This window comes from Anas acuta, chromosome 2 (genome assembly GCF_963932015.1).
Source record: "Anas acuta chromosome 2, bAnaAcu1.1, whole genome shotgun sequence".
NCBI classification, from domain to species: Eukaryota; Metazoa; Chordata; class Aves; order Anseriformes; family Anatidae; genus Anas; species Anas acuta.
In genome coordinates, this window is record NC_088980.1 from 45427747 (window position 1) to 45671539 (window position 243793).

General features: G+C 42.4%; 3 protein-coding genes and 1 long non-coding RNA gene across 14 annotated transcripts; 3 read left to right on the top strand and 1 right to left on the bottom strand.

Moving 5' to 3' along the window:
* Positions 1 to 60160: 60160 nt before the first annotated feature.
* On the top strand, positions 60161 to 206000 carry TMEM108 (transmembrane protein 108). 5 transcript variants are annotated; one of them, XM_068674560.1, is made up of 6 exons: positions 60161 to 60425; positions 65913 to 66042; positions 132692 to 132773; positions 196620 to 197726; positions 204256 to 204410; positions 205644 to 206000. In XM_068674560.1, the coding sequence occupies exons 3-6, from the start codon at positions 132734 to 132736 to the stop codon at positions 205764 to 205766; spliced, it is 1425 nt and encodes a 474-aa protein (XP_068530661.1). In that variant the 5' UTR covers positions 60161 to 60425; positions 65913 to 66042; positions 132692 to 132733; the 3' UTR covers positions 205767 to 206000. The 5 variants fall into 5 exon arrangements, with proteins under 5 accessions (XP_068530661.1, XP_068530663.1, XP_068530662.1 ...); XM_068674562.1 differs by lacking the exon at positions 60161 to 60425 and adding an exon at positions 60636 to 61035; XM_068674561.1 differs by lacking the exon at positions 60161 to 60425 and adding an exon at positions 61957 to 62273.
* Positions 206001 to 206116: 116 nt separating this feature from the next.
* Positions 206117 to 223281, top strand: BFSP2 (beaded filament structural protein 2). 2 transcript variants are annotated; one of them, XM_068674566.1, is made up of 7 exons: positions 206117 to 208446; positions 214377 to 214459; positions 216060 to 216216; positions 217609 to 217770; positions 221266 to 221397; positions 222005 to 222225; positions 223019 to 223281. In XM_068674566.1, exons 1-7 carry the CDS (start codon positions 208000 to 208002, stop codon positions 223020 to 223022), a joined length of 1206 nt encoding a protein of 401 aa, XP_068530667.1. In that variant the 5' UTR covers positions 206117 to 207999; the 3' UTR covers positions 223023 to 223281. The 2 variants fall into 2 exon arrangements, with proteins under 2 accessions (XP_068530667.1, XP_068530666.1); XM_068674565.1 differs by lacking the exon at positions 223019 to 223281 and having other exon boundaries at positions 222005 to 222304.
* LOC137852640 (uncharacterized) lies at positions 218549 to 227419 on the bottom strand. The gene is made up of 3 exons (XR_011093964.1): positions 226832 to 227419; positions 225175 to 225313; positions 218549 to 223054 (listed from the first exon to the last, which is right to left on the bottom strand). It is a non-coding gene; the product is annotated as an uncharacterized lncRNA (long non-coding RNA).
* A 187-nt stretch (positions 227420 to 227606) lies between these two features.
* On the top strand, positions 227607 to 243156 carry CDV3 (CDV3 homolog). Of its 6 annotated transcripts, none has more exons than XM_068674570.1 (6): positions 227607 to 228021; positions 229376 to 229455; positions 231559 to 231695; positions 232691 to 232853; positions 233919 to 233968; positions 234100 to 236210. In XM_068674570.1, exons 1-6 carry the CDS (start codon positions 227785 to 227787, stop codon positions 234105 to 234107), a joined length of 675 nt encoding a protein of 224 aa, XP_068530671.1. In that variant the 5' UTR covers positions 227607 to 227784; the 3' UTR covers positions 234108 to 236210. The 6 variants fall into 6 exon arrangements, with proteins under 6 accessions (XP_068530671.1, XP_068530670.1, XP_068530672.1 ...); XM_068674569.1 differs by having other exon boundaries at positions 234348 to 236210; XM_068674571.1 differs by lacking the exons at positions 233919 to 233968; positions 234100 to 236210 and adding an exon at positions 240397 to 243156.
* Positions 243157 to 243793: the final 637 nt, after the last annotated feature.

Consider the following 243793-nt stretch of genomic DNA (forward strand, 5'->3'; position numbering starts at 1 on the left):
AGTCTTCAGTATAATCTCAATTGTAATGTAATCTGGATTACAATTTTTAGTAATCCAGAAAAATTTATTCTCTTAGGACAGCTCATTCAGTTGGCAACAGAGAAATGGTAGGTCTCTCATGAACGGGTGTCTCTTTCCTAATTCACTTGTAATTATTATTGGAAGAATTCTCTATTTTAAGCTTTCTTTTACTGAGATGCTGAATTTCTAGAGCATAAAATGACAATCTAGGCACACAATATATATGTTTTTTCCTCTTACAACTATACATTGGTTATTTCAGTTATAATAACAGCCAACCTTATGGTATAAAATGGTACAAAACAATTGTAGTCCATTCATCAGTATTACTGGTTTGATTTTGATCATTCAAACATACTCTTGAAAAGAAAGGACAAAAAGCAAAATTTATTTATTTATTTATTTATTTATTCAATTATAATTTTGGGAGGAGGATGTTTGTATCTGTTAGGAACAAAGACAAAGAAAGGAGGATTGGCTATTGCTTTCAGCCTTTGCAGCAGGTTCAAGCTGAAGTGGCAGGAGGGCACACAGAGTAATGACGGTGATGTGAGGTTTGGTGCATTTTTGGATTGCTGTTTCAGTGGGGATGCACAGTCAGCCCACACTGAGTTGGCATGTGCTAGACGTGCTCATGAACATCATAAATAAAATGCAGAGCTATGTGAGACCCTCTTGAGACTACAATGCCATATATTCAGCCAGCACAGCACATTAATTTAATTTATAAAATTGGAGCAGATGTGTACTACATATGAAGATGGTTTGTTTCAAAGTGATAAAAGTTCTGCCTATATTGATATTGCCCTTATGTATGTTGCCACTACTTAGCTCCTTATCTTTCATTTCCCTTTAGTTCAGAATTAAACTATAAAATGACAGCTTCAGAAAAAGAATATGTTCTAAACATGGTTATAACAGGGCAAGCCTGGTGTGTAAACTCCCCTGCATTAACTAACTGAAAATAAATAGTGAATGCCTTAGGCAAAGAAACATCTTGAAATCCTTCTGGAAAAGAAAGAAATGATGTTATCTTGTCATATTTCACTCTTCTGAGACCTACCTAGAACTTGAGGCATCTCCTGAATTTAAAATATATCTGTCAGAATCCAAATGCTTCAGTACTGAACATGAGAGCCACGAGCTGACGTGGTGCTCAGTGAATACCACTAGGTACAGATGCAATTAGAGGACTACGCATCCAAAGTGTATAAAAGGCATCTGATTGATCTAGTATATATAGCTCAGTAACCTTAGGGTAAATCGTTACAAGGATTTAGCACAGCATAGTTGTATGATTTTACCTCTTAGCTGCATTCATTTTGTCTCCTATTCTGCCTAATAATAATAATAATAATAATAATAATAATAATAACAATAATAATAATAATAATAATAATAATATGGCAGGCTGGGGAAGAAGGTGAGATACATCTCTTCCCATGTGAAAGAGTGGTGCCACAGTCAATATCTCAGAGATATCAGTTATGGTTGTTCCCAACATGCTCTTCAAAACATGCTCTGGTATGAAGCTAGAAGGAATGATTTAGACATGCTCTGGGGCAAATCTGTTTGTGTATTAAAAAATGGAAGGCAGAGATGACACTATGAATCAGAAACCGGTCAGAATTCCTATAATATGTACAAATATATAAAAGGGATGGGTAGTTTTATATGAAGAATTTAAACAAAAAGCCAAGCAAAACCCCCACAAAATTGCTTTGTGGTTGGAGAATAAATCATATTGGCACATAGGAATTGTTACCCTTGAAGAGCTGCTATTCGATGTCCTATCACTTCAAATAAATGAATCCTTTGTTCTTCATCTCCTTCAGTTCTGAAGTTTTAGTACCCAGAAAAGGTCTGTGTAGCACTTTTGAAAGTGACAGTGTTTCAGACTAGAAGTCTTCTGCTGTGGCCCTCTGCTCCTTCTGGGGAATACTACATTGAAAAGATGAGGAGAAAATTGAGCTGAGAAAAATCTAGTCCTGCTGATGGGACATAGGTAGAGGGAGAATATTTTTCAGATTTCTTCCTTGTCTGGAGTGACGAGGAGCTGGTAAACACAGCATCGACCAGAGAATGAGAGAAGGAAGTGCCAAAGGTTATAATACAAGAGCCCTGGGTGGAAAAACAAGACGTGGGAGTGAGAAGAGACATTGTGGGAGATGTTTTGTTTGTTTTTGAAAGAAAGAGGCTAAGAAGGATAGCAGGGGAGTAGGGAGATGATTGTGTGTGGTCCAAGCATCCAGAACTCTTGTGAAAATTTAATTAAATGAAGCAATTAAAAAATCTTATCTAACAAAAAAGTAATCTACATGTGGCTATCATCTGTTTGGTGGGGTATGAATCCAGGGCCTTCAGGGAATATCATAAATCCGGATGATGTCCATGAAGCCTGATGTTGCATTTGGATCTCAGTCTAGCTGACAGATATGTAAAATCTCAGGGAGACAGACAGCTCCCCACTGTCTGCATCTGAGGAAGGTTCCTGTGCAATGTTTTAATTAAGGTTATTTATTTCTTTATTATGATGATTGCGTTTTAATTGCTTATGAAGCACCCCAGGGGTGGAGGTGTAGGTACCTTATTAATTTCTTATGACAGCAAGGAAAGGGAAAATGTTGCAGTTTCAGAAAATAAAACAGTAGTTAGACTTTGATGCAATTTAAGAATAAAAGGAATATGTTTCTTTAAACTCTCACAGATTTACAATTAAAAAAAAACATTATCTTATTAGTCCTCTCCACTTAACAGAGGTGACTGGCAGTGTAACTCAGAGTTAGGTCCACATCTTCACTGGACTGGTACACTAGCTAGACACACAAAAGCTTTCTGATGTGCATCTGCACTTGCAGGATTTAGTGGGACCTTTTGTGTAGGGTCAAAGCAGACATTAATTCTTCCATTCAAAGCACTGCCTGAATAAATCTTTACTGGGGGAGTATGATGGCAAAAAGAGAGAAAAAAAATAAAGAAATGCTGCCTCATGATGACAAGGCACCCAGCTGCTGCTTTTCCAGCTGTTCCTAGAGTCTGTGTTTGGTAAGTGGACAAGGACAAGGTATAGATAGATATCTGGAGTGAAATCCATGTTGTACAAAGATAAGCACTGCAGGGCTTTATATAAGCTCTAGGCTTTATCAGTCTCATCCAAGCAATGCTTTTGCTGCCAGGAATGCACATTCACAATTTATATTTCTATATACCTCTGTTTGCGTGTGTAGATCCTTAGACGTATAAATTCATCCTTGTGGCACAAACTTGTTTGATGCATAGCACAATATTTGAGTCCAGCTGAAGTGGTGCTCTGGCAGTTGTGGGGGAATGGTTTCTGTTTGTTTCATTTCCTCCAATGAGCTATTTTTGCTATTTAATTCTTCATGCATAAAATATTATTGCACACAAAGATTTTTCTTCCTTCCTCATCTTCATTTTCATCGCTTAATTCACAAATGTAGAAAGTGATATTTTCAAGATGCCTTTTATCTGACCAAAGTGGCCTTTTAGGTTAAATCCAACATTGAAAATTATTCCCTGCAGAAAAAATAAAATAAAATAAAATTGAAAAATTTCAACAGCTATTTGACATTGTACAGTAATTTGAAATTTATTGGAGCTTTTCAGGTTTTAATATGCACTTTAATTAGGAAAAGGTTTAGCATTTTTTCCAAACAAAGACTTAAAGGGATACCTCGCTGGGATTATAAACAAGAAGACTAGTACCAATTACCAGGGGATATTTTTACTCAGTAGTCAACATAAGGTCTTATTGCTGATTTTCTCCTTTTTTCTTACATTCTGGATGGAAAATCTAGAGCTCTAAAGACGCTGCTCAGCATTCCCCTCATTTAACTGCTTCCCACTTTATTTCCTTCTTGCTTTTCTAATGTTGCATTGCACGGTAATGATTTTCTTTCCTTTTAAGCAGGGAACACCAAGTTACAGAACGGAGACACTTGGAAACAGGGCCCTCTTTTTGTTCTGCAGCTACTGGTAACCTTCAGCAGATGATACACATTTCTTTCCCACCACTTACCTATTTGTAACAATATAATAAGATATTTTAATTCCTAGAAGACGTAGTTGATACATACTTGCTAGAAGCAAGAGTTTATTGTTGACTGGGGAGTTGTGCAATGAACGCTGGCTATTTTTGCAAAGTTTTGCAGAACTTTGCAATCATTTCATTTGTCTTATTCAGCCTGAGACTTTAGGATGAGCTGTTTTCAAAAGACAATCAATGTGAAATGAGCAGTGAGACAGAGTTCTGTATGTTTGCACATTTTTTGGCTGCATCAGACTGATATATAACCTGCAAAACATCTGTATGCTGATTTTCATTAAGATATTTGATATATCCATCTTAAAAATTACAGGGAAAAAAGGTATCTTAGGGATTGCCACTTACAGTAGCAGACTGGAGCATAGCTTACTCTTCTGAATTGCAGTTAGTGATGTGTCAGTACAGCCTTGAGTGCAGCTCTTTGTTAGGTCTGTTCTACCACCTCGAAAGCTCTTTTTAATGGGGTTGTGGACAGGAATTAGGTATTTCTACATCATCATGTGGCAGGATAGTTTTGTGTACATTCCTAATGTATTAATAATACTGTGGGTTGATGTTAATCTCCTCAGAAACCAGCTCCCTTATAGCTATGACTTTCTCAGAGCTAATTCCCTTATCTCAAATCATAGAGGATTCTGTGAGAACGTCCAGCTTGATCCTTGCCGCTATGAATTGTCCCACTTTTCATATGGCCACAGTTTGCTCTACATATGCAGACAGTTATGTGCAGAAAATAAAACTACAGCTTCTGAAACATTCTTTTTATCCAATCCCTCTGTACTTTATCTGCCTCCACTTTATTTTTCAGGCAGTGCATCAGAAAGAGTGTTCTACCGCCTGAATCTTCTTGGCCTCTGAAGAGAAAAAAATATATATATTGGGGGAAGACGGGGCATTTATTGGTTGCACCTGGATGCCTGCCATCCATGGCAATGATTTAGTTGCCAGAAGCACACATTGATGTCTCATCCTTGGCCACTCACTGTTACATGGAGCTGGTGTAGAGCCAGTTCTTCCCCTCTGGGAATTCCCTTCCCTCTAGCTTTTGTACTCTGAGGGCTAGAGGTGCAGAGCAGCAGAGACCACAGAAATGATTTTTACTTCCCACTGTGCTTTTCCAGTCATTGCTCTTAAATAAATTGCACATGAAACCTGACTAAAATTCTTCAGTCGTTTCACCTCTTTTTTCCTTTGTTTTTTCTTCTACCTGCTTCCCTTTTTCTCTTTAATCCCCTTAGTTTCTTTCTGCCCTTTTCCCCTGGTCTCTCTTCATCTTCCATGTCCTCCTGCCTGTTCTGTTTCCGTCCCAGGCCAACACCATCTGAGGCAATGCCTGCAGCACAAGGACACATTATGAGCTAGCTTTAGACTAGCTAATTTTGGTACTGGCAGCACAGTTCCTATTTTTGTCTAAAAGCCCAAATACGTACCCAGCTCCTCACCAAATACTGCACACGCAGTCACTTTGTGCTGCTGTCGGTGTCTGAGCTAGTTCCCATATGTGCAGGCACACTGACTGCGTTTTAGATGTGCCCTGAGTGTGATGAAGAAAGGTTCAATGTGTTCACTGCCTCCCGTTTTCAGCTGCTTAGTTCTTGCTTACAGTAAAAAAGGCACCTCACTTATTAAGGAGCTAGTGTCTGCCGTCAGTCACTTACACGCCAGGCCTCTTTACTCTGCAGGAGGCACAGCATCCACAAGGCCCTGACTAGGCCCTTCTAGGTTGTCTGAGTTCTTTTAAAGTGTATTTAAAAACCCAAAAGGATACAGCCAATGATTAATTTTTTATTTTTATTTTAGGGATTTGATTTTTTTTTTTATTGCTTGGTAATTCATGGAAGTGGCTTTTGAGCTTAATTTTTTAATTATTCACTAATTATTTTATCTTTATCATAGCTTTTTTTTTTTTTTTACTTCATGAACTCCCTTCCTTTTCCACTGGAGCTTGATATTAAAGCAGCTTTATTTGATCTAGTTGTTTGTGCACCTGCATCATCAAAACTTCTACACAGCTTTGAGAAGAGTGTTTGCTGCCATCCAGTCTCTGCTACAATTAAAATACCCATGGAGAAGACTTCATGCTTAGCTATGAACTGCATTAGCTTTGTGGTAGTGGATCAGAGCAGTGGCCAGACAACTCCTTTCCTAATCTGCAGTAAACTGGCTCAAAGCAGTCAAGGAGAGAGGTGATGTCTAAGGGAACTTAAGCAGCAGCTTTAAGTAGTTTGGGCTTGAGTGGTGGCACAATATCCAGAGCAGTGGCTTTCTCATGGCTGAGAACTGTGCAGACCTCTGGACGAAGAGTGGAAGATGCTCAAACAAAAGCCCGAGTGCTTTGGGAAGTCAGGATGATTCCCTGTAATCATGTCTATCCCTTTGCAGCAGCACATTGCATATGCAGCAATGTGCCGTTCCCTTGCTTATTAGCAAATCTGCACCCAATGGTTGCTTGGTTATGTCAACAAGCACATGTTTTTTCTCTTCCTGCTCTTGCTGTTTTTACAAGGTTGGAATAGTTTCGGAATTTGGAGCAGGCAGAGGTTAGGGCAGCATATCAAATATATAATTACCGACTGCCTGAATGTTTTTTTTTTTTTTTTTTTTTTTTTTTTTTTTTTTTTCCTGAGAAGACCATTTTAAAAGAGTTTGTGGAAGACTAGGCGTGTGTGAGCTCAAGCTCTGTAGCAGTCTTGGATGGTGCCAATCCCCTTACCCTGCTACCATTTGTTTGTTATCAGTTGTGCCTTTCTCTCCTTTGAATGGAAGGGGTCTCTCTATTTTGTTATCAGCTCTCCCATTCTGTTTTGTTCCACTGCAGGGGCAGGATTTTGTACAAATACGTTTTTGCTAATTGTTGTAATGATTTCGTTATGTTGGTGCTACTTCTATTTCATACTGGAATCCAAATAAAATGCCATGTAATGTATTAGAAATGCTACGCTAAATTACATTCACTCCAAATACATTTAGCAAATGGTGATATAGCCTGTCTTTAATTAGAAAGACCTTGAAGGGTCAGATGCATGGCATATATGCTCAAGGTGGAAATTCTTTTAAAAAGGCATGTTTAACCCAGCTTAACAGCAGGTCAACTCAATAAGAAAAGAAAAGGAGTACTCTGTATGTAGAATGAATGCAGGATATGTCTGATTCTTTGTTACACTTATAGTGTTGTTGGTTTTTTTATTATTTTTAAATCCATCTGCAGCCATCCATTGGGTGCTCTGGGTTCACTCTACAATGGATTAAGAATTACAGGCTAAGCTTTGACAAAACACTGCTTGTAAGTGTATCTCCATTTTCCCACAACTCCTTCAAAAGCTATAGAACAGAAGGAGAACAATATGGGCTGGGAGAAAACTAGACCATTTGGTGTCTAGGAAGTAACTAACTAATTATATTTATCATGATCCTGTTGAAATAGCACCATTGCAATTGACATATTCAAGAAATACTCATGTGAGTAAGGTCAGGGCCTGTATGTGAGTTGTTCAGTCTGTCTTACAGACCTGGATGTCTTTTGAAAGGTCTTCTGAGCTGTAAAAGATTTAAGCTTTTTCCATAGGTTATTCCAAATTACCTACCCTGTAGTGAATCTGATTGCCCTTTCTTCTGCAGAGATACATGTAGCTGGAAACCTCTGTTTAAAATGTAGCTGTAAGCAGAGAACTCTTAGGTATTAATCCTAATACCTAAAGTATTAAAAAATATTGTAAACTTTTAAATATACAAATACTTGTTAATACAGGCATACAAATAATTGTTAATGGAATCTAAATTTTGTAAGTACGCAAAAGTTTGCAGACTTCAGCCACCAGAGCTTTATGTCTTGGGCACACATTTAATTTCCTTATTAAAAGTACTGTGTTTAAATCTTCTTTCACCCCTTTTCATAGCACATGCACATGACTCTCTGTGATTGTTTAAAAAATAGAAAATCTATTTCAGTTCAAGGCCTCAAGATCTTTTTTGAGCTAGCCTTCCTCTGGCCTGTTTTTCCTTTGTGTGCGTACGTGTGCCATTGTCTTGGTTTAGTTATGTCCCTACAAAAGCCTGCTATTCTGTTTATACAGCCTTTCAAGTCTCTGCTCTGATAAAACTCTCTGTGTTAAGTGTCAGGTAACAGGAAAACCTGCTCTTACTCTTGCTATTGTCACGTGCTATGTTTCAGCTCCCAGAACAGGTTTTACCTTCTCTTATGAGCTGAAAATATGGCATGAATACCAAAAAGAGATTGGGTGCAAGAAAGTTTCTCCTTGGAAGTTTTTATTTCTGGGTGCCTAAGGATCTAGTTTCTAATAAGGGCTCATTTGTGATAGGCACAAAACACAACACACAAAATATAAAAGTCTTGCAGGGTCCATAGAGATTCCTTTCTAAACGTTTGGTAAGTAAGTATAACACATGCACAGATAATTATAAATAAATCCAATTGGTAATTGGGAATGGGAACCATCAAATGCTAGCTGCTCATTAACTCTCAAGCATTCTGTAGGAAAGCAGACATGAATATGTTCCTATTATGGTGTTCATTTCTCTTCACATTTTGATATTATGCTTTGCCAAGTAATTCCTTGGCTGGAAAACCCTGATAATTTTGAGTTTCTTCACTGTTCACTCCAAAAAGTCAGACACTTGAAATATATTATGCATCATCTTGTCCTCTGTATTTTCATAAACTTGAAAGTGTCATTTTATTTCCAAGTCAATTAGTCTGTAATTGTTTTTCAGCTGTTCACAAGCCTTTTATTCAGAGAACTTTACTGAAGAACACTCTCAGTGAAACAATTCTTGTGCCTTTTTATTTAGCCCTTATTTAGGTAAGGTCACCTTTGACTTTTTGGAGTAAAGACTGCCAGGTTAAGATGTAGCTGAGATTTCTTGTAAGATGTGACTCTTCAGCTTGCTTGAGCTCTTGACTTTTCCAGCACTCCTTACTGTAATGTCCCCTGGGGAAACCTTTTTTCTTTGAGACTGGCTTTTTTTCCTTCTTGTGCAACTGGCAGTTAGCTGCTGTCTGCAAACCTAGATGTGTGAGACTGTCATTTTTCATTTTCTGATGCTGGGCTGATCTGAAGGTGTTTTGCTTAATGTGGTTTTTGTTGTTTCCTCCCAGTTTGTGTTTTCCAAAAGTGGAATTTCAAAAAATAAGTTAATGATTGCTGTATGCTGAGAATTGCTGTAGCAGACTGCTGACATTTGTTACTTAGTTTTTACTGTTCCCTCTTTCCTTAAAATACACAGATTTCTGCTCAAACACTGAAAAGCAGAGTAACTGTTGTAGCTGAGGTGTATTGTCATTATGAGGCATGATCAAGTGAAGTGGCAGAAATACACTTGAAGCTATTGATTTATATTAACCATCACAGAATTGATACTCAGTAATAAAACTATCTACTTGAATGCTGAAAGCATTAGTCCTACTTTTAATTGTGAATCAATAGTTTACTATTTTTGTGCTTTTCAATACAAGAATATAACAAGAGCAACTGTTTTGGTCCGATTTAAAATTTTCAGAAAACGTAGATGTAGATAAAATACGTCTTCAAGAAAGTTTAGAAATTTAGCTGTATATACAGCACACTAAACGTTTTCAGATTCTTGAAATTTCTGTATGTGGTGCAGAAGATTTAGGTAGGCCTGTATTTTTTTATAATTTTTATTAGCATCACTATTCTAAAAATAATAAATACTTGGCTATATTCAGAACACAGGCTTGTCTTTTTGTGTGAGTATTTTTGGAATGAGAAGAGTACAATCTCTATATCCAAAATAACAGCAGCTTTGCCTCATGTACTATTGAGTAAGAAGAAGACACTTTGAAGATTGTGATAATTTTGGCAAAAGCTATTCAGCTGAGCAACATCAGAGTGTATGGAAAAGCAACATGCTGTTATGTGGGGTTGTTAATTGGCATACAACAATGGATGCATTATAAATATCTTACATTCTTTCTTAGTAGATGTATTTAGGTGATTAAATAGTCAAGCTTTGAAGAAGTTCAAAGTCGTTTTGGTTTGCACCACATCTAACAAGGACATGGACCTTACCTGAATTGAATCAACAGCCAACAAAACAGGGTTTCATCTTGTCTTCATTGAAAAGTCCTATCAGGATTATTTTTGCAGCAGCATTTGCACAGGCTTGTTTTGGGAGAAAGGGGGAAACACGACCGACCCAAACTATCTAGTAAAGATGATTGTTTTCTCATTCAGCTCTATAAATCACTTTTAGTCATGTTGGTGTTCATCCTTTCCACTCCTCATGGCTCTTCTGCCATATGGGCTGGTCTTCAGTGCAATCCATGCTGTGCAGAATGGCTCACATGGTGTGACTTCATTCCTCTGTGCCTTGCCTTCTCCTAGCTCTGCTTCTTGTTATATAGTAGAAGCCACATAGAGTGTTCTTTAGAGCTTTACTTTGTTGTTCTGCAGCGTGTTAATGCTAGAAGCAAGGCCCTCATACAACTATCATAAATAAGACCATATGCTTGTGCAAGCACTTCTTAAATTCTGACATGGAGTCTGACAATGGGGTTTGCTTACTTCCATCAGTCACCAATCTGTTTCTAAACCTCATATGTGCAAAATATGTGTAACAGATGTTTTGAAAAACTTAACAAAATTCACGTGTGTACAAAGAAATTATTTTTGTTAGAGTCTGAGTAGAAGCTGTTGTATCAAGCTGTTGCCCTTTCACAGAGGCTAAATGAGGGAGCAGTTAATTCTCCTTCGTTCGGCCATAGCAAAAATAGTAAAAGCTGCTGGTCAGAACAGGGGCATTGGTAGGACTAAGCAGAAACCATTTAGACTAAAGCCTTTTCTTGGGAAATGACAAAGCAAATGTGGGAACAAGGCCTAATGGGAGAAAGGGAAGAAGCAAAAGGAAATGCAGCAGAATGAAAAACAAAGAAGCTAAAGTCACATTGGTCTTTGAGAAATGAAGGGAGAGGCAGTCTTGAGATGAGTGCTGGCTGCAGTAAGGCATGGAATTCCTTACAGGATTCAGGGAAATTGGAGTTCATTCTCTTGTTGTATGCAAATGGAGTTACATTAAAAACATTTGTGCTTCTATCAGTTTTTCCTCTCCAAGGGACTAATCCGAAATCTGCCAAATGTGACTAACTTTCATCCAAGAAGTGGGCAACGTTAACCTGAGACGGACCCTGAGCAGCTGGTGACCAGGTATTCCAAGACAGCCTTCTACTAGTAGCTCAGCTGATCTGGTCATCCAGAATAGCAAGCTGTAAGAAAACATACAAAAAGGACTTTTAGGGGTGTGTTGGAAATGCGTGCATTTGTTGGCTTGCTTCCAGGTTTAGCTGCTTAGACTGTGGAGTCAAAATGAGCATTTGGATGAGCTAACAATTCCCACTGCAGGGTACAGATAATAAATCCGCAATTAGTAACTCATGCATTAGGTCCATTTAGGAGGCCAGCTCTTTTGTATCTAAAAGTTGTAATGGCAGGGAACTTCCCACACTCTCCAGGCTGCTCTGCACCTAATCAGCTCTGCACCTAATCAGTGAGAGATGGGGAAAGCAACCCAGTCTCAATTTTCTAGGCTCATTTTTCAGCTGTCAGAACTAGTTATAGCTTTCCCTTCTAGACTGAAGAATGCTGACAGTATAAATGGACGGATCAGGTTTGCTGTTCTTGTAAATGGGTACAATTCCACTGAAATTAATACAATGCCATTGAAATTGCCTGTAAATACTGGTACACTGCTAAGGTTTTGAAACACTGTTTGGAAGTATGACCTTACCTCTGGGTTCATGTAAATGATCGATTTTATTACATTTATTCCATCTCTCGCTCCCCCCATTACTGTAATTTCAGTCAAATGTCTATAAAAATACTTGGATGGCTGAGGTGATAAGTTGTTATCTTGAGGAAAACTTTCTATTTCAGTAAAATGAGTTAAAGTTAAGTGATGTCTTCTTTAATTGTAGTCCTCTGCTACTCAGCCTTAAAATAAAACTGCCTAGAAGAAGAATGAGAGAATCTATGATTTACAGTAGAAACATGGTTGCATACTATCAATTTCCTACAGAAACAAAGGGAGAGAATTTTTGCAAATATATTCCAGGTTAACCTTTCAAGTCATCTTTCCTGTCACCAACACAGATAACCTGTCTTCTTTCTGAGCTAATCCTGACATTTTTTTTCTGTGGTCAACCAAGTAACATAGCTACAGAAAGCTGTATGTTTGACCTCACTCTGATCAAGTTTAAATCTGTAAGTGTCAACATATTAAAAACTGAGGATTACTTTATCTTCTGGCATTATACTAGGCTAGAGGAAAGCACGCTTTTGCTAGCCAGGTTGCCAGCAAAGGAAATAGGAGGTAACTTGTCTTTTTGGAAATCAAGAAAGTTTTTATATTGAAGACCAAGAGGCTGATTTGTCAAAATAAATGGGACAGGGAAGTGGTGGCATCACCTTCCCGGGGGTGTTTAAGGAAAGGTTGGACCTGGTGTTTAAGGCCATGGTTTAGTGGGTGATAGTGGTAGCAGAGTGATGGTTGAGCCAGATGAACTTGAAGGTCTTTTCCAAACTTAATGATTCTGTGATTCTATAGCAATCAGATAATACAGAAAGCAAAATTTACTTAGATGAAGAAATACTGGATATGAAATGACTCAGGAACTTGTATTAGATATTTGTAAAGCTTTGGCTTCCATTTACCTAACTCAACACTTCAATATTTGACTTCTTTCATAAAGACTTTCTTAGGATCTGCAGCTTTGTTACAGTGGCAACCTTTTTCATTGGAAAACTTCGAACTGTACTTCAGCAATGTGGTATTTTCAATTCTTCTCAAACTATTTCTTTACTTTTTTCCCCTCTCCACGTTATCAGTTCAGAAATATTTGAGACAAAAGAGCTTAACAAACAAACAAACACATAAATAAATAAAAGCCTAGATACAAGTTGCCTTGTAAAGGAGTAATAAATCAAAGAGTATTACCTCTGTGGCATCTAGTTCTTCTAGAGGCAGCTTCCCATAGTTGCTGTTTCTGCCCTAATGATAATGTAAGAATAGTTTAAGTGTTCCATCACATTTAGTATGTTCTTTGTTGACCTACTATTTTGTTCATATCAGATGGTGGAGTAAATTCCTTTGTGAGCCTGAAACATGCAAACAAAGGAAATGGGAGAACTGAGAATCCTGGAAAAAGAAGAGTTATGAAGATGTACAAATATAGTATAGAAGTGACCAGAACCCCATGCTGTAAATTTTCAAAAATCCACTGATATAAAAGCATAGTTGCAACAGATAAGAGTCTGGACATAAATTTTCTAGCAAAGTTTTCTTATCATAGTTTTTTTTTTTTTTTAATCTAATATTGATAAAATTGGCATGAGTCTGACATTTGCTGCTTACTCTTCCTTATAAAGCAGATCAACTACCCATATGTCCACATAAGAAACAAATATTGCACAAACTGAGAGCTTGTATCCAGACAGGAAAATGAGCATGTCTGTTCATCTTCACTGTATGCAGAGATGTCTGAAATTGAAACAGACACAGGAGAAAAGAGACAGTGACTAAGTAGTTCCCGTCTTTCTGTTGTTAAGATTCAGACAGTTTGGTCTGCAGTCACCACAAATAAATTCCAGAAGGGAATTGCAATCAAGGCACTCATGCAGCCCAAAACATCACGGAACTGTTACTTCCAACATGAATCTCCAGAAATCATCAGTAAAAGGAAACCAGAACCCTAGTGGGGATGCTAAGATGCCATGTCATCTTTTCTGTTTAAATATTAACTTTATTTAAAGGCTGTACTGTTTGTGATCTGTTATAATTCAGTAGTTTTCTATAAAATGGAAGTACACAGATTTTTTTTCATGGCCCTCTTTAGGCAATTATGCAAATATTTCTTGATAGGAAATGACCTAATTTTGGTTAACTTAACTGAGGCTTTTATTGTGCACCTAGATATTGTGTATTTCAGACTACTTCAAGAAAAACTAAGGAAGTTCCACACCTGGGTAGACGTATCTTCCTGACTCAGAAGCATGCTATCTGCTGCAGCACATACTGAAATAAGGCATGTTTTGCTCCCTATAATGTGTTGTCTTGCCTGGGAAAAATATGGCAGGTGGCTTGTGGGACAGGAGGTGCTGACCCAAGAGAGTATCGAAGGTGCAGCTGCTGATTACTTATTACAGCATGATTCACTATGGTTAATTTTTAAAGTTTTACCAAACTCTTTGTTTCAATAGTATCTTGTAGCAGGAGTTTATATGGTGTATATAAAACTAAAGTATTTTATATATTGGTAAGTACATACTGGTTTTCACATTGCAGGGCCTAAATGAGCCTTTTTTTTTAACATTGATAATGTAATATATTGCTTTTGATCAACTTGTATCTGAATGGTCAAACAACTGCCTTGCTCAAGGATCCCAAGCTGGTAGATTATGCAGAAGTAGGAGCAATGAAATCCTCTCTCCATGCAGGCTTTGCTGGGGGATTGCACATCTCTGAGCTGAAACATCATTACCATCATGTTAACAGTCCTGGAACTGCTTGCTGTAAAGTTCAAGATACGAGCAAGTCTGAACTACAGACCTTCATTTTTAGGGCTAAGTAATGGACTCAGTATTTTATGATGTCTAGGGCCTGAGGGATGGATTTAAAGATCTCCTAATGATTCTACTTCTCTTATTTTCTACTTTTCTGTGCACAGTCTCTTTGTATTATTTTTACCCTCCCACAGTCTCTTTTCGAACAACGAATCTGACTTTGCCTTTATCTTTTGATTATTCATATACAGGCTGGAAATCATTTTATTTTTCTCTACCCCCGACTTTGTGGTTTTGTTTTGTTTTGTTTTTTCTTTGAGATTCTAAAGGTCCTGTGACAATCTCCATGTGTCTTGGAGGCATAGTCATTATTTTTTCCTTATTCTGTTCCTGCTATGTCATTATTATTATTTTTTTTAAATGAGAACACAAACCTGCATGAGCCATTTAAAATGAGGATGCAGCAGTGATTTAGGTATTAACATTATAACTTCAATAGCTATATTGATAAAACTTCCTTAATACAACCTAATGTCTAATCATGTTTTTTAGGTACCAGCTGCACATTGACCAAATATCTTTATGTCTTTATTCAGTTCTCCTTGATGACTCCTCCTTTTCTTTTTCTTTTTTTTTTCTTTTTTTTTTTTTTTCCCCAGGATCTTATAACTAATTTAGAAGTTATCAGTGCATACGAGTAGTTTAAATTGTTCTTTCCAATGTGCACTACCTTGCAATTTTCTACATTCAATTTAATCTGGTCATCATATCATCCAATTGCTTTGTTATAATAGGTCCTTGTGGAGCTCTTCAGAGATGTTAGCTGAAAGCTTCCTGAGCATTTTATCCTGCTGCCTTTTCTGTCAATATATTAACAGGGAACGCTGTAACAGGAGTTAAGAGATCAATATGCTACCGTAATGGCAAAGTCTTATGCAAGCTAATAGAAATAAAAACAGTAGGCCTCCACATATGTTATTATTAAAACCACATTTCTCTTACTAAAATATTATTTTTTCCCATGGGGTTGTAAATTATGTCTAACATAACCATTTATTTTTGTATGAACTTCATCTGGTAATTCAAAAGGATAAGACACTATGGAAAACTTACATTTTTCTAAATGGTACCGCATAAACCCCTTCCATAAGCTTACTGACAAAATTAACATCAAAAAAATAATGAGTTTTAATAACAAAGTGTAACATCATTGAGAAAATCAACAAGAAAACATTCATAAATATTAGAAAGGCCCTATTAATAGAGACAAATAGATGCAAAATAGTCCTACAAGATGGCAGTATTCAATGATTCCTGGCTTTGTAGATGCTGTTCTCATTAATTTCCAGTATATGTGTACTCTACCCTTATATTTGAAGTATCTCCAGTGCTATATGAAATCCCTTATTGTTCTTGGGTTTGGTGATTCACTAGCTTTCGTTAGAAAAAATCTTTTTTTTTTCTTTTTTCTTTTTTCTCCTTTATTTTTACTTGCATGTGTTTATTTGGCAATGGTTTTGCTCTCACTAAGCTTTTAATCAACTATGAGAAAAGTTCTATTTTGAACCTCTGAATATAACTTTTTTTCAAGGTCTTTTCTTTTTTTCTTTTCTTTTTTCCAGACAAAAAGAAAAGGTTTCCATTATAAGTCAAATAAGTTCTTCTTGTTGTTGCTTGCCCTGTGTTCCAATCTTTTTGCCAACTCATTCAAGAGCATCTGGAAAACATTTTTAACAATTCCTTGAAATATAATTGTTTTCCTATATTGGGGCAAATTATTATAACATGAAAAATAAAATTCACCCAAACTCAAGGCTTTATTGAATTCTGGTTTTAAGTAAAGATTCTTGTCAATTTACTTCTTCCCAGGCAAGCCTATCTATAATTTAATAAGTTATCATCCCTTGAACCACTCAGAATTAACTTACTCTTCTGGGTATTTGCAGTCACTGGGAGCTACATGTGTGAGTAAGGCTATTGTCAGTCTTTCCCTACTTATGCATCCAATATGAGATTAGTAGCAAAATGATATAATAGATTTTATTAATATTTTCTTTATTTAGTTATACATAAATTCAAATCCCAAGGTGTCTTTTTTTCTTCTTCTACCTTTTTTTTTTTTTTTTTTTTTTTCCTGTGGAGTCATGAACGTCCCATCACATCCATATTTATCAGTCACACTAGAAGATTAAACTGAAATGCTTGTGTGGAACATGCTGCTTATGTAAAAAGGAATAGAAGCAGCTCGAAATTAAATCAAAATGGTGTTAATTGCTAATAAATGCAGGATGTGCAGCTGGGGTGAAACGTCGTTGTTGCAGTCCTGTTTGTAGGTAGAGCCGAGGTTCGTGTTATTTAGATGTTAAACAGTACCTGCAGACTTAGTTGCCTTTACGCATTCCTTCCATTTTCAGTACTTCAAAATGGGGAGGTAGAAAATGAGAAATGCAGACTGATGCCCTATCCTCTCTGTCATCATTCTAGAGACAGCAATAGCATGAAGCTGTAGGAGAATACTGCATTTGACAAAAACTCACTCTTCATTTAAGCTATTCATTTGCAAAAGCACTTCCTTAACCCAAAGGCTGCATGGGTGTCCTCCTACAAATAGTATCAAGCTGTAGACAGAGCGATATCATTTTTCAGACTGTCAGAAACCTAAGGATTTCATGGAGCACAAATGCACTCCATCACGAAAATCCATGCAAGATGCCAGTCATTTCTTGCAATAAAATAACTGTCTGCTTGCCTATTGTAAACAAAGCACCAAGCCATAGTTCACAATTGCATTGTAGATGCGAATATTTTTCTGTACTGCTTTAAATAACAGCCCCATGAGAGCTCCATTCCGTCTTTCATGATTAAAACATTTCTACAGAGGGAGTTAGAGATTGAAATCTATTCATTATGGAAAGTATTTTCATGTTGTCGGAGCTTTTATGAAAGATTCCAAGTTTCCACACCATTTATTAGGCAATAACATTACAAGAGAGAAACCCCAGGAATGTTTTAGATTAGAAGAAATCTAATAAGGACCCTCCGAATTGGGGTGAACATGTTGTGCAGAAGATTTGAAAATATTTCAAAGAAATGTTACCAGGACTTTAGAAAAAGGGAATAATCCTCCTGCCCCTCCCTCCCATGTTATCCACTTGGACCAAAGTCGTATCTTCGCAATTAAATCCAAATTATTATGAGTCATATGGTGACTTTCCGTTCAGTAATGGGAAACAACAAGGATGTTGGAGCAATAGTCAGTGAAAGGATTCACTGAACTGGAAAATGCAGTTTTGACTGTGAACTCCAAATCATTTAAAACCTACGGAGATGTGATGATGGGCTTTGCTGACATTTTATGGAGAGGAATTGAAAACTGTCATCTGGTTAGCAGTAATTTTGCTGGAAGATACAACACTGAACAATGTAAAAAATCCAAGGGGGGAAGCAGATAAAAGTGTGGTTTAATTTGAATTTGACCACCCTATAAAAAGGTTAATTGTAGACCTACGACCCACTGGGCAGGAAGCCCACTTTTGCCAGGGGAAAGTGGTGAATTTTGCTTTCTGTGACTAACACACCAAAGTCCAGGAAGAGAACTGCATTTCTTGTTCATTTTCTCAGGAGAAAGTACTGGATACTTTCCCCCACGGTTCTTTGTGTTACTTTAGGGCTTGGAGAAGAAAACCCTTTGTGCCCAGAACCAACACAGAGTAGGACCGATTACTGTTTGCCCATTGCAATGTACTTTAATTCAAGTCCCAATGTGCTTATGAAACCTGTCAAATACAATAAATGATCTTCCAGTGGTGGACAGTAGTCTGTGTGGAGCTAGTGGAAACCTAGTAGTTCCCTGAAATTGCTTAAGGTGCTGAAGAGGATGATAGCCTTAACGTATGGTTTACATCTTCCTTAGCTGTGTTAGTGTAGCTTGCTTGTCCAAGCACATGCCATGTTTCTTTCTAAATTTTATGTGTTCAATTTTAGGCTATTTCGCTGAGATCTCCCAATTTCCTTTAGTTCAGCGTTCATTTTCTGGGAGATCCACCACCGATAATTCTTAAAGGGAAGGTGAATCATGCCTATGGTAGGAAGAAATTGGGTTGGGTCTGTGTTCCACACAGATTATTTTATTTTATGTTATTTTAATGTTACTAACAAATGGTTAACAGACACTTTATTAAGGCTTAGGGTTGTCAAGGCTTCAAAAAGAGAGATCAAGCACTTTTTTTAATCTATGGCCTTTGGCGTTAGCTCTTGGAGTTGCTAATCTATATTTAATCGTTTGCTTCATACGTGGTCAGAAAAATCTCTGCAAAAATCCTTTCAAAAAGGTTAATTTGTGTGTGTGTGTGTTTGTAGGGGAGTAGTATGTGTGTAAGGGAGTAGATGATGGACCATTATTAAGCCATACATTACAATTTCATTTCTTTTCCTTAATATTGTTCAGAGCCTCTACAGGCAGGGGCTTCTTTTCTGTTAGTACCCACCTGCTCTGGATGCTTTTATCTTTATTAAAGTCTTCCATAAGCAGTAAATTTCAGAGACGTGAAAAATGCAGAGTTTGGTTAAAGGATTCAGCGCTTGTTCAGGGTTAGCTCAGAGGCCAGAAGGCTGCTTCCTCCCAACACAATGCAGTGCTCCATGGGGACATCTGCATTAGGTCAAATATTAGAAATTGTGTTAATTACCATTGCCGAGACCACTAAAACATATCTATAGCATGAGACCAATAAAAATATCCATAAGGACTCCTGCAAAATTAATCCAGTCAGGAACATGCCATTAGCAATTAGAGGCCCCCTTCAACTGTAACCTGTAAATTCCTGGAACTGATCAGTAATTAGCCAAATTGGCAATCTGTTTCTTTGCAGGACATAGCAGTGCAAGGCAGACTGACAGATTATCAAGAGATCTTTTCTTTTACCAAGCACCAACGCTTGCCATTCAAATCAGACTTTTCACGTCAATAATTCCTAGCACTATATTTGACAGCAATTTTTATTTGCCTTCTACCATATTTCTTTATTGTTTCCATTAGCAAAAGCCCCAGAATAATTGTGGAATGGCTTAGATTTTGGTTTGAAAAATAGTATAAATCAGACTTCAGAAAAGGAGAATAATTGACATGGGGGAAAAAAAAAAGCTGATATAAATCATGAGTGGAAATACCTTATTAGATCAGTTAGTTGACCCCTTTCCAGATGCAGTGTTTCCCTAACATAGAAATGTCCATGTTGCAGCCATTTGAATTATAAAGTGCTTTTATCATTTCTCTAGAGCCGTTCCACTCTCTAGGAGAGCACAGGACTGAGGGTCCTGCCTGCTGCAAGGGGCAGACAAACCTCTACTCCAGGACACAAAGTTGTGGAAACCAAATGTCTGCCTTGTGTTCAAACACAGAGGCTTTAGGTCAGCCTACACTCACTGACATATGTGGATTAATATTCAGTCAAAATGCTTATTTTCTTAGTCTAGTATCTGTTCTCATAGCATTTGGTACCCAAGGTGCCACTACCATGTAAAAGTACCATTTACTTTTCACAGTTGTGGCCTGTCACCATATCTCCTTCATTTTCTCTCAACCAAATTGGTGATTTTTTTTTCTGTCTGTCTGTGGGCTGTTCACACCAGGATAGTCATTTATTTTAAGTTGTGCTTGTTAACACTAGCATTTGTAAAAGTGTGATTTAGACCTGAATCTAGACCAATTTAAGTTCACTGAATTTAAAGGAGTTACTTACTCACAACAGTGAAAAAAAGAAAAGGCAAGAAAAGAAGGGGGAGGAGGTGATGGAGAGGTAACAAACAACAAAAAGAGAAAGAGTAAGGTAGGACATTTAACTAGAAGCACTTTAAATAAGATATTGAAATGGTTAATGTCTGGACCTAAGTGCAGATCATACACAGAGAAATTAGAAAAAGGAAGTCATTAAACACAGGAAACTTCAAGGACTTTGTAAATGCAAAATTAAAAATCAAGCTGAATTGTAAAATGTATAACAAGTTTCATGGTGCTTTTTACTATCATGTCCTTTGAGCTTAGGAGAGAACCCTGCTGCTCGGTGCTCAAGAGATCAGAATATTCCTCAGCAGTTGGTAGAAGATTGCAGACAACATGGTCACAAATAAAGGGCAATAAAAACCAAAGCTTAAAAGGAAGCTTTCTGTTACAAAAAGCTTTCATTCTGGAAGTGGTCAGAGACTGAGATGAGCTGCAGAGATGACAGAAAGCTCCAAACAATATAAATGATGCTGTTCATAATTAAGAATTAAAACTGTGCAGCTCCTTCAAGGCAGATGTAGAATGGTTATAAATAGGTCATTTTCATTCCACATAAAGTCAGCAAGCATCCTTCTGACTAGAGTTATCCCATTGGCACAGCAGTCCAGTGCTTGAGAGGATGGAATATTTAATTCTTAAAATAGTGTGTTGTTACACAATTACATTAATTGGCAACATCCAAATTACTCTTATAAATTCTCTGGTTTCCTAAATCCTTCTGAAATGGGAACACTACTTAGAAAATGCAGGCTTCATTAAGAGAAATGACTCTTTGTAAAGATGTTTCCCAGACATCAGCATCTTCTCTGTGGCAGCTTAATTACAGAACAGTATACTTAGTTGTAACTAATTTCTTATTTAAGAATGAAGACACAAAATTGAACTTACACCAAACTAAAGACAACCTGCAGCTGGCTCATTTTGTTCTCAAGGGATAAAAATTCATGCACTAACTAATAAACTTTATTAGAAATTCCCATTCTGCTGCTAGAAAGAAGTGCTGCGAATAACTAATTGGAAAGTGTTGTGTGTGCTGGTGAGTTACCTGTCTCTGTCGTATGTATCACATTTAAATGTATGGTCTTTTAATGAACACATGATCCTACAATGAGATACCTCAAAGCAGGTGAAAATTGTCATGTATTCCTGGAGATCTGCCGTGCAACCTGTCCTATGATTCAGTTCCAGTTAGCAGACTCATAGAGACTTTCCCAAAATGTTGGTGTGCCCCACCGGGAGAGGCCAGGATGGAATTAGGGATCCCAGTTGGGAGAAGTCTTTGACCTAAAACAGGCTGGGGAAGTTACCCTGGAAGCAACTGAAGACCTGGAGCGCAGGTCAGGGCTCCTCACTTTTACACTATGCCCATCTCATGATCAGATACTGTTCTGTGGTGTTATCCAAGAGGCAGATACAATTTCCCACTGACATCTCTGAGTCTTCTAAGGCACTTCAATTAATAGGCTTTGTCCTATTGATTGTAATAGGCTTAAAGCCAGGCCCTTTGTTTTTCTAAATTTATATTTTCAAGCAGCAGCCAGAGGCAGATCTGTCGTCAGCAATCTGCAGAATGCAAGAGTCTGGGGAGAACTTTTTGCTTATCCTTTGGGTGTCTCGTAATCACCAGCAATGCAGAACGCTATGATACAATAATTCATGCTTTGCGTCTCAGTTGCACAGTAAATGCCAAAAAGGAAGGACAAATGAGTGAAATTGGGCTTGAAATCCCAATAGCAAATAAATGCAGACCAAAGATTTTAGATAGATTAGTTGGGATTTCACTTTTTTTTTTTTTTTTTTTTTTTTTTTTTTTTTTCCATGTAATTGTTTAATTCTGAAATCTAAGTGTGTCCAAATGAGCCCCAAACACAGGCATTTTCAGTTGCCAAGACTTTGTAATTCTGTATCTCCAGCAGAGGCCATTTCTAGAGCTGAGCCTCATCACCAGTCAGTTGCCATTCTGAGACAGAAACATACTGTCAAACACACAAACCCTTAGAGCTCAGAAACACACACTCCAAGCATTAATTGTTGGTAGTGTGTGTTTGTTTGTTTGTTTTTGGTATGCCACTGTGTCGAGTGTTTCCAATGAGAACTCAGCTGACCTTAAAATAATAGATTGCTGGAATATTTTAGGTTACAAGGACACTGCCTGTTGGACACCAACACTTCCCATGACAACAGCTTCCTTAAAGCAGGGGTAACTTCCTAGCAGTAATGGTCTTGTGCAAAGCACTTTATACACTCATTCCAGGGAAAAGCATTTTGGGTACAGCCCTCAAGAAAGGAAAGTGCTCAGCAACTTACAGCATTAGATCAAGAACTGGAAAAAAAAAATTATTTCAACTGAATATGTTCACAGTATCCCAAGAAAGTGACTTTACTCGCATTCAGAATTTCATTATTTTCCAACTATAGATGATGCTGGATTTCAAGTAAGTGTTATAAAAAATAAACTAGTAAGTCTGGCAGACAGATCTGTCTCAAGAGCATGCATGAAAGAGTTTCCTAATACTTTAGTCATGTGGTATACTCATAAAAATGGGGTATCTTCAAGTTTCTGAACTACAACGTGAAATAAAATACAAAGGTGAACAAGAACTATTATCCAGCATCAAAAATATTGGCTACTTTGTTTTCTTCTTTTGATGTGCTCACTAAAATGATCCTGGATGAAGAAACCATTGTTGTGTAGCACAAATTCTCAACAAGAAATCCGTATTTTGTTATTAGTTCAATAAATCTTTATGCTGTTCATTTTTTAAAATGTTTATCTCATAGAATTCAAAACATGATCTCCTGTTTCCATTCGTAGACATTAAGAAATCTCAATAATGGTCCAAAAGATGAAGTTTTTAACAATTGAATATAAAGATTATTCACAGCATTATCAGTGGCGTGAGCAGAATGGGCAATCATAATCTCTGCATTTTCAGTAGGACTGGAAGAGAATGAGGTGATTTAAAACCATAAACCTGTTTATATGAAAAACCTGTACAAGCCTTTTTTTCCCTCCTCACGTTTTGTCTTAAATTAGGCAGCTAAATACAAAGCTGCATTTTTTTCCCTTAACGTAAATCCTGGGATAGCTTAAATACATATGATGGTGTTTGGGTCTTGGCTGTAGGACTGTTTTGTCCTCCTGGCCTCATGGATGCTCAGAGAAGGTGCTCAGGCACGAGGGGTTGTAACTGGTGTCCCTTGCACATGAATTGTTCTGTTTGCCTCGACCTTCTCGGTTTCTGAGTGAACATTTCTTGTACAGCAGTTGTGGCTGTACTGCAGCAGTGCCGGTCTTGTGAGCACAATGAAATGAGTTATACACTAGCTAGTTTGGCTATTGCCGCCAGGATCTGCACAGAATAACAGTTAATGCACTGATTTTATTTCATGAGTGCTTTTTGTGGCACAAACAGAGCTCCATGTTACCACAGCTACACGTTTAGCAATTTCTTACCTAGCTTAAAATTAGTTAGCTAACAGGTTAAAGTACTGCTGAGATATCTACCTAAGGTGTCATTGCCACCATCACAGTACAGGGTTATCCTGCTTTGCACCAAGACTCTTTCTCTAGGTCCATCTGATGGTGCAGAGACCTTGCCACAACCTGGGGTCGTGTCCTAGGGTCCCGTGTGGGTTCTCTACCAGACCCCTCGAGTGCTGCAGCTGTGTCACAGAGGTAAGTGCCTTCAGAAGGGGCTGCTCCTGCAGAGCCGAGTATGTGCCTCCGATTTCAAGAGTACTTGGGTCTTTTCATAAGTGATGCGGTGGATCTATAACCCTTTCTTGGACTTGTATCGGGGAATATCTTCTTATCTGAATAGATCTTATCCAGCAGAGTGCAACTGTGACAATAAATCTTCTGTAAATAGACAGAAATCTCACCTTTGAGTGTGGTTTGCAAATCTGAGGATTACCAGGGGATCTTGCATACTACTACATATCTTAGGAGCTTTTCAATATTGTATGTGATCCTTCCCATTTGAATAACATAGTCAAGAAAGAAATAATGCCTTCCTTTTCTTCTCAGCAAAAGCTGTTGTAAACTCTGTTTTGGATGTATGAAATGTGTTCTAACATGAATATTTTAAACCACAGAATATAGCTGCAAAACAGTGGTTAAGCGACAGCGATCCGAAATGTGTTTGACTGTAGTTTGTTATGATTCATTCCCAGGAAATAAAAATAAACATTGGGAAATTCCAAGCTTGTCCTTACCTTAATAATTTTGCTGTTTGATTTTGAAAAATATAATTTCTTTTTAAATCTTGATATGAAGTGGGAAATGTATGAGTCATTAGTAGGGGATATCAGAAAGCTTTTTGAACCAATAGCTTTTTGGAACTACCGTTCAGGCTATAGCTCTATATACATCTAAAAATATAATATGGTCTTAGTTGAGGTTTTTATTTTGGAATGTACTTTCTTTCTTTTTGCAAATTAGTCATTAGTGAATCATTCAGTATACGGTATGCATTATAAAGCCTGATTTTCAAGAACAGGTCATTTTGACTTTCTGGCTGCAAGCTTTTCACCTTCCACCTTATTTACTTATTCCTGCGGGATGCTGAGAACCCTCAGCTCCCCCCGTCCTTCACACAATCAAGCTCTGAGCTCACTTAGGTTCTTTGATTAAAAGTTTGTTCCCTCATTTGCTTTGTGTTCCCAAAGGCTTTGCTTCTAGGCAGCTCACATTCATTAAAGACTCAGTGGAAAACACAAGGGACAAACTTAATTCAGTAGTGCCAGTCCAGAATAGCAACGCACGTTCAGTGAGAACAAGGTGCAAGACAGTTGGCTTCCTGGGAATTGTGAGCCGGCACCACAGCCTTCAGAGGCAGGCATGTTTGCTGGAGAAACCACTGCATGTCATGGGATATTGGAGCTCTCTTCTGTAAAAACAACGATTTTAAAGGTTACTCTATAAAGCAAAGTAACATTTTTTTCTTTACCCATCACAAATGATCATCCTTGTCTTGAATTACATGATGTATACAGCGTAATCTTTCCGTGCTTTATTTCACATAGTTTGGTGCTTTCCTAGTGCATGTAACAGGAACAGCTTTTGGTCCTCTTTCTGCATTTACTGAAGAGTGTGAACATTTGCCATCCACTGAAGTAAAGAGCAAATTGGGTTCCAAAAAATCATCTGTGTTATTTGATAGTAGTGTATATACTATTCATTGTAATAAACACCTCATTAATAGCTAGGAGGTACTTTTACATGTAAATTAGGCATGAAGTATAATGCAATTATTCATCTCTGATCTAAAATATTTACATTTCTTAATTGAGATACAAGTACAAGTGTTATTTGCAGAAAGTTATGGTAAATGGTGCCTAATTTTTAAAAATAAATAAATACCAAGTAGACAGGAAAAATGTTTGATCTTAGTGAATCAAATTTTACATATATTTCCCAAGTGATTTTAAGGAAGTACAGAATTAGGATATTTCATTTCAAATGTGAATTTTATTACAGATCTGTGTTTTCCACTAAGGGCTGAAATTTCTTCTGTGTAGCAAGAAGTCGTAGAGTAAGACACATACTAGAAAAGTATTTCTTCTAATTAGGTAGGGTAGAAAGCGCAAAGCTATTTTAATATATATGCAGATACCTAAAAAATATACATAGTATACATTTTAAATGAAATCAGGCACTCATATGTATTGTAGAAGCTTTTGAAACATTTATCCTGTGTTCACAGAGAAAGAGAGATTCTGCAGTTCATGACAGGACCTCTTGTTTTATAATCCAGGCTTTCTTTCTGAGTCTCAATCCTGGGCAGCATATGATATGATTCAAAATGAAAGCTGTAGGAGTCCAGGCTCATGAGGCAATGATCAGTGACAAGAACACAAAAGCTTGAAGCATCCTAAATGAATAATAATAATAATAATAATAATAATAATAATTAATAATAATGGGAAGGAAGACAGCTACTAGGGCTGACAACCACTGGGGCTGCTGGGGCTGATTTGCTGGTCACCTCATTGCAGAGACCTCTAGTGAAGGTTTTTGAAAGCTTTATTTTGCTTCATAGGTATTTTTTGGCCTGTTTTCTGGAGAAAGTTGGATTTAAAGACTGCCTTTCCGTCTTCCCACAGAAAGATGATGGAAAAGGATGTTTCTAGCAATTTTTGAAAGAAAATAAATTGAAGTTTGATGTGCGTGGGTTTAGGACCAGAAGGGATGAAGCACAAAGCTGAGACCTGTCTGAAGTCAGAAAGATCTTGTTTAATTTTTCAAGTTATGATGTTTTGTTTGTTCTTTTCTAACAGAAAAGGTTATTCATTAAATAGCACTGCCCCAAATAGGTAAGCTGATCTCTGGAATTTCCAGCAGCTACAGTAGAAACAAAACTTGGGATTTTTGTTTATTACATGTTTATTACATTGCACTTCAGAAAGTTTTTCAAGAAATCATTTTTCCTCCAGATATTATTGAAGCCAGCCACTAATTGATGAGCTAAGCATATGCTGGTGCTTTTGTCCTGCTTCTCTACTTGTAAAACTAGGAGTTGTTTGGAAGGTGAGAGACACCGAAAATGATTTTTTAAGTCATAAATTGTATCACCACAATGATGAGTTTAAGAACAGAGTAGCTTGGTTGGATGGCCATGCTTTAGAAGGATCCGAAAAGAAGTCTGATGTGTGGGTGGTGCTGGGTGCTGGGTGCTGGGAATTCTCACTCTTCATTCTACTCTCATGAGTCAAAACCTCAGGAATAGGTCACAGAAACTTTTTATATGTTGTCAGCTAAACTGAGCCCAGTACTTCCCTTAAATTGCAGAGATGATTGATATAGCCAGTTAAATCATAGCATGCTGTATGCAGCTGACAGGTTTGAAATATTTTTCTGCAGTCCCACATTTGTCCTGTTCTCAAGAACAAGTTTATAACTCCCGTGCTATTGGGCATGGTATAAATAAAAGGAGAGCTTGTAGGGAGAACTGAAAATAATATAAATGTGTTTGCAAAAAAATCCTGCATGGTAAAATCATACAGAATTTAAGACTTTTGAGACAATTATATTCTTAGAATCTAACTACGTTTCATTTCTGAGAGGTGAATTCCTTTGAATAAATGACCAGTGAACTTTTTTCTCATATGCCAAGCCAAGATTGCGGTTTTCCATGAGTGAAACCCCAGAACTTTCAGACTTTCAAGTTTCTTCTCTCAACATATGTACAATTTACGAATAGATTTTCATCCAAAGTACCCTAAGTGGCAATAAAGGCAGCATAAGAGTTATATGCCACGGAGCTCAAACATTTAATTGCTTTCTCAGAGCTATTATTTAAAATTGAAGAAAGCATGTAAGGAGTCCTGAGAGCCCTTTTTAGCGATTCAATGGTTTCTACAGTTTGTTTCATTCCTTTTCAGAAATTGCACACGGTTTTGCCATTCAGTTGTATTTGCTGATGAGAATTTACTGTGCTGTTAGAGTATAACTTTCCGAAGTTTCTTATCTGCCAGAAAAGCATGTTGTTGGAAACTTCAATGCCTGTGACAAAGACTCACCCTGCTTAAAGTTTCAAAGTGCAGCCGGGCTGTAGTCATCATCTGCATTCATTATTTTCTTTATTTCCAACATCTTCTATGGATAGACGAACATTGTCTTTCTCTGAAAGCGTGGCCTTCAGTCTCTCATGGCTGGCCATTTGATGGAACTGGTCTATCATGTAGGCTTCTGAGAGAGAAAACAAAAACAGCAATAAAAACCGAGCAGATTGGCAGTTGCTATGGCAATTCCATCCTTTGTTAGGGTTCGATGTAAGTCTTAGAAGCTACAGGGAAATTGTAAGAAATAATAATTAGTTTTTCCAAGGGAATGTAATTTTCCATTGTGAACAGAGATTACAAAGGCAACAATTTAACTGATACAACTGGATTAGGGAATCTAAATCTTATATTATCTATTTTTTATGGAACTGACACATTTTCTGTGAAATAATTGTATTGCCATCTGCAATACCAATTATATACTGTCAAATTTTATTTCAGATTATTGACTTTTTAAAGTGCCTGTTGGTGGCAATTGTAAATAATACTATCTGGGCAAAAACAGACCCAACAAAGTGTGTTATATGTTGCAAGGGGTCCATTCATTTCAATATAAAACACAAAGCTAAAACAATGTAGATTTCCCCAGAACCTGAGAGGAAATCATCGTGCGAGTTGTTGGGGCACAGCTTTAAGGATGATCTCTGGGGAAATTCCTGAAAAAAAGAGATAAAGCTGCAACTGTGTGGTAGTTATGCATAGTGTACGTTTTTTAGTACACGGCAAAGGTCTTTCAGATTACAAATTTGATGCCAATCCATTTTTCCTGGAGAAATGATTTCTGGTGACACATACACAGTACGGCTGCTAAGCTTATGGAACACCTCTGGGTTTTAGGTAGGCTAATGGAGAATGCAAGAATACTCTTCCCCATTTATTACTCCAATTACATTGATTATACCACAGACATTTAAAGGCTCAGCTTTATATATTGCTTTCTAACTCTGAGACTCCCTTTATATTAGGCCTTTTTAAGCATTTCCTGGTGGTGGAATTTTTACATTTCTAAGGATATTGAATAGGGTATTCAAGGTGTTCAATTCTAAGGGTATTGAATAGATTTGGTGGTTATTTTAGTAGTGTAATACACAAAATTCTCTGCAGAAACTACAGCACAGCCACAGCACACTTACTGTATTATCACTTGACATTTGTTTCAACTAGAGTTGAATTTGTAGGAAAGGGGCTGATTTTTTTTCTGAGAATTCTTTGCTCCCTTGACAAACACCAAATTCCTATCCTCTCTCATAAAACCAGCCCATTTATAAAAAACTTATTTTTTCTTTACCATTTGTGAATTGTATATTACAGTACCCTGTATCATAAAACAGATGTAACATTGAGAAACATATCCCTGCAATGAAATTGTCTCTCTGCAATGGCTGTAAAGACAGAGGAGACATTCTGGGAAAATATTCTAAGAGAAGAATGGAGAAGACAGACTCTTAAAAATACCCATGCTGAATGGAGGTTGGACCTCACACCACAGAGGAAAGCAGGGAGTCTAGAGAACAGCCAAGCCACGGACTGGGCTGAAATGAACCTGCATGTGCTGCCAAAAAATCACCTGGCTTTATTTTTTCTTCAAGTTCTCTGCAGATAGATTTTACATGAAAATATATTAAAGAGGCAAGTTAATACTAATTTTTAGAACCCCATTTTAAATAAACAGTCATTGCACAGTCACAGGTATTTCTTTAAAATGTATGACACCAAAACCCACTTCCATTTTGAGTTATGCTTTAGTTTCATGCCTTAGTATGTGTTGTCAAAAGAACTTCAAAGAAGAGAGATGCTGTAAGTAAGTCAGTATCCTCCAGTTTTGATCCAAGAGATTGTGATTTAAATAAATAAACAAACAAATAAATAAACAAAACAGCAGCAGCTAACAAAAGGGAAGAAATTACTGAATTGCTAGGAAGACATTTCAAAGACTAAACATAACTTCTTTCTCTCTTGTTAATACAACTGATTCACACGAATGAGAAAAACAAGAATATTCTCATGTCCTTCAGTGAAGAGGTACATAGAAAATATGGAGAGCACAGGGAAGAGAAAGTGGTTCTTCATGCAAGTGGATGCATCCTCTCTCCAAAGTCTGCCTCCTTGCCACCAAATACGTGAGGGACCTCAGCGTTTAGCTAAATGGTTTAAAAAGACAGTGCAAATAACCTCCAAAGAGCTACCTTAATTTGGACAGAATGCAAGATACGCAGTGTCAGAATGGCTGATAGCACTATTTCCAAGGTAACTGCATCCTCTTCAAAACGCTACAACAGAAATATGTTATAATTTTACATTGCCATTGTTATTACGTTACATTATTATTATATTAATATCATTTCCCATCTCAGATGCACATTTTAAACATATTCCTGTCTCTGTAATTATAAATACTATATCATATTTTCTATATCCTCTATGCATTCATACATAGTGTTGTGGAATTATGACACACAATGCAAAATGAAACTGATACATACAAGGACATAAAATATGCTACTCTGTGTAGAAGTTTTCAACAAGATTTATTTTTAGAGAAGGTGAAATATGCATGAGTTTTATTAGAACACTAAATATATACTACCTAACTTCGATGTTCTTTTACAACATTTCAAAATATTTTGCGCAGGGTAATTGGTACCATTCTACAGAAAGCTGGAGAACATGAGTTGTAGACAAGGGAATTATCTTGCACCAAGTAATGCCATCGGCCTGCCACTGAGCTGGAAGTAGAAGAACTGGATCCTGGGTCCCAATTCAATATTCTGTCCCACTATTGTAGCAAACCGTCAGATGCATAGTTTCTTTCTTCCATCTCTCTATTTTTATTTATTATTTGCTTTTTCTTAGACCATTGTAGAGAAAAATATTATGTGCTAAAATACATTGCTGCCTCAGACAAGTATTCCTGTTGCAAACATTTTGTCAGCACTCTTGCACAGCAAGTTACTGTCTTTCCTGTCCTTTGGCTCTAAAAAAATCCAGTTGAAAATCTGGGCTGAGCTATTAGTCTGTGGCTATGGGGATACCTATGTAAGACTCGTTAGATATGACTTTTGAAACAAGCTAATGATTTACCTTCCACACAGGTCTTATCCGAGTGATCACACAAGTAGAAAACCATGCAGTCTTTTGGATACAAAGAAAGGAGAGCCTCATAAATATTATATAAGTATATAATAAGTACATAACATAGTACATAAGTTATTTTAGAATAAAAAGTAAGTTATTTTAGAATAACAGACTTGTTATTCTAAAATAATAATAGACTTGCAGCACACCTGGAGGTTTTCAGTGAGAACTATAGAGCATCCTTGGAGCAGCTAATCCTCATTCTTTATGTTTTATGGGGTAACAGCTTCAGAGATGACCTAGAGACAAGCATAACCTGCTTACATAAGTTTTCATACCCTGCTCTGCTCTGTGGGGAGTGCCCAAGAATCACTGAGGGCTGCACTTCCCTAATAAGTGACTCCCCCAAAATAAGCTGATGTGGTCCCTCCTGGGGACTGTAGGCTGGCAGCAATGGAGGTGTTATACAGCACTTAGCAGCTCTGGGAATCCATTAGGAGACCTCACAAAGAATACTTCTCTAAGAGATATCATCTGGCCAGAAGCCTGCAGCAGAACACTAAGAGCTCCTAGGAAATTACTTTTACGTGTTTATGTGTCTAGACTTTGTGAGTAATCTGTGCTGTAGAATGACGCCTCCGAAGTGAGAGGAGGAGAAGTATTTTCTCAACAGTCTGAGGAGTAAAGCATCCACGCAATTGTGCAGATGAGCATTTTTTTCTTATTTTACTAACTTTTTCTTGCATTAGCAGCCAGACATCGGTATTTAAATTTATTATGTACATTTATATCGGTTATATGCCATGCTCCATTGAAACATTTCAGTACAGTGAAGCACACAAAAGCCAGTATCAGGGACAACACTTTACCCTCTGTCTTGTCTGCATTCCAGGTTCCCCCCCCCACCTGGAACATATGTACAGGAATGCCAATGTTCTTTCTCTGTCATGGTCTCATTCAGACTTGAATGTGCTGAACAGACAGGTTTGAAAGCATCTGCAACATTCATGCTGGCCATAATGGGGCATCGTTAAGCTTCTCCACATGTACAGGTATTTGCCATCTCTCTCCTGAAGGCTCAGAGGTAAAAGAGGCCAGTGATAAGACAGGACTGATCTATCAAGGAAAGCAGACAAGTGACTGCGATGCTGGGGAGTGAGTTTGTCTCTGCAGTCTCTAGCTCTACATGGAGATAAACCTCAGCAGTGAACCAGACTGGGTCCTGATTTTCAACTATCCAAAACCTAGTGCCCTGCAGAGGTACTCAAGGGAAGATTTTAAGATGAATGGTGTTGTCTTAGACCAATGTAACCAACTGCAAATCTGTGTAAATTATTCCTCTCAGAGACATGACGCACACATTGTCATCTTTCTTAGTGTCTTAAAAACTGGCAGAGCAATGCTCCCATTCATTGAGCTTGACCCTGTGCAACATGGCAAGGGACAAAAGTGTTCAGAGCCATAGATTGCACAAGCAAATAAGCTCAAATCCTTCTAGCTACTTCTGTCATGAAAAAAGAGCTACCAGAAGTAACAGTGGGTGAAGTGAAAGAGCCAATGGGTGGAAGAAAACTGAGCAGTGGGAGGTGTTCTGGAGCACCTAAATGTCTCGATGCGAGAGCACTAGCTCTATGACGTTGTCTTTCCTTCCTCGCATAGTGAAGGTTGCCAAAATGACACATGGATGTTAGCAACATTGGGTGAAACAAAGCAGGAGTAGGCAGCATTTACACTCAGGCACACGCATACTGAGTGATTAACCCCTTTTAATTCCACGAGTTTTCTCTGTGATAATGAGTTGCTGATACAGTTTGTCATATCTCTGCGGTGTGATAAGCTCGGAGATAGCAGTGATTTCACACTAAATGTAGGTACAATGAAAGTGTCTTGTAAGGTTCACACCCCATATAACAGTGTGTTTGAAAACCCAAATCATTTTGGATGACATCTTACATTTTAATGTATTAGTTAAAATATGGCTCACGTTCTAAAATTAAACAGCCTAGGGTTATCATATGGTAGAGGATAAAATATTCATCTCATAATTACAGTACTTATATAGAAAAGATTGAAACCTAGTGATGCTGGATTTGGGGAAAAAAAGGAATTGTAAAGCAGGAGAAGCCATATAAGAAACATGCAGCCTTGGATTTTTAAATATCATTTTTGTCCTGAGTAAATAAATATATTTTGTGCTGGATTGAACTTTTTCCTCACCAAAACAAGCAAAGAGTGTTCTTTCAGTGAGTGGAGTACAGAGGATTTTCATATTAAAATGTACATTGCAATTGATATATTTTTATGTCATCTATGCAAATCTAAATGTGGTGAATTTGCAATCCTGCTACATGAGTAATGGAAGGAAAAGCACATTCTGGGTCCATCCACTCTGTTATTCTAAATGTAGTGCTCTCAGAGGACATTAAAAAGCCTGTAAGTTGTAGCAAGTAACAGCAATTCACCATCATTATGTACTCCCTCACCTGTTTGGTGGACGTCTTAGGTACAACAGTTGTAAATTAAGGGACGACTATGTGGCTGGGAGCTGTAATAGGAAAAAATGTTATTATGAGAGAACTACAGAAGCCGCTCACCCTTAAATGAGGACAGCTCCCTTTCTACCTGTGATTTACTACCTGCTGCAATGACATCAAGGTTTTCTAACTCAACAGCCTCTCAAACATAGATTTCTGGCCTCTCTGTGGCCATAACAAGCCATGGCAACATTAGAATAGGGTTTTAATTGAAAATAAGAATAGAAGAAGCCAGTTCCAATACTGCTGGGCAGGTTAATCTGAACAGAACATATGGCTATAGGCAGAAAGTCAACAAATCAAAATATATGTTAAGGTAAACTTAGTTCTGACTTCCAACGTGCTTGTAAAGGAAGCTATATGGTGAGATAAGTATAAGAAAACCTAAACACAGCTATTTCCAAACACCTCAGCCTCTTGCAGCCTCTTTTCGAAGTCCTTAAAGGGTGGTGTAGCCATCAGCTCTGGCAGACAAATGAAAATGGTAATGTTTTGTTAGGCTTACATCCCTCTCTTGATGTAGACCCTTCCCTCATGAGAAGACCCACCTCCATTTTATCCTTCCATAATTGCAGACATGAGCTTACCTAACTTTGGTGCATTTGTGATGCTTCCTTTGAATATTTTTTGTCATGTAAGCAACTCCCTCGGCAATTGTGTGAGCTTGAGGGCCTGTTTTGTATTCTGAATCTCATTAGACAGGTGGCACATACCTGGCAGTGAGGTCCAGAGCAGTGCCCGCTTAATAATGTGTTAACATTTTGATGATCTTTTTTCGCTTTGCATTATTGCTATTTCATGATTATAGCACCCAGCATTAGTAAAGAGCAGCCAGACACAAGGGCCCTGTCATAAAGAAGTCTATTTTTAAAGCATTTTGATTACAGTATGGACCAAAGACTTCCATGAGGTCCAGGGCCATGCCTAAATTTAGACATAATGAAATCTGTATGCGTGGAAGGAGAATAGATAGAGAAATTGATGAACTCTTGAGATAATCAGTTTATTGAGCTAATGCATGTGACAATGCATTAGCATTTGGTTATTTTGTATGTGCAATTCTTGTAAACTTCAGAGAGGTTCTTATATGCAAAGTTTGGATGACTGAAGCTCTAGTTATGTATTCTTCCTTGCTACGTTATTTAATTTGTTACCACTTAAAATTAAATAGGAATATTAGAGCTACTGAACGCTGAACCAATTTCAACTCTTCAGAGAGTTATGAGTTCATTTAATCTTTGTAATGATGAAGGAAAACCTCTCCAGCAAACTAAAAAATAAACTAATTTTAGTGAAAAACAAAACAAAACAAAACACAGTTGTTCTCTTCTGAAGTTGGAGAATAAACACAATTACTTAGAAATATCTGCAGTGTATGAAGTAGTGATCTGTGCTGTCCTCTAAAACTAGTAATGTAAGTGGTGCAGTAATTTTGGAAAATCAAGTCTGCAGAAACTTGTGGTGGTGATATTCCAGATATTCCACCTGCCTTTTTTTTTTTTTTTGGATTTTTTTTTTTTTTTTCCTGCATTGCTCTTTTGTTAGAACAGATTTAGGTTATTCCTACTTCTAAAGTCACATTTGGGACATTTCAAGCTCCACTCAGCCCCGGCTCAAGACATTTCTATTCTTCTGATGAGATATCTTGGAAATACCTTTTCTGGCCTTGGGAAGGAAATGATCCATAAAAATGTATGTAAGAACATACACACATATATCCAGATTTAATCTTTTATAATAGCAAAAATAAATTGGTTTCAATTGGACTGGGTATTATGTTCTGGTTCTGCAAATCAGTAATGTTATATTGTACATACATTTAAATAAGTCTGTACAAAGTACTAGCTTTTTGTAAAAGTAACAGGAATCAGGGTTCTGACTTGTTAACTGATTGGGGGAAAAGAAAGATTTTTTTTGTTTTCTTTAGTATTTGATATTAGTATTTGATATTGGAAGTGCTGTCAGTTAGGTTGTCATCAAATACAGTAGTCAAATCATATGATCTTCCAATCAGTCTTATGAATAAAGCAGGTAGCATCCTACTCTCCATTCTTGCTCTAGGTTTCTGTTCAAAATGCTGTAAAACATACAAAATGGAACATGTTCCTTGTGTTGAGACTGATTGTTTTTGTTAATTACGTATTTGAAAATCTAACTTTGACTCCAGTCTCCTCTTCCTCATTGTATAACTCAGACCAAATCAAATGGAAACCTGCCAGTCACGGACTGGTGCTGAATATCCTAAGCTGTGCTTTTCTGGTGTCATGAAAAGCAGGAGAGTTTAAGGAACACTCTCTCTCCTGCAGGAAATGAGAAGTCGGACATTTTTTTTGCCTCTGGCAATGGATTACTTGCTAGGTGAGGACAAGTGAAAGAGCTCTGCCCTGATTGTCAGTTCATTTCAGGCAATCCATTTGAACCACTTGTGTTTTTTCGAGTCAGGAATAAGGATTAGTCATGCACACCCCAGGTGACAAAACCACTGTGCACAATGGGTTTCTGTAGCAGATGCACACATACCAGCACTCCTCCTCCCCTGCTTTCTCCATAACAGTTCAGGCTCAATTGGATCTCATGTCCATTTATACAGGTGCAGCTATTAAATAACGACAAAATGGCAATTGTCAGGGCTGCATCCAAGGCTATGGTTTCAGCTACAACAGCAAGAGTGAAAAGATTGCACAATCTCTGTTTATGAAGACAGTCCTTTGGCTTTTCCCGATCCACACACCAAAGCAAGTAAACTGCTGTCAATCTTAACATCAACTATCTGAACAGGAAATTAGACCTTGTCCATTATTTATGAGGGTGGGTGGAAAGTAAATAATCTTTTTAGCATTCAATTGCAAATTCAGAGAAAGAGTTTCTGGGTTAGGATGATAGGACAGAGAAATGACTTACTGCTCTCCCAATTGAACGCATCAGATTCAGATTCCAAAAGCCTAAAAGTGGTTTTATTTCCTGCATCCCTGTTGATTACCTCCCTCCTTGGTCTTACATGTTAATGTATTTATTCTTGGTCATTTTGTGAAAGACCTAAGTAAAACTTGGGTGTACTGTCAAGATGGAGGAAGGAAACTATAAGCTGTAAGCCTCCTTTTGATTACACCAATGTAAAGGAATAATTTAATTGAAATCAATGACATTTTCCTTGTGGAAGACATGCTGAGAGCTCTAAGCCCTCTGCTAGGAACCTAGTAAAGTGAAAGATAGTTGATGGATTTATTGCTTGCTGTGTGCAGTGACGGCACCTGATTTTCCATTGCCAGCATCTAAATATTAGATCATAATAAAATCTGCTGCTTGTGTGGCTGCCATTGCAAATCTGGTGCTTTGATATAAAGGAGAAAATAAAATGTGGCAATGAAGTGCTTGTCTGCTTTGGCAAATGTTAAGGCGTCCTTGTTTAACAAGAAGAGACATTATTTCCCCACTCCTTCATGTTGTTTTTGGTTGTTTTGTTTGCCCCCTTCCTCCTAGTGTCACTCTGAAAGCCTTATTTCTTGAGTGATAGCAGGAAGATTAATCCTTTTGCAAAGAAAGAAGGACAGCTTCCCTTAATTCCGCTCCTGGCTTCTTTCCTTGTTGCCAACATTCTGCCATCCTGTACGAAATGGTCCATAGTTAACAATTCAAAAAGACTTATTGAATATGTTGGAGGGTATTATCCCTCAAAAAATAACCTAACATTTCCATTTCACTACTACCCTTCAGTCTTCTCTCTTATGTCTTAGAGATCATTGCCTGAACAGAAAAGCAAGCTTAAAAAACATGCAAAAGGGCTGGAGACGTTACACATAGAGAAAAAGTGCTTCTTGCCTACCTCAAAGTGCTTTCTAGGGATGCTGATGTAAAATTCAAACAGAAAGCCCATTTTTCTAAAGGTCAATGATGTAGCACACTCCCAACTATGTCTCCATTTTTAATTTTCTTTCTCAAGTTTAGTTTTGATCCTGTATCTCTCTAATTCAATGTTTTCCCTTTCTGCTTTTCCTCAGGGAAGCTACACTCAGGAGTGTAGCCTGGAGCCATTATGTTATTATCAGGAAGATGTTTTTCTACTCCATCGCATACTTTCCCCTATACACTACTCCATTATGGAAGTTTTCACTAGCTGATCGACTCTGAGCTCCTTCCTCATGGAGGCTGGTAATGTCGTCAGCTATCTGCCTACATCGCAGCCCAGCTCAATGTCGTATGGCCACGAGGGAGCAGGTTGAGGCTGGATCTGTACTGAGGGATAGCTGGTAAATGTAATGTAAATGGACATTGATCCACTGACTTCACTGGAGCTACATGGATCAAAAGCAGTGAGGGATCTGGCTCCGTAACCCTACTTTTGCATGTTTTTTCTCAAAAAAACCCTTCTAGTCAGATCCCACTGGCAGCAAAGATGTCTTTTCATCACTGTTCGAAATGGAGGCACCTTTCCGGGAAGCACTAACAAGAGCTGGGCATCCTGTGCTGCAGAGACCATCGGTACAGCCTTCAACAGCCTGGCTCTGGAAGCTGGAGTGATGTGGACCTCCATCAGCTCAAACACAGCCCCAGGTTTGCTGCTGTCTCGCTTTCTGGAATTAATTGCTCTCTCTGCCAGGCACCAGAGCATGTGGAGCTACCAGCTCAGTTACTGCTGTCGTGAGGAGTGGTGAAAGTAAAGGTTACGTGGCTGTGATCTATTATGCTTGTACATAGCATTTAATGGTGATGGGAGATTATGTATCAATAAGGGAGTTATTTTTTTGTGCTGCTGTCCTATTGCTGCTGTGAAGTAGCAATGAAAAGTAATGGCTAAGAGGTTTGGTTAGGCAAACTGCATATAAAATTCCCCTAAAATATTTAGTTCTTCTAACAGCCAGGAGCCTGAGGACAGGTTAAAAAATAAATAATAGAAAAAAAACTCATGCAGATTGCTTTTTTTTTTTTTTTTTCCCATCCTTTGTAGGCTTCTGATCTCTACAGAGGACTAGGGTTGTTGTGCAGAAGAGATGTGGTTCAGTCACTCTCCCATCAGAAACATATGCTGGATTCTGTTCTGGTGGCTTTTTGCCCCATGGCTTGTCTGTTTACCAGCAAAATCTGTAAAGTTTCAGGAACGTAATCACCAAATTCATCTTTTACCCAGTCTCTCAGGATCAAAACAACATTTGAAATGTCAGTAAATTCTTAATCCATCTGCATAATTTCAGAGTGGCTACGTGGTTACCAGCAGCAACCTTTGATGTGCCCTTTGACTTCAAGGCTGTGCTGTCAGTGCCATTCCTTCTCTAGGTGTGTGCAGGTTCCTTAACTAGTTCAATCAGTTTAATAACAGAAAACAGGGGATGTGTGACTATCACAGATCTGCAGATGATGATGCACAGGATATTAGCAGAATACATTTGCTTATTTGCTTTGCTTATATTTACTGCTCCACTTTCATGGATTGGAAATGTCCCTCTCCTTTTAAGTATCTTCTATTGGAGCCAGAGCTGATGTAGGCTGATTAACATAAAAGGCAGAATGCAGGATGTTAAAAGGTCTCAAAATAATATTTAGGGCCTATTAAAAATATATATATATATGATGTCATAACAGTCACATGCATATGTTGCCACGTATCCATTTTTACACAAGTAGTTTATGTTTCATACTTAAAATGTCCTTTAGCTAAAAGTTTTGGAAGTGCCTGCCTATAATCTATCATTTATACCTCTATTCAGACACGTAAATAAAAATACATGACTACACATAAATAAAGGCTCAGCCTTTAGGCTCAGAGCTTCCGTGATGCCTGGTCATTCTGTAAATAACATTTCTTACTTAGAACACCTATAGTGGGTCAGTCAAGAAGATGATCATCCTCGGTGTCTTTGGCAGTGTCCGATAGCGGCTACTTTAGAGAGAATATTAAAAAATGACAGGCATATAGTAACATTCATATCAGTACATCCTCCCAATCTCTGTCAGTTTAACACATGGGGTACACCTCTTGGGTCAGAGTTTGCATCAGCAATATCATCCGGTAGCCAGTTAAGGATTTTTCTTGCATAACTTTATCTAATCATTTTCTGAATCTCTCCACAAATTCTTCTCTGGTGGCCATGAGTTCCGCTGCTGAATTATTGATTGTGTTAAATTGTTCTTCTCTTTTGTTTCTCATTTAAGTCCCTGGATTTAAAAATAGTAGTGTGGCAAGGTGGATCCCTCCTGGTCTTTAATTATTGCTTCAATATTTTAAGAATTATTTGAGTGTAATTTCAGCTTGGAAAAAATATGGTTCTTCTCTTTCTAATAGTTCTTTAGTGCTAACTAGGCCAAACTTTCCTCTCATGTAGATATGCTAGCTGCCAGGAGGCAGACAATGACAGCACCATATGTCAGTTTGTAATGTTCCCAGGTGGTAGGTAAATGATTTCCAAATACAGGAACAGATTGGTGAGGTTTTAGACTCCTTGCTCTCTGAGGAAAAATACTTTCTATGTAGCTCACCATTGCAAAAGCAAGACAATTTCTTAAATAATCTTAATTATTTTTTTTCTTAAAATGGTAAAATTAGAACACATCTGAACATAACAGATAAATTAGCATAAATAAATGAATCCTCGATAGGAGAATGTATTGCAGGAGCTCATAAATCTCTTCACTATCTATCTACTGTGATACCATCATGCATGGTTTTTAGAATTTATGCTTCTGATAAACAGGAATCCTCTGATTCCTTCTAGAGATATGTAAGCAGACTCATAAAGTGAAGGTGGTGTTTTTTAATTGTACACCAATACTTTTTAAAGTTAGGAAGGATTACCTGTCTGATCTACATAGCACATTTTAGCACTAGGTGAGTAATACATTTGCTGCTGGCCTCACGGTGCCAAACCTACTATCCTTCCTTAATGCATCTCCTTCACATTTGAGGTACTACATGTATTTCAAACTATTATGAAAAAGGATCATTATGGCACAAGTACGTCTCCAAATTTTAAACTATGTGTTCTTCCTGCTAGCACGAACACACATATTTGGGTAAAGCTGAAGATAAACAGGTTTCTAAAGTTCCTCTTCAGATCAAGAAAAGCAGGACAGCAGAACTGTATCTCTCATGTGTAAGGTGTTCAACTTGACCTAAATAAATTACATCCTGCATGTCTCTCATGTTTTTCTCTTTATAATGAGAGAAACCAAACACTGCAATCTCAGAATTTTTCAAGCATTCTTGTTTTCTGACCATTCATTAAAGGCCCTTTCTTGATAGAGGCAACAAGTTTTAATTATATAGTGCTTTTAAGAATGCAAAAAATACTGCAGTTTATTGAAGAACAAGGTCTGAGCCCTGTATCATTGTCCTTATAATTAGTGCTGCAGCTAGATAGAAAAGCTTTGTTCCCCAACAAGATTTCTAAACAATGTGACATGTATGTAAAAGTATTGTCTGCAATATATGTCGCATATGCAGTATACAGAATGGCATCTATGTCCAAGTGTTTCAATACGGGATGGTACTTGTGACTTCAGCACTTCAGGGTAACTAATCCTTCCCCTACTCCCCCCTACTCCTATTGCTTCCTATTGTCTATCATATGTTCTTTCTTCTCTGTGCACAGCATGCTAAGATTTTTTTTTTTTTCTGCTTCTTTACCAATTTCCTTTAATCAAAATATGAAACTGATATGGTTAGAGTCACATTTCCAATGCATTGTATTAATGGGTTCCAATTGTTTGGAACAGATTCTGCTGCTTCCTCCATAACTGCAAGTAATCCTGAGGAGAAATCTAGAACAGACCCATATTTTCAGCAAAATGCCAGTGATGTTTGTGTGATGATACAGAGAATGAGAAAAGACTCATACATAATCACCTTCTGAAAACAGCCCTTGGTGTTGCTCGGAATTAACTGCTGACTGTTCAGATCTTGTGTTTAGCCTGGGTACAGTAGTAGAGGTCATTGCATTTTTTATGAGTATCTGCATGACTATGAGATGAAGAATGGGTAATTTGGCATCACTTTATCAGAAGGACGTCTGTCCTGTTTTATAGCTATTATTTCTGTCATGTGACACATTTTTGAGCTTTAAGGTGATCAGACAGTACATAGACTAAGGGAAAGCTGGCAGCTTATAAGCAGTATATTACACATTTGACATCTACTTTTTTCAGTAAAAATCAATTCATTTTTTCTCTGCTAGTTTGCAGATGGAAAATTAAATTTTCAAAGTATTTCTAGATATGTGCAAAATTTCAAGATTTTATTTAATTGTTTATCTTTCTTATTTTACTTTTAATGTATGTGGGACTTAGTCTGTTCAGATCTTTATAATAGAGAGGTAAATTAAATCAAATTTTGTACCAGCCATGCACCGTGACTCGTGCTGAATTGAGAAACTTGAATTTGGTTTCATGTCCAACTCTTTGTAGTCAAAAAAAATGTATTGACATTGAAATCATGGATTCTGGGTCAGCATACTCCATGAATATAAGGAAAACGTGGATTTGGAGGAAAAAGAAATTTCGATTTAGAGTTTGGACCTGATATTTTGGATCAGGTCAAACTTCCTCTCAACTTTTAATTCAAAAATGTTGATATGGGGTAGCCTATGGTTAGGTCCCCAGCAATGAAGCATTTTTTGCTAGGCACTTTCCAGTTTTTCATGCTTTGCTTCCCATCATGCTTTCACTAAATCTGCAATGCAAACTAAGACTTGATATTTAATATAGGGATAAACTTGTCTATTGCTACTGAGATATTGAATTTAAAGCATTAGAAATTGTGTAGTCTCACTTCAGTGCATTTTGCTGTTGATAGCATCTTTCTGTTTACTCTTTATATATTGGTAGTTGCTGAAAGCTGGATCAGAACTTGATGTCAGATCTCATTTCTCGTCCTTACTTAGGCAACCTTCTAGTGAAATCAATGTGAAATAAATAGGTAAGAATTTAAGCAATACTTCATAAATGGGTCTGCTGGAAAAAGGAACAGTGTGTGGTATCAACAGGCACTGCTGCTCTGTGCTCTCTCGTAGCTGTCCCTGGTAGAACTACTCCAAGGGAGGACACATCTCTGTTAGTCTAATTCTCATTCACAGCCAGTGGAAATGCTGCACGTTGGATGTGGCAATGAAGATAAAGATTTCAATAGAACAATGAAATAAAACAGCAGGCTTGGTGCTGGAAAAAAACAGTCTGGTTTTACTCCATTTGTAGATAAAGCTGTGACTGACTTTAATCATTTCACTTGCACTAGGAATTAATTAGGACCTTGAGGTTTGACCAATACTGAATAATCACTCTAATAATCTACAACATGCAAGCTAGTTATATCATGGAAAGGGCAGTAATAATTGCAGGTAATAAATAACTTGGTAGACAAAACAGGAAGACAGAGACCTCTCATTGTGTTTTTATATGAAGCCACTACCTTTTGATCTTTTTCCCTTTGATTTCTTATTGAAGAAAAGATAGTAATCGCACATTAATATACTGCCTTTCACCTCAAAGCACATCAAAAAGGTATACACACGTAGTAGCATGTACATATAATGTGAGTGTGTGTCTTACATAAATGTGGGACCTTTTATTTAATAGAAAGTAGCAAGGAGACAGAGGCTTAGAGGATGAAGTGAAAAAAAAAAAAAAAAAGTGCCATTTTAGATTTTTTGGGCGTTTAAGTGTCTAGAATATCATTGCCCAGGTTGGTCTGGTTCTGAGAAAGGGATTCCTGAACTTTGTAGGCTATGTAGCACCACTGCCCCGTGGCATTTCTTGTTTATCGATGCAAAGTGATCATCTACATAGCAATATGGCTGCACAGAATGGGTGCAGGTCACTTACTGTGGCCCAAATGATGCTGAAATTAATCTCATCAAAACCATTGGTTTTCAGTGATCTGCAAGGAGGAGTTTTGTTTCGTGACAGTCACTCCCATCACCATTGTGGTGAAGGACTGCTTAGGTGCTGATTTGCCATGGTAGCCCTTGCAGGTCCTGTGGCTTTGGAGTGGAGCTTCCACCATCAAGTACAGGACTGGTGTGGTCCTACCAAGCTCATGGCCTCAGCTCTGTCGCAGGAGAGAGAGGAAGAGCATGAAGAAGCAGATGGGGCAGTGGTCCTTTCGTAGAACTGACTGCTGTGAAGCAGTAGACGTAGCGTTTAGGAATAATTTTGTCATTCTTTACCTGCAATAAGCATTATAGAATGTAACCAACGTAGGGGAGAATTGGGTAAATCAGGATAAATAGCCTGAAAGGCACATGTAATGATGATAATGGACAGTACGATCAGCTGTTGTGTTCCTTTGGGTCAGAACAGAAGCAACAATATGTGGCCTCTCTAATAAACACAGCAAGAATATTGAAACTTTATGTTACAGATATTATGTATTTCTTTCTTATCCTTCTTTGCAAGTAAACAGAAAGGAGGAATTTGCTTAGAAATAATAAGTGGAGAACTTCGCAAAGGTTGCCAGTGCATGGAGGTAACAGAAAAACTTAGTAATGGAGAATGATGTTGGTAGAGTCTGAGGTGAATGGAGAAAGGCAGAGTTTGAGTATGGCAGGGGGAGGAGGGAAGGGGCACTTTTCAGTGTGCTCAGAGCCCTGCAGAAGTGGTCGGAAAGCAACACCAATGTGAGTGGAACACAGCCAGAGAGTTCACAATTGGATGACATCTGTGCAAGCCTCTCTTCCTTCTCTAGACTTCAAAGAAAACATCATGTGACATTGTTACTCCAATGAATAATGGGGCTAGAAAGGTGATTAGTAAATAACATTTGCTACTGTCCTATCACATAGATAATCATTTACAAATTCATTTAATCTTGGCTATGTCCACTGCATTATTGTGGGATGGTATAAACCCTGCCAATGTCAACTTTGGTTACTGAAAAGCAATCATTTTCGTAGATGAGCCATTTCCTTTTGGCACTTGCAGCACTTAAGCCGACTGGCTTCCCTGTCAGAGTTACTGATAGAGTTAATTTTTCACTTGATAATCTGTCTTAATTCTGTGATTTTACTAGATTAGTATTTTTTTTTTCATTAGCATCACGAGTTGCCTCCCTTTGTCCTATTATGCCATCAACCTGGGATCTACTTTGGAACCATCTATTCAGTGGTCCAGTAACTCACCAGTGTTTTACATACTAAGTATCTTTTTCCTTTGAAAAGACCTCTGTTTTAATCCCTGTGGTAAACAAATTATTGAGATAAGGCACCGTATCTGACTTACAAAATTTTCACAGGCTTGGTATCTACATGGGTAAGAATTTCTTGTTACTGTGAGGGTGAGAACACCTCAGCCAAATGCCTCAAAATTCAAGTAGGCAGACTCAGAAACCGGGTGTATTTTTACTTAAGAGTTAGAACACAAATGTTTTAAATGGTCTTCACTGCTTGATGATACAGTATGACATCCAGTGGTTCCTCCAGGCTAGAAGGGTTTTGAAACAAATCATCAAGCCAAATTTGTAATAAGGAAGCAATAATAACTAAAGGAGGATGAATAGGGGTGAAGAGACTTTGCTATCCATGGGGACCAGATCCTAGTCAGGGGCACAGAATGTGGGAAAATGTCTGCAGAGGGTTTTGGTAGCACTTATTTTCATGATGTGTTCCCAAATAGTTTAGCTGTGTGAATTCTTTCAGATACCATAAACCACAATTAATTTTGCCTTTGCAGAGTTATGTGCCTCTCTTGTTTTGCTTTGTTTTAACATTTTAACGTTTGGTGGTGGTGGTGTTTTGGTTTAGTGTTTTGTTTTGTTTTGCATTATTTGCTCTAAGGTTGGCCTTGTCACTTGTCTCCAGAAGGAAGTTCAGATACCTCTGGATCTTCTCTTCAAAACTGTGAAAACAGTTCTAAGTGCGGTAACCAAATAGCCTCCCTACCATACTGTTCGCACTGTCATTTTCTAGCTTGTTTCTTGGCTTGGTTTCTCCAATCTATCACTCCTTTTCTTCAGAAAGAACCTTTTAGCAATTGTTCTATTTCTCAATTTTGCCCTTTTTTTCACGGCTCTTTTCTTTTCCCAGACTAGTTTCTTAGCAGTTCCAACACTTCCCATTTATTTTTCTTCAGCTGTTATGCCATGCCAATAGATGCATGCAGTAAACATCTTAACGCCACCCTAACCTGAGAGAATGTAAATCAGCACAGAGCCACTCAAAATCTGTCATGATCCCAATTTATGAAGCCCAGAGGTCTATGGATTTGGACCTCGATCACAGTCCTTTCACTAAGAAATTGGCAGCCAGCTGTGTGCATTGACACTTCCTTCATAACCATCTCAGTAATTGTTTGGTTTCAGGGAAATGCAGTGTTACCTCTTGATCATTTTTCTTACCTATTTTTTCTCCCTCTTCTACTTTATAAATAAAAAACTGGAAATATCATGCCAATAAATACTCATTTGAGCAGAATGTGCAAGGCACAAAGAGATGCACTGTGTGTGTGTGTAAATGCACTGTGTGTAAAGGGAGACAGACAAGGCTTTTAGATAAAGGTGCTAAACCAGCTAAATACAGCTGAGGCAAACAATTAGGCTTCAGGTCCTAATGAAGGCCTTTTGTGGCTGTAAACTTGTCCATTTCTTCACTTCAACAGTTCTAAAATGTGTTTCATTGCACATAGTAAAGGGACATACCTCTCCTACAGACCTTGCTTTAGCAGAACTGTAACTATACTCTTCAACGCTTCATAGTTTCCTCAACTCATGACTTGCTAGCAAAGTAAATTCCTGTCCAGTAATGAATCGGGTACTGTAATCCTGCCAACACAGGGAAATCAGAATGACGTGAAGGAGTGGATATGAGAAACTGGACTCAGAAGCATGCAGATGGTTCACTGAAAACCGTGTGAAGATTTAAGAATATACCTGTTCATCACCCCTGAGACAGCAGTGAATAAATGTGTTTCACCAGCAATCCAAAGAAACAACAAAACCCAACCCTCTGTTATTAGGACTGACAGGAGTAAGGGTATGAGAAAAAATGCAATGAATTGCTTGCTGACTGTATTGGATTAACAACAAGTGGGTCATCTGAACAAAGGCGGAGAACATAAAATGAAGCCATACTTCTTTTTATGCCTGATAGGGTAAAAACTACTTCCTTGAATCATGCTGAACAGTATCTATTTATAACCATAATGCAAACTTAATGGGAAGTCTCCTGTAATGAGATGTGCCTTGCAGAATCTGACCTTCGCTCAGGACCACGTCTTTCTATTCTAGCTTGTAGACTAACTCGTGCAGTAAGGTTCTTGCAACATGGATAAATGTGTCAGAACTGAGACCTTTATTTTTAGCAAAGCGTGCAAAAATCAGAGGTTTGAACTATAGCAGCCTCTTTTTGTCTGAAATGTTTTGTGCAGTTGGAGGTTGTTGTAGTTCCACTCTGATGTGATAAAGCTTTTTGAAAATTCAAAGTAGGATTATATAGTCCTATGTGTCGAAATCCACAAGTACTGCTTCCATGCCGGATAGCCAGCAAACTGATAATAGCACTGCACGTGAGGTAAATAATTCCAAATTATTAACTCAAACAATGACTCTATAACTAGCTTATTTTTCGAATACAAAAGTCTTTGGAAAGATTCCATTCATCTTGTGAGATTACTCATTCCCGTTGCTCTTTAATATCACTAATATTTTGCCCGGAATCTTTCAAAGATAAAACAAATAGTGTTCTCAGAAGCATGTGAGTAATGGAAACATTGAAATCCTGGCAGATATTTTCTGAGGAACAGTTTTTAAAGCACCATAAACAAGGCAGAATGCGGTGGCAGAACTGTGTTCTTACAACTAGGATATAAAGGTTGAGAGTGTTAAAATGAGAGAGATGGAGTTGAACTGCTTCTGGCTAGTAAAGCAAATGGTAATTCACCTTTATTTTTCTGATAAAGAAATGCATAGAGACTGCATCGCTTTATCAGTATGTTGCAGTTGCTTCCAGTGACACATTTGGTGCTTTCAATTCATCAGAATCTCACACACACAAGTTCTGAGCTTCTAGATTATCCCATGTCCTCCTACTGTGCTACAACCTTTAAAATAAACCCTCATTCATAGCAAGGTTTGTAAATCTGGGCAAGTGTAAGTCTGAACAAACCTAGGTTTGTTTTTCAATTGTGCCTTCCATCGCATTATCCATTCAAAAGAGTAATAAGCGGAAAAAATACAAGTGTACTCATTTGTATTTTAATGATCTTGGCCAGGTTTTTAAGTTGGAAGAAGCAGAATCTGTCTAGTAGAAACTTTACCTTGTTGAAAAGGAAATCCCTCCAGGATGATTCCTGTGAATCATCCCAGCTGTTCAAAAGAGAGGTGGTAAGACCAGGAAACCCGGTATGATCTGTGTCTTCCCTATTTACTTTTGTCATTGAGGTATCTGAAGAAAATGGCTAAGTACTGATTGCTAGAGCATTCTTTCTCTTAAGTAGCTTCTTTTCTCATGTTTATTGCCCATACCCAAAGATTCACGTCTTTAATATTTCACAAGCATTTGCTGATTTGCAAAACGGTCATGTAAATGAAATTTGATTTTGCCCAAAATGCAAGGAAATCTAATTCTGCAAGAGGATGCTGTCTGTGTCAGAGCCACTACCAAACACATTTTTCGCAAGGGCATAACGTCCTTCCAGGTGAAGAAGTCTGATACAAAACTTCAGGGAATTTGCATCTTCTGAAGGATTTCTTACTCTTTCTGTACAACACTTAGCACTGTTGTTGGTCCTGTGACTAGGTGGAGCATTTCCATGCTATTTTTTGTATTTCCTTAAAACATTGCAAGCTTCTCTGTCTTATTTTCGCAAAACTATTCATATATCTGCTATGAAGTTATCTACCAAGATTGCATTTTCATTCCATATTTCCTAATCCAGCTCAATTTATATGGGAAACACCCAGCTGGGACAGTCTGTTTGTATCATGCAAAACAGACAGAACTTCAAAACGAGATGCAAACTTCAAAGTGAGCTGTTTCCCTCCCTGATTGATTTTTGTTTTATTTCTTAAATCTTCTCTGCCCTAAGTCAATAAATTGGCCAATTACAATTACACCCCAAGGGAAACTGTGCCTAATGTGCCTTGATCTAATGCAAAAGATCTCTCAGTTTTCATTTCATTTCCCCTTGTATCAGGGGCATTAGTTATTTATAACCAGGTAAAGATTTTTAGTCAATCTTTCTATTGAACGAGATAGGAAGGAAGCAACAGGTAAAGAGAAGGAAAAAAAAAAAAAACACTTTGGGAGCTATCAGCAAACACTTTTCACAAAACAAAATTCTGATCTGTGTCTGTAATAAAGTTCCTGATCTTGGGAGTGAGCAGCAGGGCTTACGTTAATGGCAGCTGGATGGTACCAGTGCAGAATGTCTTGCGATGCCAACACAGATGCTGAGCACATTGCTCAACAGGTCAGGGTGGGATACCCTTGAGATACCCTTGATATTAACAGCAACGTCTTCTTTCTAGCCTGTGCTGCGTAACACAGTTAACCACAGTGACTACTGAGACTTCTTAGGGCAGCAGCAAACCCTGAGCAGGAGCACAGTTGCCCACAACACAGCAAGAAGCTATGCGTGCAGAAGAAATCTTTCTCCTTGTTCTATTCCCCTTCTTCAGTGATGGATCCAAACAGAAGAAGGAAAGATTTTGAATTTTTTAACCAAAATGAAATCAAGCCTCAAAGATCAAATCTGGTTTTGAACTATCCCAACTATAGAGCTGACAGAATTTGTCCTCCAAGCCTTTTTTATAGTGACCTGAGCTTAGGCAGAAATTTTAGTGGCAGATCTGGTGGGATTGATCTGGAATTTACCTTGGGTAACAGAACACAGTGCTTGTCAGGACCTAGAAAAATACATTTCTGTAAGTATGCATTCTACATGAACATCTAGCACATTTTATAAAGGATGCAATGGAAATAGAAAAATACTGGTAGATCAGCATTATATAAAGCATTACTGCATATTTATTTGTTTGTTTGTTTATTTATTTATTTATTTTTTCATTTCTGGTGGCGTTCAGAAATAATTTGGACCAAGCTTGTCTCTTTAGACTAAGTCTTATTTATGTATTCTGATCCCCATATGCTCTCTCTTGCCTTGGCTGGGGAAAAAGGAAATAAAACCCAGGAGAAAACAGGAGAATCAGTTCTAGTTTGTGTTAGTAGGGATGGAGTCAGAGCTGCCTTTAATGTGGGTAATGTGAGAACACGGATTTTTCCTGACAGCCCGACAGAGAAGCTTTTGTGATTGGAAAAGCTTGTAGCGAGTAATGAAAATATATGTATGTGTATATGAGCGGGTATGCAGCTGACAAAGAAAAATGGGTTCCTTCGCTCCTTGCTTTAAGAAATGGGGAATTGCAGCTCTGCATTAGGTAAAGCATTTCGTGGAGGAGATGAATAAACAAGTGCCTAACGAGCCCCCGGTGGATGTCGAATGGGGCTGACGGGAGGCAGGTGCCACGCTGAATGGCATTATAAATCAAAAGGCACCAAGCAAATAAAAGCACTGGTTGGAAGGAGTTGATTATGGGTTGGCTACAGGTTGAATTTTGTCTGTGATGAGGCTGAGGAGACCCACTGGAGGGTGGAAGGGTAGAGGGAGAAAGAGTTTAGGGATGTCTTAGTGAAGAAATAATAGAGGATGAACTCCAAAGTTTCAGCTCTCTGACATGGTGGTACTAAGTAGTTACAGCTGGCAGCTGTCTAGGTGGAAAACTGTAACGTCAAAGCTGAAATGTGGCCAGTATCTCCTAAAATAAATTGAGAAAGAGAAGTTCAAACTTTTGAATACAAACATGTGCTGCATGAGTGCTAAAATTCCACGGACAAATTATATTAGTCGGTCTTTTATAAACATCCTTTGTTTTCTGCTCGTTTGTTCACTCTTTCCTTCCATCCTTCCAGCACTAACTGTAGTGGGAAAATCTACTGGTGGTCCTCTTTTAAAAGGAGACAAATTAAAAAAGAACAACACTGAAACATGCACATTCTTTTCCAGTAAACACAGCTCTGCATCACATTTCCTTCATTGATTTCATTTCTGAATGGCAGCTTATGAAAAATAAAAGGTCTGCTGACTTATTACTCACTGAAGGAAACTGTTAACTTGGGAATCTGTCAGTTTTACCTGCTCCATTCCATGCAGGAGGTGTAAGCTGAAGCCCAGGATCTTTGAAAACCTGGACGTATTTGTGCAGTCCTATGGGAGTGAGGCTTTGTAAGTACCCATCCCTCTTCCCACTGTGTTATGACGAAATTATCTCTCTCTTATTCTGCTATCTTAACTTGTATGACTTGACTGTACAAACAGAAGCTTGTTGACTGGAAAAGGAGCAGCATTGAGTTGGCTCTACAACTTTTGCCTCAGAGGATAATTTTTAATAAAGTAAACCTCATGGAACTGGATACATTTGCATAGGAAGAGAAAAGAATGAGGCAAATATTTCTGCTTTGTCTTGAAGAGAACAAGGGGTAAGTGGGGACATTGAATTTTTTTGTTCGTTTGTTTCTGTGTCTGTAGTTCTTAACCAAATGCTTTAGCATTTCTGAAGTCATTATTCAAGCAAAATTATTAACTTCAAAGTCTCAGAACATGGCCGTGGGCCTGAAAAATCATTAGGATCATCTTGGTAGATATGTCACAGCACCGTCAATTGCTGGAGGGTGGCAATAATAACAAGGTTGAATTTAGCATTCTAAACAGAACCAGACAAATGGGTTGGAAATGTGCATTTTCCATGGGCAGAGTGGTCAAAGAAAAAATCCTTGCTTTTGATCTGAGAAGATGGCTTCTCATCTTGAAAAAATAGTTGACACACACTGATGAAAGAGGACGCAGACACTGTGTTGGAACTGAGCTGCACGTCCCAACATTTATTTAATGCTACACTGGGACATCGTTTGCTGTGTGCTAGACCAATTCAAGGCATCGCTATTCATCCCGCTTCCAAAGACCTGTTTGGGGTTGTTCGTTTTAAGAGAAGGGATAAATCCTGTCAATCCAGGCACAGTGTCTGCCAGCCTGCCTCCTCGCTCTCCCGCCACAAGGCTGGGTGAATCATTGCTCCAGGTTTCACAGCCGCAATTTGTCAATTTTCTTTCCAAGGATGGGCCTGCTTGCCATCCCAGCGTGATGGGTCCTGCTTGTTTCAGGGGGTGACCAATGCTCAGCCAAGCACCTTAAAGCACGGTGTGTTATGAACAAAATCACCATGATTTAGGACCTGCCTTCTTCCCGGCTGTGAATACGAAGCCGAAAGATTTGCTGACCCAGCCTTTCCAGGCAAATTCCTACACGAGGGTATCAGCAATTGTACAGGATGCGCTGCGTGTCTTGTAACTGCCGTAAAACCGAGACAAGCTGGGTGGTACATTGGATGTTCAGAGCTCACCCAGCGTGTTGGCAAACCCAGGCAGAGCTGAGCTGAGCCTGTGGGATGCATGAAGCTGTCCCCCTGTGCCGGCACCTGGCTGATGGGAGCTGCCTGGGGCTGCCTGGCCAAGCGCATCGCCTGAGCCCAGCCTCATCCCAGCAGGAAGCCCGGGAACGGCACGCTTTCAGACTGGTTTCTGTGATCACAGTGCTGTGTCTGGCAATTAATGTCAGAGTTAATTAATACAGCTAATTCATACCCATTAGGAGATAGATAAATATCCACTAGAAATGCAGCTGTTTTCACCGTCCTCTTTCATTGATGTTACCATGGGTCAGCTGACGTTGTCTTACAGTCGTTACTGAGCTGGGATGATCTATAAAACGTAATCTGGAGTTTAAAACTTCTATTATTTCTCCTTTACCAGCCCTTTCTCCTTGCCAGTCAATCCGTCTTTACTTTGACAAATGCTCTCCCCGAATGCCAGCACGACCTGCCATTAACAACTCCTGCCTTCTGTAATATTAACAGTCTCAGACAGCGTAATTTGCACGGTGCTTAAGAGGGTTTTGTTTGTTTGTTTTATTGACATCTAATAGAAATAGATGAATAAAATCTGGCGTTGACTGATCAGAAGCTTCTTGCGCAAAACACAGCACAAAATACAGCGCAGCCTGGATTGCCTCCAAATTGAATTACTGTGGATCAGGACTGATGAGACAAATCTGGGATTTGATGGTGATTTGTGTTGCAGGGCTACGGGCTGGTCTTTCCAGAAATTTGGAAGAATCGAATGAGAAAGTCAAACACCTGCACCTATTGGAAATGGATGGGCAGAGGTTGTTGAAGAGGTTGGCCCTGTAAAAATAGCTAAGAAACTTTTGCAAGCAGAGATGAAAGCAGCAAAGGGTAAATGATAGCAAGTGGATGGAAAAGATATAGACATCCTTCCTTGTCCCGAATACATTAAAAGAAAAGAAAAGCTCTTTTGTTACTGAAAATGATCTCTCCCCCCTATCTGCTAGCAAACAAAAATCTAACACTTATCTGTGGACAAAAATAATCAAAGGAAGCCAATATACTTATAACAGAAATCATATGTCAGGTTTTGGCACAAAACATACTTACACTTCTTTTTTTCTAAAGAAAATAGTGATATCCTACTTGTTCAACAACACCCCACATTCATATTTGATAACAAATAATAGGCTGTTATGTCAGCCGTGTCTTTTATTTGGGATTCCTGGCTGAAACACTTCCACACTTCTACTGCAAGTTAGAATTAGAAAAAGACCTTCTTTTTCTTTTCCTTGCCGAAGCGAGGAAAAATTACTATTGTCAGGACATCAACGCTGCTGTGGAACACTTCTGGAAAGCTGCTGTGATTGGGGGACTTCCAGTGGAGTCACAAGGGCAAAAAAGTAATGTGTGAGTGAACCAGAATCCTAAAGTATGCTTTGTGACCAAACGCACTTACAAATCTCTAGAAAATGCTGAGCTACAGAGAAGAGATCCAGCAGTCTCTAATTGGTTGTATTTTCATAAAACCAGAAATATAGTGCTACAATGTCAAGAAGATAATTTTCTAACGGGATCAGAGATGGTGCAAGCAATCTTTATCAGACAACAGTTTTTAAAATCTCACTTTCTGGAGTTGTAAGCTATAAGGTAATTAATTTTCATTAAAAAGCAGTCCCAACCTTTGAGATTGTAAAAACATGGGTTTTCTTTTCCTTCACTCCCTGAAATGCAGAAATCAGAGATAGCAAATAGCATAGCTTATTTTCTTTTTCTGTAATTGAAGAAATAGTATAATGAGTTAATCCCGTTGCTTGCTAGTTTTGAACCTGATCGTAATTTTATGGATCTTTGCATTAGGAATAAGAACAGCACAATCTTTGCAGGGGAACTTTGAACTTAATATAACACTCTGCAACTTGCTGCATGTCTCTGATGTTCACTGTGTGCTTCATTTCTGCTTCTGAAAAAATCCATGACAAATAAAGGCATCCAATCAAAGGCTCTGCATGCTCATCTGAATCCGGACAGAACAACTCCACAGGAAAAGAGGGGTAATTTAGAAGGAAAAAGCAAACAATTTTTTTCTTTGCCGGTGTTTATATGACAGATGGTGAGCAGAATCCTGGGTAATCTGTTAGTCCTTGTGAGTGAAATCAATTAAGTTTAGAAAAGCTATTTATTGCCAGGGAGATTAAAAAGTAATTAGCAATTATAAAGAAATCTGTAAGGGTACTAATTATAACGAAGCAGTGAGTTTAGTTCCTGGACAGGAGGGAGGGTCTAAATACAGGGGAAGCTTGTATCTTATCTGTTGTTTATTAAGGAAATAGCAGGCACTATCTTTTTGCTGTCATGGTGATGATCTCTGGAAAAGCTTCCTGGATTTTTATCGTGATGCTGACACAATAACAACAGCCCTAATACCAGTTTATTAAAACCCCAATACAGGATTAAGTGCTTAGCTAAAAACATTTAGCAAGAGATCGGAAAAGAATTGAAAATCTTGCTACTTTTGTAATCAAAACTTTCCCTGCAATTCCTTTTATTACTTTTAGCCACCTACTTGTACCATTGTAGTCATTCTCCCTCCTGATTTCAAGATCTGGCCATAAGGTATTTCTGAGAATAATTTTATCTGATGCCACTAAGTTTCTACAAGGGGTACATCTGACTCCCAGACAATAATCCAAAACCGTATTTCATTTGTTCAGCCACATACTATCCTGAGAAGTTCTTGCAGGAAGCAAATCTTTTTCTCGTTTAAGAAGTCCATTGTTTTTAGGTCTGCAAATTCTGTTAATGAAAGCACTCCTTCAAACGTACCCGAAGGAAATTTATTTGTGGAGAGCTTGTTATGGAGGGAGGCTGGATGGTAAAGGAGCAGCTGTGTCGCCACGCATGGTGAAATGGAAGCTCTGCAAGCAGCCCAAAGCGGTTCCCAGTGCAAAGCAATTCACCAGGTGACCACTGGTGAAGTTTGACTGCTGGAAAGTACGCATGAAACCTCAGTGTAAAGGTGGTCGTGGAATATTTTTATCATTAATATGGGCATAAACAAGGGAAGCACCTAAGGTAAAGAAAAAGGCAGCAGCAACAAAATGCTGGAGGTTGTGGAAGATGCTAGTTTGTTGAAAAGGCTTATCATGCCATGAGGGGAGGTCTTCTCAGGCACCTGCTGTCCAGGGTGCCCGAGTTTCTTCCCTGCTGTGCTACTGCTGTTATTCCTGACTTTGATAGACACAGTAAAACAAAAACTGAATCCCCCACTGTTTTGGTGTGATGTGGTGGTGCCCTTCAGGAAGATAGCTACTGCCAGTAGCGAGTGCCTCAAACAGCAGGAGGAGTTCCTTACGGCTGAGGGCTTCTTTAATCTAGGTTTCTTTGTTGGCCTGTTGTAAGAAATGCTTTTCTCCATGTAAACTTCTCTCAGATGGCTGTGCTGAACAAATATACCTTATTTTTACTCTCAGTCACCAGTGAACATTCTCAGAAATGTGTTTCATTAAGATATGGGTGAGGTACATATATCCTCGGCACCTCTGGTTTTGAATAATCTCTTCAGTGCCTTTGTAAAAACAGAAGAAAAAAAAAAAAGAGCAACACATAAATATTCTGAAGCCTGATAAGTAATATTTATAGGACTGAACTGAAATAATTGCGACAAGCATTCAAGCATTGAAAATTTTATATTCTAGTGTATACTTTTCAGTGGTATATTACGTGTTCTTCAGCAGAATACCTAAGAAGCTGCAGTCTTACTCAAAGTATAGCATTCTAAAAATGTTTTTGTTTTTTTTTTTTTTAATTATTATTTTTATTTTTTATGGCTTAAGGTTTTTTCTTCTCTCTCTGAAATCTTTTAAAGCTTTGATAATTTTTTGTTTTAAGATTTTGCATTTTTAGTCGTAGAATCATTAAGGTTGGAAAAGACCTTCATGATCATCTGGTCCAACCATCACCCTACTACCAATATATTGCTGCTTTTCCATCTTTATGACAGTAGTTGCTAATAAAATGTTTAGAAAGCTGGTATTTTTCTGAAACTTCTGATATGCTCATGAAACTGACACAAGAACATTTCTCCCCTATTGACAGCAAACTTTCTTGATTAATGGGCATTGTAACCAAATTTGTGAGCACTTTCCTCAGGCCATTCAACATGTAAGCATGTCCTCTGTGTGAATGAATTTCTGATGATCTTTGGATTCTTCTTCCCTTCCCTTTTCTTTACAAATTCTGGGGTGATATAGGGTGATTGTGAGAGACAGGAAGAGATAGAAGAACTCCAGCTATGAGGTGTAAGGTTTTTGAAGTTTGCAAATTTAATGCTAGACTTCCAGGACCATGTACAGGGATTTAAATAAGAATTGCTCAGTCTGAAAGCTGCTCAGTATTTATAGATTCTGTGTTTGTCAGTGAAGTAGGTGAATGTTCAATATGCCTGAAAACCAGCATACTTCAAGGAAATACTATAAGCATTGATTTGGGGACCCACTGCTAAGCATAAGCTTAAATACAAAGGGTGGTAGTAACAGAAGACTCCATTGCCTGCTGTTATCATAGCACGCCTGAACTCCCCATCAAAATGAGCCCTGTGAACATAAAATGGGAAGCAATATTTTTCAAACTTTTTAAATGGATTAGGCCAATACTGTAATCCCGAAAGACTGAAGGTCTAATATTTTCCTTTTTCTTCCCAGTGTTTTATTGTTACTTTTATCCTATCTTTGTGAGGTCTTTCATTCCCTCATACTACCTGCGCTTCTTAGAACATGAATAATTTCATGACTTTGTAAAGACCTAGAGATGAATTAAATTTGAGATGAAAGGAAAAGAGATTAATAGTGAACGGGAAAAAGCTTTCTGCTTTAAAAAAAGTGACTCTAATACTACGCACTCACTGCCAGTGCTTTTTTGAGAAGTATTTATGATCACAGATGTTTATAAGCCAAGACATTTCTGTTAAAAAATTGTGTGTTTAAGGGGTAGTTCTATTTATGCAGGGAACATATCCATTACAACTCATCTCCAGGTTTTACTTTTAGAACACTGCCACAATATTTTAGTATAATTTATTAAAAACTTAATAGGCTGTTAGCTCTCAAGTTGTAAATGAAGCATGTAGGAGGAAAGGAATTACTACTGTACAGCTCCTGCAACAGGGAATAATTACAGTCCTTCTAGGATAAGAAGGGGGTGGAAAAATACTGTGTAGTAAGTTCTGTATACTTTTTCCTCCCAGTGACATACTGATTCAGCTTTAAAAATTGCATATTTATAAGCTCCTGGTGAACATTTGATTCCTACCATGAGACTGATCTGCAGAGAGAGTGAATGGTTATGGTTGTGTAGGGCCATCCAGACCCCTCCAGCTCATCTGGGACACTTCATGGTTGTAGCTCTGACAGCTGGCAATTGCAGCTCTTGTGAATTGACCAAGAGAGCAGATCTTAGGGGCTTGTTTTCAAAAGAACTCTGAAAATTTTGGTATTAATTTAGTTTGCTGGCTCAGGTTCTGTAAATGTTGTTTCTATTGCACCTACTATTCCTAGCTGAAAATGGGAATGTTTTTGTCCATGAGCTATATTTATAGGTTGTGTCTGTCCCAAGGAGCTTGAAGTCAAGTTGGCCAATGATAGGAGAGAGAGAGAAGAGCTGGAGAAGTGACCTGGCTTGTCAGAAAAATGTGCTAGCTTGGTGGCAGGCTTGGGAAGAGAAACCAGACTTCCTCTGGCTCCTCCATAAGTGTTTTATTCACACTGGATCAGTATTGCTTGTATACTTCATCCAGACCCCTTCAGGCTGATGGAGATCTATCAGGCTTCAGTTCTCAGGGTGCTGAGTACTTCATGGATTAAGATGTTTTTCTCTAGAATTCATGTACACAGCCTCGTTCATCCTACCTTACACCCTACATCCATTTCATAAAGACAAATTTTACTTTGTATATAAAATAGTTCAATTTGGATTCTGTATGCATTGAAAATTGCCATTTATTTTGGTTCAGAACTCCCTTTTTTATTTTTCGTTACTTACAAGAATTAATAATGTCTTGCGCTTTTATAAATCCCATGATGATTTTGAAAATCTCTTATAACTATAGTTATAACATCAAAATGAATTTTGTTCCAGTGAGGAAGAAAATCCAATTCTTTTCATTTGTTCTGTATAATTACTTATGAATTATAGTGCCTCAAAGGAGTGACACTTTCTGGCTTTTCTACCAGAGACAAGCCATAACCTGTCTTTAAATTACAGATCTCTGAGGAGGCTGAACCTTCATCTTCTTCAGAAAACATCTTTTAACCTGTGAATAACTAATGCTGGCTGGTTAAAAATAAACTACTAAATTGTCTTAAAATGGTTAACCCCAGGTATGTAAAACACAGACAGACGAGTGATTTCTCTGAAATATGGCTTTCATATCTGGTCTACATGAATCCGAGGGTAATGTTTTCTCAGCAGTTGATATTTCCTACTGAATTGCACTAAGCAACTATAGAAGAAAAAGCTTTTACAGAACAAAATTATTTTGAAAGTTACTGGAGTTGATGGACGTTCTGCCAAACAAATCCCCTCTGTGTGGAGCATAGGGCTGCTTTTTAACTTTGGACTAATACCTTATTCTGTACAGCCCAGCTGGAAGACCAAACTGGTGCTCCTTTTCTCTTTGAATCTGGACCAGGGCTTCATTTCTGTCAAAAGAAACCTGTGCTTCTTAAGCAGCTACTCCATTTCCAACATGGACTCTGCATCAAGTCTACTCTATTGGAAAAGGATAGAAAGCTGTTATCCACCTCCAGTAATATTCCTCCTACTACCAACTACAGTGCTAGTAAAGGTACAGTAGCTGCATAAAACCTGGAAAAAGAGCATTTTTGAAGGGCTAGCAGCAAGCAACACTTGCTCAAGGAGGATATGCTTCATCCCACTGATTGCTAGAAAGCATTGCAAAACTGTTGCAAAACTGAACTGCGCATTTACAGCTGGGATTTTCACATTCATTGTGAGCTGGGCACTTAGTGTAGATGAAACATTTATTTTACAGATGCAAGACCTTCGTTGCCAAATATTGGGGCATTGATGCTCTCTGGTCCTCTGTAACTCTAAAAGCTGTTGACTACGTTATGGAGTCTATAAACTGGTGATTGGTTTACTTAGTGTGAGTGCTATAAACTGAGTATCCACCAGCTGGCAGACAGAACAGGGGAGGCTGATCTGAGAAATTGTCCTTACATTTGCTCATCCTACAGGAGGCCAGGAATCTTACACTTCCTAGCCAGTAGTGAGTTACTCCATTATTACAGCTCAGTTAGCGCTTTGGGCCCAATTATTTCATATGTGTACCGTGATTCAAAAACTTAACCAACTTCAGATGTTGGCGGTTGCTGGCGTGCGACATGGACTCAGCCAGTCATTCTGCTGTCAAGCATGAAGCAACTGGAAAGAAATAGTGGGCAAAAGAAGAAAGGAGAATAGAAAGCCACAAAGACAGTGCAGCAATTGGTGCTCTTCCACTGGCAAAGCAAAGTCTCGGTGACTATCCCTCAGTCTCGATGTTGGTAGTATTTTACCAGCAGCCACTCTTTCTTGGATTGGAAGGAAGAGTGTGAAGTTTGGGAAGGCTTTGGGGTGAGCTGTGGAGTGACCAGGCTGCCGAGGTGACCTTCCAGGTGTCCACTGCTAGGGCACACCCGGAATTTCCACCAAAGCACCAGAGGATGTGAAAAGTAAGACGGACTACACTGGAAGAAGACATCTGCAGCAGGTTAGCGTTTGCTGCTGATGACCATACAGCAACTGAAGACCCAGGGCAGGAAGGTGCTGCAGAAAGGCAGCGTGTCCCCACTACAACACTACAGGACCCCACAAACCAGCTGTGGCCATGGGTGCTGAGGCAAGGGGAGCGATGGCTTGGGGCTCCATGCCAACACCCTGGGCGACTCCTCACCGCCGAGATGCGCCCACCCCAAGACCCACCGGCCCCCCTCCGCCCCCCAACGCTGCCATGAGGGCACAACAGCCGATTTTAACCCCCCCGCTGCCCCGCTGGCGGCTGCCGCGGCCTCCTGTGGGCGCCTGGCAGCCCTGCGGCCATCGCCCCCCTCACGGCCGCGGCCCCCTCCCGCCATGCCCGGGAGCCCCGCCTAAGGCGGCGGGGCCGGGGGGGGCCGTGCCGGTGCCCGGGCCAGGCGAAGGAGGGGAAGGGGCTGGGGCTGTGCTCCCCCCCACTCTTATTTTTCCTCTCATTTTTTATTTTTTTTTTTCCCCTTTCCCTCCCTTTCCGCGTGAATACGCGGTTGGGGAGGCAGGCGAGCAGCACTCGCTCCGCCTGGGCGGGGAAGCCGCTCGGAGGAGGAGGAGGAGGAGGAGGTGGTGGTGTGGGGGGGGGGACATGAATATCTGCCGCTGCCTGCGACGCCTCGCAGCCTTTACAGGAGGCAGGACCCTGTGAAGCAGCAGCTACCCGGTGAGTACATGGCTGCTGAGGCACCCACCGGCTGCTCCTTGTCGCGGGCAGCCGTGGGGCTGGGGCTGGCAGCCCGCTCCTCACGGAGCCTCAGCCCTGCAGGGAAGACGGCGGCCCTTTTTTTTTTTTTTTTTTTTTTAGCAGCTCTGGGAGCATAGCCCTGAAGAAAGCCTGTTTGTAGCTCTGAAATAGGCAGGAGCTTTTATCTGGGCGGTTGGCAAGAGAGAGGCTTCGTGTGTTTCTTTTAAATTGTAGGAGGGGCTGTTTCAGGAAAATGTTTTAAGGCTTACGGTGAATAAAGGGGCGATAGGAGAAGTGAGGCAGCCCTGGGTTAAGCATCAAGGAGCGAGCTGACTTCTGCAGGAAGAAACGGGAAGGGAATTGGACTGTGCTGTGAATAAATGGCCGTGCTTTTTGCGGCAGAGCTCCGAGATGTTTGATCTGGCAGAGAAAAGCCACCGCTGCTAACTACACACAGCGCCCGGCGCTGCGGAGGGAGTGCGCCCTGTGGGGAAGGACACCGATCCCGGCAAATAGGACCGATATAGGACGATCCCTCCTTCTCCTATCGATAATTTCATGTCTAAAAACGACCTTTTCACTGCCTCAGGTGCTAAAGCAGCGGGGGGAACGCGCTTCTGATGAGCGGTTCGGTCATTTTACGGATGCTTGTTCTCGGGGTGGGCACGGGAGAAGAGTGGCTTTAAGGAAGGCAATTCAGAAAACACATCTTAAAAAGATGTAATTTCTCCTGGTGATCTGCAGCAGTACTTCTGGAAAGCAGGTGCAACTGTTCAAATCCGTATGAAGTTCCCACTCCTGCATATGCAGTGTGATTTCACCAGATCAAGCAGGAGCAGCTATCAGGGTGGTAACAGCAGTGCTACCTGTATCTGAAAGCAAGCCAGCAACTTTACTTAAATACTATATGAAGCAGAACCGAATCTGGGCATGCAAGCCTTTAGGTGTTGCTTACTTTACTGTTGTCCCAGTGTGACCTATTCTGATCTGCTTTCTGTAGCTGACTTAGCGTAGGTCCTAACCATAAGGTAACCTGTGCAGATGCAATGAAATAATTATGGTAAAACTTAATAGCAGCTGTTCTGATTGTGATGAATCATGCTAATCAGCTGTGTGAACAGCAGCTATTCCTTTCTGTGATTCTGTGATATATTTGTCATTTCTAAGGATCTGAAAACAGCAAAACAGCAGAAATACCTATAATCCTATTAAGAGTGATGGAATTTACTCGACCCTTTAAACTGATGTTTGCTAAATTAATGCCAGATATAGAATAGATTGAACTTTAGTCTTTCCACTGGAGAGATTAAAAAAAAGGAAGGCAATTACAAGTGTTACAATGGGAGAAAGGCAATCATGCAATTGTATATGAGATCTGCAGTTAGAATAGCATAATGCAGAATAAAATAAAACTCAAGCTTATTATTGAAAAAGGCCTTTTATTTCTGCTAATAAAACTGAGATGCCAATATTACGCTAAAACAGCTGCAATAATGTGCATACATTAAAGATGTTTTATGTATTGACACAGCCTGCCTTGAAAAGTTTGAAAACACTGGGCAATCTTTCCTCTCCTGGCAACAGGAGGCAATATTGCTAAGTGCCTGTGCTGTAGCGTCTGCTCTGGTGCTGCCTTCCCTTGGAGGTTTTGCCAGGGCTGAATTTTGCCGTAACAGATAAGCTGAATCAGCAGGCATCATGTTCTTCACAGGCTGCAGCTGCCCATGGCAAGAGTTCAGCTAAGCCAAATCCCTTGGTGGCATGCAACAGACCTTAGTTCCATCAACAAAACCCAACAAACTCATTTTCCAAGGTAGCTCACTGCAGGTAAACAGAGTCTTCTGTGAGGATAAACCTAGAACAGAATTTCTGACTGTGCTATAAATGGATTAATCAGTTACCAGGTAAATAGAGGCAATTAATGTATACATAAATTCTAGTGTAGATACTTGCAACTGATTTATTCTGGTCAGAATTTATGGATGTTTAAGAATTCTTTCACTTAATTGTTTCATGACATCCTTGTTTGTGGAATATATGTGCTACTATGTCTGGCCACACTAAATAATTAAATGAATTAATAAACAAGAATTTTATGAATAGTGTAGTGTTTGCCTTCAAAGCTCATCCTGTGATGGAGCACAATTCAAGACAATATGGTGCCTTTAACAGATCTCCGTTGAGTGATAAGGTGGGAATTTGACTGTAAAACAGAAGTTAGTGTGATTGGCACGAATTAAAGTGAACTGAAACCTATTTATTCATTCCCTGAATTATTTCATAGGAAATCATGAGACAACACAGTTAGTGTGGGCTGGCAATATATAATTCAGCTGGTGGCATATGCTTGCCACACTAAATATACAAAATAAATAAATAACTAAACCAGTTACGTTTTTTACTTAAAATTCACAAAAAGAAAGGTTCACGGCTGTGTCTCCTGACTGAAAACTAAGGTGTTCCTCACGCTTAATAGGTTAGGGGTGAGACCAGACTGTAATTTTGGACCCTGTTGTAAATGAAGCTCTTACAGTTGGAGTTTATGAAGTACTAGAATTTGGGATGTTGAGGTTAGAGGTGTTACCTATAGGTAATTGGTGACATAGCATTAGGGATATGATACTCCTCAATGGTGATGGGAAGCTGTGATTCACCACTTGCTTCTGGCTGACGGAGGAACTGGACTGTGCCATGCACTTAGCCACCTTTTTGGTATGATGTGATGCATCTCTGCCTGCTGGGTGTTCCTTGCTACTGGCAGGCTGTTTGTGTAATCCACAGTGGAAGCACTCGTGGCCTTTGGTTTGCTGATGGCATTGATGGAAAGAAGTGTTTGAGCTGGCACACTTACAGTTTTCCTCTGCAGAGCTCTCTTTAGCACTGAGTAAGGATCCAGTTTGTCTTTTATCGTGGGGGATGAGATTCTCCATGCTCTCATGACATCAGCATCAGAAGGCAGGTTTTGTCCAGTGTGCTGCGAAAGAGGAAAAGATTTGCTCAAATTGCTTTGGCAGTCTTTGGGAGCATGATATAAAGGAAGAGCCATAACATAATGTCACAAGTGGGCAATGTATTGAATGCTGCGTGCAGAAATACTGGGTCTGCTATGAGCAGCAGTGACCGCCAGAGCCTTTTCTCACAAGAGAAGCACAAGAGGAGTTGTGTCATCGTTAGAGTAAGGAACATCTCCAACATCCAGTTTGATTTTCACATTCCTTGTTTCACCAATCCAAAGTGACATTGATTTCAATCAGAAAGAATGCGTGAGTTTTATTCTGAGGTGGGTACACATACTTTTAGGGCACTCAAAATGCTTTCGTTTTCAACAGTGTTTGCATCAGCATAATTATTGCAGTTTTGGTATGACTTTAATTAAGGAGTTTGGCTGAGCAGCTCGTGTTGCAGCATTAAGCTCTGTCTACTAAGGGAGGCTTTACCAGGAGTGGCCTGCAAGTGAAGCATCACAGTGCTTCAGAGGAGCAGGTGGAGTCTTAGGACTAGTGAAATATATTAGTAGTGGAAGACATGGGAGAATTGGTGGTGAAAGAAGCCTTAAAGGATCACTGGCATTCAGATTGTAATCCAGAGATAGTCCTCTAAACAGGACTACGTTTAGGTGTCCTGTATGATGGTTCTGAAATGGAAGTTATGTGGTAAGATTGATTGTGGGATTTAATAATACATGCACACATTTGCATTTTTGCATATAATTCTTTCAAAACTGGAAATTCATAGCTATATTTGGAGTTCTGCTTATCTGAGAAATACTTGCAGCTTTGTCCCTGTTACCACTGGTCCAGATCAACATCCAGTGTAAACAGGTTAATCAAAATCAGTGGAGTGGTACCAGTGTGGCCTTCATGCACCTTGCCTGTTGACTTTCTACTTTCTGGAAGAAAAAACACGCTCGAGACACATAAAAAAGAGGGATTTTGCTTGATCAGTGGTGTTCCTACTCAGAGACTTTGGAAGGGTGATACATACTATCTATGTCAAGCTGCTAAAGCAATGTTTTTTAGCATGTTCTACAATAACCTCAGATTAGAGAGGTGCAGGTAGAATACTTGTGTACACAAAGCACACGGAAAAATGGAGATGTGCTTTTCCCATGGTAAGATTTTGAGGGGTAGATCTAACATCTGCAAGTAGAGCCAAGAGCAAGAGCACTTTTACGTATTGCTCATACTCCTCTGCTCAGTGATTTCTTTGTTGTTGTTTTTGTTGTTGTTGTACCTATGTAGATGAACAGTGTAACTGAAATCAGGACAGAAGCTAATCAAGATGCATGTTTCCTCTAACAGTTCCCTTCGCTTTGGTTTCTGAGTAAATAGCTTAAGGCACATCATGTAACAAGACACTTGAAGACACTCCAGGCATTTTGTTAGTTAACCTGGACATTACTTTGTGTAATGCCTATCATTATGTGGGACAAACACTGTAAAATAATAACATGGTATTATGTACAGAGGACTGAAAATAAAATAGATCCAAGGTTTGAATACAGATAATATTCTAGCATTCTGTATGTAATGGTAGACTAAGGAGATCTCCTATTAATTTCTCTGTTTTCATCAGTGCTTCAGCAGAGCCTGTGCATTATGAGGATAATTAATCTTACTGAGCAACCAAGAAAAAAAAATCTAGATGTCTTTTCACAAACTCTTTATCATGCCTGCTGCTGTTGGCTCATTCTTCTTTGTTCTCCAAATCTGTTCCTGCAGTCACATAATTGATATGTTTGCATACACTGAGTCGTTGTCCTATAGGAATTTGGCACATGACAACCAATTTATTTAAAAAAAAAAATTAATCAGTTATTTTAGTACTGTTGTGGCAGTGGCATGCCTTTAGAGTTCTATTTACCTGCATACAGGTAAAATTTATGTCCCTTTTCTTATTCTATTGTCTCCTCCTGGGAAGCCAAACTTGTCCACGGTTCCAGCACATGTGACTCCCTCATAGGTCCTGCCAGTGCCTAGGCAGAGAACCTGTTGCTTGGTTTTCAGAGCTCCTTTTGGCTTGGATGCCCAAATTTAAATACAAGCAGTGCAGCTTGAACGTGCGTTCAGGAAATCTCACTGAGTAGTTCTACCAAAAAAAAAAAAAAATCCCTCTGCTGCTGAAAAAATTTGAGCAGTGTTCAAAATCAATGTTTTGAAGGAGTTTTTTTCTTTTCTGTTATCTTAATATGGAAAATGTCACATATGGAAAATGAAAAATATCACATATGGAAAATGACTTTCTGAAGAGTCAGCAAAGGAATCCTACAGAATAATCTATTTCTTTATCCACCAAAAACAATCAGTGACATACTGAAACACTGTGGTCTGTAAGTCATTGCACTGAAAGCTCTAGAGAGCAATAAGAGCCACATGGCACAGTGCCATACGTATTAAAATTGAGTGCCTTGTAGAATGAAATGGATAAACATCTTGGAATAACATACCCGCTTTTGTAAATTTACAGGTTGCACCAGTTGGCAAATTAAAAATCAGAAAACAAGAAGCTCAAAGAGTCGCTGTTACCAGAAAGGTCAGAATCAATGGACTTTGTGGATATAGATATGTTTGAAGACATCAGCACTTCCCATTACAAGGTAAAGCACAAAAGTGTTTTTTTCTGCCAGCTTGTTTCTCTTCAGGTAACTCTTTTGTGGCATTGCACGAGGTGCCAACTGAGGTGGTCTCTGAAGCTTGTTCTGTCTAGAGGCTCACTGCTGATAACTGTGGTCTACAAGAAATGTATAACCGGACAATATTCAGACCAGAAAAGGCCTAGATTTTCAAAGTTAGTGACAAATGGGGTTTCTCAGAGCCTGTAAGATAACATATAAAGTATCTGCTCCGGTAGATCTACAGGTTGTATTTTTAGGATGTATCAATAGGAGCCCTTCCCTCGTTTCACCTTTTTTACATGTGGTATATCATCGGCTTCTGTGCTTGTTAATTGCCCGGTGATGTAGATTGAAGTATACTTGAAACCTGTGCTTCTTAGTGCTGCATCTTAATCGGGAGAAAATGTGTCTAAACTAAATGTTGTTAGAGACGCAAATTATGCCATTTTCTTTGTACAGTCTTCGTATTCTTTCACTTCTAGGATTGCTGTGTGATTTGTTTACAAGAACTGGTACATTTCTTCTATATATTCCAATAAAAATGTTAATGATGCATTGTTTTAAGCTGGTAGTAGTGGAGAACTTCATACATTTTCTTGTTATTTTTTGCCTGATGCCTGAAAATACTGCCACTTATTCTGACTGCTTCCTTTACTGAGTTACTTTCAGCAAATATGCATGCAAAACAGATTTTATAAAAAAAAATGAACTTGTAGAAAGATGTGAAACAAGCTAATATTTTAAAATAAAATTTCTCCTCATTTTGAAGTAGGTGTGGTTCTGCATGGCTGGGGGATGGTTGATTTGAGACTTCAGATTCCAACAATTCTGATCAATGCAGGATTGCTACAGAGCGAATACAAAACTGCAACACCAGCTCTGTGTTACTTAACAACTCAAATTAGGCAGCTGTGCGGTTGCAAAAACGGGGACAGTTACAACTGGTCTTAGCTGATGCCTGCTGTAATCCAGGGAGGACTTTCAGCAGAAGTCTGTGTGATACTCCATGCTCACCTGCTTGTGGTAGATAATGAAGGAACAATCTCTGCAGGGGATGCATTGCTGTTGCTTCTGCTTTGTACAGAAATACTGATCAGTGTTGTCTGTGTTTTTCACAAGCATGACATACAGTCTTCTCTTTGTTCTTTTGTGGAAGACCTAAGTTTTAAAGAGTTCCTCTTAAGATGGAGAAGGAAACAAGTTATGGCATGCCATCCTATGAAGTAGGAAATGCTCCCTTGTACACTGAAAGAACAGGAATGGAATGTGTGAAATATTTAGAAAATGCACAGATAAGCATCAGCAAATAAAACGTACAAGGAAAAAACACATTGAAACTCTTGAGTGCTTGGGACATTCCAGTAACTTTCCACAATTGTTGCTATGGAATGTACGTAGAAAGACCATAAAAATCGTCAAGAGCTGCTCTAGATGACAGACACTTCCCAGACACTTCTCTGAAGTTTCATTTCCCCTCCCATACGCTCAAGTGATGCCTGGTGTCCACGCATGGGTGCTCTGATGCAATCTGTATCACTACGTACCTACTATTGTTTGGTTCAACAGGTACAAATACTGCTCTGACCTGTACTTTCTCATTCTGTACACCTCTACACTTGCATTTAGTGAAATCCCCAGCTCTAGTGCCAATCCCTAATATAATGGGGGCTGAGAGGTTAGAGCAAAAGCTTTGATTCTGCATATGAAAAACGAGGATACCATTTTGTGTTCTCACCTTGCCTACTTTAATTTTGTGCCCTTCTGAATAGGAACTTCCAAGTCTGTGCTCTCTGGCACAGGAAGGAGCCCAGTGTTGGATAGGGTCTTTGGCTGTTGTGTGACAAGTAATCCTTCCAAATAGGATTTGCATTCCTGCAGCAGCCATTCTGGGAATGGAGAATGAATACATAGAGAGAAATTCAGCTTACACAGACATAGCTCAGGTTCAGTCATTCAGAACACAAGTCAATCACAGACGGAGTTGCACATGAATTGACTCCTTTCTGAGAAGATCTGGTACTAGGGGCTAAGAAAAATGTACAGGGTCAAAATGCCTGCACTGTCTTACTTAACTGGATTTATTGGCACATTTATTATGCACAGCAAAAATATTGTTACAGCCCCAGAGTTGCTTTGTTAGTTTTCGTTTCCAAAGGATGTCATCCCTGCAGTAGTTGTGGTGTGGAAAGTGAGCCAGAAACCCAGCTACTTCTGTGTACTGTCTGTGTCTTCAATTAAAACTTCATTGCTCTTCAGTGCTGTTTACTGTCTGCTTTAAAACAGCAGAGATAGCAGAGTTACCATAGTAAACTGTTTGGATCGTAGGCTGTGGGACAGAATAGATAGCTGGAGGTAATAATGTCATAAATGTAAGCTAGACCTTGAATTGCCAACCTTTCATATTGCCATTTATTTGTGGGCATTACTCTTTGTAGCCCTTTAGGTGTTTTTATCCTTTTTTTAATAAGAAATGTCTGAACCATAAAATAAAGCTGAGGAAGTAAAGGAATAGACTTCCTTCTAGTTTAGACTCAGCACAGGTATATCCATAATAGCAGAAGTTATGCACGTTTCAGTTAATTTGTTTCAGCAATCTAGGTTTTAAATGAAAGCCTTTCTGGAAAAGCACCTAAAAACTAATGGGAAATAGTATTAGAAGAGTTCAAAACTGAATAAAAATTTCCTTCAACTCATCAAAATGTTTTGTAGCTCTTGTTTTTCCTTCAGAACAGAAGGATGTTTGCTCTTCGTATTGAAGCTCTCTCATACCGACTTGAAACGTTTATTTTTGAATGTTGGGAGAGCTGAAACCAAACCAGGTTATTTAGCTAGGAGTTCACAGCTTAGTGAACTATTTCCTTATCGTTCAATAAATTGATGTTATTTATGACTTGGCCACATCTTTTTCCTTTCTGATGCACTGAATTTCATGTTCCTATTTTTCTTTTTTACCAGTAGTGCTGAGGAACCCCAGGCATTGTCGAGACATCAATAATACCAGGTCCCATGCCAGGCCTAGCATAAATGCAAATGCTCCTTTCTGCAAAGAGCATCCATCTAAGAGGCAGGAAAGATGGACCCTGGAGTATGAGACAGACTTTTTTCATTAGCACAGTAAGCAATGGCTTCAAGTACTTTGAGGCAGCCAATTCAGACTTGAAAAAACTTGAAGTGATTGTATTTTAAGGTGGTGGAGAATCAAAGTATTTCATCCCTCCAGCTAGAGAGGGATCCTGAAGTTGCCAGCAATGTTGCTGTCATACTCCCTGAGCAGTGTTTTGATTTGCGTAAGAGCAGTTTGATATAAATCGACTTGGAAATGGAAGCAGCTTCTTGTCAGGGGGGTGGAAGCTTTGCCTTTTGGAAGCGAGGGTGACACAGAGCTTGCTTGTCCTGCAGTATAATTTGTCCTGACATTTGCTGGCACAGTAAGTTCTTACTAACTGCAGTGACACTTGCCCTGCGTGACATAATTCAAAACACTTTTTAATAATATTTCTGCTTGAATTGAAAACAGCCAAACTGTCTTGTCTAATTTCAACCTGTTTGATCCCTCATCTCCAGTGGTAAATTCTGCTTTGCAGGGTTTCCTTGTGCTGCCTGAAGGAAAAAGATGAGATAGTGACTTGTAATCCAGGTGCTCTTTGCCATTGACGTAACACCATCATAAGATCAGGCTAGAAGTCATTGATCCTTCATCAACTAAATCCTGAAGGAGTTCACTTCAGGAGGTAACCCTCCCAAAGCAGAAGTGTTGATGTAGAAGTAACAATAAGGTGGTTTTGTACATGCCACCATTTATTGCTACTGACATTGGACACCAGTCACAAAACCTAGTATTTAAAAACCCATCAAAAGGAAAATGGCTTGGAGTGAGACCAGAGCCTTCACAATCAAAAAGACTGCTGTTTTCTTGTTTTGATGTTGGTCACTGAGAGGGGATTTTTAGAACTGTGTTTTTAATTTGTTTCTCCAAGGAGAGCCTGGTTTCTTCAGCAAAGAAGAATGCTTAAACACTTGTTGCCACTTAGGCATCTACTTAAGTAGTACATGATATGCTGCAGTTATTTTCCATCTAGTCTTCTGGAACTATAGCTGCTTTTGATAATGTTTTGTTCCTGCTGGTGCCACCAAATATGCAGAATTCACTCCACTTGGTGATTTGCCCTTCTTTGTTACTATTCCTAATAGTAAGCACTGATGCTTCTGTCAGGATGGGAGCACGCTGGTGTGTGTGATGGGGGTGAAAGTCTTATGGGTGCAGTTGAACACATTCAGTAAAGTGTGGTGAGGAATTCACCAGGACGCAGACGTAGCTTGAGAGTATGACCTCTTGTTTGATAGTTGGTATAAAAGTAAACTGGTATAGTCAGTAAAATCAGAATGGGAAATGCAGTATAAAGGTAGACGTGATATAATATTAGTCTAAGAGCGTCTGTAAGTACTAGCAAAAAGAAGGAAGCAGATACTTGAGTATACAGGATGCATAGCACTACCTCTTTTCTTGCCACGCACAGAAACAAAAGCTGGGGATGTCGGCTACTTTTAGCTATCCATTTATTTCTTCTCAAGCTCCTCACAACCCATAATGAGTCATGGGTTTGAGGACAACCTCATATCAACTGCGTGTGGTAGGGAAATACCCTTACCCCATTCCCCCATACAGGTGGTCACTGAGCTTAGCCCAGGACTGTGCAAAGCAGAGAAGGAAATTCTTCTTCTAAAACCCAGCACCAGGCTCGGCTGGTCGCTCAGGGTTCTTCTACCGCAGGGTTGGTTTTTCTGCACAGTGAATAGCCCATACCACCTCTATCCTCAGTTAGCTGAAGGATCAGTCCACTGAATTTTAACTGCCTTTCTAGGTCAGACTTAAAGTGTGAGAAGGTCACACTCTGCTTCAACTATTTGCTGTTCAGGAAGAGAACTGAAAATAGTAAATGGAGTACAGACAACTATAGAAATTCAGGAGACACTCAGTTTCTTACAAGAAATAGGCCAAAGTGAACTTTTAAACTCTGGTAGCCTGTAAAGGTGAGGTTGCAGCAGAGACAGCATCACTTCGTTGTTCTAGAGAGGTAAACAAAGATCCTCTTACTGCTGTGAAGTCAATATAGAAAATGTTACAGATATATAGCACATGGCTTGTGTATTTATTTCCGTATTTGTGCTGTTAGATTACTAAAAGTGGATTTTAAAAGTTCTACTTGCGATGTAACCTTTTCTCTGTTGCTGGTGTTTTCATACTTTTATTAATCCTTACGCATATGGGCTAATTGCTTAGATTGTTATATATATCATTTGTTTTTAGACAGTTTACATATTTTTTTAAACAAGTGTCTTCCTCCAGCATTTAGAATGGAAGCAGCAATGCTGAGAAGTTAAATAAATGCACTTGCCTAGGATGGCAGAGGCACATCATGCGAATTTTCACAAGTGAATCCTCTTTTGCACTTACTTTGGAGCTGCGTATAGCTGCAAAGAGGTAGCAGAGTGCTGCATCAAAGTGTTTAAAAAGTGGGGAAAGATTTTGACTTCTTAATGTTCTGTAAAAGCTTGTGTTTACGCATTTCAGTCTGGGATCTGAGTTGAAATTGTTGGCATCTTTCTAAACGTGTATTAAAAGACATGGGAAAATGGCATGCATGGTAAACTATATCAGAAGAAGGAATTTGGTTTCTTTTTACTTTGCTAGAATGTGAAGCAAAGATGGTGTGTGTATGGCCTTACCCACTAGATCCGATTTTTTAAAATTATTTTTATTTTTCATTATTTTTCTGTGAATTTAGCTAAATCACCCAACTTATCAATCTTATTTATCTTCTGTTAAATGGAGTAATAGCACTAGCTTTTTTTCATTTAGGGAAAGGAATAAGGAGAAAATGTGTGTACAGTTGTTGAAGATCCAGGTTGTTAAAATGCAAACTATTGTTCTTGTAAGGCTTTGGTCTAGTATGAACAATATAATCAGCTGAAAACTTTGTCTGGGTATCCTGGTGAACTACCAAACAAGTATTTAATGCGCTACGTCTTATACTGAGGTTGTCTTTTCATTACATCATTGTCTTAATTCTTGCTTTCTTTGATAACTATTCAAGCACAAGGTATAACAAGGTTATCTGGTGCTTTTCTGAAAGTTATAGGCTTATTTAACCCAGAGCTTTTCTGAATGTTCTGAAGAGTTGCACTGCTTCATTTAGCAGCATCCAGTGCTGGCTTTCCCTGCTAAGCTTAGTCAAATTTTGTACGTAGAATATATTGTCTATAAACTTCAGATGGTTCAGCTACTGTCTTTTATGCTGCATGTTGATGTTTTGTTGTTGTCTTTTGGTTTTGTTTGTTTGTTTTTACTCTTTCAACCCATTTTCCAGAAGAGATTTTCATTGGTGCATGTAAAAGCTTATTTTCAGAGCTTTTATCTGAACTTAAGGATATTTTATGCATGGCATCAAGCTTTATTAATTTGCAAGTGCTGCTTCCTCATTTTGGATGCGATCTTCATCTCCTGGAGTAGAATCTCTCTTAAGGTGCTCTTAGGTACTGCAATTCTCCCCCACTGTCTGCTTCATTTCCTGAGGCTGCCACACAACCTAAGAGCTTTCAGAATGGAGGCTGTCAGGTACCAATTAGCTGGAGCCACCACACTGCTCTCATTTTGGTCTATCATAGGTGGTCTGTTACTGTATTCTTCAGCTTCCAGTTTCTCAGCAGGTAACTTGCCTTTTCCTTCATCTTTCAAAATCCATATGTTTGTCTTGCCTTGATTTTCCCCTTTTTGGGAATTTGATGTCTTTCCTCCTCCCCTCAGGCTGTTGAAATTCTTCCTTCATCTTATTGCACCTTTCCAGGTTAATTTTAGCTGCCTGCTTACCGGCGATCAATCTGCTTTTATCCAGCTTTACACTAAGTGGGATCTTCTGTGTGCTTCTCTCTCCTGGGACCTTGTCATCCCTTGAACTTTTGCTCTGTAGAGAAGTGGAACTATTCTGCTTCTCGGTAACAGACACAAAAATCAAACTTGTTTTCATGTTGGCAATTAGTATTTTGCTTTATCTAATTTCAGATCAAATAGATTCACAAGGATTCTCTTAACCTGTAAGGAAATTATGCACGCGTTCCTGTTCTCTTGTCCTGACTCATTAGACAAGCATGTGCAGCTTCACTTCTGTGTGGATATCTGAAAATGCTGCTCTGTGCTCTACACACACACAAGCTTGCAGTGGCTTTCTCCTGGATATCCCTTAAGAGTGTCTAGCCTGTTGCATGCAGCCTCCTTCCTAATTTAACATTATTTCACTCATGATCAAGTTGCAGGCCACCTGACTTCCAGGCCTGAAGGAGTGAAGGGAATTTGGAGCTCGTTAAAGAAATTTTGGCAAGAAGTGGAGGTTACCAGCAGGCCTCCTTAGAATTAGGTTTTGATAGGTCTGCTGGTGGTGACTTTTATTTTATTTTTCTCAAAAGAAAAGGCAATTTTGTAGAAATCAGCAACTCATTATAGTGCAAAACCACTGCAGGGCTACGTCTGGTAGCACAGCCCATGCGGTTTGGGTCTGAGGCAGGAGCTTGTGAGAGAGAGAGATGGGAGAAGGGGAAGATAATTTTCAGTTTCTGCACAAGTAGCATAAGCTCTTTGTTTAATATCTTGAAATCTGACACGGATGACTATCCATTGGGGATATTCAAAGACTGTAATTAAAAAGTTTTTTATGTAAGGAGAGGGTAAGCCATTGAAGCATTGCAGGAAGAGTAGCGATGGAACACTTTCACTGGTATTTTTCAGTGCTTTTATCTCCGGTTTAACCTCCAATCCTACTCAATCACCTTCATTTTCCCCTTCTCATATAAAATGTTTCAGTGCGTTCTGACAAATACTCAAATCCATTGCAAAGAGAGGATCATTTGCTATTTTTCCCTCAAACTACCAGTAACGGTTAGCACTCTGCAGCTGCAACACACTACCTTGCAGTGATGCAGCAAACGAGCCTGAGGCACTCCAGGTACTTTGTGCTAATGAAACTTCATCACACCCATCCGAGGCAGCGTCTTATGTGTGGTAGGTAGTGCTCTGTGAAGAGCTGTACTGTAATTAGTGCAGCTACTTATGATTGGAAGTACGATGTGGGTAATATATTGGAAGCTAGCCCTATCACATATCCTACTCCCAAGGTCTTAACACTGTGACAACAGGAGTGCCAGAAATAGAAATCAGGATTCTCGGCTCCAGGGAGAGTGTGATTTCATCGCTGGGCAGTGTTTCCTCTCTGAGGAGCTTTTGCCTGTCTACCTTAACCCACCTTTTCACCTTTTTTTTTTTTTTCTCTTCCCCTTACCTTTGTTGCAGAGAAGCAGTCTCTCACTAAATTAGTTATTAAACAAAAGGTAATTGCAATCAAATCTCTTCAGCGAGGGCTTGGTGTTGGTGATCATGATTTTTGTTTGTTTGTTTGTTTAAATTAGGTATCCTAGGAATGATACTGAACTGTTTCTTGCCATGGAGCCAGTAGTGAATAAAAAATGACAGTATTTAGGCACCTTTTTTAACAGAATGCCATCACCGTGGTGCAAGGCAAGTTGTTATTTGGCTGGAAATTTTCAACAAAAACACAGACACCGTTTTTTCTCTCTCCTATCCCTCTTTTATGACCCCCCCCTAAATGCATAGATATTAAAAGCTAAGATTCTTATTCTTCAGAAATAACGCACAACTCCAGTCTAATATTTGTGGGACCATCATGTTAGGTCTCATGCAGGCTCTTTGTTGTTGTTGTTTTGCTACGGCGTTATAAATTCAGCAAAGTTCATGAAATGCGATCACCAGAGGACAGCTCAAGCTGATCTGTTATCACTAGAGCTTACTGTCCGTGGCTGACAGCTGAGCAATCATGTAAATAGGTAAAGGTCAGGATTAATCCACCCCTTCACATTCTGACACTGCAGACCCTTTCCAAGTACAGTAATGAGCTGTGTTATAATGAGAAAAGTAGCTAATGAAAGCTTAGTTTAATGTGGCTGTGATGCCTTTCATACCTCAAAAGGTGTTGCCCAATTTCTGTTATCAAATAGCTTGATACTCACTGCTTTGTTGCAACCCTTACATCTCTTTGCACAGATCTCCACTTGTTTCTGGGACAAGTCCTTTGGCTGAATTTATTTCCACTGTTTGCTTCTGCATTTTGAACTTGAATCTTTTTTTCAGTCACTTCAGGGGAATTTCTAGAGGCACCTTCTCTCATTTATTCGTCTTTTTCTGCAGGGCAAGTAAACCAGTCCTTACTTAGTACAAGGCCATCTTGAGTAATTTATGCCTATATCTTGATGGCAGAAAAGAGACTACATCACAAACATTTTTGCAAAGCATGCAGGGCCACTCCATGAAATTCACAATCATCTTTTCATTGACTTAATGGTGGAAACTGTGTTTGGTGTTCTTATGCAGTTATTTTCAATTATTTGGACGGGGCTGATCACATCAGCGGGACAAAGATCTGATAGCAAGAAAGAACAGTTAATTAGAAACCTCGTGGTCCTGCAGTGACCCTAGAGACCACCTAGGTAAGCAGGACTTTTGTTAGAAATAATGTCAGTTCTCAGCTTCAAAACAGTGATACCTGAAAGTACGAATAAAATTGTTAAAAAATGGGATCTGCCCCAGGTGTTGTTCATTGAGGTAAAGCAGTTTTCTTGTTTCTCTTCTGGTTCTATTTGAATACATGTGGTTCAGATTCTCTCTCCTTATTTACTCATGACCTGATGTGAGAGGTTTGGGCCTTGTGCTATTAGTGATCGTAGTTTTAATTACAATTTTTGGTGCAGCTTTCCTAGTTGTAATTCTTCGCTGAGGGATTATGGTATTCGTCTGTTAGTTTCTGTACTACATGTTGTTCAGCACGTTTGAAAATTGTATTTTGCCCAAACGTGGACATTCTACTGTCCTTTTGCAGTACAAGAATGGGTTTGTGTTACCATACTTCTATGTTCTTCTGAAGAATACCAGCCCTTGATTCCCATGTCACTTCATTCATGTAAAAGGCTGGTATATTATGATCTACTTCAGTTATAGATCAGAAAAAAAAAAAAAAAAAGAGCACTCTAGGACCTTTAGGGATAAATAGTGAGTGTTAGTTACTCCTCTCCACAGCTTTTTTCTCTACTTTGTCTTCATAGGGAGGAAGAATTCAACTATTAATATTTTTATTCTCTTTCATTCAGTGAAAAATATCATTCATATGTAATAGCTATCTGCAGAGCTTCTGAAAAGTCTAGTAAGAAAACAAATTACCTTAAAACTTGTAGGCAACTTTCTGATATTCTTGTTTCAGGACCGTGTTATTTCACAGCTATATACTAAAGCCTGTGTCCTCTCAGATATTCTTCCACAGTTATTACGTTAGGTGAGTTTGGGCCAACTTACTATCTGGTGTGAACAGCAGTATCAGAACCTGGTCTTAAGTCAGTTTATCTGTTCTGATCTATTAAATGAAATACCAGTCGTTTCAGGTCTTCTCTTTTTAATTAATAATTACGATGTATTCATACTGTCTTTCAGTTCACATAATTCAACAGCAGATGATGAAAAAGATCATAGATAACTTGATTTATTGCAGTACTGAAGCAGGATTGTTCCTGGTGTCATACTTTCCATTGCTTTGCCCAGTAGACTTCTAGGTGACTCAAAAGACAGATTGCCCATAATTGCCTCCTCCTCTCCAGGTATGGCTCAGATCCTTAGATGAGTTTCAATAAGAGGCTTGTCCTTTGTTTCAGTAAGCAGTTCATCAATGTAGGATGACTTGCTGGGTAGAGTGAGATGAATCTATGTATTGCAATAAAGGAGCAGTTCATAAACCTTTATGGCTGGATGGTGCAACTGGGAGAGAAGACGTGACCCCTTGACTTAAAAGGGTCAGAAAAGGCAGAGCTGTTTCTCCTTGAGCAGCAGCCATGTGACAACGCAACCTGTGTCTTCCTGCAGGAGAGCAAAACCAGCTGAGGGTAAGTGAATGCTGTGGGTTGTTTAAAAACTAGCAGAGCTTTACTTATGAGAGGAAAGGTACACTGAAGGCTGGAGGACTTCTGCCTGAAGTCACCAAGACCTTACTCAAACTCTCATTGCTTATCCCCTTTATAGCTATATACAGTCTTTTTAGGTGGTTTATTTAAGTGATTGTTTTTAGGGCATGGCAGTAAATTCCAACCTCCAGTGATAAATTTGGTGGTGAGTAGATTGTCTGGCAGAAGCTGTGGCTTCAGGCCCTTGTTAGGGAAGTGGCAGTGCTCCAAAACCACAATTACCAAATTCCATGTATTGTAGAGAGGCAGGTTAACTAAGAGATAATCTCTAGTATGAGTCCTTCCCTTTTTTAATAACTCATAATGATATGGACAAATTGCCAGTCCAGCCTTGTCATGTAAAGACTTCTTAATCCAGGTAAAACCTCTCCTCTCTTCGTTCCTGCAGTCCACCAAACTTCATTTTTTAACTGACCTTTAATTGTGTAGGATTTATCCAGCTTATTTTTATTGTTTACTTTATTTTTCCCCAGATTATTCTCATAATCTCTTCCAAGCATAATTGCCAGTGTAAAAGGGCTTCAAATGAGCTACTTCCAAGCAGAAAGTCTTTCCACTCTCTTACTTAACAGAGCAAAACATATGAAAGAATTGTAGAATTTGAGCTACTGTAAGCCACTGTCGCTTATATGAGCTAGCACAAGTGATTGCTGAAGTATGTTAAATCCAGGGTTTACCCCCATTTGATTAGTAGATCCACCCACTGAGCTTTATTCTTCCTGTCCCTGTGGAAATTAGGTTTCCTTCTCAATTTTGATCAGGTAATTATATCTGTAGGATTTAAAAAAAAAAAAAAAGTGTGTGGGGGAGAAGGATAGGAGGAGATGGTCTGTGCTTTATTTTGAAAAGAGATGCTAAGTACTCAATTCTATTTCAGAGAATCACAGAATGGTTTGGGTTGGAAGGGACCCAAACCATTCTTTATGAAGTCTTTATGAAGGTTATGTGTGCTACCTAATTTAAAAGGGGTCCTGGTGTTTGTAAAATGCTTTGACAATGTTGAATGAAAAGGGTTGTATGTAGATGGAAACACAGATATGCAGAAATACAGATGTGCACCTCAGCCCAGTGCAGTTCTGGAGCTCAGAACTGTTTCCAGCATAGAAGGACCAAAAGAAACGTCCTGGGAGCTGCTAAGTAATTCCACAAGGATTTTTGGACACTTACTACAAGTTGCTTTGGCTTTGCAGTAAGTATAGGGTGATACTCAGCTTAATGCATAAAAGGTCTGGAGGGGAGAGGGAGAAGTGTGGGGAGGAAGGGTCTTTTGTTTATTATTACTATTTTTTAATTCCTTCTGTGCTTCTTCCCCTGTCATTAGAGCTGAAATTCATTCTTTCCCTCTTCTAGAGCCCCAGCTGTTTACTCTGTGTTAAGTAACTGACATTTTAATATGAAAGATATACAATAGCCAAGGATTATGTTATGAAGGGAAAATAAAAAGCTTCTTCATCCATGCTCTTCCTTGAAGACAGGATGCTGGTAGATGGATGGCTTCAGGATGGCACATTTTAGATTATTACAGTAGCTCTTCTCTGACCACTCACTTCTCCTACTGCTCATCAATTCCATTTGCAATAAACCATTTAATGACTGTCCTGAAAACAATTCAGGTTATAGTGGTTTTCCAAAGCTAACACTAACCTGTTCTTCCACAGCATCATAGTGTACTTTCCCCTTGCTTTGTACCTGCTGTGTATTTTTTTTATTTCTTTAATTTTTCCTCCCTTTATTCCTTAATTTCACCTGTCCTCCTAACAGTAGTGCTCAGATGGAGTAGAAAGCATGTGGAGAAATAGCTCCCGTAATACATGGCCAGAGTCATCGTGGGCTCTGAGGCCAGCAGGCTGTGTGCAGCCCATCCCTGCTCAGTTAAAATTTGTCAGCTTCCAGAATAAGACAGCTCCACACAAACTCCTTACCGGGGGTGGGCTCTGCTTATTGCTGACTCCTGAGCTGTGCCTGAGAATGGTCGAAACCAGGCCAGTGGCCATTTGAATAATTCAACAGAGCTTGATTGATTTCCAGCACCCATGTAAAGGTGTTCCTTTACAACGGGTACCTTACAGACGTGACCCTGGGCGCAACCAGTTGGCCTCTTCTGCCAAGTATGGAAAGGGAAAGGGTTGGGAAGCTGCTTTTACAACAATAACAGCAGGTCAGGCATGGGCAGTGAGGATGCATGAGACCCAGTGATCCTGGCAGTGCCCCTACGGGGTTTTGGGGTGGCTTTATTTAATTACCCCATTACCAGGAACGGAAAGAATGATTTGAATGAGTTTTGCTTTTGAATTTCCGCAGTTTATTTGAGCCTGAGGAATGTAGCTGGCAAAGCGAGCAGGGGCAGATTGCTGCCTACAATTTTTCAGACCTCTCTGTGAAAGGATAACAAGATATTTGGGATTTTATTCCATGAGGACCAGTCATAAAACAATGCGTAATGGAGGCACTTTCTGATGACTGCACGAGGAGTTGCACTTGGCAACGCCGTGATATGAATGCGATCCTAATTCCTGTTTGCACGAGTGCTGTAAGCAAACTCAGACCGTGGTTTGTTTCTAACTAATTAAAGTGTTATTTAGGAATATAAGTAATCTGTACAGCAGAATGGTTATTTATTTATTTTAAATCACAGAGAAAGGCGTTTTATACTAAGTTCTGCTGCCTCTGTAGTGCAATTTGTTACTCAAAAACTGATCTGGGGTTGCTCCTCTCCGAATCCAAGCATCTGTGACGTTAATGTTACTGCGTTTTATAATTGGTACTTGATAGTTTAAGTGGATAATCAGCTAAGACATAAATGCAGCTTACCAGGAAACAATTGAGAATTTAGGATAATAAGGCTGATTAGACGCCGTTACGCCAGTCTCATGCTAAGATAATTCTGCCGAGCTGAAGTAGAACAAATAACACTGGGAGATACGCAGTGGTCAGGCCAACCCCCTTTGCCTGTGCTTCTTTGCTCTACCTTTTGAGTAGACGTGGCTCCAATGATAAGCTGCTGGTAGTAAGACAGACGAAGTGATCCCCAAGTCTGCGATTTGAGGCGTTCCTTCCTTGCGATCCTTCATAAAGAAGTCTGAAAACAAGCTCAAAACACCCTGTGGCACTCATTTAAATATTTCCCTGCTGTTATCTAGCCTTAATACTTTAAATTAAAACACAAAAGGAGAGTCATGTCCAGCCTTACACAAACTTAGGAGCTTTTAGCATCCACTGGGGACACTTGTTTGCTGCTAAGGCAGGTGTTAATGTGTGGCAGAGGGAATTTTGTGCATCCTTCTAGCAGCCAGGCACAAGAGTGCCCGCGCACAGCTTGTTCGGGCTCTTAATTCATGGCCCAAGCGGTAGAACCACGTGCTCTGTACCAGAGCTGTTTGGGGAGAAGGTGAACAAACACAGCTTTAAATTACCTTCATGACTCCCAGGCACAGGGCTTTGTGAGGACCAATTTAGTCCATGGCACGGAATATCGCAGCCTTATTGCCAGGGTATTGAGGAGGGGTGACAGAGCCTGCTGTGTCAGATGTTGCTGGATATAGTTTCTCACAGTGTTATTTGTAGCACGGGAAGGAAACCACTCGTTCCCATGTCCCTCGTTCTGGCCCTATTTCTCATCTACAGTGCTCTGGAGGTGCAAAGCAAGTGGAGAGAGTCCACTGATGAAAATATTCCTCTTTTTTTTTTTCTTTTTATTCCCTCTCTTTCTGGTGTGTGCAATGCTTCCTGCTACTGGGAAGTACTTTTACTAAGCAGATTGACCCGACAGCATCTTGTGTTGTTTCGGGATTCATGTAACTGAACCCTTTGGATCCCTTTATCAGATTCCTCCCTGCTTGTGAGGCTCAGGAAGCCCACAGAGCAGTAAATCCTCTCTCCAAAAGCACGGGCTAATCCCTGCAGTGCCCGTCTCTTTTTGGTGTGCCCCAGTGTCGTTGTTTGACATGCCCTGGACAACTTCAATGTCACGGGGGCAGCAGCTGGAGCTGTATGTTCGGTGGCCACGTGGTGGCTGGGTAAGGTACGGTAGACATATGCTGTGCATTTCGGGGCTGTTTAAAGGATTAATTTGCATGGGCCGTGCAGCTGAAGCACTGCTAAAGCACAACAAGCTGTTCATTTTATTTTTCCTCCCAAAAAAGTCACTGGACGTGAAAGAATATCATAAAGCAGCCTCCATGCCTGGATAGAAGGGAAAGAGTGAATTTGTTTCTCCGTGGAGGAATGCAGGCAGAACTCGGCTGCTCTACACCCCGCTTGGCAGAAGCCAGCTGGCTGGGCTGTCGGGTTTGTAGCTCTGGATTAGCCACAGCACGGGTTTCTCTTAGCCAGCAAAGACATCAGAGGGGACTGGGAAGGCAGGAGGCTTTCCAGGGCTTATTGAAGTAAGGAGGTGAAACGTTACAGTTTAGGGAGCAGGCTACCAGTGGAGTGAATGCTTTCTAAAGTAACGTTGCCAAATTTCTGCTTTATCTGCTATTTATATATATTGAGCTATTCTTACGTAAATTTGAGACTTTCTTTTCCATGATGGCCCTTTTTTCCCCCTGTGTATTATGAAGGTCATTTCTCCATGTATCCTCTTTTGTCCAAGGATAGGATGCTTCACCTTTTCCTTTCTGTGAACTCAATAGGTGCAGTTTGTGACTTAAGATTTTGTTGTTGTTTCATCTGCAGAAGTATGGCAAAGGTTCTGAAAACCAAATGTTCAAGAGGAACTGGCTCCCATTTCAGTTTTTGCTTTGATGCCAAAGTAATTTCTGTGAAGGGCTAGCTCTGGGCTATTTTTAGAATTTTGTCGCTGAGAAAATGGTCGAACTGATTTCATCAGCGCCTGGTAAAACGGGTATCTTCCTTGACCCATGGAAAAAGAGACTTCACATCCGTCGCCTGCTTCCTAATAACACAAGACCATATCCATCAAGGTTAGGAGATTCTCAGAAATTTCCTGGTAAATGCCATCTCGGCTGGTCCCTGCACTGCAGCTGTGGCTGTGGGTCTGCGTGGCTCTGAGTCAGAAAGGCTGAGATATTGATTTCTGCCCATTTTTCTTGGATACCACTTAGATATCTACCTAACCTCCTATAACGCTGCCATTGCCTCTTGGACTGTACACTGAATTTCTAATAGACGAGTTTTTCTTTTTTCCCTGAATCTCTATGTAATATTTATTTTATTTGTTTATGCATTTATGCGTTCATTTATCACGCATCCAGCAAGATCAATCTGTCTGAAGAGCAGCTGAAAGCAGAGTGTAATCCAGCAATGTCCTCACACAGCGTTTTCCAAGGGGAAATGGAAAATCCCACTATGACAGTCGTAGCCCAGCTGCACAATTTAAACCCTACTGCGGCTCTGAATGACTCCATTGTAAAATTTAAATAATGAAGTAGAGCTAAAATGTTTTTATTGCAACCGAACAAATAGGCACACATTGAACATGGCCCTGCCACCATTAAGTGACATAAAACACTGGGAAATGTCATATTTCACGGTGCAGTTAAAAACCCACCAGCCCTATCTCAGCATGACTGTCACTTTTATATTGTTACAGTGTTTTATATGGCTATGGTTTTTATTGATGACCCTTACTACTCATGTGAAATGTGTTTTCTTCCAGCAACTGTATTACTGAGCTGACATCACCCCCCTTTCCCACCCTTTTCCTTCTCCACATCCAAAGCAACTTTTCAGAGTAAATCAATGTAGGCATTAATACTTCAGATATTAATATTAAAAAATCACTAGTAGGTTAAAATTAAGAGATGAAATTATAACATTTCCTGTAGCTCCCCTCGGACAAGAGTGCCTGACACGGAACATTATGGGAAGGAAATGAGGAATCCCAATGCTTTACGTAGCAAGAAAAATGTGTTTCTAGGCAAATTGAATGTGATGAATTTTGGTAAGTTTGCTTCATGGAGAAGGTCTTGTGCAGTTGGTCTGGGCACCTACAGTTGTCATTTGCATTTCAGGTATCAGCTGCTGCTTTTTGACCTGGTCTGTTCAAACATAAGTGAGTTTCTATTTTTTTTCTTTTTTTTTTTTTTTCTTTTCTCATGTTCACACAACTTTTCAAGTAGTAAAAAGAAGATAGAAGAGGAAAACTTGGACATAGTGTTGCCCTAATGGGGTTGTCTGTTGTGATAGGCTTTGGCTTTCAAAGCAGTGCTGGTGATCGGCAGTTCATAAATGCAACATATTCTCCCTTGCTGACTTCTGTGCAAGTTGGGGGGGGCTCGCTTGGAAAGCCGATGATAAGCAGGTGGAAAGTAGAACTGCAGAGGGTCTCACCTGTTCTGCCTGAGGAAAAACAAGTTGCTTACTGACCTCCTCTTGCTTTAATGATCTCTCTGTTCCTCCTCTTATTCCAGGAAGCTCTGCTTGCTCACTGGTGAGCATGATCCTGCACACTCGGATGGTAAAGCCCTGTTTATTTACCACCTCAGCAGCTGCAGTGTTGGAGCGCAGCCTCTGAGGATGAGAAGAGCGCATGATGGACACTAATTGGAAGGTTTAGACAACTGAGCAATACCTGCCTTGAATTATAACCTTGTGCTGTGCTCTGCACAAGATTTGTAAGATCAAGGCAGAGAACCTCGCTGAGAGCTAGGAGAGAGTTGCAGAGACTGCAAACCTTCTTTTGGCAGGCGTTGCAATGCCTCATTGCCTGCCAGGGCTGAGTGGTAGAAGCGCCTCTCAACTGCAGCTACCTGATGAGGAGGAAAAGGTTTTGACATGCTGCTGGGGAATTCTTAGCTGTAGGGTGTTAGTATTGCATGTCCTGCAAATCCTCGTGGATGTAAGAAAGAGCTAAGCCTAAAGGCCTGAACAAGCTGATTTTTCATGCATGGAGTTGTGCAGAGACTGCTCTATGGAGAGAAATTTTTAGGTAGGTGTGAAGTTTGCAAGCTGCATTATGTAGATTGATGGGCAACGTGAAAACACCAAATACCAGAAGTGCAAAGATCTTGGTCACTTTTGGTTGTTTCTTCGGTAGACACTGGTTTGGAGACGAGATCCTGTGTTTCCTGTGTCTGCTTGAAAGGAGCCGTTGGCCCTGCCCTCCTTTTTCTTTGTGGGCATACAGCAGGCAGTGGCAAAACAAATTTGTACTGTTATCCTGTGCCAAAAATCTGTTCAATGTTTTCCTAATGCAGCGAGAGTGATTCTAGGCATGTGTTTCTTCTCTCTAGCCTTCTTGCAAGTCATCTTCAGGCCTTAAAGAGAACGCTGTTCAGGGTCCTGCTTGGCCATCTCTGTGATACTGCTGCCTTCGAAATGTGTTGCTTTCTGTGTCTAAAAACAGTGAAGATCCTAGTCTTGGCCATTCATAAAGGTCTATTCAGTCCAGATATACACTCCGTAGGTAAAGCACCAAGGGTAGAAGGAAGAAAAGATTCCTTGGCTTCTTGCTCCTTGGGCACACGAGCCCAAAGCAACCAGCTCCCAAGAGAGGGCAATGGCTGTGGGGCCCTCTGGATGTGGAGTGCCTTGCAGATAGATCTTCAAAGGCAAAGTACAAAGCACATACATGCAAACCAGGCATTTTGTGATATACCTGATATACTTCTACACTCAGTTTTGATGGGAGAGATGTTCAAGATGCCTGGAGAACAGGGCTGATGTTACTTGCATGCCGTGCTTTTTGCATCGGCACAGCCAGTGTCGGTTGCCTCTATAGACAGAATTTTAGCATGGGGTAGATGTTCCCTAACAACACGATTTTGGGAATATACATGCTCATCTCATAGCCTATAGGTAAATTTGTGTGGTTATTATTTATAATAATATACACATTACAGGTTTTCTAGTCCAGGTATCTGAAATGTAGGTATCATTTTTGCGGAAGCGCCAGGGTTAGAGGCTAGCCTGTACAACAAACAGCCCTTCCTTGCTACGTGTGTCTCATCTCGGTATGAAGTGTTGACCTAAAGCCTTGCTCATGTCTCTCCTCGTATACCCTGGCAGTAGAGTAGCTGTTGCTGCTGCTGCGTGAGTAACAACGGCATCCCATTACCATCTGTCATGTCATACTTATAATTTTCCAGATCCAGCCATGGCCCTCCTGGTGCGACTGCCTTAGAAGCATGATTGACATGAATAGCTATTCTTAAAAGTCAAAAACCGGCCTTTATTTCTGACAGGGGGGGCACGTTTGATTGATAGTGAACTCATTACAATCATTTACTAGAGGCCGGCAGTCCTGATGCCGGGATGTTTATGACAGCTGCGTTGCAGCACGCGCGCTTACAGCCACGCTCGGGCTGCTCCAAAGCTTAAAACTTAACACTGTGGCTTGGGGGGCAGAGAGGGGAAAGAGAAGGGAAGAAGCACCTGTAGAAAGTAACCACACTTTCTGGACATCACTTTTTACAGAGTGGAGGAACATAAATGTAAATCTTGTGCGCTGACTTTAGCCGTTTGTTTTGTTCCCATTGCTGCAAACTTTCTTTTTTAAGCTGCAGCACGCTGGCGGTGAAATACTCGAGGAGCTGAGACTTTCTGCCTGTTAAAAAAAATCCCAAAACCATTGCTCTGCAATGGTATTAAATCCTTAGCCTGTGCAAAAGGTTCATTACATGCTTGAGAAAAGCAGACTTTTCAATTAGCCTTACTTTTGTCATTCATGCTTGGTTACTTTTTGCTTAATGTACAGTAAATAGTCGGGAGAGATACAGCCAAATAGTTTCAATTCAACTTTGTAACCAAGCTAGAAATAAAATGCTGTTGGGGGAAAAAAATGGCAAATACAGACTTGTATGAACTAACTTGGCAAGAGTAAATATTCCACTAGCTGGAGTTGCATTGATTACAGGAAAAAGAAGGGACGGCTGTGAATGAAGTCCAAAGGACAACAGCTGTGGCCTGAAAAATCAATATATTAGAATAAATTGTGTAAAATGCCAGCTGAAGTTGAAAAGCATGTTCTGTTGAGAAAAGCAGTAAAAGTAGGTATTGGACTGCAGAGCCTTTTTCCTCAGGAGCTTTTCTCTTTCAGTAAATTTGTAATGAATTGTGAAAAATACTCCGAAATCTAAAGGAAATTTTTAAGATTTTTTTTTTCAGGCAAAAAAAGACTTTTCAGTACTCAAGATGCAGGGCAACTTTGAGTTTAAATGATGACACAATAACATCCAAGCCTGCCACTAGAAGTTTTTCTGTGCAACATTAAGGAGGTTTTTTAATGGCCATGAGTCTGTTCCTGATCCTTATAACAAGTTTTTAAAGCATCCCTACCCAGCATGCTGCCTCATTTATATAGGATTATAAGTTTGCAGGGCTGGACTGACAGCAAAGTAAACCAGAGCTCTAATCTCCACCGCGAGAGCTGTGAAATAAATAATAAACAGGAAAGACCAGAGCTCAGAAATTCTGCATAAGTCAATAGTGGGATAAAAATTAACTTTGTCCAGTGTCAGAGGCAATTTTGACTTTACACCAACTGTCGTATCTTTTAATGAAACACCTTACAAAGATGCAAGTTCATTGCATAGTTTGTGAAAACGGCAAGCTGTGAGTGGTGTAAGTACTTGTAAGACTATAGGAACGTGATACGTGAGTAGCAATGACTAATCTGCTTATAGCCAGTGCCACTTGTCCTATAAATCAAGGCTTTAAATGAGGCATTTGTCATTACAGCCCTCTGTCAAAAGATGAGACAGGATGTGTTGGTCCTGCAGTCTCTGGGAGCACAAGTATCAGCTGACCAACATGTGAGGTTTATTGGCAAAAATGCACTCGTACCTGTGGGAAAACAAAAACTTACCTTCCTTTGTTGAGCTGATTTAACAAAGTGCCCCAACAGCTCTGTGGCATTTATGGTCTGAATGCAAGGTTGAAATGCAAAGTATGTGTCTGCTTTAATACTACTAGTATTCCAAGCTCTTGGGAATAGAGTGTTTTTGAAAAAAGAGTCCTCAATTTGGAAATGATTTATAATCTGTCTTTGACTAGTTTTTATTTTAGACCCATGACCAGATAAGATGTCCAACCAGGATGTAAAGATGATCATGTTTTGGAGAAATAAATAAGTGGAAATAGCTGGGGCAAAAACTTTTAAGGAGTTCTGTACACAGTGCAGATTTTTTAAGCACGTGACAGTGCTTTCTGTAAAATATGTAGTGAAAGTCTCATCTTTTTTATGTTCATATATATTAAAAACTTGAAAGGCAAGATACAGGGAGGCAAATAGTTTTGATCAATGTTGTTCTTTTTATTTATTTATTTAAAAAACCCTAAGATATTTGAGTGTTAGTTATGCTTTGCATTATTCTCTATAGCTATGGGTCATGTTGGACAAGGCTTCTGTAATTATAACTAAAAGTAAACCAGAGTCGAGTTGCTGGCTGAAGGTTTCCCACTCAACAACGTGTCCATGCCAACATGAGTAGACCTCTGGTGCCAGCGCTGGGCTCGTGGAGCTGATGGTTTGCAGATCCATGGGGCTTTGTGAGTTGCTTCTATGTGGTTCTACAGTAGAGATCACAGCCAAGTAAGTTTACTGTCAGGAGGCTTAAATTTGCATTAGAGATAGTCTTGCCTCCATCAGAAAATACCATGGGGGAGGCCTGCAAATGGAGAAAGAATGAAAATCTCTGGACTGCGCTATTATGTATGTGTGTTTACTAAAGAGGAGCTAATCTAAACCTAGCTATAAGCTTCCAAGGTGGGTTGTTTTAACAATCAGCTTCCAGTATATTCTGAAAAACAAAATGCTTAACTTTTGACTTCTTCAGATGAAGAGCATTTAGGCATCAGATTTTGACTTGCAGGGCAAAAACCAGATCACTCAGGAGAGCTTTCCTCCATGTCTGCTCTGGTTGGTACTGCTCTAGCAGACAGAAGGCTTTTATGGTCAGTCATCAATTAACAAGACTTTTAAATCAATTATTTAGATATCAAACAATACTTGGCACAACTGTTATCTTCTAGCGATGACTTTCTAAGTAGATTGTACTCCAGAGACAGATCAAAGTCTGCTGTTAGCATGATTTATGCTTTGTGTTGTACGTATCTTCAACAGTGCTATTTGTGTACTCAATTACAACCATTTACAAGGGGAGCTTTACAGTCAGCTTTAGTTACTTTTGCTCACATGGCATATGATATGATTAACAACAAAAAATAGGTTTCAAGGGATGGGCTACTTGATACAAAGCTGATGTTTTCTCAAGCTATCTGTAATTGAGGCAAATTTCATGCATAAATTGATATTTAGATTCTAAATGCATGTTTTTGTCTAGAGATTGAAGTGATCACGTGTGTAAATATTTGTGGACTGCTTCCTGCCTGAATGTCTGCTTCTAAAATATTAGGCTGGACTAATATTAACAGGCTAGATCTTTCAGGATATATCAGTATGCTGAATAATCTGTTGTTTTACTTTTGTTTCAATACATTTGAGATGCTCATTATTTTTTAGCACATGCACACTAGTATTATGTGGCTTTTTATGGGCTTATTTTCTGTTCTTATTTGATTCTGATATTGAACGAAGGGGGATAGTTGTGAGCCCAGTAACCAGAGAGGTTACTGGGCTCACAATAATGCTCAGGGAGTCTAGTCTTATAGACTCCATACCTTGCATACGTGAACTAAGAGAGTCAGAAGGATTTTGGCAAGTTATCCTGTCTTCATTCAGCTGCCTTTGGTTAGAGAAGGAGCTTGTGATGAGAGAGGGAACTTAACAGAGAACTCTGTAGTGATTGCACACCTCCATGTGATCGTGTCTTTTGCTCACTGAAGATCTTGGCCCTGAGCAGCATGGGGAAAGACGTCTGGAGGTCCTCTCATCCAGCCTCAAGGTCAGTGTGGCGTACTGCCAGCAGTAGTTGAAGTTAATGGCAGCTTTGCCTTGCTGAGTCTCGCAGACCTCTGAAGATGGAGGTTCTGCAGCCTCCCTGAGCGGAGCAGCTCTCCAGCGTGGTCATTTGGCTGTTGGGCTGGAGCTTCAGCTGGTAACCAGCAAGGGTTTCATGAGCACCCACGTCTAGGCAGAAGGGTAACTTAACCTCTTAAATTATGAGACCTGCCGAGCCCAGTCAAAACACTTTCCATGTGCAGGTGTGCTGAAGGAAATGTAAAGAGGAACTTCCACACCGATTTCCTTTAATCACTTTGAAAATCAACAGAGGAATTTGAAAATCAATTACGCAGATTTGACTGCAAGCCAGCACAGCTCTTCTGAAAACAGCCCAATTTCTGCTCCTTGTTTTGCTGATGGTGTCGTGAGGAATCTGAAAGCAGCAATCTGAACAAACTGGAGCTTAGGCAATGTTTTATCAGCAAAACAGTTATGGATTTGTGCTTAACAGCGTATCGACCACGTATTTTAGTGCGGTTGGCAGTTTTATCCTTTAATCTGCTTGGAAGCCCTTTTCACTGGCTTGTAAGATAGGCTTTCTCCAAATATGCAAACTGCAGAAGGGATTGGGAGTTGTGTAATGCTACACTGAGGTGAGCATCTCTTGTAGTTAATACGGAGCCATTTCTTAATATCAGGGCTATGGAAGCAGTTTGCTAAATATAATGGAGTTATTGGTTTAAATAAAAAGGAAAGGCAAGAACAGAGCCAAACCTGACTGAGCTAGGTACCACAGTAGTTCATTTGAATATATATTAAAAACTTGGGGTGAACTCAATAAAAATCTGTATGGGGGCAAGAAAACGTACTCAGGGGTATTCCTCTCAGAAATAATTCCTGATTTCTGCTAGAAATATGACTGCACAGAAATAACAGCAATAGAGATCCTTCAAGATATACTTCTGTTGTTGTGCAAAGAGACCCAACAAGATTCCTTCAAATTAATGTCTTCTGGAAATATGAGTGCCATTCCCCGATAAATTTGCTGATGCCTTTCAATTTCAAGAAAGGACGATTGTTTTGAGTTGCAACTCGTGATTAAGGAATATGTCTGCAATTTTTACAGTATTTATTACAGGACAGCAAGATTCTTGTATTCACTTGCCAGGAGTGAGGGATACTTGCCTGTGAGGGATACAAGTGTGAGGGCAGGCCTCAGTCGGCGCACCATTTCTACGTGAGCCCTGCAGTGCAGGTCTGTATAGCCAAAGGCTGACTGCTCATTCCACCACTTGAGTTTGCAGGCTGCCGTGAGCATCAAGCAACTCAATGTGTGTTTTCCCGTCTTAGCAGCAGTAAGTTCCTGCCTTTCCAGGGCTGGCTGGTGGTGGAGTTAGTGGGTAGAAATGGGTAGAGGACAAGTGAAGTGCTGCTGAAAAGTTACATTGTGACAGGCAATATGGAGGAACAAAACATTTCCAGGGCTTTCGTTCGGGCTGTATTATGTGAAATGGATGAGAAACAGCTTCTTTGTGCTGTCAAGTTTCTTGTTAGAAGAAGCTAGGTCACCAAGGTTGGTTTCAAGTGAAAACAGGAGAGGAGTCTCACGGAATCCTTATTGCTAGCCCAAAGCAGGAGTAACAGGAGTTCATTCACAACTGAGAAACTTGAACTGGCACAGGACAGAAGATTTTCTGTGGTGCGAGATAAACTAGGTAGAGAACTTCTTGTTCATGTTAAGAATAGGAATCATACTTGATTGAATGTGCAATCATAGATATTTCAGGTCTCGGAGCTGTATTGGTCTCATTAGCAGTGGCCCTCCCATGCAATCCGCAGTGGTTCTGTAGTAGTTGCCATCAGTAGGTTACATTGAAAAGGAATGATTGAGAAGTCTGTTGCTTTCTGTCTCTTTTCTCCCTCTAATGGTTAAACATTTTCTGTCTTTGTAAGAAATGAATCAATACAAATGGCTGAAACTTCTTGAAATGTACATCATGTGTGTTTTTTTTCAGTTAGAGGGTTTTTGATGGCAACACTTAAGGTCTATTATGTAGTTAGGAATCTTGAACTTCCCCTAAGGTAGGTAAGTAATATTGTCTCCATTTACAGCCAGTTAAACTCCAGCAAAGATATAAAGTGACTTGTCAGAAGCAACACAGAATCACTGCCAGAGACAAGGCTGGAACTCACAAGTTCCTAATGCCCACTGGAGCATATTTTAAATGTCTGTGCTGCTGTGTACTTACCCAGTAATACGCACGTGATTAGCATGTAGCTGCACAAGTGAACAAGAAGGTAGTTTTATGTGTTTCTTGACTGTTTCCTCATGCCAGTCATATGCTGTTTATTTAACAGCACCATTTGCTTTATTATTATTATTTTGTTAGTTTTTTGCGTTTTTTCAGGTTTTCTGAATTCTGTGCTGCTGATGTACTGAGACTAACCAAAGGGCAAGAGTCAGCTTTAATAAAAGCCTTCTTGAGGCCTTTTCTCCATTGTATCCAGATCTTTCTTCCCAGGTATCCGAGAGGAGTTGATTGCTTTGTACAGTAAATCAAGCCTGTGATGGAATGGGTAACGAAATTCTTCGAGGGCTTGAAACAGTAATTTGCTTTTCTTGCTAGGGCTGTTCTTAAATATGTTTGTTTACCCCTTTTCAGATTGTCTTCATTGATCATTGTTCATTGTTGGGTTTCCTTTTCTGTTTTACTATTTAAAAGTCACTTTGTTTCTTGCAAACAAGGCAAAATGATCCATGCATAAAGAACAGTGTGGAGCATTACCTTTCTGTGTCCAGAAAAACATGGAAACAAATCGAAGCAATTAAGCATAGAAAATTAAAAAAGTAAAATGCTGTGCATATATATAAGCATGTAAATACATGTGCAGAATAAGTAAATGTCACCTACCCATACGCACTTTTCCTCAGTCACCCCAAACTCTCTAGATGTGCTTTACATGTTCACAAACACATTCATGAACGTGTCGACTCACATACATCAACACCTAATTTCTTCTTGTATGAGAGGGGAAAAGAAGTGGTGTGAGATGAGGTTGACATTGTGTGAAAAATCCGGAAAGAAAGGGGTATTTATTCTTTGTTGAATACTGGCAGTGCAAAAGGTCATCTGAGCTTGTAGTTTTTCCTAACTCTCAGCTGGAGCTGCAGGGATTATGTCCCTTCAGCTCACTGACAAGAAAAGGGAGGAGACAGATATCCCAGGTGGTGTCAAATCCATCATAAGACCTTGATCCAGAACTATTGAAATTGCTTGGGGTTTGTGGGGAAAGCATCAAGCCACTTGTGCCTTGTGTAAGGAGGGTAGCTTTTGGTCCTGCGTTGGCTCATTGATACCACTGGCAGCCAGCTATGCCCCTGGATGCCGTGTGTGCATGTGACAATGCTAAGGCAAGAGTGCTTTTGTCCACATTCCTCTATTGACCTTGCAGATACCCGTGGCCAATATTGCCAAATCACCGCAGAAACATTGCTGAGCACAGCGCTGTTGCAGCTCTGGGGTGACACGAGCACACTGGAGCTCTCAGCACAGGAAGATGTCCCGCTGGACTGCAGGGCAGATAATTACCTGCAAAGTGTGCTCTGCTGCTGCCAGAGCTGCTTGGAGGGAGGTAGTAGCAGTTGGGATAAACGAGAGGCCCAAAGAATGAAGGAAGAACACTGTACCCAAGCACTCAAAGAGAAGATTCATTTACTAGCAGCAGAGGATCTGGGAGTGAAAGCTAAGCATCAAATTGCGTTTGTCCTCCTGCTTCTTTCTTCACTCAGTTGAATCTGTGACTAGTACACAACCAGTGGTATGAGCTCTGTGCAATTTGGTTTCTGTTTCATTCATGAGCACACCAGGCTGGTGCTGGGGCATACCACGCAGGTCCTCCACACATCTCTGGGTTCATCCCTGCCTGGTGAGAGCAATCCTAGCAGACTCACAAACAAGTATGATGTAGAGCAGTTTGTATGCTGCTCTAAAATCATGCCACTGTATTTCTACTAATTTTAAAGGAATAGACAGGCCATTTAGGTATGTTTATCAGCGTGAAATCCTTGTCATCTTCTCTTGCTTCAGGGAAGGAGAGTGTAAGCGTGAATCCAGATGCCCCATGTTTTCATACCCAAGTGAAAAGGGAAAAAGTCTCTAACCTTTCACTGTAGATTATTTCTAAGTATGGCAAATCCTACTTCAAAACAGCTAGACTTTCATAACAGATTGTCTGCATTAATGAATAATGTTTTATTGTCATGAAACAGAAGTCATATGGCCAATGAAGTGGGCCTGCCTTCCCAAGCCAGCCTTCCTCCTAGGGACGAGAATGACCTTACTGCCCATCATAGACCTGTGTGCTTCAGGCTGGAAAGGACACGTTCTTTGGATTTTTGTTGCCCATGGGGTGCTCAGCATTGCATTCTTCTCATTTGGCTTGATGACAGCTTCATTTAGGGAGCTCACTCTTAAAAAGCTAAAGCTGCTGCTGTTCCTTTTTTTTTTTTTTTTTTTTTTCTTGCATAGAATCTTTTAAAGACCAAAAGCCCAATCTCCAAAATTTTAGTGGGTTCAGAGGAACAGCAGCCCAAAGTCAGCTCACATTCAAGACAAGATGACTGGAAATGGTGTATTGCCCACAGGGACAGTTCCCTTGAACCCTTGTTTTAATACACTGTGTTTGGCTAGTGAAGATATGACAACTGGAGAGGCATGATCCTTGACGTAACTTTGCTTCTTGCATTAAAGGTCTGACATGGAGTATTGCTGTTGTGCCAGACAGCTCATGGCTAACAATGATTCAGCTCTGCTAGCTAGCCAAACTGTGCATGAGCAGCAGAAGACAAAGTTTTTTATCTCCTACCTGTTCAGGAGCACACACTTCTTCACAACTCCAAACACAGGATAATCTTACAAAGATGTAAATGGCATTCATCTACCTCTCCCCCCTCTGATTATATGGTCAATGTCACAGTTTAACCACCTCTTAGCTGTGTCATGTGTGAACTATTCAAAACTAGAAGTTAAATCCACACCACCGTGTTGCTCTTGTGATATCCGCCCATCTGACATTGTATGAAGTGCCCTGTACAGTGGCACGTGCAGTGAGATTCTGTCTCATACACAGGTATTAAATCACTTTTAACTAACCTGAACAGTCTGTGGAGTGGGAGATAAAGGATTTTAAAGAGCCTGTCATGGTTTCATAAGAGGATGTCTTTGAAAGTGTACGAGGAAGTCTACAGGCTGGCAGAATGTCATTTCTCAGTGCAAAATTAACAGTTGCTCCTGATCTTCCGAACAGTACCTTAGGGCTTTTTCATCCTTGTGCTGTACTTTTGCACCTCCTCTAGAACATGGCACTTCCAGCAGCAAACTCAAACCTCAATATCACGCTGGTTTGTCAGCAACGTCCTGACTCTGAGGTAAGACTGCCATCTATTGAATTCCCTACATCATCTCCTGCAAAATGTAGTTTTCCATCCAAATACTGACCAATTCCAGTCCTGCTTTGCTTATGAGACCTGACAAGATTGGAGACCTCTCTGGCATGCCTACAGGCTAAGTCACATAGCAAGCAGCCATTGAAGTGTCAGAAAGCAGCAGCTGAGCAAGAGCTCATACCTTGCCGCATCGATTCCTTTTACACTGAAAGAAGCCATTACAGATGCATCTTTCTAGGGTTTGGTTGTCAGATGCATTTTTCCAGGGCTTGTCAACTTGAGTAGGATGCAGCTGTCTTCCATCAAAGAGCATTTCAGGCACTTGAGGATAATAGAGAGAAAGAAAGGCAAGAATAACTTTCAGAAAACACCCAATTGGACCATGATTAAGAAGGAAAAAAAACCCTTCCATTCAGCTTATTGATTCCTCTCAATGGTTTCTTCCTACTTTCATTTATATGCAGAAATACTGTCTAGTGTAATAGGATTCAGACCCTGCACAGTAGCAGCACAAATTTTTAAAAGCACTAGCAGTATGCAATTTTCCAATGCCACTTCCCTAGGCACCACTCCACCTTAATAGTTTGATAACGTGGAGATCCCGTAAGCGCAACACTTGGCGTTTGTTCTTGTGCATCTCAAGATGCATTTGGTGATTAAGAGCCTGCTCCAAGGCCTATTGAGCTCTTCTGTTCAGTGCAGTGGACTTTAAATCAGGCTCTGTTTTGTTCAAAGGAGAAACCCAGCCACAGCCATTTCATCTGAACCTGTGCAGCTCAGTGCTCTTTCCTGGATGCCAGCGCAGAGTGATTTACCTAAGCGAAGATGAGGAGCCTCGAACTCCGTTGCAGAAGCATTCTTTGTGAGTCTCGGGGGACTTGCCTTATGTAATCAATAATAACGTGTGCTGGCAGCTGGCAGGGCAGCTGGCCAGCTGTGTTACTAGCATAGTGTGCCTGAAGTTTTCAGGCATTCTCTCTCTGTGCACTGAGCAAGCCAAAGGTGCCTGGTTAAAGGCCTCATTTCGCTTTGCAGATCTGTCTGAAAGGCCTGATGTCCCTCTCGGGCCCCTCCAACTGGAAGTCTTCCCTCTTTTATCTGTTTTCATTGGAATACCTCTTGATCCTTAATAATTTTCAACAATACCACCTCTTCCATCCAAGATCCTAAATATCAATCATGCTCTGCAGGATGAAGCTAAGCAGTGATACCATCTAAGTTTCAGCTGTGGATCCCCCATATATTAAGGACTCTCATTTTATTTTGTTTTTAATGAAGATGCATGCAACTATGCCACCTAAGAAATAAGGGAAATTGCAGCTTGTTCTCACTCTTTGCTTTCTCAGGAACTGAAATTACTGTGGGCACTCAGCCCCAAAGTATGGGGACCCTTTGTCCCTTGAGTGATAAAGCACCAAAGCCGCTTGTCCTTGCATATCTTTCCCTTTGGATTAGAAAGGATAATGCTGCCGCATTCAGGTACCATAAATGAGATAAGCCATTACTGTCAGAAGGCAATGGAAAAAGAAAAGAACAAAAGATGATGCAAATCTTATGCAGTGCAGTGGGGATGCCACTGTCCCCTGCTCGCTTTCTACAGCACGAAAAGCAGAGGTTCCTGTCTGGTTCTGCACGTGGTAGTCCCTTGTGTCATTTACCCTGAAGCTGTGTGAGCAATGAACTCCTAATGGAGCCTGAAATGCTCAGCCAGTGTAATGTACAATATAAAAGATGGAAATGCCCTCATCCCTGGTAAGGAGATGAATCGAAGGGGCACAGAAATGGGTTTTGGAGTGGATGGAGCAAAAGATGCATTTCACCACAAAGAATATCAATGCAGTCAGTGAATACATTGCTCAAAAGAGTATGATGAAGCATGCGACTGCCCATGCACGGACACACATGCTCCTGTGTTCTTTCTGTTCTCGTGGTGTAGGACTGAGTGAAATAAAAATGCATTAAAACTGAAACGTCCTGTCCATCCTTGCAAAATCTCAGTTTTCTGTGTTTACCATGCAGACTTGGGGCTTTTTATTCAGCCATCAATGAACTCATTCCCAAGTATTAGGCACCCAGAGGACATTCATGGACAAGGGCTCATTGCGTGCACTGGTGGCAGACTCCTTACTCTGGCTTGACTTTTGAAGTTAAGGGGGATCTGATTTCTCTGGCAATATTGGGGAAAAAACTGAGAAGTGTGGTTGGATATTTGCAAAAGAAAAATTTCCTCACGGTGTGAAATGTGAACTAAGAAAAACAGATAACTGGTTAATATATGTGTGTTATTCTTCCTAGAGAAAGTATGAATATGGACCATCGTTTGTTTATTCTGGACAAAGACTTGCATGAGTTTAATAGGGCTTTGTATTAGCTTATGACAAATAATGAAACGCCAATACATTCACCATTCTGCTGAATCCTGATATCCTAATAGCAGGAAGAGTTCTGCCAGTACGAGGGCTGCAGGACTTGAATTTGGACCTTTTGCAGATTACCTTCCCCTAGTAATTTAGACTTCTTGGTGGTAATTGTTGAACTAATATTACTATTCAAGCAGCATCTAGAGGTTCTGAGATACCGCACGGCCCCATTGTACCACGAACACTGCATAAACCCAGAGAGGGGAAAAGTCCCAGTCCTGCCAAGACTGTGGTGTAAACAGGCAAGACAATGCGTAGCAGAAAGGAAATGCTATCTCTCCTTTTCAGATGGGGTATCACTATTCACGTGGGATAACAGAACAGAAACGCTGTTGTCAGAAATGTGGGAAATAAAACCTTTTGCCAAATGTCACAAACAAAATCGCCGTCAGAGTTGGGAGCAAGCCTGGATTTGTTGAGTCCCAATACGCTGCTCTGATCAAAAGACAACCAACCCTTCTTTGTGATTTCTATGGAAAGCTTAAGCATACCTCTGGTAGGGTAGGAACAAAGTAGCATTTCTCTGGTAGCTGAGAAACAGCAGCGCTGGGTAGGTAACCTGAAAAAAGTAAACAAAGACCATAAAAATGAATTAGTTTTTCTTTTCACCCTCTTAATAATTTACAGATGTCCTAGCAACACAACTGCAAACAAGAGTTGTTTCTGTTTTGACACAGCGCACCTCCTCATACTTGGAATATCTTTGTAGCACTTCAGTTTAGCTGTTAGAAGTTCTCAGGTATTTTAGGACAGCTTTTTACCTGTTACCTGGATGCAAACCCAAAGTGAATGTCAGCAGCCATGCAGAAACCCTCTATCCGTGCTTGGATAAGTAGGAACAAATGTGGTCAAGTGTTTGAGTGCCTGGTGATGGAAGTTTTGTATGTGACACAGGTTCTGTGCTTACACTCTCAGATCACTTCTCTGCGTTCCTGTGCTGGCAGTTGCTATTCCCAAGTTCAGAACTGAATGTTTTCAGGAAAGTCCCTGAGATAGGCAAGAAGCCCAAATGCTGATTTTTAAATTAAGCCCAGGTCCAGGTGTTTCTTTGCACAGAAATGGGGACTCCAGCAGGAGTGTTACAAAAGCACAGTCAAACACATAGTCCATTGTCTGCTTAAGTAAAATCTCTTTGTGTTTCCAAAGAAACATTTTTTCTGATAAGATATGGCTTACCCGTTCCTGACTTGTACCATCCTTTAGGTACAGGTCAGAAAGCACATTTGCAGAAGCAGTGGCAGGACTGTGAAAAGCCCGACCTTGTTTTGCATTTTCCACTGAATCTGTTCACAGCAGTGAAGAATTTGGTCTGATGTCTTTTGGCAACCATAGGGGACAGATGAAGATGACAGTAATGCTGCTTCTGTTGCAACAGAAAGGTTTCTTTTGCCTGACAACTGAAGCAAAATGCCAGCCTTGCTTGTGGCACGGCTTTTCCCAGCCCACATGACAGACTTATTTGCTGAGCAACTCTTTTTGGCACTTTGTGAAACTTCGTAGGTGGATTGTGTGCCCGTACATGAAGAAGGAGCAGAGTTGGCCTTTCACACTGCATCAGAAGAGGCTCATTGCCTTTTGGAGGGAATGTGCCCAGACACCATCAGGAAGATAAGTGGTAACCAGCTGGTGAGAGGTATTTAGAACAGAGACACATTTGGACATTAAGTTTTGACTGTCGTGCTGATGGCCTTCAGCCTCGTCGTGGTAATGGGGCAGAGTTGGCAGCACGAAGGAGAAGGAACACCTGTCTGTTGGCTTCCCCGGCTCTGGCTTGAGCTCCACATCATCCGAGATGCTGGACATCTGCTGCTAGACATTGCTCTTGTAGGAGCATTGGTGAGCACTTGCATGCATTTTCAAATAGTTGCTCCTGAGATAAATGCATAATTCAGCAATTCAGCTGGGGTAGCATGCCAGGAAGCAAATACTGAAGGTGAACACCTTTGCTTCTGGAGTGATCAGTGAGCTAATTTAGAAAGAGCCTGAGCTGCAAAGCAGTTGTGAAATGGGTCTCAGCTGTGCTGCACACCAGGTTTGTGCAGAATCTGAAAACAAGATGCAAAAAGCACCTGCATTTAATCAGTCTGGGGAGAGTTGACTCTGAGCTGTATCAGTACTTCTGATCAACTGCTGGTGCCTAACAGCACCTGGGGAGGCACTGGGAGTTGTTGTGTCACCGGCAAGACATAGCAGTGTTATTAATGTAATGTTCTTTATATTGTTTAATTTGGAAATTCAGATTTAATCAAATGTCAAACACGCTGTCCAAATTCTTAAATTAAACATGAATTGCTTGGGAGATTTTCCAGAACTGCTGTTTGTTGCATCAACCCCACTGTCACTTTTATTGCTTGTAGAAGCAACCATTTTGCAACAAGCTAATTTGGTCTTGGCTACCGGAGCCAGAATAGCTGCCTTGAGACATTTCCTGTAAGAACCTGTGATTTTTAATAACATCATAAAAATCGTTTTGTTGGAGGCTGAGCAGAAGTGGAATAAAAAACAACAAAAGAAAGGGCAATTCCCGTTCTTATTATGTCATTCATTTGGGCTCTGTATCTTGCAAGTTGTCTGCTTATTGACTGTTGTCTCCTTAGTGCTCCCATGAGTATTGACGTTTTTGTGCTCCTGTAAGAAATGAGTCATCTACACCGGGCACCCTCGTTGCATAAAAGCATCTACAAATATGTAAATGGAAGCATGAGATTTGTGCTTTGCTGGGTAAAATCACGCTCCGGGATTCAACTCTGCAAGTGCTGTGCTACCTAAAGTTGCCTTGGAAAAGCTCTGTGGAAACTGAAAAAAGATTTAGAATGTAAATCGGAGTGGTTATTTGTTAGCAGATTGTTAGCAGGCTTTTACCTGACCCATACTGAAGTTCTTGGTGTACGTGGATGAAGGCTGCATCGCTGGATCTTTGCTAGTAACAGTGAGATGTGCCCTGCTAAAAGCTGTCCCCCTTTTGTGTGTGAGCAGTTCTTTGCTTAAATACAAACACCTCCGTTTCTTATTCTCTTCACCTTGTAGTGACATCGAGGATGGGCTGTGACCTCCTCGATGGCCGTTCTGGAGCAGAGTACAAATGCCACGCATCCGCCCCCAGCCCCTGAAGGACTTGGAGCAAGGGCTTCGCATGAGCCCGTTTTCATTGCGTGTGCTATCACCACGGTTTTCTGGATGAGTGTGGTTTCTGAAGTTTTATAAATCCAAAACTGCAACAGATTTTTTTTTCTTTCTTTTGTCAAGCTAATTGAGAATATAATTTAGTCCTCAATGAAGAATGTAAGAATGAAGTGGTCATTGAGTTCATTACGTGCCCCATAAACAGATTTAAGCAATACCACTAGTACTTAGCTTTTTACTGTAGTTATGTCTAGCCATTCCACTTTATTGCAGTTCCTTTATTAGATGGTATTCAACTGATTGTCTTTCAGCTTTTCTTAAAAACAGCCAGGGTATAGTTCACTCTTTCTGTTGCTGGAGTCCTTGTAGGAAAGAAACTTACAATTAGGTTGCATTTGTGTAGGATGGGCTCTTCTCGAATTTTGGCCTGATCCCTGTGCTCTACACGGAGAACACCAAGATTTTCTTCTCCCACTTCTGTTCAGAGATCTTCAGTGCTACCAAAGCACGTGTGTTCTGGTACGTGTAAAAATCCTGAAGCATTCTTGGGATGCTTCATTTCAGCAGTCCTCACATTCAGGTATTAAACATGACTTCAGAGACTCTTGGCCTTGTGCTGACACATGAAGTGCAGAAGAAAGGCTTGTCAGGAGCTCTAGGACAGTGCCGATGTACAGAGGCATAACTTTGGGTAATTTTTAAATGACCAAATTTGCAGGATTGTTGTTTTGTTTCTGTATGCAGTTAGAGCTATCTCAGCAGGATGTGACTGAAAATTTTTCAGTCTAGACCAGTAGAAGCGTGTGTGTTTGTGTGTAAGATGTGAATCCTCTGAGTTCAGCTGAGCTGTTGAGCAGTTTTCAGAAGCCAGCAGACAGCTGCTGTTTACTTTCTGCTCACTCACTTGTCAGTTTTGACCTGTTTCATTTATTTTGCTTCAGCATTGTTTCCACCCAAATGTGACTCAGACTTTTCACTGACACCTGCAGTATGCTGAGCTGGAAGGAAGTGAGAAAGGGAGAGGAGAAGAAACTGGCAGTGGAATCGCAATTAGATGGCATAGGAGCAAGACTTTTTTCCTGAAGGGTAGTGAAACCTTGGCACTCATTGAAAAATACACAAAGCTTTTTTTTGTTTTAATATCCCTTGCTTTAAGGCGAGTCTGGTAAAGGGCAGTATGACTATGCTGTGAAGTGGACGTACCGAATGGATAATTTAATTTTGTTGCCGTTGTAATCTGCTGGGCATTCTTCCAAAACAAGAGTAGGGAGTAACTGGCATATTTCATTACAACTGCCCAGATGACTAGGAGGAGATTAAGCCTTTAATTACAAGATGGAGCATCCTGAGCTCTTGTTACAGCTTGTGGCTGAAGCCACAGCCAATCTAAGAGTAACCTAGAGGATGTCAGGTAGGTCACCTGCTACACATACCTGTATGTATACTAAAGACTTTACTTTACTATACATTAGTATGTATACTAAAGACTTTGTCTTGGCTACTTACATATTCATTTTATTGAAATTATATCTATATGTGTGCTTTTAGAAGATGAATATTTTCCATGAGCTGGAATAATTCCTGTGAGTCTGGTCTCTTAACCGCGTGGCATTGAAACAAACTGACAGCCAGTTCTTTTCTTCTGTGTTTGTGCGTCAGCAAGATAATTTGAATAGGTCTTACCCTGTCTGGGTAAGACCTTTAAACAACGTAGTTGAATCTCGTCTCATTTTTGACTTTTCCCTTCAGATTTGCGAGGCTGGTTGCCATCAGCAGTTGAGAATGATTAACATTCTTGCTGATTTTGCTTGCCATCGGACTGTCAAGCTTGGAGATGATATGCAGTGCTCATGTAAAAGTGACAGAGAATAGATTTTTTTTTCCTTTTTTTTTTTTTCCTTGTTGTAAAATGGGTAAAAAGCTGAATGGAGTGAGCTTCTCCAGAGTACCAGGAAAAGTTGTAATTTGAGAGTATTTCATTAAATCAGCCTCTGTGAATGAATAGATTTCTGTTTTACTCCGAACATTTGGAATAATGATCTTTCCCTTGAATGTTTTGTTTTTTTGGGAGCTCCTTCAACTCTACTCGGCTCTAGTGGGAGTTGAGTGGGCTCAGCTTAATACAGGAAGAGAGCCCTAAAATTACTCTTTGTGAATAAGGCTTACTCTATTAAATTTGGGATCTGTCTGTAGATGGTGTTGTATTCAGTAAAATATGCTGGAACAGTAGCCAGAGTGTTCCCTTTCAGCTCCATGAAGTTGTAAGATGTGGGCACTTCGGTTACTCAGCTGCCTTAAGAGTTGGGTTGCCAGTAGTGATCCCATTCAATTAGTTTGTATCATTCCTCTTAATGCAGCAGTGCCCAGAAGTCCCAAACAACATTGCCACCCTGGTAGAGCAGCGTTACTGGGCTGACTGGGGTCAGAAGTTAGCGGGGCCTCACGCTCTGGGTTTCAGCCACCACTTGGCTCCAGCAAACCCTCCTAGTAGTGAGATGTTGCTGGGAAATATTCTGAGTTCCTAGAGGACAGATGGCGAAGCAGAGGGCATGAAAATTGGTTGTAAACGTACTTAAAGCCACCAGAGCAATGTGGATGGCTTTATTGGCTCTGAAATCCTCACCTTGCCTCCCCACGTGAGGGCTTGGGCTTGTGCATCTGAAAAGAGGGGAGCTAATTGCAGCTTAATCAGAGAGTCATTTTTCACATAACAAGACTGTCCCATTTCCAAATTACTGTGTTTTTTTGAGGAAAAAAAGAATGTATAAAATAAAAAAAAAAACACTTCTCAGTACTCAGAATGGCCAAGTTGCAGGGGAGGTGTCCCTAAAGAGCTCGTGTTATATACTGTAATCAGCTGCAGTGGTATTAAAATGTTCTCTCTTTTTTTTTTTTTCCTTCTTCATATTCTTCTAATCAATGCTGAAAGATTAAAAACCTCACAGTTTCAGGTGCTTTTTTGTGCGCTGTACTTAATTTGTGGCGCAGATCAGTGCAACTCAGGAAGAAGGGCACAGAAGTGTTGCTTTGCCAAGGCTCTGTTCAGTGGCATGGTGGTGGTTTTCTTCATCCTTGCTATACATGAAGGCATCACTGTGGTGTGTGTGAGTATGAAGGGCTTCATTTTTGTGCAGGGTATGGACCACTACATGCCAAAACTGTGGATCTTGGGGTGTGAGGGTCAATGCTTTAAACCTGCCAGCGTGAGTACAGCTGAACGTGTTCCCTGGGGGTTTCAACAGAGCAGGGGCACCCACTGTGGGATTCCAGTGGGATTCCTTGTCTAAAGCATCAAAATGAGTCATGTCTGAAGTACGTGGTAAACCACATACGAAAAATTCAGTTCATTCTCATCCTTTGGTTGACATGATGTACCTGTCCCTGAGAGAGGTCTCCAAAAAAGGGACAAAAAAAAGTTTTTTTTTTTTAGATGTTGCAGCGTGTTTGGGAGAACACGAACTAAGTGGTGGCAGAGATCTCCATTGTAGCTGAACAACTGAAACACTGGTGGCCATCAGGAAAAGCCACAAGTGCAAATTTTTTTGCAGCACACCACGAGCAAGCAATGACCTCGTTAGGTGATCCTCTGCAGCACCTGCGCTCAGGATATGCTGGTGTTAGGTCAGCCTGGTATTTCTGCAGCCGACTTGCCACTTAATGAGAAGAGTATTTTCAAAAGTGAAAATATCCCCACTAGCTTCTTCACCAAGGAGTTTTCTCTCAAGAAGAGCTTTGAAGTTGACATTTGGGAAGCCAGAATAAAGCAGCCAGCGTTTCAGCATGTAGAGGTCAAAGCGAACCATTACCCAGAGCGGCTGCAGAGGCAACGTGGGCCTTTTAGCAGCAGATCCATGCCACAGCGAGTTATAATCAGGCAGTTAAATAGCTGCATTATTTGCATCATCTGCCTGGCTCTGCCGTGCTATTAACTGCTCCTCCTAGCTTCCTCTCCAAAAATGGGTTTGAGAGTTTATATTTAATTGCACATCTATCCTGAGGCCCATCGCCTTGTCCTTGTGTTAGCGGATTAGCAAGGGTACCAGGAGCTGCAGGCTAGGGCACGTTGCTTTAGCATAAGAAATCCAAAGACTCTGCTAAAGTAGCTCTTTTAGTTATTTGTTCTCTGTTCTGCTCTGCATCCTTGGAGCGTGACGGGAAATTTTTTGAGTGGTGCTGCCCATTGTGAGCACTGTGTATGTCCCTTGGCCATCACTGACAAATAAAGGGGAGAACACTTGTGGCTGTGCCCCAGCCCGTGGCACAACGTCCCGTGTCTGCTGCTCCCCGTGCTCCACAGCTCCCTGCTCCATAGCTAGCACAACCACCTTCGTTCATTTATACCTATGAGGTTACAAAAGGAGCGAATTTGGGGCAAATTTCCATTTTTCTGGGAGCTTCAGCTCTTGCCCAGACTCCGAGTCACCTTACCTCTGTTGGCGCAGAGGCTGAAACACTGCCTGTCCCAGACCCGCTATAAGTCCCTTTCTTGGCCATGCTTCTGCCATCTCCTCGCATCTGGGTGTTGGTGTTCAGCCCCACTGAGGAATTAAACCAGCCAGCAGCGGGTAGGTCTGCATTTGAGTTTGGTTTAGAAACGTGCTTTTGAAGTGGACCCTTCCCTTTGCCCACACTTTTTGTGCTTCACAGCAGTCCCGCTGCTCATCAGCGGGATTCCTCTTGGATGAAATTTAACCGGAGGATGCACCTAACATAGCCAGCTGCTAATTCTTCTTCAGTCCATGCGAGACTACAGTAAACACACAACACAACCACGTTTGTGGTGCTTAAGGACATGGTTTAATGGGTGATATTGGCCATAGGGGGACGGTTGGACCAGATGATCTTGGAGGTCTTCTCCAACCTTTATGATTCTGCAATTCAGTGATAGTGAAGTGTGGTTGCTGAGCCCATAGCACCTATGTTTGTCCTAGAAAACATACTCTTACCGGGCCACCCTACTTGCTGAATGTACTTAGCCCGTTACTACCAGGCTGGGTAGAGCAGCTTACTCTAGAGTTCAACTCAAGCCTCTGCATATCTCCACTCCTTTGCAGAGTGCTCCTTGTTCAATACCCAACATGACGGAGATGTTGGCAGTTGTTTCAGCAGCCTCTATGTACATGCACCCATGGAGGGTGAGATCACGTCCCCAGACACGAGCAGATGGGCAGCTGTTGGCCAGGAAGGAGCCGGACCTTTGTGGTACAGTAGCTGTGGTCCCTTGGAGATGTCATCCGTCTGCAATTCATTTTCCTTCCTGGCTGCTGTGGAAAAGTGCCACCACCAAGATGTCCCCCAGCAATTGGAAGGGCTGCTTTTCTTTCATGCTGCACCAGAAAACGGTCTCTGTGATAACTGCATAATATCAACGTTTTCAGTAGTTTATTACCATAACTGAAAATACCACTGAATTGCTAGAAAACTGCCAAATTAAATGTTCCAAATAACCCTGGTGCCATTTGTCAGACAGATAATGGTTGGTTTTCTGAAGAACCACGCCGCATGCGGAATTAGGCAAGAGGAAATACACTGCATAGCTATTATTTCTCTAATACTTGGAGCTACTTAGCAATGAACATGTACATCAAAGCTTCGCGTGAGAAGATTGAGCTTTTGGAACAGAAGATAGCGGGAGCAGTCTGGAGCAGTGTGACAGAATCCTATAGGAGGAAAAAAAAAACACTGATTACATTTCCATTATTCTTAAAATCTCCTTTGCGTTCGGTTCAGACATCTTCATGGCTGTTGTATTGCAGGTTAAATGCAACCAGTGAAGCACTCAATCTGTTTTCTCAAGTTACCAGGCTCTACCTTTCCATTTTTAAGAAATATATTTGCCATTTTGGTAGCCATCATTTAAGCAGAAAGGAAATGTATTAGTTGATTTCCTATTATTAACTCAGGGAATGAAAGGAGGTTGCAATAATCCTTTTTTCATTGGAACCACATCCAAATGAGGTATTTCAGATGGGTCAGGTTTTCATGACCTCAATCGCTGTAACTCATGACATGGAAAAAGGAGGCACAATCTTGTATTCCTTGTTGTGATGTGCATTTAATAGTCTGGTTCATATTTGCAGCCCAAGCCTACCATAAATAGATTTGCTATTGATTTCAGTGGAAACAGGAATGGTATTTTATACTCCAAAATTATGTAAAGCAAAAATCTGACCCTCCTGAAATCAATAATAATTACACCGGAGACTTAGAAAGGGGTGAAATTTGGCCTCAGGCTCCTCTGAATATACATGTAAGCCTTGGAAAATGAATTGGAGCAGTACTGCAGCTCAATGACATGAAAAAGAAAATAAAGCATTAAGGGTCATTTTCCTCTCTCAATGGCTTTTTAGCGTTTAATGTACTCACCAGCTTGATAGTGTCAAATCTTCTGAGATCATATGCTAGTGGATATTACAGCCTGGTGTTATTAAAAAAGATCAATTTTTTTTTTTTTTTAAAGCAAAATACTGATTCTTTCATTGCAAATATGCCATATTGCAGTAAAGTTAATGTTCTTTGCAGTGTAACTTTTAGTTATTGAAGAGTCTGATGTTTGGCTCATGAAACAGGAATTCAGTCTAATAAATTAAAATCCCTATAAATTCTGTGTTAGCAAGAACAGAAACTGATCCAATGCCATTCTTTATATTTCCTTGATGTATAATGTGTGTTTATTTCTATAATTAGCACAAGTATAAAACATAGCTCAGATTAAGACAGTAAACAGCCTTGTTTACTGAGCTTTGACTTTGACTTACAGGGAGGGGAATTCTGAGCACCAGCTTAGCTAAATACACAAGACGAGGAATAAACCATCAGAACAGAAAAGTAGGTTTTAGGAGACATTGATGCTACTTATGTTAATAACACTCCATGTGATACAATAATGAAATGGCTCTTTTACCAAGGAAAAGGTCACCAAAAGGTTATATTTCTTTTCTTTTTTTTTTAAAAAAAAAGTTTCCTTCTCTTTTCCCCCTTATTTTTATCTCCTTCCATCATTAAGAGTATCTCTTATAAACACTTCTGGGGCTGCTTGCTTTGTCCATATAACATACAAGCAACATTGGGGCAGATTTCTAGCATCTATAAAAATCAATGTGGCTCCTTTGACTTCGATAGATATACATTGATTTCCACCAAAGGCCTGCCATTTTATTTTTGCAGTGCCTTTTTTTTGCAAAAGAGATGCCTGGACCTTCATGTGTTGTTGTTCTTATTGTTTTGTGGTTGTTTTTTTTTTTAAATCTTATAGAAATGGATTACCATTGGTATCAAATTATAGTTTCAAAACAGTGGGGGTAAATAACAATTACCAGAAAGTATAATATGCCATAACAGAAATGTAACTATATCCTCCACGGCTAATTAGCAGTTGAAAGTCAGATTTCTACATTTAATTTGGGTGTGAATAAAGTCTTTGTAATTGAAGGTTGTCAGGCGAAGAGATTTTAACAGCTAGCTTTTAATTTGCAAGGTGATTCACTTTTCAGCTGATTCATGGCTGCCACACTTCGTGGTACACCCAAGACCCGGTGCACCCCATACACCCCGGTGTTTTAGCCACGTGCCTCTTCCTAAAAGCACCGTCATGCTGGATAGGGTCGGCGTTTGGACAAATCCTGTGACAGAAGCACTGTGAGGTATGGTGGATGTATGGCAGTGCAGATCGATTTGGACCCTCGGTGTCCATGGCAGCTCATTGAACACGCCTGAGGCACGTTGTGAAGCACGTCAGGGAGTGATGAACGTGCACCGGTGGTGCCTTAATCCATGCCCTGCATTACTTCTTCAGTACTGAAGTACAGAGCTCTTTTATGAAGAGAAAAACATGTAAAATTACAAATGGTTTTTATACGTGGTTGGCTAGACTGCACCTCCAGGCACAGCGTGTGTTACGGCAGAAAGGCAGTGTGCGTGTTGAGCTCTTCCCAGGTGATTTATGCTTCTCTTTGCTTTCCACTCCCTTCTGTTGGGATAAAGTTGTACTCTTAGCATAGAGTAGAAAAGAGTTCTAAATCTGCTAGTTTTTCAGCCAAACTCTGTCCAGTTTTGACCTTGAATGTACTGTGACACCGTTCTGTGTAACGTAATAGCTCATTATCGGCAGCACAAATCTGAAAAATGGAGGGAAAAGCCTTCAGATGGTGTGATATTGGCTGGAACTGATTAAATGCTGCTCATCAGTGTCATGGCTCTGTTCTCTTCAATTTTGGACACTTGGTTCTTGTCTGCACTTTATTAGAGACTTATAGTTTCATCTGTTTAGTTGGATGGGATGGTTGTGGCCAACAATGTAGTTTTGCCTCTGCATGTGAAGTTTGCATGAAGTTTTGCATAATTCTGTTAGCACAAAGCTTTGGGATTTGACCTCTAAATTACACCAAGTCTGGACATTTAGGCATGCAGCAAGCTTTGTCAGAAAATACTGTTGCATTGAGAGGTAACATTGATTTTCTAAAACGTAGCCATTTGGTCTAACCTCTTTCTTGAGTACAAGGTAAGAGTTTCTGGTCACTGAGGATGACTGTCCATCTCCAGAACAGGCAGTGATGATTTAGACACATAAAAAATTGGAGATACAGACTCAACTCCCTGGGCCAACAGCGTATTTGAGCCATTTGTTTTTTTCTAGGTGTGAGTTTTTGAGTATGGTTTTTGCTTCATGGAAACAATAAACGTAAATTCCTTATCCCGGCGTGGAACAGAAATGAAGAAAGATATTTGAAATGCTGGCAATTTGCTTAACATTTAAGAAATCAGAATTGATACTACATTGCGAGGAGCTCTTTTTTTAACTGATGTTTCTTGCAGAAAGAAAGTGTGATGGAGTAGCTCAAACCTGTAGGACATGGTCCACTGTGTCTTACGGACCCCTGTCTCTCTTGCACATTTTGGAAAGTGAGAAGGAAAGTCTCCCTGCTGTGACAAGGGAGTTTCTGCATTAGCGTACCAATTTTTGGGGCTGTTACTTCCATGCTGTTGTAAAGATGAAGAAAGGTGGGATCGTGATTTAAGCTCCTCTCTGCAATGTCTCCGCTCCAGGGGAGTGGAGTTTGCGTTTTGGGAGAGGGGGTGGTTCTCGTGCTGCCCGGAGGCTGTGGGCATCAGCTCTTGCTGGCCATGGTGTAGCACTCGGGTGGGACTTCAGTAGGACTCATTATCTTCTGACAGAGACAGAACAAAGCCTTTATTTTCTCCTCCTCCAGCTTTCTCTCCATCCCCCACAAAAGAGTTATAAAAAATCTTCCCTCTTAAGTACTCTCTAAATATACATCTGTGTGCTTCTGTACACACACAGATGTGTGAGCGTATGTGGGTATTTCTCGGATTCCCTGGGACGTGCAGGTGGTCAGCAGGTGGAGAGCACTACCACATAACAAATGACCTGATTAGTTTTCCCCTGTTAGTCCAAACAATGCCAGCCCTGCTAGTTATTTCGGGAATGTGTTACAGCAGAGCCCTGCTCAGACTGGCTTTGTTGCTAAGGAATAGCAGCAACCACACACACAAAAAAAAAGCAGATTCCTAAGCTTTTCAAAAACAATGTCTGGAGGGATTTCCCTCTGGACTTAGAGTACATTAATCTTTCCATCTCTTATCACAATTGCAGCGTGTTCGTGTTCAGGTATCACAGCTTGGCTGAGGGAACATTTGTAAACACAGCCGAATGTGTCTTCTCGGAGCGTGAGGGGTCTTTTCATTACAGGAAAGCAATTTGGCCACTTGAAATAATTCTTTACGTCTTGTGAGTTTACTTCTCAGGAACGGCTCTGATTTGGCAACCCCAGGTACGTGGAGCTTCTGTTTTACTAAATGGCACTGAATTTGAAAAGGGAGAGAGGTGTTATCATCTCTGTTGTCCAGTGGTCAGCACCTGGCAAACAACAAAGGAGAAAAACAAAGTGATACAGCAGCAGGGCAGAGCTCTTCCCATCTGCCTCCATCCATACGAGCAGAGAGGCTGTGCAGCATCCCTTAAAACTTGGCGGTTAAATCCAGTGGTGGTTGTGCAGGGAGGATGGGAATTTGCTGCTGCTGCTGGTGGCTTGCAATATCCCTCTTGCTGTACCTGCTGTCAGTGCCCTGTGATGGCAATCCTACTTGTGAGGAGTTTCTAATGAATCTGCTAAATGTAGTTCTCTTGGCTGCTGGACAGTGTGAGTTGGAGCTTGCAGCTGCTTTCTGGATATAACAAGAAGTAAGGAGACGTACAACTAGAGAAGAAAACGGTGAGGAAGGAAAAGAAATGTGTGTGTATCCAGACAGTTGCGAACACATCAGCACTAAGCTGTTAACTGGCTAAAAGCACCCCCAAGAGCCAGGTGCAACTTACACTCATGGCAAAAGGGTGACAGGTGCTGGGAACTGCAGTAATCAATGGCCTTTTCTCTGTGTGCTCATGTGAGTGGTCAGAAAGCTGACTAACTGCGATATTAATACCTAGGGACATTAATACGAATTATTGCTCAACATGAGCTCTCCCTTTTTTGCCTTCAGAGATGTTCTGCAAAATTAATCTCTTTTCAAAGTATGGAAACACAGAAACTTTGGTCAAGAAGCTGTTTTGTACTTTGAGAGAATTTCCCTTTAGCTAAACCAACATTTTTTGTACAATCGAAATTATGAAATACACCAGAATATAGATTTTTATTTTTCCCGAGTACTACTGTCAGTGAATCCGTAGAGATGATTAAAGACCGGCTTCTTCTCTCGCCCTTTCATTTGTAAGGAAAAAAATGTGCCAGTCTCAGCAAGCAGATGTCCACATGATAGCAGTCATCATCATACTTGGCTTCAAATTGTCTGTCTCCCAGATGCGGCTATGAATTGAAGAGATGGGAGGTTCTACATCTCGTGGTCTCTGTAGATCCCCAAGAGAATAGCAAAGGAGAGAAAAGAAACCTGTGTTGTTACTGGCGGTTTCTATTAGAAGGGTTTTGAAATCCCATGCTTTCTGCGCAAGCCCTTTAGGAATATCAAGTTATTAAAAGAGACGTAGCCCAAAGGGCTTGGGCAGTGTTGCTGTGATGCTTTGCTCACTTCGTGCTCAGCCTGGGATGGGATGCATGAAGGGTTTATTGCAAAGCTAGTGGGAAAAGGAATTCAGTTTTACCCCCAGCTCCCCCAGAGCATGGGATCACTCCAAAGGAGCGATTTTATCAGAACAGGGGCTTGATCTGAGTGCTTTTGGGGTGTACGTTTGAATTTTTGGGATGCTTTGTGTGAACTCTTCCACTGACTCCGCTTAGCACTTAAGTCCTACTCATTGGATATGCCTGGGATCTTGTTGTATATTTTAAGATTTGATGAAAATGAGATTTTCTGAAGCCCTCTCTCCATCCTTTCTCTGAATAGCAACAATCATTCCAAGAGTAAAATTGTGGAGAAAATAAGGCATTTAGACCAACACTTTATTGAGGCACAACTTAAAACTCGCAGGCAACGTAACTTATCAGCCACCAGCATGAGCAGGATGTACAAGCAAGATGCTTTGGGGCTGGCTTTGTTCCTGGGTGGGTTGTAGATTTACTGAACAGAGAGACAATGGGTGGTCACCGTTATTAAGCAATATATCACCATCATATCACCGTATATCATCATCATATCACCATATATCACCATGTATCACCATCAGCATTGCAGCCATGGGTTGTGGTGTACATGGCACACATGTTGTGGTTCTTGTGCTGTGATCTGCCACCTCTGTAGGAAGGGGAGTTAGGCAGAGGTGTCAGGAAAACGTTTGTCTTTAAAGAAGACTGCGTCTTTGCCTACTTAAACAAAAATTATAATGCTGCATTTTTGACATCGTTAATTTCCATGGCAACAAAAATAATCTCATAAATATGGGATTATTGCTTCAGGATCAAAGAGGGGGGAGAACCCAGGCTGTGAAGGAGAAAGTTCTTTATTTAAATATCCTAGCAGCAAAAGGAGCAACAAAATGACTCTTGAGATCTGAGCATGTTTCCTTTTTATTTCTTGTTCACTCACAACCCCCTGCAAAACACAACTTTAAATATTGAGCAAATAAAAGCAAAAACGTGCTGCTCAGCCTTACTGTATTAGTTTGTCAGCATTGCTCAGTACTTCCAAGTGCCCAGCAGATGATGAAATATTGCAGTTGGGGCAGTCAAGTGTATTTTTAATAACACCCTCTCCCTCCTAGCGGTGTCCTGGCAGGAATTGGCTGGAGGGTCTGAGCCCAAAAGAGAAAGTGATGCTGCCCACATCGTGAGCCAGGGTCACTCATCTCCCACTGCTCTTAATGGGGATTCCAGCAGAGATACCTCGTCTCAGCAGACTGGTTTTGGACTACAGCAAAAAATACCGTGGCTTGTTGAAGAATCTCGATGGAGCCCACCGCAATTTTCCCTACGAGAAGATTGCTTCAAGCATCTCTGCGTCCTCCGCTCCTTTTCATCCCATGTCATTTTGAAGCTACTTGTCTCCTGCATACCTATTTACATATCATAAAGTTATGGAGGAAACGGAGGTTTACAGAAGGCACTTGCCAGCTGCCTTTTTTCCTAAAAGAAAAGCTGCAATTTAACATTAACCTAGCAATTAAGCCAAAATTTACACTAACGTGCTGCTTTCTTGCATAAAAATCCCTCTGAACAACTCTGAAAATTCTCTGTGAGAAAGGTAATAGAATAATTCCTGGCATCCTTGATTTGGAAAAGCCATTTTCTGGCATGATTGATATTTCCTTTGTGTTAGCATGGGAGGCCATAGAAAGAGGAGTAATCTCTCTAATGGGTGTACTCCACACTGGTGCCTGGGGTCCATGATACATTTGTCAGGCTTTAATTAAAGTGCTGGAGTTGAATTTCCACAGTAATTAACTTTTATTTGCAGTTATACCATGTCTCTCATTTTTGACACTGACACTTCCCTGTTAGAGATAGGAGCAGCAATTGGCACCAAAAATAAAGAACGTAGAAACGAGGAACAATTTAAGAAACAGCGTTGAATTTTCTATGGATTCTGAAAGGAGGCAAAAACACATTTTCTGCCAAAGTGGTTTTGTTGGTAGCTACCTAACATGTTTTCTCTCGTGCATAAACAGACGTCCCATTACCTTGGCTACCGTTCCTTATCTGATGTCCAGTGGTAAACAAGCAACTTTTGTTCAGCTGTCAGCACGTGCCCAGGATCCAAGTTACACCAGGTCTTTCTCATCATCTTGTAGAAATGTTGGTTGTTTTTTGGCAAATGCTGACTTATACGCGTGAACAATACACTTGCTGGGGAGGCTATTCAGATATTATCCCTTGACTGAGACATCTGCTTCAGTTATGCGTAGGATAGTTGAGAGTAAACATCACAGGGGGCTACATCTTATTGTCAGCAGTGGTTTTGGATTGCAAGAATCTCAGCCTTGTTGAACGTACAAATTGCTTTTATTAATAGGAGTTAGTTACTTAAATCTACTCTTTAGATACAGCTCTTACAAGTATTTTTTCAATCCACTTTTAATTCATGTAGTTTTCTACTTGGATTTCACTCATACTCTGAAGCACTCTTATGTAAGAACACAAATAACAAGACCACAGATCACTGTTACTCTTTTTATTTGCATTGGACTTAACTTCCCATGGCCACATGGCCCATCTTTCCCATGGCCACTGGAACACAGACCTGGAATCCAGTCCCTTTCCGTCTCAGCTGCTGCTCGCTGACCCTTTCATAGACCCATTGAGCTCCATTTTAAGAATTATTATTATTTTTTATTATTATTCTACTTCTGCAGGCTGAAATCTCTGCTGATTAGTGACTGCCCTCTGATTTCCACAATGAACATGTTCACAACCAGTTCTCACCATGCCCTCACCTGTGCCAGCAAACATAGCCCTGTGCTCCCAGGTGAGATAGGTGAGAGCATCCTTGCACTCTGTTATAGCTGTGTTAAAGACTGAGCAAAAATTAATTTCCTAGGCATCTGAACATTGTCTTGTCTCACTCTCATGATAATTTGGTGCCTTTCAAAGAGGAGCAGACTGCTTGCTAGCTTTTTTTTCCCTCAGACCTGTTGGTGTAGTCCAATCTTAGGGTTTGCTTTCTATAACTCACAGCTGCATCTTGTTCCTCAAATACTCAAAGCTTATTCTCTGTTTCTAAACTACAGATGTGGACTTGCTGATATAGCTTTGAAACAGGCAATAGGATGATGCTACCAATAAAGATACAGCTAAGAATAGCACCACGTCTGAAATAAAGCACTGGAGATAATTAAGTAGAACAGTGTAGTAAATCAGCGTGGCACTAAAGGGCACGACAAAGACCATGAAAAAGAAAGGTAATAAATTGCACGGTGAGAAATGCTAATTGATCATTGTTTGCAATTTCGAGCAGTGTCTCCAGATTTCATTTTAATATTTCTTGTGGACTGAAAAGCAAGTGCAGTGCTGAACTGCCTATGATAAAATAGGAGCGTGGGCGCTAGGGAGAGACGTGGTCTATTCAAGCACAAAATCCCTGTTAAAATATTCACTCTGGGAATATATTTCCATATCTTTTACCTATCTAATTTATAAAGCACCATGGTTTGCTTTCTCTGGTTCTCTTGGAAGACTGTTCCATAACAGAATGTGTCTGGGTACCATGAAATCTTTGTGATACTCTCCCTGTATTTTTATCTTTCTGTATTTGTCTTGTTTATCCTACTTCTGCTATCTCTATACTTCATATGCTTATACAGTATTTATCCACTGTCTACTAAAATTGTTCCTTGTTGGTAATCCTACCACCTGCTTCATCACATTTAGTTTTGAACTTACTGCAGAACCAGAGCTCTTGGGTAATACTGGGTCATAGCCTGAGTAGCATGTTTTATGTACAGGCGCTCTAGACAGACCATAGGGAGGAATCTCATCTGTCTGTTCCACTCTAACACCTTGTTGAAAGGAAAGTCAGAGACTCCAGAAGCCGTGGTTTGAATTCTGACCCTAATTAAATCCCCAAATCTGATTGGGCGTTGACCAGTTGGGCTGAAATCTATTTCACGAGGTCCTTATATAAAAAAGGCCCATTCATTTAGGGCAAGGCACCTAGACCTCCATTTAATGGTCGTGCTGGGATGGGCACCTGCAGATAGCGAGCCAGCCTATTTTAAGACAGGGCTTCATCCCAACTGTGTTAAGACAGGATCAGTTCTCACCCAGGATGCCCCATCTTTTTGCATTGATTAAAAAAGAGCTTATGCAACAAGCTCAAATGAGATTCCAAATTTTTATGTAGCTAAACTAAGGGGAGATAAGCCTTGCCTCATCTGCACTGCTAAGCTGGATAATAATTCCTCCAGACACCCCGGTGTTCTGTGAAACAAGAATTAGTGCACTTGGTTCCTGCATTAACAGAGAGGAAATCCATTGTTGAAGTAAAAAATATTTGCAGCTTTGCTTAAAAACTTTTGTGTGATGTGCTGTATTGCATGCTGTTCTTGTTGATCTTTTATGTTATTATTTCATTTCCAGTATTTCCTTCTTCATCTGTGGAGCATTTAGTGACATAAATGCACAACGCTTTTCTCCCAGGATCTTTTTCTACACAGATCTGTTACTTCATATTTTACAGAGATATCTCCTTTACCTGGAGTAGGAACTCCTACCTATTGATTGTCCCTTGATGGCCTTTTGCAGACCCATTGGAGTCCACTTTGCTTCTGACTGCCTCAAAACCACAACTTTGAACGGGAAACCATGTAGTGGTCTTAGCTATGCTTGATCCAATAAGCTCTGATGAAAAAAAAAAGGATTTATTCCCTGGAGCATGGCATCACACTGTGTGGCTTTTGCCTTCTTTTGCCTTCAGCTGACTCTCATCTTTGTCAGAACATTCGCCCTTATCTGCAAAAGACCGTGTAGATGTAACACAGATGTTTCGAGTGTGTCTGTCATGCCTGGAATCGCAAGCTCTTGGCTCCTTGCAGAGATGCTTCTTTATTTGTAGATGCTATCTAGGTTTATTTGTAGACGCTATCCAGTTTTTGCGGTTCCCAAACCTTTAAGCTGTTTGAAACCCTGCCATGCACGGGGTGAAACTGGGACTCCACATCCATTTGGGAGGCTCTTATGCTGCAAGTGCAAGGTCAGAGCGTGCCGTGGTGCTGACTGGAATCATCTCACCAAACACACAGGCCTTGGAGGCACCTGCCTGTCATCTCCAGCAGCTGTCTCTCCTCGCTCTTTCTGTAGACCAGCAATTGTCCTTGCAAAAAAACCTTCAATTAGCTCAACTACTGTGCATCTAGTGCCTGTGCTTAATGTCCCTGACAAAATGTGCAGGATTTTTGAACAGATCATCTCAGTTTAATGTTGTCCAGAGGTCTCAGAACATTAATGGTTGTGGGTATTTCACCGAGTCAAGGCACAGAGGGAGGAAATAACTACCTGAGCTTTAAAGCTGTGTGGGGGTTTATTCTTTTCACCCAAATTATAGGCTAGAGTCAGTCTGTTTCTCTCTGTTGCTTCTGCTAGAACTGTTCTGCCTCAAATGAATAATTCAGGGGTCATTAGGCAGAGAGTGTCAGAGAAATTGGCACTGTCGCCTACTGGACTGGGCACTCACGTTACATGCAGGGGACTTGGGCTCAAGCCCTTGCTGTTTTGACGTGTTAATTATTTATACAAAATGGAATAGCTCTAGCAGGGCACTGAAGGAATCCATATGTTAGAGCGCTCAGCAGAGTGATGGGTAGAGAATTCAGCTAGCTTGTGGATAACTAGCTATCCCAGGTGTATAACTGAACCACCAAACCGCAGGGTGCATCCTTATTTCTCTGAGAAAAGAGTTGAAAGCCTGTTTTCTCATCCAAGAAGGGAGAGGAAATATCTGAGACCTCAAAAAAATGGGATAGGAAGCATATCTAACTGATGAAGCTGAACCACTCTCAGTCATATGCACCAGCAGAAAGTGTCAGCATCGCACATCACGCTTCCAGTTTGCATCTCTGCAAATGAGTCACCAACGAATGTGGCAACACTGCATCAGCTCTGCTGTCTCTGCAGTACTCTAGGCCTGTGAGCTGAGGCAGTGAAAACCAAGCCAAAAAAAATTTAACTCCTGTTTAGGTAATTCTTCAGAATACATAAGTAGTTGAAGCTGGAATAAGAAATCAACTAACTCCTTAAATTTGCAGTTTGTGGCTAATGCCATTCCAAATTCTCTATACAAAGAACCTATATATAGTCTAAGTACACAAATACACATCGTCCTTCTACTGGCATGTTAATCCTATTTACATGGTCAGCTTTCTTTAGAAGTAAGGTGTCAGAAAAATCTTGCAAACCCTAGGTAAGATAAATCTGAAAATGTGGGTCTCGTTTGCAGCACGATAGGACAGACTGACAGAGTGATGGAGATGTAAGGAATGGGGGCTTGCAGAACGTGGCTCCTGTGTGCTGGGTTACTTGGGCAGTCTGAAGATAAAGATACGGCCTGTTTTTTCCCAAATTCATTATGAGAAGGATTATTCAGGGTTGTGATTGAGTCACGGATAATGCAGAGGTACTATATTTTCAGTGGAACGTGTAGAGAACTGAGCTGTATGGATAAGTTAGGGAGCTGCAGCACGAGATTTTCTTTCTAAGTGAATTATAAAGCATTTGCAGTGTCCCCAGAATGCCTACCGTTAACTTTTACCAACAGCAGAACACCAGATTCAGTGGGCTGCTGCTTTTTGTGACCGTGCCTGCCTGATAGACCCAGTTGGTTGTGACCATTGAGACAAATCCCCCTGTTCTTTGGTGCAAGATGTTCTGTTTTCTTATGAAAACTTAGATAATTTATAGAAAGTCACCTTCTCTCCCAGCCCAAACAAGCTATCCTGGAATTGCTCTTTATTTGTATCACTGCCTGTTCACTTCAGCGTTTTGGTGAAAAGCAAGGGAAAGACTTTTGTTGTGCTGTGTCACAGCACGGTCGGTTGTAGTCCTACCTGGTGGGAGCAGATGCATCTACTTCTCCTTCTTCAGAAATGCCTTGCAGGGCTTTGAGCCTTGCAATGGCCTATTATCTATCAAATAACAGATGTCTTCACAGATTAGCCTCTCTGAGTAAAAACACAATCACACCAAACAAAAGCTGATGATTAGCTAGTTGAATAACAATAGGCGAACTCCAATGCAGATGTACAGGAAACAAGGAAAGGATCAGAAGCTTATATTTCTATTTTTCTGAGTTCATTACATACATTCATTTTTACAATAAAGTCTTAATGTTAAAGTTGCAATTATGCAGCTTTCTGTTTTTGAGCTTCTAACTTGTGATTTTTTCAAATTAAAATAATGTATTAATATTTCCTCCAATTACATGCTAATAAAAGACTTAATTCAGTTTGCATACAATTAATGCATTTGTTGCAAAAGTATTCTGTAAGTTATTGAGTTTATTTCACTTAATTCCTTTAAATATTTTTTCAGCTAAAGGTTTGCATTCACATCTTTCAATATAAATGAAATTAAAGAAGTTTGCAATGATACCTTCTGTAAATCATAATACACCTCTGCATGTTTGGTACAGCCAAAGCAGAAGTTTCTCTTGCATGATTTGGAGGGAATTATGTGAGGAATCAGACTCTACAGGACTTCCCCTGTTTGATGGTTTGTTTGCTTCTGTGAAAAGATTCAAATTCCTGATGCGATTTGGTGGGTTAGAGTCTTCCTGAATGCAGAACAGCACAGAGAAGTACTGTGTTGACCTTCAGTCTGGTAAAGGCTGCCAGATGCTTCTCTCAGTAAAGCCTTTTTGGTACCATTCAAAGTGAAATTTTCCAATCCAGAAAATCTCTGTTGCACTTTCTGTATTTTATTTTTAATTTCAGTAAAAGTAGTTTCTAAAAGAATAAAGATCCAGAGAAAAAAAAACATATTTCATGAAGTTACAGTATCTTCCAATATTTTGTGGGCCTTCCTCATCGCAGATCAGGAAGTTCGTCAGGAAGAGAGATGGATGCAGGACAAAGCCTAGAGGGACTTACTGAGGGCACTCAAGGTTAAAGGTTTTTGCATTTCAGTGGAATTTTCCCAGATCAGTCTGCATTCTGGTCCAAGAAGCCCTTGTTCACATGCAATGTATTTATTTATTTTATAAGTTTTGCAGCTCAGCTCTCCTAGGATTTTGTCAGCAGAGCAGGGATGCGAAGGTTGTGCCCAGGATCCAGGTGGCTGACTCAGGAAGAGAAATGAGAGAAGGGGCAGGGCTGGGATCCGGTTCATGTGTAGGAGGAACTGGCAGTGGGGCAGAGAGATTAATATGTGGAAATAAAACAGCAAGACAGAGGCACTGAGGAGGATTGAGTGGGAGTGGGAAGAAAGGATGGTGACACTATGCAGGAGAAAGGGAGGATGGCAGGGCTTGGGCAGAAGAGATCAGGTAAGGCAAGGTCAGGTGAGAGCCTGTCATCATTAGACTTAATCCCCCCTAGCACTTGAAATAGAAAACAGGATTTCCACAGCTGAGTGTTCCTCCCTCCCCTCCCTCTCCCTTGTGCCTGTCCCGCATAAAGGATAGCACCCGAAAAGGCCAAGGAGCTGAAGACCCCAGTTCTCCAGAGGATTGTGTGGCTGTCCATGCAGTTGTGTGATACTGTTCCTGAGCTGGAGTCTTTTTTTCCCTCATTTTCCTTTTCTAAAACTGTGAAAGTTACACTGAGAAGCCCCTTAAGGGTGCAAAGCAAAACTGTCTTAAATGAGGGAAGATTTCAGTCAACACTGCTCAGATGAATCAATATTTTATTTTATCTTAGTAGTTCATTATGCCACCCCTTCCTCCCATAACTGTACATCATTCACATCCAGGTTTGAAGCCAGAGTTATTAATTTCCTGGGGAGCACTTCTGCGGCTCTCATTATTGCGGCATCTGAGTACTTTGCAAACATTAATGAATTTATCTTCACAAGGTACCGAGGAGGTGAAATGGCGCTCTGCACCAGGGAAAAATGAGGCACAGAAACACAATGTTAAGAAGGGATGTTTCATTTAGATGCCCAACTTGAGATGTTTGTGCCCCAGTTTCACAGAAACAGTGTTTGATTGCACTTCCTTTGTTCTGGAGTGGGCTTTCGCGGACTCCATCGCAGCAGGAATTGCTCCACGCTCGCATGGATGAGAGTGCAGGTGTTTTGTGCTCTGCTCTTAGCAAACAAGGAGGATGCAATTAATGACCACCAGCACGGAGTTTGGTGTTTGTGTCTTTTTGGCACTGCACGCTGAGGTAGGGAATGCAGTTCCCCAGGGCAGCTTTTAGCAGCCTGAAGAATGGCTCTCCAAGCCATTACCTCCCTCTCTTTGGGCTGTCGACCGCCACTAATGGCGAGGCAGAGATGCAGCAAACAGCAGGTTCCTTCTTGGCGTGACCTTGACTCATTGAACGCGTGTTCTTACACTTAATGAGGCCGGATTACTGTGGACAAATAAAAAAACGAGTGTGCAAGTTTATTATTTAGACTGTCACTGTGTGTACAGGCCAGAGCCAGTGCCAACTTGTGCTCTGCAGGGATGGCTGTACCAAAAGGGCTCTCACTGCTTCTTATTGATTCCTGTCTTCTCTAGCTGCCATGGTAATGGTAACGCTGGTGCTGGGGCTTCTGAAGCAAGAGAAGCCGCAGTTTTGTTTGAAAAGGATTCTTCATTGCATCCCTGGGCTCAGTTGTAGGAGCTGCTATGGGGTGCGGGTGGATCCGTGCTGTACAACAGACTCATAGCTGGACACCTCCCGGCTTCCATTCCTGCAGGGATGAACTCGCAGCTCAGAATTTAATTGCACCCAGAAGAGGCAACACATTTCCCCCAGCCTTTTTACAGTCTATGGAAACAAAGCAAAGGTGAAGTCAGGTATGGCGTGGAAAAGGCAGTCTGTTTCCCTGGAAGAATTTTCTTTAGTAGGAAAACAGAGGGGAAGGAAGATAAAGACCATTCTCCCCCTTTCTCCTTGATCATTCCATTTTCACATTCAAAGTCCAGTTTAATTACATCATATTATGACAAAGTAAGTCACTGGAATTACTCTGGGTTGACCTTTGGCAGCTGAGAACATGGCTTAGCCCATCGTAGTTATGATGTAGGAAAAGAATATCTTACACACCTGAAACTGTCCTCATTACATTCTAGCTGAGGTGAATCATTCAGCCAGATGTTTATTTATTAAATCTGTCTATCAAATGTGCAGTCACTGGGATTCTTATTCTTTTCCTGCCCGTGCTGTTTCTTACCTCTATAAGAAAAACAAACCAAACCAAAACATCCTTCTTCAAACAGTGGTTTTCAGCTGCACTGCTTTACAGATCCTGGGCCAGGTGCTGGGCTCTGTATTGAAGCAAAGCTCCCCTTGGGGTCAGTGGATTTTGCCTGAGGGAGAACATCACATTTCTGGACAGTAAATGAGAGTTTTCACTAGGCTATTAAAATAAATTGTGCATCTGAACGTAATCTTACTTGACAGCATGACATGGTTTCAGATGCTGCCGGTTGAGATTTCCCATATTCTTTTCTATTTCCTTCTGGCTTACCTGCACGGCCGTCTGTGCCAGTGTTCAGCCTAGTGAAGGAGGGAAAATGAGCTGTTCAGCCAGTAGCAGTCTTGCTAGCCGCGTAAAGCAATGGGGAAGAAAATAAGCCACAGTCATCAGCGTGCTAAATCCTCTTTAAAGCTCCAGACCTGTCATGTAGAGCTAAATCTCAGACAGTGCCATTATCGGTGCCAGGTTAGCACTGGAAGCTCCCCTATCTCTCCTTCTCTTTCCTTCACTCCCCCCGCCTCCAAAGCCACGGAAGTTAATTCATCATGTTGACACAGAGCAGGGCATTATTATTCAGAGTTGCATAAAAAGTGAATTTACATTGAGCAAAACCAATAAGCCGCGCCGCTCTGACATTTAGTTTTCTTGGAAACCGTTCCTATTGAACCAGGCAGGACTACAGCCATTCTCAAATGAAATGCACCACAATAACCTTGCGTAGACAAGAACGAATAACTTGGAAATTACCAAGAGCCTATTTCCTGCCGCCTCCCTCCAAACCTAAATTTTTATGGGGCTGTATTTCTGTTTGCTGCCCTGTCGAATTTTCATTTTATTCTGTGTCAAAATGGTGTGCAAAATATTCTTATATAAAAGGGGTTGCTGTTTATGTCTGGGTCACTGAGTGGTAGTCCCCTATTCTTTCTGAGGCCACTTCTTCTTTGACATCAAACCCCGGGGCTGAAAGTTGAGGATAAATAAATGGTGTCCCTTGAACTAGACACAGTCATAATAAACTCTGAGATGAAATGTCAAGTCTAAGCTAGTGTACTCTTCCACTTTCTGGTGTATGCTGATCAGCCCTCCAAAGCAGAGCAGTCATATTTCAGAGCTCACTTTATCTCCCTTCTCTTCTTACCATATTGAATGTCTGATTATAGGAGAGGTAGTAAATAGCTCTCTTAAAAGGAGGTTTAACCAGGCAGACGTAGGTCAAGACATCATCTGACTTTCCATGGCGTATGACTGTGTACCTGCATTTATGCATCCATCCATCCCAATCTGCCAAGGGTATCTCTGTTCTTAGAGCATGAGTTATTATAATTTCATACAAGAAGCTACTTCAGGCAGATTTGAAGTGATGGACATTATTCCAAGATTAATGTGTGGTCTAAAATAGCTGCTCATAGGAAACTAGCAAACATTGCAGTTGGAATTGCCCCAGAACTGACACTACATCATGGGGGCAAAAGGATCCGTCAAAACACACACAGGGATCTTCAAAAATGCACCTTTCATCTTTGTTTATGTACTGATATTTTTAGTAAAGTATCATTACAGACTGTGTTGTTTTTGTTAGGAATTTATGCCCCATGTTATTTAACCAACAGTGCATATTACTATTAAATATAGTATTGCACTTTTGAGAATGGATTGTTAAGAATTCAAAAGGCAGTTATGCTTTCCTACCATTTTTTTCCCAAATGTAATAAAATGTTTCTTTCAATCTTAGGTACTTGTATATGTCTATTATAGCTTGTCGGTGTGAAATTAGATCCTTATGCCATACTTACACCTTGTGATTAGAACTGGTTCAAAACATTCCATCCAAAACCGAGATGGAAATATTATTATTTTTAAACACGTATTTTGATTTGAAATTCATTATAATTTTCTTTTCACTGAAAAAAAAGACAAAATGCCATGTATGCGTTTATTCATTTCTTCCTTTCCTTTTTTGTTTTCCCTTGTCACTGGAGAGGCATGCGAGTATAAATAAGGGAATAAGGAAAGAAGCAGAAAACAGTCATCATCTGCCATCTACATACAAACCCAAACATAAACGTACAATTCAAAATTACAATTGCAATAATGAATGTGTTACTTTTTACTTAAACTTTTGGCAGCTGAGGTGTTTATATTCTCCTTAACTGTGTGATCGTGTTTGTTACGATAGAATGGGCCACATCTAGCATCTGCTGGTGGGACTCTCGGACCTGAGTCAAAGCTCTTGTCCCTTACCCAACTTCAGTTTGCCAAAAGATGTTTGTTTTTTTTTTTTTTGTGGACTGGATTCAGCAGCTGATGGAGTCAGAAAGAGGATTGCATTGGTATTCCTCACTGGTGATTATTGCCTCTGTGCTTTGTAGATGTAGACCAGCTGGGAATTTTGGAGACAAAGCAGAATGAATGGGTTTGGGGCCAGCCTCATCTATGCTTACCCTACACTGGGTCAGTAGAGATGGGCCAAAACTTAATTAGCCTATCTTGACCTCTTTCCTCTTCTCTATCCCACCCTCTCAATCTTTACAGTGTATTGGTGAATGCTGGTAAAAGGAACCCTGTTTAAAATTGAAGTTTTCAAAGCCAAAGCCCAGTTTATGAGATTTTTGTACAAACAATTACAGGCTCTTCCCTGCTTTAGCTTGCATCTTCAGTTCACTTAAATCAGGTAACGGTGATGCAGAATATTGAGCCTCCTTTGTGGTGATTTGTTAAGGGTTATTTGTTTAGCTGGATAATTGTGTTGCTTGCTAGAGGGAAGGTTGATCATGCAGTTAAAATGTTAGATTGAGCTGTTTCCATCTATACTGCAGGTTTTCTTGAAAGTCATCTAGGGCCAGTGTAAAACCAGTGTTTGCAGTGCTACAACAGAGGTGGTTTTGATAGCAAGGCACCTGCTTACGTCGTTAAATGCTGAAGCATCTTTCTGAAACTGGTATTTTAGCCTAGATTTCCGACATGCAGAGCATGCATACTTCTCTTTGTTTACACTTGATGATTTCCATTCCTGAACATTTAAGCCAGTCAACCACTCTCTGGAATACAGTGCTACATTATGAAAGATAGAAAGGACCTTCTCTTTTGCACTTTTTCCTTTCTCTGCTTGAAATATTTGTGTTCAATCAAGCAGAATAACGTGAAAAGCCTGATTTCAGCTGCTTCACAAAGGTACACCTTTCTCCTACTCTCCAGTGTAGAGAGCTGTTGGCTTGCTTGTTCCTTACACTGTCTTTTTCATTGTGTATCCTACACCATAGGAACAAGGGACCAGTGTAACACAGCTGCAGAGGAGTTAACCCCATAAACCTGCAGCTGGAGAGAGCACTTGGTGGGACCCCTTTGTGCAGCTGTTGGCATCCTCATTTTCAGTGTCATCAGCTGAAATTAAAGGTGGGTCTTCAGCCTTCACATGAGAGAAACAGCCCTGTTATAAGGGATGGGTCTCCTCATTCCTACACAGGCATTTAAAACAGTTCACGGGAGCCAGGCTTTTGAGGAGCCTGCTACCTACAGAGAGAGTTCAGATGAGTAAATCAGATGTTGACATCCACATTGTGGGCACCCTGAGGCAGGTGAGATGTTGTGGAAGATCCTCCTGGGAAAGCACACTGTCACAAGAGCCATGTGGAAATGGAGCTGGTTTCTGTGTTCGTTACCTGCTGTGATTGACAAAGAAAATTCAGCTTCTTTCCTTCCTTATTTTCCTAGAAGTCACAGAGGTATCTAAAACAGTTGCAGGGGGCATCTTAGGAGATGCTAGGCTGGGTGTAGCCATTTGTGCCAAGAAAGTCTTCCAGCAGGAGAGCTTGCAGTGATTATAAAGTTTTCATGTCAAAGAGCAGACAGTTTACACTGCTGGGTGCTTCCTAGGCACAGTACCGCAAAGTGAAATTTTTGTCATGAACTTGAAATTATATTAAAGTATGTATTGTTTTGGGTCCCAAAAGATCCATACAGAAAAAAAAAGAAAACTTACACTGCTTAGACTTAAATCTATCGTATTTCATTAGGGGGGAAAAAAGTCTTTCCAAGTGGACAGTGAGACGGTGAAAGGTTCTTTTCACTAAGGACTATTTTGGTCCAACTTTCTTGACCCAGTTGTTTCACTTTTTTTTTTTTTAAGTCGCAACATGAAAGATGCTCCTTCCCCAAACTCAGAGTAGTTGGACTTTTTTCCTTCAAACAGTTAGCAAAAATAGCCTGTTTCAAGCTGTGCCATAAAATTTCAGCATCAAAGTTCCAGATGGCCATTGGTAACTGCAAAGAAAGAGCTATAAGGGAAATATTTATGTAGCTAGACCTTGACATATCATTATTAGTTTTCCAGTGGAAGTAAATTCACAAAGCCTATCCTTGCATGTGTGTTCTTTCTTGAAAAAGGCTTATATGGTTCACTTACATGTTCTGTGCCTTGTATTACTGTCAGATAACAGAGATTTTCATGTAATTGAAGTGGCAGAAGTCACTTCCTCCACCTGGAAAATACAACTGTGGCACTATGACCGGAAAAAAATTGCCTTCGCAAGCAACAGAAGACAAATGGGCACCCAGAAAGCCTTCTGTAGTAAGACATTTGTTGTAAAATTAGGGTATCTAATGGCATTCTGTAGCTCCTTAAAATGACTGCAGTGTCGCAATCTAGTGTTAGGCTGTTGCAGAAAATTGACTGTGCCCTGTGGGACTGTGTCTTTCAACCTTGATGCATAACTTGGTAACAGTAAACAGATGGTTAATTCATTTGGAACTAATTGACAATAGTGGAAAAGTAGGTTTCTGTATGGAATAACTGTAGCAAAATGATATCTAGCTTATAAGCAGTGTAGCTTAAGTAATGGTGTAGGAGAAAACAGAACAAAGGAACTTCTACTTTATAAATGCTACTGGATCCACATTCTACCATAGGAAAGTTATAAAATTCATACATTGGCTCCTAATGTGTATTAATGACCAAATTCCAGTGATCCTTATAGCCGCTAAGTCAACTTGATCCTTATAAATATGTTAGCTTCTTCTCAGAGCTCCACAGAGATGAGAGATGGAAAGGAGAGGCTTACTCTTAGCTCCTCGTTCTCCAAGTGGACGGACAGACACACAGCATCGTGTCTGAGCACCCATGGGAGCAGGAAGCAACCAGAAGAACTGGAGGTCAGACTTCTCTCATGCTGGAGTTGCTTTCAGAACTGTTTGCTAACAGCGGATAATTAAGAGCAGACTAAGAACTAAAGTCTTTGCACACCTGACAGAGGGTAAAGGACATTCAGTAGCTAATGTTTTGTAGTTCTTCTGATCACCTTCTCTGGGCCTTCCCGGTTATAATCAGCCCAGAGAGTAACCCTGTCTGTCACAACTTTTTCAAAAAGGTCACGGGGTTCAAGTTTGCTGGAGGGCAAGCACACATCAAAGCCAGGAAATCTCACATTAAATGACCTTTCATTTACACTCTGGTATTTTTCCTCTCAGTTTTTCCTACCCTTTCAACGCTTGCCCTTGGCTGTTCCAGTGATCATTCATAATGTTACCACAGATGCCAAGGCATTAGGCAGCCCAAGGCAACAGCAGGGCTACCTGGCCTTTCCAGACTAACTTCTTCCCCTAGCCATGGTCACCAGGACATGAGGTCCTTCAATGCCTGTCCATTTTTGTGGCATTGCACACAAAGAGCATAAGCCTTTTCTCCCTCTCCCTCTCATTGACATGCCCCAGGTTCAACATGGCTAAAGGGTTCAAACACCAATACCAGAATATCCACAAGGCACATGCACAGGGGGAATCATAGATGCCCTGCAAAGCAAAAGAGGTTTTGGTGTTGTTTGTTGTTTGTTTGTTTGTTTGTTTGTTTGAGACCTTAAGAAAGCAAAAGGTGTGCACTTCGGAGGATAATTGTGAAAGTAGATGCGAATTGCTCTTTCTTGGCTCTGCAAAGAAGAATCCATTCCAAAGGGTGCTTAAAGATCTAAGTATAAAGGGGACATAAATATCAAAGTTGCTGCACTCAGGATGTTATGAAGAAAGATGGTAACTGTGGTTTGCCCGTTCCAAGCAGCGGGAAATAAATCACAGCGGAAAATGTGGCACATGCTGAACAAGAACACAGAATTCTTGCTTCAAGGAATCTTAGTGCAGCAAGTTAATCATCTTTTTATTAGCATGCCCCGAAGGTTTCAGGGACATAAATTTTGCAAAATAACAGCTGGATTGTGGAAGTAGGCCATTGAATTAAGAAACAAATCACACAAACATGAAAACACAAAGCTACATTTGAGCCTTGTGTAGTCAAGAAAAGTACACCTGCTTCCTGTTATGGGACATGCTTGAATACTCTCAGAGTGGCTAACCTGTGGGAAACGGGGTGAAAACCTTGATGGTGGAATTAAAGCTGTGTGAATCTGGCCCTGAGCCAGTATTGAGTGAGAACCTGTGCCTTTTCCCATTGGCCATGAAAGCCCACCTCATGGGCAGGACCACGGGCTTTGATAAGCAATTCTGAATTCAGCGTGTGATGCAACAAGAGCACTTCAATCAGGAAGAGAGGTGGAAAAATAGAGGGTCTGGCCTTATTGCTGGGAGACGTCTGGTTGCTGTTGGAAGTACCCTTTGCAAGAGGCATTTCACTCACAGGGAAATCACACCTCCATGAGTTTTAAGTTAGGAGCCTCTGCTGTTGCCTTCTTGTAAGGATTTGTGGAGCCCTCAAGAACAGGACGGTATTAAAAGGGTCAAGGTTGACTTTCCTTGGGGATTCACCAATTGAAGATGGAGGTAACTCTGGATCTGTCTTGTTTTCCTCTTTCATGTTCTGCAAAACCAGGATTAGTATAGCTGAGAAGACAGACAGAAATAAAATAATAAAGTTTTTGTGCCTCATGGGTTACAACTGATATGTCTTTTACCTATCTCCTCTTTCCATCACCTGTTTTTCATCTTCTATGTTTCAGTCTATTGGTTTCTGTGTGACAGACTCAAAAGGCAAAAAAGGTTGTCCATTGACTGCTAGGTTTCTCTCAACACTCGTCTTCTGTTCTCCTCCATTTCTTCTTTAATTTAAGGCACCACTGGTATTTTTTTTTCTCATCAGACATAATGAATGGCTGGGAGCTGTCAGCTCTTTTGGACTCTTTTGTCTTCTATTCATCATTATGTCTTCATTGTCCTCTTTAATTTATCTGAGACGTTGAAGGGATCACTTACTGTGAAAGACAATATTGCTAGCTGTCCGTAGGGGTTTCACATATCTATTCATCATCATGCCTAAGATAAACTATATGTGAAACACTGTGCACTAAAAAGGGCAAAATACGTAAGCTCTATTCAAACACCACATTAGCTGGTATTTTCAAACACAGGTATCTAAGACTAGGCATGTAACACCCTTTGTGGTTACAAATTTCCACCAATTTTGCTATTGAAGATGGGTCTTTATAACTTAAAATGAATTTGAGTGTACAAACTTGCACTAGATTTATTACTTCTAAATATACCAACATGAATTACAGTCTACAAGGAAAGGAAAGGAAAGGAAAGGAAAGGAAAGGAAAGGAAAGGAAAGGAAAGGAAAGGAAAGGAAAGGGAAAGGAAAGGAAAGGAAAGGAAAGGAAAGGAAAGGAAAGGAAAGGAAAGGAAAGGAAAGGAAAGGAAAGGAAAGGAAAGGAAAGGAAAGGAAAGGAAAGGAAAGGAAAGGAAAGGAAAGGAAAAGCTTTAATTAGACTATTATTTTCTAGTCTTTAGAGGAGAGTGAGTGGGTCTTCAGAGTGATTGGGAATATAACCAAGTAGTTAGAAACATAACTATGAATCTAGGAAATGAAGTTTAAGAATCTTTATTTTTTTTTGATCCTAATCAAAGATCCAACATATTTGTAATGCATAATTCCCTCAAATAGTCAGAATGGCTCATAAAATATTGAAGCAAAATATGTTTCAAAATGAATATTTTGGCAAAGTGTACTCCTGTGAAAACTTGGGGAAGTGTTAAAAGAATAGAGTGAAGCTAGAATGAGCAGAAAACTCATCTACTCAGAATAGCTCTTAGATTTTTAAAGCTTAACACATACTTTTCAAATGCATTTTTTTCCTGTACTATTTTTTGTTCCTGCTCACTCTTTATATTTTTTTTTTCTTGTTAATTACAGTTGATTTAAAACAGGTGGCAATACTCTGGTTTTATATTAATCTGTGCAAGGTCAGGAGCTGGCTGTGTGACTGCATTTGCCATCTGCGTGTGCATAGCTCTGCTAATCTGTTAGTGCCTAAAATTGCTCCCTTAGTTACTTCAGAAACCATGGGTTGGTGAACCGGAGCCCCCCCAGATAGCACTCAGTTTGTAACCTCTCTTGTTCATGACAGATCACAGAATCACAGAATGCTTTGCGTTGGAAGGGACCTTAAAGATCACCTTGTTCCAGTGCCCCCGCCATGGGCAGGGACACCTCCCACCAGACCAGGCTGCCCAAAGCCCCATCCAGCCTGGCCTTGAACACCTCCAGGGATGGGGCATCGACAGCTTCTCTGGGCAGCCTGTTCTGGTGCCCCACCATCCTCTGAGTAAAGAAATTTCTTCCTAATATCTAAATTTAATCTCCCCTCTTTTAGTTTAAAAACCATTTCCTATCATTACACTCCCTGATAACGAGGCCCCCTCCAGCTTTCCTGTAGCCTCCTTTAGGCACTGGAAGGCCGCTACAAGGTCTCCACAGAGCCTTCTCTTCTCCAGGCTGAACAACCCCAACTCCCTCAGCCTGTCTTCATAGGAGAGGTGCTCCAGCCCTCTGAGCATCCTCATGGCCCTCCTCTGGACTCACTCCAACAGCTCCAAGTCCTTCTTGTGCTGGAGGCCCCAGAGCTGAATGCAGTGCTTCGGGTGGGGGCTCACAAGGGCAGAGCAGAAGGGGACAATCACCTCCCTCAACTTGCTGGCCACGCTGCTTTTGATACAGCCCAGGACATGGTTGGCTTTCTGGGCTGCAAGCTCACATTGCTGCCTCATGTTGAGCTTCTCGTCAACCAGCACCCCCAGGCCCTTCCCCTCAGGGCTGCTCTCAATCCATTCTCTGCCCAGCCTCTACGTGTATGACAAGGAAGAGATGAGTAAGGAATAATTAGTTATAAGACATGGCAGTTAGATCCCATGTTCAGCCCAGGATTGCTAAAAATTGAGTCAGATACGGTAGGATGCAAGGATTTCTTTATATTCAGGTTGATTCACATGTTATTTTCCTCTGGTTTTGCTGGTAGATAAAATTAAACACAAGGCGGTGGACTCAGACTCACTGGAGTTTTCACCTTGGTAGATACCACCATGGTTCTTCTGGTCAAACATCAAGCCATGATTCAGGCTTGTAACGCGATGGTTCATCTGCCTGAACTCTGTGCAGTGTTGATAGTGGTTGCAAGCAGACCCTGTCTTTGGAAAATCATTGCTGGTGCGATTTGGCTTCCCAACATACAAGTAAATCTCATTAAATCTATCTTATCTTACAGTACCTGTCAGATAAATCCTTGCTTTGCATGCATTTCTTTTACACAAAAAATTCGATATTCAAAAATATGGATTTACTTGCACTGTTTTCCACGCTTTTATGTTTAACCTTAAGTCATGCCAAGAACTTTGAAGAAATTTTAGAGGTTGCAAACTCAAGGCAATTTTGGTTTACGCAGTTTTAGTGAGTTCTCAAAGTAGATTTTTGTGGCCGTATAATCAAGAAGATAAATTTTCTAACTGAAGACAACAGAAAAACATCATGAAAGTTTTCAAGTGCTGATTTTTGTTTCTTTCCCCATATACACACTTATTCCTACATCTTAGCACAGGGTAAATTACGCTAGGAGTACCATCTAAATAAATAAATATTCAACAGCATCCCATTTATTTTAACCACGAGACCAGAATTTATAAGTAAAATGCTTTTATACACTACGGGTAGCATTAACATGGAGATGGAAGGGAAATATGAATCAGTTGTGGTTCACAGCCCAAAACAGTGGATCACATCACAGTTGCCAAGCACAGTGTGAACTATACAAAAAGCCTGTGTTGACCATGCTTTCACCATTAAGGTATTAATAAAAATATATGCAGAAAAGAGTAAGAACCAGATAAACCACTGACAATATAGGTTCCATATCCCCAAGGGCTCCAGCTTTAAGTGTATGTCAGACCAGAATTTACAAGCACTGAACAATCTGGAGTCAAGTAAATACAATAAAAAATGGAGAATTTGAAATTGCAACCCTAAATGCACAGGCTTTTTCTATGTGTCTTTGAAAAGTGCTGTAATGGACCATATGAAATGCGTATGATTATGCATAAAGACTTTTTTTTTTTTTTAAACTGTGTTTGCCTTGTTGTTTGATAAACCTCAAGGAGAAAGGGAAGACAAGGGGTCCTTCAGGAAGTCTTCATGATCCAGCATCATTATGAGCCTAATTCTGATTAAAAAATAATAAATTCATTCACAGATGATTGCTTTCAGTTAGAAGAAAACAACTTACAAATACGGAAATTTCTGCGAGTTCCTCCAATGTTTTGAGGTCCCTTTTTAAATGGGAAAGAAAGCATGAGAGAAGCCAAATTTATGTACACAAATTGCTGTATCCAGTAACTTAACAAAACCCAAGCATCTTTTGTTACGGAGCACAGGAAAGAAAAGTTTTAATCCTTAAAGGCCTTCTGCATAAAATATATTTAAATACAGTTCTGTTTTCACAAACTGGTCGGCATTTATTCAGTTCCAAAGTGTTACTCATTGGTTTGGATTCTTTATCTTATATATTCAGGACTGCATTTTAAGTAAGTTCTGAAAGATTTTTATGAGGGCATGTAAAAGTGACTCAGGAACATCCCAAGCAGTTTGGAAGAAGAAATTGTTGAACTGAAACTGAGAAGATAGAACACACTGTTTAATATTCACAAGAGGAATCTCAGTGTCCTATCTTTCAAAGTTGGTTATGAATCTCCAACAAATCTTTTTTATGGAATGAAAAGCATAAATGCTGTCCTGTCTTTGGGTCCTCAGTGAGACATTACTCACAGTAGTGTTTGGGGACTGTGTGTGCTTCTCACTTCTGATTTATGCATTTATTTTCCTCAAAATGTGAATAATTAACATCAGTGTGACTGGGGTTGATGTTTAAAACTGAGGTGAAAAACACCTGTGATGAGTATTTGAAAATACTTTCTGAGGACTTCTGGAGTGATGCAAGAAGGGGAGACTCCAGGAGGCGGCTCCAGCTCTGTGAGCCCTGCACAGCTGCCTGGCAGTGTCAGCATCTCATGTTTGCTCTTCAGTGAGAAAGTTGTACCCTTTGTAGGGGATAGCTTTGTTTTTAGCTATGCCCTTCACTGACAAGCTGTTGGAAAGCATGGCTAAAAAGGCTAAAGCACAGTTAGGCATTTTCCTTTTGCTAATCAATACAATTTTCCTGTGAAGCTCCATCTTACTTTGTAATCAATGGATGCAAAAATAAAGCATGAATTTTGTAGTAAATTACAAATCATTTTCTTCTCTTGATTTCCTTGACAGAATCATGAATAAACTGGCAGACCAGCAGGATCACATGATACCATGAAGAGAAGCTTACAGGTCCTCTATTGCCAACTGTTTAGTAAGTAAATATATATATTTTTTCCCTGTAAGAATTAAATCATTCAAATTCATAAATAAGGTAGTATTATTTATGCCAGCCACAACTGAGAAAGGCACATAACCATGTGTCTTGTGTCATCTACCTGGAGGAACCATGAAGAAGTTAAATTCTCTTGTTCATTGAGATGTTTGGAGATGTAATAAAAAAAAAAAAAAGAAATTAAGGTATCAGGTGATTCCACAGAGTCTTGTACAAGGGTGAATGCGATCTGCTGTGCCTTGAAACTAAACACCTTCAGGAGAATGAGAAGTAGAAGCAGAGGATGATGGTTGGAAGGAATAATGCATCAACTTTTTTGTAATGATCGTTTTTGTCTATTTTGCTGTGGACAAATGGGATCCATCTAATGTCTGGTGTGTTCTTTCAAAAAGGTCTGAGAGTGATGGGAAGGGAGCCCCAGACTCACACAGACTAAATTCTGTGTCACTTCTGGAGATTACTGGATTATTTTTTCTGAGTTTTTGCTTTCAGAAGAGTTTATGCAATATGGAAGTCCAGCAAAAAGACTCCCAAGAAGGTGAATTTAGGTTGTGCAGATAAGGGCTCTTTGCCCTATCCACAGGCATAAAGCAAGATTTTAGGTGTTAGATAGTATTTACATTTCTGTAGACTGATATTTTTAGTGCAAACATCATAATTTGTAACTTTTTCTTCAAAATTTTGGAGGGTAAGCAAAATGAGAAAAGACAAAATATAACTGTACTATCTTCATTGTATGTTTTGCAAAGGAAATTGCCAGTTTACAGTAAGAATCTTTCTTTAAAAGTTTATGTTGCCTCTTCAGCAGAACTTCTCACTTCAATGTGCATATTATATTACGCAGTTATTTATAGATTTCTCTTTTTCTGTTCCAAGCTAGACAGAAACCACAAAAACATGCTTAATATTCACAGGATGAACAATGCAAGGAATATTGTGTTTTTGGGGTGTGTATGTGAAAATTAATCTAACAAGTATTTACAAAAATACTTACAAAAATCTATTTAATAACTTTGTTTTACTCGTTGCCATCAGGGTATAAAGCATGAGATTTTTTTGTTTTGCTAGACTGGTTGTTTTTGCTATTCTAATTTACCAAAAAAAAAATATCAAGAAAAGCGTCAAAGGAATATGTTTTATTTTGGCCTGATTCACTGATGTCCTACACCTTCCTTACCTGCAACTGCAGCAGTTGGGTCTGTGGTGCTGCCTCTCTGATGTAGCAGGATTTTCATCTTGTCTGGTATGTTATGAGTGGTTAACTGAGGCTTAGGTTTACAGAGAGAGGTGCCCTGTGTATGTACTCTTATGAGTCAAAAACTGGGATGTCTTGAATAAAGTGTTGGTGGATTTTGTACAACTGGTGATCAGCTGGAGAGGCAAGACAGGTAAGAAGTAGTTTCATCCCAAACCTGGTGCACTGCTATGATACTTGTCATGCCTTTGTTGAGTCCCAGCTGTGCCACTGGGCCAGTAGTGGCTACACCCTTCTGTGCATTCATTTTCACCTCTGTTCATTTGCACTGTGTTCAGCTGTGTGTCTGTACAGAGTCTGAGACAGTGGGACCCTCATTCTTGTGAGGACTGCTTGGTTTGGGGGTTAGAAGAAAAAGCTTACTCTTCTGTTTTATACACCGGTAGGAAATGTGAGCTGTATTTTTTAAGGAATCAGGCCCATCTCTAAATAAGAATTTGAGAGACTAAATGTAGCATCTGTCTGTTTGGTGAATTTCAGATGAGTTATGTAATCAGTCTATTGCCATCCATATTCCTCTGCTGTGCTTTCCAAAAAGAGCATATTCCATCCATTTATGCTTATCAAGAATAGTATGTGAAAATGGCACTAGCAGCAGCTGCTCTTTTGAATATGGTTGTAGCTGGCTTGACTCTGATCCCAGTTGTCAAGAGATAGACTTTGTAAAAATTGCAATACCACATTTGGCCCAGGACAGGGGCTCTGGGCAACGCTGCTTTACCTCTAGCCATTCATAATTTATGAATAAGTAATTAAACATGTGATAGAACTGTAAAGAAGCGCTGCTTTCAAACTGTATCTTCAAAGATTCTATTTAATCTGAAATCTCCGAGACGTTTAAAAAAGAACATAAAAAGATTAAACCAAAAATTTTGGAAGGGGTTTCTTAGTGAGAGCTCTTTGAAGTCACTAGCTAGATGGAGTTGATGAGGACCAATTAAAGCAAAACATGTGTCCACAATTTGCTGCCATTTGTTCTAGGCACATCTTTATGGATGAAGTTTGTTGCCTCTGTAATGATGAAGATGCAAATGCCTTTCCCATGAGGCTGAGCGATCTCCATTTTTTATAAAGACCTAATGTGATGATTTAAGCCCTACAGCATGAGCCACAATATGTCTGCATTTTCTGTAATAAAACATGCACATTATAATTTACCATGCATGCACTGCTCACGGAGAGGATCCAAGTTGCATATAAACTAGGGAAAATGTGGCGAAAGGTAACTGGTAGAGCCCTTGGCACGCGAGCTGTGTATGAGACTTTCTTCTTCAGACATTTATTTTCCTGAAAAATGGAGCGACTTTTATTTTCTGTTTACTTACAGCACCGGCGTCTGTATGAGGACCTGTCACCATAGCATCTGGAAATGAATGCCAGTCTGAGTGTTTCTTCATGCCATTATCACTTAGTGCGTTCCCCAGCATCACTCTTTCATCATTGAGGCCTGGCACGATGCCCGGTAATATCAGCAGAAAGCGCCTCCCATGTGCAGACGCACAGCTCTCAGTAGCAAACCGAGCAAAAATGGCAGAGAGTGGCTGTGCCTTACGCCACACGCTGTCACAAATCTTGTGTCCTCTTGCTGTGGATGCAGCTCGCCTTCCTCCTGGCAGCCTGAGCGTGTTTTGTTAAGTCTCTTGCAGTGAAGTTCACGCTGTAAAAAGGGTAAGCACGAGCTGGTGCTCCATGCACGTCTGACACTATTCCAGGGGTATATCCCCCTTTCCATAAATATTTGAGAAGCTACATGAGTTTGTTAAATTCCTGTTTAAGAGAACACCCAGTTCTCAGTGGCTTCTGCGAGGTGCTGAGCACCATTGTCCCTAATGGCTACTGCCTCTGATAGGACCCAGCACCCACCAGCTCCTGTTTCTATTGCCGAGCAGTGGCTGTGAACAATTACGTAGCTTCACTAAGATGGTATGCACCGGTGCTCGTGAGCAAGCAGGGAGGCATGGCAACAGTACAAAAAAGACGATAGCCAGAAGCAGGGGAATAGCCTGTTCTGTGCCCATAGTAGATAAGGCATGAAGAAATGGATTTATAAAGCAGCAGGGAACTTGTCATTAGACATCAGGCCGAAATGCTGTCTCAGGTTAGGGCCCTGAAATGCTAGAACAGGATGGTCAGGAGGATTGGAGACACTCTGCCACTGAAGCACCTAATGGAAAAAAAAAAAAAACATCTCTCAGGGGAGACGGGGGTCATCTAGATGATTTCAAAAGCTCCCATCAAACCGTAGGTATTCTGGGTACTGTGTCCTCAGCGTAAATGAGCCTGCCTGCTTTGACATAGCTCTCTCAGTTTGCACGAGCCATGTATAATTAATCCATGTGATAGGAACATACGGCTGACGTATGCTTTAAGGTAGCGGGATCGCTTGATGCACGTTGGGAGAGAGTCTCTTTCGATCATTCTTGGAACTTGCAGAAAGGAAAGAAACTGCCATTTTCGGTGTGCTCTGTTAGACTGGTAGGTGATAGCTTCAGCAAAGAGAACAGCGGGGGAGTGGTTATCTAGCAAAGAGTCCATCTGTTTTGCTTAAAAATTAGAAAGGTAAACAGCCTCTGGGTATGCAGTGTTTCATGTACAAAGCTTTTTGGGATACTCGCTGGGTTGCAGCATTTGTATTTGTGAGTCACGTGGCTTGGTAACAGGCTGCCCACCAGGCAGCACACAGCAAGCAGGAAATCTACGCCTGCTTTTCCCACAGTTCAGTCCCAGATTGTTGCTTCAGTTTCTTAACAGAAACTTTGCCTTCTTGAAAGAAGCTGCTGCTTTCCATTTCCCTTCTGTGATCCTTTCCTGGAAAAGCAGAGCTCTCTGTTAAAGAGGGCTTTAAAAGCAAACTGGCATAGCTTATAAAGAAGTTTAATTGAATATACATTTTCTTATCAGATACAGGCTCCAGCGTCCTTGATGTGCCCTCTGGTGAGATTTCTGCTGCACACGCACAAGAGAACATGTCCCTGCTCACTGGCTGGATAAGCACAGCTCTTTGAATCCTATGGCTCTTGTTATTCTAAACCTGAGATTGTTCCCAAGAGCAGTCTGCAATATTTATTTTAAATTTGCTGGTTCCATCAACAGTCGTGTCCTTAAATACATAACGTTTGGGTAGCATTTCACAGAGTGCACAAGCTCAATAAAGAGTTTGACAGGGTGGGGGGCATGTTCTGCATTGTTCTGCTAAGAGCAGAGACAAATTTAGGGCACAGGGACCCTCCTGAGCAACTAACATATTGTGAGAGCTCCTTCACTGCTCTTGCAGGTTTGGCGAAACAGAGAAAAATATGGAGCAGGCCTGGGGCTATAGAATTTCAGGTCATGGCTTAAGTCCTTGACACTGAATTTGGAATAAAAAGCCAGCAGACAGCGAGGTTGTTATGTTTGCTCATTCTATTGGCAGACAAGCAATTCATGCTTTCGCACATACCATTTGATAGTCTGATTATGTTCTTGGCATTAAGTACCTTCATTTATATGCTTATACTGGCACTGTTTGTGTTAGAACCCTGTAGATTTTTGAAAATTAATGAGAACACGCATAACTTCCCAGTGTTTGTATGCGTCAAGCATTCAGGCTGGTAGTGGGACATCCTAGTAACAACATCTATGACCATTATGCTAGAAAACCGAGATATTAAATACATTTGCATAAATGTGGTTGTTTACCCAAACTGGAAAACGCTGCAAGGGTTTGGTTTTAAAATTCCTTTCACTCTTGGTAAAGAGATTATCTGATAGATCAAAAATTAATCCATAATATTCTCTCCATCCTGTGTTGTGAATTATTTGTGTTTTGGACCTGGAGCAATCCCCATTATAACACAATGTGCCTGTCTAATCTTTTATTTTAGATCCAATATTGTTTGCCTCTAGCCTTCAGAGAGATTTTAGAGGAAAAGTGAATAGACGGGAGTAAAAATTTGACTTTTCCCTATTTTCCTTTTCAAAAGTCTATTCATCCATCTCTAACAGAAATGAAACTTTAGGAACAAAGACTCAGCAGCTTGTGTAATATAACATGTGTGTCTCTGAGACTCAGCATCAAGTCAGGTGGAGGAGGAATTGTTACTGATACACTGACAGGAGCCTAGTGACCATGAAATAGCGGTCCTGTTGAGTTCAGTGGCAAAACTCCCGTTGACTTTAGCAGGATTGCGATTTTCTTCCTGGCTTCCATGTCTCCAGCTTTGCTTTATGTTGCGTTATAAACCAAAAACATCCTGTCAAACACTTTGTTCCTTCACCAAAGCCTTCTTTCCTTGCTCTGTGTGCCTAGGAGACATCGGTATGTTTCTGACAATGTAATCAAGCCCTAACCCAGCAAATGCAGTTAAATATGGAAATTGAGCTCTTAGCAAGCTCTGCTCCTATGGCAGCACTAGCCATACGCTTGAATCTCTGTTGGACTGCGTTCCAATAATTTGACATACAGCGATTTTTATGGCAGCACACACACTGCTGTCTAGTGTCCATGAATAATCCAGTGCCTGTGACAGCGTTCCTGCAAGGACAGAAAAATGACTAACTGTTAGATACTTAATAAACATTGCTATCTGATATTCCCTTATGTGTGAACTGCCAGGCACATGGACACGTTGTACTGCTATCAGTAATACAGGGAGATTTATACTGCTGACTTTAGGGTCTGCAAGTCTTATAGGTTAGAAATGTCTTCAACTTTTTGCAAAGCCTTTGAACGCTTCCCCCTACACCCACCCCTAGGCACTTTTTGACAAAGAAGTTCTAACTGCAGAGGTTTTGCTAGCATTGATCACCTGTGTATGTCCATTATAGACGGTGTAAATAATTCAGAAGAAGCATAAGAAGCATATATAAAACCAAGTGTCATCCAAAGAGTATCGCCTCATGTGACGGGTATTATCCCAGTCACATCTCTAAACAGTAAATATACAAATGTCCTATCCAATTCCACAGTAGCTCGACAAAGAGCTTGAGTTCATGTCAAAATTTAAGCCCATTCAACTCAATGAAAGACTTCAAAACTCCACCTGCAACAAACACTTGCGGAAAGAGCACTGCTGTGTAGCTGTACCAGCTTTCCCATCACTGAGCTTTTCTTTTGTACAGGGATGATTATGTGGTTCTCCAAGCTACTCTTCTCACTTGAAACCTGGCTCCTGTCATATTCAGGGAAAAAGGCAAGATTTTGGGGCTGGGTTTTCCAAATCAGCAAATGCTTAATAACTCAGTTGAGAAATCAACGAGTTTCCCTAAGTACCTAAGCAGACTAACCAGACGTTAATCTGCTTTTTATTTTAATGGCAGTTAAGTGTGAAACTCTTGCAGGTGCCTTTAAGAACTGCAGTAGGCATGTGGCTTTGACATGGAGTGCCAAGACGCTTTGGAAAATCTGATCCCCTTTCTTCTAATGTAAGGGAGCAGACTTTGTTTCAAAACTGTGTAATACTGTGCAAAGCCTGACACGTCTTCTGCCTCAGAGCTGATGAATAATAATCAGTGCTTTGCAAGACCAAGAATTACAAAGGAAAATTAAAACAGGGACACTGAATCAAGTGCACATTTATAGTGGTAGCAAATTACTGGCAGTGCTTTTGTGTAAACTGCATGGAAAACAGCACAATTTCTGACCAGCTTGGAAGCCCTTTTTGTAGGTCCCAGGACTCTGCTGCTGCAGGAATTCCCTTGCAGCCAGCCCACAAGAATCTCTCAGTTCTTTAGCATGAAGTTTCTAATTCTTTATGATTTGAAAAAGGCACTGCTTCTTGAAGGTAGCATCCCATGAGGATAACGATGGTTTTGCAGTATGTTCTAAAGCATTAGATAGCACTCTCTCCTGTAGAGGCTGCGAATTCATTGTAATATCACAGCTTCTCATTGCTGAGGGCATTAACAATTAACATGCAGACACTACAATTAAGATGTCAGGGAGAAGAGAAAGTGAAGACAGCAAACAATGCAAGTACCTGATAAATGGACAATGGTAAGTATATGCTTGCAAGGCAAACCACTCGTGTTTGTATTGAGAGAGTTAATTCAGAGCCTTAAAGCGCAGCACACCGAGAGAAAGAAATGGTTGCAAACCCTGTGATCTTTTGGCCTTGTCTTGGAGGTAGAATGGAGCAATTATCTCCTGTTTCATGTCTTTCCCTTCAGTAGTGCTCAGGTTTGGCAGCGTTGTTTCCTTCGAGCAATTGGCCATTTCGTGTAGTTCAGAGCCGTATTATTCTGCCATTTCAGGAAGGAAGAGCTGTTTTTCTGACCGAGGCCCTGTACGTGCCTGAGAGCTTCATGTCAAATCCCTACCCCGGGACCTACTTCTTACACTGAGGTTGTGAAGCATAAAGTTAATCACATTACAGCCTGCTCTGCACAGAAGTGCACTGACGGTTATTGAGGATGAAGCCTGCACTGGAGAGAGACGGGGGCAGCTCTGCCAGACAGGGGGAAAGAAGACTTGGTGCTTAGGGATGGAGAAAGTGCCGAGTGATTCCCAGGAGTGGACAAGGAGGATGCACAGAAATGGAGTAGTTGCAGTGGCTTAATAGGAGTGGACACTGGCAGCTTTTTTTCAAGCAGAGTAGTCTCTTAGGGAGTGAGATCATTTGCAAGAAAGGATAACATCTAAAAGAGAGGGAAACAGGTCCCTGGGCCTTGGCTGAGTGTATTTGTAGTGCATCTTTCCTGACCCTTGGGACATTTATGACTGGGACTATTACTGGCAGAGTAGCCACAAAGCGTAGATGTTGCTGATAGGGAATCAGATAGAAATCTGAGGTAGAGACTGCTGGACAGGAGGCATCACAAGGCAGAGAGTGCTTGGTGTACATCTTCCAAGGAAGGGCTACAGCAGGAAAAAGGAAGGTCCTCTCTCCTTGTAGTTTACAGAGCCAGAAAAAAAACAGAGTGAGAGGTATGCAGTGCACATAGACTTGACTCACTCTTTTTTCAGGAATGTTTCAGAAATCAAAGGTTTTTCTGAGGCACTCGTCTTGGTCTGTATCATTACTGGGACCATCTCTTAACCGTCCAGGCCACTGAGCTTCTCCTCTGGATTACAAGGCACCTGTCTTCATCGGTGTTTTCCAGGCTAGAAAATATCCTTCTGTCTTGCAGAAGATAATGATGCCATTTTGTGACTTCATGTGGTTCTTCACAGCCCTGAGAAGGTCACCGTTTCCTGCATGTGGCCTCATATAAAATAGGCAGCAGGGAGAGCTGCGGGGATGCTGTAGCACCAAGCTCAAACCAGAACATCCAGCTGCCTGTGCTTCACTGCTACCAGAGCAACGTGTCTTTCCTACAGTGCTTTTCACTGCTATATCAAATTTTTTAGCATTGTTCCACAGGCTGTGCTGTGACCTAGAGCTGCATGGCACAGTTCAGCGTGGGAGTTTATGCAGCTCTGGACTCCGGGCTGGCTGTGCTCCAGAGCAGCCTCATCACACAAAGAAGAACAGCTTGAGGGTTACTTTCAATTATCATAAATCGCTAAAGGCCCAAAATATGTTGTAGAGCTGGTGTGTGTTGTTAAGCCCCTAAATATGCTCCCTTTTTCTTCCTTCTTTCCTTTTGCTGACTGTGGGGGAGAAAGAGTCCATTTTGTAATTCCCCGATGAGAGATGATCCAGATGCAGCTGCAAGGAGCAGGGACTAATTCACCATCTAATACTGAGGAGCACCTGGGCTGTTGTTTTTGTCACTACATTTCTCAGTATCCCTTGTTCCTACATGTCTTAATCTTTTGAACTGCAAGCATTTTGGGTTAAGATTTGACAGGATGTGGAGGTGTTGTACAGTGCTGAGCATATAGTTGGCTCTTAGTATTTATAACAATTAATAAGAAATACCATATGGCTAAAAATACCGTAACTCCCCAAAGAATTGTTGGGCCATTTATTTTGTGCTTTTGAGCATGTGCCTCATTTAAGCCAATTATTTTTCTATTAACAGGCACTGGATATGCGATCCTTCTGGTTTTATTTTTAGAAGTATTTGGATTATTACAGGAAGTGTGAAAAATGAATGAAAAAAAGAAATCTGCCTCCTAGTATTTATCTTTTAAAATTAAATTTTCTGGTTGAATAATCCTGTGTTTAGTCCTCAAAGGGTTGTCCCCTACAGGGAACATTCTCTGCACCCTCAGGTGTCTCCTGTCAAAATGTCAGTGGATGAGACGTGAATCCAAATGAATTAATGAATCCAAATGCTCATCTGGAAATCAGGTGGTGTTTGATTATGATGTTACCAACACCTATCCTAACACATGTAATCATAAACGTGAGATTTATGGAGCAGAGACATGTTACTCTCAAATTAATTCGCAAGTTGCACTTGTTTTTCAGACAATGCAGTGAAGCTAGGACAGAGTCCCTCTTGCACTCGCCATCTCTTGACTTAGGGGAGACCGGGAAATCTCAGTCCTCAGCACTTCACAGTCCAGCAGAGGTGATGTTTTTCACCGTGGCATGGACAAGTGAAAAACCTGTTTTGTCCTGTGGATTGAGAGGATTCAAGCTTTGTATCCATGGGGGAAAGGAGATCACACATGGTCCTGATGCATCTCCAAACTGCTTATCGTATGTCCTGCATTTTGGACTGGAGGCATATTGTCACTGGCTGTGACAAGAGCTTCTGTTCCTGTTCAGTGACTATGTGGATAGGAGTGCTATGTTACCTAGCCCATGGTCTAGCAGAAAGGATGTGCTTCTGCGTGTTTGCTCTGGGAAGCATTATTCACAAAGGAATGAAACTTTACCCAAGCATCGGGCTTGCCTAGGTACTAAAATCTTCAAAGTGGTATTTACAGTTGATTTTTAAAGCAATGCATGAGCTTATAGAGGTATATTCCTCCGAAGGTTAGTTGTGAGTAGAATATGATGCTTATCACCATTAAGAAAGGACTGGTGTGCAGTATGGCCATTTCACATATGATTTTGGAAGAACTAAGTCGGAGGTGTTAACAACTATTTTACTGTGATTGCACGTTTACAGTTGCTTCTGGGAAAGCATGGAGGTGAATATTGCGACAAGTGGAAATACACATCTGCCTTTTATGCCAGATACTTTTATAACTAAGGAGACCAAGCAGAAAATACTGAAAAGCTTTGACTTACTATGCCCTATCATGAGAAGCAAAGCACAAACAAGTACATTTTCAAGAGTGATCTGATATGCACAGGGGGAGGGGAGGGTTAAGAGAGGTATGCAGGTTTGTGTTAGTGTTTTTAAAAAAGAATTAAGACTTTGCTGAAGTAAAGTTGTGTAGTGCCAGATGTGTAAAGACATTGTCTGTTTTGACCTCAGGTGTCACTGTGTGTTGGGTTTACGTGGCAAGGGCTTGGTAGCAGGGGGCTGCAGGGTGGCAAGCCCAGCATCTGCCCCATGTCAGATCAGAGCAGGCTGTCCCTCTGCAGCCCATGGGTCCCACATGGAGCAGATCTCCACGCTGGGTGGAGGAGCCCCCGATGGAGCAGGTGGATGTGGCCTGGAGGAGGCTGCGGCCCATGGAGAGCCCCCGCAGGAGCAGGCCCCGGGCTGGAGCTGCAGCCCGTGGAGAGGAGCCCACGCAGGAGCAGAGGTCTGGGGGGAGCTGCTGCCAATGGGGGGCCCGTGCTGGAGCAGTTTGCTCCTGGGGGATGGACCCCGTGGGACGGAGCCGTGTGGGAGCAGTGCTTGGAGAGCTGCTGCCTGTGGGCAGCCCCTGCAGGCTCAGTTTCGGGAAGGACGGCATCCCGTGGGAGGGACCCCATGGGGAGCAGGGACAGAGTGACCATGAGGGAAGATGAAGCATTAGGGACTGACCACAGCCCCATTTCCCATTTCCCTGCACAGCTTGGGGTGAGGAGGTAGGAGATGGTGGATGAGGGGAAGGTGGTTTTAATTTGGTTTTAGTTTCTGTGTTCTAGTCTGTTAGTAATGGGCAATAAATGGTTTACCCATGACAGTAATTGGTGAGCGATCTCCCCGTCCTTATCTCAACCCCTGAGCCCCTTCCATCATGTTTTCTCCCCCTCTTCCTTTGAGGAGGGGGAGTGAGAGAGCAGTTGTAATGGAGCTCAGCTGCCCAGCAGGGTAAAACCACCGCACACTGGCAGATGAATAATAAGATAGTGAGAAGAATCCCAGACTGCTCAGCCAGGCTGATTTTTACTAGTCAGAGAGCTTTTGGAGATTACAGCATAGCATGAAGAATTTATAGAGGTGATTTATCCACAGTGCTTGGGAATACATTACACCCATACTCTATCTCAACTAGTATAGAGCGGGTCTCAATATCTGCAAATGTATTATTAATGTTACTTTGGGAAGGAATACATTTTTGCATAGTTTCAACATCCTTCACGTTCGTGGATTATGAACACTCCAAACATAACTCTAGAACTTGCAGTAAATCTTTTGCTGCTGTAACAAATAAATCTGGGAAAAATATTAATAAAAAGACTTTTAAGAATGACATTTTGTAACAAAACTCAGTCAGCCTTTCTGCTGCCAAGAGCCCCTGGCAGCCAGCAAGGGAATCCTCTATAGAAGAGACTTCTGAAAAACAAAAGGGGGAAAATCACCTATTTTGATTTTGCCTGTGGCACTATCTTCTCGTTTTGGAAGCTTCCATCATAGGTGTACTTTGTAGAAAAAACAGATGGAGAAAAGCAAGCGAAAAAAGATTGTTTCATGTTCAGTACCCTGCTTTTCACCTGGATCCACCAGTTCTTGTGCAAAGAGGGAAGCAAAAAAATAATGTAAAAATAATGTATTTGGTAGAGGAGGGAATCAAGGACTTTTTTTATTATTATTTTTTACAGTCAGAGATAACAAGAGAACCATGCTAGGAGAGGCTCCTCAGCTTCTGTAGTTTTCTCAGTCATGGGACCAGTGAGGATTAGTTCTCCTCTCTGCTTCATGATGCCAGGCAGCTCTTCACACCAGCCGCTAGATGACCACGCTGGTGTTTGACTCCTATGCAGTATGCAGGTCTGTTTTTTTTTGTTTGTTTGTTTCTTAGGAACTACAGCCACAGATGAGCTATTAACAGAAGTAACTTCTTTACAGCCACCAAGGAGGACCCACATGTAGAATTTCTTAGAGCAGCATTTTTGGGTGCCCTTTCCAAAACGCAGCTGGAAAGCCCATCCAAAACTCTACCACTGAAGGAGGAGAAGAGAGGAGCAGGCATGGGTAACACAGCCAGCAAGGGTCAAGAAGATTGTCTCAAATCAGTGTTGTTCCCTGCACGTCCAATCTGTAGTAAGAAAGAAGATGAAGTCGTTCTGTGAGACTTGTCGTCTGTGGCTGCTTTTTCATTCACGACAAAGCAAAACGCATTTTGTACAATGCATCTGTGCAAGAGTAGGAAACAGTCATGAATTTGGCAGTGAGAAGGTTTTCCCTTTATAAAGTTATTAGCTGCAGTGGTTTCAGTCTGACAGCCCTGAAATGCACTAGACACTGAACTGAGAGCTTCTCAGGTTTGGAAAATGTAGAACTGTGGCAGTTCTGGATTGAGTTACGGCAGGATATTGTGAGAGCCTCTGGTAAATGGGCTTTAGAGATTTACATTCTTAGCTTTGCTTTTCTAAGTAAGCCAATATGTATTAGTGCAGCATGCAGTATTTTTCGCACAGGAAAGGTAGGATGCCAATAACATTGTGCTTGACATTATATAAGCTCAAAAAGGCATTAATTTACAATGCATATTCCAATTTTAAGACCCTGTTAATTTCAGTGAATTACAGGGTTTCGTTTGAAGGACAAGTGTTTTAACGAAGAAATAAATCACCAGTCATAAGCACTTCTTTTACAGTTTTTATATATAAAATCATCATCTGCGTTAGATGATATCACTGATACCATTCATATTGTTTCTTATCACTTATCAATGATGTATTTTCATGACAGATCTGAGGCTTTTTTGTTTCTATTAAACTGTAAGAGTTAAAGATTGGGAACTGTATTTATCTAGAGGGAAACAGCTACCTCATAGTTTACTGAATTTGCCACACATTCCAGCATTTTAAAATATTAATTTATTTTTATTTAGTACTTTAACCATTTGTCCATTGTTTGGCATAAGAGAATTCCAGCCTGTCTGCCACACGTGCATTAAGCATATTTACTACCCTATGGTGCATTCATCAGGCATCGTAGATTTTTAAGATATTGCCTCCAAGGCAAGTTTGCATATGAACTGCATCAATCTTGTGCCTTGTTCCCCATCTTCATCCCCATTTTCATTCGTAGAGGACCTTGACACTGCTGATTGACACGGGAACGTGGTAGGATTGTTCAACTGGAAAAAAGAAGATGTGTAGCTTTGCTCATAACTCATTCAGATGTCCATGAGCAGCAGCAAGGAGCACAACGTGGAAAGAGTCATCAGCGAATTTGCAGTTTGGTCTGCCTGCTTGTTAGGGCCGTGTTATTTCAGTGTTACTGGTTCCAGCCCAGGAGCCTCTACCTGTGTTGCGTCTTCACCCCCAGAGAGTGCTCCATGGCACACTTTGGAGATGATGTAAAGAAAGAGACCTTGGAAATCTATGTCTGACTGCTGTGCTTCTACAATATTCCCATCAGCAGCCTTCTGGCTATTTATTCAGCTTTGAACTGAATTGTATTTGTGATGGCTCCTCTCTATAGCCAGTTCTTGTGATGGAGGGGATTAATGGCTCTCTTTTTTAAAGGAGCTTTGCTAAGTTCTAAGCGACTATGCTAAAAGCACCCTTAGGCTGTTTTTAATGTATATTCAGATTGCAATACTCTAAAACACTGCTGGCAATGACAGAGCACCTGCAGTTTTCATTCCTTTAATTTTATTTAATAGCATTTGAACAAGAATTAATCAGACTGTGAGGAGAATGCTGCAAAGTTTCGGTAGGCAACCCAGGCTGCTCCCCCTCAAAAAGCGATCTGTCCCTTCCACTGTGCTGTGCTTGCAGTCACCAAATTCAGTGCTTAGCCTGAAAGAGTGAATGAAAGCTACATCTCAAAAAAACAAATCCAGAATATTCGAGGAAGGAAAAAAAAATGTTTCTGAACTTCTCTTCTCTGAAAATTATCATTAGAACAGACGTAGAATTCGTTAGCATGCTTTGGTAAAGAGGAAGCTCGGTATTTACAGGTCAGTCAACAAACTAAAAGTATATTTAATGGGAACGTGAAAGCATTGGAAATGGTCAACTTTTAGTGTTGTTTAGGAAATATGTCACACAACTGAACAGAGGATGCAAGAACATGAATCATGGTGAATTTAGTCTGTAACAAGAAGAAAGTTCTCACCAAAGGGAAACCTTGGGATCTCTGGTGCTCTGCATAACAACTGCAGGTTTCTTTCTGAACTTTTATCTTCCAGTCTGTGAGCTGCTGGATGCCAAAGTGTTTCACTGCTGTAAGCAACAAATGAAAGTAGTTTTTTATTAATGTTTTTATGGGGTCTAAAGATTAAATACTACCTATGCTTCTAAAAGAGGAAGTCCAGAGTTGCTCCACTGATGCTGTTTTAATTCACTGAATTGGATTCACAGAAATATATAAGTGCATGATTAGCTTTAAGTCATTAAAGCTCCATTGAAATAAATTACAGTATTTTACTTTATGTATTTACCTCACATATTATATTAGTAAAATACAGAAATGGTACAGACAAGTATGATAGATACAGACCAATTAGTTACATGAGCTGTGACTGGCTTTCTTGTGCCCTTCTGTTGAGCTTCATGTTGCTAAAAACTGTGTTCAAGCTTCAATCCCTACTTTTTCCATTAGCTTCAATGCATACTGTGTATATTCAGCAAGCCCCAGTGTCCAGGTACTCATTGCTTTGTCCTTCTGACATACATAATTATAAACTTGGGCCACGCCTGCAGTGCAGAAAAACTCTGGATTTGTTGCTTCGATTCAGACAACAGTGAAGACAAAGCAGGTTTGAATTCAAGTTAGGGCTTGCTCAGATCATACAATCAGATCATACAGAGGGGTTTGAGTTGGAAGGGACCTTAAAGATCCCCTGGTTCCAACCCCCAGCCATGGGCATGGACACCTCCCACTGAAACTCATCTTTTTGGCACAGCTTTACTGCAGCTAATGTAACACTCATACTATATTGCAAATGCATAGATTTTGCAGAACATTTATTTGGAAAACTTAAAGTTAGTAGGTATCCATTAAAACGTCATCTTAAGGGCGTTCCTTCTGTTTTCCACATCAGTGTATGGAAAGTCTGTTCAAGTTCTTTTCACATGCAGCTACTCGCATGAATACTCATCTGAGATCGCTCAAGTAGCTCTTAATTTATTGTCATTTTATTATTATTTTATTATTATTTTATTATTATTTTATTATTATTTTATTTTCTTGACAACTGCTTGGTTTTGCTATTACAGTAATTTAGTCATTGTCAGCCCACAGCTGGTGTGATCAGCTCCAGGTTCTGGTCTTGGTGGCTCTGACAGTTTAATTTTCAGGGGGAAAATTTCTATTCAGTAGATCACATTTAGATTTATACTGATGTTAAATATGACCTGGTTCCCTCCACCCCCCATTCCAAAGAGACAACTGATCCACCAAATCATTTTAATGTTTTCATCCCTTCTTTTTTTTCATTTTCTTTATTTTTTTTTCCCATTTACAATAATGTTAGATACCAAACAGCTATCTAAGCTGGTTGATTATCACATGAGGCAGAGGGACCAATAGCGGACACTTGGCAGGAGCGGGATGCTTTGTAGGAAGATGATCCCCTAAAGAACACCAATTTTGCAGCCAAAGCATGATGCCTGACCCAAGGAGGAAACTCGAGTGGAGTGACAGATGGATGCCTCTGGTTCACTTCCCTGTAGGTGCAGGAGGAGCAGATGGCAGGCATGGTAATGTCCAGCCATGTGATTATATGCACCTTTGCCCCCTCAGCATGGCTGTGAATAGTAGTAATGTTGGGGTCTTGCGAGTTACCCTGGCACAGTTACACTGTGCTTCTCTCACCAAAGCAACAAGAAAAAAAATCATAACCTCGCTACTTCGTGCTGCATCGAAGACAAAAATATCTGTGGTAATTCAGACACAGATGCAGCTACAAAAAAAAATTACAAAATAATGGTGTTGTGCATTATTTCTTCTTCTGAGGCTCTCAGTGTTTTGTGCAGATAAATCGAACAACTCGTACCTCGTTAGTGAGACCAGAAATGAATCACCCTTAACTGCTTCTGCACTCAGTGTACTCTAAATGTTTGTCATTAGTAGCAATGAGCACCGTAACAAGGTGCACGATTAGTTTCTCTACCTGTTTTGCAGGTGGGAAGCCAAATTATGCAGGGAAGAGGCCCAAGGCTTACTTGAAGACCCTCAGCAAGTCAGTGGCAGAGCAAAATTGGGGTGCCAGCTCCTGTCGTCCTGCTAGCCACCAGAGGGCAATCCGGCTGCAGCATCTCAGCATCACCATGCCTTGACGTAGGGTGTAGGTAGCCCTGACCTGGGGCTGCTCAGGGCACCTTCAAGCATCAATTTCTAGGCGGGAGGTTTTTTCGCTCATGGGCCTCAATCCCAAGCACAGAAATTTTGTCAGAGTGAGGTTTCACAACTGGACAGTAGGAATCCTGTTGTAGAAATATCTGAAGAGCTGTCTTTCCTGTGTAATTACTGTTTATTGTATGATTTTGGTGAACAGGGACACAAGTTTTGAGGTTTTGCCTCAAAACACATTGCTTTGGTTGTTGTTGTTTTCCCTTGATTGGACTTAGTTCAGATGATGACTTGATCAAAGCAGGAGTGATGATTTGATCTCAGGTTGCTTTCATCTCTCAGAGTGATGACCGGGTAGTTCTCCTTCTTGGATGAAGTAATGCCTGACCGTGAACAGACATTAATCTCTACTGAGAACATTTAGTGTAATGAAAAATGGAAAGGGAATGAATTCAGGCTTTTTTTTTTCCCTTCTCCAGCTCTTCACTCTGTTCTTCCACGGCAGGAAGAACTGAGTGTTTTATAGGAAAGGTACCAATCCTCCCTTTTTTGGCCCCAGAGTTTGTTTCTCTTTGTTTCCTCTTGGTTCCTCACATTTGCTCAGTTTGTTGACTGTGCCTGGTGGCGTTATCATGCTGGGGGAGAGGGATGTCTTGGCTTAAGCATAGCAGAGTAGGGCTGAAAGGTTCTGAATAAAGGGCTCCACTGCCCACGTCCCATTCAGTCTTGAGAGATCAGCTTCATGTATGAAGTTTGCCTTGTTTCCCCATCCCTGCACCCCATCTTGCCCATGTTCTGCGCAAAGATTGGGGCCTGCAAACATGGCAGAGCTGGTGGCCAAAAGTAGTGCGATGGCTTAATGTCTTCTTGTGGGTTTTCTTTTTAAACTGAAGCCAATTCCCCTTCAAAAGTGTTCTCAGATGGAAAAAGCTTCAAGAGTTGGTGAGCTTTCGCAGGGAAGGAGCCATTTATTCAGCATGAACCCAAATATGCCCTGGAGGCTCCTCAGAACGAGCACACTTGAAGAAAACAGCAGTTGACTTTTCCAAGAAAGTAAAGATTTCAAGTCTGATCCGAGCATCGCCTGTTAAATAAACTCAGACCCGCGCTATTCCTCTGGTTCACATTGCTTTGTGAAGAGCAGTTAAACACACTTTCTTGCTGACCCTTTGCGATCACCCTTATAAACCAAACCTGAAACTTGTTTTTCCAAGTGCCGTTTGTGCAGAGAGTTAATGCCATGACCGAGACCTTTCACGTATCCAGAGAGACAGAGGGAGATGGGGTTGTTTATCGGCTCGGTGTCAGTGTTCAGGCTGGGGACATGCTCAGCATACTGGCAGTGTGTGAGTAGAAGAGGTTTGGCTATGCCAGGGGTGAGCACGTGCTCTAATTTTGAGACAAGGGATACTTCTTCCAGTCTCATCCTTACAAAGTGTTAGGTGCCACGTGATTAAGTACAGTCATACTCATTGTTTTGATAGTCTGCTGTTAAAAGTTTATAAAACTGCTTGATAGAATAGATTCACAGACATTGGAAACAGAAAAAAAATGTATATATTAGGACATGCAATCTATTTTTACACTCTGCCAATTGTCTCCAGATGTTCCCACATCACATTTTCCAGCCCTAATACACTCCTCTCTTTAATCACACCTCTGAGTTTCAGAGTTACTAAGGAATAAGAATGTAAGGTCTATTATTATCTTTCCCTGTACCTCATGACTACGCAGTGCATAAAACCTAAGTATTATGCAGCAGAGTTAGAACTAAGTGAAAAAAAAACACAAACTTTTTCCCTGCCTCCAATTTCTTCTTATCTGTATGCCTTTGTTTTTGTTATTAAGCTCCATTTATTTCGTATTCACCCCAATGGTTCCACTCCTTATGTGTTTGTTGGCCGTGTGCTCATGTGAAATGCAACGTGCACATGCCCCAGTGCATTACAGAAGTCATCCAGTTCGAGGTTTTGGTAACGAGACTACATCTTTCAGGACTTTCCTAACTTCAGAAAGTTTTAAATGATATTCATTAAAAACCTGATTTGGAGTGAGCCTTCCCTTTCAATCCGTCTTTGCACAAAGTTGGAGATAACTTAAAGTGAGTGCTGGAGGAGCATTTCCTAATAACAGATTAATATATTGCTTTACATAATGATAATCTCACTGTCTACCACCAGTGGGAAAGTACTTCTTTCTGCTGATCAGATGACGAACATCTTAGAATGATGATACTCGGTTTGCCAGCATTAGTATATTCAGAGTGAACACTTCGTAATGAGTCAGAGAGAAAATTTCGCTTCCACAGCTGGGGCTGCTGCTTATGCATTGTGCTGGTCCAATATAGAAGGTTTTGTTGGTTGGTTGGGTTGGTTGGTTGGGGATTTTTTTTGTGTTTTTTTTTGATGTTTTTCTGTGCTACAAGTACTAACAACTTTAAATCAAGCCTCAGACTGGCACGAAGCTAAGTTGTACCTTATAAAAATGAGGTATTCCTATGGCTCTTTCCATCCTCTCACAGTCTGCTCAGTTGATTCTTTTATTTCCTTGCACTCTGAATTCTCAGACTGCAGCCTCCCGCTAACTGGTGCCCTGCTGCCTAATGTGCCGTGCGTGTCTGCCAGCGTTATTATGGTGTCCTTACAGGCCAGCGAAGAGCAGGGTCCCTGGCACCAGGTGCTGGCTCTGCAGAGAGAAATAGAGACCGTCCATGCAGCTTCCCCTCCTGTCTTAGCCGGTGCTTCAAGAAATTCATTTTGGAATTTGGCAAGGCCACGGGAGAGCATAAATGGACAGATTCCTCTGCACAGATAGCAAAGCAATTAGTTCCAATTTAAGACGACAGTCATCCAAGCTGCTCAGTACGGAGCCAAATTGAAAAGCACCCAACGCAGATTGCAGGATGTGAGCCTAGATTTGAAACTCCAATATCCTCAGAACTTTTCTTTATAATTTAATTATTATTTACTGTTTGTTTACTTTGTACCAGTCCTTCATCAAACAGAGAATTTCCATTAATGTCAGCCAGTCAACTTCTGTAAACGTGGCAGCATCAAGCTTTTGATATTAGTAATAAAGAATACATTTATGGGACATTTTTTCCAGAATGTAATGCCAGCTCTTTCCACCAAGACAGACCGGCTGTTCCATGACAACTGGAATAGAAATATGATTTTTCAGTTGAAAAACCCTAAACAGACTCCTAACAATGAGGCCCACTCAAGACTGATGGGAGGGAATCAGTGGTTTTGAATAAAGTGCTCCAACAGTTTTAGACAGGGCTATTTTCTGAAACCAGTAGGGCAGCAACTCTCTGAAAACCCAAATACAGTCAGGCAAAGAATTAACTTCTGCTTTATAGCTGCTAAATTGAATTATCACTAGAGGGAAAAGAAAAAAAAAAAAAGAAAAAGAAGAAAAAAACAAACAGGTTTACCCAGACATTGATTCTCTGTTGTTGTCAAACTCCAGCTGTTCTGTGAGCAGGAGTAGTGGGGTCATCACATCGCTCCCGTTCCACACAACGGAGGATCAAGGATCAATACCTGCAGTATAATTCAGGTGCTTGTAATTACAAGGTCCTGGCACTTTTGCCTGCAGGTTAAATGACAGTCAGTGCCGAGTTAGTAGGTTTCTTTTTTTTTCTGAAAGCCCCCAAATGCATGGTTTTTACTTCTTTTCTAACAAGAAGGGATCTTTGATTCCTGACATTTTTAAATTGTGTGCTCTGCGTACTGGGGGTCTGCCCAGGGTGTGTGTGCGGGGTTACCTTTGGCACCATTTCTACCCAAAAAATGCATTTATTTGCTTCTCAGCTTCCCCATGATTACTCCTATTTTACAGTGTTAAGAGAAACAGAACCCGTGGATCACGACAGGAATGGGGAAACGCCTTTCCAGAGACAGGGACTGAGTTCCCCTTCACAAGAAGGTTCAGGAGGAGCTTTCCAAAGCCACAGCGTGTGCTGGTGGGGGGCTTGCAAATATAGATTAAAACAGCAGAGCCCCAGCAGATGCACTGGAGAGCTTTCTGATAGGCTGCCGCTGCTTGTGGACTTGAAGTGCTAACTTGAAATTCTGACCTTCACCAGCTGTCACTCTGGATTAAATTATAGCCTGGCCATACAACAGGACAAACCGTAAGGCTCCTTCTGCACCCACTATGCACATGCAGCCGTACGTGCCTACCAAATGCTCCTGCCAGGCTGCAGTATCTGTAGACCCACTTCTCAACCCACTTTCTGGGAGCATGTTAGGCTACCTAGAACCTCACAAAAACCTGATATCTGCCTCATTTAATGCACACTTCCACCAAGGGATTTCCCTATCTTGGAACAATGCAGTGGCTCCAAATATTTAGTTACCTGTCATTCCTGTATCTTCATCTGGAGGAAACAGTAAATATGGCAAGAAAAAGATATATTGTTAATTATTACCAGTGATGGAAACTCAATGAAAATCCCTGGCCCACCCTTGCAAATAATACTTATGCTCCTGTCTTCTATTTCGTAAGAAAAAATAGCATCACTAGCAGCATCTAAAACCACTGACAGAGATGGAGGTGTGCCACCCAACAAATAACAAATGCCACTGTCAGCAGTACCCGAAACCTACAATTTTTAAGAGGTCTGTCATCTTAGCATTCGCTACTGCAAACCATACTTAGCTGGGGAGAGCAGATGAGATAACAGACAAGCTACAGACTGTCCCTGCTGTGGACACCTGGTAAAGTCATTTAATTTTTTGCTGGAGATTAATCTGTAGACTTTCACTTAAATATCCCTGAATCCAGAAGCAGAGAAAAGGATTATATCTAGCTAAACATCTCTATGTAATTCCTACATATTTTAAAGAACGAGAACCGACTTCTGAGTCAGGGAATTTTCAAGCTTGCTTTGTTCTCATAAAATATAAATTGCTCAATATATCAAGTTTGCAAAAGCAATGAAGGACAGTGGGGCATGTAGGCTCAGAACCTCCATGCAGATTAGGAAAGGAGCTGCTAAAAAATGGAGGAATCTTGCAGGAGAAGTATTTCTTGAAAAAGTTGGGGATTCCTATAGCTAGCTATGATTATGTGATAGACAACTAATTGATTTGAATTCAGAATATTTACTTACGCAGAAAATCCACCCTGATCCTTGTATTCATCGCAGCATCTGGTGTTGGAATTATTTTGGATCCCCTTTAGCTGGGAATGCCTAGGACTGGATTTTCAACGAAGTGTATGCAACACAGTGAGGAAACAGCAGTTACACGAGTCCCTTGAGTCCAAGTCAAGATATTAGCAACTGCTGTAATAACAAAGAAAGGTGCATCCCCTCCAGGCAATTTCCTGCTGTTTGTTTATCTCATGTGTGTCTCTCTCTGGTGTTTGATTTGAAGAACATTTATTGATTGTCCCTCATTAACAACTGAATGAAATGAGTCAAGCCATCTTTGATATACTGCCCTCAAACCCTTACGCTTAGTGCATCCATCCTGGTGGCATTTTTTTTTCCCATTGCTCTTATTCATTACTTTTAATGACACTTTGAAAACTGCGTGATTAGAAGCTGGTTGTTCTTAGTTTTTGTTGTTGTTTGCTTTTGTTTTTTTAATGAGGAAAGAATTCCTATACTGTAGGAGCATGCTAACTCATCCAATTTGGCACATCTAATATCTAAAGCTGAGTAAATCTAATCTGATACTAGATACTACCTTCCTGATAATGCCCAATATACCAGACGCTGCAGAAGAGAGCGTAGGAAATTCCCTAGGGAACAACTGTTAGGTTAACTTTGCTTAATGACCGACTTTTGTCCTGAAATAAAAGAGTTTATTGTTCAATTTAACTATTTAGATTAGCAGTGTGGTTTTTGTTTTTGTTTTTCATGCTGAGACATTTAGGTCTTGCTTGAGCCTTATTAAATTCCTCTTCTACAAGAATAGCACAGGCTAATTGTCATCACCACCCTGTGCCTCTCCTGTTCTGTTCTGGACCTTATGCCAACTTCGTTTCATTTCTACAGCCTCTCAGTTTTCACACACCTTGCTGTTCTAGAGGCCTAGATGCTCTTGGATTCCCAGTCAGAATAAATAGGAATGTCAGTTTTACCTTTTATCTTCTCTAAACAAAAAGTCTCCATCTCGTCAATTTATCCTTGGAAAAACCTGAGCAGCTTTAATTATTTTTGACATCATTCGCATAATTCCTCCTGCCTGAAAACACAAAGTATTGATAATTTTGGGGCTCAGCACAATACTCTTTATCTGATCGTGCCTATTCCTGATTCATATGTCTATACTTCAGCTTCAGCATATCTAGCAGAATATTGGCTGCGTAATTAAAAAGAACAGGACAGGCTTGATAATTGTATAAACGGATCATAAGAAGTGACATTTTAACAATCAGGTAATTGAACGGAAACTTGTAAATAATTGGGGAGATACGACCTCTGCTTGAGAAACGTAGTCCTGCTCCTTCAGCATAACCATCATTCTGCTGCCTGAGTCATCAATTCCCGTGCTGTCTGCTGTTCTCTAATGCTGTACACATGTATCAAGCTGCACTGACACAGGCACAGTTTATTAAGCCACTCTCATCTCTGGTGAAAGTAAATGCTACTGCTGATGCCTGCTGCAAAAGTCATCTATATCAGCTGCAAAAGTTCTGCTATTGTCAGATGACATGCCATAATCCTTTAGTGCCCTGGAAAGAGAAGGAGGTGCTAGCTACTGCTTGGATTGAGAATTGGGTTGTTTGGGGGTTGTTCAGTGTGTATTTGGGGATATATAGATAAATATATTTAAGTTTGGTCCTCAGCAATAATTTTTAAATATAGAACTCCACCTCCTTGGCACCAGTGGTACTAAATCATGAATTCGTATGAAAGCACTGCCTGGTGTGGGCAGATACCTCCATCCTGTGCCATGCCAGCTCTCCATTCCTGATACAAGAAGCAGATGCACCTTGTGGAATGATCGTTCTCTCTAAGTCAGCTGCAAACTAATAGCGTTTTGCTCTCTCCACCATCAGGTCATTTCTTTCTTATTTTATTTTTAGTGGGAAGTGTGAAAGGCCCAGGTGGTGCCTGACAAAGGACAGGGTTGTGAGATTTTGTCCAACTAATATCCCGGAACATACATGTCTGAGCAGGCAATTTCTTATATATGACTTTATCATGCATTTCAGTGAGCAAATTCAACACCTGCTGCATTTATGCTTAGCTCCAAAAATTGTCCTTCAGGGGCTCAGCTTAAGTTTCCAAAACACTTCCTAGCCTTAAAAATTGTGGGAAAAGCTCAAGAATGTGACCTGAGTGTAACAGGATGCCCCACTGGTGGGGTGGATGAGCCTTTTAGGTGCTTGGTCTCCTGCTGTGGTTTGGGATGGCTTGAAGCACCCCTCATCTGCAGGCTGATCATCATCAGCCCATGCAGATGGCGGGTGATTTCCAACACAGATGCATATGTGTGTGGATTTTGCTAGCTGGATTTTACAGGAAGGTTTCCTGGTGCACCGTTCTCACCAAAAAGGCTCTCTCATCTTAACAAGATCTCACCTCTGGGAGATGCAGCTATTTCCAGCTTCCATCACTCGTTGAATTCCCAAGTCAACACAGGCAGTGAGACAGCTCATTTCACAAAAGCAAGTTCAGCTCGGGAGCACTGTCTTGCACCAGGGGCTGACTGTGGCTCGGTGCTCTTGGCTTATGCTGGTTTGGAGCTGGATGCCTCCAGCAGCCACCGAGGTGGCTAAAATACTGGCTTTGAGCAAATATGAATTAGCCCACTCATCTTACTGGGGTGTTTAGTAACAAAAAGCATGAAGTGAAACACTGAACAGAATGGAGTACGACGTAAATAAAAGGAAACTCTCTCTCAAAGTAAGCAATGTCAACAACAGTGCCCAAATTGTATGAATCATTTTCCTATTTAGTCCAAAAGTCATATATTTTAAAATATGAACATCGGCCTCTGCTTCACCAGTTGTTAACAGCTGCGGCACGTTGACCAGATCCTGGTCAAGCCCACATCAAAATATTCTGAAGTATATTGACGCATCATAGTCTTTTGAAATTGGTGAAGGCAGATCTGTAGAACTCGGGATTAGTCTCAGAGCATCAGAGCAAGCTTTGAAGCTTTTGTCCTTGAGTATTTCCTCCTCTGACCAAGAAACTTTTTCCTATGAACATGTACAAACAAGTAGCACGCTGATGGATAAACAGTGTTCCCACTGTGTCCTGTTTGGGAGCTGTAATTATTACTCAACAAATTACTGCATACCCTGCTGGGACGGTATTTAATGTTACCTCAGGTGCAGAGGAACTGATTAACTCTGTAAGCAGGCACTGCATTTATTGTCATCTCACCTCTGTTGGTACTTGGGGGGCTTTCTTGTTCCACTACCCTGTGTCATGATCATTTGTGTCTAAGGCAGAGGGAGGAAATGGAGCCCTTCAAAGTCTGTCTGAGACTGTGCCTTGGCTTCAGTGGGAGTGTGCACCACCTCAATTAATGTGTAGTGTGGTGGCTGGTTCTTAAGCCGATGTGACTGAAGATTTTCCTCCCCATCTAACCCATCCGTCAGATTAGTGAAGCCATTTAAAACGACCCTCTGTCACAAAGGAGAACAGTAATCAGGGCACTTTAGCCTCGAAATCCAAATGAGGAGGTCTGAGATGGAGCTCCCTCCTCGTATGGCAGCTGGGATCTTGCTAATCAAGATGGGTTAATGGAAAGCTGAGTTTGGACTGCTTGTGACTTAATCCACAGCAAAAATCTAAATTAGCTGTCTGGGTTCTGAAAGCATTAGGGTATTTTATAAACCTTTAAACTGCTCATGCACTTCATGTATTATCCTGCATTTTAAATCAGTCTCATGCAAATCAGCCCCATGGGAGGAAAAAAGGTTGGTTGGATCCTGATTTCTAACCTACAGATTTGCTTAAATTGTGTTTTTCCAGGGCTGATTTACCGTCCTGGAGTACAATTCCATAAGCAGAACCTCAGCTGGACTAACCCAGCATGATCGTTACAGCTGGTGGAGTACAGAAATCCAGATCTGTCTCCGTTTATACTGCACCAAAGGAGGAACTACCTTTGTTCTTTTATTATTTTTTTCCAGTGGGCTTCATCCTGCAGAGGAATTAGATCTACAGGTAACGAGAGGTAGTTTGGAGCTCCCGCAATATATTTCTGTTACAGCAGAAGCATGTTCATACTTCCACAGAGTCTGCTAGCATCTGGCTGCCTAAAATTGGTTTCTAGTGGTGTTCGCGTGGGTGGATCTGTCCCTCGTTATGAATGTCTGCATGGTTTCTCAACTCTGATTTCTCTGTCAGCGAACTGGCATCGTTACCCAGACTGATTACCTTGAGGTTCATGACTAGATCTGTGTCTGCACATTGCCTGCTGACTTCTCTTTTCACTGCACCTCATCCACAGCTGAATATTAGCCACACGCACATGGAAGAATTCATGGGATGAGCGAGTCCTCTTTCTTCTTCTCCCTTGTGCTCCTTAAAGACCTTAATTAGTCTTGGTGGAGAAAAAATAATAATCAACACTTAAACAATGAGTTTTTGCTTAAGACCCAGGGGGGATATTTTTTCAGCAGCTCATCGTGGCTCAGTCATGTGAAACTCATTTGAACTCAGTGAGAGCTGCATGCCTAAAACTATGCAAAACAGTTTGAAGTTTGTACATAAAGCAATGCGTAAACACCGCGTATGAAAGCTGTCTGCTTTCAGGTTGGTTTTCATCCGACGTCTAGTACATGAAGAGGCACCGATTCTGCTGCGATGTTTGGATGGGAAGATGTCAGAAATTACAGTGTTTTACTGCTGGAACCTTTCCAAACAGAGCACAAAGCTAACAGCTTCTGTGGAAATTTCGTGTTTGACTCACTGTCTTTTCTTCTGTCTATTAACTTATCTTTAAAGTCTCCTAACTGTAAACAGGTAGAATCATCAGTCTCTTGATTTCTTGAGTGCCTGAAGTGTAAGGGGCTGCCCTTAACGTGGTTCAGAGTACCTGCTACTGTAGGAATTACTACAGATTTACACAAGGCAAAATGAACATCGGAACTTTCCTTTGGGAATTGGGCGGGCAAGTGTCTTAATGAATCCAGCTCTTACTGGATACGTAGTTCAAAAGTCATCCTGCCCGTGTTAACATCATAATTACCAGCAAGTGAGAAAAACTTATCCATTTAACTCAAGATAAAGTCAAGTTTGTCTTAATTTGCTTATTTCTCAGTTTTCATGCACTATCAGATTTCAAGTTCCCTGTTGTGAGGTGTAATTACTTCAGAAGACTTGGTCAGAAGAAGAAAATTGTGACATTTTCAAAATCCCTCTTGACACAGTTCTTCAACCCCTTTCTGCCTGTGATAGGAAATGCAGTTAAGCTAACTTGGTAAATGCTTAAAATAATTGAATAAAATCCTACTACATTCTACCTCGAGTGTAGAATACAGAGGTTCAAAGCAAATGGTTTCAAATTGGGAGATTAAAAGAGAAATGCTACATAATGGGTCTTGAAGGAGCAGGAAAAAAATTCCCTTTCATTGTGGTGAAATGCTTAGTTCTTTCATCCTCCCTTACAGTGATTCGGAAAGTTTTCATCTTTCTGTGTTTTAAACCACAATGCGGAGTTAATACAATGCCAAAAGAGATAATTTATCTTCGTCTGATGGCATATTTCTACTTAATCTAATTAACACATTTCTTCTAGCTCTGTCAACCATAAACACAACTCTACCCTTAGACGGATTTGTTTCAGTGCTTGTGGCTGCGTGATTACCTCTCTCATCTTTGCTTCGTAAGCTTTCTTTCATAAATAATGGCTTGCAGCTCAGTCATGGCTTCTCCAAAAAAAAATATTTTTTATACACTTGATAACATTGTTGGGGATACAGCATCAGTTTTTAATCAAGAAATGTAAATCGGGTATACAGCAAAGCTGCTGCCTGAAAAAAATACTTCTGCTGAAGTATTAAGTAGCTTACAACAAAGAGTGTCCATTTTGCAATAATTTTTTTTTTTTTTTTGGTGATACAAATAGACAAAATTACTGTTTTGCCTGTTCTCAAGTTGTGTAAATACATGTGAAATCAACCGTACAGGCAGGTCCTGTTTTTCCCAGCCCTGTTCCCACTCAGCATGTGCTTCACATTGCACCTCTGGAAGTGGGTCCATCTGGTCTCAATCTTATTCCACGTCTCTCATGAGCACTTCAAGCTATTTGTGCTGGTATCTGTGCTAGCAAATTAAGTGTGCCTGAGAGCAATCCTGAGTACTGACGCCAACTGGCGTGAAGCAGTGGGCTCCTGAGGCTTGCTGACACCTCTAGGGTAGGAACTCCCCCAGCCTCCAGGGCAGGGGGCTGCATGCAAGCTGCACCAGTGCTGGGTCCCCACCACACCCAGTGTGGTAGCCCCAGTGGAGAAGCATCAGCCCTAAGCCTGGGAACCCTTCAACTTGTAGAAAACAAGAACTGCAACCCATGGCCCAGGGTTTTCCTAAGTACTGCTTCACTGACTGGGATAGACGTAGCTTTATTCAATGTCTGTCCTATATTTTCCAAGGAACGTAATAACTACAAGTCTCTAAGTCAGATTCACAACGCAAGTTTTACGTTTCTCAGAGATGGTAAGATTTCACAGCATTTCCAAAAGAAACATTGAAAATTTTTCATGCTGCTTAGTTGTCGTTCAAGAGTGGTAGCGGAGCAGAGGGGATGGAAGTAAGATGAGATTTCTGCATGGTTGTTCTGCAGAGCACTATCACTGAGCAAAGCCAGATAATTTAGACACGCAGATCAGCACTGGTGCTGATGTGATACAGAACAGTTACGGAATTACTTTTTTCTTGAGCTAAATCACATTGCCAAATTTCTGTAGAAATGCACCGTATTAGTACCTATGGTGAAAAATGGAGAAAATTTTCTGGCTTTATGCCAATCTCAAGGGAGAAACAAAACGGCCACATAGCAAACCTCACCGATTCCTGTTACAAAGTTTTGTTTACTGCAGTTTATCTACTATGGTGTTATGATTTACTTTGATATTAAACTATGAGTGTGTATTGAGAGAGCTCGGTGCAGTATTTTTTTTTTTTTCTCTTGAATGGGGAGTTTGCACTGAGATAACCAGGAGAGTGTAAGTGTTTCTTCTCAGCCTGCTTGAGGAACGTTTTTAGTTGCCAAATCATTCTTAATTTCTGTAGGGAAAGAAAAGAAGTCTTTAAATATAAATCAGAATATATAGCAAATACTTCCCCCTTCCAAACCAATTACTTTAACACAGTGCATTTTTAGGAACACTTTCCATTGATTAAACAGTATGTAGCGAGCCAGAAAGTTCTGACTCAATTTTTTCCAATGATGTATTGTAATAAGGCTTGTTCCTGTCTGAAGTTAATATGCATCAACCGAGTTTATTTAATTTTAGCACAAGAATTGCAACAGCAGCAATAGATCATATTCTGTTGTGTCGCGTTTTTGTTCCACTGAAAAAGATGGTAATAGTAGCTGGTGGTGTTTTTTGCCGAATAAAGAGAAAAAAATGCCGATCAGTTACTGGCTCATCTCTTCTGGATCCTATCACCTGTGTTCATCATCTTTCTATAATGAACACGATCAGATGAGAAAGATAGAGAATTTGGCTGCAATGAAATAAAAGTGAGATCACTTAATGTTCTGCTGTTAAACATCCTCACGATAGGGAGCCTCTGTCTCCATTCAAGATAATAGACAATGAAGCTCTAAGACAGGAGCAATTTAAATTACATTTTAATCAACTCTCAGGAGGGAAGGCAGCATTATGTGAAACCATTAATAGAAAACCAGCAATGTTTCTTACTCGGGCTATCATTTGTGAGCATTATGCCTGAACAATCTGATGAGTTAACAGATTATCTTCTAATACATTCAAACAGTCTTCTGTGATGCTTTGAAAAAAAAATCCCATCTTTCCTTCATGATGCCTTTTCAGAGCGATAGGATCAGATAACCTGAGTCTCTGATCAGGTTTCATTTAAAATCCGGTAGAGGGGTGGGGGATGAAGGCAGTGAATGGAGGAGACGGGGTTGCTCTAACCACTGCACTGTGAATTTGAACAGAGATGTTTTGGCTTCCGTGGATTTTTACGCACCCTGTCAGCGCTGCTGGAAAGACCCTATAATCTGTGCCTACGCTAGAGACTTGGCCCCGAGCCCAATGAGTAGGCTGTGCATTCATACAGCTTGTTCTTCTTCCAGTAGGAAAACTCAATCAGCAAAACATGCTGAACGTAAAAAATTATTTAGTGTGAGGTATCACTGACAGAGACAAAGCGGCAAGTAGGCTGCGTTAATCCCACTTCTCAGGTTGTAAATGGAAACTGCTGATTAAGAGCAGCAAATCAATTTGCTAACTGCGACTCTAAAAATAAGGTGTGCTGCAAATAGAAAATTAATGGAAAATGGATAATGTTGTATGGATTGATCAATGGAAACGTAAGAGAAGATGAATGATGTGTAACTTTACTTTTCCCTTGGCTAATCAACTTCACGCCCACATGTAACCAATAAACGGAGAGGGGGAGATCGCATTAATAAAAATTAACCAAGCACGCTGAGCGCCGCGCCTCCACAGCCCTGAGGAATTAGTACAGGAAGGAGAAAAGATGTTTTACATGAAAACACTTGTATTGCGGAGACTCTTGGTTAAGCTGCAATAGCAGCGTGCTTTACGTGATCCCCAGAGCCATCGGTCTGTAGCGAGGAGGTACAGGGAAAAGGGCAAAAACGTAAGCAGGGGCACTTCTTCTGGGAGAAGGGGTGATGTCTAAGGAGCTTTCATTGAGCTAGAGAAAATACTAAAGGGTGACCTACTTAGTGCTCGTTGCCACTACTGGCTTTAGTTGTGGTAGTGACCAGGTTCTGTGTGTCATGGCTTAACCTCAAGTGCTACCCCAGTGAATGATTTGGGATTACAAAGGGTGAAAGAGAGGGAAGAACTTTGCCTCTTAAGGCTGAGCAACACTAGTGAATTTTGGAGGAGACAAAACAAAAGTCTCCTCAGCTCAGAGATGTGATTACGCTCCCAGGTGAAGCTCTGAACAAGATTAGTCAGAATATCTGCTGTTGTGCCATCTTGTTGCGAGTTCCCTGGTCCTCCTTGTAGAGGAGAAACAGCAGGATGACTCAAGGCTTCTTCTGGGAGTCGAGCAAATCTGTCTGCATGGGGCTCTGATGCTAATATAAGTGCTTTTGGAGAGCTAGTGTCTCTAAGTGGCACTGAGTCATATCTTGGTACCTAATCCAAAAACTGTAGGAGTATTTCATGTTCTCCCCAAGCATCAGATGGTGGAGAGTCCAGGCAGATTCCATTCTTTTTGGAGCACAGGTCTATTTTTCAGATACTTTTTTTTTTATAACAATGGGGATTCTGAAGACATTTTTCAATGAAAATGTTGATTTAGTCAGTAATACTTCATACTAGCTTGTATAAAACTGAAAACACTGAAAGTGTTCCGGTTTTGGAAAAAAGGGGGAAGCCTGGGGGACATTTGTCTTCAGAAAAGACAAAAGTAAATTACATCATCAGTGGTCATGGGAGTCTGCTGGGTTACCTGGGGAATAGAGGGGGAGCTGGGGAGGGAAAGGTCTGAGGTGGAGATTCAGTTGCATGTGTGAGATGAATGAGGAACCTTACAGATGGTATATCTAGTTGAACAAACCAGACAGCACGTAATCAAAAATCTGAATGGTTTTGGAAGCTCTCCCTAGGAATGATGTTTAGAGAGGGTGTATAAATCAAATGATTCTGACTGTGCTGTTCATCTGGATCTAAAAGCTAAGCTACCTTGAGTTTCCTGCATCATGAGGTGACCATACTAATCTTGTATGTGCGATGTGTGAAGTGTCCATGTCTGGATATGCAGAGAGCTTTGAATCTGACATGGCACATCACCCCAAGGAGAACGCTGCGCCTGAATCTTCAAAGATGCTCTCGTCTCATCGGCTTCCAGTTGGGTTTATTGGCAACCTGCAGCGTGTTGCCACGCAGCTGGTACGCGAGCTGAGGAGAACGTAAACAGCACAGTTGGGAGATGACACACACACAGCTCCCAGAAAGGAGGAAAAGTCAGAAATACAGCAGCAGCAGCAGCAAAGCACGCGTTATGATGGAAATTTCATATGTAAACAAAGCACAACACAACACTCATCTCCCAGATGATGATCTTTGCAGCAAGCCTTCCCTCTTCCCTGATGCTTCCTCTTCAGCAAACTTCACCTCTCCTTTTTCACCATTAGTTAAGGTGTGTGGCAAGATGCAGGCATGGGTCTAACCTGCAGTGAGCCTTTTTGGATGCAATCATTTTGGCAGATAACAGCTTAACCTTCTGCTCAGCTTTCTTTCCCAGATCTCCCACTCTTCCAGCCAGCACTGGATTTTTGTGCAACATCCAGCTCTTAAGGTGCATGTTTTCTTTTCTGGGATGTCATGACAGTAGTTCCTGAGAGCCAAGTGTTGCTCCAGCAGATACAACCTGCTGACACTTAAAGCACTACCTGTTTCTTTACACTAATTGCATGCAAACTACTCCATCTGCCTTACTCTGTTACTTCCCTCTGTCTGATAAGGACTGCAAATCAGGTGCATGGCAGGAAAATAGACAGAGTTCATATTTGAATTTCATCTATCCAAAGAGATTGGCACATCAAAAAAGAACAGAAGGTCAAAGGCAACCTTTGTGCCCTTCAGTGTACTTTTACCTCCTTGACTTCAGTGAGGATTTTTCTTGTCACTTCTTGGCCTTTCCTTTGCTATGCTGGCATCTTTTACGTCCCCAGGCCAAATGTGTCTTGCAGTCATCTTTAGCTCTGCTTTGTGAAGGTGAATATTCTCCAGTGAATGTGTATCCAGAGTGAAAAAACAGTGAGTAAGGGTCTGCCTAAAGCGAGTGACAGCCTACCGGCTGAAACGGGCTTGGGCTCAGCTTTTATACAAGTGGATGTCAAGAATCGGACACCTGAAGAGAAAAGCAGTTGTTAAAAACTAATTTATTAAATAAAGTAAGAGGATATCAGATCCCTGCTGGAGTTGTCAGAGTCCTGAGTGTTTGAAAATCATTAGTCAGGCTCTGAGAATTCACGAGATTGGCTTAAATAATATGAGATTAGAAAACGTGGTTGGGGTTAATTTAGTTGCCTTTCGATATTGAAGCATTAAAGACTCACACGTATATTGGTTAGAAACATATTTTATTAAGAAGTGAAGCAGAGCTTTTCAGCAGGTCTGCTTCCATGTTTGAAGAAAGCCACAGGAGATGTCAGAAATCACTGAAAAACTGAGGAGAGTTTTCGATCTCAGAAGGAGAACACTGTCAGCTTTCACTGGACATGGATTTGGCTCTCCTTGCTCCACAGGCACCAAGGCAGCTGCTCCAGGTTTACACCTGAGTGAGTGAGACCAGACTCAGAGTGGAATTATGCCGACAAAAACTACCACAATCAATTTAAAATTAATCTTTTCTTTGTTTACCTTGTAATTCCTTCACATTTCTTTTATTTTGTTTTCAACTTCAGCCAGCAATGTACTGGGCAAAACATGTAGAGTATGATATAATGAACATGATGCTTATACACTCAGGGTCACGTTTTTGTGGTCAGGGTGATTACTCATAGTCATTTCCATTTATATGCTGGCATGAAGATCCTGCATGAAGATAAGGATTTTACTTTGAGGTATTCATGCATCTTCAAGACTGATAAAATCTGTTAACCAGTGCAGTCCCTAGTCCCTGCTAAAGTACATTATGAGAATTTCAAAAAATATCTGTCTTCTGTATTGATAGGAACTAATTATAACTAAATGCACCACAGCAGTCTTAATTAAATTGTCAGGATAGTGACAGTGACGTTGAAAAGGTGGTTGCACAGTCATTCCCTTATAATGACGGCTCTTCTCTGTAATTGGGGTAATTCCAGATTTATGAGGATTAGAAAAGCCATCTACCCTAAATTCTTTCTTGGAGATTCTTGTAAAAGACTGGAAGTATTGTGTCATAAAGTGAAGCTGTAGGCAGGGGAATGACAGATAGATAGTTTTGCCTTTCCGGAGTCATGTCATGTGTCTTCTGGGACATTTCCACATCTCTTACATGTACGGCTAAAGAGTGCTGGCTGCCCTCGAAGGACGGGACTACACTGTCCTTCACTGGGGAACAGATCACCAGGCATTTACCACGACATACACTAAATTATTTAACAACAACCACTTGGCTTTTTGTGTGTCTGGTTCCTGACATCAAAACCAGACAGGGTCGCACCGCGACTTAACTGGATGGCAACGCGTTCATGTGGTGAAATCCCCAGTTCAGATAAAATTTCCACTGAGCCTAGTGCGATTCAGATTTGGGGGACTGAGGGCTTAATGCTGTGATGGAGTGAGTGGCTGACGTAGAGGGTGAGAGCTGGGAGCCCTGGGCACCTCCCTGGCCACACCAGGCCTGACACCGCCATGTTGAGTGGGGCCGGAGCTGGGCAGGAGCGTGCAGGCCATCGGCTCGCCCCACACCCCTGGGCTGGCTGTGGGTACTGGCAGCCTTTCAAGGAAACCCTCGTTCGCTCGAGAAAACCTCATGGTTCCTCAGTAAAATGCATAAACGAAAACAGAAAGTGGTAATTAATGTCCGGCGCACATGTGCAGCATCGCTGATAATGTTGCCTGGTAACGGAGGAGGGGATGGCAGGGCCCTGCCAGGAGGCAGCGGCAGGCTGCGAGTCCTCTTCAGCACCGAGCTTTTGCCCAGGGGAAGGAGAAAGCCCTGCAGACAGCACTCACCGCCTTAGCGACCCGCATGTAGGGGCATGAATGCATACATGCATACGTACATGCCGTTTTGGACTGCAAAACGCCATCCTGAATAAATAAATCTATGTGCGCTCCCTTTTATCTCATACCAGACACTTGTGTTTTGCTGGGAGGTGCCTACAAAGGGCTTTGAATAACAGTGTGTCCCAGTGAGGAAATTTTTCACATCCCGCTCCTTTGATCACGGTGGCATGGGGAGAAGGAAGCAGGCTGTCTTCATTTCTGTAACGAGGTAGGGTGCCCAGCTTGACAAGGAAAAAACAGTTCTTACCCTACAGATTTGCTTTTTATGAACGAAAGAGCATTAGAACAATTTATGCATTTGTAAGTGCATTAGAAAGGGGCTTGAAAAGAAAATTGGCAAATTCCTTAGGAATCAGCATATTTTTTTCACTCCTTAGCGTATTCCAATTTTCTGAAAATATAATCTGTTTTCCTTGGTTTTTAGTGTGTTTCTCACAGTTATAAAGCTAGTTTCATTTTGGGTTCCTCCTGCAGTACATGAAGCTATTAACCCAAATTTGTGTTCGGTTACTAAGCAAAAATATTTCATTACTGTAACAACTACCAAGGTTACAAAAGCCTTCAACAACACCATCCTAGCAGGCCCCAGCAAAGCTTTTTGGTTCAGCCACTCTTGGTCTCACCCAGTGCTGAGACGTCTGAGCCCAGGTTGCAGTCCCCCCATAAACTACATGCATTGCCAAGAGAAATATGTACTCCGAAACAACATTCCCATCTCATAAGGACAGGACTAATTTATTTAGGCATTTGAATGCTGAGGTGAGTCAGTCAGATTATGAATGCTTCTAATCAGCTCTCCCAGAGGTCAGAATACTCTTTATCTGCAGCTGAGTGGTACCCCAAAAGGATGTGCATTTTCTTCTATTTCAAAACCATCTTGTGCATTCAAATAAATTACTTTCTGACAGAGATGTGGCAGAAAGTGCTGGTGGCCAGCACGAGCTTGTGGAAGCCCATACACACACACCTACCCTAGCAGCAGATCTGTATATATTGCAAGTTGAAGTTGGAGGCATCACTTTCATCACAGGCCAAAGACAAGATAAATTAAACAAACTCATCATAAAAGGATTTCAGAATGCTTTGTCATGGTAATGAAAATTAAATGCCTGCAATCAAAAGTGAAAATATGAGTACACAAGGGAGGTAATTGGAAAGGAATCATAAAAATTGTTAGGAGAAGTAAAAGTTACAAAATGTACAATGCAGTACTTTTCACCACAAACCTAAGGAGAAACAGGAGAAATACCAGCTTTGATTTTAAATTATAGCAACACTAGTTGAATCATAGAATCATAGAATCATAGAATATCCTGAGTTGGAAGGGACCCTTAAGGATCATCAAGTCCAACTCTTGACACCGCACAGGTCTACCCAAGTTCAGACCATGTGACTAAGTGCACAGTCCAATCTCTTCTTAAATTCAGTCAGGCTCGGTGCAGTGACCACTTCCCTGGGGAGCCTGTTCCAGTGTGCAACCACTCTCTCTGTGAAGAACCCCTTCCTGATGTCCAGCCTAAACTTCCCCTGCCTCAGCTTAACTCCGTTCCCGCGGGTCCTGTCGCTGGTGTTAATGGAGAAAAGGTCTCCTGCCTCTCGACACCCCCTTACGAGGAAGTTGTAGACTGCGATGAGGTCTCCCCTCAGCCTCCTCTTCTCCAGGCTGAACAGGCCCAGTGCCCTCAGCCGTTCCTCGTACGTCTTCCCCTCCAGGCCTTTCACCATCTTCGTAGCCCTCCTCTGGACACTCTCCAACAGTTTCATGTCCTTTTTATACTGTGGTGCCCAGAACTGCACACAGTACTCGAGGTGAGGCCTCACCAGTGCAGAGTAGAGCGGGACAATCACCTCCCTCGAATGAAGAACTAAAAAGTCATCTTTTAAAGGCATGTTCAATTCATCGGCTGTATTATTCTTAGGCAGAGTGCTGAACTACTGAAAATCTCTTCATATTTAAAGTCCTTACCCATACTACTTTACCAGATGATATGCAGCCCCAGTTCTAATTACTTGTGGTACACAAGATCGATGGATTTTCTCTTCACTTGGGATTATCGAAGGAGCAGAGAACAAGGCATTTTAAAGCAAGCAACCTAGTGAAATATTACCTAGCGCTCTGAGGAGCCAGGAGGTTGGAGGGAAGGTTAGATGCCCTGAAAGGTGCTTTTCTGCACCTCTGAACCCATGAAATTGAATAGCAGCCAACCCCTTTAAAAGACTGTGCAGTAATGAACTGTAAAAAGGGGGCTAGTTCAGTGAGATAGTGTTTTATAAACAGTAGGAGAGAGATTTTGGCCAGCAGACAAACTCCTTCCAGCATGGTGATGAAGCATGCATCAGTCTTCCTGCTGGGGAGCTTCCCATTAGCATCAATCTTGGCCACAGTGCTTTGGGTCCTCCAAAGGAGTCTTTGACATTAACGACATGAACAAATATAAATTCAGATAGCACCTTTTAACCTTATGTGGCTTCTTTGTGTGTTTTGGTGTTACTAAAGACAACTGTAATCACAATAACAGCAAACATTATATCTGAAGGGAGCAGCAGTGTTAGGACGTGGAAATACAACGCGCTTCCACAAATTGGTATCAGGTTCACCATCCGGCCTTAGTGGGAGCTTCAAGCTGTGGCAATTGGGTTGCTGTTAATAATACAAAAGACAGCTCCATGACTCCCTGTACTGAAGAAAACATAGCCAGCAAAGCCTGTTTACTGTTTATTTTCCCCTTCCCTCTCTGCTGTGGTCCTACTACTGTTTTTTTTCCAAAGAGCTGTGATTGCCCCACAAAGCAAGAGGCAATGTTTACAGTGGCAAGGAAAAGATTATATGGAGGTTGGTGTCAATGGTGTCCTCTCCTTCTCAATGTAGATGACAACCTTTTTGGTTTGGTAAGGTTTGCCCCTGACCTTCTGCTCATTTTGAACTTTTTCTGATGACGACCTAGCTGACAGAAATGCCGACCTTTGTTTAATGCCATAATATGAAGCAGACTGAGCCATGGCCGCAATGGGGTAGTGACAGAGAAAAAGAGGTAAGCACAGCAGGATGGACTTACATGCCATCTGGCTTCAGACATTCTTCATTACCTGGGTTTTCTCATTTTCTCCAAATCACATCAGCTGTGTGGGGTTACCACCCCAGCAGTAGGCTCACTTTGTAAGGTGCTGGAATACACGTTAACATACTTAACTTTACATGTTTGCATTTGATGATTTCTCTATGAAGGCTGGGGGGAAAATGTATGGAAAGATCCTTTTTTCTTTCATTGAAATCTAATACACTGATGCTTGTCTCTTACTAGAACTGTGCTCTTTGGACCAAATCTTCCATCACTGTACACCAAAACATTAGTCCCTAAGAGGTGAATGTGGTCCTGAAAAGGGTTGAGTCAGCAAATAGAAAAAGTAGGAGAAAAAAAAACTGTATGGTCCTTAAGTCTGGGCATTGATAAGTGAATAACCTTTATAATGCCAGACTTCATCAGCCTACTGGGCCCACCTAGTTGGTTTGGAAAGTATCGAATACTTAGATCTCCAGTATGTTTTGTTTCTTGGAAGCTAACAACTCTTTATCTACTAAAACGTTACAGGTTTATCTACCAATGGCTAAGTAATGATTTTACCTCTGTGGAATATTTGAGCCAGTATCTTGGCAATTCTGGTCCTTCCAATGCTGTGTCTGCAGTAGCACTTAATCCAGAATATAAACGTGATGGTGACCCTCTGCTCAGCTGTGAGTTTCATGTACGCTATACCTGCCCTCTCAAGTCCCCTTGATTTTCTGGCACACAGGAGGTAAAATGGCTCATAAGGATCTTGACTACTGAAATGTTTGTGTTAACTTGTATGTCAAAGCTGTTGAAGCTGGAAGGGTTATAGTGTTTCGTAAGTATACATGTTCCATAGACCCCCAGCACCTATAGCATAACAACAAGAACAAGATGCGGTCCTAGAAACTGAGAAAAATGCAAACCTCAAGGCTGCCAAATTAACTAAATTTGTCAGAGAAGCAGTGAAAGCATCTGCAGGCTGAATCTCATGAATTTCATAAGGAAGAGAATCCCACCAAACTGGGGCCAGGCACATTCCAGATGGCACAGATGGTTTCGCGAGTGACAGATTGGAAACAGAACCCAAATTATGAGCAAGTACATAAACAGAAATCAAAATTTCTCCAATAGGTAGGAGTCAAAGTCTGAAGGGTCTTCAGAAACAATAATAACATGTTAATTGTAAGTCTCAAAAGGTAGCCAAGTGCAATGCCTGAGTAAAGATGGTATATGACAAGCACTGAGAGGAGCACACAACTTTCAAGTGACTGCCAAGTTTGGAGTAGATCCTAAACAAAACAAAGAGGCAGAAAATGACCACCCAAATGCAACTATAAGCCAGCCTAGGAACTGCTGATAAACAAGCCAAGATTTCATTAACTCATTTCAAAGCCGATGTGATGGAAAAAAATGACTTTGTTATGTCTTTTTTAATCAAAATGTGATTTTGACTGACTTGTATGAGAGCCAATTTATAGATGGGTGGAAACGTGCAAATCATAAAAACAGTAAGTACCCGTGACCATGTGAAGAAAATGTGTGAAACCAATAGGAGCAATGAAGGAAGACTCAGAAGTAAGAATATTTCAATATCAGTAAGGGAGGGAAGGAGATCACAGCAAAGCTAACCCTCAAAACAACATATGGGGAAAAGTGAGAGGACTCTTAGCTCAGAATTAAACAGAGGCTGATTATTTTATACTTCAGTAATGCAAACCACCATATGTGCTCTTTAAATTCAACACAGCAGAAAAAAATGAACTAATAGAATAATAACGCTAATAATATTGTAGGGGCAGTTTAAGAAGCTGTGAGTGTGAAAATACTAATTATAGTTTTGTGTATCTGTGTGCACGTAGATATTTATACACACGTACACACACGCATAATAGATATGTGTACAATTTTATAGCTGCAAGCATCTCCAGCTCTCTTTAAACCATTGGTGACACCATTACTGGTAAATTCCTGGATACTAAGCACAGGCTGAGGTTTTTATTCACGTGTGTGAATTTGTTTTGTGACCCAGTGAAGGACTCGTGTGGAGCCAGAGTGATGGAGAGCGTGCTGTGGAGCTGCCATGCCTTCTCTCAATACCTTCCAGTCTTCTCCTGGCATTAAGGACGAGGAGTATTTTGCTGGAAAGGGTTGATACTAATAAAAGAAGCAGTAATACAGTCTTTCAAGCTATGTGGCACAATTAGATGTTCTGTATGTTCTTCTACAGAGGGGCTATAAACATATTGTCTCCTCCGGCTCTGTTTTATGGGTCTGAGTATATTCCACCTCCTCGAGCTGCCAACAGCCACGCGCGGTGAAGAGGCTGCAGCGCTTCAGTAGCTGTGCTGTGTCCCACCATGCACACATACGTTCCTCTTCAGTTTTCAGGGTTGCAGAGTGTCATTTCATCCCATAGGTTTTGTTTATGCTTTTCTCCGGCCCGGTGCACTCAGCGTGCATCCCTAGGAGCCAAGTCAAGCTCTGGATTTGTTCTGCAGATGTGGTTTGGAGGAACTGTCTTACAGCAGGGATTTCTTCACAGTACTTCAGTGCAAAGCTGTATCGTAGCTCTCCTGTCACCCCGCGTCAGAAAACATTTTTTTCAAAAACAGTGTATGAAGCCTGGGAGTAGGTCATAAAATGCCTATGTGAGAAAATGAAGCAGGAAAATAAAGCCATGTTTTAATTTAGTAGCTTTCTGTGCTGGCCGGGCACGTCACCTCTTCTCTTCACCTTTCACCCGGGCTCTGTGCAGCACCACCTCTGTGCATCCTCCCTTGCTTTTCTCTTTCCCTGCCAGACTCTGCCCTACTCTGTGCCCCACTGCCTTGCTGAGTTGCTTTGATATTCAGATCGACTCAAACACGCTCTCAGATCAAGCGGCGGAAAAGGCAAGAATTTAAGTCACAGTTATGAATCCTCAACGTGCGCTGGAGGTCTCTCCGTGTCTGCCTGCCTCCCCCCTGACCCCACCAGCATGTTCTCAGGCTCCGACACCGCCTGCCTCCCCTATTTTCCTGAGCAGGGGAGAAGGATCCCCTGTGGGGCAGGCAGAGCCCCCGGAGTCTCCCATCTCCTCTGATGTGCCGTGCGTGCTGCTCGCGCAGGAGGGAGGGACGGCAGCCCTGCTGGGGGGCACACACGCGTGCCCGGCGCTTAATGAATCAACGCCTTTCATCTGACAAGGGGCTTAATTAGACGTCTCCGGAGAGCCTTAGGTGCTAGATCATCCCCTGGAAGGGGGAAGGTGGTAACAGACGTGGAAACGCAGTAGGTGCAGCCCCAGCCCCTCAGTGATGCCGCATCGCACAGGGCCGCTTCGGCAAATGTGTCCCGGGCACAGCAGGAGACCCTATTAGAAGATGAGAAAACTGCCAGCTTTCCTGTCAAAAAAAGGCAATCGTGCGACAATTTGTCCAACCCCAGGCATCAGCAAAGGAATGGGAATGTCACCGAGAGAAACGTGTGTTCCCACCTCTCTCCCAGCTCTCTCCTGCTGTCCACGTCCACACCTTGCCCACCTCCCACTGCCAACCCCACTGCCCCCATGGGGCATGCACCAGCACCAGCTTTCTCAAAAAACAAGACTTCATACCAGGAGCAGATTATCTGTCCTTTTTTTTTTTTTTTTTTTTTCATCATTCCCTTTGCTACGACTGTTAATTTTTTTTTTTTAAGTAATTTTGTTCTTTCCCATCCCCAATTCCACTTCGGCTGCTTGATCCTGCATAATACTTTCTCTCTGACCTCACAGTCTGTTGCCATGGAAATTCGGCTTTGTAACTTCGCTGATGGATTAGGGAGAAGACAAAAGATAGACTGTGTAGGAAATGAACCTACATTTGCTAAAGGGCAACATTTTGGTCATGGCTCTACTGCTCCCGGGCCTGAAGAAGGCGTTTAAAGCCTTGGCTCCACTGCAGCCCAACTGGTGTGTGACAGCACTGGAAAAAAGGGTGTAACACGCAGCCAGGTGCTGGAAGAGGGGTTTCACTGGGTGCCTTTGCCCACCCCAGGTGGGTCACATCTCGGTCACTCACAGACAGACACCACAGCTTAGCAGCAGCTTCAGCAGCAGGGAGCAAATTCGATCTTTCACCTATCCAAGGGAGAGCACACCAGGCTGGCTGAAATCCTTGCATTCCAGTAGAAGGTCTCAAAGCAATCCTGCAAGAAAAGGCCCGCTATTAGCAAGGCAAGGCCAGATGTCCACTGAATATTTTAGCTTATTGCCCCTAATGTTTGCTGGAGAAGATTGCTAATGGTGTCCCTTGGCTTGCTCACCTCCGAGGGGTTGCGCAGTGGTTTCAGAGGCTTTCCAAGCGGGTGGGCAGGCAGCACAGCTGCCTCCATGCAACGTGCTGCACGTGTTGCTCAGGGAGCCTGGATCCAGCTGGGTGCAGAGCTCCTCTCGGGCGCTGCTCAGCGCTCTCGGTATTTTCTGCAGCAGCACAGGGGCGTGCAGCACGTTGGCGATCAGCCCCTGAGGTCCCAACAGCATCCAGGGCTCTGCTTGACATTTCAGGAGAACAGGGCGAGTTGCAGCGCATGCCCTGAGCTCCGTGTTGATGTCACTCTGCTGGACACGGGCCAAGCATCCAGAGGGCGGTGAGTTGGTTAACATGATAATCACGTTGCATCCCAGCATCGCCCTGTGACAGAGCTTTCCGTTCCTGTTCCCGATGCTGCCACGTTTTTCTCCGAGGGCACACGTGACTTGAAGTGGCAGAAGGGAAAGAGACAAGTCAGCATTCATCGGGGAAAAAGATCCGTAGAAAAAAAAAAAAAAAAAACACACTAATAGTGGTGGTGACAACCATCGGGAGTGATTACATTTGCTGTAGGGTCCAGTCAGCTGGGCCTGCTACACCTCTGAAGACTGAGAACCCCAAAAGCAGCGGGAATGCTGGAAAATGAATAACCAGAGGGGACCAAGAAGCCTTGGGGTGGCTGGAATGTCCACATCCAAGGCAGAAGACAGAGGGGGAGCTGCCTTATCACCGAGAGCTGGTGCCTCTTCTCGGAGGGAAGATGAGAGCCCTGTAGCAGCTGGAGAAAGTGCAGCTGGCTGCAGGCAGCACTGAACAGCTGGCTTAGCATCCCGCCCTGCTGAACCAGGCAGGGCAGCCCTCACCCCGTGGGGGTACTCGAATTCCTGGCATGATCTTGTCCCCTTGCCAAGGACGAGGGCAGTCGGGCCGCTGCTGTTTTGCAGGGCCCAGGTGCTTGTATAAAAGGAGAGGCAAGCTGAGGCTTTTATCTGCAGCCTCTTTAGGTTGGTGGAGATCCTCCCCCTGATGCCTGTGGCCTTGGGATCAGGCCCCGAGTCTTTGCAGTTTGCCTTGAGCAAACCTGAATAATTTGAACTCTGGATCATGCATGTCATCCTACAAACGTGCCCTGAGATGGTCTCTGCCTTCCTGCTGCCTGGTGGTTTCCTTCCCTGAGATAATCTTCTTCCAGAGGTCCCAGTGAAGTCTCTTTTCCTCTGCAGTGCTTGCTGGCACCGAGGCACTGCCCTGCAGGATCTGGCAGCCACTGCTCATGGAGCATTTTAACGGAGGATGCAGTAACGTTGCTCATGCAGTACTTGCCCACCACCAGGCTGAAGCAGAAAATGGGTTGATAAGATCAGTGTCTGTGTGGCAAAGCTGTGACGTTACCAGCTGAACCAGCAGCACTTCCAGCTCAGTGGCAGCGCCCTTTCTTAGTGCAGCTATGGGATACTTCAAAAATGTTTGCAGTGGGTTTACGTCCAGTTGGATCTACCTCCTGCAGCAAACCCTAGATTTATTACCTCTCTCATGTATAAAATACTTCCTTTATACCTCGTATCAGCTTCCTTTCAAACCAGACGATACTTAAGTTTATGGCATGCTACGTTATAGTCATTTGCCATCATACATACTGTGTTCTTGCGTGGCTTTAAATGCTAAAGGACACCTTGCTGCCCTGTTTGAAAGGAGGGGGCGAGCAGAAAAGCCATGTATTAGCAAAATTGCTGTCATTTATTTCATCACATCAAGGCAAGTATGGTTGAAATACCCAATCCATTATGAGGGAGGTGATACATCATTCATTATTTGCTGCTTGCTATGGCAAGCCACTGGCTCAGCACATCCACGCTGAGAGATGTGGGATGTGGAAAGGTGTAACAAATGTGCAGCGGTGATGGGCAAAATTCATGTTAATATTTACTGCTCTGCAGTGGCTGCTATGTATCAACTGCTTCCCCCTCCCTGCCTATTTGCCCCCCTGTGTACACGCAGACGAATGTGCCGTCTATTTAATTTACATCCCAGCTCTGGCTCAGCAGCGAGCCCGTCATCTGGGGCTCCTTCCCCTGAGCAGAGCAGAAATAGCACGGGCAGGTGCTGGGCCCTCCTGGCTTTGGCTGCCGCCTGGCCTGTGTGCAAGGACAGCCACAGAGCCGTGCTGGCAGCCTGCTCCTCCACCAAGTATTTCACCCAAAATGCATTGAATGGACTGGGGAGTGTCTGGCTGTGAAGGCAGGGGCAGGCAGGGCAGCATGGTTGATGTCAGGGCTTGGGGAGGTTTCGTTTTAAAGTCCCTTTGTCCTGATGCCAAATCCTGCCCGTTCCTTCGCATGCAGCCTCTGTGCAGCCGAGGTCCCTTGTGAAGAAAGACAGAAGCATTCACGTGGGGTCCCAGCCTCGCTCTTTGGAGTCACTTGTCGCATGGCACAGCAGGGCATGCTTGAGGTTTGGTGTTTATAGATTCTGGACTGCTTAACTACGTGTTTGGGAAGTGAATCTATAAAACAAATTAACCCTGAGCAATGCATCAGTGCTCCCTACGCTGTGGACATCATTCCTGGGCTCCTGTTTTGCATCGCAGGCAGCACGAGCACGCTCCGGGGCTGCTGAGTCCTAGCCAGGACACAGAGCTACTCCCCATGCAAATCCCAGGCAGCTGAGCCCGTATTAAATCACCTGCTCATTGGGAAGTCAGGGAGAAACAGTGGGAACAGAAGGTCACCTGCGACCTAAACGTTACTCATTTCATATGAACTACAACAAAATCCTGCGTATTCTCTACTGGGATATATCCCATAGCCTTGATGCCTGCTCGCCACCTCAGCACCTCCCAAAAATCCATCCAATCTTCTCCAACTATGAAAAATTCTTTTTTTTTTTCATTAAAAAATAAAATAAAAGATACCCTTCTCCAGTCCTCTAAACTCCTGGGCAAGTTTGATCTACTTTTTAATTGTTGCTACTGTTGCATCATACCATTATTTTCAGCATTTGTAATGTTCTTCTAATCAAACGAGCCTGTTTTCTGAATGCTGTGGTGCAGATACTTTATAAATGCCATTATTCTATTATTTTTAAGTAAGACTGCTATATGCTTGCTGAAGATCTGAGTGGTAAACCTCCTCTTAATTTGTCTCTCCACCTCTCAGCATTCCCACATTAAGCACATTCGCTAAATGGGAGTCGAATGCGTGCACCTTGGGGAGCAAAGCCCCATAAATATGCATACCCTGTAACCCATTTCCAAACAGGAACAGCTTTGCTATTGCAGTTCATTTCTCAAACCAGACAGAAGATAAAGGGTCAGAATCTGCTCTCGGCTCTGCTTCTGCAACCCCCACGACTTCAGAGCAATGCGGGTGCCTCGTGGAAAGGCCGATGCTGCTCCCCTCATGTCTCGCTATGTCCCGATCATCTTCAGAGCATCGGTGCAAGAATGAACCTGACAGGGATTCCTGGTAGCACGGGGGGACTGTGCAGGACTTCTAGTTCAGAAGCATAAAGCAGAAATGACAGAGGAGACACCTGGGTCCTTGAGAACTTGCTATCTTCTGCCCAAGTGCTTGCCCTTGGTTGCCCAAAACCAGTGTTTCTGCACCCAGGCATCCCTTCTTTTGGGTGATCTGGATATGGGTGCTTCTGTCTCAGTACTTCCAAATCTGCCAGCAAAAGCTTGAACAGGAGCAAACCATGGCTCACTAGAGCAGTGAGTGGTTGCAGCTTTTGACAGCACAACAACTGCATGATAACAGGTCTTCACGTGGTGGCTCCACGTGATCTCTTCGGTGGCTACAAGTTGTACGAGAGATTCCCTGTCCTGGGGAGTGACGTGAAATGATGTGTGCGTGGTGTCTCACAATCAGTCTTTGGCTAAGGACGTGCATGCCAGTAGGCTGGTCAAAAGGTTTTCAAGTGCAGATATTTTTTATTCCGAAAGGGACATCTCGAACTGAAACAGTTTTTCTTGCTAATCTGTGTGTCATTTGTGCAACCAAGCAAGTTGGTTTTTTAGGCACCAAACTTAAATTTCTTCTTGAAGCAACATCCCCCATTATGAGCAGATGGACCTGGGGTTTTTGTTCCCACTGGTTCAAATTTTATTAAATCTGTTTTGCTCTTACCAGTGCAGCAGAAGATGAGCATGAGCTTGAGTGTTTGTTGGAGAACGGATGAACTGGCAAGTCAGCATGACCGCGATGTCCCTGCAGTGCCTAACGCAGTGAGAGCCCCTGATCCTATCGACATGTCTCGATGTGAAAGCCACAGATACGTTGGGTGATGATAAAAGTACTGGGCAGGCTTTGCTAGCAGCTTGTGTAGTTCTGGCTGCGAGGCTGAACTTGAAAGATGAGGTTCCCGGAGCTGGCGAGAGCGAGGATCTGGATGAAGTCTTGCAGATGCTCCCAGTAGTCACTGTGGCAGGGTTCCTGTCTGCCAGACATAAGAAACAGATTAAAATTGCCCTAAACAACCTATGATTATCTGATGCTAAGAGCAAAAATGTCTCTTCTAGGAAAGAGGAAAGCCACAGGCCACTCAGGAACACGTAGGCTCTTACAAAGCTGATTTATGACCAAGAATTGGGAAATGTTAATTAGTCCTGTGAAAGCAAAACACTATTACAGCTTAAGCTCAATTTCTGTTTCCAGGCTTGCCTCCATTTTTCAGGCGCTCCTGATTTTCTCAAGCAAGTTCCTCGGAGGGGCCAGCATGCTTTTCAGGTTTGGCATCAGCCTAAAGGTGAATATTTTGAGAACTCTCAGCAAAATCAGCTCGGCTGTTTTTATGACGGGTGGGTGTGAAGAGAGCCCGGCCATTCCTATTTGTTCCGGTTGCAGCTCCTCTGCCCTCATAACTCAAGAACAGCTGACGCTAGGAAATTTGAGCTCAGCTTGTTTTATAGACCTCAGTGATGAAGGAGAAAACAGTTCGTGTCTGAAGAAAATCAATTCAATATTTCTGGAGTTGGGAGCAATTAGAGTCGAAGGCCAAATTTTGCTTTGAATTACAGCAGCGCGGCCCCCCTGAAATGCCAGTCTGAGGGCAGATTCATCTTGGCACGTGTACATATTCATAAAGAAATTTGTTTTTTTCCTCGAATGCTAAGCAGAGGTCGAAAGGAAGGATGTCAGATTTATTCTGCATGAAAGGCCCAATTCCAGCCCTGATGCCAATCCATGGGTTGAGGTATAAATAATGTGCATGCAGCATGGAGCAAATATCTCTGCCATGTCAACACGAGGTTTGTGAAATGAACTGAAATAGAACCTTTGCAGATAAAATTATTTATTCTGGACATATTTCTCATATCCAGTATCACTCAGTAAGAAAACATGCAAGCTGCACCATTTTCCAGTTTTACTTTCCCCCGTTCCCTTTTTCCTTTTCTCTGTCTTTCTCCCTCCTCCCTTAGAGCCTCTCCTCTGTCCTTCCTTCTTCCTTTCCTTCCTCACAGTCAACACTCTAAGACTGCTGTCTGCAGAGATCTCTCTGATGATCTTTCCCATGCTAATGAGCAGTAACTACAGAGTTAATGCTGGCATTTGTGTCAGTTTTGGGCTTCGACTTTACGTGTTAGTGACAGGAGAAGAACATACTAGGGAATAACTTCCATTTCTTTAGAAATGCAGAACACAAGTGTAGATTATATCTTATTAAAATGCTGTGGGATCAGTCAGGTTTATTTATTTTATCTTATTAAAACGTTGTGGGATGAGTGTGGGTTTCAGCCAGCCTTCAGTTTGGGGTTTTCGTTAGGGGCTTATTGCTGTTTCTGTCATAATGAGGCCTTGAATAAAAATATACAAAATGCCACCAAAGGGGCCCTTCAGTAATGTGCCCCTTCATCCTGAGATGAGCTGTTTGGTCCAAGAAAAGTCACCATGAGCTGTTAATGGTTAAGGAAATAAAAGTGTTAAAACCTCTTTTATCTATAGCATATTTATAGAACGTGGATTTTTCCAGTGCCTGCCCGTTAGCGGATTGTCACGTGCCGTATCAGGCAAACTGCAGATGAACAGCAGTTCGGAAATGCCATCACAAGAAGCCTCCCCAAATGGCCCAACCATTCCCTGACATCCCTGGAAGCAATTCTCTGCTTGGGCCCACGGCAGGGTTTAGCTAAGGCTGGTGCATCAGTTCGGTCTCACCCATTTTCAAGATTATTTTACCCCTAGTGAGCTGGTCACAGCACTCAGTCCTTACGGCCGAGCTGAGCCTCAGTCACCATGACATACATTTAGATTTAAGCAAATATGATTGCAGCTCCACGTTGTATGAGCAGTCATCCTTTTAAATGTTTTATCTTCCTAAGCTGTGTGCCCTGCACACTCGGTATGAGATTGTGCCATGTGTCAAGATGATAATGCATCCTGTGAGGCAGTTTTGCCTGGGGTCTGTAACAGAGACTACCAGGGAATCTTGCAAGTCTGGGTTTATATCTTCTGTCCCAATGGAGAACATCCTGTGTGGACATTTCAGACCACCTCAGTGTGCTCCACCTGATTCATGGGTCTTTCTTGGGCAGGGGTTGTTAGTTTTCTCTAACTTCAGACAAAATAAAGACTTTGATGTGCTTACTGGAAGAGTGGCCTAGATCTAAACTATAAAAGACTGATTTTTTTCTAATCTGTTTATTGATAAAAGATGAACAAAACTCAAGCACTAAATATATGTATTTGTGTTGATAAAAATAACATGGATAAGCCCAGCCTCGTTCCCCCCAGCTGCTGTTACGGCCTGCCTGTGCCTGTGGGTACACAGAAGGGATGGATTGTCAATCCAGAGATTGCTTTGGACAAGAAGACTCCTCAGCATAATCATACACACATCACTGAAAGAAATGTAAATGTACACCGTCAGGCATTTGTTAAGAATGGGATTTGCATATTCGCCATCAGCAACTCTTATTCTGTGGAGGTTGAACTTGAGCACATTCATTCCTGTGAATGAAAGGGTGATTCTTTTTCTTTTTTTAAATGGAGATCACAATTGGTTATTTTGTCCTAACATCTAAAAATATTATTCAGTTTCTCCCTTCCCCTTCTCTCCTCCCTTTCCTCCTTCTCCCTGTAATCAGTGTGTTTGTTTAAGGCTGGTATCTCAACAGCTCTGTCTGAGGAGGGAGGTGTAGGGAGAAGCACGTTTTGACGTGATGCTGTTAATGAGCTGTGCTGCAGTCACTGGGCTGGAGCTTTGGAGGGGTTGCTCTGCACTTCTGGCTTTGAGTGAGTTGTAAAAATGTCATCCAGCAATGAAATGCTCTTGGCCTTGCAGCTTTCCAGGTACAGAGCCAGCCCTGGGATGGCTCCATGTTGTCTGCGCTTTTTGGGTTTCACTAGGGCCAAATGACTCACGTGAGCTGAGGATCTGGCCTGTTGCTTTAAACCGTGTATAAGATGGTTGAGTGTGTGTGTTGCCTGGGCTAGAAATCCAAAACAATGGGCCAGAGGAGGCCTGCTCACCCCAAAACCTGCTGGTTACATCCCTGCTAAGATCTCCACTTGGTCCTTCTCCCAGGCATGGTAGCAAGCAGGAAAACCCTGCTGCCGAGTGCACTGAGCGTACCCCAGCACTTGAGATACTCTTACTTCCTCTCCAGGACATTGTTGTTCCGGAGCCATCAAAGGATCACGAATTAAAACATTTCCCTTTCAAGCAGAAATGAAGCAGGGCAGCTCCCAGCAAAGTGACTCAGTGTCTCCTCGGGCCATTCCAGGAACCCGGAGGCTTGGCTTTCCAGCTACACCCGTTCCCTTTTGTTCGTGTCCCTGTCACACACTTGCGTCAAGGTCTGGGATAGACGGTGAGACAGAGTGGTTAAGGTAGCTCAGAGCTACATGTTTTTGTATCAGAGGGGTCTTGATGAAGGATGCTGCACTCTCCCTGTGCCTCCAGAGCCGCTCCATAGGTGACGGGGCAATGAGGAATCAGCCAAAAGCTCAGATTAAATCTTGGCGTCACTTGTGGTTTCAAACAATCCCTCATAGTCTTTCATTTTTAAAAACACAGGTATTTATTTTGTTTACAGATACCATTTTTTTTAAATAACTCCTGCGAGCTGCTGTCGTTGTCTCCACCTGTCAGTCCTGCTCTGCAGAAGTGGCTGCTCCAGCACCGAGTGTTTCTGCTCAGCTGCTCCTCAGAGCCCGGTGAGCAAGCAGAGGATAAGCACTTTCTCTGCTTCAGTTCAGGGCTGCTTACACTGCTCCTTCCCCCTCTGCCTTCTAGAAATATCACATCTGGACTGACTCCAAACCTGGAAAGTTTTAGCCCAATTAAATAATTATTGTGACAGTTATGTGTCTCTTGAAAGCCTCAGGCTTGTTATGGAACCATAATTTTGGTCATTGCCGTAAGTACATTCAATCCCTTTACCATCTTTTCAGCCCTTTCTAAGCTATCCCACATACATTTTTAACACGCGCCAAAGATTTTACATATAAAAGGAAAGTTTGGAAACAGCGCTGGATAAGTTAGGTAATATGATGCAAATTCAAGGAATAAGTCTGTCTTCTTTTTTTTTTCCCCTACATGGTGTGTGCCACGTAGCTTGGAAACTCAGCTGCTGCCTTTGACATATGCATGGAAGCTCAATGATTTTTCAAGAGGCATGATGGAAAAAAGCAAGTAGCCAAGCCCGAACCTAGTACAAAGAGTAATACAGCCTTTGACTGCAGTTATTTACTAAACCCAAAGATTAATCTGGCTGCAGAAATTAAAAATATGTCAGGAAAAAAATGTAAAGGGCCCAAGGCACTGCTGATAAATATGAAACATTTGTGTCTTGCTAAATGTATTTTTTCATAATTACCAGTATATGGATTTGGATTGTTCAAAGCCCTAACAGTGAACCTCCTGTGATGGATGCACAATAAAACAGGACTAATTGGAAGCATTAATTTAGACAGAGGCATAACTTGACGTGGAGCTCTTAGAAAGAGAAGCTTTAATACTGCCATAGCAAATACAAAATGTTTGCCTGTAATTTGTAAGCTCAGATCGTGCCACCTTCACAAACAAATTATTGCAAACTGTTGCTGTCTTTTTTTTTTTTTTTCAGTCTTTTTGTTTTATTTCCCTGCTGATAAATATCTCAGACCCAAGGTCATCTTAAGGAAACGGCTGTAACGCAATGGAAACGTTGCTGTAGGTGCTGCTGTGTTTCTGGGAATGTAATTGACAGTGAATGAGCATGCAGGAACAGCTCCCAGCAGGGACACTTGTGAATAAATATACAGTAAATAAGCGCAGCAGAAGAGGAGAGCAATGCATCTACATAAAGAGCAGCACGCTGTACGTCCCCGCACAAACCTGTGGTTTCTGCCTGTGACAGCATAGCTGCACGTTTATTTTGGTGCTCCCCCTGCTTTATCTGCCTGCTCCCACCCCGGTCCCAGCTCAGAGAAGTATTAATCGTGTGTGACAACCTCCAGCGAGCGAGCAATTCCACTGAAGTCAGGGGGAGGCATCTCCTGCTCAGACACCTTGCTGAGGCTGTGTCCAAAATGAGCGGCTGGATTCTGACCGCACCAACCCAAAACTTCAGGCTGAGATACGCAGATTTCTTGTCACCGTATGTGTTTCAGCATCTGGCCTTGCTTCATGCCAGATAACTTGGTTCTAGCTGCTATATGTGACTTGCTCTTTGTGAATAACCCTGGGCCAAGCAGCTGTTTTCCAGATTTTTTGGTATGAAAGGTACTTGAGACTTATTTAAATCCCCTTTTTGACTGAAACACTAATTTCCAACAAACCAGGTAAAGGGGGGAAATGAAACAGCCAAACCGTGGTTGTGCTGAGCCAGCCTGAAAGCTCAGCACAACCTGTGGCCACCAGCACCCAAACTTGAAGAGAACAAAAGATAATCCTCTTGCTCCTTTGCCTGCTTGTTCCAGTTATTAATTGCTGTTTGTCTTCAGGTAGTTCCTTATTTCTCATTTGGCGACACTGGTCTTTGGCTGCCAGCTGTGTTTTATTTCCTCTGGTTCCTTTAGTTTTTCCTGTGTTCTCCTCTTGGAGTCATTTATATGCCGAATAATTTGACTAATTGCAGTGCAGTTGTCCTGGATTTACACCAGCGTAGCAGAAGCCATGGTTTTCCCGGTGGACTTTTCCTGACACTGCTATCGATGGCCCTGTAATTGGTCCCTCAAGCAAGCCTGCCTTTATTTATATCCATCCAGTCCTTTCAACTCCTATTGAATGGGGCTGAAACTCAGCACTTTACCTGAAAATTATGTCCTCTGTATAATGCTTCTTGATATTCCTTCTTCTCCGTGTCCTGACCTTTACGAGGGCTGCTGCTAATATATTCGCTCAGCCGCAGTAGTTAATGTTAATGCAAAGACTAATGCTCTCCTGCAGCTGGAGTGCAGATACGCCACACGTAGTGCTCTGCCTCCAAACAGGATTGCTTCCCTACATTGCACTTTGCTGTGGGAATAATTTCACTGCTCCGATACAATGACAGCTGAGGATGCTTTAAAAGAGAGGGAGGAAAGGGAAAATGTAATAAGTGCGAAGTGTGGCAACAAGACACTTATGTCAGTATTATCATTGCATTTTGTGGGCATGCAACATCTGACTGCCACTCAGCTCCTCCTGCACGTGTCTGTTGATGAGTGATGTTTAATTGTAGCTCATGCAGAACGCCCGAGCAGAAAGTTCGTAACGTGTCGCTGGCTCTGCTGTGCCCCACTTCCAAGGTTATGCTTTGTGTATTAATAAATTAAGTCCAAAGCAAAGGAAAGCCTGCGTCAGAGCATTGTAACTGGCGGAAACATGAGGTACCACTGAGGTAAGCACAGAAACCACCTCACACTGAATCCTCCCATTACATGGCTGGCATTCCTGCACTCGTACCAGAAAAAAATAATAATAAATCAATTTCTGCTCCTTCTACCGGGAGCACAGCAGTCAGCACAGGGGGACGGGGAGAGGTGGGATGTCCGCGTGGTATCACCGACAGCAAAACGGGTGTTAATGAAGCAGAAGTCAAGGCTGAACAGACAGCGAGGCTGAGCTAACTTTCACATCCAGAGAAGATCCCTGCGGGCTGTGTGCTGACAGGGCAGCACGGAAAAGCTGGTGCCTTTAATCTCTTCACAAGGGCTGTTGTGTGAATAATCAGAAGTTGTTAGGGTTGTCAGCCCAATTTCCTTCCAGAATAAAGCTGAGCGTGGAGGTGGTGACATTTCAGGAGTGGGGGCAGTAGATTCTGTCCTGCATACAAACAGAGGCAGGTTTAACCAGAAAGAAAAGAAAAACAAATAGAATAGATGGCTTATAAAGTATTACGGGGATAATGCTGTTCATGCCTGCTGTTATTACTAACATCTAAACAACAGTTCATGTTGTTGGCACAGAGAAGCACACGTGAGAGTAGCTGCCCGTCACGCTGAGGCAGTCACACTGAAGCTCCAGTGACCTGAGTCCACTCTGAACACTTAAACAAAAGCTCAAGGAAAAGCTTTCATGTTTAAAGCTTTGGACTTAATTATCATCTTTGGACTTATCATCTCTTAAATACACATTTCATGTGAGTATCCCTCTAAATACGGAAAATAACATCAAAATAAGTGACTTTAGTTGATTTGCTGATTTAGGTGTTTGTAAAGTCTTCGTCTGTACCCCTTCTGACTGCAGACTGCCTTGTGGACATGTGCGTGTTGCAGAGAAAAGGCAAGGCAGTACACGTTCAGAGTAACTTTCGGAAGCTGTACATGATAACAGCAGTGGAATTTAAAAAAATTGCCAGTGTGCATGCAAAAAGCGGCCATCCACACCAAAAGGTGGAACATTGCACTTCATTGTGCAGCATTACTCATGCTGAATAGGAAATACAATTGCAGAAATGAACGAACTGCTAATTGATAGAGCATATTTTTAACAGTGAGGTCCTCGTCCTGACTTGATGTGTGTTTCCAGCTGAATTCCCAACTAATCCAGTTCACTGTATCACCGTATCTCTTTATGTTCCTTGTGCATGATGTTGACTATTTCCACCTACTGAATCTAACGCAGGAGCAATAACACCGAGTGAAATACAAGCAGCAGAGTCCTGCTCTTGTTAGCAGAAATTATATCCAGCAGCTGCTGTGACCTTACTTATGTAGGAACATAAGATTTACTACTCTGACTTGGACCATCGTTCCTTCCAGTCCAATACCTAGCTTCAAAGGTTGGGAAGAAAAATCCCTATCTCAATACCTGTGCAGTCTTGCTGTTCACCTAATGGAGCAAAAAAAAAATAAAACCTTCCTTGATCTCTGCAGTGAGCAGCTGATATTTTCAAGAATGGAATTCTATCCTTTCCTTTTTATCTTGGTATATCCTAACGCTGACGCTCGTGCCCCTGGCACTCTTGAGGCTCAGGTAAGCATCTCCGTGCAGTGCTGGAGGGAAGGGGCTTCACCAGCAGCCCCGGGCCATCAGCAGCCCTCCTCACAGAGCAGCCGTGCGGCTCTGTGGAGGTGGGCCATGACACAGACCCCAGTTATTCCAAAATCAGCCTCGGCTGAAGCCCGGTTCAGCTCCCAACAGCTAAAAGAAAATGCAAAGTTTAGTTCCAAAAGCCAAGAGAAAGCTGTCGCTGGTCTTTAGGAAGGATGAACAGCGACGAAGGATAACAGCTCACTTCTTTCCCTAGCAGCCTCACATGCACTCCGGAGGCCTCGCTAGCCCTGTATAATCCAGCAGATAACGAGACCATCACACTGCAACCTTTCTGGCTGGTTCATGTGTAGCTTTGCGTCCTTGGGCTGTGCTCACAGGAGAAAATCTGGATATGGAAACCCTCATTGCTGCTTACAGCCCAGGCCCACTCCAGGAACTATTCACATTCAAATAGGACCCTTCTTCCCCAAAACCAGTCTCCCATCCTGAAAACACGAACTCCCTTGATCGTGACTTGTTTTTTTTCTCAGGTGCCCAGATGACCGACTGAGGCAGTGAATAACTGTACAAGGCCCTTAGCAAGTCGTTTACTCACTCTGAGAGACACGGTGTGCGTTTTCCTTACACCGGGCAATGGTCAAAAACCAGAGCAAAGCTTTCCCGCATCAGTGTAATGGTTTTCCCTGAAAATGTAACAGTTTATGCACAAGTTGCTTTCTAATTGTGTTACATGCTCACAGGATGAATTGGTGCAAGGTCCTCATTACAAGCTCTCATTTGAGATCAAACACGGGGATAACCAGGCACTTGGAGGCAATAATGAGTTTGAAGGGGCCATAAGTAATAAATCATCCAAATTACTTGCAGTGAACAGACGAAATGACTGAAATACCTTAAGGGGCTGTAGGAGTTAGTCAGCCTGTGCATGACTGTAACGTCCCCTCTGACTGCAGGATCAACATTTCTGTACCTGCGGCTGGGGAATCTGAGCACAGCTTTTGCAAGTAGGGAAAGAAATGCCTGCTTCGTTGCAGCAGGGGGATCCATGAGCGGGGCTCTCTGCTCTGCCTCCTCGACAGCTTTTGTACAGGGTGTTACAATACTTCAGATCAGCCATGGGTCGAAGTTGCCCGCTCTCCAGGTCAGCAGGCAGCAGACGTTGTGCCTTGCAGGGCTCAGGCACAGCTGATGGGTGCCGTGCTGGGTCTTGGAGAGGCAGCAGCTCCGAGCCTCAGCCAAATCAGTGCTCGCCCGCTTACCCTCTCATATGGGAGAGAAAAGTGCTTCCTAATGCTTTACCATGGAAAGGCTGCCAGGCCCTGCCCCGGTCCACTCTTTGTGCCAGGGAAATGTTGCTCTCTGAGGCTTGCTTGCTGTGTGGAGTAGGAACTGGTTCTGAACGTCCAAAGCAGGAGGATTTCCTCTCCTGGAAGGTATCACAACACACAGGCTGTGTTTAACCCTTTCAGACACCACTTCTGCTTCTCCCTGTACTGTCCTAAATGAGTCCTCTTTTTGCTTCATGATGATGCTGTGTAATTTAATAGAGGGATGTGGGGTGGGATTGGTCTCACCCGGTTTTCATCATTTGAAACAGGACATTGAGTTAAGGCTCATCATCTCCTCTGTGACCTCCTTTGCTAATGGTAAGAGAGGGGTCTCTGCAGGGTACTAGTCAACCCGTGGCAGCTTGGAGACTTATTTTAGGATGGGGTGAGTGGCCTGCCAGAGCCGTGCTACCTTAGACATGTAAGTTCTACATACCTGAGGTTTGCACAGTTGTCAGAAACCTTCGTTAAGATGTCTTTGAATCCTCCTTTTTCCCTTTTTATTGCTGCTTGTGAAATGGATACCCTCGCTTGAGTCAGCATCTGTGACATCAGCTACATCCTCTCTCTGGCAAGATCCTATTTTAAGCCTTCCATCAGAGGCCGCGGCTATTTGTGTCATTGTCAAAACTCTTCCAAGGGTCCGGTGACATTGATGCTGGGTCTCTTAGAAGCCAAAGGTTCTGCAGCAACATCAATAGGATCAGCAGCACTAAGTGCAGGTGGAAGAAAAGCCAGCTGCACATCCTTTCTGTCTCCCTTGGCAACAGCATCCTGCCAACAAAAACTGCTGCCAAGGGAAGGGTGGAAAGGAAGGGATGTGCATTTGCAAAGCTGGGGCTGGACAAGCTTTGTGTGAAGGGGGAGCCATCAGACTGGGGAACATTTGTGCGCTTTCAGAATTATTTTTGGTTTGTTCCGTGTGTTTTTGGACGAGGGGAAGCACGGGGCCCTGTCCTCGTGAACAATTTTCATCTGAAATTCCAAACGACGGTCTCTGCAGTTTTGAGCCATATGTTTCCATCCCTGACAGCACACAGGGAAGAAAGCTGTGGTGAGTTACTACTTACAGATGTGGCAAATCCTCCAGCAAAGGTTAAAATACGTGGCATGGTTCTCTTGTTACGCCAGCTGCAGCTTCACGCTAAATCATTGTTTCAGCAGCGAGCTCTTAATAAGCCCTGAGTTCTGGAAACTGCTAAACAAGCTGGTATTTGTAAGGAGCAATTTTGCCTATAACGCTCTGAGTATCTTTATGTAGAGAAACCTTCAGAGTGGAAGCAGGAAGGATGAAAAGTGAGCTGCAAATGGCAGGGAGAAAAGGAACATCAGCACAAGAGCACAAAAACGCAAAGCAGAGCTATGATTGTCGTTTGTCTTTGCACATCCTCTGTGAAATGACTGCGGCTGTGAAATCACGGTATGTGTAACTAGGGGTGAAATACCCTTGTGATATAATGCACGCACCTGTATATACATATCCTTCCTCAGAGGGACTTTACACTCCTAAAATCAGCAGTGGGGTCACTGTCCGAGGCCCCATAGGTGCTACCTCTGCCAGACCTCAAGCCTGTCGTCACAGTGCTGCTGCTTTGTGATCCTCTCGCCTGGTGTAATGAGAGAGAAGAAGGGACTGGCTTTTCCCTGTAGCAAAATATTAGGAACAAATTCTGTGAGCAGCCTGTGTAACAAACTACTTGGGCTGTTGCAGCACCCCTGGATATGAGAGGGGCTCTGAATCAAAGACTGAGGAGCAGGGGTTGTCCTGTGACTCCTAGGGGATTCCTGCGCTGCTGTCAAGCAGCCCCCAGCTTGTTGCACTCTCAACGTTTCCCCCTGCCTTTAGAGGGGTTTGTTGTTGGCTGAACAGGGCACGTTTTTGTGTTCCTGGGCTGTGCGTTCTTCCAGACACCCAGCTGTGCCAAGGGGAAAGAGAGAAGCAGAAAAAGAAACAGAAAAAGAAGAAACAGAAAAAGAAGAAACAGAAGAAGGGAGGCAGGATTATGGCTTTAAGAATCGCAGGATCTGTGGGCTTATTTTATAGGTGCGAAGTAGAAACTGCCCATTCATCACTGAGAAATGAAAAAATACCATAGAGAACATGCGCTTTCCTGCCAAAGAAGGAGAAGGAGCGAAGAGCATCCCTATTTCATTCCACATATTTTCCTCTGACAGGATTATTAATGCCATTAGAGATAATTGAATGAAGTGGAAGGTCTGGTGGAGGTGCAGAAGCAGGAGGTGGATCTGTAAAACCCATCCCCACACAAAAAGCTGAATGCGGCGCCGGAGGGAGGGCACTCTGCCTCGAAACAGGCAAGGAGCAGCCTCACAAGGACGTGCAGCTGGGGCGCTTGTTGCTGTTTTGTTCCCAGAAAACGAGAACTGCCAGCAATCCTCTGGCATCTGAATAGACCCGTGTCAGACAAACTGTATCTGGACTTGATGGGAAACCAAGCTGGAATACCAAGCAGCCCTTCGATCCGCTCGCAGAGCGGGGGACTGGCTCCGTAAGTGATCTTTCCCTGCAGTTGCAAAGGTGCTCCATAAAGGAGCGAGCCCTCTCGCTGCACAGCCCTGCAAGACACGCCTGCCTGGGCTGTCTCTGTCCTCATTCCTCCAAACCAGTGCCAACAATAACAGCAACTCCTGCCTGCCGCTGCCTCGCTGGGGGGAAGATGCGTTTTTCCTTTCTCTACTGAGTGATGAAGCTTCCAAATCCGTGTGATGTGAGCAGGTGAGGATGTCTGCTGACAAGTCCAAATGATATTTTCAGGTAAGTGCTCACCCTGAACAAGCAGCTACAGCCGTGCTCTTTCTTTTTGTTACCGTCCCCTCGGTAATCACCGTTGTCCTGGGTTGTCAGCGAGCCTTTTCGGGAGGATCAGCAGCTCGGGGGTCTGTGTATATTTAGATAAATAGGGGATCGAGAGCATTTCTAAAGCATCTGTTCCTGTAGGATCTGTGAGCGCCTGGTGCAAGCAGCAGGGAGCTGGGAGCTGCCTGCCCTGTTACAACACGGCAGCGTCCTGCGTGTGTCACCCGTTGTGGGGATCACGGCAGGACCAGAAATGAATTCTGATTTTCAGGCTCACTCTCTCTTATCTAAGTGCATCTCAGGAGCCCTAATGGTGTTCTGCAACGTTTGTGTGTTGTTAAATGGCTGGGACCTGCCTGCCACATGAAAACCGTGGCTAACAGCAATGTTGTTTCGCGGGGAGTGTCAGTGGGTGCTGCTTAATTTGTGTTTGTCCATGTGATTGCCAGAGCTTCTGCTGGTGCTGTGCTGTGTTGCTGTGAACAGAGCTGCTGCTCTGCGTGTCTCGTTCTCTCCGTTTTATCAAACACCCTGCGTTTGGAAGTTGGGGTTGATCACCCTGTCTAATACTTAGGAGAGGAAGCAGACAATAACTTGTAAGTTAATACGTGGGAGTTGTGGCTTGACAGCCACTGATAGGCAGAGAAGAGGAATTTTCTATGCAGAGTAACCTACTTTTTCCTTCAGTTCTGCCACCAATCATGGAGATGAAATTTGCTTAACTCTTTGTTTGTACAAAGGCTTCCTCACAGCGTGTGAAAAGCACATTGCTTTGACAGATTGCAGAGAAAATGGCCATAACAAAAATAATACTACGTACTTTCTCCACGGTTCCCATCTGTTAAAGATCCATTTTGCTCCCTGTAATGTTTTGGGTTTGCTGAGAGCCACACGGTAAGTTAGGAGCGCCGGGAAGAAAGCTTGCTTTGCAACAATAACGCTGCTGCTGCTCCGAGCAGGCTTTGCACAACCTGCTCTCGCTAGCACTTAGGAAGTCTCGACTGTTGAGGAGCACGGAGAGCCGTCGGCATCCTGCACGCTGCCCACGTGCCTCCCAGCCCTGGGTCTGCGGATAATGGGTCCTTTTGTAGAGCAGCTCCCTTTGCTTCCTTTGCCCACGGCAGCCTGAAATAATGAGTCCAGCAGCAGGGCTCTGCACGAAAAGCTCTTCCTGACTTGTAGAGCAGAAACGTTTGCCAAGTACCGCTCGGGGTGGCTCTGTTTGTCTTGCCGTGAGGGCCGAGGTAGCAGAGGCCAGAAGGGGTCAAACGCCAGATTGAGCCCTTCGTGCAAATTCGTTTGCTGTAGAAAACGTGAATGTGCAGCTCAAAAGTTTCCACTGCGTCTCTGGCAATTAGGGCTTGGTCCAAAGCCCTCCAAAGTCACTGGGAACCTTTCCACGGGCTTTGGATCACAACTTACATAAGTTTGTGTTGTTCAGCGGTGGTGCTGCGGGGAGGCTGAACGCGTCAGCTGGCTCCACAGCCGCACACGAGGTCTGCCATCATCTGGAAAAGCTGCACGGGGAGTACCCGTAAAGTGTCCGCTGCAGCACCAGGTGGTGTTAACTCCTGCAGGAAGCCAGGACACCGGCTCCTAGCAGGGGCTCTTGATGTCCTGACCTACAGCAGTCAAAGAATTGGAGCTGCTGGGGCCCGAATTGCTTTGTTTTTCTGATTTGGAGGGACCCAGTTCTGCCTCCTACCTCAAAACAAGAGTGACAAGGTCCCAAACAGTTCTCAAAGGCAGGACTTTGGGTAGAGACTCCCTTCTGATTTCATCATCTGGGAAAGAAAAATATTCCTGACCCCCACCTCTCAGGAGGCTTGCTGAGGACATCAGTCTTTACAAAAAAACTGTCTGCAAAGGAGCTTCTTCATTTTTCTCACGTGCAAAACCATGGACTCCTCCTGTGAGCACACAATGGGAAGAAGTGCTGCAACAAGGTCCTGTTGAGATTTGAACCATTGCACCACGTAGTCAGGAAGGGTTTTTATGGCTAAGTGCACAGCAGCCCCCTCTGTGTACACTCTGCTGTCACTGCTGTGCTTCAGCCTTGAGTTAATCCGTGTTGTACTTAGCATTCAATTCTTGGTGCAGCGTGCAAGAACAGGAGATGACACGGTGCACACCACTCAGACATCGGGTCAATCAACCTCCTCATTAGGGTTGAATGGTTTTAATGTAGTCATAAATTTAGACTCCAAAAGTGGGAATTTGACACGCAGCATTTAAAAGCCAAACCAGTGTGACCCCTTCTGAGCATGAGCTCCTATAACTTAGAAATGGCCCTTTAAAAAAAAAAAAAAGCTAATGGTGTGAACTGACCTTTGGAAATATAATTAATAATTGTTATTTGCCATAGTGCACTGCCACCGCTCTGTAGCACTGCCAGTTCTCACCCCATCGGGCTCACGTCCGAGGTGAGGTCAGTGCGAGGAGCCTCAGGCGGCCAGGACAGAAGGACTTTGGCAGAGAGCTGCAGAAATGGACTCGGGGCTGGCCAAGAGCATCTGCTGTGCGCCTTATCAGCTGGTATATCATCTCCCTGGCCATGCCAACCTTACAGCCACTAAAAGCTTTCCTTTCAGTGTTAATCTGCCTGTGGCTAAGCTGAGGCGCTGGGGACAATCGGCGCCGTACCCCCCGTGGCCCTTTTTTCCATGCAGGTGCATTCGAGGCAGAGTGAGGCTATCGGGGTCCGTAACACGAGCCCCATTTGGTAAGAACCTGCTCACCCTCAAGTTGTACAAAATTGGGAGCTCTGGGCAAACAGGTCACTGCAAATCCTGCCAGCACGTATTTATGTGGCCCTGCACAGGTGACGCCGAGCATCTGAAAACACTGATTCCAACTTTCCTTTCGCTTTCCAGTTGGCTGTTGATCAATTATAAAGCCAATTAATTCTACTTAAAAGGGCCAGCAAAGCCCACTGTGAAGTCATTATTACCAGCTGGTTTTCCCTAAATATACAGCACCAGCTATTTTTACAACTATCTGCTAAGCTGAACGTTTTTTAAATAGTTGTGGACACAGATTAGCACTGAAAGAGTTACCGTGGGCCATTAAACCAGGAAAAAAAAAATGTCCTAAGGAGCTGTAGCTTGTGGGGCGGTGATGGTCCTGCAGAGACTGCTAAAGGGAGGGTAGGGGACAAGCACAGCCTGACTGTCACGGCCTGAGAGAGCCAAATGTCAGGGGTGTTATTGCTTATTGACAAATAAACGGCTTATGACATAGTATTTCCTTGGAATAATTATTAGTGCTTTACAAGCTCTCTGAAGGCACCAGCTAAATGTACCTGGCTTCCCGTGCCTGCCGTGCGGTGACCTGCTACCACAACAGGCTGCCCCGGAGAGATTATCAATCCCTGCAGCAGCAAGCTTCCCCTGTATCAGTATTTCAAGTAGAACAGATGGCTATTAGGTTTTTAGCCAAAGATCAGGGCTGCTAACCTCAGGGCACGGTATGCAGAAAAGCTGACATCTTCCCTATTACTTAAGAATATCCTGGAGAAAATAACATTAATCCAATAGAGACTTTTGTGTGTGTGTGAGGCATGGAAGTAGCTACACAAAGACCACCCCAAAATGTTAGCAGGCAGTGTAACAGCGTGATCACTGTAATCTCCTATCTCCTAAGATCTGCCAGTGCACTTTATCACATGTGCTCAGAGCAGCAGGCCTAAAGTTTTGTGAAACATCATCTACGCACACCAAATCCAAAATAAATCTCCGTCTTTTCCTCTTTGAATTTGTTCTGTAGCAGCAACTTGCCTTGGCATGAAATATTAGCCATATGGACACCAGAATATCTGCTTTGACCTTGACCTCGGAAAAAGCGCTGCCAGAAATGCGAAGATGACTCCTGCCTTTCATTTCCAGGAGTGACGCTTCATGCACACAGCACGAGCTGCTCTCCTGGCTGCGTCTCAGCGGACAGAAGAGGTTTTTCTCTCTGGTGTTCTGCTGGGAGCGCATTGTCTGTGGCAGGCTAGGAATTAGGAAGCGGTATTCCAGATGATCACATATTCGGCAGATATTTCTTTCAGGAATAAAACTATGAGCTAATTTTAGCACCAGGCCCTGGAAAGCGCATTGCTTTTAAGTGGCTCTTGCTACACTGTCAAGTCAGGGTTCAGATCTTCTGGGTGCTCCGCAAAGAGGCAGCTGGGGGCAGGGTGAGGTGAGTGTTGTTGGTTGCAGAGCTCTGTTCTGGGTCAGAAATGGTGTTTGGTGGTCAAAGTATGGCACTTACCTGGTGAGACAAGTAAGTACTGCTCCTTTGGTGAGTTTCTGCTCCGTGTATTGAGTTGGCAGAAACATGCTTCAGGGCACGTGCCTCTGGGCAACTTGCAGCAGAGCCTTAGGACCTGCTGAGCACCTCATCAGAAAGGTTTTCCCATCCCAGCCACCGCTTTCCTGCTGGTGCCCATCATGAATATTCCCAAACGGGGCAGAAAGTGGCATAACAACACTCAGAGAAAGCCAGCCCCGCATCCCGGGGAGGCTTTTGCTATTGCAGCTGCCCACGTCCATTAGCTGGACGACGAATAAATGTGAGAATTGATGTTCCCAGCGGTGTGGATCTGGCACCTCATGAAATGATGTACGCTACAGAGGGAGGAGGGAGGCAAACTGATGGGATCAAATCCCACAGCACTGAACGGGACCCAAACAAACTTCTGTATATGTGTGATGGGGAAGTTGTGTTATGTAGAGTTAGGCCCTTAAAAATCTTTTTTAAATGACTGCGATAGCTACATTTTCATGTTCATTTTTACCATTTGTGGATTTTCCCCATCTCATGCTCTGAATAAGAGGCTAGATATTCCAAAGTCTCTAAGTAAAGGAGGCACCATGAGCTAGGAAGTCCCTCATCAAACATCCCTTCTTGACCTAATTTTCCTTGGGGCTAAGCAGCTGCTCTCTCAGAAGCAGATTGCTTAATGGCATTCAAGGCTGGAGGCAGCCAAATTTGGGGTTTTGCAGCCAGAAGAACGACCGGACTAAGGTTCCCCATCACGATGTGGCCATTCATCCGGAGGCCTCCTGGCCAAAACAAAAATTAAAATGTCTTTTGTTTCTGCCCCTATAGAGCGGGAAGCTTTGTAGCTCTGCGGGGGAATCACCTGCAGCTCTGATGCTTTAAAATATCCTCCCTGCAAGCTCCTTCACCGCAGAGATTCCCTGCAGCTCTCCTGTTCCCACGGCTCCCCCAGATCCCCATTTTTCTTCCTGATTCCCCAGCGGCGCTGCTGTGGGGTGTGGGAAGGGTGCTGAGTCCTGCCGGGCATGCAGACCTCGGCTGAGGAGAGCAGCACAGACAAGCACCCAGCCCTCCATCCCTGCCGCTGCCTGACCCTGTCTCTGTGTCCCTCCCGCAGGTGTTCTACTCATCTTGGCACTGACCGAAGAGCTGGTGTTTTCTGTTCAGGTCCTGTCCCCCGCCGTGTCCTCCTCTCAGGGCCTCCCGACGGACGCTGCCGCTGTCTCAGCCATGGGATCGACGCCCGGCCACCGGGGCCGCCACACGGCGCAGCCCGCTCCCAGCCCCGCCGTTCCCCATCCCCTGGGCCTGGCGGGGAGCAACGCGTCCGCTGCCCAGGAGCCGGCCGGCGGCCCTCAGGGCGGTGAGAAGGAAACGCAGCACTTGTACAACCAGAGCGCCTTCTACTCGGGACAGACTCGCCCCAAGGGGAAAATATTCCAGATTTTCAAAGGCAACTTCACAGAGTCCTCGGAGCCTTACCTAAAGAGCACCCTGCACTCTCCCTTCCCCACCCTGAGGAGCCCTTTCACAGACCATCCCTTTCAGCCCCAGACTGCAACCCCCAGCGATCCCAGTGGCACGGGGCTGGCCAGAACTACACCCTCAGACCCTTCTCCCCACCCCGACACCTCGGGAAGCTTTAGGGAGGCAGAGCGAGGGGAGGGGGCCGGGCGAGTCGTGCAGAAAGCAGATTTTGCCACCACAACTGCTGGACCGTCCGCTGACCCCGAAGCAGTGTCGGTGCCTTTTAAACCCACCCGCTACGGCGTGTGGGATATGCTGAGCAAAAACAACTCTTGGGTAACCCTGAATCTCAGTACAAACGTCCCCTTGTTTGCTGGCCCTGGAACTGCAGCAGCAGCGGCGGGTCACTCTGTTCAGACCAGCTTTGATGTCAACATCTCCTCCCCGGCAGCGGGGGACCCCACGGGCAGCGCCCCGCCGCAGCAGGGCCGGGTGACGGACACCACCCTGCTGGGCAGCGCTCTCTCCACGGTGCCCGCCACCAGGTTGTCCAGCTCCATGTCCACTGCTGGCTCCACCGCCACTGGGAACTTCCTCAACAGACTGGTTCCTGCCGGGACCTGGAAACCCGGGGTGCAAGGAAATATCTCCCACGTCACCGAGGGGGACAAGCCCCAGCACAGAGCGACCATCTGCCTCAGCAAGATGGACATTGCCTGGATCATTCTGGCTATCAGCGTACCTATATCCTCATGTTGTAAGTTGACTGCTGCTTTATTTTTCTTTCTTTCTCGCATTCCTTAAAATTCAAGGGTCGGCCCGTGATTCAGGGTCGAGGTGGAGAGCTGACGGTGCCAGGGCAGCTCGAGACAGATGAGAAGTAATCGCTACACAGGTAACACACATGCTGCTGAACAAAGCGCTTGGGAGGAGCAGCTCCAGGTGCGGGGCTATCATGTTTACACTCAAAGCATACTTTCTCTGTTGCTATTAGAAATCACTTCATCTTTTGGGGCTCTCCATTTGAGGGTATGTGGCAAAGGCTGAGCAACTCGAAAAGGCAAAGCAGCTTTACTTCAAAATGTTTAAGCTGTGACCAAAAATTGTGCAAGTCTTTAAGCTGGTGACTGCTGTATTTTGCCCTGGAATTGGATTTTAAAAGCCCGCTGCTAACCCAAAAGATTAATGGTAATTATAATGACTCAGACCTTAGGGAACAACAATTTTACCAGTGCAATAAAATATTTCATTGAAGGCGGTAACCATCAGATTTTAAAGTCACGTCATTCTGATAACCAATTTGCTATTTTCCTCCGTTTCAATTCTGAGCCTGGCCTGGCAGCTGTCTAGGGAGCAGGAAGAGTTTGCAATCTTGGCTTCCAGACCTCGGGAGACAGTCGCCTGCAGGACCAGCACTGGCTGGGCTTCCAGAGCTGGCTTAGGGTCTCATCATCTGACGCAGTTGCATAAAAACATGATTGAATAACGTGGCTGCTGGTGTGTCCCCTGCCTAGCTGGGCTGTGTCAGCGAGGTAGGGCAGTGTATTCTCTGCCATTTCGCTCTATGGAGCCAAGGAGAAGGCACTCGGTGTTATGGGATGTGATTATGCTGATCTGTTGGGAGTGAAACAAAAACATAAACATTTCACAGCCTTTGCTGCCTGTGGAAAAGTGAACGGGTAGCAGCCAGCAACACTGAGCGTTAATCCTGTGATTTACAGCCATGAGCTGTGCTGAAAACAAGCTCGGATGTGTTGACTGAGCCAGTCTTACACAGGGCTGCCCAAAGGGGCCGTACTGCTTTCCCCTGCCCGCCCCGAGGCTCACCTGTGCGATCCTGCCTCTGTGTGCCTGGTCCTCGCCTGGCACCTCTCTGAGCCACTTCCAGATCGCTGAAGTGGTCAAAAATGCTCCCTTTGTGCACACAGTGGGCTGAATCAGCTCCCCGCAGGGTCAGGTAAGCACGAGACACGGAGAGGATGAAGCTGCAGGGATACACGCCTGGGAAGGGAGCAGGACCAAACCTCTCAGCGGCTGAAAATTATTGGGCTGGCTCAGCATAGCTGTTAGGCTCGTGCCCCTGGGACCATCGGGCCTGCCATTGCCAACGTGGTTAAAACCACTAGCGAAAACAAAGCTGAAATCTAAAAGACTGGCAGTCAAAACAAAGTGATTGTCCTTTCCCAAAGCACAAGTGTGCTGGTGTACTTCTGTGGAAGATGGAGAGGAGAATCCGGGATGTAGTGAGCACAACAAGATAAGAAGCAGTAATAAGAAGCAGTATTTGCTGATCTGATGAACAGCGCCTTGTGTATCCATCACCACAAATACAGGACCAAACAAATTCTTCCCAGCATTATGTTTGAAGCCAGTATTGAGAGAGAAAGCTGATTGGGGTAGAATGCATCCAAATACAAAATGCAAAATATAATACACGTAACACAGGCACAGTAACCATAACCAGAGTGTACACTGGCATATGTCCCTGCTTGCAGTGTGCCCTGTATGAGCTAATAACTAATGATAGGTATTAATTTTATTAATAATAATGTAAAGAGTCTGCTGGCAGAGCTTCTAACCCACTGTTCGCTCTGCAGTGGGTGTTTACACTTCTCTTACCCCGTGTGCCGTAGCAGCACGTGTTCCTATGACTGTGCCCACCCTGTTTCTTGTGTTTGTTAGCCACATTTAGAAACAGGGAATTGTCACCTGTACCAGCCCTGACACCGCAGCTGAGTGTTTCCATGACCCAGCCATTTAAGCCCTGCCTTCAGGCCCCCCGTGAGCTGCACACCGCAGCCCTGAGCGTGTCCCAAAGGCCGGGGTGTGCGGTGGCGAAGGGGACTGCCGCCACCTCCAGGGCGAAGGCACTCGCAGCTGCAGGCAGAAGGCCGAAAATCGGTCATCGCTTCTGCTCTGCGGGCAGCGATGCCAGGAGGTGGATGGAGAGCACGGCCCTTTGGATTTCGTTTCGTCTTCAAGGGATGGAAATGTTTTTGTCGGGTTCTCACAGCTGTGCTGAGCGTGGGCTGAGGAAACGCTGCCCTCTGCTGCCTTGGGATGCTGCATGGTGGGGGTAACCAGGGCATTCCTGAGCTGCATTAGGAGGGAACAAGCCACAGAGAAAATCATCGAGGACTCCTATCGGAGAGGTTGTTGCTGCCCTGAGGGGGCAGGGCCCTCCTGGAGGCTGTCCTGGAGCTGCTGGCACACCGAAGGAAGCCATCAGAGCCCTGGAGGTGGGACAGCAAGCCCTGAGCCAACAAGGCTGGAAAACCCTTCCTTGCAAGGTTGCTTCTGAGCACAGCCCAGCTCCTGCTGCCTAAAATCCTCGGAAAGGAACACGCACCACCCCACCATGCATTTGTGCCCCTGCCAGCCGTGCTGGTGGCATGGCTCGGAGGCTGGAGCTTCACCTGGAGATCTACGCCTCAGGAGCTCACCTGCTGAAAGGAGAGATGGGATTTGGCTGCCCAGCCCTCGTAGTACTTATTTTGTAAGGATGTGTAAGTTTCTGAGTCCCACTGAGAAGCCTTCACATTCTAGATGGAAAAGTAGTGCTGTGAACAGGAACACACGAGCCATGTCTGCTGTGTGAATCTGGGGAAATCATCTCACCTTTTGGTACTGCAGTTTCGTGGTGTGAATAATGGGGATAATGGTGCTTACTCCACTCGAGGGCCGCAAAAATGAAGGGTTCTTTGTCATTATGTTCCCAGAAAAGCCAAGTAGTATATAACACCGATATCAGTACTTTCTGCATGTCACAGCTCCAGTTGTTTTTGCTGCGTCCTTCAGGCAGCCTTGAACATTTTTCGGTGTGTGCACACACACGTGTCTCGCACACCTGGCTGCAACGCTGAACAAGACACAGAATGAACTCATTGTAAAACTCAGAGACCGACACGACAAAACGTTGAAGAACAGAAACTTGCAAATCAGAAGTGCAGAAGTGAATTCGTTCAGGCAGTTCTGCTGACGTGAGAAAACGCCAGGGGGAGGCTGAGCCTCGGAGGGAAACGTCAGCAGAACTCAAAGAATGGATGAAGAACTGCCTCGGCCCTGACCCCGCTCAGCTCACATTTCACGCGCTGGGACACCATCCAAAATCATCTCACCCACTTCCTCGGTCGCAAAACCTGCAGATGTTTGCCTCCTGGGCTGCAGATCCCAGGCCCTGAGTCTCATCCCCAGGGGTGAGCTCGGACAGAGCTCGAGACAAGCCTCCTGCCTGCAGGTGGAAGCAGCTGTGGTCAGTAACAAACCCCCTCATGGTACCTGCAAGGCAGCTGAGGCTGTACGGCTACAGGCAGCCCAAGTGACAGGCCCGCTCTTACAGCGGTGTTTAATGATGGGCAAATAAGATACACAGACTCAGCAAATGAGGAAAAAGGAAAGAAATATGGATAAACAGTTATTTTAGCCTTTAAGGCAAGGGTTGTCTAGAAGCTGTGTTCATTTTATGATCTACAGGCACAGGGAGAAATAAATTAACATCCCGCAGCCTGAATATTTCCTGCCTTTTAACTTCCAGCATTCAATTGTGTTTTATGTGGGAGCTGGAGAGTGAGCGGAGCTTATAGCAATGTAAGAATGGCAATATATTTAGGCGAGATGAAAGAACGGGCAGAAGACTATCAGAGAACTGGAGGGAGTTGGTGTGATTTCATCACACTGCCTTTATGAGGCTGGTATTGAATATGGTGTATAATCCTGGTGGTTTATGTTTAAAAAAAAAAAAAAAGATTGGGAAGGAGCTGTGTGAATGATTCTGAGAAATTCAGCGTAACTCCACTTGTGTAAGTATGTGGTCCAAGAAAAGGTTGAATCCCACGTTTAATTTCTGATGGTGTAGTGGAGGATTTTAATAAAAAAAAGGGAAAAGGAAATGGAGGAAGCGGGGCTGAAGCTGGAGGTTTTCAGCACACAAGCGAGATGTAAGCATGTCCCCATGATGGGTATTAAACATTGAACAAACTTCCTGGGAATACAGCGGAAATCCGGTCACTCCGAGTCCTTGCACCACGCTGGATGTTTTCCTGTGTCACCCGCTGACACAGAGCTCGTGGGCAGGGGACCAAAGGCACCAGGTGTAGCTCTGTGTGTGCAGCTGGGAGCAGATGACCGCCGTGCTTCCACCAGCCTAGAGAACTACAAATGTGAGAGTCCCGTGTCTCCTGTTTGTGGTAGGTATTGTGCCCCGTGTCGGAGGTGAGGGATCAGACAATGCTCATGTGATTTGCCTGAGGGCCCGAAAGAAGCCGGTGTCAGGGCTGGAGCACGCCAGCAGCTCTCGGCCCCTGAATGTGCACGCTGACGTTTCTCTCTCCAGAGCAGCAGCAGGTCAATGGATACGTATTCAAAATGCTTCGGTACAAAATTCCGGATGTTTCCGAACACCTCCAGCACAGGGAGCTTTAAGCTGACCCAAGGGCATCACCAAAGTGCCCTTCTCATGGGCACTTCTTGTGGAAAGAAGTTTCCTGTGACAGACACGGCACTAACCATGGGAGTGAAGAGATACCAAGATCGCAAGTAAAGCTGTGCCCCCCTCCTAGTATTGTTCTGGGAGCAAGAGGTCCTATTGTTAGCTACATTAATTTCACTAAAATAGGCCCCAAGAAGGTCGGTTAATATGAAATGGAGAGGAATGCCCCCTTTCCAGCCCTTCTGTCCTCTCTATCCCTCTTAAATCAGGTCTCTGCTTTGAATCGAGGCAGCTTAGGCAGGCAGCCTTCTGCTAAAATGTGTTAGATTTGAAGAAGCTCAGGAACTCATTTTCCACAGTCTTTCATCCGTTTGCTCATTTGTGTGCTAAGGTTGGAGGCCGAGAGCCTAATTAAGGGAGGGAACATTACTGTTACACGGCCAACACATCTTCACGCAGCAAGGACATCTCCTGCTGGAAGAAGCAGAGATCTCCCTCAGCTTAGTGTCAGGCTTTGCAGCTCCTAAAACCCAAATCCAGTACTTCCCTGGCGGCAGCCACATTTTATAAGCTGTAAAACCTCGGGCTTTCCAAATATTTGCACTGAGGTAGAGTTGGCTTTCCCGGGACCCTCGTCTCCTCAGGCAGCTTCCGACGCCATGCGCCTCAGGAAGCTCTTGTTGCTGGAGCACCGGCGAGCTCCAAGGTTTGCTGGCTCTCCCCACGCTCAGCACCAGTGGGAGGACGAAATGTATGTCCAGTTGTGCTCCCGGGCCACCAGCAATTCCAGCCCTGGCAGTCAGGTTATTGCTGACGGAAAGGGTGAAGCCAGGTGAGTCCAGGAATGGATAATAGGAAGTTTGATACTGGCTGGCTTGTTTTTTTTTAATGTGCAGGAGGTTTTTCCATTAGTTTCATGAGACGATTTATAGCATCAGCTCACCTTTCCCTGTGAAGGAGGCATAACCCGCCTAACTCAAAACAAAAGAAAAAGCTCCTAAGAAAAAATGGTGATGGGTTTAACTAGACCTCTAGCCTTGCACTTTCGTATTGCCATTTTATGTGAGTAGATGGGTTAAGAAATTAGATCCGTGGCATCTGGGCAGCTGCAGTGTTTGTCAAGACATACAAAGTGGCTTTGACCTCTGCAGTCTTTTCTTTCTTCTAGGCCGTAATTCTAATCAATAATTTTAGCTTAGATGAGAAAATAATATATTTTCCTGCTTCATGAATATTTTCTCACTTCTTTTCTGTCATGAGAGGTCTAGAAATTATGGAGTGAATTTACAGCAGGGCATTCCCTATTTCACAGGTACAAATCAAAGTAAGTACGTACCCCGTTACCTGTCTGTCTGTATAAATTAGATTGTAAGCACAAACATTCAATTAATTCCACAGATAGAAAATAAGCACATGGATCTTACGCGTTACTCCCCTCAATAAAACATTAAGGCTGGACAGACAGTTAGAGCAACAAGTTTCATTCTGGTCACTTAGTTTTGCTTGATCGCTCTATCTTAAGCTTGAATATTTCAACTGGAAGAAACTTAAATGTGCTCCACGGAGAAGAAAAGAAGCCAGGCTCAGACATTGCCAATGCCCAGACAAGTGTAGGGAACAGCTCATGCTGCATTTGTCTTGTCGATAGATGCCACGGCCTGTTGTCCCGTCTGCTTGGGGCAGGTCCTGATTTAATTGTGTGGTTTCTGTTAGATGGGAGCTGGATCTAACCGAGGGTGAATTGCGTGAATGAAGGTCACCAGCTCTCCCCTTAAGTATCTTAAATACCAAATCCCCATTACTGAGGAGTCCTTATTGAACAGAAATAACCATTTTTATGGCGTGTTTCTATTGACAGCAGTTCTGCTGACAGTCTGCTGCATGAGGAGGAAGAAAAAGACATCTAACCCAGAAAACAATCTGAGCTATTGGAATAATGCTATTACCATGGACTACTTCAACAGGCATGCTGTAGAGTTACCGAGAGAGATCCAGTCCCTGGAGACATCAGAGGTACCTCACTTGCATAATTAGTGCCTGAAAACTGTCACTGAAGCCATACTGGGAGAAGGGGGGAGGAAGTGATGTTAACAAAGCCTTAAAATTCCTACACATACTCAGGGAAACAGTTTTTCGAAAAGCCTCTTCCACCCTCCAACAAGTGTATTATGAGATAAGTAATAATTATTAAGACATAATAAGTAAGCCTATAGTTTCTCATATAGCAGGTCAGGGGGTGAGGGCTCCCAGTACGTAAGCAATGAAAAACATCAGCATATGGGAGCGTGCAGTGCTGGTGTGTGCCGTCAGCCCTTATTGAAGAGCTCTGGCAGGTTCGGTGATATTATTCATACATGGGCAGGTTATCCTGCTGATAGAAATATAGAGCTGCCCTCAGAGGTGGAGAGGAATAATTTAACTTACTTCAAAAGTTTTTAAAACCTTGAGCCAGTGGAGAATTTGGGCTTATGTTAAAGTGATTTTCAAGAGATCAGCTGGCTGACTAACTCATTAAATTAAAAAAAAAAAGTGTTCAGAATCCCTGAGATGTGCCTAGATGAGCACTCACAATTGCTTCATTAACTCCACTTTCCTGGCAATTGTGTTGCTCAAGCTAAAAGCAGAATCCTGGTCTAGACTTAGCACGAAACTGCTTTCACATGACAGCACTGTTCACATTGTCTCTAAAAGCTGCCGTGTCAGTCCTTTAAAACTGATCTGAATGTTACTGAACTGGGGCATGCTCAGGTAGCTTGGAACCATGTATTTGGTTTTCTGACCTTAAAAAGAAGCTGAAAATGCATCTTTCATGAGTCAAGCCCAGCTGACAGACAGGAAACTGTTGCAATATGTCATGAAAGTGAAAAAAAGAAATGTTAAAGCTCAAATTCTGCCAAGGGACCTAAGGTTTGATGTGTCTGATTTCTGTGTCCCGAAACTGAGAAAAAAAAATACATATATATCATCCTGATTATCAGTGGAATTGAGGATTATCAGAGACAAGAGGATTATCAGAGCTGCGAGCAGTTGTCTTCACTCACAGCTCCTGCTGCCTGCAAAAGGACCAAACCAGTTCGCTGAAGTTAGCTCCCAGCAGCTGGCCCCCCCCCAAAATTCAGGCACTTTCTGAGGGATGGGACCAAATGCCCCAGTGACAAAAGCAGTCCCTTTCTCACATGCCTTCACGCACGGCAGTGGACTGAGGGGACATGAAGCACTCACGCTGCTACTCTGCCTTTCTCCTAGGACCACCTCTCCGAGCCGCGCTCCCCGGCCAACGGCGACTACCGCGACAGTGGGATGGTCCTGGTGAACCCCTTCTGTCAGGAGACGCTATTTGTAGGACATGAGCAAGTCTCTGAAATATGACCCCACAGCTGCCCTCGTCTTGCAGTTTCATCTCTACTGTCTCCAAATTATAAATAAATATATATATTATAAATATAACCTTTGTGTAACCCTGAATTACAAGAAATGTTTTCAGCTTTTCTTTTTTTTTTTTTTTTTTTTCCCCTCAAATTGTCAACCCCTTTTTTATAAGTGTGGTAAAACTTTACAGAACAAACTGTGGCTTTATAAAATAAAGGTATTTCTAAGCAAAATGCCTGTCAAATGGACTATCTTTTCCTGTCATTTACAATCTGTTGATAAGTCTGCTTGGTCTGGAAGAGTATCAGGTAAGGCTGGTTTTGGTGAAGGCCACACGTCTTTGGTACAGCATCCTGCAATAACTTTGGGGTGAAGAAGGCACATGCAGTGTCCCCTTCACAGGAACAGAAATCTCCCTTAAATTCATCAGAAGTCTTGACATCTGGCAGCTGGGAACTCCCCCCAACTGAATGTGGTGGCTTTGACCACATCCATTTCCCTGCTGTTTTATTTATCTTCGATGCTGCCAGCACCACTAAATCACGATTCCTTACCCCCTCTCCTCTCTGAGGTTTTCCTTCCTCCCTCAGGAATGCAAACACAGTGTTTCAGAGCAAAATGGCATTTCGGCCCTACCCAGTTAAGCTCCAGATTGCATGCTGGAATAGCAGTGCGGAAATAGGAGGGGTGAATGAAGTTTAAATGATGGCTTAAAAACAGGCTGTTACAAGCAGGGAGCAGCACGGAACACGGAGTGACTGCTAAATCGATGTTCTCTCTCTGAGTAACCCAGAACTGTTACCGTGGGACCAATTTTCAGCTTGCCTCCTCAGATTGCCTCTCTCGTATTGTTCAGCAAGTGAAATGGCCTCTGTCCTTGGAGGTCTCAGCCTTGCGCTTCCCTCCTCGGGCCATCAGTCATTGCAGATTGTTTTCTACCGTCGCTCCTGACTTCATCAGGGCTATGAGACAGCGGGGAGCGCTCCGGCTGGCTGCTTTGCACCACCACCAACTCAGGTTAGCGGTGGCTTGGGCAAGACGGGGTTAGCACAGCATCGAGGTGAGGCACGTCTGGCAACAGAGGAGGGAATTGTAGCAGTGGCACATCTGCTCCAGCTGCTCCCGCCTGCCAGCAGCGTCCCGGTGGCTGTGGTTACCCGGAGCAAGCTGCCAACTTTGCTAAATGGAGGTGGAATCGCACCGAGACACAGCCCCCCTGGGATGGGGGAGCCACGTTAGCATCTACTCCCCTCCTTTCTCCCTGTCCCACACATGGCTCTTCTGTGCTGGTGCACAGATGTGAACGTGGGCCACAGGCTTCCCAAAATGAGAAAATTGAAACATGGTAGCGGCTTGTCTAGATATTGGATTTTCAGAGAGTAATTCACCGCTTCCCTCGGAGGAGGCTGGGGGAGGCAGTCAGGCGGGGCTATATGTGGCCACAGATGGGCACTTTGGGAGTACGTGGGCTAGATGCTACCTGGTGTGCTGTCTGTGGTCCTCGGGATCAAATACTAAACAGCCTCCTGGAAACTGCTGGTGGATGACAGTAAAAGCTTCCTGAGCGTCTTGCCAAGAGTGAAAGCAATCATATGAGGGCCTCCATCTTCAGCTCCTGCGTGTTTTTGGCAAGGTGGCAGGGAACCAAACCCCATTCTTTGCAAAAACAGCGGCATTTTTGCATTTGTTTTCTGCACACTGTATTGCTTTTGCGAGGCAGATTTGTTTTGCATTTCACACAGAGCAAATAGGCTGAAATACACGAAAGCGCTGGAGGATTCCTCTCACTTAGCCAGCACAGTTTGCTTGGAAATCTCAATCCAGAATATCCAGAAAGTAACCAAAGCAACATTGGTGCGGGAGGCTCTGTGAGCATGGGTGCGAGCGGCTAGCGTGCGACGCGCGGCTGGCTGGCTGGGGCAGGCAGGCAGACAACACGGCTGGCATTCTCCCACGCACGTTGTCATGAATTCCTGCCCCGCGGTGCCCGTAAACACCATTGTGCTGTTCATCTGCCGCATTTGCAGCAGCAGCAGCAGGGAGATTTCCCCTGAAATGGATTGCTGAGCCAGCGGCCGGACGGACAATGCGGCGAGCGCGGCACAAAGCCCGCCTTCCAGAAAGCCGTTGCACAAAGCCCAAAGCCCCGTCCGAGCCCCGACCTGCTGGGCTCGGCACATCCCTCCCGCCAGTGCGGGGCCGGCGGCGGGGCTGAGTGGGCCGCAGTGGCAGCATGCCCTTGCCGAGGCGCCGGTCGTCCTTCTTGGGGCAGCAGCCCCCGGCCTCCGCGACGGAGAGCGCGGCGGGGCCCGGGCGCCGCGTGAGCATGGGGGGCCTGTCGAGGCCTCCCGGCGTCTACGTGGGCTCCGTGCCCACCGGAGGAGTGAGCAGCTTGGGCACCCGCGTGTCCCGCCGAGCCCTGGGCATCAGCAGCGTCTTCCTCCAAGGCTTGCGCAGCTCCTGCTCCGCCGTTCCCCTGGCCGCGGGGCTGGAGAAGGGCAGGGCGCTCTCCTACGAGAGCCTGAACGGCTGCCTGGTGGAGTACATCGAGAAGGTGCGAGCCCTCGAGCAGGTCAACCAGGAGCTGGAGGAGCACATCCGAGTCTACTTGGACAAGAAATCCTCCAGCGTGGGCAGCTGGGGAGCGCTGCGGGAGAGCTGGGAGGCCATCTACCACCAGGTGAGCGCGGGCGGCGGCGGGGGCACGGCGGGCCCTGAGCGGCGAGAGTGGGTGCTGGTGAGGAGCCGGGCTGATGGCGGCACACGGCGCCCCAGCCGGAGGGTTGTAAATCTATCTTCATGATAATTAGCGTTATCATTTCACAGTGTGGCGTGGAAAATGCCTATTAGGGAGGAGAACTGCCTGAGGCATCCTGTGCATGGGGGCGATTGAAATGCACCCCAAGGCGCCGTAGTCTGCTCTGATTAAAATGGGTGATTTTCTTAATTTTTTTTCCTTAGCTGAGGTTATTACGCCGAGCATCAAAATTATTAAAAGAAAACTGCTAGGACTGAATTAGTTTATCCATCAACATGATATCATTACAAGCATGGTGTGTTTTTTTTTTTTTTAATTAGCAATTCAGATTTTTACATTATTCCCTCGTTTGCTTAATCACATTTTCAAAAGCTCTATTTATTTAAAAATACTAATTATGTGGCTACAAATGAGAGCCTCCTTCCCTTCCAGTTGTGGCCGCCCCACCACCCCTTGCTCCCCGCTCTCCGTGCAGCGCAGGCTGTGTCCCTAGGGGGACTCTAAAGGAAAGCATTTACTGTGGGGGTGCCAAATGTGTCTGCATCATCATTGTGGAGGAGCAACAAGCCCAGAAGGAGCGCATCCTTCTGGTTCCTTTTGCTGGGAGGATGAAGGAGCGGAAAGCAGGAAGGCTTTGCGTGCTGCTGTCCTGCAAGAAGCACCCTCGCTTCCAAGCAGCCCATGCTGAGCTCTGATCGAATCCTGGGAGCACCAAACTCAACCACCAAGTCTCGCGACTTCATCCCTGTTTCCAGCATTGGCTTTTGCAGATAGTTAGGAAGAGAAATCTTTACACCGAGACACTAAAAGATAGTAGAGAAAGAAAGAAAAAGCAGCCCACGGGTTTAGCACAACAGCCCCTGAATAAATAAATAAATAAATAAATAAATAAATAAATAAATATGTTTCTATGCAAAGCCACAGACGAAGAAACCTCTTTAAATAAGTGCTTGAGAGAGCTGGAGCTGCCGTGCATCCCCTGCTGCACGGCCCCACGCAGGGAAGCGGGAGCCCTCTGGGGGACAGATCCTGCAGCTGCTGCAGCCACAGCAGAGCCTGGATCTGGCCACAACACAAGCGGAGGGTCCCTGGGGGAAAAGTTCCCATCAGAGATGTTATGGAGAGGGGTCGCTGGCAGAGAGCTGAGAGGGGAAGCCCCCATCCAGGCTGCAGCACTGACGGTCAGTGTGGGCAGCTGGCTGTTAGCAGAGCAGGTGTATGGACACAAACTGGGACAGGCACGAAGGAGGAGGATTTTTTGCAGGAAGAAGGTGAAATGAGAAATCCTTGCTGAGAGCAACTCGTGACAGAAATACAAATGAATCTCTTTTTGTCCTGGTTACACTCCTTTCCTACAGTTTTCACACCAGTCTTCTTACAGGAAATGCAAAAGAGATTTACGTCTCATCAAACGTGCCTCTTCCACAAAAAAAAAAAAAAAAAAAAAAAAAAAAAGGCTGTTTGCAATGATAATACTTCCTGGGGAGCAGTGCAGCACCTGGGAAAAGAGGGGAGAGCAGAGCAGAGCAGAGCAGAGGACTTAGCTCAGCCTCCGTGGCCATTCAGCTATGGATGTGCGGGAGATGCAGAGACAGAGAGACATCAAAGACACAGCAGAGGAAGGAATAAATGTCTTGGACCAGTTTCATCACTCCTGTGACTCCCGTGCATAGGTGGGAAAACATGAAAGATCACTAGAGTTTTCCGCAGGGATGCTTTAATTTGCTCCTGGCCCTCCTGCTGACGTTTACTCGGTGTCAGTACCAGGTGTGGTGACTACCCGGGGCTGACAGCCCGAGCCATCACCTCATTTGGGTAACGCATTTGCAGTGGGAGCAGCAGAGCCCTGTGCAGGAGGCTCCCCTGCCCTGACACCACGCCAGCATCTCGTGCAATGCTCTGCAACGCAACACAGCACGCTTCTATTGTCCATAATATTTCTTGGAGAGCCAGGCATCTTTCTGATGCAATCCCAACTGCTTATAAAATATGAGATGTATAAATGAAATCCCAGTTTCCTGGAGGCAGCAGGAATCAGCAGAGGACACATCAATCTTCCCAGCCTCCATCCAGGTACTGCTCCTCCCAAGGTGAGGCAACAAATGCCACTCTTGTTGTCCTCATGTTTAGCTGTAAAGATGTGTCGGAGACAATGGTCTGATAGAAACCATTTATTCCAGCATGTGGAAGGAAAGACTAGACCAGGAGCCTCTGTTCTTTTCCCATGAAGGCTTCATTTGTGAAATTAAAAGCCCAAATGATTTTCCATTGCATGAATAATTAAGCCATGAGACTCATTATCACAGGACACACCTGAGGCCACGAACTCGGAAGCATCCAGAAAGGGACCAGGCATTTGTACAAACAGCAAAACTACACAAAGCTATCAGTAAAGCACAGCTAATAATTTGACAGGCATAGAAAATCATGCAGTTCCAAGTTTGGTCAGATGTCTGCTAAAAACCAAAAGTTTTGGTAAGCCAGGGCTAAGTTCACCCCATTAAGTGTCTATATCACATCCCAATTTAGTAAGGATGGAGTCTGCAAACCCCCTTGAAGCACCTGGCTTTCCTTGTTGCCAGACCTAACCCAGTTGGACCAGTGCCTGAAATTTCTAGTTGTTTTATATAACAAATATTCAGGGTTAATTTGAGCTGGAAAAAACTAATAATAAATAAACCACACCATGTTCTGAAGGTGTGTGCATCACAGATCCGAGTGTCGAAAGGCAACACGTGGCGTAAAGGAGCTATTTTTAGGAACAGGATTAGCAATTTTGCAATACTTGCTGTCTTGGCAGTTCAAAACGCCCCGTGAGCACCAGTGAGTGAAGCCTCCCCGCAGTACCACGAGGCAGCACGGAGCTTGCAGACAGAGCAGGCACTGCCCGGTGAGGCTGCCCGCAGCTTTTCAAGCCCTCACACATCCCCTGAGCACACAGAAGGCTGTTCCCTGAACTGCTGTGTCGTGTGTTTTACTACGTGTGTCAGCAAAGTGGCCACGAATCGGCCTCACTAGCGCTGTGCCTTTGGATCCAGCTGTTGATTATGAGGAGAATTAAATCAGACAAAAGAGCCGCTAGATGGGAGTCTCACATCTCTTCCTTTTAAGCCTGCAACAGGGCTTTCGCAGCTCGTGTAAATCAGAGAGAATTTCTCAGGAAGCCTGATTTCTAGATAGAGACGATGGTGTAATAATCCTCCAGGCTTATTGCTGTATGTAAATTGCACACAGCTGATTTCTGCTAATTTCAGCCGTGCGTGCCATCTTCTGAAGCCTTCTAGATATCAGTCTTTTTATACCTCTGTTACTTCTGTGGCCCAATTCAGGTCTGTGCCCAGTCTTGGAAAGCCCCAGACTTGGCCACAGAACATCTGGCACCGGCTGCAGGTTCATCAGGAGGGCTGCTTGTGGCCTGCTGGAGAGGGTCAGGACCAGTTACCCCAAATGCTTCAATAAAACCACAAGCTTACTGCTAAAAAGCACTTTTAAGGAGCAGTTTGCCTCCACATAAAGGCAGAAACAGTCAGAGGAAATCAACTCGCTCTTCCCTGCTCCTGCTTCCATCGCAGAGCAAAAGCCATTTTGCACCGGGCTCAACTTCTCAACCCAGCGATCACCACCTCTCCGAATTGCACTGTGTAGCTCACAGAATTTAATGCTGTTTTTGCTCAGGTGATGTTCCCAATTTCCTCAAAGGCTTTCATTTTCCTCAGCCGTTTGACCAGGTATTGCAGCCGCGTGGGCTCACTGCTGGAGGCAAATGGACCTGTTTTGGCAGGTCAGGGCAAATTGCGAGGCAGCGTTTTCCCTGAGTTGAGCCAGGGAAAAAATAAAAAGCTTTTGTGAAGATCCATACTCGTGTGAGTGGCTGCAGGAAGACAAAATACAATAATTTCTGTAGAAACTAAGGAAAAAAAAAAAAATCCCAGATTAGATTTTCTAAAATTGAAGGGAAAAAAAAGATTCATTGTAAGGGTCAATGAACTGCCCCTTCCCCCCTGCTGCTGCCATGCGATAACTTGAGGTCATTTCTCCATCTTTCAGGAGAAAGTCAGAGCCTGCAAAGGGGAAATAAAGTGTTGAGTGCTGCTCTGTGTGCAAGAGGGCACACAGAGGGCAATTTGGGCAGTCCATGCCATGGGGTGAGCTGTTTCCCCTGGCAGCCAGGCTAAGCGGGAGCTGGTAGGAGTGGGCCTCCAACCATGGGCCACCAGCCCCGGCTGCCTTTTCCTGTTGTTTCTAACAGCAGGTATAAAATAAGCAAATCATTTCTTTTCCTCTAGTTCCTCCTCAGATTTAAGCAATGTGGAGTGCTATTAAATTCATGATCCTTTATGAACGTCTCGATGCAGGGAATAGGTTTTTCCCCCCGCTCTCTCCTAGTCCGTGTGTTTGTAAGGCATTTAGGGCAGCGAGCCATTTTTCGTGAGGATCGATGTTAATTTCCACACACAAACACTTCAGCCTTGCGTTTCCCCCTCCACCCCTGCCCCGAGCAGCAGGCCAAAGAGCAGGTGGGCGGCCCACACTCAGGCACCGATCCCCGCTGCGGTGCTGGAGATGACTTGTCGGGACGCAGCCTTGATGCCTCCACGCCGCACGGCCTGTTTCACCTCGGGAGAGCGCCGTGCTTCGGGGGATTTGCAATCCCATTTGGTAGCAGACTTAATTATCCAATGATTTCTACATCGAGAACCCTCCTGGCCCACGTAGAAAGCTGCTGCTATTCATGTGGTGGTTTGGTTTCCACCACAGATCTCCACGGGTACTGGTGTCTACTTGTCAGGTGGACACCTCTCTTGTAGATAAGGACTTGAGGTACCTCCTGGTGTGCCAAATTTGTACAGGGAGCATTTCCAGCTGGGCCCCAGCTCCAGTTTGCAAGCCAAGCGTATGCCCAGCCCTGAGAGCTCAGCCCCAGATACCACCTCAGCACCTCCACCTTTGGGTTGGGTTCAGCTCCAGCAGAGACCTTGGGGTGGCTAGGCCCAGGGAGCCCCCAGCCAGGTATTTGTTCTAACTCTGGTACCAAATTGGGTGTTTCTTTGGTCACCTCCACAGCGCAGTGCACATCTGCCTCCAGAGCAGGCCGTGTCTTTTTTTTTTTTTTTTTTTTTTACCTTTTTAATCATTTTATACAATCCCAACAGGCTGCTGTGCCACAAGCCTTTCAGGTTTGATTCCCCCTCAAGTGCCTCCTGGGGATTACAGATACACCAAAGAAGTGTAGCGATGATATCACAGTCTTATTTGCACAATCTCTCCAAAAGCCTTTCCCGTTCAGTGTAATAATCTTTGAAGAATGCCTGCTTCCCAGGTCTCATATCTATCGCAAGAGCTTACGCGATCCCATCAGAGAACAAAAACAGCGCTCTGGGAGCTGAGGACCGCTCACCCGAGGCACCAAATATCCCTTGGCTCATGGAAGAGGATGGCCCTGAGGAGCACTGCTGATATGGGAAGTAGAATAGGAACTGCATAAGTGTTGCTTAAACCGTACCTAGAAACTGTAAGGGGGCCTTAAATGCTGAACGTACCTTGTGTGCAGTAATGAATTTTACCCCTTGTGACCAGCTGACAATCGGGATAAATGTGTTTCCACAAGAAGATGAATGCTTAGGAGCAGTGAACAGTGTGATGAAAAATTGCAGGCTATTTGCAGACAATTTGTGAATTGATATGTACAAAATTCAGTGATTAAATTACCTGGAATGAGTCACGTGAACGGCCTTAGGCTAAAAGATTATTTTCAGAATCAGAGCTATTCATCTGCTGAAGATAGATGGACCATGCAGGCAGCGCCGGTGCCGAGTCCTAATTGCTTGAGCTCTGTTGTCTCTCCCTTGCAGGTGGGTGAAGCAGTCCTGGAAAATGCCCGTCTCATGCTGCACACTGAGAACATTCAAGCCTGTGCTGAAGACTTTAAGGACAGGTAGACCCGTGGTGGCACCTGGCTGCCCAGTTTCTCTGAAACTTTGCCTTGGCAGCTGCTTACTCGATAGGGGAGGGGTGCTTAGTGAGCACTGGGTTCATTGGTAATACTGAGGGAGGGTTGCTCTAACATCACAAAATAGCTGCCATGCTACCAGTGCTTTGGAACACATTTTTAAGAGTAATATTTAATAATTTATTAATATGTAATATTAGTCTGATAGACGGACATTGATCTCTTCCTGGGAGGTCAGCATTCATTCAAATTCGGGTTGATATTTTGTAAAGGCAAACATTAGTGTGATTTTTAGTTTCAATTTTCAGTGCTGCAGAAGTGGTTTCAGAAGTGGTAGTCGTTCTGCTGCAGTGCCTGAAAAGCAAACACTGCACCACTGCAAACTGATAAGAATAAGATAAGAAAAGAGAAATGGGCTGCACTGATTTTCCTTGTCTTTACTGAGAGAAATGAGTCGCGAAAGATCCTAAATATTGATAAGCTTCTTTTAAAGCCTTTCTGTTTGCAAAGCATAAGATTTATGTACATGGGTACATGAAGTTCTTTAAGCTTTATTCACAAGGTCTGACCCTTCCAGCTTGTCTGTATAATGGTCTCAATCATTGACCAATAGTTTATGTAATATTTGTAATACAAGCAGAATTTCCAACAAATTGATTTTTATTTCTTATGATTGTTGTCATCCCTGGTATTATTTTACTTAATCACGCTAAAACATGTGTTAGTCGTGTTATTAGGTTTGCCTTTTATTCCAGAAAGGTACAGCTCTGAGCAACTCATCTTGGTGCTTTCCATCCCATAAGCCCCACTCGTATTTTAAGTGGTTTTAAAAAAATAATTTTAAAATGTCCACCAACTTGTCCAAGGAGCTTACACAACAATGTTAAATGAATCCACCACATAGTAAAAGCTCCCGGTGCTCGCTGGGACCAGCTTCCCCTATCCGTTGCTGCTGAATTCCCAGTAACAAAGGTGGCTATCACAGGGCACAGGAATTGTCTCACAAAGCTGGCTCCCGTCTAACCCAGGAGCCAGCCACAGTGTCAAGGGACAAACCACCTGCTCCCTGAGCAGGGTCTTGGCTCCACGAGCAGCTGCCACCTGATGCCAGTTCGTGTTTGCGCTGTGGAATAGTGATGAAATTAGAAATGTCCATACCATTATCATGCAGTATATCCTGATGGTTTGAAAGCACAGCAGAGAGGGAGCAGGAAGCAGCAGCAGCTGAAGAATTCACACTGAAGTCTGAGGAAGGGAAAAATCCACACTTATTCATCTGGTACACAAATACCAGACCTGGCAGGAGACCACGTGCCTCTCCGTGCTTATTCAGCAGCGCTATCAGTCTGATACTGCCACACCACAGGCTGACAGCCTGGCCAGTTTCATTAGGCTCTGAGTTAATGACAAGGTACTTGAGGCAGTGGAATTGAAGCACATCGAGACAAGGTGAGGGCAGAGTACACCTCATGTGTTTCTGTGCCTCTGTCTGGGACACGAGAGCTAATTAGCAAAATGGTGTCTTTTAGAAAAAATGCAAGTTTTTCTTGCTGAGCCATGCTTATCTGCTTTTATCTCTCTGCAGGTATGAAAATGAGCAGCCATTCAGAAAGGCAGTGGAAGATGAAATTAATTCCCTTTATAAAGTGATTGATGATGCTAATTTAACTAAAATGGATCTGGAGAGTCAGATAGAAAGCATGAAAGAAGAGCTGACTTTGCTGTCAAAGAATCACGAAGAAGTAAGTCCAGGCCTGGGACACTGCAGAGCTGATGTGTGCCTGCTTCATGCGGTTGGCGTAGTGCATCTGGCAGAGCAAGCATTGAAAAGCTGCACCCACCATGTCTGGATGGGGAGAAACTTCCTATTTCTCTCCTCTTTGTTAATTTAAAGTGCTAACCTTTGAGGCAAATTATGTAGGTGTAAGTTTTAACTCTTTTTCGTCTGATAAATATGACGTGGAAGAGATGTTGTCACTTCATATCTTGCTGGACACCTCAGTTATTCATGGGGTGGACAGTCTGTGTGTTGAAATCCCAACAGAGAGAGGTCAGATTCTCAGCCACAGATCACTGCAGAGAGAAAATGCCTGTGCAGGGCACCAGCTCTGGCTGCACTGACACCAAGCATTAACTGGGTTCAGCTGACCAAGCTGCTCGGTTCCCGAAACTGAGCCTGCCCTGAGCAATGCACCACTGAAGCAAGCCACAGGGACAGGCAGCTGGAAGAGGAGCACCTCATTACCCAGTTTTGCAATGCACCTCTCATTACATCCACCGGCACCATTTGCATGAAGGTGGTTTATTCCCTTCAGCGAGGGTTTTGGGATCTGACCCAGATCTTTGCTGATGGGAGCACAGTTACGCAGCTGCTATTTATCTACTGACGCCTCTAAAGGAGAGATCGAACTGGGATGTTTCATGGAATTGAGGTGCTCTCTCTTACATTTCTTATAGGTGATTTTTCCAAATGCAACATCTGAGCAACACTGGCAGGCATGCAGAGAGAGACTTGGCCTGCCAAGATAAAGCTTCATCTGCTCCCTACTTTGACATAACCAGTGGCTTCAGCTCCACTGCAAGTCAGGAGAAAGATGGAAGTTGGTTTAGATATGAGGGAAAACACAGAAAATTGAGAGAAATATGCATGTGCCTCTTTAAACCTCCATGTATGCAGTGTTTGCTGTGAAACTGGCGAAGTTGCCATTGCTGCTGTTCTCTGCCTGTACAGGTGGCATAAATAGAATTACAGCTTCCCACTGCTCTTCTTGCGCCACATTTAGACAGTGCAGAGCCTGTGCAGGGTGGAAGGATGCTCCCCATCGGCATCATCTGGGCACTCATGGGGCCAGCCCAGCACAAATCTGCTTTTCCCATGGCAAGGGAAAATTCCCTGCCATGGGAAATTTCCCATTCTCAGTGGCTCCCGAGTAGGCTGATCAACAGAAGTAGAACAGACTAGAGGCTGGAAGCAGCTATTGCAATTGCTCCATCTGATCTCTGGCACAAAAAAACAAACCAAACCAAACCAAAACAAAACAAAAAAAATCCCAAGGACTTTCCTGAACTAATTCAAATGCTACCATTCAGTTGCCCATTTCCCGTTTTCTTAACACCTGTTCTTTTTGTTCAAGGACGTGAAGGTATTGTACAAACAGCTTGCTGGATCTCAGCTGGAAGAACTTGATGTTCCCCTGGGAAGTGGCCTGGACAACATACTGGAAAAAATCAGAATCCACTGGGAGAGAGACATCGAAAAGAATCGTGCTGAGACGGGTGCCCTGCTCCGTACCAAGGTAAGCACAGACACCAGCCTCCACAGCTCACTCCAGCATCAGGGGATTTGAAGCAAGCACAAAATCTGCCTAATACTCTGCAGTAACTTGGAGAATTGCCTTTTGTTTAACAAAAAAAAAAATATATATATAGACCAAAATCCTTTAGCTTTTGATAGTAAGTGCATTGAAAAACACTCTCGTAAATATCAGTGATTTTCTTGGGATACATAGAGTTAAGTAGCAGTGGAAGTGGCCCCGCTGATATCACAGGTATCTGTGGGAGATTTCTAATGGCTCTGAAATGTTGTCTACAAAAAATGAACTTAATCAGTTGATACCTCCCATGCAGGATGAGCCACAGCCGTTATCCTACTTACCAGGGCTGTTCCTCTGCTGGAGAATTTACAGGGTCCCATAAATCAAAAGGGCAAAATACATTGCTCGACACTAATTACATAGCTATGCGTTCCTTGTGGGTTTCTCCTTGAAATTGTTTCCTTTGGCAGCAGCGGGAAAACTGGATATTAATCTGGAAATGAAAAGTGATGATAACAAACATTCCCTTTGCAAGTTGTCTCCTTTCCCGATGCTGAGTCCGAAACAACCCTTTACTGCAGCTTTTCTTTGGTCATGAAGGATCACTCACTCCCCAGGCTGGTTGACGTATTTTTGCAGAGCTGAAGCATTGAGTTTATGATCCTGTGTTAGCAGCCATCTCATTCTGAGTCAGCTACCACGGCAGAGCATGGCACACCAAATGCCAGGTTCTGGTATGACATCCTAGGGTTGGGTTTGGTTTTCTTTTTGGTCCCCAAATGAAACCTAGATGTACCACTCATAGTTTTGTACCTCATACAGATCTATACAGATCATTGCTATTTATACAGATAGCAAGTGTTAACTAATTATGTCCAGCTAAGCATGTGGCCTTCTGCCATCCTGCGTTGCTGAGTCGCACCATTTAGTCATCCACACAGTGACAAATTTGTCCTTGCTCCCTTCTCATTGCAGGAGGGAGAGCAGTTCTCTCCTTTGCTCTTTACTACTTTCTTCAGTCTCTCTTTGTGAGTTTTCCGTGGTTCCTAATATTTTAATTTCCTTTCTCTGTACGCAGTCTTTGACACTGTTGTGACCAGCTGAGACCAAGGTATTTCAAATGACGTCCTAGCACTGACTTAGATGTCAGAGCAGAATTTTCATTATTTTCTGACCAGTTCCTTGCCTCATTTGCTTTTCCTTCTGACTAGACTCACAGTCATGGATAGATTTTTCATGGGCACCAAACACAATGATTTATATTCATACCTAATCAGGTTTTACATGGGATTTCTTAGGTGAATAACTAACCTTAAAACTGCAGTCTACTGTTTTCAGATCTGCACGTATTTGTCTGTAATGCACATTTTTTTTCCTTGAATTGACACAGTTATTTAAACCCTTGTAAGGCTTGCAAGCTATTTTTTTTTTCCTGAAACAGGCTTTACTTTGCATCAAACTACATAGATGTCCGCTTAGCGATGAGTTGCTGCTCAGTCATGTTGTTTGATTCCACACGTTACTAATCTGTACTGTCTTCTGTCACCCATAAATCTTTCTAGTTCATGATTCATCCCCAGGACAGTAAACCTTGAGGCACCACGCTGTTAAATTTGTGTTGTAATGAAGCTAGACCTTAACCCTCCTCTTCGTGTCCAGTCTCTTGACCAGCTGTTGATCCATGGCAATGCTCTGCCCTGAGCACACAATTACACAGCTTCCTTTCTCACTCCCTGTGTTAGATCGCATAAAAGGTTCTGAAAATCTTGTGGATTGTGTCAATTGTTTCTCCCTCCTCCACTGCTTTGCTAACGGATTCCCAGAGCAGTTAAGAGATTAACAAAGCCTGTTCCCCTATGCAGATACCAAGCTGATCAGATGTTGGTGTTCTACCCCTAATCATCCTTTAATTGTCTTGATTTCATTAAAAAGAGATTAAGAAGAGATTCTGTGCTCTTGTACAATGCCTGGCTCAGAACAGCACAGGTATGCTTGAAATCCACATATTCCTAAGAAATTCGAGCACTAAAAAGCGAAAGATTTTGGGTGATTTCATCCTCTGCCTCTGTTAATCCAGCTGTTTGTGTGTACCATGACTCAGCACAGCCTTTCCTCGTGGAGTGTCTCAGGAAGAGCAAGAGCAGGGCCCCTAGACAGCACCAGCTGCCCCATGAAGAGGGCACAAACATTATGTCTGCACTTCTCTGCAGAAGGAATCCCAAATCTGAGGCCAAATTTCATGCCCAGCAGCGCCCTCCGCATGGGCTCTTTGAGGTGACGCAATTAATAATCCTGGAAGGAGAACGGGGAAACCTTGTGCACCAAAATCTTTGTAGCTCATCCAGTGCACACTCGGTAGCTGTGCTACATATATCCTCGGTATTTAGGGTTTGATTGGCCACTGCCATCTACTCCGTCTGCCGTGTGCCATTTACATCACCAGCATTAGGAAGCTGTAAGAGCTTAGGGTACCCCCAAAAGGAGCCCCAGAATCACATGTGGCGAGGGGAAGGGGAATTGATAGGTAGCATTTGGGTCACCGTAAGGTAAATGTGAATGCAAGGCTTCATGTGATGTGTCTAGGCGGTAAATATAGATGAAAAGTCATCCTTCCTGCCCTAGGTATTTACAGCCCTGGTACCATCATAATGTGCAGACTACAATCTCAACACAATTATTTGATCTTCCCTTTAAAATAAAAGAATGTATGATCAGAAAAGCAGGACAGGACCAAGATGAATGTTGTGTGGAATGGAAGCATTTCACATAGTCTAACTGCAAGGTCAACCAGCAGAAGAAATACAGGATTTGACGGAAGAATCATATTAGCTGGAGAGCTCAGAGCTCTAGCCTGAAAACGTTGATCTCAGCCCCCATTAAAGGTATAGAAATTTTATTTTTACTAAAGTAAATTTTCCTTTGGCTATTTTCAAGGAGCCTGAATTGAACATATATAAAAATCATAAGCAAAGAAGAGCATGAAATTGCACAGGATATCTTAATTCAATTAACAGAAATTATTTTTTCTGCCTTATGTGACTTGACTTCTTCTCTCATTCATAGAATCCCATGTGAAAAAGCATGGTGTGAATAGTTGAAATCAAACGGGCTTAATGAAAACACTTAACTTTTAAAATATGTTATGGCATAGCTACAAAGAAAAGCAGAATTACAGCAATGCTTTCTTTTATAGGTCATTTTAAACATAGTAGTAGAAATGCTGAATAGCTTTTGTCAACATAGATAAAATATGTACATTTACACGTGTAAGCCATTTTACAGTAGGCACATAGAAGAGCAGGCAACTTTGATGTTAATAAGTACCCAAACCATTCAACCAAAGAATTTAATATATAGAAATCAAACTCAAAATCAGAATTGCCACAAACTGTGAAAATATTAAGCGTCATTTGGGTATGTAAGGAAACTAAAACATAATTTGAGTGCGCTGTGATGACAGCCATAACCTTGTACCAGCAACAGGCTGAAGCAACAGCTGCAGTGCGAAGCCAGGAGGAAGAACTGGTGGAGGGCCTCAGAACCGAGTTCCACGAAACTGCCTGCAAAATACAGAGCTTGCAGGCCGAAACTGAATCCTTGAGAACCTTGGTAAGTAACATCGGTTCTATATGGGTATCTTCTGTGTGAATTCATCGTGCCTTCTGAATAGAGCATGCCCAGAGTTGAGAATAAATTGCTTTTTTCCAGTGGATATTGTTCCCAGAGATGCCAGACATTTCTGAGCTCTCCTTGATTGACGTGGTAGACCAAACGTACCACATTTGAAGACTGAGCCCCAAATTTCAATTATCTTCAATGTCTTCATACTCACTTTATTAATAAATTTCACTGAGATTGCTGTGTGGGTTGTATTCTACAGCATAGAATAGAGTAGTTCAGCTGGAAGGGACTTTCAAAGATCAAGTCCAACAGCCTGACTTCTTCAGGGCTAACCAGAAGTTAAAACACAACACTGGGGGCATTGTCCAAATGCCTCTTGGACACTGACAGGCGCGGGGCATCAACCACCCTGCTAGGAGCCTGGAACCAAACTGGTTCAACCTTTATAATGATAATACACATTTTTCAAAGTGCCTAGAGAAAGGAGTTCTCATATTAAAGCATAGTCAATGAAGATATTGGCCAAACCTGAATAAATATTACTCTGAAGCATATGAAAACTGACTGTTTTTATGTCTGCTTCCTGGCCTTACAGAAGAGGGGTCTGGAGAACTCCTTGTACGATGCCAAGCACTGGCATGACATCGAACTGCAGAACCTGGGCTCTGTCATTTCCAAGCTGGAGGCAGAGATGGCAGAAATCAAAGCAGAAACTGAGCAGCAGCAGCGGGATCGTGAAAATCTGCTGACCAACAAGCAACAGCTGGAGAAAGACATTGCTGCGTATCACTGCCTTCTGGATGGAGAGCAAAGCAGGTACCCGTTATCGAAAACAAGTGTGCCGTGGGAAGGAGTTGTGGCCAGGGTGGTTCTCGTGTTTCTTAAGGCTCGTTAGGTTTGGAGAAGCTGCCAAGGGGGAGGAACACCCCAAATCTGTGCTGAGATTCCCTATGGGCTGCTTCCCTGCACTGCCCCAAAAGGATGTGTTTGGGAGTACAGCAGTAGGTCTATCATCCTCACTTCCCTGAAGACTTGGGATCTGAGATTAAAAAACTACTGCAGCGTCTAGGGGCTGCAAAGCACCCGTGCCCTTGTTTCTTGCCTTGGCTATGTTATGCCTTCCCTCCTCCTCCCGCTGTCCAGTCAAAATATTACAGCTGTCATCCTGGGGAAGCTCCCTTTCTCAGCACACAAGTTGCCCCTGAAGTCTGAGAACAGAACTTGGTGCACCGACTGTGCCTTTTGTGAAGAAACATAACTCATGCTCAGCATTTGTCCTCTGGGAATAACCTCTAAATTCAGTTGCAGTGGTCGGGTTGCTTGGTTGTTGTTGTGTTTTTTTTTTAAGATCCTCAATCACTGTTAGTTATGGAACTCTTGGAAATCTGATCCATGGATTTTGACTTGCACTCTGCTTAGGTCAGGGTGAAAGTTTGTACTCACACAGAAATTGTAAAAAACAAAAAGTCCAAGTATACCAGATTTGCTTTCTGCTTCACAGTCAGGTCCTGCTGAAGTTGATGAGGTCTCACCAGTAGAACTGCAGATAGTTCTTGGTTCAGCACTTTTCCTATTTGTAGTAGTGATCCATTTTATTTTTAACTTTCAGCTGATTATGAAATTCCCAGCCCACGGAAGACCATTGCTATTCAAAGCAAAAGAAGATGTCACTGCTAAGTATGTTCGTGGAAGCTAAAAACCCATCAAAGCAGCCTGCTCTACTCAGTTTGATTCAACAGTCGAAGTAGGTTGTAGCTTGAACAACTTTATTAGACCCTCTTCATGTAATTGCTTTGCTTAAAGATTTCAATTTACTCATGTTGTTAAAATTATAATAAAAATAAAGAATATCAGCTTTTTTGTTTGTCTTTTTTGTTTCTTTCAGTATTTTTCATGACAGCTGAGGGGAGCTACAATAGCACAGGACCTCCACTTTCCAGCAAGTAAACTTCTTTTTTTTTGGTTTAAATACATTAAGAATGAACTACTCCTCCACTGTGCAAACAGCACAAATGGCAAGTGCTCTGCTGTGTCACAAGACCAGCAGCTCATTAGTGCAAAACGTAATTCAAATAAGGCTAAAGCAGTTAAATGCCATCAACTTGATGCAATTAATTTTGCAATACATAAGCCAGAAAAAGCAGTAATGCAAGCACCCCAGCAGCACTCAGTAAATATATTTTAACTCTAGACTAAACTTTTGGAAAAGCTGAAGGTGAAGGAGAGCGACAGCAGTTCTGTCTGCTGCCTAGGTCACATCCTTTTAACACCCACTGTGTTTGTTGGATTGGGATTGGACAGTAGGGACAGTTAAAAAAGGGGATAAAATGTTTATTAACTGGATTCAAAGACTCCTGAGAAATGGGATATGGTAGAGAACATTATGGCATATAGCATATGAGACATGCTGAAGATATTGTAACCTTTAATGAAACATTAGATAACAAAGCTGTTTAGTTGTAATGAAAAATAACATCAAGTACACTCCAAATCCACTACACTTGCTCCACCAGTGAGTAAGAGGAAGCAGCATGCAAGTTTCATACCTTCCTTTGCCCACTTCCCCACACATGGGAAGTCCTTCCTCATGCAGTTATTTGACAAATAATTTCTCAATTTTTGGAAAAAAAAAAAAAAAAAGCCCTTTTTGGCATATACTACCTGAAAGATTTTTATTAAAAAAAAAAAAAAAAAAGATTAAGAGATTAACGAACAGCAACCCAAAAGACAGATAATGGCAAACTCCTTTTTCCTCTTACAGTCGCAGGCTCCTCAGAGCAGCAATAACACTTTCTTCCATATGTGTGCAGAACTTACCATTTTGTGAATCCATCAAGAATAGCGATGACGATAGAAAATACACAGGAACAGTTGTACAAAAGGTGTGATGGCACCGATCCTTGGGTTGCTGTTAACTGGGTGTGTCTAGGAATAGTTATGTGTTGATGTCAGTGAAGCATAATAGTTATGTGTTGATGTCAAGGAAGCATTCCCTCATCCTTGTCATACAAGAGAGCAGTTTCTCCGAGATTTGGGCTATTTGGGCTAGCCCACGCTTCATTTCACACGTGGTACTAAGTAGGGACATACCACACCAGCCAGGATTTGGTACTCTAGCCTATGATCCTTGTGTTTACATCTTAGCATAAGTATAATTATTATTGATCCTATGTTTCAAAGATTATTTTATGGTGACTTCAAGCTGGCACTATGTAAAATTTAACGCTTCCACACCACACAGTGTTGCCACCACAGAATGCTTTCAGATGGCAATTACTGGTGGAGAAATGGACATAACACAACCCCCTTCCAGCTGTAAAGTTCTTAAATTACAGCAAACTCTTAGCAGCACAATGCTGACGTGAAGGTTAAGCTCCTAAAGAGAACCAGGGCCCATGCTGTGGGGAGGACTTTGTCTGATTCCTTCTCCAAGCTGCCCTGCACAGCAGCTGCACTTTTCCTAAGGGCAGCTTCTCCCATTTCCTTAGCCTGCCCAAGTGTTACCAAGCGTTCTGCTTGTGATCTGCAAATGTCAAAGCAGGGCACGATGTGCAGGGAGCAGCATCACAGCCCCAGCTCGGAGACAAGAGGAGTTCAAGCACCTCTGTACACCATGACACGCACGCTGCATTGCACACTGCGAACGTGGGGGAGGAGAGAGACAAAGTCCTCCGGGTAAACCTGCACCCGAGCAGAGGCGCTCGAAGCACCGCGCCTCGCCGAGGGCTGGTCACTCCGGGCAGGGCTACACCGTGCGGTACGAACCTGCCTGCTGAGCTCATGCTGCTGTCACTGCCACGCGGCACGCTGCACGGAGTCCTCACATCGCAAGCATTGCTTCTGCCAGCCGGTGCCCGCAAGCCGGTCTTCAGCCAAACGTCCTCTGCTCACATATAGCAGATCGCTGGATTTGAGAGAGGAAAAGAAAAAGAAACAATAGCCACAACGACCCTTTTTTATGGCTCTAGCATATAATGCAGCAACAATCTTGACCATATAAGCTAATGCAATGCATTCACCGAGAGCTACAAATTCTGCGCATCAGCACATTTTCACGATTTTGCATAAAAATAAAGCTAGAGGTGGGAGGAAAATCCAGGCATAACTGCATAGCTAATGCTTCCTTTACAGTGCCAACTGAGACGTGTCTTTAAATCAGCATCTAAGCCTTCAGAGGCCTAAATCATTGCTGATATTTTCCATGGTTTCCGTTGGGTCTGTTCCAGATTTAACAGCTGAATTTTTTCTTGGTGCTCTGCTCCTGGCAGGTATTAAGTTGCTAATCCAGAGTCGGTCACTCCAGCCTTACAGTATTGTGTTTGCAAGGGAAAAGTGACGCAGCCGCTAAAAGCAGCGAAAAGGCATCAGGTTCACGTTCTTCAGCCTGATAGCAGGGATTACCCACAATAACACAACGAAAATGTTTTACCAGCTGCTGAAACTCAAAAAGTGTATCTCAGAATCAGACCCAGCACTGTACTTAGTGGCCATTATCAGCTTACCCACTACAAAACCTGAGGGGTATAAATTATCTGCTTAGTTGCATTTGATCTTGAGGTCTCTTCCAACCTAGAAATTCTGTGATTCTGTGATTTTGTTTTCGGGGCTGAGCCTGCAAGTCACAGCGTGGTGCAGTGCAGAGCTGTGTGTGAGCTTCCCAGGCAGGACCGTGGCACTAACACAAGTGAAGGCAGCGTCTCAGCACAGGGGGTGTCTGGCACTGAACTGCCCGGTGCCACCCTTCCACATGACCCCATCCTATCGACTGATGAAGCCGAAAATCCAGGAGCACGTAAGGAAGCAGAGAAAATGGGACAGCTACGGAATTTGTTCTCCCCTTAGGTCATGATGCTTATTGTGAAATAGAAAGTGTCATTGATCTCGCAGCGTTCTGTGTTACTGGATGAACTGTCACGCTCGCAGCTTAGTTGTCAGGGCCTGCTCTGTGTGGGATCAAATCCCCTAGGAGCACAGGATGTCAGTGGCAATAGAAAAAAGTAGGGAGAGCACAGCATGACAGAGACATGAAGAGGACTGTAACAAATCTCTCAGTCTGGAACACTTGGCTTTGGTGATTCAGTTCTGACTATGAAGCAGAGGGAACCACACCGAGTGCCTGATGCCCTTCTGTGGCACGACGGTGACACCTGCATGTTTTTTCAAACAAGCTGAGGATTATGGATGGTAAATGTTAAACAATAGTATTTTCAGAGATGTGGATTACAGAGACTGTCCAACACGCCTCGAAGCTTGGAAACGCTTTTCATTTATACATTAATATACACATACATACATTTTCAGGATAAATTTTCATTTATGTTAAGATACACGTACACATATTTTTAAGATAAAACATCACAAAGCATAGAATGCCTCCAGGTAAGCCCGGATATTTTAATTTTCACGCCATTACCACACACACCTACGGCTGCTTGACGGGCAGTTCACAGAATCACAGAATCTCTAGGTTGGAAGAGACCTCAAGATCATCGAGTCCAACCTCTGACCTAACACTAACAGTACCCACTAAACCATATCCCTAAGCTCTACATCTAAACGTCTTTTGAAGACTTCCAGGGATGGTGACTCCACCACCTCCCTGGGCAGCCTGTTCCAGTGCCTCACAACCCTTTCGGTAAAGAAATTCTTCCTAACATCCAACCTAAAACTCCCCTGGCGTAACTTTAGCCCATTCCCCCTCGTCCTGTCACCAGGCACGTGGGAGAACAGGCCAACCCCCACCTCACTACAGCCTCCTTTAAGGTATCTGTAGAGAGCGATGAGGTCGCCCCTGACCAGCAGGGCGAGCCACCGCACTCAGCGCTCCGTCTAATTACTGCTCAGGCCGGGCAGCTTCTCCCTCACAGCCGCCACCCCCGCGGCTCCCCTCACGGCGCCCGCTCCCCGGGGGTCCTGAGGCGGAGCCGTTGCCCCGAGGCGGGAAGCGGCCAACGGTCGCCGCGCGAGGCCCAACGGCCGCCGGGCGCGCCCGCAGTGCGCACGCGCACCCCTTCCCTCACCCCCTCCTCCCCCCTCCCCCCAGGGTCCCTCCTCGTCCAATCAGCGGCCGCGCCCGCCCGCCACGCGTTCCCCACGTGGCCGCCGCCGGCCCGCCTCGGCGCGGGGGAGGCTGGTGAGTGGCTGGCGGCCTCCCCCTGCGCGGCCGCTGATTGGCCGAGGGGCGCGTCAGGCCGCGGAGGCCCCGCCCCTCCCTTTCGGGCCGTGTCAAGCGGCGGCGGCGGCGGCGGCGGCGTGAGGCGCGGCGGCGGCCTCCTCGCGCCAGGGCAGCCGTTAGCGGCCGTTGGGCAGCCGTTAGCGGGCCCCGGAGCCCCCTCAGCGATCACCTCAGGGCTCAGCGCCGCCGCCGCTGCCGCCATGGCGGAGACGGAGGAGCGCAGCCTGGACGACTTCTTCGCCAAGCGGGACAAGAAGAAGCGGAAGGAGCGCAGCAGCCGGGCCGCCGCCGCCGCTTCTTCCTCCGGCGCCGCCGCCTCGCACAACGCCGCCGGGGCGGCCGCGGCGGCCCAAGGGCCCCGCCCGGCTGACGGGGGCGGCGGCGGCGGCTCCAACGCCGCCGCCTCGGGCGCCGCCGGCGGCTCGGCCAAGAGCAAGGTACCGGGGGAAGGGTCGCGGCTCCCTCCGGCCGCGGCCCCGGGGCGCCGGCGCCTTCCTGCCGGCAGGGGGCAGCCCCGGGAGCGGCGCCGCCCCGGCCATGCGGGCGGCTGGGGAGGTTGGGGGGGGGAACGGCGTTTTTTTTTGCAGGGCCTCCTATTTTAGGAGTATAATGCGAGAGGTGCGTTAATGTGGAGACGGCGGTGTTTCCATGGAGATGGGGATGGAGGAAACCCAAACCGTCTTGGAGGCTCTTAAAAAAAAAAAAAAAGGCCGACCCCCTCAGCAGGCAGCGCGGTAACGGGAGGGCCCTTCCTGCGTCAGCTGGTGCTGGAAAGCAGGTCACGGCTCCTCTGCTCGGCGTTGATAGCATACAAGGGCCTAGGCCGGTGTTCTTTAACAAGCTGTGCTCCCAGCTGCTCGGCAGGAAGGAGGCTAAGCCATCGGCAGGCCCTGCTTGCCAGGTCTTCGTATTTCAAGTAATGCAGCATAGGAAGAGCATAACCTTCTAATTAGGCTGTGTGTTAAGCCTGTGACGAGGAACATGGGAGGGCTGCTTATCTGTTCTGGTCTGCTTCTGGCCTACTGTAATAGCACCGCAATCTGCTGATCGAGCAGGACAAAATTGGCTCACTTAGGTGGGTCTCCTTCCCCAGATGCTTAACCAAACTCCCGTCTTGAAACCTCGAGCAAGTTCTCTCTAAAGACTAGTATTCTGCTATCTTTCTATAGTAAAGTTGCCATAGTTCTGACACTTGCTTTTGTACTAGTATTTTTTCAGAAAAACACTATTTAAAATAAAGAGGCTGTAAATGTGATTTTGAACGTGAAAACTTGAACGTACTGATATTAATCTTTGTCACAAATCTACTGTAGGCTATCCCAAGTATTCTTTATTGTTTGGCTCCTAAGAAATAGGTGATGGAAAATTAAACCCAAAGCTTCATGTGCATTCAGGCTGTTATAAAAGCACAGTAAAAGGGAGAGGTCTTGCCCTTGCATTTCACTGCTCTCGACTGCACGGTCCTGCTCCCTACTTTGTGCTGTGCCTTGACTTTCCTCTGGCTTTTTTTTACTGGGCTGATTTGGTTTTCTTTCACTTGAATGCCTTTTTTCTGCTGAGGCGTTTTGTAGCTGTTCTAGTGAGTTAGAATCATCTCCCCAGTGCATCGTAGATGGCATACAGTAAGTTAAGGGAGGAGGGAGTGGGATCTTTTTCCCTGTTGGCAGTGGTGCACACAGATTGATCTGCCATGGAGCTGTGCTTTCACCACTAGTTTTCTTTGTCTTATCTTGGTTATGTTCTTCATCTTATGGTATAAAGGTGGTAACTTACATTTTTCTCTTCTTACAGGAAGAGGATGACTGGAAGGAGTTTGAGCAAAAGGAAGAAATTGATTATAGTGGTCTTAGAGTTCAGTCCATGCAAATAAGGTACTTTTTTCTCCCCTTTTCTTCCCCCCAGGGTAGTCATTTCATATTTCTAAAAACTTTTTTTCCTCTATGGAGTCCAGTGAAGCAGGGATCTATTTCTGCTAACGTAGAACCCCACTTGCTGTGGGGTAGCTTAGGTTACATATCACTTTGTTTTGGGTCTATATTTTGGTTGGGATTCACAATTTCTCTTATGAATGCTTAAAATTCCCTTTTTTAAAGAGTGCGAAACAGGACTTTCTCTGAGAGAAATGCAGGATAGTAATTCCCCTTGAATCACTTGACTGATGTAAGGATATCTGACTCCATCTGTGGTGAATTCGTCAACACTTGCATTTTTTTTTTTTTTTTCAAGAACATATTTGGTAAAACCAGGGTTCTGTGACAAGACCCCACAGGACTGCGTTTGTGAGTGTCATCCAAGATTCTTTGCTTACTTTTCCATTAGACTTTTCCTGTAGTTTGGTCTAAAATAAGTCTACTTACGTCTATTCTGGTTAAAAAACGGTTTCTTCAAGCTGGAAAAAAAGTATTAATGACCTTAGTTTCAGGCCAGAACTGTCACATAATTCTCCTTGTCCAGGTATTGATAATCTATGCAATGTTAAAATCATTTTACCTGTAACCAGTGTAATAGATGTTATCCTCACTGTTTGAGCAGGCCTCAGGCATGCGCTGTTCTACGTAGTTGAGTTTTTTTTTTCTCTTTGAAGACAGCTGGTCCTCTTAGGCCACTTACACATTTCTGGTCCACCAGCTCTCCGTGCCATCAGAGTGTCACAGCAGCAAGTGACATGTCCGAAAGGACAAGTAACAAGTGGGGCTGCTGCTTCCCTGGCAGCTGGCGCTGGTGGACTGAAAAGCAAGTACTGTGGCTTTCCAGACAAAAGCAGCGTTCTAAATACTTTTGATGCTGTGGCATATTTTCAGGCACGTGGAACTTTGTCACAGCATTTTGGAACTGCTCAGTTTGTGGATTCAGGGGGAGGTTGGACAAGCAAATGGAGGAAAAAAAAACACTGGAGGTTCTTAGTTGTCCAGCTCAGGAGATCTTTAAGCTGAAAACAAGACACAGAGTAATTTGAGGGGGGAGAATGTTGTATATGCTTACTCTGTTCTTGCTGGTCTGTAGGCATCTGCTTTTGGCTGTAGTTTCAGATAGGACAGAGAAGCATTTGGGCCCTTGGTCCCATTTATGGGTTTTGTTGAGTGTGGCCAAACACTGAAAGGCCATTTAATATTCAGAAGCGTTAAGCATTTTTGACTGTTCTCTGATTACTGCTTTTACAGAAAGCCTCTCTCTTCTTGATTAGTAGGATTTGGTGTGTTATAAAGTTCTTCTGTATTCACGCTTTGCTGTTCAGATTGGTGTCTTTTTTTAAACAGCCTCACCCCTCATGTGTGTCCCATTATACCATGCAGCTTTTCGTAGTAGTTTGGTCTAGCACGTTATTTTGAGTTTCTGGCTATTTCTGTGCAAAACAAAATAGTCTGAATAGAATATATAGTCAGGCTTTTGCGTAGGATTTATTAAAAAAAAAAAAAGATATTTTAGTCTATTTTTTTGGGTTGGCCACTTTTAAAAAAAAAAAGTCCAAACCAACCAAGGTTTTACATGCATTTGGGTAATATAAGAGTGTTTTCCAGTTGCTTGTGGTTATAAGGAAAAGGACCTCAGCATTGGTATTCTGCCACTATTTTTCCACAGTTTCTTCCACCTGACCAGTATTTCATGGAAGCTGGACTTGGAGCCCTTCCCTGCTTTCTGTTGTCATCTCAGCACACTTCTTAAATGCCTGTCTGTCACACTAGGAAAAAGTCTTAAAGCTCAAAATAATAAATCACTGTATTTGGTCACTTAGTACATTTTGGACTTGTTTTTTTTCTTTAAATTTTACTTTTTTTTTCCCCCTTATCAGTTGTGAAGTTGTGTAGCGCTGTACCAAAAACTGTTCTGGCGGAAGTACTAGCACAGCCGTCACAGGACTAACATAGTCTGGTTAAATCTTTGATACAGTAGCCATGAAATCTTGTCTGTGGTGACTGCGTGATCCGTGTTGAGTCTTAAACCTCTATTTGTAAAAAATAAATTCTCTTTCATAGTGAAAAAGAAGAGGATGAAAGTGAAAAAAGAGAAGAACCTGGTGACAACTGGGAGGAAACCGGTGGTGGTGTAGATAGATCATCTGGGCCTTGGAACAAGTCAGCTCCTGCACCAGCACCTGTTGTTGAACCAATTGGTAAATTTACCTCAGAGTTATTGATTTTACTGATCAGAATTAAGCTGCTCAGAAGGTTGAGTGCAAGGAGCAGTTCCTATTCCTGTGCAGGGTTCTGAGGAGCTTAATTGGTAATGCTGTCACTTAAGCACAATAAGCATGAATGGAGGTTGTTTTTTTAATTTCAGGTTTCAAAGTGGGGAGTTGGCGGGGGTGGAAAGCATCCCATTTTTAAATGAAATCCTTCTACTTTGCAATTTGCAAGAAATCAGTTGGAAGCGTTTCTGTTGATCTAAAAATACTGCTTTGACAATAAGTGGGTGTTCAGCCAATATCTGACGTTTCATATGTCAGTTCCTGAGTAAGGCTCAATGATTAGTAGCACACTGGGTTTTTCTTTTCAAATCAATTCGAGGGTATGCAGAACATGACATTGCAAAATGAATTCTCTTACTGGGAAAGGACTTGGGTTTTGATTAAAAATAATTCTAAGTATCTGTAGAGAGAGACTACTTCGCAATGATTCCGAGTTCAGACTATTCTCTTGCACTGAGAAATTCATTAAAAAGTGGGCTGCTGGGGTTTTTTGTTTGTCTGTACAGGCAAGGTTGTAAAATTACTGTGTTAGTTCATTGTAGATCGTTACTCTAAATATGAACTACTTGAATATTCTCTTCAGAATATGCAGAAGTGCTGTGAATGAGACTTGGCAAATACATAATTATATTTTTAGAACTCAAGTTTTAAACACCAACTGCTAATAGACTGCAAAAAAGATAAAGGAAGTCCTCAGTGGTACCCTGAGCTTTGTGAGGCAATACACTAGAGCCTCATTTTATTTAGGCTACTAAGGATGGGTTAAATTGGTGACACCTCGTTTCCTGCCTTGTCCAAAATATTAGAGCTTTAAGATGAGTAAAAACATACTTGTAAGTTTTTCACTTTTTTGTCAATTAGTGGTTTTAGGGATGAATGCAAACTTAACTCTGTTGCCTAAATGTTGTTCTTCCAACCAGTTACAGAACCCCCGGAACCAGTTCAAACTGGCGGTGTATACAGGCCGCCTGGCGCCAGGGAGGGCGGCAGGCCACGGAGAGCACAGCAAGGACCACCTGAAATCTATAGCGATACGCAGTTTCCATCGCTGCAGTCCACTGCCAAGCTTGTAGACAGTCGAAAGTAAGTACATGCCATTAGTTCCCTAGGAGACTTGTTTAAACTGCCGTCTTGAAGTTCTTATTTTTGGGCTTAATCCCTGGAACAATCTTTCCACATAGGAAAGATCGAACCAAGAATTTAGTCTCTGTTTGGCAAAGAGATGGGAAAGGTCTTAACTGTAATTTCCAACTATAGGAAGGGCTTCCCATGAAATAACTCTTACAGGACAGAGCCAAACAAGACTGCCAGTTACCTAATTGGCTTGCTGAGGGATTTCTCTAAGTAAACTTTCTGCTCTTGACAGCATCTGGTTCTGCTACATACTAGCCGTGGTGAGGCTCTTTGTTATTACCTGCCAGTAGAAATGAGTAGGATGTCTTGAATGCAGTTCCTTCTCATCAGAGAAGTGAAGGTAACTTAACTAGAGGAATGGGGTTTAATACAAATGCAAATCTGAAAACGTGCTGTCTGAGCTGTGGTTTAGAATGAGCCTCCCAACTTTGCTGAAGCATTTGTAGTGCTGAAGACTTGAGTCTCACCCTGCTTTTGAGTCCTGATCTTCCCATAAATTCCCTATAAATGAGAAAACTAGCCCAATACCTATTTCACTTGATGTTTTGTGATTTCTTAATGTGATATTGAATAATACAGCCTCACTGAAGCTTTGTTTCCATCTATTTTCGGTGTGGCTTTGTCTACTTGGCAAGTGAGACATGCTGTCATTGCGTTAGGGCTGTAATGGTACAAATTGGGCTACGGTGAAAACTTGTATGTTCCAGAAAGTGAATGAACATCTGTTTTCTAAAACTTATCCTTCATAAATGCGCTTTAAATTTACCTTTGAGAATGTCAGTATTGAGACTTAGAATGTAATCTGAACTGTACTGGAAGATGAGCTTGATTCTAGAGAACAGGCTATACAAGATTTGCTTGGGAATGTTTGGTTATTCTGTTAAAGCTCTAGGCCTTGGTGTTTTATGTTCATAGTGTAATGTTTTTTGTTGGGATGGGGGGGAAATCTAATAGAAATTCACAAATCACAAGCTAGAGATAAGATATTTACTGATTACATTTATTTTCCCGTAGGGATAAAGAAATGGAGAAGAGCTTTGAAGTAGTAAAACACAAAACTAGAGGTAGGGATGAGGTCTCAAAAAACCAGGCACTTAAACTTCAGCTAGACAACCAGTATGCTGTGCTTGGGGATCAGTAGAGCTGCATACACATTACAATTAAGGAATGCTTTTTTGGTAACCCTTCTACTAAGGTAACTAAACTACAGCTAACGGCTATGATGAACATGCCACCTTATTTCTGCTGGATCTGCTGCAGCAAGTGCAGACTACTTTGGCGTAACTGATTGGTTCTCCTGCACTATGGAAGCGTAATGTTACAACTTCTCCATTGGATATGGGGCAAATTAATGTAAATGATTGAACAAGAGTCATCAGTGTTCTTAAATGCTCAGAAAGATACCTACAGCCAGTGGTCATTTGAAAATCTTTTTATGTTCAGATACTGAGCCTTCGTAAAGGTTGACTACCTCAGACTTGCTGCACTCATTGTGGACACCATGTGGATCACAACTTCTGGAAGAGAAGGTTACAGCTGTTTTAGTGGCCATCTGAAACTTGAAACCAGCTCTACTGGATTCCTGTCAGAAATCCTGCAGAAGTCAGCCATTTGGTTCCAATTTGCTATAACAAAGATTTAAGTGACCTTAATGAAAAACCTATTCTGTTCCCCTTCTGAGGAATCCTGTCACGTGTAGCCATAGCCTACTAGAGACTTCTGGAGCATACCATACCACTCATACTATCCAAGTATAACACAGAGCTGTAGTTTGTTTACCTTTTTAGATAGCTGTACTGAAGTAATTGCAAAACAAATTAAAACTCATTCAGTATCAGATTTGAGGAATGATGGATTTGAACAGTCTGTTTGCATTAGACATTTTCACAGTTACCTGTTTAAGCATTTTTCTATTTTCCAAAAAAAAAAAAAATGCCTTCCTTGTTTCTGGTATCAAATTGCAGTATATTTAAATAACGATATTATAGTGAAATAGGGCTGTTTGTTTTTATTTTTGTCATGAAGTTTGTCTTTTTGACCCTAAGGCACTAAAACTTAGAGTTTTGATTTGACACCGAAGTATCCAGAATCCAAATACAGTCATCGGATTTTGTTGTCTTAAAAATGTAAGATACATGGCAGTAGTAATACCAGATCTAAAAAAACCCTTCTCCGTTAAGAATGGGTATTTGTCTGTTGAAGGGCAATGGTTGCTTGATAACCAAAATAACTTTGTATACAGAGGGATAACTAAAGCTTGGTAAGCCTTATTTGTTTGGCTACTTTGGTGAAGCCTGCAGGCTTTTTAAGGCAGAAATCCTCCAAGTGAAACTCGTAAATGGTGTTTATTCAAGTCAGGAAGTTGCGTAATAATGGAAGGCAGTGACCTCCCTATGTTGTTGTCATTTCTGACTTAATTTAATGGAAGTAAGCAAAATGGCACTGGTACACTAAGAGTATAGGACATTGCCCCTAACTTTGATTCAGTGAACAAAACCTGACAAGTGCTCAAAGTGTCCTGCTGTAACTGTTTTTCTTTTCTTATGCCAGAAGGAAAATGAAGTACAATTAGTGGCATGGTCCAGTGTTGAGATTACTGAGTAAATGCCAAAAAAAAAAAAAAGACCCAACATCTATGAGTTGCCAATGGCAAGAGAAACAAGGGAACAAAAACAAAACTCGCTTACTTGTGTGAGAGTACTGTGCATTTGCAGATGAGGATAGTGCTGGAATTGCATAGTTGGTTCCTTTTGATTAACTGCTGACTTGCTTTAAATCTACTTCTCTGAGGCCAAGGGGAGTTTTGCTGTTGACTTCGGGGTGGGGTTTCACCTGGTTCTTCTGTGCACAAACTAAAACTGGCCTTGTCCTTGTGGAGTTAAGTCTTTAAAACTTTTGCTAGAAGCTGCTATTAAACAGAGGGCTCAAGACTATTTCTAGTTGGAGACCGCGTTTGGAACCAAAACCCCACTGAAAGGCTGGTACCGATACCTTGAGCTCTTAGCCATGTATCTTCCTTGAAAATAGATTGTTGCCAGCGAAACCGTTGATGTGTCACTAAAAGTTTCTGTGGAATTCATGGTAAATGGACATGTCGCTTGATGTGGTAGAGATGTGAAACCTTGTCCCGATGCTCTAAAGCAGTTGAAATCACCAGTACATGTGAATCAAGTCCTAGTCTACTGTATGACGGGTAGATGAGACTGTCCATTTTACTGTCTTTGAGGTTTTGGGGCATGACTTCTGGCAGTTCAAGAAAATCCTGTAACAGCTTAAAATCAAATAAAATGGAAAAATATACATGGATCCTGGAGTCTAATGAATCTTTGCCTTTAGTACTAGCTTCTGGGCCTGCGACAGCTGAGCAAATGCAGTGTATTTGGGTCTCTTACGGGACAGGCCGTGGAGTGGGTGGTAGCGTTACTGTGGTCAGGTGGACTGTGGCTAACAGCGTGCAGCAGTGCATGTTAATAGGTTTCTATACATAGAAATCGAGTGTGCTACCTGTCGGTGTCTTGCTGCCACCATTGGACTGTTTGAGACTGAACTGAACGTGAATGAAGTTTTGATTTGCTTTTCACTTACTGTAGCTCCGCTGAACTGAAGAATGGCAAGGTCTGGTCACTGCTGTACAGCAGTCTCTGAGGAGTCCATCTGCTACTGACAACTAGAGGGATTATTTTGGGGGTCTTTGCTTAAACATATAATTCCAGTTTCTTTCTGGAGGGCATGAAGGAAAAAAAAAAAAAACAAACAAATGCAGCAGATTTCCACAGTAAGGAATGTTAGGCTATTTTGAAGCATTTCTTGTGTTAAAATCACTGCCAGCAGCTATCAAAACGCCTCTTGTCAGTGTTTTCCATGTAACAATTAATTGTTCTGTATGCCGGAAATGTTGAAAATTGGTACTCTTTGGAAGCTCAGTATGTTTTTGGGACTCAGAAGTCCAACTTTCTGGTTTGTTGCGTTCATCTGAGGCATGCGAAGAATGCCAATTCCATTCCTCCAAAGTGCTTGTTGAAGGCTTGTGCTATAAATGAAGGATTGTCAGTAGTAGATGTGAGCTTCTCCATACCAGTCAGTGGAACGTACCTGTGTGCTGCCTCAGGAGCTCTGTAACCTGTAACATTTTTATGGTGGGTTATTAATTTCCACCTCAAGGGCTCAGTAGTACTTTTTCTGGCTTAAAATAAAACCACAGACTTTGTAACTTACCAAGGCCATCAAATTAGCAACTTGCTAGAACATTAAGTGTCCAGTACTGACTGGGAAAGGAACAGTTTGCATTTGTGGTTCTTGGTGATGCAGTACTTCATGTTTAAAATGTTGAACTAAGCAATTTTGAAACAGTTGGACTTCCCAGTGCCTGCTGTAGGAACCTGGCATATGTATTTACTTGAGCTCATGAGAAATGTAGGGGAGAAATTTTTGTTGTTGCCCCTACCCACCCCCCTCACTGGTGTAATTGTGCTGGGCTTCATCTCAGCTGCAAATGAAGGGATTGACAAGCAGAAGGGACCCTCTCCTGCTTCAGTTTTCTTTGTAGCTAGCTTTACCAGTCATTACTAAGGTAACTCTCTTCTACTTAGGAGTAGATGAGCTACTAAAGGTACAAATTGTGTTAGGGCATCATAGGAACTAGCATGTGTTTTTTTTTTTTTGTTTTTTGTTTTTTGGTGTTTGACTGCATCTGTTGGCTTTTGAAACCATTCACCACAACACTGCTGAGACATATGCTGTTTAAGTCAAGGAAACCATACAAAATTTGATAAGGCTGCACATCTTGGAGTTTGCTTCTCTGGGCTTTTGCAATAATTTTTATATATATATATAAATTAACCCTGCTACCCTGCTTGAGCAGTTTTAAACCTGCGTGTTGCTTTCAGATGTGGAAAAAAGTAAAAGAGGGCAGGATATTCAAAAAAAAAGTTGTCCAGGAAAAACTAAAAGTTAATTTGAATACAGACAAGCTGTAGCAGGTGGGAAAAGAAAAGACAGACTCCTCAGTTTGTTTTCTGTTTTGGGTAAGTTATAACTGTCATGTATCTAGCTTGACTGCTGAAGTACCAGGTGTAGTTTTCTGTTGGAAAGAACACTGCACCAGGTGTAGTGTTCTGTTGGAAGCAAAATAAAATCTTTCCTTTTTTTTTAAAAAATAAAAAATAAAAACATGGAAAGCAATCAAATATAACACAGGGGGTGGGGGGAAATGAGAAGGAATAGGAAGGGTTTTTCTAAGCAGCAGTATTTAATGTATAGGGTGAGATAGTAAGAGGAAATGTGCTGCAGAGGTCAGGGCTACTTTCAGACATGACCGATCCATCCAACTTCAGATCAGCAGAAGCATTTGAAGTTCAGTAGTTGGGGAAAGTATCCTCTTTTTTTCCCTTTTTTAAAAAGTGTGCCTGGAGAGGGGGTGGGGGGATGGTTGCGTTGACACAAAGCTGTCCAACCAGTTGTCTAGACAGAGAACCAAGAAAGCACAACTTCCAAGATAATTCAACAGTCTTGTTAGGAAATAAGTTGCTTCATATTGAAGAAAACTTTTCTATTTTTGGATGGTAAAAACCTGAGACACTGATTTAAATTGCTACGAAGACATTACATTTTTGTGAAGCATCTTCTAATGGTATGTATATCATGGGTTTACATACAGTTGCTTAGAATACGTGTTCATATAGCAAGGTTAGTGAAGCTTTAATATTAAAAAAGCACCACAGCGTTAATGGAACATCAGAAGAAGTGCATCTGGAAAACTAGAGTGAAAAGTTTTAATTACTGTATGACTGGATGCAGTGAGAAGAAGCAAGCACGTTCTGTAGCAATACCATAAGGCCAAGAGTGGGATTTGACCATTGCTCTTCCCTTGAGCTGCTGCTAACTCTTGAGTAATTCAGTGTCACTTTGCCTCAGTTTCCCCACGTGTACCAAAAAAGAAACAAACCTCAGGTGTTGTGAGGCTGGTGCTGGTGGAAAGTGATACAGAAGGACTAAAACCTGTATAAAAATGACTTTACATTAGCTTTTGATATGGTACCCTAATGCTACTGTGGGAAGAACTTATTTCTACAGAGTGTAATATATGTGCTAGTCAAGTATTAGTAATTAGATGTTTTAATTTGTATGGGCAAGGGCATTGCTCAGGCTGAGCACTCTGTTTCCTCTCTTTGCTTAACTACATGGAGTATTAGCATAATGTTTTTTGTTCATACATGGAATACATCTCAATTAATATTGTATTTTGCAAACCCCATGATGGGTAAACTTCTGCTTACAGCCATCTCTTATAATGTGGCTGTTTTAAAGTTTGTTCAAGTGATGTGAATGAGATGTTCACTCATCAAAGTATATAGTTGTCAGGATACTGAGGTATTGTGTAGTAGTAAAGTAGTTTTCTTCCCCTGTCTGCATATAAACACACGTTCTTTCTACTGTTTGTCTTGTGGAGTAGCATGCAAATACAAAATAAACGTGAGGGAGAGAATAAACTTCCCTTCAAAACTGTTAAAATCTGATAGTAAAGCAGGCTGTGGAAGAAGAAGGTGAAGGGAAGGAAAACCACAAGGAAATAGTTACTCTTGTGGAGGTTTCTGTGAAGCAGTAAGACAGAAGTGTTCAGAAGAGCTGGGGGGGGAAGGAAATGTTCAGCAGATAGAGCTGGGGGGAGTGAGCTCAGGGAGAGCTGGGAAGGGAGGAGAGGAAGGAACACGGATGCGGAAGAGATGCTTACTCTGCTTACTGTTTGCTGGTTAAGCAGTTAACTGCAGTAGGAGGAACACGAAGAAATAACTTTTATGAACGTGCCCTTGCTGGCTGTTGCTGGTGATTTCAAGGTTCATTGCTCAGCACTTACAGTGGGCCTCTGCGAGGAAGCAGAGAACACGAAGGCAGTGTGCGTGCAGACGAACCAGAGCTCTGGCGGGCACTGGCCAGAGAGATGAGGCCCAGCAGCTATTTCCTCTAACTGATATTTTTATCATCACAGCATCTCTAGGACAGTTGTTAATGTGTATCAGACATGACAATTCTCTGTCAGAAATGGTTACTGTTAACTTTCAATGAACTATTGCAGTTCCTTCAGAGGAAATGCTCAACTAGCAGAATAATGAACATTAAAGAAGAACATAGGGGGCTTTTTGGCATACTTAAGATAATGACGAGTGGTATTTTTCTTGTAGCAATGAGATCAACAGACTGGTAGCAGGTTTAAAATGACTTCAAGAAGTGTCCTGTTACATGGTGGGTAGGAGAATTATTTCTAAGATGTTTATCATCTGCTTTTTTTCCTCCCTTTACAAATAAACTACCTTGTTCTTACTGTCTTTCCAGTAACGAAGGGCTGCTTCTACAAGCCTCTGATCACATTTCTCCCTGTATTTTTCTAATGTGTCACTTCTTTTAAGGTGCTGATGAAACAGCAAATATTCACTGAGACCCTCTAAGAGAAATATATGCTGTAATATTTTTCCATATTGTTCTGTCTTTAATACAGCCTAACATCTTATTCGCTTTCTTGACTGCAACTACACATTGAGCAGATGTCTTCATCAAGCTGTCCATGGTGATGCCTAGATCGTCCCCTTGAAAGATCACAACTAATTCAGAATCCACCAGAGCATGTATGAGTGGTTTAAAGCCTTTCCAGTATTCATTGCCTTGTTTTTTTTTTTTTTCCTGTTGACATCCATTTGCCACTATTTGCCGAGTTTACAGTTAGCTTACCCCGGCAATCACCATCTTCCCTACTGCTGACAAACCTACTAATTTTCTATGGGCATTGGATTTTGCCACCCTGTATGCTGAAGTCTTCAGTTTCATGTATATAATTCACTCTTCTTACCAGTAACTAGCATGGCATACTAACTTCTACTCACTCTGACCTTTTCTGTTTTGTTTCTTGTCTACCTTCTGTATTGCATTTCTTTCTAGCTCAGTTGTTACAGCATTGAAGCCATCAAGTTATAACTGTCTGCTTTAGTTCAAATAATATGCCAACAGAAAAGTGTTAGTTAAAATGTTGTCATGTTTTTCTTTTAACTAAAACAAGTAACTTATTCTGTATCTCTTTCAGAATATGTACAACAATAACAAAATGATTCAAACCATAAAAACAGGCTGATAAAAAGAGAACAAATGCAATGACAAGCAGCTAAAGTGCATATAAGCTAGGCTCTGGGAGATCCGATTTAATTGGTTTCAGTGGAGTTATTCCTTATTTCTGTCACTGGAGATGAGTTTCATTAAGTGAAATCTCAAATGAAGTTCTAAAGTCTAGATACAGCAGCCAGAATCAAGCACAAGAGAGAAAAAGCCCTAACGCAGACTTGTTTTAAATTTCTGGGTTACTCTTTGTTCCTGGCAGAGTTGAAGCAAAATGTCTTATTTGCTCTGGCCAGCAATCAAAAGGGCTCAAGCACGCCTGATCCAACATACCTGCTGTAATATCAAACTGGATGCTGAAATTAGATAGTTGAGATGAAGGCAGTGCAGCAACACTGGGGGGCAGGCTTAGTCTTTGTGGTTTGTTTCATCTCTTTACATTCTCATCATGTACTTTAAAGATCATCCAGCTGTAAATAATGCTAAGTCTTTAAGTACTGACAGCGTTTACCAGTACTGCTACATTTGTGAATACGGCAGAGGTGGTATAACAGAGGACTCAAGCCTGTTAGGATGTACAGCCTACCTCTTACCAGCTGTATTGTCTCAGTATCGGACTACTATCATACAAAACAGCTGCTTTCTGCTATTAACAAGCTCTGAGAGGATTGTACCTTGGATTTTGCTCTCAAATAAATTGTAGGTTAGGTGTTCAATCTGTAGTGCTTACTAGGATTGCCAAAAATGATTGTGGCTGCTGGGGGTTTATCAAGTTTACAAATTGGAGGTGAAGTTGTGTGTTTTTTTCCAACCCCTCTGAGAGCAGAGGTAGAACAGATGTAGCAATACCCTGTGTCAGAATGTAGTACTTTGTACCTTTTTCTACGCATCTGAAAAGACTTAGCTGTGCTGCTACCACAGACCAGAGCCCTGTGTGTGACCTACTGACCAGTCAGCACCCCCCGCCTGGCTGGTTCTCTGACTGCACTGTGTCCTTAACCTGGCAGTTAGGTAGAAGGCGAACTGCCTCTGTAAGCTGGCATGACTGTTTCTATGTAATTGGCTCAGCTATTCCTTTTCCTGCAACTCAGAGCACAGCAAAAATCTCTCAAGTATTTGACATTTAACCTTTTTTTCCACTGTAATATTCCCCATTTTTTTTTTAATTTAGCTGTGCTGCCATGCCAAGGAGCTCTAGCCAGGTGCTTTGAATTACTCACCATTTATTTAGAAAGCAGTTCTGCAAGCAAGAACTCATGAGTCTGGATCAGGCTCTATTCCTTCAGTCAGGGCTCTAGCACCACCCCTGCAGCTCCGCATCTGTTGTAAAATGCTTAGCATGTAAGTGGGATGTCCTTGAGTGCTGAGGAATTTAAATCTAGATCATCCAAGGCTCTGTGAGAACCTCAATCTAATAGAATACAGCAAAATGAAAGGAGTGGCACAGCCCAAGTGTTCTACTGTGATCCCCTAGAAGGAATAGGGGTGCAGGACTGGTAGCCTGTCAGCTCAAAGAGAACTGCCTGAGTTGGATAGCAATCGGCATGGTCTAGCCTCTAGGGTTTTTGTTTTTTAATAAAGAGATGAGTGAAGAATAGGAAAGAAGACGCACCAAAAAATGAACAAATAGGGAACTGAATTTGCATTCAGCGATGTACCAGAATGCCTCAGCACCAGAGCTGACCTGAAGGACTGAAGATAAAGCCCTTGGAATGATTACGGTAGAGTACAAAAGAAAGAACGATGCTGTCTAGCTGGGAAAAGGGTTGGCCGGGAGCCCGTTCAGCACAGCAGGAACCGCGTCAGCAAAGTGGAGTACAACGGGATCTATTTCTGAGAATCACTGTGTGGCCTCCCACAGTTATCACAGGAACCTAATGATGCCTGTATATTTATATAATTATATCTTTATAGTCATAATTTAAGTTCAAAACCTGAACTATATATATATATTTTTTGTCAGTAGATTTTTTTACCCTGGTTTACCTATCATGGCTTCTGCATATGACAACTTCTAATTGTGCAGTGCACACACCTGTTGTCTTTTTGTCCCATGTTAGAGTAATGGTATCAAACTCTGTAAAGCACTTTTGTGATGTTTCCTGTGAAGAAAGCTGAAGAAAATAAATTTATCTTAACAGCAGCAACTGAATTTATACCTCCACCTTTGTCTCAGTTTGTGTTCACTCATCACTTCAGCAAATCTAAGCACTTAGTGCTGGGTACAGAAGGGCTGTGTTCTGCCTGCTTTCCCCCAAGACCCTTCACTGCCCTTTTTGCCTCACCGCCTGTGCTGAACAAGTGCCTGGAGAACTGGCAGTGCTCAAAAGCCCCACGTGTGTGTGCGTGTGTGCCTGGGGAGAACCTGGGGAGCTCCTGGACATCTCTAAAGCTTACCTAAAGTGGAGGGGTAGGGGGCATAAAATGGGGATCGCAGCAGGTATGAAAGAAAAGTTAAAGCACCCTCCAGGCCTCCTGGGTCTCACCTACTACCCACACCTATTTAAAATTCCTATAACACAAAGCTGCATTTTAAAAGTAAAACAGCAAAGTGTCACTGAAATGCAAAATTAATGCAAAAAAAAGTGATTTTAAGACATTAGTAACTTTTTATATTTCTGTACCTGGCCCTAAAGCAAGGCAGAGATGTCATGGTTGACATCCACAAATAGTAAAAAGCACCACGCTGATAAAGCAAAGCAGTTGGTATGACTGTAGTCACTGCAGTTCAGTTTAGTCATCTCTAAGCTTCTGATGCTAGGGCCTTGGATGTCACCTTTTAAAAAAAG

Coding starts and splice junctions, on each gene's coding strand:
- TMEM108 (XM_068674560.1), top strand. CDS start 132,734: ATGAAGAGAAGCTTACAGGTCCTCTATTGCCAACTGTTTA. Junction 197,727..204,255: donor CGTACCTATATCCTCATGTT/GTAAGTTGACTG, acceptor TTCTATTGACAG/CAGTTCTGCTGACAGTCTGC. Junction 204,411..205,643: donor AGTCCCTGGAGACATCAGAG/GTACCTCACTTG, acceptor CCTTTCTCCTAG/GACCACCTCTCCGAGCCGCG.
- CDV3 (XM_068674568.1), top strand. CDS start 227,785: ATGGCGGAGACGGAGGAGCGCAGCCTGGACGACTTCTTCGCCAAGCGG. Junction 228,022..229,375: donor GCGGCTCGGCCAAGAGCAAG/GTACCGGGGGAA, acceptor CTCTTCTTACAG/GAAGAGGATGACTGGAAGGA. Junction 229,456..231,558: donor GTTCAGTCCATGCAAATAAG/GTACTTTTTTCT, acceptor TCTCTTTCATAG/TGAAAAAGAAGAGGATGAAA.
- BFSP2 (XM_068674565.1), top strand. CDS start 208,000: ATGCCCTTGCCGAGGCGCCGGTCGTCCTTCTTGGGGCAGCAGCCCCCG. Junction 214,460..216,059: donor GCTGAAGACTTTAAGGACAG/GTAGACCCGTGG, acceptor ATCTCTCTGCAG/GTATGAAAATGAGCAGCCAT. Junction 217,771..221,265: donor GTGCCCTGCTCCGTACCAAG/GTAAGCACAGAC, acceptor ACCTTGTACCAG/CAACAGGCTGAAGCAACAGC.